A 223,170-nucleotide genomic window follows, 5' to 3' on the forward strand; every position below is an offset into this window, starting at 1 on the left:
TTAAACGTTACCAATATACCCTCCAAAATTTGTCGAGTTGCCTGCCATCTGTTATGGTGTCCACGTGCCAATAGAAGTTTCCGTGGCGTCGAATTTCAATCAAAGACTGCAACATAAAGAAACTACAAATTAAATCATAATTAAACAATACTAGGAAATATGAAAAGGTTAGAAATACGTACTTCGTTGGTCGCGAAACACCGACAGGTCTGCACACGTCTTGTCACGCCATTTTTTACAGCAGGAATAGCGCCCCCTCGCTGTACCCACCAACGCTCGCGAATTGGGGAGGAGTTCCGTTGTCAGAATAGCTCCTATTTCGAATAGAAACGAAATAAAAATGCATCAAAGTACAAGAACGATAATTATAATTGAGGAATGATTAAATCCAAACTGTATTACGAGAAATCGCGATTAAATTCAGAGAGACATGTTAATTGTTAATGTTAATATTAACACCGGTCGAATGTTAGAGAAAACGCACGAAACCCGACTCAATTTTTGCCACAATTTCGACTCAATTTGTAGCAGAAACGTATTAATATTACACGAAAGCATCGCTAGAGAGTAAACGCGTGTAGTAATAATGATGAAATATCAACAGGTTAGAAATACGTACTTTGTGGGTCGCGAAACACCGGCAGGTCTGAACACGTCTTGTCACGCCAATTTTTACAGCAGGAATGGCGCCCCCTCGCTGTACCCAGCAACGCTTGCGAATTCGGTGCGGGGTGGGGGAGTCTCCGATGTTTCCCGAAGCTTCTATTTGACTTCAAATTCCAATCAAAGACTGCAACAGAAATGAAATGCAGATTAAAGTTAAATACGTTACAGTAATCGTGTCTAATAATAATTAAATAATAATTGAACTTGAAATATGTAATATGTACAAGAAACGTAATTTCAAAGAAAACATACGAAATACGATTCAGTTCTTCATAATACCGATTCGATTTGAGGTAGAAATGTATTAATTCCAAACGAAAGCACCGTTCGAGAATAAACACGAGTAGTAAGGACGAGGAAATACGAATAGGTTAGAAAGACGCACCTCGCCGGTCGCGAAACGTCGACACGTCTTGCTTTGTTGATGTACAGAGTACGAATGACGACCCTTCGCTGTGTCTAGTAACGCTCGCGGTAGAGGGGGGAGCTCCGATGTCTCGCGAAGCTTGTATTTCGGAAAGAAAGATTGAACTACGTTTTCGAGACATCGTTAATTCGCGAAACTAACTCACGTTTTTGTCGATTTACAATAGCATATGACGAAATCCTTGAGTTTCACAAAGTTACATTTGTTACGCATAGGGTACTTACGTGAGACGACGAACTATTCGATCACCGATCGAAGAATTTTTGTTCTCCTGACAAAACGAATAAATTTCATAGAATGATTGTAAAGTTAGAATATCGCGGATCTGTCGATACTTCCCATTTCGTAGCACTCACCATATCTACATTACACATTTTGGAATAAATATATCTTCTATAAACACTGGTTCAATCACCAATTAATTATTGCTTACACCATTGATTGATTAAGAGGTTGTGTTCTAACGAATCGAAATACTGGCCAAGTAAAAAGTCAGCTGTTTCACAGCGCGCTCTGTATTTAAGAACAATGACTATAAGAATCATATTTAACCTGTTTATCGACGTCGGTAAAATTCATTTCTGAATCTGTTGGTAACGTTGCGAATGACACGAAAATGGTAATGGGGTTTCGATACCCCATAAAAATGGGTCGAAAAAATACATTGGGTAAAAGGTCTACTCGTATAGCTCATCTGTGATAATGTAAATCTTACCAACAGACAGTAATATTCCATTCGAGCAGATCGCAAAGTGCAATGGCGCTAGTAACGTATTATAGGTGCAAAAATTTCAACTGATAAACTGTAAGAGGACGAATAATAGCATCGCGTGCAAGGTCTGTTCTGCATCTCTTCTGTAGGGAAACCTCTTTTATGCGTCGGTACGAATGACTATAGCCCGCGGTCGATAAGAACGAGATCATGTTCGTTTCATAAAACCAGATATCAAATATACCATCTAGCAATAAACAGAAAAAATTCCATGTTTTCTATCTATAAATATCTTTTACCTTTCATTTGAGTTCATTAAAAGCTTTAGATTATTTTCTCTTCTAACTTTGGAGAAATCGTAAAGTATTTCCACAACCTTTCTCCTATACTTATAGGATTTGTCGTCAAATTTCTGGTGTTTTAATAATGCTTTCGAAAGATTCTCGCGGCATATTGCCCTATCGATCAGAGTTCAAAGCGTAGAAATCCAAAATATTTGACATCTCTATCCCTGCAACGCGATTCTCTAGCGATACATGGTTGAAACACGCAAAACTCCCAAGCGTGGGTGACATTTTAGTTGCAAGAGATCTGTCACAGTCTTGAAAACTAAACCAGTGCTGCTCGAGAAACTTTTTCCTTCGTGTGAAACACGCTCGGACGCGGTACACTCGATCCCAATGGAATTTGGATGACCGAACGGCTCAACTATGCTTTTATTTATCGTCCAAGCGAGCAATTTGCTCGAACTTATACCTTCCCGCGGTGTAATTCATCTTTCCTTATAGACATCGCGTATCGACAACGCTTCGTCGGTGCTAAAGTCACGGGTCTTTACTCCTGTTGGGTATGGAAAGCTTAAAAGGAGATTCAGTTCGAAATTTTGCCTTTTAAACACGAAAGAATATCACAGATTGCGTACTTAAACACGTAGTGTTCAAACAACTGGCATTTTGCACACGCAATCAAGATTTTCCTCGGTCCAGAAACTCGCGAGTTTATATTTCGCGTTCTGTTTGGCACGCGCGGTCTAATTAGTCTTCTAATATATTAACAACTCCGTGTAATTTGCTAACTGTGAATCGTATACGTAATACCCAGTGGCATACTTATTAATCCAACGATAGTAGTGTGTTGTCTCGAACTAACAAAATAACGTAGAAGTACGAAAAGAATTTTGTTTATCAAGCTTGACGCAACCGATGGACGTTGGTAGTCCACTTTCTGGTCTCGATAGATCTCGAATCGAAGACAATCATGGGAGTAGCTTGACGCAAGCGTATCAGTTTCAAACCTAAACCTGTTTGTGGCATGAGATACGTCTCAGATCCATCGTTGGTTGCAAATAATACCAGTATCACGCTTAGTTCTGCCATAACTTGCTGCTGTTCGGCAACGGAAAGGAAAAACGTCCGTGGGAGAAACAGGCTTCGAAAGGGAGAGTAACGAGTAGGGCAACTCGCGCAGAAGAAACTTTGTTTCATTTTCCTTTTTCTGTCAGGCGAGAGAACTAACTCGGCAAGCCGCAGGAGTGTAAACCCCCGTTTTGAATATGCATGACAGTTCCCTCTTTCGGTGTCGTCGACGGATACCAGTACTCTCTCTCTTTGCCTCCGTCCAGCCCGCATCAACCTCGTTTCCTGTTCACATGCTTCTCTTAACCCTCGTTCTGGTCTCCCTCGCTACGAAATTAACTCGCATTCCGACCTTCCTTTGATGTTCCTCGGAGTGTCGCTGACCATCAGCGAGCTGCAATTGCGTATATGCGCATCGAATTGTGCACACTTGCCGTCTCTCTCACTGCCTACGTGTCGATACCTTCCCATCTCACCCAATTACATCCAGTTTCGGAACTGAAGACTACCTCTTATTTATTTGTAACATCGTTCACATGTAATGTGCTTCTGCGAGAAGTTGGCTAGCGAAAGGAATGCGGGTCCTCACTCCAGTTAGCAATATTAGGTCGTTACATGACTATATTCAAAGTAAGCTAAGAGACAAATTACCATTCTTGTTATATTTAATTACGAGAAGCTGTTATGCCGCAAAACACTGTCGAATTCGAATAACACGGTCTTTCAAAATGATTTATTCGCGCGCGTGATATTCAGGGACCGAAAGATTCTCTGTTGGACTGGGTTGTGCGACCCACCCAGACACTTTGCAGAGTCTACGTTTAGGGAGCTGCTCATTTATGAAATTACACTGCTCGCGGCAGAGGGTGGACTATGATTTGTAGGTACGCATTAACCCGTGACACGTGTCGTAGGTCGACGTGCACGTATGGTAAGCGATGCATCGGCCGTCGCGTGTACGTTTCACGACGGAACGTGCCTTGGGAAGGGATGAAGCAATTTCATAATTGCTTTCCTTCCTTGATGGCTGAACCACGAGCGAGACCGTGCAACTTACTCTCATCCGCGATACGGGCCAGTGATTTACGTTACGTACGCGACTCCTGGGCGAGCCGTTCAACTTCCGGTTCCCGGTTATTTCCTCCGAATACTTCCAACGTTTGACGCTTCGAATCGCCGGGGGGGAAAGTAAAATAGGGTGTAAACGGATCGTAGATGCTCCGGTTGCTTCGAACTCGCCTCGTTAAACGGGGACGATCGAAGACGCCGAGACGTAGCTCCGTAGAGAGGCGGAATAAACGCCATGAAATTATTATTACGCGGCACGGCCCGTTTAGGTTTGCGCGAGCGATCGCGTACTCGTTTAATCATAGGATTTAGTGCATTAACGGAGTTGTTTCGTAATTGCCTTCCTTCCTTCCTCGGCGCCGTATCTCTGCGCGTAATTAACGGCCTCTTCGACGTCTAGCGTCGCGCACAAAGAGCCACGCGCCGTTACACCACTTAACGCGTTACAATACGATTCAATCTTTGTCATTGCCTGTGACGCTCCTCCTGCATACTGCAAACAATGCTATTCGCCACGGTCTGAACATTCGCCAATTACGGTAAATACAGAGCGAACCGCGGGATCGCATCCTAAGCATAAATTAGATAAAGAAATACGTGTAAATTTTACAGGCATATAAAAAAGTACCCTTTTGCTAGAGGATTAAGCTGTTCTGGCGTTCCTTTCATCATTTAAAAAACTATCAGGAGCAAAACAAATTTATTCTCTTAAAAATATGAAACCCAAACGACGAGGACGTCAAGAGCATCTTCCGAAGCAAGGAATGGATTACCGTCAAATTTCTAAAGAGCAGGGCTTAATTCTGGAAGCTTGTCACCGAGCAGCAAAGCTTGTTCGACGCATAAAAAGTACACGTGGTAGAAAAAGGGCCTGCATAATGGCGACGAAACGAAAGCAGCTCCCTTCTCTCGTATTATTATCCTTGATTCATCGAATAATGGAAACGTTCTCCGGTGAACCGTCTCGATCGGTCGGCTGGTTGGAGTTTCTTTCGAGCAACTTTTCGTCGGTTAATTTCCCGAGCAAATTGACCAATCGCCAGCTTTGTTCGTCCGCTGGTCCGGCTATTTTCGCAGCGTTATATGCATACGGCCAGTCGCGATTTGGATCTTGGATAAAGGCGTATTGTTCGATACCGAATGCGAATCAACGAATCGGTGCCCATGGTCGTTCGACTCCATTGTACCGAATTATATCACGCGCAACCACGTTTCAGAACAAATCTACCGAATATATTACCACGGAGATTCCGTCACGGTTCGACTGTTTTCCATACGGTATTCTCCAAGTCTCTCCAAGAAATATTCGTTCGACAAAATTTCGCCCATTGTTAAGTAAACGACAGCGATTGCATCGGGGGCTCGGTAGAAAATGTGTTTAAATTGAACATACGCGCGACCCAGGAAATTCGTTCTACGTAGGCGAAGTTTAACAGTAACGATGCAACACGTTCCACCGGAGGAAATTCTCTGGTCGAATGGATCGTGTGTCGTGTCTACGAGCGACCGCTTGACAAACGGACGTAACATTTTACCGTGCATTGTCTAAACAGCGCCGAATCCTTTTGTGCACCGTCGTTTTTCCTCCCCCGTCCCCAGCGTCGCGAGATAACGTGAATTTTGGAAAATTTCGCCACGGGTGGCTCCGGATATTCAGCAAGAAAAGCACACGTGAAATTTACATACCGTGGAAAGCTCCGACACCCCTTCGGGGCGAACGGATGATCGAAATATGGCACGACTGAACGAACGCGACGCGTCGTTTAAGGGCACGATTATAGCGAACCTCGGTTTGCTCTTTTATTTCCTAGCGTCGATCGAAACGTTCAACATCCAAATCATACGTGTTTTACAACGTAAGAAATTGTCTGAATTCAAAGTGTTATTTTAAACGCGTTCGAGAACACGAGTGCACGTAAGCTCTCGTCTCTGTGCAGCAGTATAATTATAATTCAGCAACACAAGTTCGTGCCTGGACCTTTGGGAGTTATTTTAGGAACTTACAATTATTACTTATGTAACTCTACGATGCTCGATTTAACGTTATATACGCGTATGAATTTATGAAAATGTTTCGAGTCCTACAGGGCCAGCGGAATGGCGAAATTACCCTCCTGCTCGTCTACTTTTATTACCGACAGAATACAGCCAGCAAAGTCTAATAACGGTTCGTCCTTAATACGAAACGATCTCATTCAATTGTTAGAGTGGTCTGCAACGAATTAGCTGACATTTAATTTATCTAAGTGTTATGTAATTCGTTGTAAGCTCAAGAGGAGTAGTTGTCTGTATTCGAGATTAAGTCAGTTTTAATTACATATTGGTTTTTAAGGATTTATTTTAATTTCTTTTATATATTTAATAAACTCTTGTTAAACTCTTAATAAACGTATTTTTAACTTTGAAATTGGGACGTATAAGCTCGACACGAGGCCCTCGTGGGATTCCAGAGCAAAGTAATATTTCTAAAGTGCATGTTATTAAACTTGGCTACCTGTATTCTGTCAGGAACGAAACTAGACAATTACGAGAGCAAACATCCGGTAATCCCAAGAGTTTGTAGTTCGCGTAATAAAATGAAGTAATTCACGGATTCAAAAGCTTTTTGGAAATTCGGGTGGTGGAGCATCGAGCTGACCATCTCTGGCGATGGAATTAGTTAAATAATAACTGTAAGTTGCTAAATTCGTGGTTGCAGAGCGCCCACGTACGAGACTGTGTCCTCGGTTATAATTACATTACACTGTAGAGAGGGGAGATATCGTGCAATAACATTTTAAATGCATATAGGTCTATCGTTTTAAACAAACCATTGGTTATTTTACGTTTATGGAGAATATTCTCCTCATTGTGTAATTTATGTTCAAGAGAATTAATAATCCGAGGAGATTGTGCTTGCATCGTTATATTATACAGGGTGTTCGGTCACTCCTGGGAAAAATTTTAACGGGAGATTCTAGAGGTCAAAATAAGACGAAAATCAAGAATACTAATTCGTTGATGGAAGCTTCGTTAAAAAGTTATTAATATTTAAAGTTCCGTCCGTATTAAATTTTTTTCTCGAAACTGAGTAGAATTTCGGGGGTATGTATAATGACCAAAAATGATTGTATTTGACCCCCGCAACCGAAAATAATTTTTTCAGAACGATTTGAAATTTTTTGATTTTGTCGAAAAATTTGCACCCTACTCGAATTTTTTTCTCGAAAGTGGGTAGGATTTTAGGGGTATAAGTATTCACCAAAAATGATTGTAATTCAGGCCCGCAACCAAAAATAATTTTTTCAGAATAATTTGAAATTTTTTAATAACTCTTTAACAAAGCTTCCATCAGCAAATGAGTATTCTTGATTTTCGTCTTATTTTAGCCTCGAGAATCTCCCATTAAAATGTTTCCCAGGAGTGGCCGAACACCTTATATATTTTGTTCAGAAGCGTTCTCCCATTGACAATAAGAATGGTAAGAGAAGAAACTGTTTCTGCACGAGCACTTTCTTTTTCTTGACTCTTCTATGTTTATCGCTCCTACTTTTGCGAGGTGCCAGAACCACATTGGACACCATTATTGCCTTAAGTCCGTGGCGCTTTATGGTCGACGAACCAGACTCGTCCATACTTTCTCCCCTACTTCTAAATTTTGATTTTTCCGCGCTACCCGCTCTGACACTCGCGTCACCGGCTTTCCATTTTCCGAAATATCACGATCGATCTTCGTTCGGAGCGTTTCAGCGAATCGCTCGGCGCCGCGAATCCTTCGTCGATTAAACTTGCTGCACTCTTTCGAAAAAAAAGCGAGATACGTGTATATTGTCAAAGCTAACTTGTCAATACCGTGAACGAAGATGAATCGTTCCATTTAGTATGTCGCGAAACATTCACGAGAACCAATTTCGAGAAAAGGAATCGATGATTGATGGGGATGAACTGAATGTTTCATAATTAAAATGGAATGGAAGCTTGCGTGTAGCAATTTTTGCTAGTTGAATCGTTGGATTAAAAAAGTAGAGTCGACCTTTAAATCATTGAAACTCGATGGTACAGCTCTTTGTATCCAATATTCGCGTTTATGAGACTCTTAAGAAATCTGTGACGGTTTAAGACTTCGCCAACTTTCACTGGAGAACAGTTTCAGCTCTAAATGGCAACCGACGCATCGCGAAGACTCGTTTATTCAGTGGTCGCGCGTTCAAATATCAGGAAAATACTAAATTGTTAACCAAGTTGATCGAATAGCGTAAAAAATTGACGCTAATGCAACTCGTTTCGTGTCAGCTTCGAGCAAATAAACATTCGCCGGCGTAAAAGTGACAAAGTCGGTTGAAAATTGTCAGTCAACGTTAAACCAGCCACAAAACACAATCGACACGATTAACCCTGGCAATATAATTGCCCTCCAGTCGAGTCACTCTTCGTCGTGGTTGAAGTTTAAACCGACAGCGCTAAATGTGTTATTTTAACGTGCTTTTATAATTGTTATCACTTTCGTTAATTATTTTCTCCCGTTCTGGTGGCGGTCGGGGGAAAAATAACACTGCATTCCGCGCGCGCGATGTGTCCGCAAGAAATAACGAACAAAATTGGCGTGCAAATTATGAAATAGCATCGTTAAATTTCGAAAACGAGGTTCTTCGAGGGGCATTCGGCCACGAGAACTTAACGCGTGGACGCAATTCTGAAACTAGCGGAAAATGCAAAACCGTCGAACGAATTTCGCGGTTGGGTGGCGTTACGTCGACATTTTTGGCGGCGCGTAACCATGATGAAATTAATCCGAGCGGCGAGATCGATCCACCAGTCGGTTAATAATCTCATCTGACCAGTTTCCGCGACGGGTAAAAGCCGTGCGATTAGTAACTTTATGACGAACGCGATACGCATCTCCATTGAGCAGTTCGTGGGACTTTCACCGTCGAAAACGATGAAAAAAATCATTTTTTTGCATTATTTATTAGTAGAAAGCTCTCGGAACGTGTCCTGGAAGTATCACGTTGAAATCTGTAAAAGTACGCGATACGTTTCCATCGCTTTTGCAAAGTCTAGAGAGGAACGCGTTTCTTCAGGCCTCGAAGGTGACAAAGTCTCATTATTTAATTAACGACAACGAGCAGGAAAACGTTTCCGAGGAGCGACAATAGGCATTATCTTTTTTCTCAAATACCCAGCGCGACGACGCGTCGGATCGTAAACGATCGAGACGATGCACACAAAATGGAACCTGTCGCAACCAGTTAGGCGAGTCGAGTGAACTTGAACGGACTCGAACTTGCTCCTTGAAAGTCCGGTATCGAGGACGGGGATAAAAAAACGATAAATATCTCACTCCCGCGAGCGAATTAATTCCTTACTTCCTACCTGACGCGTATGCCGTTGGAAGCCTTGAGAGAGGAGAAAATGTATCCGAAGAATGCACTTGTATTCGCCCAGCCTTTTAGCGTCGCGCGATAAATGGCCTTTTCGAGCGTCGGGGATCGAGCGAAACGCCAGGAACGAGATACTCTTTACACTGTTGCGACGTACGTTTTTGTCTTTCGCTTTTTTACCGTGCTGATAAATAAAATGTCACTCTCGCGCTCGCTGGCTCTCGTATTACTCGGATATCTCTGACGCGTTGTCCGTTCGTATGACTGATGTTTGAACAAAAAAAAAATCATGTATAAATCGCGTGGAAAAAACATAACTGGTTCGTGTAACCGACGCGTTACCGATGCACGCCGATTTCGAGACAATAAATACGCTTGCAGATATTTTCGAAGCTACGAAAGGTAGAAGTAAATAACCCAGAATTCTCTGCTTTCGTGACTCTCTGTCTTCGCCCTTTTCTCGATTAAGAATCACAGTGGAAGGAACAGCAGTTAAATTGAGAGTGGATCCAGGATAGGAATATGAAAGTGTAACGATTGTCGCGAATATAATTAAAGATTAAAATGAAGTTCGATTCGACGATGATATTGACTAGAGGGAAAACCGGAAGCTGAGAAATCGAGGGGAAGCCAATCGCGAGAAGGCGAAATGGTCACGTGACGTCAGCGCTAATATTCTAGGATATTGGCTGCTGGAGAATTACATAATGTTTTAATGATTACGATGGCCAGGAGGGTGGCAGACGAAATTAATCGATTTCGCGCGAACAAACTTGATGTTCGAGTGATTTTCAATTTTCCTCGCGTCATTTTATATTCGTTTGACTCGTGGAAAACTAAATAGACCGCGACGATAAAAGAAACGTTCGTTTCTAAACTACTTTCTGCTCGAAGTTATCGTTGGTTTTCGAAACGCGGAATAAGATCGAAATTCGTTCGTGTTTTCGATGCGTAATCGAATAAGGTACGCGGTGCATCGGCGCATTCGCAAGAAAATGTCGTGATGCAAGTTGTTCGTAAGGAAACTTGAAATTCCACGTCGATGAACCTGAAGAATCGAGAGCACGCAGTTTCGTTTCTTTGGTTTGTGGGAACGGATGAAAAATCGAACGAAACGACAACGAGTAGAGAAAAAACAAGGGTATCGATCCACGTGGACCAGCATAGGTGGGGTTGCACCGAAATGCCGGAGTAATGAATTGCACCAGCAGTCGACTTGCGGCGAAGCTGCGTCAACTTGTCGCACACCTCTGGTTTATTAATGGTAAAAAAATGATTTAGAGGGGGCTCGGAGATAATGATAGGAAGCAATTGCAACCCTTGCCACAAATATTCATTTTTAACCACCATTGATATTAACGTTTACGGTCTGGAAAGCTGCGACAGTCCAGTTTTCTTAATTAAATTTTCCAAGTTTCTTTTCTTTCATGGCGAAGCGGCCGCAATAAACGGCAGCAGACCATTTGCTTTTATGCAAAGCCGTCCCTCAAGACCATTTATTTGAGAGAAACATCACTCCTTTCGGACAGTATCGCGTGTTTAGGGACACTCTGCATTTAGCCGAAACGTACATTTCCTTTTCGGATACGAAACATGCCCTGTAATTTACCAGAATATTGGCAACCTCGAAAGGCAAACGCCCCGTCATTGCTTGTTGGTAGTATATATTTTTCGTTACAGTCAGTCAGGTTTATTTGCAGGTCGTAACAGAACGCGTCGTTAATTAGGAGGCACAATACGCGACAGCGACGATAAAAGGGCTTTCGCGTGGTCGAGTAATAATTGCACCGGCCAATTTTAACCGCGATCAAAACGTCCAATTAGGAGGCTCGCAAATCACAATTTGCTACGCGGGTTCGCCGTGTTGCTCGGGTAATAAAATTTGCAATTTTTCCGCAGGGAACGTCCGGTTCCACGTCACTTATTTGGCGTGAAAGTTTAGGCGACCAGCTCGCGGCCTCTTTCTTTTCTATCGCGGGCTAAACAATATCTCTATACAAGCATTTACGTTTCGAATACAATTGCATAAACAACACGTGGTAGAAATTGCAGTGTTTCCAAAAATCCCCGCGTTTGAACAATTCGATTTAATATTTCCAAATTTTCGGCGCTGTTAAATCCTTAAAATATCGTTGAATAGCCACGCGATATTGTTGAAAATAACGCCAGCATTTTTACGGTCCAGCGTAATAAAGCTTTTATACTTTTCACTTGTTCGACACGGTTTTTCTATTCGCTTTATTTATTTTTATGAAAATTCGCAGTCGATATTTAGCAACGAAGAATCGAAGAATTTGAACAATGTAATTAATCAAACTGGTTTGCATCATAAAGAAGGGTGGAAATTCTATTGAAAATGATTCGTATTTCATGAAATTTTACTTCGTTTCAAAGCTGTCATATCACAGTTGCGGAAGTTAATTAACTCGAGAAGAATATTTTCCGCGAATTGGCGAATTTTCGTGCGAAGATAATTCTATAAACCGTAGCCATTGTTTTCTAACCGGGTCTTGGTGGAGCTTAATCTCGATCGCAGACTAATGATTCATGCAAATCCACAGAATTATATGTACAAACTGTTGGCTCATAAACAAGCAAAGTGGAATCCCATTTTACTTTCCAAACAGAAACCGTGTGCAACGCTATCCGCAACGTATACAGTATGTACATCTATATATTTATCCTTAAATCGATTGCACGCAACACGTTTTCTCGAGCACAATTTTCACGCATGCATTTACTATTGATAAAAGACGATAATAGAGGGAGGAAAAGATCCAATTAAAAGAATACAAGGTGTTAAGTGACAGGACTATTTGTTTCGCGATACGATAATGAGTATTTATTGGAAACATTGGGAAAATTTATTGCCTCTGCTCTCAAATCCTAAACGAACGTCTGGAATGAAAAATGGCCGAAAGATTCTCAACAGGCAAGATCGATCGAATGTTGCGAAGCAATGTTTGCTAATTACGGTCGGAGCATGGCTGTCGAAGATAAGAAAAATTGTTTCTTACGAGGGAGTATAAAATCCTGACATATTTGCACTCTGCAAACTCAGTGTTAATATAATAACATGCATGAGCTTTCCAAACGCCCCGTTCGCCAGACACTGGATTATCTTACGCGAATTACGACGTGCTTCGTGGTTTAATTTCTGTAAACGATGTCTCCTATTGTTTATAATGCAATATTTCCCTCGTTCGATACTATTCGACCACCGGTAATCTCTTAATAAATAGTTTGAGAAGCACGGTATTCCCCAGGACAAATATTTGGAGCCTAAACAACCCCCTGGTTGGCAACGGCGTGACGTTTAATTTGCAAAATGAATTTTCGTAATCTGCTCATCGTTTACGTAATTCTCTCCAGCGCGTTTACAACGTTCCGTTATCTGTTCCCGTGGTTGGCATTCTCGGAAAACGCATTGCCATTGCTTTATAATAAACTGTCGCTCGCAAGACCATATTGCATCGCGAGGCTATTTCGCTAGCAAAGCAGATAGACCGTACCGTTTACTAGTTTATCTTATCGAAGTCGCGTTGCTCGCGTACGCGTGCACGTGTAAAATCGTCGAATTAACTTTTAATGAATGAAACACGCGATTGAATAATTATCCTCGCGCGAAATCGCACAGAGAATTGTATGCTTTGCGGCATAATGGATTATTGAACTCTTTAAAACTGCACGCGACGTCCGGTAATTTATTCTTTATCTTTCTCGTTCACACTCCTTTTCGTAATTTCCAACAAATATAAATATCGCTTTATAACGAGCCTGGTATGCTGTATCAATATAACTGGCAATTTCATGGAAACGCGTTTCGATAAACGCTGCGTGCATCGATCAAGTTGCAAATATTCAAATAACGCAGACCGATTTAATTACGCGGTAAGAATGAAATCCTCAAATCGAAATAGATCATAGTGCGACAATGTCCAATTGTGTTTAACGGCCGTGCGAACTATGCACTCTCGGTTAGCTAAATTTTATGTGAGAAGTAACGTCGAACGTATGTAACATGGGTGACGTATACTTTTTATTACCCTGGCTATTGCCTTCTTAAAAGTCGACCAGCGTGCACTCGTGCACCCTTTCTGCTGGAAGCCATAAGACACCCCTATACCACACGTTCGCCAGCACTTCCGCTTTAAAGCGTTTATCGAAGATCGATTGCCCCTAGAAAGGAATATGAACGATCTTCAGTTTCACCCGTGGCCAGATCCACTGCAATTAAATCGTTTTATCTGGCAATTTCGTGCACCAAACAGCGATTTACTAACCTTTCGCTATGTTGTTCAAACCGATTACATTAAAGAGAAACTTCGAATTATCGTTTAAGGGATTTCGACGGAGTGGTGGTGTTTATTTGTCGCGATTAGTCATTAATTATATTGAAAAGTAAAAGGGGAGCAGCAAGGTTGTCCTAGTTGTTCGAGAACTCATCGCGCCCTTTGCAGGCCTGGGAATGAACCTCGTATAGAAGGAGAAAGGCGTGGATATACGTGATTTACCAGATCCAGTTTGTGCACCTGAACTGGAAGACCCACAGAGCCAGGGAAGAGTGGAAGAGACGCGTAGTCGCGGTTTTTTCACTCGTTTCGTAGCTATATAAGAAGGTATCGATGGTATCGATCGACCTCAAACGATTTTCTCGCGTGGCTTCACAGTTTTCATGCGTACCACGGACCATCTCGCAGTCCTATAGTCGAGGAAGGTTCTCGTCTAAAGAAATTCAAATGAAGAAACTGGTGAGTGCGCCGCGACGTCGTCCAGGGAATCGCCAACGGCGATAATAATCGTTAATTGTTCCTCCAGGGGATAATCATCGCGATGACGGTGGCTGTCGCCGCGTACAAGGACGGAAGGAGAAACCTATCGCCGTTGGAAGATTTTCCGCCTTATCAAGGACCGCGTCAGCATCCGTCTTTCCACGAACAGCATCAGCCCTTCCGGGAACAAGGACCGTTCAAGACGCAACAGTATCAATCGTACAGGCAGCGGCCCTACCGCCAGGACCTGTCGTCTTTTCCCGAACGACTGTCCTTTAGGGATCAGTCGTTGCTGCGAGACTATTCGTTAACAAAAAACCGACCGTTCTACGTGGACAACTCGTCCTTCAGAGACATTCCGGACTCCAAGGGACAGGCTTCGTTTTTCATAGACGGAGCCTCGTTCAGGGATCAACGGTTTAGGGAGCCGACGTTTAGGAACGAGCACAGCTTCCAGGATCAGTCGCTGGACGATCAGTACTCTTTCCAGCAGCAATCCTTCGCCGAGAACTACCGATTCCCGGACTCGTACGATAAGCAGATCAACTCTTACAACGAGCAGAAGCAAACCGGCCAACAGCAGTTCGGTAGAGACTCGGAGTATTTAAAACACGGTAAGCGAAAAATAGGGAGTTTGTCGAGAAACGAAAAGATTATTTTACTCTGTAGGAAACCATGGCCTGGGTTACGTTTCCATGCCGCCGATCTCATCCTACGGGGACCCTCTGCCATTAAACGAGGAAATGTCTACGACGATTGCACCGTCGACGGCGTCGCCAATCACCCAGCCATTGCAGCAGTCTACAGTCTCCTCCGCCGTTCAGGATAACACACAACATCATACGTCCGCAACTTCCCAACCGAAAATGGCTTTGCACGGGGCGACAATACCAGGGAAATCCGATACGGTGAGCGAAATACACCCTTGGCACGTCGGTACCTTGCCATTCAACTCTGTCGACACATCCTTTTCTCCTTTCTCTTCGTTTCCAGTCGCGCAGTTCACGCAGGGGGGCCACAAACTTCCTGTAATAACGATGAAAGTCGAGATAAATTTTCATTCTTCGATACAATTTCCATCCATTTGAATTTCTTTACGATTTTTGTGTATTTGTCGAGAGATATTGTCCAACGGAACACAGTGACCGTAGTTTCACGCGACAAACTCTCGATTAGAACTGCTTTCATAACCCAAGAAATAGTGGTCATAATTGTATCCGCACCTGGTCGAGTCTTAAATTTAAGTGGTGCTCCAGATCCACGGAACATTTTTCGTTGCTTCCTTTTTGCGTCATAACGGTAGCTCCAAATCTCATCACCGAAGAATTAATCTCGTTCTTGTTTAATCTTTTGCAAGATGTTGCGAGAACATTTGCTGGAGATGTTTATAAAATATGTTCAGCTTCCATCATCATCTAGTCTCATCGGTGAAGTCGAGGTCGATGCAGTATCTTTTCGGGAACGTCCAATCAACCGATGCTCCGAAGTTTTCGGAACGGACCCATTCGAGCGTCGCGACGCCAGCGGGTCTTAAAGGGTCTAATAAAAGTTTGTAATTGGTTTTAGCTGGCCGATGGTTCCGCTACCAGTCCGCCTCCGACTGTTTCGACGGCACCAGCCTCGTCGGTCATTTCGAAGCAATCTTCGAACCTGGCTCATCCACCGACAGTTCTGCCCACGGTGGCCAGCTTACCTGTCATGGCCACGGAATCTCCGATCATATCCTTCGGTAGACAGTACGTAATGGCACTGTCAGAATTGCTTACTCGCTCCAACGACTGCGACCTTTTCTCTTTGGCCGTCCGTCTGTTTTCAGGAGACGTTTCCGGAATTGCCGCGTTATTATTTATGCAGCGCGCAGCGGCGATTGTACGACCGGAAAGAACGTGCAAAGATTCCTCGTCGAAAATACGCAGCTTTGCCTCAGCGCGCATAATATTCTCGTTTCGTCTGGAAAACACGCAAAAAAGTCGCGGAAGAGTATCGACTTCCTCGAGAACGAAGCTAAATTCAAAATGATCTCTTTCCCGGTTGTACTACGATCGTCGCTGTGTCTTGAATAACAGTGGATCACTGAACCAAATCGGAGATCTCTCTCGAAGCACGATTAAATTAGTATTCGCGTTATCGAATCTCGCGCTTTTCGGTCCCGTTTGTTTCTTCTTCCAGGACGCTGTCCCCGGTCGATTTCCCGTCGACAAAGTTCACGGTGCCATCGCCTTATTACGTAACCAGCGGTCTGAAGAACAAACTCCAGCAGTCATTGCTGAACTATCTGCTGACCCAGCAGGCGAAAAGTGCCATAAAAAGCAACGAAGAGAGCGCGGTGCTGAATTACGCGCTACCAGATGTATCGAACAACAGTTTGAATAAGATCCACAGTGCGGTATCGAACTACATACTTCCGGAGGAATCCAAGGATGCGTTAAAGGACAACTTGCGAAGCTCCTTGTTGAGCTATCTGCTGCAGCCGCAGTCCAATCGCGGTCTATCGTTTCAACAATCTTCGCTACCGGAAACTGTGAATTACGTTCCATTGGGCAACGCGTTGGTCGAGAGACCGAAGCTTTCGATACCGAGTATACCGATCGGAACTTTGTCCGCCGTTTCTCGGCCGCTGCAGACCGTAAACTATGTCTCTACGATGCCCAGAGTCTCAGCATTCGTGACTCAAGACTCCTCGTCGTCCTCTGCACTTCCCTTAGGTACGTCTACATTTTTACTCGTAAAATTCCGGGGCCAAATCGTTCTTCTATCGCCCGAGACGGTCTCCAGGGACCGTTTTGTCGAGAGAAATTTCACGCTTTTAACTCCGTTTCCCCCGCCCGCCGTCGCTGAGGCGGCGAATTTATCGGCCTCGACTTCCCCGCCTCCGAGGCGGTTATAATTTTCAAAATTCCACCGTCTCCAATTTCTCTGCGCCGCGGAAATCGTCCGTATGCGGGCCACGACTCCATTTTCTCTCTTTTTAAACTCGAGCTCGGGAAATCTAAAGCCCGCAGATCGTATCCGAGAAGTTAACAGGCTTGCTGGATTCAAAGAAACATTTTCGCGTTCAAAAGACACAAGTCGGAAATCCGTGGATCAAACTTCAGTTTTTGTTTATCTTTAAGCGGATGCACGGTCTGTTTACCTTTGAAGATGCAATCTGGATAAAGATATCGACCATGTCCGTGTTGCATAACACGCGAACGTCTCTCGCACCTATCGCCTTGTTTCTGTTTCAGGTGCGACGTTGGCCTCGGGCTTGGCTCCCAGCGTCTCAGAGTCTCAGTCCGCGAGCATATTCAACAGTCTACCTGGCGGGTTGAACGGCATATCAGCGAACATGCCTGGCAGCCTGTTATCGGGCGTTCCTACCAGCATACCAACTTTGAACTTGGCTCAGAATTTCCAACATTTTGGCCAGCTGCGACCATTCGAAGCTGCTAGGAGTCAGCCGCTCTCCTACTCCACAGGTATATCGATCGGATCGATCCTATCGAGCGTCGAGGCGTTAAACACGCGTCGAAATAGACAATCTAAAAGCGGATATAAAATTTGATGTAATCGAACAGCCTGTAATAATTCAATTCGACGGATCGCTACGAGAGAATCGACATCCGACGATTCATCGACGCGATCCAAACTCGTTTACCGATTACTATGCAGTTCGCGTCGCGGAGGGCGTGCCCGAGATCATTCTGCTTTCACTTGGAAAGTATAACCCGCGGAACTCATGCGTCTCTGTGCAGGATTGCAGATGCAGTTGGGCGGTTACGGGGGGATAGATTACGCTTTACGGCCGAGTAATCTTGCCCCACGGTCGCTAGAGCTCGGCATCGCGAAAGTGGGCTTAAGTTTGCCGGAATTACAGCGACACCAGCTTCCTACGTTCTCCAAGGTAAATTTTCAACGAGTAATTACGCCCGCTACCTGCCTCGGAGTGGCTGCTAACCACCCACTCTGTCAGACGAGCAAGAATTTTGGAAAAGTAACGCGAAGATCTTCTCTTAAAAGGCAGTCGAGCCACGGAGTTTTCAATCTCGACTTAAATTTTTACCTTTCACGGAGACGAATTACTTTAATCGTTCGACATTCACGGAATTTATTTCGAGGGTGGTTCAACGATGACGGAGATTTATGCTCAGGGACAGTTTAGCATCTGGTTATTATTCGTACATAGGGGGTGGTTCCGCGGGTGACAATTACCACTTGTCACTCGTCGCTAAATGGTTAATTGAAACGGAATTATTTACATTGCTATTCTAGTCGTATCCAGTTTCCTCGAATTTCGGTCACTACTGGTTTCCATTTCAATTAACGTTCTTATTACTATAATTTAAAATAATGATATTCGATTACGTAATTTTACTTGGAGTTTGAAGCTTCCTAAAGTATTACTTGGTACGAAGTAACGCGTTATTACACTCTGATAGCGCTGGTTACAGAAGACGAGTTGATAGCCATCGTCCTCGCCAAATTTCCCACATTCTCAAAGGAATTCGTGGTTTTCCCCGTGCACGAAGTTTTAGAGTTTGTATTGGTTTATGCATCGTGAAGTCTGGCAAGTCGCTAAACTTCTTCTCGAACGCATTCTGGGAACACGAGTATCGCGATACGTGTATCAGAAAGTATCTCGCTGTAAAGTCTCTTTATTCGTGCCTGGATACGAGGGAATATTCTGCAAATACTTGCACCGCGTAATATTGTTTGTTGGGGGCTCCGTTCGCGCGTAGGAATTTTAAACGGTGATTCATCGATCGCAGGATATCCATACTTTAACGGAAGTGTCTTGGGATTTCGCGCGTGGAAATACTTACGCGAATCCAACACGCCGGAATTTGTTCAGCCGCGCGTGTAACTTAAAACCTATGAAATCTCGCTGAGAATTTTCTATAAAAATATCGGTTACGTTTTTAATCGACCTTTTCAGAACGATATTTGGACGTTATTCGCGTTTGTTTTACCAGCGGCGGGTAATGAAAATAAACCTTGATTTGCGCTGCCGACGATGGAATTTAATTTATTAATTCAAGCGCTGCTCGATCCGCGTTTCGCGTATTCGTTAAAATACGAGTTACGGCGATGTCGACGCGATTTTGTTATGCATGTGTTTGCTTTGCTCTTGTATTAGCGATGCGAGGGTAAAAAGGTAAACCGAGAAGGCGACGAGGCGCGCCTTAAACATTCTCTAAGTTTCTTATTTACATTAATTATAATCCGGGAAGTTCGTGTCTGCGCATCGACGGGAGGTGCCGCGAGATCCTTGACACGCAAGTAACGAGGATATTAATTAGAACAGATTTAAAATAGCTTTTAACTTTTAGCGTCATCGATTCGAACGTTTAATTCCTTTCATTACTCTTGCGGTATTTTTGCCCAGCGAAATTGGCGATATTTTAAACTAGAGTTTCGGGACGATTCTGTTTCAGGTTGGGCTTGAACAACAATTGTGGTAGACGGACGCATCGCGAAGAATATATTTAACAAACTGCCAAAGTTGAAGAGAATCTAGATTAACGCTATAGAAGAGTAATAATTCGTAGCTTAGTTATACGTGTTGCCTCATTATAAGTACATGTAAATTAATTTACCACGAAAGTGAAATAAAAGATTGTTCTTGACCAGTTGTTATACTCTCGATCGTAGAAAATACCCGTATCAACACGTTGCGTTTTATCCTTTGTATTTTATTCTTATTACAAAGAAATTCCGTTGCCGACCTACCTTTTCCTCGTCTTTGCCTCAAAAACGTCCTGTATTTTCTTCTTTCGCGTTACTTGTCTGCTTTTTTTGTCGCTACATCACCTTTTCTTTGCCTCTTAATGGCCTCGCGTGAAAGACCCAAGACGCCCACGAGAACAAGGGTTCGGTCCCTTGCGTAGTTCCGAAGGTACCCTTTGCTTCGACGGTATTCGTAAAAGTCGATGTGAAACGATTTCGTTGTAGATTGGATTTGGCCGACGTCTGTAACTCTCAGCCATGACCATTGTCACTGTGAATTGCACTGCCTGGGGTTTTGGAGTTCTGATTTCTAGAGATTTCGCGTCTTTCAGGCTATCAGCACGTAAGAGAAGAAGAACAAACCTCTACAACGAAAACGTATCCCAACGATTTCGTATTAAAACGTTTCGATCCGTCGGAGTTTCTTGGTTAAACATTATATTGGGCCAGAATTCTGAGTATCACTATAATATGAGAAGGTTTAAATAATATTTATTCTATAGTCACATTCATCGGAAACGAAGCGTCACTTACCTTCGTATCACGCGAAATGAAACGGCTCTGTCTAATTTATACTATATTTTATTAATTTTAACAAGTGTCCGTGTGTTCGGTTTGTCGTGTCTCTGAATGATCGTGTCCGTGTTTCGCGTGTGAACATGTATAAGTATTGCCATCGGTACATACAGCGTTTTAGACATTCATTTTTTGTATCTTTTGTTTTCATTCCGTCACGCTTATCGTTAATCTCGGCAAATTAAAGATTCACCGCTTACATCTATGCCCTGTATAGACCATTCGTAGTATTAATTAAGAAATTCATAGGAAAAACGTAGTTACCTCGCACCCAGAGCGACACACTCTCTCCCACTGGACACTTAACACATTCCGCTGCGTTCGTTTAATTATTTTTTTCGCATCTTCTCGCGTTTCGAGGAGGTAGAAATCAGCCTCCTGCGCGTTCACGAGAGAATCCTCGTGAACAGGGTGTCGGTTCAGAAGCCCTGGAAATTTTCGTCGAGCCTCCCGCAGGCATTTGTTACGCTCGCGATCGTCGCCGATTAAATATATTTATTTACATAGATGTACAGCCCCGCCATCGTACACGCTTCGTACGCGGTACAGATACGTTACACACGTCGCATACGTTTACCATATTCATACATATCTATATACAGAGAAGGGAACACGTATCCAGGTTAGAAAAATACACCAATTTTACGCAGGATCAGTAAGAAACTTTTCAACGTACCTTTAAGCGCGTTACGCTAGAACAGAATGCTAGGCTTTGTTGGTTTTCGCTCGATGCGGCTAAATTACGCTTCGTAGCTGCACTTGGGACAGTTGCCAATTTCATTCGACCCTCAACCCTTTCACCGAAACGTATCGTTCCGATAACACGATTTTCCTACACCGAGAAAATGAATCCAACATTTTTTAATAGATATTGTCATCGAGTTACATTTATATTCTCGTAGATTTAAATAAAAAAACTCGTAGAAGGAATTACTCTGACTGGTTTATTCATCGCTCTGTAACACTTTGTGTTCGTACAGTACCGAGCGGTGCAATCTTCAATTTAAGCTGTTAGTTTTGGAACGAATTAACCGCATAAGTCAAGGACTTAGTGTACTTGACTGTCTCAACTCCGCGAATTTCGTACATTACTCGTATTTCTCTACGCGTTAATTCTACTGTAAGCCCGAACGTTCACACTTCGTCTCGCTGGAAAATTCGTAATATGAGAGAATTCTTATTTTTCAAAAACAAAGAAGCAAAGAACGAATGGGTGGGATGTGTTTACGTTTAATTTTCGCCTATTCCGCGGAACACGTTCGTTTCCTTGGCACGTTCAGAGGAAAAGCGAGAAACAATTGGCGCGCGAAGGAAAGGTGAAGGCGGTAATGAGAATATGATATCTCGCGTTTCGGTTTAAGGGTTCGTTCGCGAGCAAAAAATTCCACGATCGTTTCTATACTTCCGGTCTCTCCCTCTGAAACTTTCGCTTCCCCGTTAACGATCCCGGGGGTGAACCTCGAGAACTTTGCCAATTAATAATCCTCCGGATGGTTCCTTTATCTCGTGGCGGCGTAAAACGTCACGTGACACGATCTACCGCGAATCGCGAAGCGTTTAAAACGTCACCGGCCGGAATAACGGGGGTGAAAAGTTCCTTATGGCGTTACGGAACAGCACGGAATAATTTGATAAATTCTCTTTTTCCTGTTCCATCTTTGATCCTAATTGGTACGGCGAACGTAGACATCGGATGTACTCGCTGGTTCCAAGAGCAATCCACGTAGCGATAATAAATTATTTTCATTGGTTCGACGTGTTTCGACCGTGTACTCTTCGAAAACAAAAGAAACATACCGCGAGAGTGTAAAGTTCGCAGTCGGTCGACGGTGGATTTACCGTGCAAAACGAAATGGATTTTCATAATTGAAGAGCTTATTTCCAGAACGTCGTAAATCCAACAAATAAAAAGCTAAGAAAACTACGATTTTCTGGTAAGTACTAGAAGCATACATTTTTAGTTTACTATAAATTATTAGCGAGGGATTTGCCTAGCGAATAAAATACGAATATTCATTGCACGACTACACAGTAAAATACAGTAGTCCGAAGGAAGGACGAAAAAAAAAAATTTCAAATCGTTCTGAAAAAATTATTTTCTATTGCAGGGCTCAATTACAATCATTTTTGGTCAATAGACATACCCTCGAAATCCTACGGATTCACGAGAAAAAATTCGAGTATGCAGATATTTTTCGGCGAAAAAAAATTTTTTTAAATCGTTCTGGAAAAATTATTTTTAGTTGCGGGGGTCCAGTAGGATCATTTTTGGTCAATAGACTTACCACCCAAATCCTACGCACTATCGAGAAAAAAATTCTTTACCGAAAATATGATGTCTGACCATACCATTGATATGTTCCACTGAATTTTCATGCGTATCTTTAAAACATCATAACTTCTAAACGGATTGGACGATTTTAATTTTTCAAAAGGCGAACAACGCGTATTTTAGTGGAGAATATGTTGGAATTCCAAGAATATTCGGGAAGTTGTTCCTTGACCCCATAAATTGAGAAAACCTCCATAACTTCTACAGTAGTTAATAGATTTAATTAGTTGGAAATAAGCTCTTAGTTTAATCCATGAAGTCCAAGTGTTCTGCTTATTGTGAAAGGGTGTTCAGCAAATCATATTCATGTTAAGCAAGTTTTAAAGTGTAAAGTTTAAAGCACAGCCTGGGCGTTTTGATCCTGCGTCGCGCAACGCAAATGTAACTTCTGTCCGCTGACAGTCGCGTTTCCGTTCCAACGAAAAACCTCGAAACGAACTACGACGTAACGCACAGTTTTAATAAAAGCTAGCTTTATCACAATTCATCGAGAAGAAGTTTCCCTATTGTTCTGCCTAGCGTTTAGCGATACACTCTCTATCGTTACCTCTAGTGTTTGTTAGTAATTGCGGTGTACCTAGGATTTTCTTTAGCGCCAATCGCTGCTGTAATTCGTTAGTCTCTACAGTTATTTACAAATATACATTGGAAGCTTACGGCTACGCGATAGAACGTGTTCGTAGAACTCATACACAGTAAAAAGCTTTGATTGTAGACGTTATTGCGACAGTACGGGCCACGCGAAACGCTTGTTCGCTCGAAATTGGATAAACGTACCAGTTCACGAGTAACGACTATAACGGATCGACTCTTTTTCCAGTTGCAGTTAAATATACCACAGAAATTTAAACGATCGTTTTATAATCGTTCGAAAAAACTGTAATTTTGTGAGAAATAACCGTAACGGCGTATTCAACGACTTGCCTGGCTTTAGTTTTCAAAGCATTTGCACCGTTTCAAAGCCAATCGTATAAAATTTGTTAATATTCAAATGTGATGCCGCTGCTTGGGAAATGACCGTACAGGAGATCACTCAACACGCATCTGATGCTGAATTTTTTTCACGTTCCTATACGGTTATTTCTCGCAGAATTATAGCACTTTTTCGCTATTTTTTACGAGATCGTATAGCGATCCTTTAACGTTCCGGGGCAGCGTATTAAGATTAGTTTCACTGCTAGGAAGAATATTACTTACCGAAGACCCTGTATTTATTTAGCTAGAAATCCGCTTAAAGCAGGCGTATTAAACACGTGGCCTGATTTAATAGATCCTGTGGCCTGTTTGATTAATATTCTCCCTTTTCTACACCATATTCTTTTTATTTGCCACCCCATCCATGCTCTGGAGGGAAACGTTTACGCGAATAACTTTCTGAATTTATAAATTCGGTAGTAACTAAGTTTGCTTATGAAATATAGACTTAAAAAATTTTTAAACAATTTCGTTCAATTTTAATCCTGAGCGCGATGTGGTCTCACGTTTTGTTCTTGGTGTCGATCGCTAGTACGTTTATCCCATTCGACTTAAGGGATTAATACCATCAAATAAACATCGGTGTCCATAATTTGCATTCCATAAGAAAAGCAATTTTTGTTCGAAAGGAGGAGTCGATTTTTTTGAACTGTCAAACGAGAAATACTCCCTTTGTGTTTCGCGTGTCCCGTTTCACGCGTGTTAGCGTAGACGCGTCTCGGATGCCAATGCACGGCCAGGTGCCTCGTATTAGTACTGATATGTTTGAAAATTCGCTCGCGGGAGACTTCATGGCCACTCGCGGAGATCGAACGAGAAGCTCGTACAAGGTGGTATCGATGAGCTCGATACAGGTGTTTCCGGCGCCGTCGTACGTGTTCTGTTGTCTGTTCCGTGCACGTACAACGTTTATCTTCGCGGCAGAATTCCTCCGCGATATTCGAGGCACGAGGGAAAAAAACGAGACGACGATTTTCCCCGAATCGATTTCAGTTTCCTCGCCGTTTGACGGGAACGTTCGGAGCAGTTAACCCGCGATAGACGGTACATAAGTTTTGATCGAGGCTGCGCAACGCGGAAAGTGATTGACAGAACGGAAAGGCGGAAGGAATTCTCGAACGAAGCTGAAAGAAAACGGGGATAAAACCATCCCATCGAACGAGATATCGGGCAAAGTTCGAATCGAATACAGTTTCGGAAAATAGGCGACTCGGACTAGTCGCGTCGACCATTTCGCGTTTAAGGATGAAAGGGTTCGAGCATGCAAAAGTTGAAACGTTGCGATGGCGTGTATCGGGCGTGTTCGACGAGCAAAACTTCTGTTCGTTCCCCGCGGGTGGGAGGGGTGAGTTGTAAAAGACCGAAGAACACAGATTTTCGATCTCTCCGTGTTGATTTGCAAAGTTCGCGGGCAGAGTCGCGGTAAAGTTTGACTTTGGATTTGCCGTGCATCTCGTTTGCAGACGGTCCCCGACCGGTGAAATGGCGATAGAATCGTGACGAAGAAGACGGTCGAGCAGAGGTACGCGTTTTATAAATACGGCGAATCGTTTTCGCGACTGTACAAGTCGTGGGACTGGCGTCCTCGATCATTCCGCTTTGAGCCAAACAATATTGCTACGCCTTACGAGCTACGGTAATACTGCCACGGCATATTTAATATCCAACGAAGTATAATATCTACAACGTGTTTTCGCTCGTCGATTACCCGCTCCATCAACCTTGCGTCTCGTTTGCCACCCTAGACAATCCGCTCGGCCACCGTTCGCCATCTTTCGTTTTAAACGACGATCCATGGATCCCCGTGTTGTGTGTTGACATTTTATCCACTTTGTCGCGTGCCTAATACCGTGGTGATCCTTTTATCGGACTAATTAGTCTATGTGTTCGTTTGGTAATGCAGCTCTAACATCGACGCGCGCTACATCCGGTTTCACGTTGTCAGGGACTTCGATATCCACGGATGCGATTGCGCAGAGAGCACTCTATCGATGGTTTTTTGGTTCTCTGATGGAAAACACACGGGAAAAAGCGTGAAATTTAATTCCCTCCCCGATATTAGCCCGGATTTAAATGATTCGGCGCGCGAAGAAGTTCGATGCTTTTAATTTTACACGTCGCGGAGCATCGAATTGAAAATTCAACGCCGACTCGAGGGAGAGTTTAAATTTTAAAAAACGGATAAAGAATTCAATTATACGGTGAAATATTTCGCTATGAGTGGAGAAAAACTGAACCATTACTCGAATAAAATTCTGTCCAATTCTAACCTTGACCAAAAATCTTTATAATATCCAAAAATAGTTTCACCGTGCATGCCAAGGTGCGAAAGATGCAATCTTTTACGAACTACTCGAATCGGGCAAAACAGTGGATCGCAATCTCGCCAATGACTCACTTCACGCGATGTTGGACACTGTTTGGAGCGGTACTGTGGCGTTTGTATCGTATTGGAATCCGCACGCTACTCGAAAAACCGAGGAAAGTAAAAGTTTAGTCGAAAAAGCACGGAACCCTTTCTTACGCGCACCGTTTAATCGTGTTCGTGCTTTTGTTTACAAAGGACGATGCAACCGAAAGCTGCGCGAGTACTTTGACGCGATACCCGACAGTTCGATCCGACGAGAGACTATTACGTACCTTCTGCCGGAACAAATGTTGAGCTGTTCGATTGTCCAGTGCCTTGTTGTTTCTCCGTGTTCCAAGACAAACATAATTATGAACGGAGTCGACCGTTTAAAAGCTGACCAGCTTGTGGAAGGCTTTGCGAAATTCGGGATTGAACACAGTGTAGATCACGGGGTTCACGAAACTGTTCATGTAGCCCAACCAAGAGGTCACGATGAAAGCTGTGACGCCCGGCTGACAAGTGGCCTCCAGCTTCGTGCAAAGCGCGTCCATGATGTTACACGTGAAGAATGGCAGCCAACAGATTAAGAAGACACCTGAAATAATCGTTAACGAGACAGTGTTGGTGCTCGTTGAGACACCCTAGATAAAACGATTTCGCTTTTCCTAGAATCCAACTTGTAAAGAATTATTTTAGAGTATTTTATACTATTTTGTAAATTATAGTCGAGTCTTCTCCTGGACTATTCGTAGATATCTTTGTCTGTCTAATAAATACGTAACAGATAAATCGAAAGCAATCTGTGCGACGTACCTAGAACGATGGCCAGCGTTTTTGTGGCCTTGCGCTCCTTTTTCGCGGAGCTTTTCTCCCTTTTCTTCTTGCTGGCCTTGTTAGCTTTGTATATCGTGAACCTCGAGCCGGAGGCGGCGTTTTTCTTGTCCTTCTTACAGGTAGACGAGCTGGACAAAACGCTGGGAGTTCTGCCAAGCTGAAGAGGAAGAAGCGAACCGGCGCTCTTGAGCCTCTTCAGCTCCTGCTTGTTCGTCTCCGCTCCGTTCTTCTTGGGCTGGGAGCTGGAGCTGGCGGCCGTGCCTTTCGGAGGCGGCGACGAGGAAGTGGAGGAGGACGGCGCCGAGGTGCCCCGCGGATTTGGACTTGGACTGGAATTCCCTTCCAAGGGCTCGTGAACCACCATGCTGCTCGCCGCCCCGTCGTACCCGGAATCCTTTCTGACGTTTTGCGTTCCGCCCAGCTGGGCTTGGGCAACTGCACTGAAACGACAACTGCAATTCGAGTATCAGTAACATTCCGAGCCGTTTTAGCGCTTCCAGTCACGGCTCCGTGACTCCGGACCTAAGAGCTCAAGCGTAAATACGGAGACGAACATTCGTTTCTCGCGCTGACACGGAAATTCTAGCGTTAACCGAGTCCACCGAACAAACATAAACCGCGATACTTCCCTTTCTACCGACAAGAGTAACGAGTAACACACGCTGGATAGTGAAACCATCTGTTCGCTGTAGAGTCGATACCATCGATCTCGTGAATAGCCCTTAACACTAAACCTACTGGCACTTCATGTATACCCATTCCTACCATGACCTTTTACTTTTAATTTTTGCATTATATGTATAGAAAGTTGTATTTTGATGTTTATTGGTAAGATATCCTTCTCTTTCATGTCGAAAAGTTTTTTAATTTTCATCGGATAAAAGATAAAACGCCCTTGAAAACGAATTTTGTTCCAAGTCGATACCGTAGTTAGTTCTAGAGAAAACAATTAATAAAGAAAAAGTACTGGCTAGTGATTACGCAAATTTAAATTAATTTTCAATTAAATAAACAATTTATGATCCAGTTTTATCGTACACTAGTCGTACAATCAGTAGGAATTGTTGAAACTTCTTTAGGAATACAGAGTCAAAGTAAATGTCAAAATAAACATGGAAGACAACATAAATTATAGTAGATGATATGATCATATGATAGAGGATGAAATGCCCTTTAAAACGAGCGTTCGTACGAGTCCATAGCTTTATTAGTTCCGGCGATATAGCGATTTTAGTTTCAAGTCGATGCGATGGCTAGTTTCGGAGACAGAAGCGTTCGAAGCTTTGTTTACATTTCGTTGCGCTCGCGCGAGTTCATTCATCCCCCCCGCGCGTAGATAGTAGACAGTGCGTAGTGAATTCTTAGAAATACTACGACTTCCTAGTCACGTGACTGTCTCGACTCACGCGCGACAAGGAGGTCCGGCGCGACGCGTCAGACGGAGACAGAGATAGTCGAATTAAGAAAAATACACTTTTACATAACTTACGATATCTCGAAAACGGAAAGTCCGATCGTCAAAAACCAAAAACCACTTTAAAGAGGAAGCTTTGCCGCCGCTAACAATGGCGCAATAATTAATAAAACACTAGTGGTTTCGGAACTGCACGCGTCTAAAGTTTTAGTATTTTTAATACGCGTGAATAGGCTATTGTACGTAAGCCGGGCAGTGAGACAGTCGAATTAAAAAAAATTACCTTTTACATAACTTACGATATCTCGAAAACGGAAAGTCCGATCGTCAAAAACCAAAAACCACTTTAAAGAGGAAGCTTTGCCGCCGCTAACAATGGCGCAATAATTAATAAAACACTAGTGGTTTCGGAACTGCACGCGCCTAAACTTTTAGTATTTTTAATACGCGTTTATAGACTTTCGTAAGCCGGGGACAGAGAGATAGCGAAAATTTAAAAAATACCTCTTTACATAAATTACGATATCTCGAAAATGGAAAGTTGGATCGACATAATTCAAAAGCCATTTTAATTTAATTCTAAGTCAATTAAAGAAGGTTCGATTGTGGCTGCATCTTCCGCGTTGCTGGACCACCGGACAGTCGACAAACGAATCGATTTCACGCTGAACTGGTTTATCGACAGTCTGTTTTTATTTTTCTTTTTTTCCCCCATTCGATGCGGTCGCGAATAATGCTTCGTGCCAATGAATCAGCGGATCGCTGTCGTAATAACAGTTCCAGGGAGCCGCGGATTGAAAAACCATCGGCGATCTATTTGCTTAGCACTTGGCATTTCGAGGGAACCGTGTGACGGGGGGCTAGACGAGAAATCTACCGGGCGTATCTTTCTTAATAGCGGGCGAACTGCAATTAGTCGGTGGCTCGAAGAATTCCAGAAGGAAGATAGCAGACGGAGATACGACTGCGCCAAACAAGAACCGGCGCTATCTTAATTCCCGAATCTAGCCAATTAAGATGTAACTTTAGATCGACTTTCGTCCTCCAAAGTAACCGAGAACTTCTTACGTACGACGAGCAGGAAAATAAAATATTCGCCCTTCCCCCGTCGCGTACCATCGATCTCGTATGTCGATCGATTTCTATCGTCTCTTACTTTGTTCTCCCATCCTTGTTTCGGGGGTGATTTAATTCGATCGTGAAAGTTCTCGCGGTTTGGAGAACTTGGCTTCCCAGACGCTTTCGACGTTTCCCTCCTCTCGCGATCCTCGGGAAATATTTTCCCTGAAAATATGCTTCCACTGAATTAAGTTGCAACGCAGTTGGTTCTAAGATTTAGAAGCCTTAATGAAATCGGGAATCTTTATTCCCAGTCCTGGACTTGACTGTTTTAAATACTCAATTTTAATTAGAGTAAATGCTCGAACGCGGCGAGTTGTAGACAGTGCTAATAATATTACGGCTTCCCTCGGTAATTTCTTACAAACTTAACGGTTCTGGAAACTTCTCGATAAATCTCCCCAACGTTTCAACACAAACGCTTTTATTAAATTCTATTCTGATTTAGTTTTCCCGGTTAAATAATCGACGCTCGCGTTATTCGCTGCGCCGTAAAAGTCATGGTTTACCCTTCCGACGAAATATCCGCGATTCTGTTTTATAGTCGATGGCGACAGAGATGCCACTCAAATTTCACCGATCTGTTATGATGCATTACTATTTAGAACGGTCTGTATGATAATATTCCTGCCATAAAGAACAGACCTCAGCTAAGGGTTGTTCCGTAATCCTGTCCGGGGACAATAATAAAACTTTATTGAGCGAAAACGTTATAACGGAAGAGTCGAACAAGGAAATACAGAATATTACGGTTGCATAGCTTCTATTGCCAATGTTGCTGAAATTAAAGAGAATTAATTCAATAAACCGAATACAGTTGCGAAGTGTCTGACTGTAACGCAAAAGCAACGAAGGGGAAGCGCGTAGAACTGAAAAATATTAAACGTTGCAAATAGTCAGGGCCAAGAAACGTACTCCTCTCGAAAGTATAATTTGATTTTAAAGAAGTCTGTCGCCGTGGTGCTTCCTTCCGCGTTACGAAACTCGAAAATTGCGAGCGTCTCGCAGCCAGACGAGCGCGTTCCGCCCTTTATGAAGTCTACGCAGTGGCGTCGGATTACGGTTTCTCGGTGAAGCGCGATATTGTGTCCGAAATGACGCGCCTCGCAGACGATACCCACGTTTTATTCGCCCGTGAACCGTCCTCGATATAAATGACAGTCGTCAAATCGCGGACGTAACAATTTTATAAAGTCGCGACGAAGAACGACGGCGCCGTGGAATCGGGAGCGGAGATCGAAAGGCAACAACGATTTATCACGAATGCTCGTCTCGGGTGCTGAATGCGATCGAGAAGTTTATTGGACTCTTACGCTGCTTCCTCGACGACAGTGGCTAAAAAGAACTCCGTGCTCTTGTCGTTCGAGATGACCACGACGGGATCGAGGGGCGTCTCGTCCTCGTCCTCGTTGCTCCCGGACGCCGTGTTCGTCGGTTCTTCCATGCCGGGAGCCACGAGGGCTGTCGCTCCCAGCGCGGTCTCCGCAAACCTTGCCACAGAATACCCACTACGTGATCTTAGTCAAAAGCCTCTAAAAAAAAAGCTTCTACACTTAGCATGCTTTTAGTATTTCCTCGACGACGAGCGACGTTAATCCGGCAAAGGGGAAAAAATTAATCTATCATGCACAAAGCGATTATGCTTGCGCCCTGCGACCGGTCGCCCTGGCCTCTCGCTGACGAACAAAGAAGCCCGGCTTCTACTTCGTTGAAAGTTATCTTCGCGATCCAGCGAGTGCATACCTACTCGAACAAGGAACGGGGAGCGAGTCTTCTTCTAACGAGGAACTGCATGCATCTTGATAGCTGGATTTAATGGATTCGAGCGTGAATGGCAAATGTCTGTGATGGAGCAGATACTTTGTTTAAGGTATCGATTTCGATCGACAAAAACGGAAAATCAACTCGAGACGCGAGTATGGATTCTGGATGGAACTCGATTGTAACGTCACCCGGATAATGAGAACGTGGAGTCGTCGGATTACAGGCATCCGGTGACGTTGAAGACAACTTCTCGAGTTTCTCTCGTGAATTCTTGCGGCCGATACTCGATGCAAGCTCGTGAGAACAATTAATAATTTTGTTTTCGAAAGTTCCACGCCACACAACAGCGAAAACAAATAGCAAAGTTTCGGTGGCTCGGCAAATTTCGACGCTAACTCTGCATCCGACGGTGTTAACATCCGAAACCGTTATCCTTATATGCGGACGTAACACAGCCATCGGCTATTTATATCAGCGCGTCGCGGTAATCTTGTTTAGGAATCCCGCGTCGCGGAGAGACTTTGTTCATCGAGCGATTTTCTTTACGGGATCGAACGCGATGGCCACTCGCGAGACGATGCGTACGAGATCGAAACGCGCCTCGATAAGAAAGAGGAAACGCTTTTCCGTTGGCCGATGCAGGGGAACACGAGAAAACAAACAGGGGAGAATTTGTGTCCGAGATTATGGTGAATAGATCGGACCCAAGGGAAAAGGCGAGGTCGCGTAGCCAAAATGTGACCGTCGCTGCGAACATCTAAGTCCAATTTATGGACGGTGTTTGTACATAGCGAGCCATAAACAATAATTAGGAAGGCGTTGCGTTAACGTTGCTGCGTATCGGAAACTCCTTAATCGGGTCGTAACGAAATGTCTGACCTGGGAGGGCCTTTCTACTTCGAGGAACCATCGCGTAAACCTAAGCGTAATATTTTCCGTACACGAATTTATTGATTGAAACGAGTCACTCTGAGAATAGATGGTGACAGAGTGGAGTAGGTTAATCGCGGGTTCGATGGCAATGGTCGGTGGATAAATTATTGCAAATTGAAGCGCGACCTTCTTTCGAAGCTGGTCCCGTATACGAGTGCAATCTTTTCGATAAACTTTCATTTATTTTCGAGGAAAACTGAAACGCGTCGGGACGATTATTAAATCATCTTCGCAGAGCGAGACTTCGTGCTTTGGTATCGGCTGGCAAGAAAAGCAGCTTGGCGACGAACAAACGTACGACACTCAGGAACAGACAGGCACAAAAGCCTGCAATTAAATCGAAGGCGAAGTAGTTGGCTATTCAAGGCAAGTGCGCCGACCTCGGGACAACGGAAATGAAGCCCGTTCGCGAGAAAAGAGTATTATCCGTAGATGCTCGGGGCTTAATCTAGCCTTAGTCCTCCCCCGCCTACGTGCCTTTCTTTTCTACGCTCGTTCTTACCTTCTTCCAGGGTCACATATTCTCTCTCTCTCTCCCGGCGACACCAATCTCCGTGAGAAATCGTCTCGTTGGAATGCAAGAGTTATACGGGCGAAAATTGAAAAAAATGGCACTCTCCTCGAGCACGCGACACATTCCAAATGAAGGCTGTTCGTCTTTGACTGCCGCGGAAAGAGTCGTCGCGCGACCGGGCTGCAAATATATTCGTCGCGCTTAAAGGGACGCTCTCTGATCCGTCAGGGATCGTTTCGCCGCGCGAAAATTGAAAATTTACTCCGCCCAACCGACCTCGTCAACGAGAAACTATTATATAGAATTTCTGAAATGTTTCCAACGGAGAATCCTAACCCACGCTGGATAAAATGTATACAGAAACCAACTCTCGATCAATTCTGACATGTTTTCCCCGAGTTCTAATTGATTTTCATTCGACTCTTGCTTCGAGACGTTCCGAACAATGTGCATTTCACGACAGTGTTGTTGTCCGATTGGATAGGAGGTGGATGGGTTTGCAGATTGCTGACGAATGTGTTTGTGAAAAGGGAAAAGTTTTACATACCAGGATTCATGGGAAGACATGCGAGGGAACATCTGTGCGAGCGACACATGCTTTCATTCACGATCAACGAAGTATCCTCTCGAAGACGATTTATAAAATATCGAAACGAACATCGCGTCAATATCCCTGCATAGATTAGCGGTAAAATAGGCCGGTAGTCTTTACGTATAATTTCTCCCTTAACCGGTACAGCTGTTAAATTCCTAGGAAAATCCTGGCGAATTCTGGAAGGGCAGGTGCAAAGGGTCGGCTCACCTGCGCGTGTGCGCGATGTTCTCGATTATGCATCCGGGTTTTATGTCGCCCAGGTTCGGCTTCCTGTTGGCCCTCGCTTTCCTCGCCCTGTTCCGCAGCGCCTAGAAACGTTAAATTGAAATTGCCCTTTCGGGATAAATCAGGGAACGAGGGTTTCGAGCGCACGAAATAAATCTTCTCACAGTGCGCGCGGCAGATAACCTGTCCGACGACCATTATCGACTGCACATATCATAACAGAGGGATTTATCGCGGCTGGAAAATATTTTTCGTGGCTGGGACGTATTAGGAAATTCCATTGTAGACGCCCGGTGCATCGCGACGAACACTATTTTTGCAAACGGGTTACAGCTGCGCATAAAAGAAAGATATTTCATTATTTTACATCGATGTTTCGGGAGGATATCGTTCCCTTCTGCGACGTTAAACCACGATCGACGCTTTTACGACGACGCCCGCGCAACGGGATAGGGTTTGGTCAAAGTTTACGAACGATCCTGTAACGATCGATCGATACCTTCCAACCAGAGTATTTCATACAATTCGGTAAGTTTTCAGGTTTTACGAGGACACCGCTTAAGAATGAACTTTTGCGTAAAGGATGACTCCAGTATGCAATTTCGCGTTACATGAGCCGCCTGTCGGCGTCCGCGACGCGTAAAGCGAGGAATGTAATTATCACGCCGTGCTCAAGGGGTACTTTAAGGCGTCCTACGGACTAGCATCGAGACGTCTCGCGTCGTTGGGTATTAATAACGCGACAACGAAGACAGTGGTGCAAAGAGAACGTTGCCGGGAATCTCGGCGGGTGGAAAATGTTGGAACAACCGTATTTACGATCAACCGCGGCATAACCGCAAAATACCGCATATCCACGGTACACTTTGTTCCATCTGGCGTTAAAATTATATCTGCATAATTTGGGAGACTTTGCTTCCATTCTGGCGTTATACGGGTCGATACGAATGTGTGCGCTGCACACGTATTCTTCGCGTTGAATTACGTGGTCGAGAGAAAACGAAACAAAGCTAATCGCGCTACTCGTACAAGAAGCTAACAAAACGTCTCTAATCATAAAATTATGATTTCTCGTGTAGCGCGTTTCTGTGATATTTACGAGAACATTTTTGAGTTTGATGAATTGCGCGTAGCGATGGAAACCACGTTTAAAAAGAATGTATTAAAGAAATTTGTATCTTTAATTAATAGCCTATCGATTCCCACCGAGCAGGAGTAAAAATGGTCGAACGGTTTGACCTAAATAAAAGCTTGCTCGTATCGGCTAACAGCGTGTCTAATTTGTACAATTTTAATTTGAAAGAACGTCGAAACCTTATCCACCGTTCTATAAAATGTTAGTAACTAATGTATCGTCACTGACGGGTCGGCGTGTGGTTATTTTAACGCCCGTCGAGGGTCGACAGACTCGTGTTTGCATACGGGGCAATAAACAGATTGCTTGCTCAATTTGCGCGGGTAACGGTATTCGATCATTCTTACTTTGAATATGTTGTAGTAGAGGAACACCATAATGATGCAGGGTATGTAGAAGCTGGATAGGCTCGAGTAGATGATAAAGTCCGCATTGTAGAAGAGACATTGGTCCGGTATTCGGTCAGGGGTGTTATTCAAGCCGAGAACAATCGGGCTACCGATCGCGGCCGATATCGCCCAGACCAACAGTATCGTCAGCCATACTCTTCTATTGTTCTTGTGCTTGGCGTACTTTATCGGCTGGGTCACCGCGATGTATCTGCAATTCAAATTCGTTTCGCGTATCGTACAGTGTCCCATGACTCGATCGGCTAATGCAACGAATTAATTTCCATTAAATAATAAGTGGCTTGTTTCGACGGGGCGCGCCCAGCTATCTTTAAAGAACATTTAACGTTCTCCAGTTATTCAGAACGAAATTCACTTTTTCGAGGAAATTTGATCATTTCTATTTCACTGTCCAACCTTTTTAACAGAAACAGATATTCATGGCTACGCTTTATAAACGGTAACGATCCGCGTTCTTTTGCCCGGCGGAAATAATGTTTCCCGCAGAAAGAAACGCTGATTAATCGATCCGTTGAATTAACGTTCGGTCTTGGGAATTTCTGGAAGATTCAGATTCTGCGGAGTTCCGAGGGAAAAACGAGGGAATGCGCCTTTAATAGAGTGTAGTCGTTTCCCCGCATCGGGACGTGCATATTTTAACATGCGGATCCGAGAAAGAGCGGTATCAGTCACTCGTCCGTACCCATTTCCGGTTGAACGCGTCCTACCTCGGAACTACGTGCGACACGGCGGTATCGCGAAGTTACTTTCAGCCTGTACGATCGAAATTGATGGTCCCGCGTTTAATGCAGCTCGAGGGAGGAGAAAAAGGAAAAGAAGAACGGGAAACGCGATTCATATTAGTATACAAGGACCCAGGCGATGTCGAATGAATTCCATCAATTCTGCGTAACTTCGCGAAAGCGATTCAGTTTGTTTCCTCCCTCAACTTCCAGTTCCGTGGAAACTTTCAACCAGACTCGCGACCACCATACATTTTTTACAAGCCACCGATCGTTTTCTCATTTCTTTCGAACTTATCCACGGTTATTTAGCTCGAGGCGCGCGTGAAATTTTTATTCACAGAAGTTGAAGTTCCAAATTGACAACGTTATAGTTAGATGGTACATTTAACGCATTTCTATCTCTCTTTTTTTCAGAGGACGCTCACCTGTCTATCGAGATGGCTACGAGGTTAAAGATGGAACTGGTGCTGCATGTGACGTCCATCGCGATGTAAAAGTCGCATACAAAGCCCGGCAGGCTCCATGATCCGTTTACCTGCAAAATGAATGGGCAAATTGTGAAGATTAAATTCGCCACCGAATCACGGCTGTGGAATTAACTTTCATTACACCGGACAGCTATTGTTTCCACGCAAATTAATGGTGTCCGATTCGCACGGCATTCCGCGCAAATCACCAGAAACGCATGCAAACGGATGTGCAATTATCAGTGCATTCGATGGAATAACTGCGTGCTGTTAGGAATGAAACGGTACACGAGATACGTTACAACAGGATAAAAGTATCTGATTCCACAAAAGGCTCGTGCATATTTTTCAAAAGCGATAACGGGTCAATTTTTCCTTTCATCTGTGCAATTTACGAGCATCAATATTGCGAATTGAATCGACCTTTCTCTTCGCGAAATGTAAATAAAATCCTGTTTGCTCGGAAGGAAAAATATTCAATTTAAAAATCTCCCATTTAATAATTGGAAATCGAGCTAATATTCCAGCCCTGCGTACCGTAAATTTATTGTTTTATTATTTCCCAGCCGTATCTCCGGCCTGGAACGGTACACGAGTGTCCTCGAGAAACGTTGTTGCTGGAGAAAAAGGCATTCCGAGGGTTTTCTCTGCGAATCAAAGAGCGTTTCTTTCGAATCAAAAGGCTAGCTTTATCTTCCCTCTTTTGCATTCCGGCCGGTGCGTTTCTTCTTTTGCCCTTCCTTTAAGCCTCCGCATCTTCATCCGCCTTTTTATTCTCGAGAGCGTGGCCGGCTGGGCTTGCGCTCTGCGAGCTGCCAGAACGAGCAAATCCGTGATTTATTCGGAACAACCGTGCCTCGGTTGCGAAATTCAGACGCGGAGTAAACGCGCCTATGCGTCGACCACGTACACGCTCGTCTCCGTTTTCCGTCAGACCTCTCCAAAGGGCCCCATTTTCTGCGCTATTCTCGATTCAATCGAATCGCTCGGCATTCGAACCACAAATCGACCAGCGTACTGTAACCAAAGTACCGCAGCTGAAGCCAGCTCCCTTTGTTCTTCGAATGCATCTTGGAGAGCTCGCGTTTCGTTGCATACGGAATTCAGAATATAACGATTCTTTTGACTCGCAGATACACGAGCGTTTCGTTGTAATTCAGTACCAAAAGTGGCGATAATACGTGAAATAATAAGTCTAAAATGAATTTAGAAAGCTGCGATCGAATACGATTCGTCTGGCGCGTCCGACCAATGCTCGATATTTCTACTTGCTTTGGTACCCGAGTCTCACTTTATCTATTTTCTCGATAACAAAACCTCGTATGAAAAAGTGTTATTCTACAAATATTCTTCTACACACTGTCTGATTCTCATAGTCCATATTTTCACAGACTACGATCGAGTGGTCATAAATATTACCATCGTTTGTTACCAGTTGTACTAGCTTACGTTTATCCACGCCAGGCACTCTCGATATATTTCCGAATAAATTCTCGTTTCCTCCGAGACAGCATCAATATTACCAATGTAGCGTTCAATTTTTCGTTCGTTGGCATATCCAAGAGTCCACGCACGCACAGTCTCGGACCAAACGATGATGGACGAACGTTTCATTCGCACAGCCGTTCGCGAGGGAGAATTGCGGTATAAATCGCAAATCTGTTCAATCCTATTGCTATCGACCACGCTCTGCAACGTGCACTCCGATTACTCGTGGAGCGCATTAGCGAATAGTATTAAGTTGCGTTACCCGTAGGCTTGACTATCGGTTTATATCGATCCAGACGGTATATAGTCACGTTGTATACCTAGAACCGTAGTGAGCAACACGTCCGATCTATCGGTACTTTACGACGCCATAACGTCAATGAAATATACAACGTGTGCATGATACAATGTTACTCCTTCTACCCTTTAACACACGCTCGGTGAGATACGCGTCTCGCGTTTCGAATCTGACGCGAGTGTACGAAGAATAACGAACGATCGCGTAGTTTACGAAACGCAGCTGTTCCTGTTACGAAAGAGATGGCTGGACAAATTTTTGTATTTCGAACGGAATAAATTCATCTACAGTTTGCGGGGGTTGCTTTTTTCTATTTTGGAGGATAAAGCTAACCATATTGTCCCGAGTTCCCTTGCAAGAGATATGAGATACGAAGAAAGAAAACAGCGTGCACGGAATCGTTTCGAGATTCAAATCCAGGATTACTCGATTGCAAATAAAGACGATAGTTTGTGTCATCGTTCCAGGCTGTTATTTGGCTTTGTAGTTTTCGCGAAAAAATTGGATACCATAAAGCCTCGACTTGGAATAGACCTGGAACAGCAGTTTCAAGAGATAAAGATTGGCAGTTCCTTGCGTAAATAAAACAATAACGATATATCATCGTAACGAGTGGCTTATACTGCGTACCATTTTGGTATTCCTCGGAACAATAGAATAATTTAATCTAAAGTAACTGCTGCGTCGCGATAGAGAAACATACACGAGCGTGACGAAAGTTCTCTCATACGGTGAAATAACTTTTTTACTACCATTGCGGTTATACTCGTTTAATAATCTTTTTTCTTCGCTCTTCTATAACTGTTTCTTTCTTTAATAAAATGGGAGGCTTATGTAAATATCATAAAAAACTCAGTGTATAGAAATAAAAATGAAATACCGGTTGTTTCCGATGCAAAGCACGCAACACAGATCGTTTGATTACGTGCGTTAAGTAGAAAAAAAGGTCGATAGCATCGTTAATTAGTAGGTGTGTTCGTACAATTAATAAAATTAAATTTATCGTACAACGCGCGATGACGTCTCAGATAGAGTAAATCATGGCTGTCTTAGATTTCTTGCAGGAACATGCAATTAAAATACATTTCAGGATATCTGAATTTGTAACGCGATCGTGCAGCATTTTCCAACGCCTCTTTCTGTTTCTCAGGTGTCAATAAATTTACAATTATAACATATTGAAATAGAAATCGCAACACCAACGTTATTTTATATTTTTTATATAACTCGTAGCTATCGAACACGCGCGATTCATCGTTTTTAAAATAATGAGACTGCTACAAAGGATTTGTCGCGTATTTTTCGAGTATCGCGAGGCTCCGGGTGCAGGGAATGTGAAAATGTCGCGAACCACGACGACGATGGAGATTTAACACCGTGGTGCGGTTTTTCTACTTATTTTCCGGCGCGACGGCATTACTGCGGCGACGAAAAAGAAACGGCAACGAAAATAATGAACGCTCGAAAACAGGAAAGCGAGAAAGATTTTCTTTTCGTGCGGTCGCATATGCATGACCGACCGTGCGCGAAATTCGGAAATCGGCCGTGAGTGGCAATGTATCCACGTAAACAAACGGTCTTGCAGAAGTAGCAATTAGCGAAAAGTAACTTTGTAATTAGTTCGTTAGCATCGCGCGAAACTTCGGCGATTATTATCCCCTGTATCGTTGTAACGTGCTTGCAGGTTTCATAATTAAAATGTTATGACAGTTTCCGACGAGTTGCGCGGTAATGGAATACAAACGGAAAATTCCTTGAATTATAACGTTCCACGAATTCTACCTGCACGGAGAGAAGTGCATTTCCTTCGACAATGTTACACGACGTCTCATAAAAACCCCAGAGACGTCTAACGTTTGTCGTTATGGCGTTCGATAGCTGCGCGTTTTTCTATTCTTTCGAGGATTGCTTTTACTGCTTTACTCCGTTTCCTCCGAGATGCCATTAAACGTTGGAAATGCTGTCACCCTTGACTCTCAAGGGAGTCCCACTCCGCGAGCGAGAAGAATGCAGACATATCGGAACGAGAATTTCAATTTAAAGAACGCCCGAACAATGAAGCAAAAAGATCCCGGCAGAATTACGGAAATAAAGTTTGCTCTTATTGGCCGTGCTTTTGATCAATTTTACGACGAACCAATGACTCTGAAGAGATGAAACTCTTTGCTCGAGATTCTTAGGTCAAAGGAAACCTGTTCCCTGAGAAGAAATACTCTTTAGTTTGCAAAAATTAGATATTTCGATTGCCCTGAATCTATTATTCAGGCGGGATATTATTCTTTGCGAAGTATGACTACGACGTCTGACCATATACGACTCGTGACTACTTTCTCTGAATATCTATAATCATCAATACGGGGGATATTTTTGTTATGTCGTATCAATGAATTACAACGCTCATTCAAACGCGAAATTAAACGAATTCCAAGCGTAATGGATCTTGCAATGATTTGCAATTCAAAACCAAGAGAAGTTCATTTCAATAAGGGAAGTTTCTGTTTACATTCCCGTACAACTGCTTATAAATTACAATTCCGTACTGAATAACGAATACGAAAATTCAGATTCGTTGGTGAACTAATTTCCTGTTTGATTAGAATTTATCGATTTTTTAAACCCGGATCCAGGGTAGCAGAAAGTAATATACAGACGGATCTGATGTTCGGCGAGAAAATAATTCCTAGTAAATTTTCAAACGATCGGATAACGGAAACAATTTCTGTTTGTTTTAACTTGCATTCTCATATCGGCGACTTCTCCATTTCCTCTGCTATCTTTTAGTTATCGAATCCACAGAATACCTAACGCTCCACCCTTACATTCGGTTCGCCCTATCTCTCAAACTCCTTTTCTCTCTAAAGTCCTTGGGAAACTCTGTACCTCGCAACTACAAATGTTTATTGGCTCCGCTGGAGTCGTGTCCGTTTTCCAATCTAGGTTTCATAGCAGTACTCGGCACTGCAACAGCGTTATCGCACGATTCTGATACTGTCCTCCGTGCTTTCGACTTGCGCCGTGTTGCATGCACTACTACTTCCCCCGGAGTTCACAAAAGCGTTTGACACGATTGATCACAACCTGTTGATTGTTAAATTACAGAACTTCGACCTCCCGCCGAGTGCTGTAACTTTTCTGCGATCCCGCTTCCCCCGATGCACTCAGCAGATTGTGCTCGATCGTGTCAACAAATCCTTTCTATCTGCTGCCAAGTCGACCGTTCAAGGATTCCTAGATCTTCTTTTTTCCTCTACCACGCGATGGTAATAACCGTACCTATTCTTCGTCCGCGTTGCACCGATAAAAATTAAAGTAACTGGCCTGTCGGATCCAAGCGCGATCAACGAAGAGTTAAGTAATTAAATAAATAAGCAACTAAGAACTTTCGACGAAGTCTCGGAGATCGACGTTTCCCCCGTTGTTCTCGGAACGAAAACGTTTGCGCTACCTCGGAGCGTACCAACGTCGAAGATTTTCCCGGAGAGGCTCGAAACTTGGAGCGAGAGGAAAGTTTGAAACCCATCGTCCGGTTAGTCGCGTGTTTCAACGACCGCGCTCGGAACAGAGATTTCAAGCGGAACGAGTTGATCTCGTAGATTTACGATGACGCGCCGTTAATTACAAGTCCGCTACAGTCTAAATCCTAACATGGTCTAAATACGGGTAAGCGCCGTTGTAATGCGTCTTTGTCGGAAGCTGAGCCTCGACCAAAATGCCAATGCAGTATTTAGGACGAAGTAATTTAAGAGGAACGCGCGACTTCAGCACCCAGTCGTAGTCTCGCGTCTGCTTTGTAACGCGGCCTTGTTATCCGGTATGCGCCATGCTGTTATCCTTATTGCTTAGAACACGAAATATGCAAAATTTGTTCCAACGCGTTTAAGCCTTTGGTGCAAAGCCCCTTTAGCTACTAAGCGTAGATTACTCCCGCGTTGCAAGGAAACACCGTGTACTCTCTGCAAGAACTTCTACTTTACCACGTTGATCGTTACACGTCTTAACACTTTGCTGATTGAATCCCCGTTGATGGAGGCTTCGAACGATGGTCAAAGCGTCGTTCGTATACGCCCGTAAATCTCGTTTAAAACTGCGGAGTCTTTCTTCCTTTCTCGCCGCGTATTGGATAAACGGGGCAACCAATAGATCCTACTCGACCTACCTATCCAATGTCTGGAAGTTTATTCGCTCGAGAATCGTCTACTCCGTTGAAACGTTAAAATTAATTTTTAATTCTTTTTAAACGAACAGTTGGATTCAGATTCGACGTATGTTTATAATGGAACGATCGCTCTGGGGGTAGTTGGGTCACAAACGTTGATTTCCGCGCGTCCGAAATAACTGACTAATGTTGACACGAAACCACCACGTGTTCCACGGAAATCCAGGGAATTAATTAAGGTCCCAAATTACGTTTACGGTAGTAAGACATTACAGTATGCTAGCATACATTGACCGGGACTGTTCCGAGGACTTGGTATGCCGGTTCCCTCGGAACCGCTTTATGCTTCGCATATTACGGATTTGAGGGAGAGTCTAATGCGTGCAGGTCGCCCGAATCGACGCCGTCAATTTCGTTATTAGTACCGAATATATGAAATAGCTCGATAATGTATACGGGCAAAACGTTCGCGAATATTTTATTCGACGCGTGTAAACGTTTTGGATAATTGGGTATATTAATCGCGAATATTAAACGTTAATTAGTTTTTCAATCTCGAAAATATGTTTGCGATGTTCGATGTTCTCGATATTGGTTATTTTTAGGCATCGATTTGGGGAATATACAGGCGACCAGCGGGTGTATCGATACTTCCTAATTTTGTTTCTATAAAATGGACGAAATGCTTCGACCTGTTTCTGACTTTAGGATGAACGCAAAAATAATTGCGAGCGTTATTTTGGGGAAAAAATTTCGGTAGCAAAGAATGGCGAGACACGAGCGAGCGCAGGGTGCTCTCCAAGCGCGAAGGAGGTTCAGTTTCTGCATTTTCCAGCCGGTGCCTTATTTTAACCCGTGCTCTTGCATCCGCAACCCTTCAGCCGACTTGCCAGCAACAGCGGTTAAATGAGCCATAACTCTGTTGCGCGTTGCTCGGTAACGCGTCTCCCTCGTCAGGAGGGGATTCACATCGACGCGCTTTCGAAATAGCCGCGCGCTTCATCACCGGAGGAGCTATTTCCCGCCGTGCGAACTGCGCGAGATAATCAATCGTGAATAACGTTCAAATAACGAACGAGGCGGCCGGCTGTCTATGGCGTGGCGTCGTCTTTAATAAGAGACGCTAGCCTCGAGCGTCGTCGGTTCGTTGAGTGTCACCGCGTGCAAATATCGTTTCGATGCGTGCTCGAAATAGCTGAAAGCATCGTTGTTCGTGGTGCTTTCTGTCCGAAAACGAGACCCGCGTATCGATCAGAGCAACGACGCGATCCGACCACCCTAAAAATTCGTCGTCGTGACCCGTTGATCGCGGAACGAAGTTACGAATACGGCCAGTCGATGTTTTCGGTAGGTTGTACGTCACGCTCCCGGAAGCTCGAATTTCTGACGTAAATGTGACAAGCCGCTCGGTTCCAAGCATCGGGAGCCGGATCCTTTAGCCGGAATTAAACGGAGTTCTCTCAGGACGACGAAACCCTGAGAGGGATCCGAGAAAGGCCAAGGTGAAGTGACACTTCCGGTCGACGTAAGCCTCTTCGCGATATGTACATTATCGGGGCGTTTATAGCCGGTGCATAGAGAGCTATAATTAGAAGCGGAGGGAGCGGAACAAGTCGACCTTAAATTATTCCAGCGACCTTGCGGGGAAGATGGGAAACAGTCGGCGGAACGACGACGCTATCAATCCTGTTTCTCGACTCCCACCGTACCTATGTTTCCGCTCTTTAGTTTTCGCCGCTGCTCTGAATTATGGACTATGTCCGTACCTATGCTCGCCGGATAATTTAGGACCGCGCGGAAACAGGCTTCTAAAAATTTTGTTACGTTGCGGCCGTGTACGATGATATTTAATTTACGCAACACTTCGCGGAAAAGGGACGCAGGGCTCGACGTTATCCTTCATTCCGGATCTCATATTCGGTAGCAGACAACATTCTCTGCCTCTTGTACGTCATTTTCCACAGGTTTCATTATCATCATTTTTCTTGTCTGTTATATTATGATTACTAGTTGTTTTGGTTCGTTGCTCGTGAATCGAATTTATAAAAATAGAGTTTATATTCGGCCCAGCATCGTGTGGGTCAGCAGTTGCGTTTCCATAGTCTGAGAAACCGTGATTTATTTCCGTGTGGCGGGTTCCATTAATCGTGCACGAAGTCGCGGAAGAGAATAATAGTTTGAAATCGACATACTGAACAATAGAGCACCGCGACGTCATGGATGTCTACGACATGGCAACGTCGTTTCACTCGAATATAATGCCGGGAGATTAATTAGTAATTGTCCCGGGTATTTCGACGATTCCATTAATTCGGGACGATCGATATTCCGGGGATATCCAAAACTGGGGTCCCGAAGGTCCGTTGAAACTTCCGACGAGGCAGAAGTGAAATGCAAGTTGCATCTTGTCCGCACTCGCATTAATGCACTTCACATAATCTACTCGATCGTCGTATATAATGCAGATCCGTCATGCATACGGTGCGTTTTGCTGTGCAGGTTGCACAGGACATCAAGGACACGGTAACACACTCGACATTGTCGAGTATCCGTATCGAGAGTTCGATCGACAGTGCAGTGTTAATTTTCATCGAAATCCATTTGCACCATCTGAGCTATGATCAACACCGCCGGAACAGTCGACGCGTTGCAAAGTCAAATGGATCGTTACGTCAACGATCCACCAACGGAGATTTCTCCTTCGCTGTCGTTTCTTCCCTCGGTTGACCTTCGAACCGAATAATGGAAAACGGTCGCTTTCCCCGTTTCCCTCGTATATTAATTCCGAGAGCAGACCGGAATCCTCGAATTTTAACGAACCACTCTATTTCATACGTTCGGAGAACAGCTGCGAACGTTTTTGCTCGACGTTCGTTTGGGAAAATGAAGTTCGCGCGTAGGAATCGAATGACAGGATCGATATTAACGTGGATTCAACGTTTCGTTGCGAGCTAAACTAATTGCTGGCCTGAAAAAATCCAACGTTCCCAAGGCAACAATTTTTAGTAACTATTTAATCGATCAAAATTAAGCTCAAGAGTACACGGGGTGTTAAAAGGAACAAAGAATTTTAGAATCTACGGCAACTAATGGAAAATCATCCGCGAATGGAAAACTGAAATTATAGGAATTGAACGCGTTTCCGCGGCTATTCGACGAATGAAGATGTACTGTAAATGCGTGAACGTCGACGCGTCGAAATCGTCGGGGAATTGACTTCTCGGATTGCGAGCAGTTTTTCGCACGACGGAACCCACGAATGGATTCGCGAACTATACGCGTACAAACTGTCCACACGAATGCGTTCGCGTTACACTAGTGAGAATTAACACGTTGTTGGTTCCACTCGTATCGATTGCATTCTATTTTATTTACTCTCCAAAACACTGATTCCGAATTGCACGCACGCGATAAAAATCATTGTATCAGCAGCGACACGAATAGGAAGTATTTAAAAAGGTCAAAGAATTATGATTTTCTAAATATAAATTTTTTAAGAATAGTTCCCGACGAAACATAGCTCGCGAGGATCATATTGTTTCGTTGAAAGAATCTCTATCGAGTCTTCTGCAGTGTTTCCGATCCAACGAAATGGACTCGATGTAATAGAAAGTAAACACTCGAGAAGTTTCATGATTAAAGTGCTGTAACAAAGTTGCGAATCCAGTCGCAGTCTCTTTCGAACGCGATTGGTAAAGTTAGAATCTCCATGATGTGGATCATTTGTCCTCCGCCTGGACAAAAAGTCGATCCGAAGTTTCTCGATTCTCTGTATCGGTTTCCCATCGGTACAAAGTCGACACTTTCCGAACAAAAGGGTCTGGCCACGCTTTCCGCATCCCCGTTCAGACGTTCTTTTTATATTACCGTTGCAACGGCAATTAGAAAATGGCGTTGTTATAGCGCACTCGACTCGAAGAGCGGCTAATGGATATTTCGATTTAGTTGTTTACGTATGCTCAAACACAGCGAACGGAGCTGTTGTGTGGGAGATTCGTAAGAGATTGTGTATAATTCAAGTAATAGCCATTGCGACAATCGGAGATTATGGGATCGGGGATCGTGTTCATTGCAGCGTGTCCCGCATGATAAACACTGGTGCGCGGCACACCGTATTGTCTTGTTAATATCGTGCCGCTGACGTATCCGTGTGCCTCTCCACGAAAGCACGGACAATTTAACGCGTACCTTCTACAGTCAATGGTTTTTTACCGCAGCTTTCAGCCGAACCCCGAGTCTAAACTCTCTTTTCCCTTTCCACAATGGGCATTCGGAAAGAAATTTATAGAAGAACGGAAAAATTTCTTTTGATGTCCGATTCACAAGGGGAAGTTCCGCTTGCTCATTTGCGCGAGTGCAGTCGAGCAAACAAACCTGAACTTTAAACGAAACGTCGGAAAAAAGTAAAAACTTAATTAAAATCCGCGCCAAGTTTCACGGAGCGCAAAGGATCAACCCATAGACGTAAATTAAACTCGGTAAAGGGAATTCGACATTAGGCGTCAGACAAGGGACACCCGCGCGTTGAATCCAATATCTCGGCTCAACTTTTACTACGGTCTTCCGTTTTGTCATCCGACTTGTCGCCTTTCGGTAAACTTTTTCGCCGCGAGTCACCCTTAATGACTCGGTGGGGTCGCGCAGGGCTTCCGTTACCCCCATTCTTCCAAACTTTTCCGACAAAGAAGTCGTTAGGACCTCGTGTTCGGGATTATTAGCAGCCTATTTTTCTCCGGACCGACGTACGCGTTACAATTTCCTCTGGAACTTGCGATCCAAGCTGTTCTCATCCGCGAGGATCGCTTGGCATATTCATGATCGTCGAAACTTTCCTCCTTTCTCGTTTACAATGATTCATTTCATTGTTTTTAACATAATCGACCAGTTTTGTTTTATTTCCGTACCACAGTCTCTGTTTGTTCCCTTTCGTAGGGATTCACGTTAATTACCATCGCTTTTCCGACGAGGACAAAGGTCGAAACGTAAGTAAATGTTTCCGTTGTTGGTAGTCTCTTTGTGCAACCGGGGGTTCGATTGTCACAAATGGGAATTTTAAATGTCACGCCGACTCTAGTGGATGTAAATAGCTTGTTTCAACGTGCATCGAAGCCCCCATTTATGTTGCATTGTAATGAATACTTTGCATAAATCTGTTTAACCGTTGTTCTTGTTTATTCGACACGGCGTTGTTGCACACTTTACCAACCTAACAACTGGTAACTGGCTTTAGCGTCAACTCCACCGAACGTACACAAATACTACTACGTACACAATTCTAAACTAATAGATACACAACTATGTGTAAATATATAAACTTCACAGAAGCGGTGCGCGAATTTCATCAGTGTTTGCCATTCGAATCAAGTTTTTAATCGCTCGTCGGACGTTCCCAAAGAGAATAAAATATTCCCCAAGGATTCGCGGGCGTAAAAATTAAGATGGGGTTATTATGCAGGATCTAGGATCGAGATTAATGAAGCTACCGGAAAGAACGTCGAGTTGATGATCCCAGTATCGCGAACTATGTTAATTGGGGAGAGTGGGAGGGCGTGTGCAGTGTCGAACGCCCCGTCGCTTCTTGCGTTACCAACTTTCGACCATTAATCGGCCAAACTTCGAACTCATCAGCGCGATCGGGGCGCCGTTGTTGCGTTTACAGTTTGAAATTCTATGGAATAATCGACGATACTTCCAGGGTATCCTTCTCGAATAACGAGAACCGAGCGTTGGGATTCGAGTGTGATGCCCGGAGTATTTCGTTTCGCAGAGATGCAAACAACAACGAACCATGAGACTTCGTGACACTCATCATTAGCCGGATTACCGAGACCCGGGCGGAATAGAAGTTTGGTAATTCGTGCTTGGCGTGCTTAAAACTTCGTCGCTTTCGGGTACTTCCTCGACCTCGCGACCCGCGTTCACGCTTCTCCTGCGCAAAACCGCCAAATTTTAATGTCCACCGTGGATCACGCGATTCGGCTGGAATTCGTACCTACAGTTTTAAATGAAGTTGGCGTACACGTCGTCAGCCTGCACTCGTTTTCAGTTTTCGGCCGGGCACCATCAACGAAATCCTTCGAGTCTCCCGGAGTTGATAACAGGATCTGCGAATAATGTTCGCGAATTTCGAGCCCGCGTCCTCATCCTGTTTCCTAGTTCTCCGTCATTACTGAAGCACCTCGGACTGCGTAATTTTATTGCCAACTACGAAACGAGACTTTTAAAATCGTGTACCTTATGAATAATTATAGTATCGATGATTGATAGAGTCGGTACACTTTGATTTCAGTTTGCAAATTAAATGAAATGTTTTACGAGGAAACTTCATGCTAAACGATTGATACCCTGATAAATGAAAGTTTAAGGGTTTAAACCACCATTCTGTAAAAAATGTCAGCCCTTTGGGTAACAAAGTTAGCGTAACCACTGGAAGTTGTAGACAATGTCTTCTTATTCCGGCTGACGTTCGCACGGTCGACAAAATGAGCCATTCGATCCATCGTAAAGGCTCGAACGACCCGAGCGAGTTCCTTTGAATAATTAGCGCGGTAAGTGTCAAAGTTTGCAGGTTACGAACTCGTAGAAAGCAAACCTCCCGCCCTCTCCGGAGCGTTTTACTTTTTGCACGCTTAACGCGAACGACTTTCTGTTTTCGGAACGCTAGACGGGGTCGACTGAAGTTCCGGTCCCGCGGGAGGTAGTAATGAGCCATCTCCTGTCATTATTCTTCGATAGACCACGCCCTCTAAGAATCTCCAATTCCGCAAACTTTTCTAATTTTCGGAGGATGATGTATTAATAACACGGAGCCGCGAAAACTGGAGAGCCAACAAATTGTTTATTAACACGTGCGAAAAGTCTGGAAGCAGGAGAAGCCCGAACCACAATATCCATCAAGCTGTCGTCGGAATTGACGAAGGTTTCGTTGGTGGTACGCGTTAGGCAGCTGTCTTTATTAAAATACAGACCGTTTCTTTCTCACGTCTCTTTTTATTATAAATGTAAAATTTGTCGACTCAATGTGACTCAATATGAACGTCAATAAAAGCTGGCACGATGCCTTTCAAAGTTGGAACGCGACTACAGCGATCCGTGGAACACTGCGTTTATATCGTATCTCAATTAATATCCGATTATCGTCGTTAATGGGCAAATTAGCTTTGGGGTTAGACGAAACCATTTATAATTATTATCGGCAATCGGCATAGCGCCGGGGATGCGATTTGTAGCATGCTGGTTTCCTGTATTTATTATTAAGCGTATCAACGCGTATAAATTGCTTTCCTGTTTAATACGCCGCGGAGTTTTATGGTGCCCATTTCATTGTACTGCCGCGCTAGTATTCGTTATACAATTAATTAATCTCGTTTGAAATTGTTAACTGATTTTAATTGAGATTCCTTGCACGCGGTGCACCCTTATTTCCCGTTATTAATTGAATCGGTTTGCTCATTGCGTAAATTCGATTCTACCTAACGCACACGAGGTAACTGGTTAAAAATACCAGCGACTACGAGGCTAATTTGCACACGGTTTGTAAATTATTCCTCTCGTTAATTAAAATTATTTTCCCACGATATTAAAGTTGCACGAAATTGAGATACTTCTTTACGAATTACGATACTGTGATCCTATACCACTGCTTAGGCCGAAACTGTATTTAGTAAAGTGTCCATCTTAGATACCAAGAAACTATGTATCGCTCCTAGCTATAGAAATATTTGCGGTGGACAACAATACAGCTCCTTTCAAGGAAGCCGTCTGGACGGACTTCGTGACCATCTGAATTTATGGCAAGTTAACCCGGACGTTTCCAGCAAGTTCCTTCACACTGTTCCCCGGTCCTCTCCTCGCGGACAGCATCCTGCCACGTTAGACGGCTAGGTAAATTTAATCTAATCCCGAGCTAAGTCGTAACTACGTGTCCGAAACGCGAAACAGTTCTAACCCTGTGGACCAGCCGCTCGCACGGCCGCCTAGATGCCCACGGCAGCTTTAACCGAGCGAATTACTTCAACTATGCTGTACTTTCGTGCACGCGACAAAAGGGATTAGCGAACGTTTGCATATTCATTAATTACAGAACATCCAATCGTTGTGAATCACACTAGCGCGTTTATGTTTACCGAAAAAACCTTCGAAACCTTCCTGTTCTACGATCGAGTTCATAAATCAAATTGGAAGTGAGTTATACGGAAAGACGACGTATACGACTATTAGGCGAAAGGTCGTGAGCTGTATAATACGGTGACTTCATCGTAGGTGTAAGATTCAAGAACATTCTCGGAGAAAAAGTTCGACGAGTGCAAGAAAGTTCCATTATTACAATTCGGTTGGTCTCGCGGAGCAAGCGAAGTCCGCTTTAAAGGGCCAGGAATGAAACGTCTTTGGGGAAAAAGTCTTATGAATGGATAAGTTCCAAGGTGAGAACGCAACGAGGAAGGAAAAGCTTCGGATCGATCCCGCGCGGAAACTTTCGACTTGAATTATAATCCGATATTTCTACGAGACTTTGCACGCAGCGGAACGCACGTACGCTTCGACGTTTTTAGTCCCATCGACGACCACGTAGTTACATTTCCGGAGACTTACTTCCCGTAGATGTGACACGAATCACGAGGAGCGCGAAAAATATCAGTACCCGCAAAAAAGAGCGTCGCTGGAAGAACGTATCAAAGTCGAGTGATAATGCTCCGCCTCTGGTCAGCCGCCCCGAAGAAAGCAATATCCTGCACGGGTGCCATCTGCAATAAAATCGCGGGAACAGATATTGCGACCGACTGTGTCGTATCCATTTTTGGAAATACTACTTCTCCTCCGGTGGATAGAGGAAACGTTATTATCTGGACTCGAGTGATTACTTCTCGCTGTTGGAATATTCTATCCCCGGCGGAAAAAGATCGAGCTTTCAAACGATTCGACCGAAGTAACATTTAGCAACGTGTTCCGTTAATTGTAACATTGCATTACAATGTAACAATCGAACAACAATTCGATTTCGTATGGAAAAAATCGGGCGTTGCTACCACACAGAAATAGACCCTTCGTACAAATTGTTTCTTTATGAGAAAATAACAGAAACGGTGTGTGCCTGGCCGTGTTTACACGATGCGTGATTATTTCAATTTTCGAACGGTGCCCGTGACAATTTTGTTCACACGGCCGTATAATAGCCTCGGAATGGAATCGATATTTCTCTCGGGCTAGGTACATTGCACGACGCTCTTCCTTCCTACGCTGAAAATTTTTACGGAAACACCTGTGTTGCTTTCGCGTCGTCGAAATTGACGTCCTCGGGCTTCCGGTTCGAAAAATTTAACGCTCCGCGAGCGACCGTGTCCTTGCAATTTTTGAGAACCGAGGTATTCATTGTTGTCCTGCATTCTTTTTCGAGTGAACGGGGAAAACTTGTCAAAATTGTACCGCTGGAAATAATTTGCTTGAAAATGCGAAAAACGTAAACACGAGTTTCTGACTACTTTCTGGCGAATGTAAAATGTCAGAGAGGGCTGCGTGGCCCACATACGCGAAAGGATCTTCGCCCGTATCGTTGGTACGAAATTGTCAACGAAGTTATCTTTAATCTTGGAAAGTCATCTCGCGCGGCAAGAAGCTAATTCGCTTCCACGAGTCGTCAGTCAAAACCTCGCCGGACACAGAAGCTTCCATTAGCCGGGTTAATGGCTTTTTAATGTCGCTTTGGAATTTCAAGGGGTTGGTCCAAAGGTGATCGTCCAACGGTCGATTACTTCGGTAATATCTGCGAAACGCTTCTAAGAATTTTTATTCCCGTAGAACGAGCGTCGATGGATCCCGACCTCCGTTTAAAACTGACACCGGTTAGCTAAACGATGACGCGATGGCAGAACGTTTTCACGGATGAAATAACTATTTCAAAAGTTTTCTCGTCGTCGGTGCGCGCTCGGAGAGAAGGGTGAAATTTTGCACGAATAATACATGACATTTAAAAGCATCGTCACTATATTTATTCTCCGGACAATTGAAAACACCGTACGCCGATTTATTTGCTATGTTTACCCGATCGTGCGGTTACGCAAACAGGGTTTTATTAGTTCAGCGTGAATAACAGTTCCATTCTGTAATTCAGGTTTTAATTTTCATTTGTCCATAAGGGGTCGATAAACTCTTTCGATTGTTCGTGTATACAAAGGAAATGTTCGATATATAAATATGTAGAATATGTTTTTACTGGCTGGAAATTTGTGAATTTGTTCGAGAGATGAAATCCATACGTTTTTCCAATTCTTCGGTTTGTTTGAGAACTGGTAAAAAAACAGAGAAGAAATTTGTGTATTTATACGCGAAGTTTTACGAACGAATTAAAAGAGAGTAATGTAGTTAGTTCTCGCAGTAGTTAAAACTTTTTGTTGAATGATTAAATTGCCTTCTGTATGTTTCTTGGAATGAGAATCCCCCCGACATTGTTAATCGCGGGTCTTATGAAAGGCATACTGAATCATTTGACCCGATACGACTTGCAATTCCACCCACGACTGACCTTCCTTTCTCCTATCTATACATGCGTCACCGCACGCGTAACTGTTTATTCCGTAAGCGATCAATACACCGCACGTTTTATCAATTATTTGGTAATATTTGGATAACCCAATAAACACTGTACAATCACAGAAGCTTGGTTTGTATTATTGTAGAGTTGTTTACAGAAATAATTTTTACGGAATTACAATTTACATTTTCATTATGGGATGGACGTTCACGAAAGACAGTGGCAGAAGATTAAAATAGCAACAGTTACATCGTTAGTGAACTTTCACAATTTGTATAAACCGAGGAAGCAACGCCGGGAAAGGCTAGCAAGCAATTAACTAGCAAGCGACGCGATCGAGAAACTAAGACACAACGTTCCTCTCTCTTTGATCGATCATTGCCGTACGTCTGAGATTAGAGATGGCTGTAAGTGTGCACGAAACTTCGGCGAGCAAAGATTTATCGTTCTTGGAGGACAAGCTGCGAACTCTAACAGCCAGAAGCGAGCAGCGGAAATTACTCGCAAATTCGCTGTACGTCTGTTTTCAAAGTCGAGTCGCCGAGTTTCTGTCAGAAGCGGATGGCTGGCTAATTTATTGGAAATAATTTCGCAACAACAACCGAATGCACGCGCTCGTTTTTCTCAAGTACAAACATTCGAGCAGAGTACCCTTTCATTTTACGATGGTCCTTAGCTTTAAGACTGCACTCTTTCCCCGGCAGCGAAACAATAGGTCACTTTTACCTGATAGTTTCATTTAAACCTGCACCACAAATGTGCAACACTAGCTTCTAAAAAATTGTCTGGATTTAAATTGCTTAAATGAAAGGAATACGACATCTGGGCGGACCTGATATTCCGTCTTGAAGCGAGGGACTACTGTACGCCGTGGTTATCGGTCAATTGATTGCGCACTGGAACTAGTACTCGGTTCGATGCCATCTCTACCCTCGAGATCTGGGGTTTCTAGCTTTCCTGGCAGAATTCTGTCACCACAGACTCGCTTTCACAATCCCTATCCAGGATTGAGTCTTTGAGTGCTCTCCTCCGGTCCTCCTATAAGAGGCTCTCGCACTTCCTAGCGCGTTTAACTTCACGAAGTGTGCCTTCCTCCCTCTCTCGTGAGGTTCGCGGCTCTGCCCGTCCATCCTCTGTCCCTTCGATCTTCTCCTTGGCCACGCCAGACCGTCCGTTTCAACGGCATGCCTATCAATACGTCTATCTAGCTGACTCGCTCCCTCTGTCGGCTTAACTTCGGCGATTATATCAATTCCAAATCAATTTTACCAACGGGCTTCGTATCGGTGGCGCGCGCGCGCGCCCTCGTCTCCGCAACCCTCTGCCGCGTGTCATTGAATTACGATGGGTGAATCGCTTCGAGTACTGCAGCCGCTCGATACGAGAATTAATAGGGACGCCGTTACCCGTTTAAGCGGCCGACATGATACCCAACATAGCCGACACGTCGATGGAAAATACAGTCGCAGGGATGCTGGAGGCCTCCTAGCTTCCGGTTCGTCTCGCGTTTACCAATTTATCGGGAGGACGCGAAAGAAAGTCACACCTGTTATAGAAAGTTTTGACGGTTCCCTTATTCGGCTATTAAGGCCATGCAACGGGGGCAAATATTCCCATTAATCTGCAACAGTGGTCGGCAATCCGTCGCTCCTGTTAATTTATACAGTTACTCGCTTTAATATTCGAACTTTGCGGTAACGCTTGATTTATATCTTTGTAAACTATTTAAGCATCCGTCCATTTCCGTCCTATCGTATTCAATTATTTATCGTTAGACGATAGGAATTTAATTAATGAAACGCGATGTTTTACTTCCCTACATACAGGGTGTTTGGCCACCTCTGGAAAATATTTGAATGGGAGATTCTAGAGGCGAAAATAAAATGAAAATTAAGAATAACAATTCATTGACTGAGGCTTCGTTAAACAGTTAATAACGTTCAAAGTTCCATACCGACCGGAAAATTTTTCAATGAAAAAAAAAAATTTCAAATCGTTCTGGGAAAAATATTTTTAGTTGCAGGGGTCAATTACAATCATTTTTGGTCAACAGACATACCCCCGAAATCCTACTCAGTTTCGAGAAAAAAATTCCTTACCGAAAATGTCTGACCATACCATTGATATGTTTCACTGAAATTTTTCAAATTTTATTAAATCGTTCTGAAAAAATTATTTTCGGTTGCGGGGGTCAATTACAATCATTTTTGGTGAATAGACATACCCCCGAAATCCTACGCACTTTCGAGGAAAAAATTCGTGTAGGTGGACAAATTTTATTAATAATTTTGTTAATAACTTTTCAACGAAGCCTCAATCAACAAATTGATATTCTTGATTATCGTGTTATTTTGGCCTCTAGAATCTCTCGTTAAAGTTTTTCCCAGGGGTGACCAGGGGTGTATAAGGAAGGAATTACAATGTGACGCATTCAATTTTGTTAACCTTTAATTACACTGAACCGAGCGAAAGTTTCAAATATTTTAACGAATAAACTTTCTACTTATACTTTGTAACGTTTCTTGAGCAGGTGTGCTCATTGTGGAGCAAAAGAGGGCGTTCTTTGGGAATTCTTTCCAAGAGCAGTATAATTGCGAATAATTTAAACTTTTAATACAAAATTGTCGACCATATTTCTTATACTTTGACGTTCCTGAATGTTAGAAATACGAATGCAGTTTCCTCTTAAAGCTTACCAAGCTATGGGAAACAACAACTTCAAAGAAATTCATATTTTTATTTAATTGGAGTCTGAATTATTAAAAATTAATGTTGAATTTCAATGGGAAAATCAGTCCACATTGGTCAGCATTGGAGGAACATATATTTAAAACAAATAACTCTGTCTACGTTAAATACAAGTTACAAGAGTGCAGTTCTTTCCTTTTATAAGTGTTCTTTCCACTTTCCTCGTTTTATCGTGTTTTTGTCACTGGTCATTTACATATTTATGAACCTGAAGAGAGAACTCGGAAAGCAGAGAACTTGATTCTTGCATCTTCCAACAAAAATAATACATCAAATTCCTCTTTTTCCGTTGTTTCGAAACGAAAATGTAATGCGGTACAAGGAAGATGGAAGTTATTAGAGTTTACATGAATAATTATGATGGAAATCTCGTTACGTTCTCCTGCCGTTTACTAATTATTCCAAAGGGTACGTGATTATGAATACCATTCCTACGCACTGACCAACTGTATTACAACTGTGAACGTAATGAAACAGTAGAAATAAAATCGAACCGATTTTACGGAGTAAATATTTTCCAGGAAAAGTTTCCAAATCCAGTCCGTATCATTTTAACTCGAAGCGGTTGTCCTTTTGCTAAACGTACCGTGTCTGGACACTGACTAGCACAAAACACGTCACGGTTTAATGCTTGAAATTTTATTTCGTTAGCGACCGTCACGGGCAGCGACGACGAAAAGTAAAAAAGAACGTCGTTGGAGATTCTTTCTGTCTTCTCGCGAGCCAAGCGTAAGCGAGCAAAAAGACAGATACCGTTCCTTTCTCGTGCCCCCAGCTCAATCGTCCTGGATAATTCATTCGTCGTGGGATTTTACTCGAGTAAGAAAAGTTGTCTCGCTTCCTCCAGTCGGAAATAAAGCGAGCCAGAGATGGATCGAACGAGCGTAATCGCGCAGTCTGATGTTCGACGAGACCTAACTCCGACTCTCCGCCGAAACTATATACGATATTTTACGTTAATAATATAAAGACCACCGAATACACGCACGTCGCTGGCAGGGAACGCTAATTTCGTTCGTACGATAGTTTAATTAAACACGGAGAGCTGCATCTTCCATGTCGTATTCGTTTGAACTGAGTTTTAGTTCGAGTACAATGTTATACGTTGGAAAATGATCATTTTCCTAGCTTCGTTTGCCTGGAAACTCTACGGTGTACACACCGGTATAGAATTTCTGGCGGAAATATTTCTCATGTATTTCGTTTTTCACGTCTGTGCTGTCTTTTTTACGGTGACGCTGATTGCTCAGCGATTCGATTTCCGATAGACTTTCGGTCGAACGATTAAGACCGTTTCAAGTGTATCGAATGGACGTTTGATTTGGAGCCGTGTACTTTAAGTAAACTGCTCGTTAACGATGATCTTTTTCGTTTTTTCGTCGATTCGGCCTCCCAGTTTGTATTCTCGTCCGCGTTGCAGCAGCGAATAACGAGGCAAATGGTTTAGGTATAACTTTACTACAACATAAACGCGTATGATAGTGTATCGCGAATCGTGACGCTTGAATTTCAGCCGATCGAGCAGTCATAAACACGTGGCGAGTGCATCCGCAAAACACGGTAAATGATACGCGATACACGTGCTATTTTATGCGTCGATTTTGCTTTGTAAACCAAACGCGCGTACTAAACTGTTCTCGATATTAAGTTTCCTCTGCGTAACTCCCCAAACAAATTGTTGCTTGCAAACGTGCATTTACGATACAATACGTGCTGACAGTTTCGTACTATTTACACTTTTTCGTTTCTTTCTCTGTTCAAAAGTATGGAAGATAAAAATTTCCAATCGGTCCAATCGATTTCGGGAAAGAAAACTCGAGGAATGATTAAATTTCATTTGTCTCTCCGAGCATCATTAAAGTAGTACAATACCCAAAGTAAACTTATCCTTTTCTCATGTTTCCTGCTGCCTGCAGGCTTTCTCGTGATTCTTATGTAAACCCTGATCAGGTTTCTCTCGAGTTCAGCTCGAGAAGAAACATACGATCTATCAAAAAGAAATTCTGTGGTGTCTTTGGACGCGACCACACGAGGTTTCCTTCGAATATATTTTCAAGGAAATTCTTAAATTACACTCTTTCCAATTATGTGCATTATTAAACTCTTATAATATGATCCAGCGATTAATATTCAATGTGAAATTTCAATCCACGGACTTTGCTCGAAACATTTTCCTAGCGTTTCTTGCTTTAATTAAATAACGCTTATCGAGGGCAATCAAAGAAGCGCACCGCGGGGAATTTCGATCCAGTGACCCGCAACTTCGTTTTTCCAGATATTTGCAAACCCAACGCGTACTGGTGGGAAATAAAAATTTCTCGTTTAATATACAAGTTGCATCCTTGGTTTTCATCGAAGAGAGACGCGTAATCGTTGGTGCAACGCGTCGATATTATGGTTCTAACAGCCGGTAATGCGACCGTTACGAAAGGTAGCACGACGCGAAAGTCTCCCCGATCATTTCTCACGTAGTCCCAGAACAACTCGAGTGGTCAATTCGCTGAAAAGTCTCAATTTACGTCTCTCGGTTATCGGTTTCTTCCCTCGGAGGACATACGTGCACGGAATTGATTGATTTTGTTGCTCCTCGGGGACGAGACTCTGGTGCCCAGGTGCGCGCCGCTGATAAACATTAACCATTATCAGCGAACTCCGTTGGAAAAAGAAGGAAATCTACTTTTCAGGATTCGTCGGTAGATCGAACGAAATTCGAGGCAAAATTTTTATCCTCAAAAATTGCACTCCAGCGGCGAGTAAAGTGGAAAGCCCGATCGTCGAATGTTAACCGTTTTGCGGTCCGACTATGCCCAGGAGGCGTGTTGAAATTTAGAGATTTTTTCGAACCGAATTACTAACTGACGTTTAGGAAAATTAATCTCTTTTCTCGTTTACTGACAATTGAAAACGCGGTCACGATAAACATTCCGTTTTGGAAAAACAGTTTTAATTTCCGGTTGTATATGCATGTAGACGGGTTACTCGATATTGCCTCTTTTTTGTGTCGGTGTAAAATGAAGGCAGTTCATCGGTGCACCCGCTAAATTCGATGCGCGTCGTCGCGATACAATCGGCCGTTAATATCAGCGAAGAATGATCGGCCAATTAGACCCGGTGTCGTTGTATTGCGTCGCTTTCGAGTTGTAATCCACACGGTTCGCGAAGCTAGGGACGCGCGTGTGTCCAATTGATTGGTCGGTACACTGAGAATGTGCTTTGCTGGCGTTACGGTTGCCAATCGAATTAACGTTGATTACGGTTCATTTGATATCGTGCTCCGCACTGTCGCTATTGTGCAATATGACAACCGTGCTTCAAGTATCTCTGCATAAATTTACGGTGTCAATGGAAGACGAAATGGGAGAATACGCGAGCACCAGTGTGACTAATTATTCGGCATAAAGTCGCTGAAACGATCAATTAGCGTTGTTCGTTGAGCTAGATGATAATTACAGAATACATTGTCATCGATCAATTTCCCTGAACTGTGAGTAATTTCGTCCGATCAACCGGGGCTGCAAAACGTTACTGCAATTTCCAGAATCTTTATTTTACTATTCACCTTTTCGCGAAGTGCATTTTACGAATCATCCCCGTATGGAACAATTTATTTGTTACGGAGGAAGAGGAGGAGGTGGTTTTCCATCAAGATTCTCTCAGTGTCTGGCGCGAGCACGTTCCTCGCATTTTCTGCTTTTCATAAAAGAATGTCGCTGACGTATAACCGAATAACAAAGAGATCGACTTATATTTACCTCGCAGCTCGCGCGTGCGAGGCGCAAGAATCGATAGAGCGGTTAATTTTGAAACGTCCTTTCGCGATACCTTCGCGAACGTCGTGTTCGTTAATGCTCGTTAAACGAAATATCGCCAACGGTTGAAACGCGGCTGCATGAAAAATAACCGAGCTTTTAGCGCGATTATAGTCTACGGGTAGGCAAAACAGCTTCGCAAATTGTAACGTAATTGTATACCACTTACTCGGCGATAAATCTCTCCGAAACGTTGCTCGCTATAAACACTCGTATTCGAATCAACCGCGACCGCAGATAACAGGCCGGTGTCGTGCAACTGTACAGCCGCGACTCGTTATACCGTCCGAGTTCATTATCAATTTTTTACCCGGCCATTTTTCTTGCGTGGCGCCAGCGCGCGAGTAATCGTCCTCATTAGAGAGTGCCGTCGAAGTAGCCATGGTCACGTACCCCGGCCAAACGGAATAAAAAGCTCCTACAAATTGGAGCTGCCCCGACGATCCTACTCGGGAGACTTTAACAAAGAATTCCTAGGGTATAAAAGGCCTGGTAATAATTCTTCGCTCTTACGGGACAAAATTGCTCGGAGCGAATAAATTCAATTGTGCCCGAGCAGATCGAGATTGATAAAGAGACCCCGGGAAGATCGATCCGTTTGTACTCGTCGCAGTTTCGTTGTCGATGGCCCGCTGGAACGGGGAACGAGAAAAGGAAGAATCGATCGGGGATCCTTTCCTGCTTCCGTAGTTCGTGGAATCGATAACAATGTTTGTGCTTCCGCGCGCGCGACGCTAACATGACTGGACGGATCCGACGATGGAAGTTTGTCGACGACGATGAGCGATTCAACACGCGTCACGAGTCGTGCCAATGAGAGCGGAGTGATTTGTTCAACGGATGCACCTGTGGTGCTCGATACGATACGAGGAATAAGATGAGCAACGCTTGATACGCCGAGTGCATCCATGTACTTTGCATTCTACGCCCAACACCCATTATCCTCGCTCAAGAACTACGGCGCTAGGCACTAATACCGCTGCAAACGGTAATCTTCCATCGTGACTAAATACCAGCGTTAATTATTACCGTGATAGTCTGTTCGAATTGAAGCTTTAATTTTTACCGAATAATAATATAGCATTTTCTACTCTCTATTGTCGCAGTATTACCATTCAAATGCTACACGCTTTCTAACGATGTTAAATCCATAAGCGTAGCTAATAGTAATGGCAGATTTCTCGAGCTTCAAACCTTTTAAAAATTCGTAGTATGATAATTGCCGATGTTCCACTCGTGGAAACTCTCGTAAAAAAATTGTACGGCTCCGGTCTGGCAGCGAACCCGTTAAGAATGAATCTAATTGCATCTTGGGTCAAACGTTTCGTTCCATAACCGGCAACGCACCGACATTGTCCGAGGATTGCGCGCAAAGTTGCTTCGTAAATTGCGAACGAGGGTGGAGAAACGCGGGCAGAGGCATAAGTTTTAGGGAGCTGCTGAAGGTGGAATTTTCCAGTCAACCGAGCGCGTCATAAAAGGCACGGGGAAGCACTCGACTCGTTCATCCGACGAAAACTTGACTATTTCGCGAAGCACACCGGCACACTTGCCGGTTCAGAAACGACGCGGAATGCAAAGTTTTAATTGTAGTCTTAACAACTTGTTACCTAGCTGTTTGCCGGATACGCTCGTTCGAGCGTGCATCCTGCACACGACGAACCAACTCCCGCGTCTCTGGAACACACTTTACCTCGGTAAACGACACCGCCATTATCGCGCATTCTTGACCTTGCAATTATACCTTCGTTACGGAACGCGTTTTAATCTATTTCCGTACGATTATGAAATTTCCAGCTGGGGTTTCCACAAATAAAAGTAATAATGCAATTACGGGGCTCTTTCCTTTTTTCCAAATGGTATGGGCAAAATCTAAAAAGGAAAACCACTGTTGGTTAAGACCGGAATGAGGTTTCATAATTTCGCAGAAGTAGGCTATTATTCCCATTGTTAATTATGGCTTCAAAGGGTCCATATTTGCAAAACGGAGCTAAGGATCTGGGATAACGTCGACACAGGATAGCAGGAATGCGCTGGAAACTTTCCATATAACAGTTTCCATAGCATTCCTCGGTGGGTCGAAGGAAATTATTTTCATCGATCGATTATCGATCGCGGTTTCTGGACGTCAAAGGTTCTCCTTCTTCGAGCATATATGTATTAAACGAGAAGATCTTTAACGGTTCAACAAGATTTTCCATTCGTCTCCGAGTCGAAGTTCGGATTTTTCAAAGATTACCTAGAACGTATATTTTCAGGGTGAGGAATGTTCGTGTTTAATTACAAAAGTCTGGGACACGCGCAAGCAACGCCCCGAAATACACAATTATGGAAGTAAAACAGTTTAATCTTTACAAGAGAGGATAAAATACGTTGGGAATAAATTATCGATCACTCGCGTGATTAAAACATAATATTGCATTAACTTTATTTAATATTCTTTTACGGAGAGAATGCTTGTAAACACCGACGCGAGTAGAAATATCGAGCAATGGTTAGACGCGTCGGGCCACGCGTATAGTCGAACTACTTTCTTCGGTGTTGACTCGCCCTGTATATTCGAGAACACAGCCTGAAGTTTCCCAGGGAATTTTTAAAAGTTTGCATTTAAGACGGTTTGGAAGTAAGCCCCTCATTGTCTTCTTTCAGACAGTGGTAAGATTTGTTGCTAATTCGGCAACTATCTTTTGTCCATTTAATAGATTTCGAAAGAAACGTCCGTTGTCTCGAAAGGAAGTATTCCCGTTCGACGGAAGGCGGCACTAATTAAAATGGAATTTCCTGTGAACGCTAACGTGGACATTTAGCCGGGAATTCTTTATGGAAATTTTAATGCCGCGATCAAAAGACGTTATTCGATGATTTACGACCGTGGCGCGGAATAATTTAAACGAACAATTGAATTTCCTCAAGTTACGCAAGAGGCTTTCGAACCATCCGTCTTCGTTAATTAATTATAAGCACTGGCTTCTATTCCCAGTCACGAAAGCTTCCCCTCAGCCCCTCCCACCCGCTGATCGTGGAAAAAGAATCTCCAAGTAAGCGGAATTAAGACTTACTAGATACTTCAACTACGTCCGTATCGACTCGAACTTCAAACTGGGTAACGATGTTTGCGCAATTTTAATTGTTTCCTGACCAGTTTCGCGGAAGGAGACACGATTTCGACTTAAAACAATTTACCGTTAGAATTCTTCGCCGTAACAGTTTCGCAAGTAACCGTTCCGCAGTTCCACAGAGTAGAATAAAATGAATAGCTGATCCTATCCATCAAAAGTTGCGCTCCACGTCAGCGAGAAAATAAAGCTTTCTTCTTGGATTCGATGCATCATAAATTCTCATTGCTCTCCGCGCCACTGACGTTACGATAACTGATATTTCATAGAAGTTTATCTTGTCTCTATCGTTTATCGTCGCTTCTCGGATCGTTGCAATTCGATCTCGTCGAATATTCCGCCCGAACGAAAATATTCCCTTTTCGACTTTCGATTTTCATTTCGGTCATCCATCTGTCGCTTCCAGGGGTCGCGGGACAGGAACCACGAAATACATCGGCAACAGCGGTTCCAAAAAACCGTCTCGAAGCTTCGGGGACAATTCTGAACTTGTCCAATATCTTGGATATGAAAGAAGGGAAAAATACGAAGAGACGGGGGCGTTCTTGCGCGAAACTCGCCTCGTTTTCCTGCCACTTTTATGTCACCCGTGTTCTTCAAGCAGAATCGTACCAAGCACACGACGATGAAACGAAAAGAAGACAAAACACGAAGATGGAATGTTCTTTACTATTTTCCACGGACGCTTTTTACGAGTCTACTTTCCCGGAACTGTTCATTAAATCTCTTTCACTTTCGAGTTGACTACGGATAAACCTCTTAATGCTGGCCTCAACCAAAATACATTTCTTTCCAACAAATAAGAGACGTCCTATTACTGTATTTTCCACCATAATGTTACAGTTAGGATGTTTAAAAAGGAAAACGATTTTTGGAGTTTAGTATTATATGTGTCTAAACCCTCGTATAGATAGTCCCTCGATTATCTGGCCTAATAGGGGCGAGGGTTGTTGGCATAATCGAAAGGGTCGGAAAATCGAGAATGTTTTTTCACCTTAGGGCAACAGGTAGGTTATAAATACGTCGTAATATCGTTTCCAGAAAGTGGTAGATTCATTCGGATAATAGATAAGATTTAGATTACAAGTTTTTCTGGAAATTTGTTATCCATTTACTACTACAGAATACTGAACTGAAAGTTAAATGGAAATAAATCTCTTCCATTAATTTTCCAGTTTATTCGTCGCCCAACTTTGCTGCCTATCGATTTCCCAAGAGTGATGAATGCACGAAGTTAGATCACTTTCAATAATTACTGCCTCTTGTTTACCATTTTTCTCCGCCGGCCCTGAGTCATTACTCATTAGCCACAGATGCGACCAGAAAGGAAATTCAGACGCGCTGGCATGGAAACAGCTTCGCCAGGAAATTGTGCGGTTGCAAGCGTCCCGTTCCCCTTTTTCCTCTTTTATTCGAAGAGGTACTATCCGTTATCCTACTTAATTTCCTGTCGTACGCCTCGGGCATGAAGATCATTACGATTGAATATTTCCGTAGAAGTATTTTCCATGGAATTCAGTCAACTCCGCGAGTTTCTGCTCGACCATGGAACAAGCAATTTGTATGAAAATTCCCGATAACGAATTTGTTTTATTAGTTCGATCGACGGGCGTTTTCAACTTCCGTGCACGAAGTCAAATTTACTCGTTGTTGCTCTATCTTCGTGCATTTTTCAACGGAATAGCCCTTCGAATTTTCGCTTATTCGACGCGAATTTCGGTTTACAAGTTCGAGATAAAACGTTTCCCGGTACACGAAGCAGTAAAACGCGTGTCCGAAAATTCAAGCGAAAAATATCGTGTAGAATATTCGAGCTCGCGTTGCTCGTGCATTGTGGAGGCCACTCTAGTAATTTCAAATAGAAAGAACGGTCTTTCTTTTTTCATTCTCTCAAAGACTGCAGTCTTAAAAGGATTACCCTGAACAGATTGTGGCGAAATCTCTAGAAATGGAAAATGTTTCAGAACTCTGAATCAAACTCTTTGTATGTTCTAACATTTATGTCGAAACGACATTTCGCTGCACAACGCGCATGCTATCCGAGAAACTAATTTTTTATAATTTTATAATGAAAGAAATATAAGAGTATGAATTTTCATTTAGATCCAATTCTGTTGACAAGGAATCTGACGACGTTGGATTTAGCGAAATTGTTTCAACCGAGCGGATTTTTTAATTAAGTTCTTGCTCTTTGTGTCTTTCGAAATGGAATATTTCCACGCTACGGGGGATAATGAAATGAGATATTGAGGAGTTTGGGCTTGAACGCGATTCTAGTCATTGTAAGAAAAACAAAACTTACAAGCGAGAATTGAATAAAATAAAATTTCGTCGCGCAAGAGGAACGTTTGCTCCGACGATTTTTACAGATACCATAACAGTACGTGTGCTCAAAGATCCTGGTTAGGTGACAAACTAGCAAGAAGAGAGGAAAAAGATAAGAAGACAGGGAGGCTTTGGAGGAAATGCAACACTTTCTCTGTGCAGATTTTAACGGGCTGCTGAATGGCCCGAGTAGGTCTTCAATGGCAAATATTATGTTAAATCTCTCGTGAATGGGACAATGCCGACGAGTCCCTATTATCAGGGACTTAAACGCGAGTATAGGGTATCGTATTAAAGCCGCATTGTTACACTATGAACTAGTAGACCAGCCATAAAGGGAACGGTATCCCTATGGGAAATACATGGGTCGTTCTTCGGATGCTCCCTCGATGAAAAATTTATCCATGGTCCAGTAATTTCGCGGATTTTATCCGAGCCTAACTGGAAGAAGGAACCGATGGCTTAGCCAGGCCCGCCATTGAACGGGACGCGTCTGTCCCTGTGTTTTTTACATCGTCCCTATTCTCGTGCGCCCTTTTGTGCAGGGAATTTGTGCTTCGTCGACTGTTATCGTTACATAGAAAGTAATGTACTTTCACGACGACAAAAACTTGTACGACGCTGTACGTGGTCTTAAAGTTCGATGAGTTTGAAAGGGTTAACGTCAAGATTGACGTTTCTGTCGCTGTCGTCTAATTTATCATTATTTCGCGAGGATTAATGGAACGCAGAATCTAAGCGATAACCATCGTCTTGGTTAGAATGTACCTGGAGACAACTAATTTGTCTGTAACCATAATTCAAGCTAATTATTCCCCCGTGTATCGATGCACCCCATGCGTGGCCTTTGGAACTGTTGCCTCGTGATCGAAATGTACTCTGAGCTAATGGTCTAAACGGACAGTGCATCCTGCAATGCGATATGCTCCATTTGACGAGCAATACCATCGGGGAAAATAAAGAAAGAAAAGCGCGAGGAAGTTCCAAACGCATCCTGTCACCTTTGGTATCCTCTTTGGGGAAGATAGAGAAAGTTTCGAGCCACGAATGTATCGTGAATAATCGAGCGGCAAAGCAGAAGTAGAGTCATTTGTCGTTCGGTGGGCGACACTGGTATCGACGAGAGTGCTTCTTGCTAGTTTATGCGTTGTGTGCTTTCAAATTTCTCGGAAGCCATAGATAACCCAGCGACACGGATTATGGGTGAATTTCATGGTAAAGGTAAAACGAGCGAAAAGACTGCCGAGATACGTGCTCTGAAGAAACTCTCGTTCTAATATCGACACACGCTGTTCAAAAGCAGTTTCGATGAGATTATCCAGCCTAAAAAGTTTTAAAATTAATTCTAGATTTATTTTTTAAAAAACTAAACGTAGAATTTTGTTCGATATGAGTTTTATTGCGATACCGAATTGATAAATAATGGGGAACGTCTACAGAGGAGGACCAACGAAAGAGGTAAGCAAATTTCGACTTTTTGCATTAAGAACGATGGACCTGCGGTAGATAAAAGCTTCATCAGTTCTTCAAATATTACTTCCGCAACGTTGGAAAGTGTACTCTCGATAAAAACGGCATTAAAGTTTCCGCTCGCCACTTTTGCGGTAATAGACCACCTATTTCATACTCTCGTGACTTTGTCCGCTTCTTTAAATTTCGGTCTTACCGAACCTAATCGCCACCTCGGTTCTTGCAACCTCTCCTAACGTCGAAGCGTGTTCTTCCGTACGATAAATATAAAAATAAGCATCGAACTGGTAAATTTTCCCGAAACGTGGATTCGTAACTGCAGAGAGTCTCGCGGCAGATATGGTAATTACGATGAGTATCGCAATAATTAATGTCGCCATCATTCCTCGCAAAATTCTCGCTATCTTTCTGTTGACCATGTAATTATGTGAACACCGAATCCGGCCGACGATTAATCGTTCTTTCAGCATTCAGAGCGCAACACCGATAGCATTGCGATTTATCCGGCTGGCCATGTGTTATTTTGGCTACGCGCCAAGGTATACGACAGGCCATTTGTCAATATGATATTCCATGGTTGCATGTATCTTTGTAATATTTCACTGATACCGCGATTACTTTGTCGCGGGACCAACGCGATCCTACCAAGAAAATTACCCCGAAGACGACGAATTGGTTTCCCTTTGTGCACGATGAAAATTACGTTCCCCCTCGTCTGTCTGTTGATGCGAACGCTTGCTCGTGAAATCCACGTTAATTGCCGGTATAAACGGTAATGCGACTGGTCTATCGTTCGCGCGGTAACAACGTTTCGTTATCGTATCTCGAACATCGCGGCATTCATCGCGAATTCGCGAGCTCATAATGCACTCGTAACCGACGACATTGCACCTTCGTCGCCGGCATAACTCATTAAACTAGCCAGCAAACGAGCCTCGCGACTCGGGAGCAAATAGCTAGAGCTTCTTCGCGAACGTAGACGTATGATTTATGGTTAGACACGCGATAGCATCTCGCTGACTGTCGCGAGAAACGCGATTATTTCGCCGCGGACGACAAACTCTGCTCGCAGAAATTCTGACGATCGAGTTATCTTGTTGAAAATTGAGGAACACGGTTCGTACGCGGCAACGTACGACGAGCCGCGGTCTCGATTACCCTAAGCGACTCGAAGGGGGAAACTAAGAAACTAAATTAAATTTTTTGTCAAGCTGCATTATCTGTTTATTATATTAATAATCGTATCTTCGAAGTATGTCCACGAAAATGTACCCCAAGAATTTCTAATTTATTAGTCACAGGACCCGCGAAATAGCTGACTAATGAGAACATCGCGTGTTCGTCTCCCTGGCGTTGCCTCGGGGCGTTTTGTACTACGCTTAATTACAGAAGCCGTGTTGTAAACGGTTCTCTGGCGCAAGTCGAAGTATTCCTATGTATCCAGTCGCCCGTAGCAAATGTCGCGCGACGAATAATACAGGAGGGCGGAAGCAGACCGACGACCGGACACGGCGAGAGAAAATGAAGGCCAATGTGGAGCACGGAAACCGGTCGGCAGAGAAAATAGGAAAGCGTAAAAGCAGATGATTAACCCGGCGAGGAAAAAGATTCAACTGATTTATTGCGCCCCCGCGCCGTGATCCCTTGAGTGCAACATAAGTCGCATAAATCACGCTCGAGCAATGAAATACTGGCTCGAGGATTTATTAATCTCGCGAGTTACCGGCTGGAAAGATCGGAAACTGCATCCTAATGCCGGTGTTTCTTTAATTATGCGCCCGTTCGACCGACGTGGCAAGATGAAACTAAAGAATCAAAAGTTTCTTTACTAGAGAAAACTGTCAAGAATACAAACTTCTTGTCGGTGCAAAAGCCTATAAACGCGTACTGAAAATACTAAAAGTTTAGACGCGTGCAGTTCCGAAACTACTAGTGTTTTATTAATTATTAAGTCACTGTTAGAGGCGGCAAGCTTTCCTCTTTAAAATGGTTTTTGGTTTTTGTCGATCGGACTTTCCGTTTTCGAGATATCGTAAGTTATGTAAAAGGTAATTTTTTTTAATTCGACTGTCTCACTGCCCGGCTTACGTACAATAGCCTATTCACGCGTATTAAAAATACTAAAACTTTAGACGCATGCAGTTCCGAAACCACTAGTGTTTTATTAATTATTGCGCCATTGTTAGCGGCGGCAAAGCTTCCTCTTTAAAGTGGTTTTTGGTTTTTGTCGATCGGACTTTCCGTTTTCGAGATATCGTAAGTTATGTAAAAGTGTATTTTTCTTAATTCGACTATCTCTGTCTCCGTCTGACGCGTCGCGCCGGACCTCCTTGTCGCGCGTGAGTCGAGACAGTCACGTGACTAGGAAGTCGTAGTATTTCTAAGAATTCACTACGCACTGTCTACTATCTACGCGCGGGGGGGATGAATGAACTCGCGCGAGCGCAACGAAATGTAAACAAAGCTTCGAACGCTTCTATCTCCGAAACTAGCCATCGCATAGACTTGAAACTAAAATCGCTATATCTCCGGAACTAATAAAGCTATCGACTCTCACAAACGCTCATTTTAAAGGGCATTTCATCCTCTATCATATGATCATATTATCTACTATAATTTATGTTGTCTTCCATGTTTATTTTGACATTTACTTTGACCCTGTATTCCTAAAGAAGTTTCAACAATTCCTACTGATTGTACGACTAAAATTAATTTAAATTTAAATACTGGATGTTTGCGTATTTACTAGCCAGTACTTTTTCTTAAATAAATATACACGAAGTGCCGGTAGGTTTAGTGTTAATTGGTGCGCTATCTTCCGGCGGAAGAGACTTAAACCTGCTGGTGGGCGGAATTAAATAAACTAAACGGCGCAGTGATTTAATTTTTATGCCCCGTTTCGTCAAAGTTTCATGCACCTTCTAGAGCACCATCTACCATAACCCCGGAACAATCGAACGCGCCGGAAAGCCCAGACAACGCGAAACGATGCCTCGCGAGAGAAATACTTGCGGTAAACTTTCCAAACTATGTACTGCGGAACTTCGGGTCCGCAATGTGAACCGCAGTCGAATTAATGTAGAGAACGACTCGATCGTAGACTCGCTGGAGAAACGATTTTGTGCACGAAGTACTCCTTTCTCGAACGGAAAGAATAATTTTCCAAGTTTACCGACCATCGAACGCTGTCCAAGAGCAAACCGAATTAAGCGAAGGGAAATGACCAAAGTTTCGAATATTTCACGATTGACGCGAGATTACGCTGACCTTCCCGTGCGTTGCCTCGTGGCCGCAAAGCTGACACGCAAAAACTCGGTTCTTTACTTTGAAAACAGACCGAGCCTGCACGACGCCCGAAAGGAGTAAGTTTTAATTAAAGGTCTCGGCCGTTTTACAAAGAGGCAACGTCGTCACGCTTGCGCGCTTTCTCGGGCCAGTAGCTTTAATTTGATACAAAACTTGCAGATCGGGATGCGCGCAACTTCACTCAAAGCGTTTCTCAGTTCTGTGATTAAAACGGCGTGCCAATGCGCGCGACCACATGGCAAAACCCTTGTTCCTTCGTGTTTTCTGTTTCGCCAAATTTTATTGTTTCGGCCGTTTGCCGCGCTAGCCGAGACTATCCATTACTTTTTTGAATAATTATTTCGGACTATGAAACACGTATGCGTACGCGTGGAAACGTCGCGACGATCTTACGAAGTTAGGCTGAACGAATTCGATTCTTCCCTTCGATTGCGTTCGTCGTTCGTCGAAACACGGCCGGGTGATCGAGAAGGCGAGAGAAACGGAGACGCGATCTGCAATCGGGACGTGTAATTTTCCCAATTTGAATCTGATTGAAATGGTAAAACTGGGCTGGAACTTTCGCGCTGCTGAAATATTTTTTTTTTCTTTATTCCGGTGGTTCGTCGTGCTGGCAATTACGCGCCATTTATGTGACGGCCTGGCTGTCGCGCCTAACGCGGATTTTCCGCTTCGCACGATTTCCAGTCGATCGCCGAATGCTAGCATCAATTATGTTGGTTTATAGGACACCGGATAGTCCAGGCTTTCCAAGTTTTCCTATTCTTTTTGCTCCGCGTGGACGCAAAACAACGCGCGAATTGGCGTCGCCGACCGTGTCTGCGGCGAAAAATAAAGCAGCGGTAAAGCGTGGTTCTTAAAAGTTTCCTAATTAATTATAACTCAAGTAGGTTACCGCAGCTACCATCCGGCCGAGTGGCGCAAAACGTGTTGCGAAAGATGGTTAGCTGTTGCAGAATATTATTATACACCTGGTCAATAATTAAGGTAAATACTCCAGCCACTCGTCCGGTAATTAAATTCAATAAATATTTTACATCCTTCCTATTCCTCTCTTGCTCAAACACTATCGATACTTTTACATGCATGGGGAAAAGCAATACTGAATATTTTCCAAATGATAGGTCGTCGGTAAAGAATATAAAACCTTCGCGGAAAAAGGGAAATGTTTTTTAAGAAGAAAAGCAATAACTGCAGTCCTGTTAATTGAGATACATTTCCTGAAGATAAGTTCATTAGTTTCTAGAGGAACATGGCGGCTTTAAAGTTAGACATCGCGTCAAGCAGCGATTGCGCGGGCAACTCTGTATACTGTAATAAAGATCGTTACGGTAATTTGGTGATTAGTTTAATGGGAGCCCTTCTTTAAAACGAAATTAGATTATATAATATTCTTAAAATAGAGTATATTTGAGTTCCCGTAACTTTGCCAATTTTATTCTGTTTATGGAATTCCTAAAAGTTATGATGTTTCTGATCGAACGAAGTCCGCTCGTAGTTTTTAGTAACCAAAATTTTGAAGGATCGCGAACGAAGGCGTCGTCTTAAATATCTAGAGCGGTAGATCCCTTTAACTCGATCCCCTTTTCGCAGCGTAGGAGAAAACCGATAACGGCGAGTAGGTGCTAAGTAAACCTACTATCAGCGACAGAAACAAGCTGTTATCGGAAAGATGAGATCCAGCCGAATCCGTGGAGGTAGACAGCATTCGACGCGAAAACTTCTCCTATTTCAACCGGCACGTTAAGGTACATACAGACTTTGTACCGACGTATCGAGAACGCAATATTTCTTTTCAGACCCTATACAAACGGATAAAACGACGAAGATCCACAGCATTCAGCCGGAAGGGCAGAAGCGAACGAGACATGGTCCTCCAACGATCAAAAAGTCGAATCCTACGAGATTGGCTTTCGATGACCAACTCGCCAAGATATAGTCTTTCCGAATCGAAAGGACACTGCCGCGCAAAGGGTAGACACGAACGAAAAGAGAGAATCGTACGGGCGGAAAATGTCGGTAGAAAATAATAAAGGGGAAAGGAGAGAATCGAGTTGAGTGTAGAAAGGCGGAATTATTAAATCGAACTTTTATAGGCTTTTCTTTCTCAACTATTCATGACTGACCATGGCTCGCCAGTCGCCAAACTTTATTCAGAAATCTTTTTTAGGAGTCGGAAGCTATTTCTGTGTTTCGCTCGGATCGTCGACGGACTCTACTATCTTTTAAAGATTCAGCCAGTTCGGGACGCTACTCGCTCCTCTTACAGAGCCATTAAACATTTACTTCTTTTGGACGCTCGCTGGAATACCAGAAATATTTTTCCTTCGCTCGTCCAGATGATCCAACGAAAACGACGCATTGTATAGATATTTTCTAAATTCTGCCTATGAAATTCTGAAGAATACGTCCGAAGTTTTATCCCAGAGGATAGTGGTCGGTTCAAAATTGCACCGAGAATTTTTTCGCCCTGCGAGAGAACATGCTACGAGCGTCGGAGACATAAGTCTTTAATTAAAAATCTCTCGCGCTGCGCTACGTGATTCTATTGCATCGTGCAAACTTCTTGCCGCGCGGAATAACGAACACGCATTCCTTTGTACGAGAAAGCGGACCTGGAAAAACAGTCTCTCTGGTTTCTGTCCTCTCAAATGCGAAAGAGCACTTAAAGCTTTATTACAAGATGCACTTCGTCGGATTTATTGAAAAACAGGGTAGGACTTTCGCGCGAACGCTGAAAAGCAATTACACTCTGCGAGAGGAATAATTTAATGCTGGAAACGATTACTGATATTATTACGTTCGTCAATACACAATTACGTACTTGATTCTGCGTGTAAACGTATAATACGATAATGGTAATCAATTAAAATATTCAAAAACATCGCAACGATGGACGACGTACAAATATAAGTTTAAACGTGACCGTCTGATCATCGACGGACTTTATCTACTTCGGAAGTAGAGTCTCCTCGAATTTACATCTTCGTAGTTAGCTGCTGGAAGACTTTGACTATCTTAATGGAGAAAATTATTGACCACATTTGCATATTATGCGCATAATTTTCGTCGCGTTAAGTTTGGATTATGCAAATCAAGTACTTAATAATTTAATTACTTGACGAACTATCAGGGTCCGCCGCAATCTTTTGTATTAAAGTACGCGATGAAATGTTTATTAATTCGAACAATGCAGCGTCCCCTGCAGCCGTGATGCGATTAGAACAATCAACTTTTCGCGAAGAGTATCAGTATTCGTGAAATCTATAGTCCTTTTAATCTTGTTTGTACGTTTTCCTTCGACGTCCAGCGGTTTGACGTATATTTTCGAGATAGCGTGCCGTTCGAGGTAATCCTCCTGACAAATACCGACAGCGATGCTATGAAAAATCATTCGTACCGCAATATTTCTCGCGGGGATATCTGGTTTCGCTACGGAGGCACGCGGGTACGACTAAACACAGCTTTCAGGAAGCTGAATGGATCAGTTCCGGGGTTAAATGAAATGTGGTGCCTCGAGTAAAGCGAACGCGAACTGCGCTGTACAAAAAAAAACAATTATTTACGTAGAGTAAACAGAGTTCTGTTTATTTCTGAATCCTGGCAAACGGTTGGAGTACATAAAACGCACGATATCTTGCGTACCGTCGTTTTTGCAAAGAGATTCTACGTAACATTAGTTCGAAAAGTAGGTACACAACTTTTTAAAAAAGTAAGATTTCTCTAATACTTTTTTCCTTTTGTTTTGGTTACAACAGGGACCCTGTCCTCGCCCAAATTTCGATGCTTTTCACCGCGTTGGGGGTGCTAGCGTTGGGATACAGTGGTTTCCCTTTGATTCCACTAATCTTCGTTTAAACTGGCACCGAGAACTGTACCGCTTTACTCTATCGTGGCCCGTTTCTACGCGACGCATGCACACGCTTCCATTATCTACCTGAGCGTCTACGTTGCATGCGTGTGGTAAATATGTATCCACTCTATAAAGCGAGGCGAACGCGTAAACAACGACGGGAAGTGGCAGAGGATGTTCCAGGGCATCGAGGCCGTGTCACCGGAATAGTCGAGGACGGAAAATTCAGCGAGGAACGCGGGCGTTTCAGCAACTATTGTCGAATCGCATCGAAACGGAATATCAAAATGGAGTATCCTTCGAAATTAATACGAGATACGGTTGCGTGCATGCTGGAAAGCGAGACACGATGTTAAGAAAGTTCGCGCGCGTTGTTCGTCGAGTGCTTTATTATTTTATCAAAACTCAAACACTCGAGTTTAATCGCTCGGTTACGTACATTGAAACAGTCGAGCAGAGTTCCTCGACGTTATAAACAATTTGTTAAACGACGCACGGATCGCCGGGTAATGTTTTGAAATTTGTCAAATAGCTTTCATCACGGCGTTACATAGGCAAATTACAGCGTATATCCGTTTCAATTTTGTCCATTGAATATTGATCGAGCACAATGCATGCGTTGATTATGTATGAAATAACGTTCACCCCGCCCATTAACATTTGTAGGAACAGCGCGTAGATTCGAGCGATCAACGGATTGTTTCGATGGTGAATTGCTGTAAGTTTGAAGTTAAAATATGAAGGTACGTAGAAAATCGGGCATTTCTCGTTGACCACCGGTATTGATAGCAACGATTAGAGCGAACGAAGGGATTTAATAAATCGAAAGAACTGGCGTCGGATGAGCGGGACGGCGAGTTTAACCGGGCCAAGTGTTAATAAAAACCAACGAAGCACGGTTCAATTTAATATTAACGGGTGTTCTCGAGGAGCGGCAGGACGGGACGCGAAATTGCCGCAGAATATTTTAGACAAAACTCGATTAGTACGGCGGAAGTTCTCTGTAGAAGCGTCTGTACCATTATTGTGAAAGCCACCGGCGGGAAAGTACGTGCAACGACGAGAGCTCTATCCGCGTTTAATTAACGTGCGTTCGAGGCGACGGCGCCGACGCGAGGCTTACTTTACAACTAGCCGTTAGTGTTCAGCGTATCTCGCCACGGTTTGCTTATTTTGTCCGAGTAAACGGGATTTCGTCGCGGCAAATAATGCAATCATCCGGCCCGAATAATCCGACCGGTTCGACGCCTTTTCCACGCGCCCGATTCGCGAAACAATCAACTTTGTAATTACGGCGATCCCTCGTTAATGTTCGCTGACTCGGGTCCGCGACGCGAACGTTATCGAGGAAGGTTCCTATTCTGAGAAAAAAGCGTGTAGTTTGTAGCTCGACTAAGATTCAACGACGCTGTGAAAGTAAATACCGATGAAACGAACTTCCCTATATCCTAATTAATGACGCTTCCAGGCATAATTACGTACTGGTTATTTTGTACTCTGACATCGGAATTACGAAAGGCCCTCTGTCTCGTTCATTAGCAAAAGTTAATTAAGGCTGAACGCTGTTCCCGTCAGTTGAAGGTTCCCTGCCTCGACCGACCCTTTCCTTTCCGTCTCTTTTTCCTAATTTCTTCCCTCTCAAAAATGCATAGAAATTGCTCCTCTCTGGTTCGCGGCAGTCACTTCCGGCCGACCACATGGTTCAAGAGGTGCCAGCGCTTCTTCGATGGACCGAGATGGGTTACTCGACAATTAGCTCACGGTTAACTGGCCGATGCGTGGCCATGCATTTTGCGGTATTGGAAGTTACGAGCATCGATGGAGGCTTTAGGTAAGTATGCTTACAGCTTAGACGGTAATTGCCATTCATCAATTATCTTACGGCGAACCTGAGATTCCAGGATTCGGTCAGAACCTCCGCCCAACTACTTGGCCCCGATTCCGGTCTAATTCCGTCTCTTTTGATTAATCGGTGATCTACGGTCACATCGCGGTAAACCTTACGTCGACGAAGGGATGGAACAATTTCACAAAACACGTAAATTCTACGAAGAATGGGAAAACTTAATATTACAAGGCCCTGAAAAGAGTTTCGAGAGACGATAAATCGCGATTCGATCGACTCGCGCCGGAACACAGTGTCTAAAGACGCAACGCAGAAACGTATTACCATGACAGTCGCGCGGAGGAATTATGGCGATTTTATTAATCGTGTTATTGTGCACGGAAATTTTCCGGAAGCCCAAGAATCTCTTTCCTTCTGTCCGTGTCCCTCCGGGCATGATTTACGACGCGAACGTAGTAGATCGAAAAATCTTCGAACTTTTCTGACCCGGCTAGCGGAAAAGCGGAAACTTTCTGGCCAAGTGCTTCTAAAACAGCGTCGCGGTATAGGTCAACGTGCAGGCGTCAGGCTTCGTTGATACACGCCGATATTAGCGAAGCGTTCGACGAAAGTTTCCCCGTTGGAAACTTGGACAAGTTCGGGTCGCCACGGTTCACGAATATTTTGCTATTGCCGGGAACCGTGCTCTCGTTGTCGATAGCTCGATGACTTTCGAGCGGCTTCGACCCTCCATCGAAGCGCGCTAAGCACGCGCGAACACCCACAATGCAAACACCCCTTGGCTCGCCCAGGCCCTGGGAATTTTCAGTCTTTCCTCGACGAACCTTCGTTTCCACGACTCCCTTTTTCTCAAATCGTTCCCGGGGATGAAACGAGGGCGAACATCGGCGCCCGTCTCCCTTCGTTGGATCGAAAAAGCCGGGAATTGCAGGAAATTAAAGCCAGCTTGTCGAAGCCAGTAAAGGAGGATTCGATTTCGAGCCTTGGCCGAGATTCGTACATTCGGGATGCGTTATAATACAAAAAACACTCACGACAATCTTTAGGAAGGTTTCAGGAAAACCTAAAACTTTAAACTATAGGAATATGGAACGAGTTGAAATTCTACCAGCGACAAAACTATAAGTTTCGACTGTAAAAAGAGAGATGCGTCATTTCTGTCCAGCGCTGGTGAAAATACACGAGGCATAATATACAGGAAATAGTTCGCGGCGAATGTTTTCGTGGATCGGTTTAGGCGAACGAAAGTTGTGACAGATAATTATGGATCCCACTTTCGAGTTCGTTACAAATTCAGCCCCCGAGGGAACCGAGTTTTAGCACCGACGAGAACACGGACAGCAGAAATATTTCGCTTTTCGAACATCGTAAAATTAGTGCGCGTTGCGCGTTGCGCGTGGCAGTCGATATTGAAAACTCGACGAATAAATCAAAGGAGACGGGATCGCGATTATGTAGGGCGGCATCGTTTCCCAACGAGCCAGTAATGAAGAAGAAAATCCACGGACATCGTCGATCCAGCTACGAATCGTGTAATCCGTGCGTCGGGATCAGAAACGACTACTTTCGCCGAACGACGCGAAATTAACGAGTTTTCGGATATTTTAATTAATTATGGCTTCGTCGAACGAGGACATACTAATTTCTATACTCGGTGAAATTACATTATGTATGAGCGCGAACACAGCGCGCCTGATAAAATAGATTGACGCTGCATATTTAATTATCGCGATAATTACCGGAATCGAAGCTTGGAAAATGGCGTAATTCCGATAATTTTATAAACGAAAGTACCCGGGGTGTCTCATAATAAACCAGCTAGTTTTTGATTCCCGCGCTTTATGACGCAAATACCGATGCGTTTCGTTGCGTGAAATCGACTGCGCGCCATGCATCCGAGACGCATTTGTTTAATTAATTAATTAATCGGTCTACGTAATAATAACCAGCAACGTTATTGCTTACGAGGGTAGAATAATCGCACAGTGAATTTAACGTTTCGTCGTGCAACGCGTGCAAAGTTCCCTCTAATATATACCAGAAGAAGATCGCCTAGTTCCTAACGAGAAAAGAACTTTTTTCGCGTCAACGGGTGTATCATTTTTCAACGTGGCGTCTGCTATTAATTCTGCACGAACCTCTAACTATGCCCGACGATATTTTCACATTTTTCGCGTCCCAGAGGATCGCGCGGATTACGCGTCACGGGCCGTATAACGTAACGATCCCGCGCGTTTATGAATTGCATGCTTACAGGACATCGCACAAGCATGCCCAAGCTCTCTAAAGGGTTAAATGCTGTGTGTACACGACGGACAGTTTCTGTGTACACACGCCGCACGGCTGCACACCGGGCACAGACGCTCGGACACGAAATTGTCCATAGTAACGTCGTGGAACCAAGTATAGGATACGGTTCCGAGGAAGAATGCGCCGGAGAAACTTTAAAACGTCCTCGAAACGACCACTTGGAGTTCGACGAAGCGTTTCGGGGACCAGAATAATTGCGCAAAAACGGCGAACGTCAGAAACAGCGGGCCAATTATGAAACCGAGATGGAATAGTTTGTATTGCGAGCGACGGACTTGCTTTGCGCCGTAAATGTAGCGAAATCTCGAGACAATGATACAAGAATATTATAAAAGCCTACGATTTAATCGTATATTTGCGGTGAAAACCAATCTGACCCATATATGGGTCAGTGGACAGCGAACGTACCGGAGAACCAACGAAATTTATCGATACAGGAGATGTACAAAAGTTTAATCGAACATACATCAATAATTTACAGACGTTTCGAGCGGGGAATCAAAGTTTCACGAGAATCGGATTACAATTTTTATAAAATTCAAGGGCTTGAAATATTGTTTTATATTCTGGTACAAAATTCGCCACGAACTTATTGGATGAAATTGCAGGAAATAATAGTATTTTATACAGTAAGAGTCCGATAAGATAGACTGGCTGAGAAAGCCAGCGGGCCAAGCACACGAAGCGGAAGAAAAATATCGGTGCGATTTCAGACAAAAGTACCGCGCAGATCAAGTCGATCGTCGAAGTAATCCAGGAATGTGACTTTTACAAAGATTGAGGAATTAACTAAATCAGAATGTCCAGCCATCTATTTCTGAAACATTCTATTAAAACTGAATCACGTATCGCGAGACTAATACTACGTCCAGTGAAATGAATGAATAAATCAAGAATTGTATATACCCGTATAAATAAAGTATTAATTACGAACGAACACTGAGAGACAACTTCTGAGTAAAGTATGTCCCTCGAGGAACTAATTAAATTTCCCACAGGATCTCAACTAATTATAAATTTATCTTTCGCGATATAGAGGTCCAGATCGATGTGCAATATTAGGGAACCGATGAATCGAACATTGCCGAAATATTCGCTATTTACCAGACGCACACATTGCGTACAATCCGTTAGATATTAATAACTGATAATAATAGTAATATCAAAGTCTCGACAGGTAGCCGTTCCAAAATCATATTACCAGATTCCCGAGTGACGGTGCAGTTTGAGGGCCGAGTGCATACATGCATGTCACAGTGAAATCCTGATAACCGTCTAACAGCAGCCCCACTCACACAACAACGGGCTCATATGGGTGACGCGTTGCGTGAAGCGTCCAGTAAGCGTCAGGGGATGGTGAAACTATTCGAGACAGTCGAACGTGACATCCTGTCGTCGCGACGCTGAGGCGGAACGAAACGAAATGGACGCGGGTAGCCTTAAATCGTTCGAGCCAAGTGGAAACGATCGTCTCCCAGTCAGCCGATTCTTTCGCGTCGGCGTCGAGGACGTGCAAAATTTGTAACTGAAAGTGCCTGTACTCCGTCAATCATTCTCGAATAGGGGTCGAGCGTCTATTTGCGACGCCTCGTGACTTGTGGTTGCGATAAACCGCACACACGTCACACCACGCAGGTTGTCCTTGATGCCTCTCGTGTGGCGAAACCCTACGCATGATTGGGCACAATTGTGGAACGCGATCGGAGAAATATAAACAATACGAGTACTTTCGATCAGCTATCGAAATGTTTTCAGAATAATATCGGACACATCATTTTGTGTAAAAAGATTCCTGATGGCAATTCCATGTTACGTAAGGCGTGGTGAAATTCGTGGCGCAATGTTCGAGCAAAAATAAATGGATCGCGTGCAACGTTTCGAGATTAAAATAAAATGAAAGTACAAATAAAGTATTGCAAAATATAACTAAAATCAAATATATGGGAATTAATATGGAACACTGTATTGGAAGATTATTGCGAAATAAATTACTTCGATGTTAGAGCAAAAATAAAAAATAATATTGAAAATTTAATAACGCGTCAAATTTTTATTTACTATTTCTACTTCCGATGAAAATACTCTCGACGATACCGTCTAATTCGCTACTACGTGGTTGGCAGATACTGGCGAGACCGACAGAAAGCAGATAATACGACTGAAAGTACAGGCGCAAGTAGTATGAACGAAAATTGGTCAGACGTGTCGGCCCAGTCTCACTGATTTTCACTGAAACGGAGGCTCGCGCGGAAAAATCTCGTCAGACATTTTCGATTGATCTTTTTGCGAAGAATTCTCTTCTCGGTTATGCCACGATATATGGTTATTATTATACGGGAATGTGGTTTACGACACGAACATGCGAGAAACTGCCGTGGGTAGGAACAAGCCGCCTTATTACGCGTTCTTTGCAGCGAGGCGTGTTAGGATGTCAGCCGGCTATTGATTCATTTAGCAAACACGCGACTGTGTGACCTTCAAAGTACTCTATTACGATGTCGAAAAGCGTCGACATCCCTCGCTTGTATCAGAATATATTACTACGACAGGAGACGAGTTAATATTGAATTCGGGTAAATTTAGTCTGGTTCGATGCACTGCCGGCATTAACTATTAATATATATTAATACAGCGTGACTCCGAGCAAACGCTGTGACGGATCACCGGGAAATACCGACGTCCCTAGAATTTTGGTGTAATACCTATGGTCCAGCAAGCGCTGACATACGCGGAACCGTTCCTGATATCACGTCCGGAGACAAATAGCGGCTGTAAAACTGATTATGGCTCCGACTAAATTGGATCCCTCAACATCGGTCGGTGGGCGTCTACATATACTTATCGACGTGATACCTCACGGAAACCTAGCAAATTCGTGGGCGCAAATAATAGAACGTAACCAGGAAAGTACCGCGGAGAAATTCGGAATAAGATTAACGCTCGATTCGGTCGACTTCGTTTCGCCTCCGGCCACCGTAAACCGTGTTCATCGTCTGGGATTTAATTAGAATTCGGGGAATTTTTTAACGCCCTCGAAAGTTGATAAAATATCGTAACGGGCGAACAGGATTTAATGAATCCCACCGAAGTCGGCCTCGTTACCGCGAAGACGCTGTTTCCATCACGTGGCTCCAAAGTCCTGGAACTTCGAGCAACGATTCGTCGAAAAGGTTTTTAATTAAATCGCGTCACCGAGAACCTCGCGTCAAAAGTTCCGATACGTTACATCCGGTAACTTCCCGATACTCCTGCCGCCTGCTCCATCTTTTTCCCCCGCACTTTGCGCCGCCCGATAGAAACGGATGGGTCGCTGGTGCTAACCAGGTTTGTCGAATTTAATTACATCATCTACCAAAGTACGATTCTTTACTTTGCTCTTTCTCGACGCTCTTCCCGGCGGTATCATCGCTCTTATTCGTCTTTTCTGCTCTTCCAGTGTATTTTCTTGCCGGAAACGATACTCTTCGGGGAGTTCAACTTGCACTAAGAGTATCGCGAACGAAATGAAAATTTTACTAGTGTTTGTTAGTCAGGTTGTTGACCAAAACAGTAACGGAGTTTTAACAGACGTATTCGGCGACTTGACGTTTTGGGGTCTGGCCAGGACTTTCTTGATTTCGGTCCATCGTGCGTCGCCAAAAAGGAAGGAGGCGATTATGCGTTTCTGGCGCTGTATCCTGTACTTTGCATCGAATCCCGTAAGCATAAAGTATCGTGCGTTGGTAATCGAATCGGAATAAAAATTTTTATCGCCCTATTTTAGGGTCTTATTTCGATCAATTCACCGAGTTCGCGTACAACGAGGCGACGTCTAGCCTTCCGAACGATCCTATTTCCCATCGAATCTCGACCTTGGCACGTTTCGCCGTTGATGGCTTCCGTAACAGCGGTCATTCAGGAAGACGGTGCATTTATACGTTTTCAAATGGATATCGATCACGCGGCCCCAGCGTTATTTTTTGTTCTCGTTGAAAGAAATTTTTGCCAACGAGAGCCGTAAAAGTCCTCGAATCGCTATGGGCCGTACGCTTTCGAGATACTTTTGGTTGCCATTTAAAACATCGCGGAGCGCGTCGAAATTTATGTGTTGCCAGATTACCATCGATCATGCGGACCTTTCCCACAGAAACCTTCAGCGCCTTCCCTGCTCGTAAAAACTCCTTCGACTGAAAATAAAAGCTGCGCTCTCCGATAAGATGCTCTCCCCTCGTTCTTTCCCTCCCCAGAAAATCTTTGTCCTCGCAGACGAGGAACTTCACGGTCTGTTTGAAAAAATATTTGCTCGTTGCTAAAATTGAAAATCAACTCGTGTCTGCGTCGTATAACACTCCGGAGTCAACCTCGCGCGTCATCCTTGCTATTAAATTGCAAGGAGTTTAAAATTAAAATAACAGCGTGGTTATCGCGAATGGGAATATTTAAAGAATGGGTTTGTTTTAAGTGGAAATAGCGAGCAATGGTCGGACAAAAATTTACTGAAATTTAGCACGAAAAAAGTGCAATTTTATGTTGTTCGGTCCGTCGATGGTTGCGCTATAGCTTTAGATAAACTGTTTCGTAGGATATTTTTCCTGTTGTCGCACAATTTGACTGAAATCCATAGATTTATGCGTCGGTTGACCAGCCAGGCCAGAATTCGCGTGAGCATGGCCGGGGAATGCGTCGTTCTCCTCGTGTAGGAATTTATACTATCGGATAATATACATCGATCGGAACGAGCAACGTTATTCGATGACGAGCATGCGAAAAATTTTACTCTCACCGAGAAGAACCGGGAAAGCTACGATTTTTTCTCCCGTGGACGCGAAACCGCCGTTACAAACGACGTTATTCGATGGTTATCGATACGAACGAGACCGGATTATAGGAACGATCAATCAGGTATTTAATTAACGAGAACTCGGCTGAGCGTTATGGGATTTTAATTACACGGGGGCCGAAGATGCAGCAGTCTAAGCGGATACAGGGGATATTTTCGATAACTGGCGGCTGATGTATCGGTGCAAATATATCCAAATGAACGTTGACAGCCGCTTAACGCAGTCGTGTTATTGATGACCCGGAACGTGCATGATACGGTTGCGGTTAACGAGGCAAGGAAGTCTGTCAACTATTGTGCGATCGGAGCATGAAAAATCGTACCAACGCATCGTAGGAGGTTCCAACCCGTGAGAAATTCCTTTTAATGCAAGAAACTCGGGGGCAGCCGCGTCTGCGGGCTCGAAGCAAATGTGGTATCGGGCATTCTGCGACGAGAAACGGGAGAAAACGACAAAGATAAGCTGACGAAAAGAGCAGACTCTGTAGTAAATGTCTCTCCCGCTGCGCTCGTGTTGACCAAGGAATATTCGTGTTTGTTCAGCGAGATGTAACACGCGTCGAACGCTTGGCAAATACGGTCTGCGAAACGCTCGCCGAGCGGTCGTCTTCCTGGCTGACTATTAGAAGAGCTTCTCTGGAGAATTTCTGGAAACGCGTCGCGTGTAGTAATTTTCGAGAAAGGAAACGGACACGATTACAGCTATGCACGCACAAACGGAAAAATGGACGCGAGAACGTTCGTTCATAATGCTGCCTCGGGTAGGATAAAGTAAATTATTTGTGACAACATGGGGATTGTTATAGTAAGACGCAAGAATTCGAAAGGAACAATATGCGTACGAGTTATGAAAACCGTTGATATCGCGGGGACAAATCCGGATCGGAGAAGACAATAAGCATAAAAGGGATTACGAGCGGAAACACGCCACTTTGTCCCGCGCGGAACAATATCGGTCCGCCGAAACAAATTTCGGGCTACAGAAACGAATGAATTACATTATTTTAATTGGTTTCTCCCCATCGCGGTGATGCGCATTTCTGTGCTAATGACACCGGCTGAATTTCCCACGTTTAAATAAACGGTCGAGAGACCGGGATGCTAGCGAGCCCTAAAATTAATTGAAAATTTCGATTACGGAGTTCGGTACCCGTGTAAACCATTTGTTAACCTCCCCGCGGGATTGGACGCGCATCGAGGCGTCTTCATTTTTTGAAAAACACCGCCCAGAGTTTTAGTCCAACGTTAGCATTGCGAGCATAACGTTCCGCGGACCATTTATGCTTGCCAAGGAAATAGAAAACGTAGAAATGGAAGGATAACAAAACGATGGGACGAGAAGTTACTTTTTCGCGATGGTCCTAGAAGCAACGGTCACGATGGTACTTGGCATGAATTAAACCAGCACTTCGTGGCAGCGAAAAAGGTCTCGGGATGGTACACTTTCAATATTTTAACGTTGCGTCATCGTCGTTTTTGTATTTAAAAAAATTTGTTCTCTGTTATCAGGAAGCAAGAAAATACAATGTTCCAGCAAGTTCAGCGAATTGCAGTCTAAATCGAGACTTAAATCTATCGTAGGCTTTGTTTATGATGATTGCACAATGATTTAATTTGGAGCTGATCGACGGGAGCATTTTCGGTGGAGTTATATCGAAAAGGAGTGACTTAAATAAATAGATGGATGTTTTTCAGGCTAAAACTTTGTAACCAAAGCAGTAGAATCGAAGAATCCATCTCTATTTATATTCTGATCAATTGGACATTTCCTGAGAAACGTATCGATCCTACAAACTTTCCAAAGGAATTGTGTTTCTAACTATTAGAGTTTATACAACTTTTCGAAGCTACACAAGCTGGTCGTTTGAATCCACACGCGATTCCCGATAAATGGCGATACACGTTGGCGAATCGTGCCTTTTAATTCAACTATCAACGAAAGACCGGTTAAGCCAGGAAAATTTCTTTTCTCGAAACTGATAACGGTAAGTGCTTCCGGTACTTGGCACGGTGTCTCTGGGGATCAGCTGATCTGTACAATAGTCTCCCTTTTCCTCGATCGGAACCATTGTCGTTGCCTTTCTTCTAATTAACCCGTATTCTCCGTACCGGTTCAAGACGTCTGTCTGTTGAACCTTCGCTTCTTATCCCAGAAATCCCATGGCAGATATTATCTCAGCAAAATTTAACATTGGCTAATTTAGAAATGAAAGGATCGTCTCAGAGCCGTCTGGAAGATCAAAATTTATAATTATCACTATCAATTGGTACCGTAGTCTACCGAAAACTATGATGTCGGAGCTAGCAAAAATTGAGAAATCGGTTACTAAAAAACTTGGGAATATAAAATTTCGAGTACCCATCGACCATATCTCCATTCTTCGACACAGAGTGCCACTTTATGATCCGACCTGTCACGAACTTCAGAATACGCTCGTGTTTACGAGAGTTTGCAGGCGTTTACAATGTACTATCTTTTCCGAATATTCCTATGCATCACAGCGCACCGAAGACTCCATTTACGGACCTATAAATCGTATTTAGATAGCACCAAGATCTCTTTGTATCGACGTTCTTCCGTCCAAGGAACTTCTAGCGTAATGAGATACGGAATAAAAGGAACGACGTCGTCCGTATCAAGGAAACTTTTGTAATTTCAAGTTTCAACTAGGAGGTTACAAAATAATTTATCCGTTAAAGTTGCCGGATAAGAGCATTGTCTTTCAGCGAGTTTCAATCGACTCGATACGATTTCGAACCAGCTCGTTCGAATCTGTCGCCGAGAGAGAAAAAGTTCGGGAACTTTTGTTTGTTTCGTCGCACGACAGAGCCCAACGAACCGACCAAACGTTCGATTTCTGGTTACCGGTCACCGTAACAAAGTTTATCAGAATCCCACAAATTAACTGGACGCAGTTTCAACAGCGCGCCGGTGTATTCGTAAGCAATCGCAGCGCGTGTTACAGAATTAAATGGCGGCGTAAAGTCAAAGTGAAACGCGCGTTCGCCGCGATTAGCATGCAGGTAGTCGCTCCTTTCCCCATGAAAATTCAATCTGCCTCCAAGTGTTTGCGGCGAGAAGTTCGGGCAGAATTTTACTTCGTTCGGATCGCTGGAAATTAATTCGATGCAAGTCAGCGGAAACCGTGAAACCCGTCGACGCCAACCGACGAATTTTCTTCCCTTCGAACACTTTTATTCCAACCACCATCACGTGGCCACTCAGAATTATTGAATAAAACATTGTAATGATGCTTTCTCTATTATAGGATTCCACGTTCCTCTTTCAATTTCAAAATCGTTCCTAAAGATTTATTTCTGTCATCGAGTATGGTTTTCTCTCTTAACGCTAAATCTACCACGACCGAGTATATGATGTTTATGTAACTATTAAATTCAAAGTAATATTTTTAATACGCATTTTGATAAATCGAACATCTGTCAACTCGTGTGTACAAAATTACGAATACTTTTTTCTGCGATTGGAAAAGTTGAGGAACCCACTCCCGAGCCAGAAATACCTTTTGCAAAAAGACAATTGAATGGAGCACGATCGTAGGACACGGGATTCTCTCGGTGCAAGCGAACAGGGATTAAGCTTAAGACTCCGTATCCACGATAGAGTACCATTTTCAATTTCATCTTTCCATAGGCGGAGCCCATGCGCCACCTAAATCCGAGAGGGTGGACCTTTTAAAAAATTACACGCCTGTGACGGGACAATGTTAAAAGGCGACCGCTTTGACAATTTTCACGCGATGTGCATCTTGTATGTTCAAAAAAGTCAGGAAATAATTAATCGATTGACACGCGATGGGAAATTGAACGTAAATGATATTAAAAGATCGCAAAAGTTCTTCAAAAATTGTAACCAAATATAACAAAAAACGTTTTGAAGTTACGTGCTTGTTGAAAAGTTCAAGAATTGCTGGAAAAACGATGAAAAAAAATAATATACGTTCCTGTACAAGTTATATTCAGTAACTTTTTATTTTATTTCATACGTGCGTGGTGAATCGCGTTATACGAGACTCAGAACTCGTACAAAATGTGAAAACACGTTGTGTACGGAGGATGCAATTCGACCAATTCCTCTTAAAAGCAACTTAATAATGGCGACATCACAAAACCACCGTGTAAAACACAGAAATTCGTATCGATGGTTTTACACAACTAAAAATCCTTGTGTTGCAGTATTTGTTCCTACCTCTCTCACTTTATACGCTCGTGATTTATCGGGTTTTCCTGGGATTGTTCCAATTTTTCACTACAAATTTTTCTGCTAAAAGAAGTTGAATTCTACCGTGGCAAATTCTGTTCGCGTTATGACAAATTTTTTTTATTTTTTCGGATCATTAAATCTACCATATTCTTCCTGAATGATTTCCCAAATTGTTTGACGTAATATTACAATAGAATATTACTTATGTAAAATAGTGTTTTCTATAATTTCGTCCAAAGCGATTGCAAATTATTGCAATTAACTTGTAACGCGTTATGTATCTACGCTTCTTTTAAACGAACGGCATTAGAATTAATTTCTAGATGAAAATCGAGCAAACGGAGCATGAAATTAGTGTTACGGCCGTCTTGAGCTCGGAGAAAATCTATGTCACCCCGCCTGAGTTTAGAACGGGAGTTCTTTTAAGACATTGAACGCTGCTGGATCTCGCTTTGTTCGCCGCGCGATAAATATCAACGAACTGTTCTCGTCCAATTTTACGGGCACTGGCTGCGAACAGTTTTTGGAAACTCTGTGGACTACTTTCAATCCTATTTACAACTTTCGAGCAGCATCTATATAGCCCTTCCTGCTACGATTTATTGGCCACGGCGAAAATCCCAGTAATCCTCTTCAAATCGAGCCGTTATTTATACCTTCATAAGCTTCTGTTCGGTACGGATTAAACGTGCCATATTCGGTATGCATTTACACGCAGTAGAATCAAAATAGACCAAAGTTCGTAAATTCTTTCAGTCTATAATTTATTCTGTACAATCGGAGATTTGATCATTTATAAACACATATTTTAAGAGTATTGTCAGCGTGAACGATTCTAGGTAATACTTCTATGTATTACAAAAATATTATAGACAATATCGAAGGATTATCAAGATTTATTATTCTCGATAAAATCATTTTACCGTAAAGTCTTGGCGAACCCGTTTTATTTTTCCAAGGTACGCTATAGAACGCTGCTAGAGCTGCGAGGTTAATTCCTTTAAAATCCTCATGAACGAAATTTACGGTAGCCACCAACCTCCCACGCGAACTATTGCTCCTAATTCGGTAGCGATATTATCGTGATCCTTCAAACTCCATAGAAAAAGACTCGCATACATTTCGGTATTTCCTTTCTCCACTTTCCATCCCTCAAATTTGTTAGGCGAAACTCGAAAGCTCGTCGACGACCGGGAGAAACGAAGCTGAAAACTTGGATACCTCGAGGGGATAACTATCGTTTCTAATTTTAATAAATGGGCCAAGGAAGGAAGCACCGGATTACGAACTTTGAGAATGTTAAGTCGATCCTATTTGTGTTCACCCACTACATCCGGCGTTCGTTTAACCCGACGATCTCTTTTTCGAATTAACTTGGTCTGCTAAACTGTGCTTTGGCAGATCCTCGAATGCCCAAAGGAGCCTCTCGAAAGCTTATGCAACGCTTGTTTACTATCGCCCGTTCCTTCGTTTTACCGAACAGCCGAACGACGATACACTTGTTTCCCCACTTTTTACGCGCTGCTTACGTAAACGAACAGTACCTATTCCGAATCTGAGCCGGAAGATTTAACGGCACTAGGGTGCGATAAATCGTCAAAGAACAACTCACGACTGCGTTTCGACCCTGCTGAACACTCGCGTAACCAACAGTTCCACATCCGGGGGCTGAAATTTATGGTGCAGCCTTTTTAAAGAGGAATTAATCTTTCCCTTCTAAGTCTCGTGTACTATTCGAACAAATTAAGCGTTACAATGAATTTTTCTAGTATTAGCAAGTATACGTGTATAAAACGAACGGTGCGACAAAAGCGAATGTTCTATTATTCGAAAATTTCTACGATCGAACGGTCCTGTTCCCCCTTTAATACGAATAATGAAGGCTCCACTTAATCGACAGGACAAGCCCCATAATACACAACACACTGCAACAGTGGAACAATTACTATAATCAAGTGTCGTTGGTTTAATTAAGTTAACCCTCTATAACGTCGCGTGACTCTAAAGTCACATACCCATTACCTGAATTCCTGCAGCCTGATTTAATCAATTATCAAGATGCATCGATCGTGGGTTTTTAAAGAATAATCTCGAGCCCTTCTTCGGAAACTTTTATGAATGTAAATATTAAATAAATGCGTTCTTTCGTAATTTCTATTTTACTTAAAGAATTCTCGTTAGATCGAAACTCTCGTTTGTTGCTTTTAAATCTGCAGAAAGTTGCTCGTTTCACTTTCAATTTTACTTTCCTCCGTTTGCATTGGAAACCAAAGAACCGATTATCGAGCATATTTGATAACCTCTCGCGTTAACAAGTTGATCGCCTTAACCTTCGGTACAAGCGTCGTTACTTACACTCTCACCCATTTTTCGCGACTTTACTCCATGGATTTTCCAGACTTTCTAACACTGCTCCTCGCTTATGCCGGGAGCTTATCGAGCGAGCGTTCCTAGCTGCGGTGGATTTTTCCTGACTCCGGTCCCTTGATCGAATCCTCGTGACGAATTTCACCGCAACCTGTCACCAACTTAACCGCCTGACGTTTCTGTCTTTCGAAACGCGTGCAATATTCCCTCGAAAGGTTCCCGCTAAGTACCTGGCACCAGAATTTCCCGCGAACAGAAATATTTCATTTTCTTTTCTTCCGGTGCTGCTATCCTCGAACCATTGACAGGCGAGAGTATTGTTGCTATTCCACGTGTTTGATGGATACTAGGACAACGATCCTCTGGGGGTATCTGTACATGCTTTCCGTTACTGCAAGACTACGTTATCGTTTATCTACGTCCGTTTCAGGGTTCTCGCGACTACAATTACCCAGCACTTTGTGCACGGAAACCATTAACCCTTCGTACATGTGCAAACCCTTTTCATTCGATGAATTCTTCTGGATATTAGAAACGTTTCAATTAACTACTGGTAAAGTGCAAATTGGCCCTAGGGATAAAACGAGTTTGACCTGCTTGCATCGCCGACACCCTTTACAGATTTAATTTAAATTCTATTCGCGATACTCGATTATGCGAGTCCGCGCGAAAGCCAACGCTGGACTCGTTTCTCGCTCGCGTTGCGGCACGCGGCAGTTTTCATTTCGCGTATAACGCTAACGCGAGCGTGAAATTAATTAAACCGAGTCTCTACCTGACGATCCCGAATTGCGATTAATGGCATTCAACGGGACGAAAACAAAGCTCGCGAACGAGCAAGAGAGAGATCCGTCACGCGGACACGTTTGCCTCGGACGCCATCGATCCTTCCTCCTTGCCGTGAACGCGCGCATTTGTCCGACGAAGGGCGACCTCCATTCTCGCGATTATAAAAATGCGTTTGAAAAAGGCCACCGTGCCGCGGCACTAATTCGATTTCCGTGTTCGGTCGTCGGGTAAAATCCTTACGGAAACGAGCAAGGAGCCAACTGGAACGCGATAAAATTCTCAACGACCCGCTACGTGCTTCGCTGTCTTAAATCCTCGACGATCGTTCCGGATCGAGGGCGATACGTCTCGCGACGAATAAAAAGAAAAAATCGAATTTTCTTTTTATCGCGTACTTTGATGATATCGTATACCGGGATTAGGGTTCTTTGGCTGTGGTACGAATGTTCAAAACGTTGGAATATTTCGATCGGTTTGGAAAAACGGGTATCGAAGCTCGAATCCTACGCAGGATTTCCTTAATTGTACGACGCAATTAGCTTCAAGCTCCGATTAGTTCGGATCCGCCATTGATCGATGATGAGAAATTAATGTTATGCGATGATATACAGCGGAAACGTTGCTGGACTACTAAAGGAAACTACCGCAACGTTGACCCAAAACTAGGTTTACATCTCAGTAAAGTTTTTCGTGCCTTTGATGGGATCATTACAGTGTTTTATATTTTAAATTATGACCGGGTAATGAAACTACTACTTCCGACGTATACTATGGTAATTCATTAAACAGAAACAAAATGTTCGTCACGATAAAGGTAGAGCAAAGTATTACGTATAATTCTAATTATCGTTTACTTTGTGCAACGTTGTTTAAGAAGAGATGAAGATTGCCTGTTTCTACTTCACATACAAAATCCTGACCTAATACTTTCTGCAAACTAAGGACACTAAAGAGGCTAAAAACCCCTTAAAGTAACTTTTCCCGTTTGTCGTTTGATTCCAGATTCGACGAGGCAACGCAGCCTGAATTAACAAACGCTTCACCTTCCCGCGAAGGTATTAACGATCCCTGGACTGTGTCGTATCGCATTCAAGCTTTGAAAAGTTTCGACCGGGCACCGGAGCCAAAAGACGAAATATTACGTGACTGGACTGTCGCTTCCGGTTTTATTTCGTTCGAAACGGCGCACCCTTTGCACGTAGCAGCTGTTGCTAAGGTTCCCTTTTCGTCTGTCGGCACTCGGCCAAGACGAACGACGGAAACGCTTGGCCAGCGGGAAGAGAAAACAGAATGTAGGGGCCCGGGTAGAAATTCTCCTTCGGTGTTTCCTGTAGAGCTGGCCGCAACAAGCCTCGTCCCGTAGACGGAAGATAACGCGGCTCAAGTTCAGCAAGATTCGTTGCGGCCACGGTAGAAGACCCTCCACTTCCGGCGGTCCGTTCTCGGTCGAGCACTAACCACCGGGTGGTACGCATTTTCCCGTCCAAAGCACCTACCTTTCGCAACTTTTTACGAGCCGTAGCCGTCCACGTAACGTTCACGACCTCCGAGTACTTTTATCAAGAGCCACTTTTGTTCCTGGTATCGGGAGTTCGTGCACGGGATAAAGAGCCCAGTCGGCGAGCATCGTCGACGTTAATTCTCCGGATTATTGCCCGGGAAAAATCAAGGTGTTCCGTAAAGTCGACGTTTACTTTGCAAGCGACGTGCTTTACGCCTTACTTTGCTCGCGTGACTGGATCGTTAACCCTTTCGTTGTTTCATAAAATAGTACAACCTACTGTGTATACGCAGCGCGCGACCGAGTAATACGTGCGAGCCAAAGGAAAAAGATTCCTTAGAAAATAACATGCCAAGAAAATTTTTTCATCGTTGGCTTAGTCGCTGAGGTAATCGTGTCCGAAGATTCAACCTGTGCTCTATGAAATACGAAATGGACGAAAATATTGCAGAAGATCGTTACGCGAAAGTATGAAACTACGAAACGTTATATTTTCGGACGAAAAAGGAATTTATTTCGACGGTGCTGATGGTTTCAAATATTACCGGCACGATTTACATATTTATAAAGCTACAGCCATGAGCAGAAATTTCGGGCGTGGGAGTTATGATGGCACATTCGGTTGTTTTTCTAAAAAATCAATACGTAAAATTTGTTCTGGAACGAATACTGACAAATACATCGACCTGCTAAAAATCTGTTTCGTCGCTTTTCGGCTTATAACCGGGCAAATAAATGTAGAGAACGGAGGTTTTCTGTGTTAAATTTCTTTGGGTTGGGCGTTTCGAAAGACGAATACGGGGCGATCGGATCGCGAGATCGCCGCGTCAATTACGAATAACTCGTTTAGGCGAAAATCAATCATCGAGTATAATCAACGGAATGGACCAAACCGCGTCTCTTTCAGCGCAGCCGTGAAAGTTTGTCGAAGCTTTGCTATTTCATGGAGGATTTACGACGCACCAGGGGTTCGCGAAACTCCCTGGACACGTTTCATCGACCGGCACATATTCAACACTCGAGACTGAAAGAAACAATCGACTTGCCTCGAAAGTAGACGCTTTTGCGTGTATACCCGGGACGCGATCGACTGTCGAGCAAATATTCGCGCTTCAGGTATTCACGGTGAAGCTGAATCGCACTGACAAGAGAACATCGCGAAACGCCAGACGCCGATTTGGATGAAGCTTCGCACAAATGCTCGAAGAACAATATGCTTTGCCACTTTTAGATTTCGAGAGAGAAACCACCCCTTCGTATCGGAGTCGTTCATTTGAATTACGTTTACGTAATTTTCAAATTACAAACGGTATTCAAAAACGTTTTGTATAAAAGCTTTCAAACGAAGATACTGTTTATGACAGCCTGTAAATTAGTTCGTAAATATGTATGAAAAAGGCAATTATTTTCGAGATTTTAATTTTTGCCCCGCGTCATGTTCAGGAGGAATTCAAAAGAATAATTTTACATGTAATAATGAAATTAATGATATTTTACTTTGCGTTGCTGTTTGCGGAATAAATAAAAGATCATTTTTGGAATTAAATATTCAAAATTAAACTTTGCTTTGAAAGTTATAAAGGGACGAATAATAGTGTAGTTGCTCTCTTAAGGTCAAAAAGCGACAGAGTCGAAAGATGGCTAGATCGGTCTAATGAGCGTTTATGCAAAGCTTCGTCAAAACCAGTTCCCTGGGGAGTGTACAAAATACACTGAGAATACTCAGAAACTTCGTCCTTTCAATTAACTTCTGCCAAAGATCACCCCAATTATAACTCTCTGACACACTAAACGGATAAACGATGGTAACTTGAAACTCGGCTATTAAAGTGTCTTGGAAAATACTGAGCATCTCAAAACCTTGACTCATTAAGCGGTGGCTACAACGAAACGCAATTTCAAGCATGAAAACAATTGCGTTTCTCTGCAACACCGTCCCTGGTTATTTCAACGCAGAGGCTCTATACAACCATAGTTAATATCGTCATTACTGTTAAATCGTACGTTAAAAATAATCAGGAAGCAAAGAGCCTGAAATTCGTAATTTTGTCGGAGCACCCTAATAAAGAACAAAACGAATTCCTATTAACCTTGACGCGGAGGGACAAGAGAAACTAATTAAAAGGGTGAGGACGCGTCAGGAGTTTATGTTATCAGTCAACGTTGCGTCTCTTTCTCTCGCTGAAGCCCCAATTACCTACCCGTAATCTGCATTTATTGGCCGACGTTAATCTTTACAGTAAATCACTTCTGCTATGCTCTTGGTATCTTTTATTCCCTTAACAGGACGTGGCTCCGAAAGAAAGGAACGCAGAAACACGTAATAGACGTAGATATGTCACAAAATGGATCTCGTTAAAATAATAACCATTGATATCGATAATGCTGATGTTAACGTACGAGAAATTAATAGAGTTGCTCTATTAAAATCGAAACATGGCAAATGACCGTCATAAACGCGCCCCGAACTAAAGTAATCAGCGATCGGTGATTAGTCCTTACCCGCGAAAATGATTAACGAGACCGAACAAATGCTTGGTGGCTTGATTTCAAACACCGAACCGTCAGGTTACCGACGTTATAAACTAGAGAACTGCCTTCCCAAGAGAAGGAACGTTCTATTATGCATGCATCAGTCCGCGATAGAAATCTGAAAGGCAACCTGCTCGTATGCCAATCAGTTCCGGCGCGTGCTGCAGCGGATCCGTATTTTCCAAAGGACAAGGTGGTCGTTCCTCTGTCGTCGCGTTGTCGACTCCTTTGGATTCGCGTGCACACGCCAGTCTATCGCGAAATTGGATTTCCTATCCGGTCTACGCGATTTCGAATCGCTGATCAGAGAGGAGAATCAGCGTCGCAGAGATAGGAACATCGTTGCATCCCCGTCTGTTTCACCGGGTGCAGACCCCCCGTGGATTCTTCGGTCTTTCTTCCCGGTGACGCTCAAACTCTCGACGTGTACACGGCGAATTTCCGGTCCAGCTGTTTCCAGACAGCAGAACTGCCTCCCGTTTCTCCCGCGGGCATTGGAACGAATACCTGATGCGCGTCGCGGCGAGCAACCGCAAGAGGAATCCGTTCCAGGAATAGGAAAATTCCTACCGCCCCGTCGCGATATTTTCTGTAAATTTTCCCGCAACGGACGCCCGTTGCCGGCGTTGTCGGAGAGCTCGAATAAATTAGAAGCTACCTAGCGTCAGACACGTCCCGTGGAATCTCCACGTTGGAAGAAACTCGACGGTATCGCGAGCGTTGTCCGCGTTTTCGCGAACACTGGCTCCGAGCCAACGCTTCCGTCGCGCGGAGGGTTTAACTACCCAATGGAAATACGACCCCCGCTCGGAATGCGAATCATAGCTTTGCGCCGTAGTCCTATATTTTTCGTAGAACAACCCCTACGAATATACATGTGTATTCGTACAGCGAGGTATTCTATTCGTGCTGAAACGCTCGAATCTCGACAACTATTTTTAATAACGGTCGGTCGGAATTTAATCCCGATACGATTCGACGTTTATTCTCCTCTCGAGATACCCGCGTATGCAAATCCGACTCCGAACCGCCACTTACGGTAATAGCCGGATTCGAGAAACTGCGACTCCGGACTTACCTGGAGCAGAAAACGAAATTCGTGGATTATTGTACGCGACTATCGCGTCGTATCTTTCCCTGCTTCTCGTTCGTGTTTCAAATAGCCAATCTGTACCCGTTGTAGAAATATTAAAAAGAGAAAAAGCAGAAAAGTCTTCGAAATATCAGAGAAATCACCGCGCAATGGATCTGATTTAGAGAAACGGATCTATTCCTTATCGATACTGTAATTCATGTTACGGAAATCCGGTAACCCATTCGTCCTAGACTAGAAATTATTGCCTAGGCTAGTAGCACAATCAGTTTCGGCCAGCAAATGGTCGAGGGATCGTATCACCCCTTGTTGACTGCTGGCTGTCGACGCTCACTGTTTCTAGGTCATCATCTTGGTAATTGTCGAAGAGCAGAGGACCGGAATGATATCGGCCTCAAATTATACCGATTATTACTTTCGCTTGCGCGAAGTTTATCGATAACACCGGTCGACGTTCGCCGGCTGAATAGCCGCGATGGTACATCGAGCAAAATTGATTTCACTCTCGGTTACTTTACGGTGCTTCTGATGGAACTGTTCAATAAACATTTCTATTTCGATGAGTATTATCTACCCTCCGATAACGCAAGATTGATACTTCTTGTGCCCTTCGGATTTGGCTTACGCCCGTACTTTTAGATCGACCAAGGGAGCGGATATCATGGAATCCTCTGCTATCTTCTACCAATACACTGGAACGAACGTGTATTTGCCAGTGTTCGCAGTAACTAGGCTGGCATTAACGTTTCCAGTAGCAAAGCCTAACGATATATCAGCCATCGAGTTTGGATGTCGCTGACTACGCATGGCTCGAGGCCAAAGGGTTTCGTTCTCGTAAAAATGCGGAATAACTAGGTTTTCGAAAATTTCCAGAATCACAGAAACGGTAAAGACGAGGCACTAATTTGTCACTGTACCAGTACCAGCGGTTGTTAATTTCGACTTTGCCCTGCGAAAACTTGGAACGTTATAAATCTTTTACGACATTTGTCGGGCAGAAAGTTTCGCAATGGCGTCTGAACTTGGAGAAACCGGCAAGCAAGTTGCGTCAGTTAAAAATATTCGCCGTCTGGTAATATTTCACGGTTGCAAATTCAATTGAAAAGGAGGAAACTGCAGAGCGCCGCCTTGTTAAGTTTGAGAAACTCGGTACGAATGTTCCATATTTTCTCTTAGCGCCGACAGATGAAATGTTAATTAAATTGCAGACCAGATTTAATTTTTATTTCATCCCAGAGGCTCGATCCAGTTTCGCGTAAACTTAACTCGCTTAAGACACCGACCGCCGTCGCGTACCCGATGGCACAAAGTGAAGCCAAACTTGCTGTAACTAACATTCAAGCGGCTTTTTCACGCGTTCCAGTTGTTTAATTACAAAACGCCGTTGGTTTATTACCCTCGTTGCAGTAATTATAAACGCAATTAAACGACGTGTACGAGTATTTTGCATGCAGCTGCCGCATAATTCGCGAATCGTGAATGTTTAATATTGGACAAGCATCGTATAAATATGCCAAGCGAATACGTTGCATCCGTAACGATGAACGTATGATCGATTTAGCCTCATAATGCCATAACGGATTTCATTACGAGGAATCCTACCACGCCTCGGCACTTTCAGGAAAATATTTCATGGAAGCTCTACTACGCATCGTATCCCAGTTATCTAATTTTCCTTCTGTCTCCACGATTGAATTTGGTGTGTATCTTCGTCCCTGAACATCCTCAAGTTTCGCGAACACGATACCTTTGCTAGCTTCGCCGAAGATCTTTCGATTGCAGCTACAAAGATGAGTTGGAACTCTTGTCTGTAGACGTACAACTATGTTTCCTGAAACTTGTATCTCGACTTGTTCCACGAGCAAAGTATGAACAGATATTTTTCCAAAAACTTCGAAACGTTGTCGAAGAACTTTCACGCAATTAATTTAGAGTGTATCAAAGTTCCTCGGTTTTAACAGACCAAACTTCTAATCAAATAGAAAGAGCTCGATTATATCCTCGACGAGATCTTATTCCCACAGAAATCAGAATCTTAGATACACGTCGAAATCATTGCACAATATTAAAAATTTTTTGCTAATTTAATTTGTCAGATACTGTTATTTATCGTGGTAGGTTTTACTATTAGAAGTGAGGACCTCGACGGACTGGTCATCCAATATTTATTACTCATTCGAGCATTGGTTAATAAAAATGGCTCGTCACGCGTCGCATTAGCTCTGCTCCAGTGACTAATTACGAACACATTTAATCGGTCGTCCTCCATTCACGAAATGTAAATCAACTCCACTCGCCCCCGTCTTGTAATTACATCCTAACTTGGTATAAAACGTTCTCCATTATCCGAGACTTTTCAATGAAAAGTAGTCACCGTTTACTGGACGAGTTTTCCCTGTTCTGCCCTCGGATCTCCCGTACCGCGGGCAAGTTGTATCTGTCTTTAAGAATATTAGCTGTTTTAATTAACTCGATAGTACTCTCGGGAAGGAAAAGGCACTTGAAGGTAACAGACCTATAAGTAATCGCTTGAACAGCGTTAAATCTTCTGGCAGTGAAAAAGTCTCGGAGGTAACCTAGTGAACGGCTTGTTCGAGCGAGAAATTTTCACCTTTTTCTTTCAAAGAGGCGGGAAGAACTTTTTCATAACTTGCTTGGAACTTCTCAAGTGTGAAGCGGACAGACCGAGAGCTCGCCTTTAAAATAGAAACGCGACGAGCATGCGTGGACGCCGAAAACAGGATACTGGGTTCTGTGCTGCCTGTAGTCCGAGGCAAATATTGGAATTTCTTTCACTAGATTACTCGAAGAACGCTTTGACGACGACATATGCAGTAGAAAATTCCAATTAAGGCATAGATATAATTTTCTGAAACTATCTTGTTACCTGATTTCATTATACTCTATCTTTTTAATTCCTTACGTTTCTATTGAATTTTCACGTTCGATTGGATCAAATATTCAAGACGAGGCTGTTCTTCTAAAACACGATTTGATACCGCGCGTGTAAATTGTAAAGGAAGCATGATTCGCTTTTCAAACCCCTGCTTTATACAGGGTGCTCGGCCACCCCTGAGAAAAATTTTAATGGGAGATTCTAGAGGCCAAAATAAGACGAAAATTTTTTTCTCGAAACTGAGTAGGATTTCGGGGGTATGTGTATTCACCAAAAATGATTGTAATTAACCCCCGCAACCGAAAATAATTTTTTCAGAACGATTTGAAATTTTTTTTTTCCGTCGAAAAATTTGCACCCTACTCGAATTTTTTTCTCGAAAGTGGGTAGGATTTCGAGGGTATGTCTAATGACCAAAAATGATTGTAATTGACCCCTGCAACCGAAAATATTTTTTTTAGAACGATCTGGAAAAAATTTTTTTTCGCCGAAAAATTTCAGGGGAATATATCAACGGTATGGTCAGACATGGCATTTTCGGTAAGGAATTTTTTTCTTGAAAGTGGGTAGGATTTCGAGGGTATGTCTAATGACCAAAAATGATTGTAATTGACCCTTGCAACTAAAAATATTTTTTCCAGAACGATTTGAAATTTTTTAATTTAATTGTTAATGACTTTTTAACGAAGCCTCCATCAACAAATTGGTATTCTTGATTTTCATCTTATTGTGGCCTCTAGAATCCCCATTAAAATTTTTCCCAGGGGTGGCCGAACACCCTGTATATGTATACGCGGCTATATCGACACTGAATCGTTCAAAGTTTCCAAGAGGGGCGATGTTCAGTTATGCAAACAGACGAATTTACTTTAAATTGCACCGAATACAGTGTATCTTGCCATTGATTCTGCGGTAGCCATCGCACTGGTCACAGCAGTTTGTGTGGTTTAAGGTAAGTCGATCGAAAGGATAGACCGTGGCAAAGACGCTTGATATTTTATTCATGGGTGAACTTATGTCATAAAAGAAATCCCCGCGTCTCTGCGGCCCCATCCCTCGCCTTTGTTTTTCGCGTCCTTCCTTTCCATTAGTTTCGATTTGGAGAACGCGCGCAAAGGGATGTTCGAATGAAGGAAAATATACCACTGACAATACGAGGAAAAAGTGTGTCACAGAGATCATGAGTAAGGCAACTCTGAACACGATTAGAGAAAATCTTGATGCGTTCAAAGCTGCGGAACACGTCCCGATGGAAGCACAATTAATTTATTCGTCGTAAAAAATGAACACTGGAGTCAGGAAACTGGAAAACGCACGAGTATTGCGCACCAGCGACCGTAAAATCCGTTGATCTCTCCGTTCGTTTGACTTTTACTTCGTTACGAACGGCCAAATAAAATCCCCCGGATGTTTTCGACGATTCAAAATCTGAGTTGTAAATACCGGAGAACGTGAACCTTTGGAAAATGGCAATGAAAGTTGTGTACAAAATTTGATTCAAGGAAGAGACTTGTTAGGGGTTCACGGCTTTTTTAATTGGCACGTAGAAAATGCAATTTTCGATGAGAACAGTCCTTCGAGAGTCTTGGATGTGTGAAATAAATGCATCGCTTCGGTTTCGATTTCGTTCACGTCAGTAAACATTGACCAACCAGTATCGTCGAGCGACCAGCACACGGTCAATAGTATTGTCAATACCGACAAATATTGACATCGTGCGGTTGATATCGAAGGAGGAGGAATTTTTACACGTTCGTGATTGAATTAAACTTACGAAATGCCTCTGTCCCGAGCTACGAAATGCACGGTGAACTTAACCTTTAGCGTGAATTTTTTATTAGGAGTACGGTGAAGGGCTGCTCTTCTCCATATCCCTTTTCAATTACAAGGCTCATCGAAAGTCGAGCCTCGGCGAACACCGTACCAATGTACCGGGGCTATTTTTGATCGGTCACCACTTAACACCTACGTGTAGGGATGAAAATAGGAGCGGGGTGGCGTCGGTAGCGGCGCAGAATTAACAGCGTATATACGCGCGCACACACGGATCCGAAAGCAGCTGCGTATGACGCTTGATTGATCGAGAATGTGTCAACTTCACGTTACAGTACGACGCATCAATGCCTCAGCCCTATGCGAATTCGACATAATAGAATTATAGTCGAAAATCACGGGATAAATTACGACGATGACATAGCGAGAATCGTTTCGAGGACGTTACACCGGGAAAATGAAAGTTTTTTTCGTCGCTCGCTTCGTTGACAAATGCTCCAAAGAATGCAACCGTCGCGCGTACCGAGCATCCCAAACAAACCAGATAAATCTTATTTCAACCTCGCCAAGCATTGCAAACACGTTATGAAATTTTATCGATTTATGGAGATTAGATCGCGGAGAATTTCTTGGTTCGCGTCCAAGACGTAGTTCTCGAAAGGGTAAATTTCAGACTGCGGAGCTTTAAACGGGACAAATACGCGATGCGAATGAGAAACACGTACAGAGGTACGTTCACGCACGTTGTACTGTCGACGTTATCGCTATAGCTGCGCCATTTAATATGCGTCTACGCTCGTTGTAAGAATACTGTAGAATCTCGTTCCATTTTCATAATTTTGAATATACTTCTAATTGCACGAAACGAGGCGCTTGATAAAATTCTTGCATTTACCTGGAACTAGCAGAGATATATTCACGCGTAAAACTAACAAGTTTAATAATTCAGAACGCAGGTTTAGCCGTTCTAGAAAGGGCTTTGCAAAATGAAATGTCTGAACATTAATTGAAGACAATCGTGTTGTTCCGTTAAAGCTTTCGAAGCCTAGATCCTCGTGTATCCCCGAACTCGGACAACGTTTCGGATGTTTCGCCGGAAGTCGGCACTCGTGAAAACGACGCCCGTCGGTCGGAGTTCATCAGAAGGATCTGCTCGGTTCTCCGATAATAGGATTTGCGCGGAAGCGACAGGTCGTGATACGCCTACGAGGGATATTCGAGATCTGATCACCATTTATCACACGGTCAACACAGGTGGATATAGATGCGGTCAGCGGTTCGCGCACATTGCACCGAGTTTGGTTGCGGTTGTACCTGGACGCGTTGTTACCTGGCCGTTCCGATTCGCTCAGATAAACTTACCGCAATTGTGACTGGGTGTCGGATAACGCGGTATCGCGGGGTAGCCTTCACTGCCATAATGCAGTCTGTGGCACTTAATGGTACGTGTACGCTTTAATTAACGAACGCGACAGAGAGAAAGCTTCGAAATCGTGATTCGATTTATACTTTCGTTGTTAACGATATTCGAAGCTGCGGTTCCGAGCAATAATGGCCTTGCACGATTAATCCTTCGTTATAATAATAATACTACTCGTTTGCAATTCACGGGTGAAACCCTCTGGTGCGAGTAGAACAGAAAAATTTTTGATTATAGCACCGACAAAAGGGAGAATTTGCGTCGAATCAAGTGCCATCGAGTACAAAGGATTAAAATTCGCACGTTGTCGTTCGACATTTTCTGCGAAATAATTGACGTATACTATAAGCCGTTCAAACAAAAGCAGAGTAAGTCCGTTCATCTGTGTTTCGAGATATAAAATGTTTTGCGTTTCAATCGACTGGGAAATATTGATAAGCGCTAATTGACTGTGTTTTTTGACGATCGCCGACAAGCAAATTTATCAAACGTTCACGCGATGTATTATACACGTAGGCAAGCATGTTTTTGTTGACTAGAAATGAATTTACACCGAATTAATGAGCGAATTTGCACAGTAAACAAGTCAGATTCCTTTGAGCAACCAGGGCTCTAAACATGGATCTACGGAGCTTATTTTTGAGTAAAGTGAAGACGAATGTTTCAAAATTTCTCTCGAATAAAACTTTTCGTGCAGATCCTTGCAGAGTTAAAAAATTTGTTTGCTCCTTAAAGGGTATCATTTCGAGCTCTCGCGTATTAATAAACGCGCGGAGGAACGGTGTTCAATTAGCGATATTCAAATTTCACAGAGGGAAACGCCGTATGTCCTACTTCGCTTTCGAGCGGAAGCTTCGTTATCACGAGGCAGCTCGCGGGTCTCCTGGTAAGCTTGTCATTTCTCGCTCAGCGTGCGACGAGGGAGCACCTTCGTCCTCGTTCACTTTGCAACTCCGTGTATCTCTTGATTACCAACCCGTTGCGCAGACCCTCGCTATTGTTTCCATCGCGAATTTATAACGAATCGCTTCGAGTCACGAGCGCAGCGTCGACCGTCGAAACATTCACTACTACAGGAGTTTATGTTCTTTGTGAGCACGAGCTCTTCTTAAAGCAAGAATCCACAAAGTGCACCAGACTCCGCGAGAAACGATTCTTTGCGTGAAATTTTCAACCAAGCTCCAAAATTGATTGTTTCTACTTGCTTTACTGACGGCATCGTGCCACGATAGTTATCGCCACTCTGATTGGAACGTTTGGTATTAATTATTGCCGAGCATTTTTGGTAATAATTAAAGGGACAAGATGCCTAGAGACAGTGTTAAATTCGCAACCCTGCGGAAGTTGGTCGGCGGCACGGCAAAGTTTCACAGTTTATTGTTAATTTCCCTGGAGGAGCGCCGTGACCGAAAATTTCTCGATTATTCCTTGCCCCCACCACGACTCGAAGGAAGGAAACATTACGGACCCCGTTTGCGAACGATTTGCGAGGCCGGTTACAGCGTCGTTGTCGCAAAGTCACGCCATACGGCCGTGTTAATCGATAATCTTGGAGCATAAACTTAAGCATTAAACGAAAATTGCCAGATAACCCAATTATACTACCACGCCGCGGCACGAAATGTTCCGTGTATTCCGTATAAATAATTACGAAACCGTTTCCCGAACGCGGGGGTCGTACCCCAGGGCGCGTTTCTGCATCATTAGCTTTCCCATTTCACGCGACATCGTTGCGTTTCACGCGGTGTTAACGACGTGATAATACGAATCTCTCGCATCTGACGTATGTTGCGCGATTCGTCAAGCCCTTCGTGAAAATTGAACCGTCGGAAAGCGTCGTGTTTCGCATATCTCTTTGTTTCCCGCGAGCGGAACGAACGTTTCGGTTCGCTATTCACGGTGTCTCGCGATTTACTATTACGAACCAGTGCGATATCGTTGTCCTCCATTTCGTACGCAGCGAAACACGATCTTCGTCCGTCCAGTCGCGTGTCGTAATTCAAGAACGAGGACAGAACATTTTATTGCCTCTGAACGCGTATCCGTGGCGAGAATTTTGTTTAAATATTCTTAAATCTCAAGTTTGTAAAGTAATTTTAATTGAGTCAAACTATTATAGAGGGAATGTAGTTGTCAATATTAAGTCTTCGATGAATCGACTAGGTTCACGTTGAATATCAGCAATCTAGTCATGTTCGGAAACTTCTCAACTCTCTGTAGTCGATACAATTAGCTGTGAAGTCACGATCTTCGCGAAACGGCTGCGACGCGATATTAATTTGCCGTTAAATTTGCATTGAAGAAGTTCATGAAGACTCGAATGTTAACGATTAATCGAAGGAGCACGATGGATATGTTACAGTAAATAATAACGAGTGTATCTAAAAGAAACAGGACTCAAATTTTGTTAAAAGAATCAGGAACGCTTTAGCTGATTGAAAAGAAATATTTCACATTTTCAATTAATTTAATATCGTCTCTGGAGAAATATGTATTTTATAAGCAGTTGAAATTTTAAGGCAATATCGTAATTACTTTTCAGGATATCTGTCCCGTCAGCTGGAAAGGCAATTTCGGGAATATCGCGTTTAAAGTTTCGAGTGTGCTTCTTTCATAATTTTGGTTAAATTTTTTATTCCCACGGACGAATCAGCTATTCCAGGGCCATATAACAAGCCCCTGCTTCTTTAGAGAACTCGTCTTTTGCAGCTGTCTTATATTTCTTAACCGCCTTTGCCCCTTTTGTCACTCGGAGGGTTTGACGCTCGGCTGCTTATATTCGGCTTTTGTGTTTATAATCCGCAAATATTTCAGCCTGGCATCCGAGTACAACTTCCATCGGCTCCATTTTTACAGAAAATACAAGCAGCCGGAAAAGTTGCGATTCAAAGCAAACAATGATGAAGAATTTGCATTCTGGTTGCGAATTAAAAGTGTTTCCCTCGCGATATAATTTTGCCCGAACCGTGGGATGGGTGGTGACAGCGAAATTAGTCTTCTTTAATAAATTTCTCCGCGTCGCGCTTTAATGCGGCGCAACAGGGTCGCGGACGGTCCAACTCGTAAATCGTAATCAGTTTAATGCGGCTTACACGTTAACTGGGAAACGGACCGCAAAGTGTGACGACTTGTGCACTCGCTCGCCGCTGCACCGACAGAATGCCTCGGAGGACGAAGGACTCTGAGAGCCAAGTACGTGGAAGACAAGCACAGGACAGATGGCGAGCGAGGGTGAAGAAGAGAGGGTTGAGGGCGAAATGGACGCACCGATCGATTAGCTCGACTCTCCTCCTAGCTGCCTAGAACCTCGAGAACGTAATTGCGAGTTGTCCCTCTCGCTTTATCGTATCTCCTTCTCCCTTCGACCATACTCCTTTATCGAGAAACCATCGTTTCTTCTTGCCCTCGCGTCACGAACGTGTGTTCGTGTATTATTTTTACCGCGATAATAGGGTCTCTGGAACTTCGTTCGATCGCGTTAACCTCGTACATCTTGATTCCTCGCCCCGAGACCGTGGATGCTGAACCCGGAAACCGGCTCTCTAAAAATCAATCGACCGGACGCTAGAGATTCCCCTTCTGCCGGAGATTACGGCACCGTATTAAAATTGGAGGACACGGAGGAGGATTAAATCTCGCTCGACCGACGAAAAACTCTCCAAACGACTGTTCACGGATTGGCGCTGCAATGAGATGCGGGCGGTGCACGATCGCGGCCGGATCGTGTAATCGAAGCTTGCGCTCAAATTAAAACCTACCGACCGTTTGGCTGAATTCTAATTCCTCCCTCTCGCGCGGAAACCTTTCCAGAGGCCGCCCGTAACCTCGTCGCGTTTAATCTCTTCCAATCTGCTTCCGGCCATTAAAAAAGAGGAAAGATACGACTCCAATGTTGTGGGATTACATTCATAGAATATAACGAGTTCCCCATTTTAATCTCCCAAATGCTTCCGAAGATATATACACGATAAACTCTGCGATTTATAAAATCATAATTTTAAATGTATTACACATTCTTATTTTCCCCGTTTTCGAAGTACGAACGAGATTGCTCTGCATAAGAGCAAGTAAAAGTTGTAGAAATATGTAAAGAATAATTTATTCGGTCGACTCTTTTCCTTTGAACTCTCTTGAGGAACATAATTTTCCACGAAAAGAGTTGGCCATAAATATTAAATTGCAAAACGTAGAGTCGCATGAATAAATGTATGTTAAAAGCATGAAAAAGTGTATGACGAAGTCTGTGCATCAAATGAAAAATATTCAAATAACACGGAATTTTTGTTAAAAGGAAGCAATCCGTTTCCTCTTCGCTTTCTTGTATATATATTAAATTTGTATGCCCTTCTGGGGACGGGTCCTGCTCTTCAAGAAACAAATGAATCAATTTATGCCTTTTTACTTTCCACCATGACTAGTCGATCGTAGTGTATGTGCTCGAGCCACGAGGAAACCTCCATCGTCTTTCTTTCGCGTTCACCCTCTTGGGCGTGTTTTGCTTCTAGTACGCAATTTCATTTTACTTCTCGACCTTGCAGTCGTTGTTAATTACATCGAAGCACAGCCACGCCGTTATCTCGACCACTTAACCATGCCTTAATACCCCATCATCTGAAAATTACCAAATTCCGCGTAACAAGCTCCAACGCGTTCGGCAATGTGGTAATTTCCCTTTTACGGCATCTGGATTCCGGCCAAATCGTTTTTGCCTCCTTTCGGCGTCTACGATTCTTCGTTACGATTTCCTTCTATATTAGCCCCACCCCCTCCGTTTTCCTCGTTTTTCCCCCGAAAGGACATCGTCTCTTCCGATTTCAAATTCCAGAGTTAGCCGCCTCTGAATCGACCTTCTCCATCGGTCTGATATTGGATACCTGCGCCCGGATTCCCGCTCCACAGGTAGCCACGCCGTTTCGAATCCACCTCCCATTTCCACCTCTTCTAATCTGCCTTGGCTTCGTTAATAACCGTAGATTGAAATCTGTATCCGTTTGATACGGGGTTGCTTTCAACGCAGAATCGTTACCGTACAAATTCTTTTGCCGTCCTGGATTTATCGCTAATGCAATTCTTTTTTAAGTGTAACGAACGATAAATACTAACGCTCGAGTAATTACCAGGAAATTACAAGTAACAAGATTCGATTACTTTATCACACTCTGTTTGACTAGTCCTCATTGTCACTGACATCGAATATAATTCACGTGTTTCGTTTAACGGCTCGACTGATGATAACGGCGTGTTCCAGAATATCACTTTGAGGATCACGTAATCCATATTTTTCCTCAATGTCTGGAGCAGAGGATTTACTGCAGCTGTCCATATTCACCGGCGAAATCTACTTAACCCAATTCGAGACGATCCGCAGCGATTTATAGTTCCCATTGATTCTAATAGAATCGAAATCCCAATCGTTTCGTCGACCAACGTCATTCAAATAGCCACGGGAACGACTCAACGCGGCCACACGAAGTCTGAATAACCGCTGACAAATTAAACCACTCTCGTTTGTTATGCCCCGTCCCGGATACTGAAACGATAAAACACGGTCGGGTCGAGGGCTTTTCTTCGAAAATCGCGTTTCTTCGCCGAGAAAGATGATACGTCATCGTGATGCATTACGACTTCTCCAGCGATTCTTCTCTTCGCGATAAGGTTTCTCTGTTTCTCGTGTTTTGCGAATTCCGAAACACATTTAGTCAAGATACTCGAGTCGGTGGAAATTCGAGGATCGATCGAAGATTTGCGTCGTTTCGCCGAAAACTTCGCGAAATATTTTACTTTATCATCGTCGGTGAAGAAGCCAACAAACAGTGAGCGCGATAATTCGCGTGCTTCGTTCTTTCAGCGCCTCGTACGCCGGTACAAGTTACGATCAGTCATCGAAACGACAGTGAATGACGTGAAAGCACTTACGCGGGCCGAGATCGGAAAAATAATCCGTCACGGTGCACCGTGCCAGTGACTTTCAAAACACCAGCGATTTCGGTTTAAGGAACGAGCATGCCTCGTCGTCGTGCATTCGGCGGCCGATTTTAATTCGCGCGCACTCGTTGACCGTCGCGATAGAAATCTATTACCATAATTCTTCTACGTCCCTAATCTGCGCGTAGATAAAGTCTATGTTTGCAGGAAGTATAGAGTTTCTTGGCACGACGATCAGGTGGTGATTTCTCGTGAAAAAATAGGTCCAAACTATAACTTGAATGTCGGTGCAAGTAGAAAAAGACGATATTGATCGGACATGTCTGACAAATGGTATGGATTTCTACTGGAAAATTTTCTTTTATATTTTCGATTTATTTTGGCGCATTTTCTGAAAACTTGATGTAAAAGTTGATACAAAAAACGGATGAACGATTACGAATTTTGAAGGGGAGTTGTAATATTGAAAGAAATATAGGAAAATGAGAAGCACGGCGGAAACAGGGTAAAAATATATGACTATGAGCGAGTAGGACCGGTGGACTGACATGAAAGATTGGTGGCCGGATGAGATTATGAGGGTAAGCAGGAGAACCGGTGTTTAAGAGTGTTGCAAATGAGGCAGCGACGATGAAAGATCTGCTGTTTCGCGTTGAACCAGCCCAGAAGTTTCAAAGAGGGGCGTGATGTGATCAAATTTACGACCATTGTACATGAACCGGGGCCAAGAATTTTGGATACGCAGAGACAGGGTGGCAGGAAAGATAAGGATCATATACAACGTCGTGATAATCGAAGGAGATTACGAGAGACTGCGACAAGAGTGTCTAAGTAATGGATGGAAGACGACGAGACGAATATAATGTACAAAATTTCAAGCTCAAACAACGATAGATTAATCCTCTATTTCACTGGAAGTTAAAAAACTGTATCGTTTACAACGGCGAGTATGCGATTAAGCGCTTTGTTATTCAAGTTCAGTTTTTATACTCTGACGACTATAGTTCAATTGCGTTATTCTTGGCAGGGACACGGAGGAATGGCATGGCCGTAGTGTTGGCCTAATCTTACCCGTAAATACGCCAGTCATTATTGGATTTCCGTGTATGTAGTAGCATAAAACTTAATTCGCGGCTGTGTAAAGGTCAGACGTGCAGAAATTCACAATTACCCTGGCAGTCCTGTAGTTACACAAATGAGCCAATTTAGCAATTAAACGTAATCACGCGTTATTTGCAATTTTACCGCGCGCAAGGACGTGAACCTAAAAGGCGTCTACGGACCGATCTCTTGCTGCAAAAGCGGGAATAGAACGAGCGTGTTACGTATGGGTCAGTCTACGCCTAATCGATCTTTTCCCCCTGATGTCAATATAGTAATAAGGGAGATATTGATGAAGACAAGATTTTTATAAAGACAATCTTCTCAAAAACATTTTTATCGAGTGATCTATTTGGTGAGAACAATCTACGTGTACAACGCGTGTATGCATGCAATTATTTTCTCGTAATAACGGAGCATTGTCGAATCATAAATGGAAATTTACACACGTTTCCTTGCCTCGATTGACGTTTCATGGCGTGGATGGGCCGTGTCTGGTCATGTAATGTTTTTCAAATCTCCTTTCTCGATACGAGTTTCATCGATTTTGCCGTCTTATCGCCGTCCCAACGAGACATAGCAATTTCTTTCGCGCGCTACGGATCCGACACGAAACAATTTATAGTTGCCGTTGCGCGTTGAAAGTAGTTGGAAAAAGATTTTACGAATGGATCGCTTGCAAACCGTTCTACGGAACTTCGACCGGAATACGGGTGTCGATGGAAAGAAGTATTCTTCGATGTGGTTTCGGGGATTCTGCCACAGAAACGAGTTCCACTAAAGGACGTTAAAATTTCGAAGACCCAAAGACGCCGTTTCTACGCGAAAATATATTTATGAGACGTGGATCAAACGATTAATAAAAACAACTCCTACGCTACTTGTTTAAATAGACTGTAGAAGTTATTTTTTAAAGAATTTCCTAAAGAAATTACCTCCAGTATTGTGTAGTTCGTTTTCCATTCTTCGAGGAAAGGAAATGCAGAGAAAAAGTTGCAGAAAACTTTATTCGGAAGTAGCCCAAGGAAGATACAAGACTTTAACGCCCGCTGAACTTCTACAAATCTTCGCGAATCGGTTTTTGTTACTACAGGAATCGCTAATGGATTTTTTTTAATAAGTTCCGTTCGCGAGTGTACGGTGCTATTATCGAAAGTTAATGCTGAGCAAAATTCTACGAAGATCGCGTATCGGAGCTTAGTTTGCAGAAGTGTATTCATGCTCGTTGTTCTAGCGATATCACAAACGAGCTCTAACTTCTATAATTGTCGAGTTCTAACCGCGATATCACGTTTCCATGACGTTTCATTAGGTCGTAACTGATTTCTAATGTGTCTCACCGAAGTTTAATCGAGTTCTTTGCTTCTTGAAGAATCTCGACGATCTTTGATTGAGTTTTGATGCGTTCTCTGGGGGTACTAATTGCGCTCTATCTGTGTGACGTGACATTGTATTTTAGATTAACCTTGTTGTTATCCTGTTAGTAAGTTTCCATGCGATGGAGATGCATGCGTGTGTAAATGAGTGACTGATGCGTCAAGTTATGTGGAAATCCGTAAGGGATGTACAAATATTTGGTTTTAATTAAACCCTTGCTTTAAAGAAAGACTTCATTTTGAAAATCAATTGGTCCTAGAATACCAAGTTCTATCAGTCTTGATTATCTAATGGTGCCATAATAAAGCATGTAACTGTCGCGTGGTTACAAATGATACGTTTTTCCGTTCTCTAATTTCCACGTGTCGTTGAAAATACTGTGAAAGGCAATAGAACGTAATACGATGTGTCGTAGACGTTGCGAGCGACGTTTCGTATGAATGAATGCACAAGAAATCGCAAAAATTCGGCGTGGAAGACAAAGTAAAGGAGAAAAAACGTTCCGAGGAAACCCGTAAAGTCACATAATTTATGACTTCTGACGTACGGTGGTGACAGGGAAGAAAAGTCCTCCCGTCGTATATCTACTTCGTCCCTTACTCTTTCTCCCGGCGACGATACAAATGCCGATCGTAAAAACGATTTTCCCTCCTCCGCTATCTTTTTCATTCCCCATCGCGGGCTTTCTTGTCGCGAGCATTTCGCAGAAATGTTTGGGACAACAAAGAGTTATTAGATTCCTTTTTCGAGTAATGCAATGATCTCCTTTCGCACGTCCTGGATACGATTCTTTCGAAACCAATTTGTTCCCCCATCGCGAAATAATACAATTTATATATAACCGTCTACGGTTCTCCCGATACCTTGTTGCGTATTGCGTACAATACTTCTCCTTAACTGACAAACATTTAATATTTAAATATTTCTAAACACACTATGCAATAACTATTATTTTTCTGCTGCAGTATGATGTACTTGGAGATGTACTTGGACGTTTTAGAAGTATTTTCGTCGCGTCCGGTTTGTATTTTTCACTTCGAACGATCGACGAGTACACAGTTTTTTACGAACCGTATTGCCGTTGATATATTTATGTTGGGCTTTTCAATAAAGAGAAAAAAATCGAAAGAATTTACGGGCCACTCTCGTATCGTTCGCGTCGACCTGGATGGTAACACTTACTCTCGTTCGCACGGTTGCGAAATTATCCTAAGGCGATCGCTCGGCGTCCGAATCACCCATCTCCTTCGACCGTTCGTCCATTTTCCACCTTGAACGATGTCGTTTTTGCGAAACGATCCGCCGTCGTTGAGCGGTTTTACGGTCACTTATCCATCGTTCCGCAGTTCGCAGTTTTAGAATTTTCTTTCGATTTACTCCGAGGCAGAGAGCGTTGCTAGGCACCAGAGTAAATCCGTCCGAGCAGCGTCAATATCTTTTCCCTTTTTCCCTAATTTCGTCTCGTAACTTTTACCCCGTCGATCCTGGTTCTACGAGTCCGCGCGCGCGACTTGTTTTACATTCGTTTCGCGAAACTGATCTGTCAGCCCTGACTCGTACGATCCATCAATACGCAATACCGTCCCCCATATTTTTCTTTCTCTCTGACTTTCCCGCCTCGAATCTTCCCAGGCAACGTTACGCGTCTGATCTATCGACTCGCAATAGAAACTTACAGACCGATATAAATTATTCCAGAAGATAGATGAACGGCAACGGCTACTTTATTAAACATTCGTATTCGTGACTACGGAAAGTGAAATATTATCCAACAGCCCTCCCACTACCGGTTATTTTTCGAGCCAGGCGAATAAACTCGCGCCGCTTCGTCGATACGGAAAATCGTTTTGTGTTTTATGATTATTTGATATTTTCCGAAACACCCTCGGGGGTATATAAAAGCACATCAAATTTCAAAACTATAAAAACTCATTTGTTTCATTCCAAATTGAGTGACCGATAACTGTATTCAATCGAGTTACAATACTATTCGATTAATCTTTGCACGGTTAAAAGAATAATTTAAAACAGAAGGTTCTTCGTGACGTCTACCGTTTTAATTTTTAATTTCTTATCAAGCAGCCTTTCGAACATCTGCGCGAACGTTTCTCTCGAAAACGATCCGAGTAAAACGGACGAGCGCAGTCGGAAACAAGGCAAAACGAAGTACGTCTAGTTTAAATTAATTCAACCGGAGTGCACGCAAACAGAATAAAACGGCAATCGAACGAAACGAGAATCGTATATCGCGTTCGTTAATAGCTCCGTCTTTCGATTCGCCGAGGAGCAGCCTTCGAATGATACATTCTGGCGAGTCAACAAAAATCAGTGTATACTTTAATGGATATCTTATAGCCGATGGGAACGGGTCGTCGAATCAAGCTTCCGCTTCTTCCACGTCGATGCAAGCTTTTCGAAATGATCCTCCGGAATCGTCCGCCTTGGCAGAGAGCTGAGGAATTCGTTCCCGGAGGTCGAAAAGAAAACTTGGAGAAAACTTCCGCAGTCTTAGGACGGGTTTGATCAATACTCGTGCGTGCGTGTATTCGTAAATATTGCAGGATCGAAGAATGGAACTACTGGAAATTAATTTATTTCAATGCGTACAGAGAGAATATTTCTCCAAATTGTGAGACTTTTCAGTGCACGTACTGTGGATGAACTGATAACAGGTGGCTTCAGAATGGGGACAAAAGACGCGAGGAAGCTTGTCTGGTTTCGACCATGGAACTCTAAATTCTCTAGCCGCGAGTCTGCATCGTCCCCGGAAATGTAATCTAGCAAAACGTTCTCAAAGCGCCATCGTTTCACAGCAGGCACGTCGCGTTTGAACGTTTCAGATAAGTTACCAAGCGACTGGATATCTTCCACCGAAACACGTCAAATGTATAAACGGTATCGTTGTCAGACAACGAATCTGCCAGTGGAACGGATGCAGCGCGAGTTTTCACGAACGCGGATGAACGGAAAATAGAGAGAAAGAGTTGGAAACGTCGGAATCGTGCACGGAAAGCTCAACAATTCCAAAGAAAATCACTGGACCTTGAGGGATTCTCGATCATGGTCTACGATCGATGGAGGCCACTCAACCGCAAGAATCGTATCACTACGCTGTGAAGCGTAACTTGTTGCGCGCTGTTAACAATGCTTGCGCAGCTAGGGAGTTTGTCTAGTTTGGAACCCTAATAATTGAGCGATATTTGAAATTTGCTTTCGAGGAAACTATTGGACAGATCGGTGTCAAACTTTGTACGTATGTTTATTAACACTTCTCCGAGCTATTAGAATTTAAATGACGTATACCGAAGAACTTATGTCTATGGTTAACATATAACAACTCTTACTTAGAAAATTAAAAGATTCTTATTGTACACATATATGGCTATCATCTAAATTAAAATAATTAAAAATACTTGACTGCTCAACTAGGTAGAAAAATATAATTTCAAGGAAAACAGGATTTCGTTTCGACATACAATGCATAGAGTACGGCAAAATTCAATTCAGAGAATAATGCTAGAGACTTGAATTAAAAAAAAAGTGTAACAAATGAAATCAATATTTTTTACCTCGAAACTCTTTGAAGTTGATGCAAATTGTGTCGCGCGTTAGTCCGAGTGTTTGCCCTCGACGAAACGAAAACTGGGAAACGGAAAAGGGTAGCAATGGGATTCGCAGGAAACGAGATACAGCGGTGGTTACAATGTTTTATAAAAAAGAAGAATAGAATGTAGACTGTGTGCAGTCTTTGAATATTCTACATTATCTAGAGAAATGAAATATATTTCAACAAAATTGCGGTGGAACCTGGAAACGGTGGTCGAATTTTTCCAGGAGAAATTATAAAACTTATCAGTTATTTTTTTCTATAAAGAAAGAAGGTATGTCGGGACTTTAAAAGTTTTCAATTGCCCTCGTGACGTCTGTTAGAAAGACTCGTATTTGTTTTTGGAGATCTCCGCTAGTGAGTGCAACGGTTTACCTTATCCCGTTCGCAGCCGTAAAAGAGAAATCGAAAAAAGGCAATTTTGTTACACGTTCCGAGCGTTTTCCGCAATCGTAACACCGTGATACTGGACTCAAAGTTTTGACCATTCACGTGTGTGCCAATCGAACGATATTTTACTGTGATACCAAGGAAGACAAAGCGACGAATACAGAAATCAAAATCAACAACGAACATTTGTCTCTTGCCAACGGAAAATGGAATAGCATAAAAGTGACAATACCGACGAAAAATACTGGCAACCGGAGGAACGGATTTCTGCGATACAATGCGAACGCAGACTGTTGGGAGTGTTTCAATAAAACTGTAACAATTTATTACCATTATTCGAGCGAAGAACCTTTGGTAATAGTGCATGAAAGATGCACATTGATCAGGAAAACGTGGTGGAGATCTAGTGAAACAAGCAACATAAATAAATACCGTTAAACAGCGTGAACAAAATAATGTATTTTCTTAACAAGCTCCTAAATAATCCACACAACTGTTTCGTATCTCGAGTATTAAGCTTGGAAAGTTCCCGGACTTAAAAATATTCTATGTGACGATTCATGTATAAAACAGTATTGTAATTAACAATAAGTTGAAGCAAAATTCGATTAGATGAACCTATTGTACGGGAGTGACAATGTCGTGTCGACGAGCATCGTTTAGTGACAAACAGACGTTTTGTTTACTTGCCCGACAAATCCACGCTGAGAGAGAAATTGACAGAGGCGAATCGTGGTTAAATCATGAGGGAAATTCAGCCACGGTTTACAGTGAATAGGAGTCTAACTAAGGATGACTGTTTCTCCCTCTCTCATGCTACAATTAAAGCCGATCAACCATGAAACGCACGATGCTCAGCGTGAAACTGAAAACTGGCAATCAACACCCGTTTGCGCAGATCGCGACCTCGCGGTTCGACCGAGATATCCGTGATAAACAACCGCCATTTTATCAAGATATTCCTCGGAAAATACATTCTTATTCCCGCACAGATTTATCGGCCAACACAATTTATATATGCGTGCGTTATTTCACAGAGCCTGTCCATTTTTACACGCCATTCTTATAGATTTCCTCGTAGCCGGCAATGTTTCATCCCTTTAACGTCGCGATAATACTTTTCGGGTCATTTTTCATATACGAGATGATTTTAGAAACTAGGACGAGCCCAGTTCCAAGCGTAGATACAAAACAATTTGTGTAGATACTTTTATACAATAAAGAATCCGAAAGTGTATTCGATTCAATCATACCTTGTCGTTCTAATTACTATCGATGTCCACGATGAGCCACATGGGTCAGTAAAATTGTTTTGAACAGCGTCGATAATTGGTAGAACACTTATACTTTCACGAGAATACGAATGCTAACGCTTGGTACGAATGCTAACGAGACTATGCGAAAAGATAGAACGAACGAGTCAGGTATACCTGCGAGAAAAAGGACGAAGATTGGTGGGGGGCAATCACCGTGTTCGCTGGCTTGACAACAGGAATACCAAAAGGACTCGTTGTCCTTCTAAAATGTAAATACCCGTATTGATCGAGATGTAGACTCAAATGTTTTACAGCATATTTTCTTTGGTCAGGTTGCAAAACAGCAATTCGTTGATCGATTCGATTTGATATTAACTATTATTACTTATACCTTAGTTAATATTATTCCGGGAAAATATTGTTGCCTAATTGTTGACTGGGGTATTCAATGACTAATATTGAGCGACACAACAAAGCTACAGTATTGTATAAACATCGTCAAATTTACGTTTGAATACAGTATTGTGGAACTCGATAGTTGAACGTCAGGGAGTTAGCTAATGCAGGATGGGAAATGGTGTTGAATTAATGACTTGTAAATTAAGTATTATCATTGCATTGGCTGCGGAGGATATATACGTGCAATTGCAGCACAGGTTGGATACAAACAAGCAAACTTGTTAAGTAAATTTCGACAAGAAAAGACTGAAAATGATGAAATTTTTTGCCTGTGTATTTGTAAAATAATTTTCGAACTTTGAAAATGTGATTTTTGGACCAACCATACAAAGTAAAGTCGTTCAAGCGAAATTGAACGCTAGATAGCTTATAAGAAAGCCACTTCTGATAGAGACAATAAAGAAAGTTAATTTACATTGAGTTCGCTTGTACGTTTCTTAAAATTTGATTCGCTTTACCGTACCAACGATACACGTTTGCTTGCTCTCGTATCATGTATGTTATCCTGTCGATATCAGTAATAACATCTATCTTGGATTAATAATATCTCAGGTAAACACGTGGCTAATTATACCACACCATTTCCAGATTAACCGACAGTTTACTTTGTACCGTACTTCATTGAATGCGTTTAATACCCACCATATTTAAACTTCAATAACGAACTAAATATCTCACATGTTGACAGTTTCTCCCAACCATCCAATGTACATATTTATTTTTTTATTCAAATGTAACACTTTCCAAATTAAATTATGTTACAAATAAAGTAAACCAAATATGGGGAATTCACAGTACGAAAACTTAACGTAAATTGTTGCTAAGTGCCGACGATAAGTTCAAGATTCAACTACTCGAGGAATACTATTCCCAGTGGCATATATATTAGAGTGTACAGTGGAGGGAAGACGACCTTAGCCTTTAGTAAACTAAACGAGTAAGACAAACTTTCAACGAATGTAAACTTTGGGAAAGTATGAACGATGGCGGGCAATGCTTTAGGAAAACAACTTTTAGAGCGAAATTATCAGGTAACTAATGACGCAAAGAAAGCAAATTATCTTACGTTATTTGCGAAGTTAAACTACCCCTGATGCTGGTGTACGGTGCGATAAATATTATTCGATACTGTACAAAATCTATACGATTTTCCGAGAAAAATACGATAGGACTGGCGATAAACTTGAAATCTTCCGTGGGTGTACCGTGTACTTTAAACATACTACGCCGCACGGATTCAGTAGATTTGTACAAGCGTAATGGGCAAAAGTACAAACGTCCGCTCGGTCTCCAAAGCTTCGGGATTCTGTGGAATTTACGGTGTGCTCGTCGAACCAGCGGGACAATAAAATCGGAAAAAGTTAAAGGGCCCAAAAGCGCCAATAGCGCTGCGCCTCTCGCATGAGACGCGTATCGATTTGAATCCGCTTGCTCGAGAATCGAGCGGATCAGCGCACACGCGCGACTGTGTGCACGCAAACACGTGTATTCGCAACGAGCCTCTTTGATCCATCCGGCGCCATCGAGTTAGCACGATGGCTTTCGACCGACCTCGCTTCAAAGCTAGCAAGATCTCGCTTTCCAGAATCGCGTGTCGCGATGCCTCTACTTAATTAATGAAACATCTACATCTTGATGCTTCCTGCACACTTTGCGGTGTTCGCTGACCGCTTTGACGGAACGAAAGTGTCGCTATTTGCCGAGCACCCGCTCTGCGATAGTCTCTCCATGTCCGAAGTACCAGTTTATTTGCATTTCATCCTTTAACAGGAAATTTATACTACGTATTACACACTTTTGCCATCCTTTCCATTCCAACAGCTAGAATTCTCCCTTTTCCTAACGTTGATTCTTTTTTTTCGATCCTTTTAGTAGATATTTACATCGCTGTTTTATTGTTTCCCCTTGTCTCTTTGTAGTCGAAAGATGGTCCAATGGTTTCGTATTTTCTTTATAAATTCTGCATCTCCTTCATTTTTACACCTGTTTTTCTGTATTTTTGTACTACCCTCTCAGCTCCTTAAATTTTTATTAGTTTCCTTCCGTAGAATTGTCCTCCTTTTTACGATTTTGATTTCTCTCCTGTCATGTACTTCTTGGTATTTTCTTCATATTTTACTGCCCTCCTCACCGCTCCTATTTTCTCTGCTTTTCCCTCTTCTAGTAAAATATCTGCTGGCGCGTTGAAATCTAGTCCTAGTTTCCATCTAATGTACTTTTCATGAATTCTTCTCTCTTCCTCCCCATATTTCTGCTGCGTATAATAGAATGCTTCCCAAGATTCGGAATAGATCATCATTCTTCCCTCATAGTTCTTTTTAAATCTTCGATTGTTTATTCCCTCCAACCTTCGCTCCTCTTTTTCCCCATTCAAAATTCCTTCGATAGTTCCCCATTAAAACAATTATCCTAATACACAATTTTTTATTTCTATGGCTCCACTTTCCATTATTTTTCTCAGCACTTCCCTGTTTGCCTTGTCAAAAGTCGCAATCCGCAATAAAATGCGAATACTTTTCCGCTTTTCCTCGGTAGATTTCTGTTCACAAAGTAATTTAAGATGAACATGTTTATCCGTCGTGCTCCTTCCGCCCCTGCACCGCGCCTCAGCTTCCGCTATTATTCCCGTTCTTTCTATCTCTTCCTTTAATCTTTCGTATTTAGCGGCATTATCCCTCTGCAGTTTGATACATTTTCCTTATCTCTTTCCTTAAATATCGGTAATATTATCTCCTCTTGTTGTCTGTCCAGCAGTAGCTCTCCTTTGCATACTTTATTGATTACTTCTCGCATTCTTTTCATAACTCTGTTGTTGCCGTAAATCTGGATTTTGTTTTTTTCTAGTTTGTTTCCTCCTGTTACGTTTTTCTTCCCCAGTTTCTTTATTTGCCTTTTTGTTCCTTCCGCTGAGATTACGGGTCCATTTTATCCCGATCACTTTTTACTTTGCAATTCGTGCAAAGATTTCTTCTGCACCTTTCCACCGACGTTGGAACAGTTTTATTCAATCTTCTGTGTCAATTTTATTCATCATTCATTCAACATTTTAAATTATAAGGAAATCGCTTTTTCGTGGGGGTGAAACTTCGCAGGAAGTTGGATTCTAGATTACAAATTTGGCGGAGCCATTAACTATGAGTGTCGCGCCGTGAATTTACGATACCTCGTTCGCTATCGAGAGTGAGACAGTAAGATGCTAGAAGTGCATTTCGTCGCCGAAAGCACACAAATTTCACGAAGTTGAAACAACTTTCAGGACTCAGAATCGGAATGTGACCTATTATTACCGAGAATGGCGTGTACCAGACGATGATACCGTAAACCCAAGGTTTAACAATCTTCGCACGTTGCAAACTCTTTGCTTTTATGAAACGTTAGTCGCGTTTAATAAATTCTTTGTACCGTATATTGGATTTGTTTTACTACCGGGATTTATCCGAGGTGTAAATAAAATAAACGCAATAATGCGCTTTGCGATTCGGAAACTTGAAACGGTGATGTATAGAGTGGCAATTAATCGCCGTCGAAAGCAAATAGGATTTTCGACGCGATACAGTTCTCTACAGATATCGACTCCGAAACCGAGTAAGTCGAGGACAGGAGCTCGATACTGAAACTAATCAGAGTTCAACGAGCATCATCCGCTTTTCGCCGCGCTATCCGTAGTCAGTTTCGCTATCGCTCGTTTTCACGCTGTTACAGACTTCAAAAACAACCCCTTCCCAATGCCAGTATCCCCGTTTCTTCTCTCGTAACCGTTGTCCTCCCCCCCCCTCTCCCTCAGGAAACTTACGGGATTCTAATTGAACGACGCTGCGAACACGGTGCTTTGTGCGGTTCCCTTATCGGCAGCGTACCGCCCTTTTATGGCGCACGGATAACGCCCCTTTGACTAGAAATTACTTAACCGCTCGTGTGTATTGTGCCACGATGATGAAGCTACTCCAATTGACCGATAGTTCGATTGACTGAACGTAAACCTTGCCACTGCAGCACGCGGAGCCCCATCTACGGCTACTTGTTTCAGGCACACACGGTGTGTTTCACTGAGTTCATCGTAAACACTACTCATTCTTGCTTACGTAACTTTTTTTTTTAAATATATCTCTTGCAACCTTCCAACGCAGCGGGCGAGAATCTGTTGCAGAAACTTCCTTTCCTCGTTGGTTCAACGTTTAGAAAATCATTTGTTTCTATTAAACAGGAATCAAAGGGAGCCTTTAATACAGTATCGGTTCCGCAACTCTTTAATCCGATTGGTCTAATTCAATTTCCCATTAGTATCGCTATCTGGGACATCTTCGTCCATTGTACAGTGCCTGATTGACCTTCGCCAAACATCGTAAACACATTGACCGGAAGCCACTAGCTACGGAATCGATGGAACACCCTGTATGGACACAGATACGCTTGCTCGAACAGATATCGTCGGGCAAGTAGTGCGATTATATGTTCGTAACGATGTGTACTTGTGCGTGTGCACAGGTGTATGAGTATGCAGGATCGGTAAACGTGTTTCAAAGTCGTAGTGGTGTTATAAGGCGAACCTAAGCACGAAGAGTTGAGCAGGATGGCGAACAATGCACGGAGAAACATAACTTGCCTAACATTGACCAATTTCGGCGTGCTATTCCTACGGCTGGAGTAGGTTTCTGTGTTCCTCGATTTCATCTTTCAACAGTCCACGTTCAGCTGGATGTTAGTTCGACGCTAGTTGAGTACGATAAAGTTAATACGATCCACGAATTTATCGACGCGACGATGAAAAGTTGAAACGGAAAAAGCCGAATGAAATATGATCGTGCCGCGGGCGGTGACAATTTTTCGAGACCAGTTGACGAACAAAGATCTCTCGATCGCGTAAGCTTTTTGTCGCGACACAGTCCAATTTCGGCGACCAACTCCTCGTTCATCCTTTTCAACGTCACGTTTGTAGAACGCTGTTTTTGAAGTCGATTTTGACGCGTTGACGTTTTAGGATTGCTTCTCCGTCCAGTGTTCCGTTTCAATTACTCTTCCGCCAGTACTACGAAGAAAGAACGTTTATTTCTTCCTCCCAACATTTTTCACTTCGCTTTTTCTTCCACTGGACTACGAACTCCCTTTCGCCTCGTTCCTTCGCCGGTTTCGCGAATCAGTTTTCATACTTCCCTTCCGTTCTAGATCTTTACTTGTCGTCGCAGTCATTTCCGTTGAGAAGCTTATCCCTTTATCCACCATCGATCTTCGCTGTTATCTTTGTTCCGCGATCGTTTGTAGCTTTATAGAAGCTCTTCGGGTCTTCCGTATCGTCGTCAACATCAACATTATTCACGATTCTTGACGTCAGGAAGCTGAAACTTAAAAACTCCGATACCTCTAGTTTCTCAACGCGACGAAGCCAATAGAGAACGTATCTCGAATAAAAAGGATGATACCAACGCGACTATCGTTCCATTTTTTACGTGAACAGTCGGTCATTTATTCGACGAGCTTTGTAGTCTCGAGAGTCTCGAAAAACATAATTTATCCAGGTCGGAGATAATTCTGAAGAGCTCGCGGGAATTAGTTTTCCGGCAAAACAGAATGAAATTTATCCACGGAAAAACACACGTAGCCAGGAGTTTGGTGTCACAGGCTCCTTAGAGGATTATTTGAAGCTCGCTCGTTTCTTCTCCCCTCGCGTACCGAATTTCAGACACACGAGAAAAGTATAGTCCGTTTCATCTGTATGGATGCGTTATCCGGGCACTGGGTTCGCTGGATATTATTTCGCCTAAATATCAGGCGGTCCTGTTCAAACACGATCTTCAGATAATCGCGCGTAAGCCCCAGCTCGACGGAAGCGGGTTCGCAGCTCGCCGGTAGACTGTTGAAGCGAAATTAACGTGGCTCTTCCGGTGACCCACGAAAACGGCTATCAGTTTAATTACATCTCGGAGGAGCAATTACGCTACCCAATTTGCAAGCTAATTCGAAATGTAATCGTCAACCGAACTGAACGCAGAAGAATTTTCCTTTTTTGCGAGCTCCGGCGTTCGCGCATTTTCCGCCTCGTGGGTGGCTCAACGATCGCCCATCGACGATAACTGTTCGAAAATAGCCGATTCTATGATTACAAAACGTAATTTTCTAATTAACGATTATTGGGAAATACGGGTGTCTAAAATTTGAGAAAGTGGGTGTCTTTGTTTACGGTATTCGTGTCGACTGGGAAGCTAAACGCGACAGGCAACGGGACGGCGTCATGTCAATTGCCAGGGTAGCCGAGGTACCATTATTGAACTTAAGGATTCCCGAACATTCAAACAACCTCTCCGCATTTGGCATGCGGGACATAAACAAGATGCTTCTCGATATACGTCGATAACGTAATTACACCGAGGATCGAGGGAAACAACTTGCAATAGAAACACCTGCCATATATTTGGAAAAATGATATAAAGGATGTTGTAAACTCTGCTCTAAGGTATCCGTAAACTTAGTTATTCTTAAGAAGATTTGCACAGTTTTATAGGCAAGTCTGCGACAGGGTATAGTTGGAGAAAATATTAGACGAGAGCGAGTCACGAGAAAAAGGACTTGAGAAAATTGAACCGCGTGGTGTTATCGTGTACATTGTGAAAAACGAGGGATTTTTCACTGCATTTTAGAGTTTCCACCGCGATATTACAGTTTACTATGCTTTTGCACTTCCAATATCTCAGACACAGCGGTGTGATACTTGAGTTGTTGAATAATTGCCAGCAAAGCGAATACTCTTGTACACATCAATCCCTTAGTTTGCTAGATCGCGTATTCCTGGACGAAGATTAACTTTCCGATTCCTAGTTCCGGGCAAGCGTGGTCCATCTTGTCAAAATCGACGCGCAAAGAGGAAGAGAAGCAGAGCCGCGGGGCGGAACCAGGAACCCCGTAAGATTAATGGCCATGCCAGTTACCCAGAGGCAGTGATTAGAAGCCAATTAACAGCCTTTATCTCGTCTCGCCTCGCCTCGTCGCCCTTGCACCGACCCAGACTCTGTTCTGCAGAAAATATCCGATGCTGTTGCGGATCGTTCGGAGCATTCTTCGAAATTTTCGCCGGTACCTTTTGTTTTCAACCCACTGGTTTGGCAGACGATTCATTATGCTTCGCTATTTATGATTAACAATAGAAGCTCGGAACTTCAGGAAAATTCCGGGTAAATTCCCTGGTCTTGTACGGGGGCAACAAGATTCATAATTACGAAAGGTCAGACGGTAATTAGTGATCAAATGTTCGCGAATTACGAGAACCTTCGAGTCTGAGAGATTTCTTCGTTGTGACTATATTATAGATTAGAACTCTCCTAATTACGAGTCAGTTCCAATCGTTAATCTTTGCTAACTGGTCCTGAGACTACCAGGATGGTATTTGTAGGCAAATTAATGACATTCCTTCTCGCAGATCTGGGCCTGTCTGGCAGTGACACTCACACTGCATGAATTCTATTTTAATGGGACATTCTAGAAGCAAAAACAAGAATTTATGTTCACTTTAAAAGATCGTCGAAAATATTTTTGGTATCCTAAGCGATATTGAACGAAGGATATAATGCAATTAAACTAATCACCGAATTTAAATAGTAAACTTGATTACGGTAAATGCAATTGCTCGTGCAAATGGAACCGTCGTCCGTCGCAGTGTCCAACTTTAATGTCAATTTTATCGAAACTACATTCCCCGAACTGTTAACCCCAAAAACTCCTATACTAATGAACCGATCTCCACAAAATTTAGTACACACATAAAGTTAATGTTATGTGCAATTTCAGACACTCGTCAGAGTACTAAGGAAACGCATTCAAACAGCGTTCATACACGATACCTCAGACATCTGAAAATTTAATTCGGTGGTATTTAGTGATTATCGCATTATTTGTAGACATTATCTCTGTTAAGCCAAATGTGCTACAATTCACTCAGGCTGTCTGAATCAGTCTTACGCTATCAGTTTGATGTAAGACCATGCGTAAGCGAGATTTACGACCTCGCGAAATTCCCTCGAATCGTGGTATATGGGTCGGTACACAAGACACCGCACAATTTGCTCACGTTTTAACAAACTTCACAGTAACGCTTGAACTTCTCCTTCGAATTTGCCGTCACGAACGCATTACAAGGACTATTCGTCATTTTAAGTAATTTTATATAATTACTAGAGAAGCGTCACGAGTTACTCCGGCTGGGAAAAATTTAAATCACATTCGTTTTCATCTTCGCTAATGTTCATTATTACTGGAATATATTTTAAAGTAACGAAATACAAAAACTGACGTTTAAAAAAGACAACGAAAAGGGGCTGAAAGTTTTCAATTTCGTTCGCAAATTTATTACTTTTTAAAGGGATTAGATTTTGACAGCAATCCCTAATTTCATCGTGATCCGTTCGAAATTGTTTAATCCACCCTATCGGGGCGAACCGTAGTGTTATTAGAGCTCGTTGGTTGGAATGAAAAATTGACGCGCAAAATTAATTGCAATACACATTCAACTGCGTGTGCTCGGCAATGTAATCCTTGTCCGTTGCGATTACTCGCGCGTTTCGTTTCAACGATTTCGGGGAATCGGTGCAGAATTTTCAATTTTTGGCGCAAAGTACTGCGTGAATTTTTGTTAATCAAATTACACACTCGCCCGACCCGCGAACACTCGACATCGACGCATTTTTACGAAAACCATCGAGGTTCGTAAATTCGTAGCCCGGTTACGATTTCAATCGGAAATACTGATTGCCCGTGGAAGCTACAATTAGTCCGCAAGACTTAGCTGTACGTCGGTTATTAATACCTGTTCATCCACCATTCCACGAGACACGCGCAATTTCGTGAGCCCCGAACTCGCGCGACAGAATTCACGATACATCGCGTTCCAGAATTTGACGTATTTTCCAGCCTGCTTAGCACGCCGAATCGCAATCATGAGGAACAATAAAATTCTAATTATCCCCGCAGCGAAATCAACTCCTTCGCAACGAGCCCAGCCGAGCCAGCGAATTCCATGGCTGTTTCAGAAAGATATTATTGCGCACATTAGCGTCCGTGTACCGAGAGCCTTATTTATAAGCGAGGCATTAAAGAACACTCGAGCTTCCAACCTCCTTCCAGAGAGCATCGCGAAAGGATCGAGCCACGGTAAGTGCGCGTTTTATTCAAGACGAAACAAGTTTCGCTCTGTATAGTTGGTATGCATTGTTGAGCCCTCCGGAGCGCCTGTTCGAGGTGGATAAAAGATTGAAAAGTACAACTTTATATTCGCTGCGACGACGACAATCGACTTTTCTCGCTATCAACAATGTATGAACCGTTCTAAGGTCTTAACGAAACTTTTTAAGACGTTGTTTCACATTTATTATTTCGCGATATCCGTCTGGGAAGTTCCGATCGGGTCAAATTGTAAGTATTTCTAACTTTGGTATATTCGTAAATTATTAATGAAAGTATTGGGCTTTCAAGAACTTCTCTCGGCACAAAAGATTCAAATGTTACTCGAATTTAAGACCACGAAGGCGGAAATAGCTTCATTTAAGGCGGGATCTAATCCGCTGCGAGGCTTCGTTTCCGAACCTGTCGAAAATTTGATTGCCACGACTGTCTCTCGTAAGAACGACTTTCTCGGCGCCTTGGAGGAAACACAGAGGGCAAAATTTCGTTTACGAAACGTGTACCGATGTAACGCGTCGGCATCGAACCTCTGGTTGCCACAAACGTCCCATCGATTTTCACGCGCATGGTTCATCCCCGAATACGATTTTCTCGGGAAAATGGAGCCCGGCTTCGAGTAACCGGGATAAGGAAAGAGATCGACGAGGTCGATGTAATCCGATTTCGAGCCTTCGGGATAAAGTCCGTTTGATTTCTTTCCCTGCTCAGCGAAGCCGCGTAAAACGAAGATCCTCCACGGAGGTAGCCGAATTTTTCTTACGACGAAAATCGTGTGTCGTCTTAAGATAGATTTCCCTAAAAGAGCCGATTAATTACGTGATTATTGGAATTTTTTTAAATTAAAAGTTCGAAAATATCCACCCATGTTGAAGAGTTTTGAGTACAATTTATGAAGGGATGATAACGATAAAACGAAATTTCAAGCATGACGATTAACTGAAATGCTACACTCGCATTACTCGAAAAGTGTGATCTAAAGTTTGAACTATATACCGTACGAATTCTAGTTTTAATTATAGAGTTATACTTTCGTATCCAATAGTGGTGCTAAAGCAGTAAAACTTTGATCTCTTCCCAAGTCATTCTAAACGAATCGAATAATAAAATGGAAAATAAATACAAGATATATCGTCGTAATCAGCGCAGAACGAGTTTCTCAACGATGTACTAATACACATACTCTATTTCGATAGACGACATAAAAGCAATACGAGGTAGAGTGGCTGAAACGCGCAATACTTTCTGAGGCACCATAATCGTATCCTTCTACTGACTTTCTGAGGTTGAAGACTTATTCGAAGTCTGATATTGGATCGTGGATAGAAACTTTTTAACGATTGACTTTATTGAAACTGCAATAAGTTACATAATATCTTCCAGAGTTTAAAATTTCACGACATTCCCCGAATTAAATTTTGAGCTTTAAGCTACGTACTTCCAAAAATCTAGAGTTGTAATAATCGATTTTGCCAAAGTTGGTAATGGAAAATCCCCTACTGAATACAGAGACTGACCACAGGACGAGCTTGAACGATTCCGAATCCCGTTGCACCTTCGACGGGAATTTCAGCGTTCGCGCGAACGCTCCATTAACGACGTTTAATTAAATTTTAGACTCCGTTACGTTTGCACCGTTTACCCTCTGAATACTGTAGAACGCAAATATTTAATATTCAATGAAGGGTTGGTAGAAGACTCCGGAGAGTCGCGTTAAAAATGGAACGCGGATGCCATTACCTGAGGGACTCGCGATATAATTCCGGCGTGTTATATTTTATACTTACGCCGCTTACGAGCGTCTGACGCTAACGCGGCAGCTTTCGTAAATAACGAAACGGGTCTGCAGCCATAAATACCTCCTTTTGCGTTCCAACGTACGCACCCCGATGCTTTTCTGCTGCCTATACATTTTTCTTGCATCTGAAATTGGTCTTACAGACATCGCAGTCAGATAAAATTGGCCACGAGATGAAAAATTTACCGTGAAAGGAACGCCAAATTCGAGTAAAAACTCATCGAAAACGTTCGACAGAAGTTTGTTTGATCGCGTCGCATAGTCGACTAAACTCGAGGAAACATGGCCGGAATTCAACGCTGAACGAACGACGATAACGTTTTACATATTTATTAGCATAGCCTTAACATGAAATATTACACAGGGTATCCCGTCCGACGCATTACGGACTATTTTTCTTGGAAAATATTATGGATAACGAGAAGAATTTTTACGCAGAACTAGGATACAAAAGAATCTTTTCCATGATGCGCGTGGCGCGGCTGTTGGACCCCTAAAAGGGTCAGAGGGCGCAGATCTTAAACTTTTTATAGAAACATTTACAAGAACAATATTGCAAGAGATTCTCCTTTTAGAGTAATTTAAAAATTGCAACAAACTGTTCTTGTTAGAGAACCGTCAAGCGTGGTGCAATAATTATGTTATCGATGATACCGTGTCAAACGTAAAAATACCATCGATATCAAAATCATTTTCAGGGAACCAGTGATGTAAATTATGCGCATTAACGTGACCAATGGTGATAAATGTCGCCCTTCCACTAAGTACAAAAACGAACATGATTTTCGAAATCGCGTTCTAGATAATGCAACGATATTTGATATGAATGATATTCGTGTACTTGTTATGTTCGATGTACCGAACCGTGACTGATTCCCTTATCTGTCGCTATTTGTCAAATACTGCTCCCTGAATTTACCGTAACTGCAGCCAATATATTAATCGCATTATCGTCATTTGTTATGCATTTCCTACCGATTGTTCTTTCATGATGCTATGCGCATTGAACAGGCTTAAAAATAAACGAAACGTTCCATTAAGCATTGTTTCAAGGATAAAATAAACGGTAAAGTAATTCCCTGCCGTTGAGAAGACATGAGAAAAAACAGAGATGTTATAGAAATAAAAAAGCAAGAACAATAGAATTACTCGTGCAACGGCAAAAGCCAAGAAGAGGATAAGGGATTTAAGAATTGCCAAGAAATATTCTGAATCCTCGCTCTTAAGTAAAGTATTTCCAAGCTGCATGGAATAATAAATCTACAGATTTTTATGTTATAGTTATTCTTCGTACGAGAACAGAAACTAAAGTAAGAAAATGGCTTCGTATAAAATGCGACTGACAGTAAATACGTCCGAGGGACTAGTATCCACTGATTAAGATTAAATCAGAGGGCGTAGATAAGGTTAAAGTAATTGGAGTGCGTTCGGAAATCGTCGACGTTTCGTTCGCGAATATATAAATCGCGGGCGAGCAAGCTCGGAGTTGCAAGGTAGATTGAAACGAAGTCGTAGCGCCGTTGAAGTTAATTTACTCGAACGGTCGGAATAGGACTGTAATTTTCTATTTAGAAGCTCCTCGGTGCGTTTAAGTGCCACACCGTTGAATTTACTGTTACTGCGCCCACTCTTACCGCCCCGGCCGCAGAAAATTGCACGAGTAATTCCGGTTATCGCGTCCCGCCCCCTTTGTAATTTATTTTTCGACCGTTCGGGTGGTAAACCTTTCGCCTGTGAATGCGTTAAAATTTTACGCGTTGTAACGCCTTCGTGCTCACGCGAGAATCGATCTTTATCTTTCCCGTTCCCGGCCGTGGGCGCGACTGGAACGATTATACGAGACCTTAACGGAAGCACTGTTTCGCCGCTTGGATCAACGTTTCGATCTGATTTATTTATTTATCGGGAAACTTCCTAATATTAACAGGACGGACTCCTCACCGTGCAGTGTCAGTTGTGGAATGAAATAATACGACACGAAAAAGGAGCGAAAGCTATGAGAATATTTACTGAAGAATAGTAAGTCTGAACTATAGTCTGTTTCACCTGATTTATTCCCTGCTTAATGGATAGAGGCTATTAATTCCGATTTCCAAGAAGATAATCGATGTCGATAAAATCGTATTTTATGGTTCTTCGATGGCGAAACTCATAAACCTTGTGATCGAACGAAAGCGATAAACTGGAAAGATTTTAAAGCAGAGTGAAATGAATCAAAAGGTAGTAATGTATCATCAGCAGGAGATCCGAAGTAGAAAAGTTATTGCATATGCGATCGAGCGTCAAGAATCAAGTTAAGCAAGAAGATCGAAATTTTACATAACTTGAAAAATGTTTCGTTTCCCTGAATTTACATTTTCCTCCTCGCTGTATCGACGCGCTAGCGCAATATTTTGTCGCAATCGAGAGCCAAGCCAATTAGACGCCCGGACAGTAATATGTAATGCGATTTTATCTCTGATTTATGAACGTTGTGCAACCTGTCGAATTCAGCTTGCATCTTGATTGTGAGTTTACTAATGAGTTTTTCATAATTCAGAGGCGGAAAAATAATATAATTACAGAGACGAAGCAGATGATTACTATCGAATTCGAAACCTCAGGCAATGTGACACGAATTTTCAAAGGTTGAGCGGTAGTTTAAATACGTATTCCCAATTAATACTCGGCGCGGAAACATCGTTCGTATCGTGACACGAGCTATACAATCGGGCGATTTAAATTAAATTTTTTATTTGCCCCAAGTTTGAAATCGGCTCCCCATTGGGCCCGATCCTTGTTGCAAATGGCGCGTTGCAACACGAAGCCCCTCCTCGGAGTTAAACGCCGGTGCATAATGAGAGCACGCACGGCAAAAGTTCAACTGCCGCGTTTTTCTATTCCCCGGCTATCAAGGATATCGTAGCCAGCGATCTACGCGGGCATTAATCTTAAGGTCAGCGGCGCGCACTTCGTCCCGTGCCACGTTAACATCAGTCAGAGTCGGGACAACGTCTCGACTACGGAATCAGGGAGGATCGATCGAGGCACGGCCAGCGCTCCAAAGCGCTCGTGGATGCGCTCCGATGGCAGAGCAAATAACAAGAAACCCGGCGAATCGCGGCTTTTGCTCGTTCGAACGCTAAGAGCGACCGATTTCTCTCGCCTTGTTTGGATATCGCTTCAAACTTCTCGTCCACGGGAAACTTTCCCACCGTTTTACCGTTTACACATCGACGCGCTCGAAAGCGCCACGCATCGAAGCTTTTTTTTACCAGAAAATATGGCCAGAAAATCGGTAACTCGATCGTTTTTAATCGAGATGTGTTTTACAATATTTTTTATTTAATCTGAAATTGTTCGAGGAACACAAGAGAAGGAAATGCAATAATATAGACATGCTGCATTTATGCGGTCACACGTTTTCCATAGGAATATTCTATGTACTTTAGGATGGGCATACAACGTTTGTGTAGACAGAATATTGAATCCCGAGACACACGGTAAACAAAAATATTCGTTATAACAAATTGATACACTGCGTGAAAGTATGATGTTTGCGCGGCATACAGAAACAGACAAGAGCTGTTTGCAGCATTTGAAAACCTACATTTATACATGCTGTAGATCATTCTTGATCATATTTTTTTTATCATTTTCTGTCACTAATTTAACATGTTTCTGTTAGAAGTTTAAGTGTACGTAATTTCATCCTGAATGCTTAGCTAAAAAAATGATGTCAAGAATATGAAGCGTGGAAGAAACGATAAAAATCTTAACGAGACATGGCACTGACCTATTTGCTGATATTTTTTAACGACAGCTCGAGCACTTCTCGGTGCTAAACTTATACGTAAAATGTCTGCTCGTCGCGGTTAAATTTGTGTTTCCATTACTATATCGCGTCGACGGAATTTTCACGGCCAACTACCGAACATATTACAACGATGATTAAATAATCGTTAATTAAATTGTACGAGTGCACAGGCGACCGGCGCAACGAGACAACAAATTGTCCAAACAGACGATAATGCATTGTTAATAACGCATCGATTTCCATTATCCCGGCCGCGGGAATTACTCGCTTTCGTAAAACCGAAATGCGGACGACCGATTCCGTTTCCTCGCTTCGCTCGCGGCACGAAAACGGCGAAAGCAGTTTGCTGGGCCGATAGCTTTCCCACTCGACTGGTTACCTCGATTAGAATATCGATAAAGGAGGGTGATACGGTACCAGATATCGAATAAATTGATCCGTGACAGAGCGTTGACTGGCCTCGTTTATACGGCCGCCCGAACAAACTCCTATCATCGCCCGTTCGACCATTAATCATTGGAAAACAGCTGCCGGGAGAAATGAGATCGAGTTTCGGGGAGGTCTGCTACAGTTGTGGCTTTGATAAGGAAACCTCCAATCGCTGTCGCGAGACGACCAGAACTTTGCACCGTTTTGGTTTCCCTTTCCCGAGAAAACATTAGAACTTTGGTAAATCGACAGAAGCAACTCGCGATCGTTTGTTGCAGTTTGCAACTTCCAAAGACAGGGACTGTTCCAGCTTTCGGTGACAGTGTTATGAAACAGAATCTTGTAAACAATATTATCCCCGTATAGCCATACTCTGGATATCTTAAATGCTCTGGTAAAATGCACAGAACTGTCAAACTGAGATCAACGTTTCGTCGAGACTCGCGACTTTTTCCTTCTCCATTCACGAGATATAGAATTTCCGTGAAACTTTCTTTTTCCGCGTTCAATCTGCTCGTCTGTGTTTCGCAAATACCAAGAAGTTCTGCAAAAATGCGACAGGATCAAACGAGAAACGCTTTCCGTTCCCAACTTAACTCTTCGACGCGGCTACCGTCGGCGTCGTTTGCACGGTTCTTAGAGGCTTCGGGGCGGCCTCTTCCCTCGGAATCGTTCCTGTTTATTAAATCACCGTTGCGTCGCGCAAATGCAAATCCCGCTCAGGCTTTCGCGAAGTTTTCGCCCGGAAATATAGAAAGAGACGGAGACGCGACCGGAAACTGCACACGGCCGGCATTAATGCATTGGCGTGTCGTGAATAAAGAATCGCGAAACACATTCCGACTGCCCTCGGGAATTCGGCTCACGGCTCGGGGCAACTTGACGCGATCCGCCATTACAGTGCCCATGTTATATTATTTATTCATCTATTTGTGTCACGACTTCCTTTACCATATTAAAAAAAAACGAAAACGGAAGTCTCTGAAAGCTTCTGATGCATCGATCCAATCAAGTAACTTCGAACTACCTTTATAAATTAGAATTTGTCCAATATCCAAAACAGAAGCTGGCGATCGGAGAATTCCTGGTACTGTTCGAAGAAGGAGCAAGATAAATAAGTAAGTACGAGACTTTGATGCAAGGACTTTGGGAATAAGGCATCAGATACGAAAAATCAATCTCTGTTCAACCAACCAGAACGTTGGAACCGAGGAGAAATGTGCTCTTATTTATGAGAATATCAAGAGTGACGAAGACGCGAATATTGGGCACGAAGAAGAGTGGATAGTCGGGAAGAAAGTCGGGGACCATAAACCACATCAAAGTAATAAAACCGGGAAACCATTAAGGATCGAGAAAGCACGATTTTACAGCAAATTGACAAAACGTACGGAGAATATAAAAGAGGGCAAAGAGAAATAGGAGAACCACCTACACCAGGAACAAGGCGGACAAATCTCTGATGTATAAGACATACTAAGTCATCTCTCGAAACTCTCGAAATCTGTTAAGCGTCATCGATATACATAAAAGAAAACCGAGGACACTCGAGAGATTCTGCGAACGATCCTCTTAATACTAGAAGGTTTTACGGGTTCCAGCACAATTTGCTGAGTGCATCGAGAAAAGTGTGACCGCGAAAAAGTTACAGTCGTCGACGGATGGAGTCGTGTAATTTGGCAATCAACAGGTTGTAATCAATCGTGTCAAATCCTATTGTAAAGTCGAACGAAGCGGAGCATACAACACGGCGCCAGTCAAAAGCACGGAGGACAGTATCAAAAAATGTTATAGCACCGTGACCACCGCGAAGCCCAGATTGGAAAACCGGCGCAACATCGGTCGATCCAATAAACCTTTGCAGTTGCACGGTGCAGAGCATTCAAAGAACTTGGCGGAGAAAATGAGTTTGTGAGATGGGGCGAAGAGAATTTAAGGAAGAACATTCAAATGAGGTTTACTTGTTTCGAACAAAGCGAATAAATAACAGCCACTAAACAAGCTTAACTCCTTTATTGGCTAAACGTTTCGATCCATTATTCGGGTCCGATCCAGCAACAATACGTTAGTCCTTTAGCTCTATACAAATTAAGTTGCAATAAAAACGACGTTATCGGAAGGAACGTCGAAAGAAATTGTAAAACTGCTCGAAGGGAGTTGATAAAGCGTTGAATAATAAACGTACGAAGATGGCAAGGGTCCAGACTTTGAATACTTAATATAAATAGCTCCGCGTCACGTGCGGATTCTTCCGTCTAATCGAATTTCTGATTCGAAATCTGCGAAACTGGGAAAGTTTGCTCCTAACATAAACTATTCGTGAGGAGTTTATGGTTCCGCGAACCACGAAACCTTATAGAAAATGGTAAAACCTATCTTGGGGAAAGAGAAGGTACGTTAGGAGGAATCATGCGACATGGAGGGTAAAAGCGTGTCGATTTGTGTCGCAAAACAACTGCTTTTCAGCGCCTTTTATCCTCGCTCGTTTGTCGGGCATGCAAGTAAACGATGTCGAGCGGTCACGTATGCAAAACCGGACTCACGCAATTTCGAGTCTCGCTCTACAAAAGCTCCAGCACTCTGTCATTTTTTCCACTTTTCGCCACTTGCAATTTCCGCCCGAACTAGCATCGCAAATAACGCCCTCGCTATCAACTTTTACATGCAACATATATTTTCTGAGTGGTCGTGTAACTGCTATCAGTTTTGTTCGGGCCATCGACGTCGATTTTCATCGTGCATTTTGAAAACACGGTTACAGGTGATTTTTATAACATTTGGACGAGTGTGCTCGATCGTCCGCAACTGTTGGACTCTTGCTGGCGTTTGGTGAAGTGCCTTTTTTGGTTAATGTAATATAAAAATGTATTCAAATAAAATCGACACCAATGGTATAATGAAATAATAATTAAAATGTCACTGTTCAAGTGTTAATAGAAGTAGAAAACGTGAAGGTAACGCGAGATCGTGTGCTTTTATTCGTTTTCTTTTACTATGTTCGAACTAGTTAAACCGAGTTAAAGAAGGTAATATCGATCTAACGCAAGTAGAAACGGTGGGGAATGGTCAGACTCATCAATTAACTCGTATTCAATCGCGTGCGAGTGCTCGACGAATATCTTCGATTGATTTTCTCTTTTCTCGGAATCGAACTCCTCGTATGAATAACTTTTATTCGACAGTTTCAATGTATTTTTACGCGTTCGCTCGATTTTCGAACGTTTCACAAATTCCGGGCCCTGTTGCATGCGTACCTGTTGTCTCGACAAATTGTACTGGTGTCAAAGGTTGAAAGGCTCCGATGGAATTCACCCGTTTCGTAAAATCGTATGGGGAACGACGTACCTTGATATTGCCGTTTTTACAAAGTCGGTTATCGGCGAATAACCTGTCAATCTTTACGAGACCCCCGTTTGACAAACATTTTATCGTTCGATGGGCGAAGGCAATCAATTCGCGTGACAAATCGGCCTGCCAAATGAAATAAATAGACGGTAGTTCATTATTCGATCGAGGAAAGGTTGAGAACAGTTTTATACAGTTTTCAGCGTGTTATATCAGTTTGAATATTAATGTTAATTAAAAGAATAGCAATCCAAGCATTCGTACAGTGAATCTATTAATTTCACGCTTCGAAGATCGTAATTCTTGTCTCCTTTTCGTTTCCAACCGCTCCCAATGAAAGGCAACCGATTTATTAGGCTAGTCAGTTGCCCTTGGCGTAACAAATCACGGAGCAACGAGCTTTCGTTGGTCGCGTTCCTCCCCGTTTCGTGGCGTATTTCATCGTACCAACGTCGAACGACAATCGTCGTCCCCTTTGCCATTGTATCCCGTTTGCCAGCGAAGGATTTGTATCTTGTCAACTTTATCCACGCCCCCGCGACCCTGGTCTTTGCCACAAAGCAACTCCGCCGCGATCGAAGTTTTCTTCAGTTTCCGCCTTGCCTCGCGGAATCGGAAAATTGAGCGGTTCGCCTTTGTTCGAAGGAATTTCCTCGGTGAGGACATACTTTTGACCGCAAAGTGGCTCCCGGCTCGCTGAATATTCGTCGTTAAAACGATTCCACCGCGACCGATGAATTTCTTTCTCTCGGAACAGATTTAGAAATCGCAAATCGTGTTTCGTATTCCTCGGGAGTCGCTGTTTGCCCGTGAAACACATTAATGCGGAGTTGTTCGTGTTTTCATAGCTTTTCCACAAGGCGTTCGATAATTCCTGCGGGATTACCATACATCGAACGCGGTCGAGTGATTGAAATCGGATTGTGAAGGGTTATGGCCTATTCACGTTGGGAAAGAAAGGACGCAAAAGGCGAGAGAGAAACACATCGCGACCTATCGAATCCGCCAGGATTTAAAGATCGTTCGGAACGCGTGATATTTCCCTGCGTGCAGAAATTGCCGATCAATTCACAAAGAAGTTCTATCCACTTTCGGTAAAATAATACCGAAATAAATAAAAGATTTAATAATTGACGGAAGTAATAAAAGGTCCACTGAACGCGAACAAAAAAGCAACTCCGGCAAACTAGTAAACGCCACTCCTAATTGGATAAGATAACAAGAAACTGTCTCAAGTTCCCGCAAGTAAAAACTGGATCGACTTATAATGAATTCTCTAATTGGTAGTATCGCTTACGTTAATAAAACAAATTCTTTCACAGATATTTTCAATAAATTGTAAGACGATCAACAGGAATAATCTAGTCTTTATAAATTCTTGTATGTCAACTACGTTTTAATACAGTGTGGAATTAACAGGTTCTTTTTTATTATGTCGCCGTTTAGCTAAATGAAAGTGTTTGCGAATTTTCTACCAACCTATCATAAGAAAAATACACGAAGCTACATCGTTGTTGTAAAAAGTTGACGGGCGGTGAGGCGATGTAAAGGAAACTAAACTGACTCGACGAGGTAAAAAGTGTCACGGATAAAAAGAGACGACAACAAATGCGAAAAGGAAAGTTAACGGCTCGTCAGGAAGGCCTAGCGGCGAACAGTAATTCTCAGGAAAATTTATCGAGCACTTTGTTTGCGGCGTCGCGTCTCCGAACGATATTTCAAGGGGTTGTTTCGCAATTGCCGAGCGGCCAGCAGGATTTTGCCCTATAAATTCGTAACGGACCAAACACACGGGTTGTTGGTCGCTCAGGAATAGGTAATCTCCGTTCACGCTACTGCGAGTTTCGTCGCGAACTAAACCGGATCCGAGGAAAACTGTCAGCCCCGTCGTGTGGGCCCCGTCTTCAAACTAAATCACTTCGAAATGCTTTTCGACGACCGAAAAACGAACAAGTCTCGACAGATCGAACGAAGATTGAAATTCCCTTCGGTTATAAGGACGACTTTGCTAGTAAGATTTACTCAAAGACTGAATGAAACGATTCCACGCGATAAAAAAAACACGTAGTTGGAAGGTTGAAACACGCGTTTGCGTAGCGTGTGACAAGGATCATAAAATTTGATCGATTAAACCTGGAGTCTGGATTAGGTCGTGCACTGGTAGTGATGTCCTATTAGCTATGCCCTGTAACTGAACATTATGTAAATCAAGTTCGATCTGTAGACCAGGCAAACTCTGTAACGAGTCGCAATTGCCAGCAATAGTCGTAATTGCTCGTTGCATTGTTCATGCCAATCGCGCTACGATAGTCATATTTTATCCCCTTCTGTGAATTATTGCCTCCAGCTTGATGGAACGCTCGCGAACACGCCGATTTCGATAAATCTCACGACCATTTTTAAATTTGTTTTTACCTTACTTAACTCAACGAAGATAAATAGGTAGACAATAAAATGCAGGGGATCCGCCTATTCGTTGTTGAGATATCTTTCACACCAGTTTGAAAAATACGTAGTTTTTAAAGTTTCACGACACTTACAGCTGAAAAATTGATCCGAACACTTTGTCTATTTTTCCCGGGCAGTAAAGTAGACCTTCCTATTCCGAGAAAAGGACTTGCATCGGTGGTTTTTCCATTTTATGGGTCGTACGAGCCACGACGCTCCGTTTCTACAAGAAAAGGACCAGTAATCGTCTTGGAGTTTAACTATTTATGCGGTAAATTATGTACATTTTTGTAACACCGTTTACGTCGAAAGAATCGAGGAGACAAGCATTTTGGCTCAACGAAACACAACGGGGTATGGATATAAAATACGTAACCGAGAAAAAGCAGAATATTCAGCGACCTCTGGTTATCTGGAATTTTTCCGGAGCGCTTTTTTCATCGTAAGCGTATCAAAGGAGTATGCCAGTTGCAAAACGGGGGGACTCTAAATTTTCGCGTTTTCGCTCGGTACTGCGCGAGTTCGAAAGTCTACCGGTTCGCGATGAAAAAAATTCAAACCGTCGCATGAAAGAGCCTTTTTCCCGACGAAAGGATCGGGCTCCAACGGGTGGGAAAATGTAAATCCCTACCGGGCTCTAAAAACTCGCAATAGTTGTTGCGTTCGACAGTTTCTCTATTTTTCTGTCATTATTTTTCCCTGCTTCTCTCGACCGTCAGAATTTTCCAACGCCGTGATCCTTTTGTTGTTAAACGTTGCAGCTGGCCGCCACTTTACCGTGTACCGGTCCCGCATAATAACCCATTGTTGTTCAAGATGTTACATCGCCAGACTGACGTTTTCCGCACGGCGCGTGCAACGATTACTAAAACCTTCCACAATATTTTCCCCGAGAACCAATTTCCTCCAGGTAAGATACAATGGCGCGCATCGAGGTTCGGAAATCGGCGAATTCGTGGCGTAGGTTCGACTTCTTGGTCCATTAATACGGAAACCAATCGTGCGTAATCGCAGCCTCGGTGCCGTCTAATTGCCACCGCGTCGAGTTTCTGTAACAATTATGATCCGGTTCCTCAGAAATCCCTTCGCTCCACTTCGTTATTGGAAATTTCGTCTGGAATATCCGGGTACTATCGAATACCAGCGGGCATTGATCCACTTTGTGCATTCATCGAATTCTTTCATCGGTGCTTGCAAATATTTCAATATATTGTACACTCTGATAACCGATAATTTGATTCGCTATGTCAGTCGCATTCTACGATCACGTGACTCTGTGGAATTATTTCTTTCGTTTACGGTTAGATTCGGATTTATCATTCGATTATATTACAACGTTCGTTCGTTGGTTCTTCTTTTTCTTTTAATTTGTATTTAAAAAAGGAAACATGGTACGATGCAAGTACGAGCACACGAGTAGCGGAAAGGTCACGAGGCGTGGAAAAATTAACGAATGGAAAATATCGACTAATTAGCAAGACGAAAAAGCATTAAACTGCAGGGGCTTAATGTAAGCGCAACAAGTGCAGTCCTCCGCTCGGCATAGCATTTACGAGTGGCTGTTCTCAACTTGAAGTAGGCTTTCGTTTGCTTCTGTGCAGTATAAAATGAAAGTTTTCGAAGGTGTCTTTGATCGGGTACTCGAAGAATGCTTCAAAGCTCGGTTTCGATTTATCGAGAAACGTCTCTTAACCGGCGCGGCTGACTGTGACGAAAAGAATGCTCGACTTTACGACGTCAAAGAAAATGACGCGGCGGGCCCTCAGAGCGAAACATTTTTCCGCGATCCGTCTTCTCCGGTAGCTGGTATTTTTCAAAGTATTTGGTCACTCGAGACGGCTTTAACAACGTTACAAAGACGATACGTCCGTCGCGCGGAATAAACAGAACGTATTCTGAATTATAAGCAGCGAAACGGTCGCCTCGATATCGAAAACAATAAAAGAGGAAAACACCAGAGGCACATAAAACTGACGCGTTCTGTTATTTTTAGCGCCAAGGAATGGTTTATTAAAAAACGCGTTTCGTTTTTGTTCGTTTTATAGTCGAGCGGCAAAAGCGATTTTCAATTCCGTACGAAAATATAGCATTGACCTTTGCACCCTGAACTGGTTTTAAATATCCGACCGCATAACCCACGGCAATCATAATATAAAGCGTGGCTCGTTTTGGTTTAATGGTCAATTGCAAATTTAGCTGCGGGTTAATTTTTATACGCGTCCCCGAATTCCGACGTCGTCAGTGAGGAAAATTAAGAGCGACGATTTTCCCGGCTTCGCGGCAAATTTATTCGAGAACGGCTCCTAGTTTAACTCTCGAGTGAACGGTGGCACAGTAAGCGACATTTTCTGGCCAAAATCCAATTTTTCAACTTTAATATTCGAAGAGTAATTTTTTGTTCGAACAGATTGGCAGCTTATGTAAGCTTTGGAACGTGTAACACCTTTGAGACGATACTGTGATCAGACTTTGCATTTTAAAGACAACGTCGACGCGTTACTCGAGCTTTTTAAAATCCAAACGCTGATCTTCGGAAGAGCCGTTCTCAGAGATGGAGAATTCATTGGCCTGATACCGAGGTATTTCTTCGAGCAGAAGTAAGGAAGACAATGTCCTGCCCGGACACGTCTTGTTAAGAAAGATATTACATCAATTTGCACCGATTCCACTTTGTCCTTTCAACGACAGACAGAAGGAGCCAGGTGGCGGATAAGAGGGCAGGGTCTAGGAAACAATTCTCCTTTGGGTCGAGCGTACCGTCGCTAATGATATTTCTGCTTTTAAGCTTTGGTAATTTCTGCAAGTTTGGAAGTCACGAATTTGTACCGTAAAATTATAAACAGGTGTGAACCTAAAATGGAAATTGGAAGTCGTCTGGATTAACCAAACAAGCAGCATAGTAAAATGAAAAATAAATAATTAAATTATTTGGGCTCGCTGCTACATTAGCCATTCCTAATTCTGAATATCGAATATCCTAATTTCCTACAACGAGTTTCGGACGGTCAAACAGTGCCATTAATCGCCGGAAAAACATGAAAGTTTGATGAATACCCAGTACCGGGGGACCAATGTGAGAATATTCGTCAATCGAACGGTCCGACGTGTCTACACGTTTCACGATCCAACGAGCATTTCGGCCATTCGACGCTTCTGTTGCCTACCCGGAAGTCAGCGGAGGAAATACCCCACCAGCGAATCGATTTAATAACCTTTCATTAACGAACGATATTTTTACTATCGCTTTTCTTTGTCCGTGAATGCCAATTAGACACGTTTATTTTACCGACAAACTTCGCCAGTTTCTGATTTTTCCAAGCAGATGCTCGATCGCTGTAGCATCCGAGAGTCGATAACTAATTATGTTTGCGCAGTATATCGCGTCTGAAAACCCCGATATTTCGTTTGAACAGCGCGTTTCAAACGTGAATATTTATTTCCCGTTACTTTCGGTTGCCCAAGTATCGCCAATATTTTTGTTATTTGTTTAGTCGCAAGCTCAACGAGTTATATGCTCGATATAAAACATGCTATATCACAATCTGATTTTATAATTCAAACTCCTTATCTTTTACGACGGCGATAAACCAGAATTAATGCGATCCGAAACACGTCTTCCAACTCTCTTCAATATCAACGGCTGATATATTCGCCAGTGACTCGCATTAATATGCGGACGCCATCGTATTTCGTTCGTTATTGCTTTTAAGGTTCTTTTCCTTGGAGGAACTATATTTCCTTCGTTTCCTATTAGTGATGATAATTTTTTAAAAATAGATCTTTTATTCTACCCTAAAGACGATAGTAAAAGCCACTTCTCCGAAAGAAAAATATTATAAACGCCATCGGGTTAGTAGAGTTAAGTTTTCCCATTCTAAATTCCGCAGCTAAAAATTCCCCTTTCCAGCTGTTAAAACGCGCTTAAAAACACGGTCTGGGACTTTTTATTCCAAGTTCTTGTTCGAATTTACGTTGCACTATTTTTCGTCTATCTGATCCAAAAACGTTGAATTACTTTCTTCTGCAAACATGAGACTCATCCACTATGTTTTCCCCTAAAAATGGAGTTTCCCAAACATTTATCTCTTCCTGCGATTTACTTCGTTTAAGTGTGGCTTTTTACGATCCACTCTACAATTGTAATAGCTTTCTTTCAAGGCTCAGCAAACTTTATCCGTAGTAGAACATAGCTTTATTGGTATTTCTATTAATTTTATTTCTGTCGCGCGAATGTAGCAGTTTCTATTAATATGTATGAACTAGTCACATAAATTTCCATTTTGTACACAACAATAACGATATTCGGAAGTTAATGGAAGACGTAAGAACATAAGTCTCGTTTACATTTTGTTTCTGTTTCGTCGTCGGAAGAAAGCTTGCTGAACGATTGGGAAAGTCGACCAGATGAAAATCATCTGAAGAAAAGTCGGAGAAGTTGGAATTGATTCGAGTTACTCTTCGCCTCGTTTCTGTCGTTCGGCATGTCGGAGGACATCAAAATGTATTTATGGGTTGGTTGTGCGCCCGCTATCTCGTTTGTTTGCTAACTTTAACCGACACTCAATACACCAGAGAAACGCGGAAAACTCGTACCGAGTACCCTTCGGCTTCCACTCGTCAAGCTTTCCTCTTTACAGTCATGTTTATTATTTCCTTCGTATGAACACGAAGAAGGGGGAGAAGGACAGATCGATCCTAGATTGAAAGTAACGTTGTAATTTTTGGTTGGTGTCGATAAACACAGAATTTTCCACGTCTCGCGAACAAGCGAAGTCTTGATTTACGCGTTTAATTCGTTGCAGTGCTTCCCACAAAGTCCAATTGTGCAAATATGATATATCGTCAGGAGAACGAAAGACCAATTTCGGGTTAAGAAGAATATGGTACCGTGAGTAAGGGGAAAAGCGTCGATTAATCTCTGCTCCGTCTCAAGCTCTACGAAGATTGACTATAATACGCGTGACCCAATACGACTTGCAATTCTCCCTAACACTGACATATCTTTCCCTCTAAAATGCATTTTAGAGGGAAAGATTTCTTATTTACATGCTTTATTTAGAAGGCTCTATAAAGATATCTATGATCTTCTCCAATTTCTGCAATAACTTTTCCCCGATATCATTATACTAACTCACTGTGCGTCGCAGGTGACAATTTATTTAAAAATTTAGCGTCCGTTGCTAGTGATTTACAAACGAAATAAATTTTGATAACTAACCCAATTTGTTTCTGACATCGAACGAACGTGGAAACCAGACATCGCGCTTCGAAACTATACAAAGTCGATGGAACGATCAACAATGCAGGTTTGAAACGCGCTAAACTAGATTGCAAGCTCTCTAGTAGCGATGCAACGAATTACGGCAATTACCTTCTGTAAATCATCCTCATCTATTCCATTTGGTCGTCCAGAACGCGGTGCATTATTTAAACCAAAATTTCCTGTTCGAAAGTTCTGAACCGCATTTGACACACCCGAATCTAAACTACACATTCCCCATTGTTCTGCGCTGTTTATGCGGTTGCAGTGATTCTCTAATGTTCATAAAGCAGAACGCGTCGAATACACATATCATTAACTGATACGTTCAAATAGTTGTCACAAGAAAGAAATAAGCAAAAGATACAAATTTTCTCAAATATTACAACCACATCGGTTTTGGAGATACTGATCTAATAATGGGCTCCAGTCGTTAATATTTTGTGTGAAACCACTTCCACACATATCTTTAAAGGATTACTCAACTTGAGGACCTCGTAAATAGACCAAATCGCATCCTCAGCAGCACGAGAAAGAGGATTTTTATGATCATAGTTCTTCATAGCATTGTTCGACTTTGCTCGTTGCCAGGAACTCTAGAAGTCTTTAGCTTTGTTCGATGCACGAATAAAGTTTTGAAATTTTGAAGAAACGCAAAAATCTATTTCTTTTTTTAGACTGTTTACTGTGACGTTGGTTCTTAAACGACGCGTTACGAGGCGCGTCATATCTTTGCAACGTTATCGGTACTTCAATGCCACGGTTTATTCGCTTCCGTTCCCACGGAACGCGCAGTTCACGGTCCCTTTTCCATTTCTGAGCAGCGAACTTAGCGTCTCGCCCGTAACATTTTTCTCCGTTTTCCAATCTCCTTCTGCCCTCGAGAACGTTATTTTGCGAGGCATTGCTGCGCGTAAAAGCCCTTTGAGGAGCTTTCGCGACGACGTTCACAGACGATGAAACAAGAGACCGTGCTTGAGCATCCATTTCGATTGGTCCACGCTGTGTGTTTGGAAAACGAAGTTCGACTGTCTGTGTCAGCAATCGATAAAAAACACTCCGAGGGACCGACATCGCGCCAAATTACAAACGAGTGTTATTCATTTGTCGCCTTAACGATCCCTTGTTCCAAACTATACGGAATAATTGCAGAGTAACGTACTTGAAAGCACAATTCTCGTATCGTATTCCGTTCGACTAGAAAAAAAAGATTTATCTGGTAATTAATTTCTCGTTACTAAATGTCTTTGCTCGTCGACACGAGCATTGACGCTCGCGTGGCGTGGAATTTATTGTTCTACGAATTTCCCGGGAATTTTGTCGAATTTCGATCATTGAGTAATTAATTAGTTGCTCTGTTTATTCGAGTGAATTCATATCTCTACAGGGAAACTTTTGTTGCAGAGCTAATTACTTCCACCATCGTGAACATCACTCGCAGGCAATTTTGAGATATCTGTGCAGTACGTAACGCGAATGTTCCTAACATTAGTAATTTAGTACTAAAAATTCTTATTGAAATTATTTTCACTTTCCGAATTATTCGTTTCGTTATCTTGATCGAATTCGAAGAAAATGTTCGAGTCTCACGGCTGCTAAAAGAGGGCTCAGGGAGCGAAAATTTGTTTTATGGACCGAAGGCACAGCGGTAACAGGTTGCAAATTGTGCGAGCTCCGTCGCGGCGACTGACGTTACATCGAAAAGGAGAGGCCATAAAGAAAATGGGACGGGTAAACAGTAAAGATGGTCAAGGGATTCGGTCTCTGGAAGGGCTGGGAGCATACTTAAAAAGATGACCGTAATTACCGAACTCCTTTGTTCAACGGCGGCGGATCCCAGACTCCAGAAAACAGAACCGTAAATCCTGCCTCTAATCCTGCGAAATTCATTCCCCTCAAACCGATCGTTTCACCTGGACCAACGTAAATTTCCCGCAGACTATCTGCAACGAAACCAACGTGCGCGAGCCTTGAGACGAATCGGAACGTTTGCGTTTCGTCGTTTCCATTCGAGACCGTAGCAACTTTTTTCTCCAGTTAAATTAAAAAGGGACGAGGCGCCGAAACTGTTCCTTTTTCGTGCAACCGTCGTTCCGAATAGCGGCTGATTAAATTATATATTAAATTATGTATTAAACCGGGAACTTTTTCGCGCGTTACTTTCAAATTCGACGTATCCTCTTTCGAATACATTATAAACATTCCATTAAAGGTTCTCCCGTAATTATTCCCCGCTATCTTTTATTTTACAAGACTGCAATATTTAAGGGCGTGGCTCGAAAGAGAGGGAAACTTTCTGGCTTTCCTTTCAGCGTATATTTCCCTGGGCTTCTTGGAAATCAGCTCGCTGCATTGAACTGCTCCAAGGACCCGAGTTTTACAGAGAATGTACCAACGTCTACTCGCTTCGCGATGAAATGGAATTCCTAAAATCATTGAAATGCAATAAACGCGACCGGACTTCACGTTTCATCCTTCGATTCGCATGGTTTACCAGCCACGCGAGACGAGATCGTTATTAAACGTTTGGCTTCACCGGGAAGCTACGAAACTCCGAAGCTATCAGCAGCCGCTGCAAACATCGTACAAAGTGTATTCTCATCAGTGTATTGCGCGATATTGCTCGACTCCGTACCGAAACCATTCGTTCTTGTTTGCTTGGATCGCCCTGGATATTTGTTGTACGAATAAAGTAACGCGTACGCGATAACCTGGCCGACAATTTATTTACGCGACGCGTAATTTCGAGAATCCCGTTGGAAAAGAGATATTTATGAATCCTTCTACTGCAGTTCCATTAATCTCAAAATTTAGATGAATTTTACAAAGCGTGAAGAAAAAGTACAATGAACAAAAGTTGAATAAAATTATATTGCGAATGGTGAAATCTTTCAGAAACTCGTCGACTCGATTTTGCCTCGGTAAATAATGAAATTGACCATCGTATTTAAATTCTGGAAACAATCTCGAATCGATTGAGCCGTAACGGAGGTAAAATTGATAGAGTAAATACGTGGACTCTTTAGTAGCTCTTCGCGATCTCGCAAAGTAAATAATATCGGAGGAAAAGAGGGGAAGAGAATCTGCCGCGGTATATTGACGTTAGAAGGCACGTTTCTTCGAACGTTCCTGCCAGAGGTGTGTTAATAGCACCTTGAGCGTGTAGTTTGCTTCAAAGTAAGCATCATAAAGACTTCTGTGCGCGAAAAGGAAAGAACGATCTGTTACACCCAAACCAAGAACGAAAGTACACGTCTGTAAACAACAAACCTCTCTGCTCGTGATCGATTGATTTATTGTAACGTACAGTCGTAATGCGAGTACAATTCGAAACGAAAGAATAAAAATTTATACGCTGCTCCCCCTTAAATTTCTTTCCCTTTGGTAAAAACTGACGTTCAATTTTATGCAGCTGTTATTAAATTTTCTTTTCGCATCGGTTGGCGAGACAGCTATATTTTTCAGTGATAAAAGAGGCAGAGTCCGACTTCTTTGAAATGAGTGGCATTAATATGTAACGCCTGCAGTATCGAGAAAGTTTAAAGGAAATAAAATATGGAAATGAACTTTCAAATGAGCGAAAGCACTGAATTGGACTTCACTCGCTCTCGGTCAATATACTTGTTTCAAACATTTGTTGCAAATCGTGCCGTTTATTAAAAAAATTAACCCAGCCCAATACGCCCTAAATTCAAGGGGTTGCATCGCAAAGATCGGACGACTCAAAAATAAAATCCACCCTGGTGTACACGAAGCGTGTTTGGAACGGTGCGACAGCGGATATTTATGTTCGGCTATCGGTTGTAACAGAATAACGAATGCGTTGTTAGAATTGACGTGAAGCTTTCGGGCGCTATGCGACGCATTTTACGAGTGTGGTGTGTGTGTATGTGTGCGCGAGTAAGAGGATAAGAGCACAAAGCGATAAAGGGTCGTGGGTCAGCGAGTCAGTCAGTGTAGAACAGTCTGTTTCCGAGCGTTAGTCGAATCGAGAAGAAAGGGAAAGAGAGTTGACCTACGACTGATGGCCGCAATGGACATCGACCTACAAAGTATATCGTACGTGTGTGCGTTATTATCTCGCTATCGTTGTATCTCGTGTAATCCATTCCGCTAAATAATTCCAACGATCTTTATTTATAGCTGAATACTCGAAACGTTAATTCTCAGCGATCTTTACGTAGCAAGTATCCATTATTCACTCCTCGGTACTCGTTACGTAATGTATGAATAATCGTGAAAAGACTTTCAACGTTTCGAGCAAAGGCTAGATGCCGTGCCTCTAATGGTCAGAATTAACTCTGTGGACTCTATTCGCTCAAGGCGTCTGATTATACATCGACTCGTTCTACTTTGGCAAGTAGAATATCGTTTGCAAAGTGCTTAAATAAATCCGGGCTACGAAACTCTCGTTAAACGATTCGAGGGAAAGGAAACGCTCGACGATAGCATTATACAGATAATCGAGAAATAACAACACGATTTTTTTGATCCGCTTAAGCATACCGGTGTATCAACGGCGAAGATTTCGCTCGATGCGTCCCTCTTCGTCAAAGCAGCTTTACCGAAGTCTCTAAATAACCCGCGAAGCTTTGAATCAAACGGAAATAATTAGTACGATCGCTAGTGATTTTTAACCGTGAACGGTCCGGTGTATTTACGCTGAAATATAGCAAGCAAGCGGAGCGTCTTCGGTTAGTAATTAGCAACTGCTTCTAGACGTTTTAACACAGTCCGTTAATTAATGGTGTTAATAATCCTACCATCTGGACTACTAATTACAAAGATATAATTCACTGCACCTGTAGGAAGATTGTAACCTTATCGCCCGGAGTTATTGTTCCCTTCAGCTCCTCGTTCATTAAACAGAGGAAGATGCACGGCTCTTTACCATCGACCGTACAAACTCGATGGTCTTGAAATATCTCTATCTCTCCGACGATTTTTAGAAACTTTTCAAATATTTCGTGTTCTATAGTCGCGCCTCGGGAGCTACCAAAAAGCAGAGCGTTATGAGTAATTAATATGATTGAATTACGGACGGGGTTGGCAGAATGGGCGAAACGAGTGTGGAAACCACACGAAAGTCGGTTTCACGCTTGGCGAGAAAAAGGTGTGAAATGGCGCGGAGCATGATTTATTTTTCAAGCTCCCTTTATTTATAGTTGAGATTTCACTTTATCATCGAACGTAAGCCGGCTCTGAAACGATTTGGGGTGCTGTTGCAAAGTTTGAGCCTATCGAATTGCATCGAACAAGTGCACGGGTCATCGAAGGGCTGGTCAGAATACGAGCGCGCGTGGAAAAAGTCATGGAAAAACAACGCCTCGGCCTGGAAAAAAGGCATGTAATCGAATTAAAGCTTTGTTCGGCACTTTGATTGTCCCCGCGAACCGGACTTTGATTATGACGCGAACGACTGCTGTCACCTTTGAGCGAAAGTTCGTTGTTTTTAATTTGGAACGAGACCGACGCACGATAGAGGTATTATGTATACACATTTGGCGTTGCAACGCGTTTCAGTGCGCATTTCCGACGAACACGTGCAGGTTTACTTTATGCCTTCGAAGAACAATAAAGACCATAAACCATCGGGGCACGAGGCTCTCGAATCGGCGACCATGCCAGATGTCACCGACCAGGGTCCAATTTTCCTGCAGCTCTCAGTCCTATGAACCTACATCACGTGCACGCTCCGAAAGGGTGGAACTTTCCCGCCTACAACTACACGTTTAGAATGACCGTTTCTCGAATCCTGATTGGTCACGAGTCGCTAGCAAAATTCGTATTCAAGCAGAGAATATTTAAGTTACGATTTTTAAATATACGACGCGCGATCGAGGATGCGTTCATGTTCGAGCTTCCTTACGGCCGTTGAAAGGTCGATTGCTCGACGGAAATAAATTCAAAGCAGCCCGTAGCCGACTGAAAATCGAAATACCCGCGAAGGAGGGTCGTCGAGGCTGGAACAATACGCTCGATTCCTTTCGCTATCGCGTCTCCATCGACTGGCTCCTTTTTCTACAGCGAAACCTTTTATGAGAAGCCGTCCGATAAAAGTGGCTCTTATCGATGGGTGAGGAATCGAGGACGGAGCAATTGCGTCTCGCTGCCGCGTGAAAAAGGGGCGAACGAAACCGTTCAAGGGAGAAATTCGCTCGCCCGTCGGCTTCAAAACGTTAAAATTATCTTTTCGCGACTTTCGTTCGACGACGTCCTCGACGGTATCCTGTGCACGCTACCTTAATGCGTTCACTGACACGTGGAATACATAAAACTTTTCCCTGAAAGCCTAAATTTTCTATCATTTTTCATAACAAAAAAATTATTTCGGTTTGTATGATCGCTTTCTATTCACCAGAACTCGTATTTATCGACGAGATAATTCATGATATTCACGAACGTATTAAAAAGAAAATTTAAACAAAATTCGGAAAAATAAAACCTTCCAGGGAATACCTGTTTATAAATTGTGATCTCAAACGTATGGTATATACTGTTTGTTATCGAATTTTATACAATATGAAAGCTCGAACCATGAATCCATTGAAATATATTTTGTATGAATCGCAGAAATAAATCAAAACACTCGTTGTTAAATTTACATTTTAATATGTTATGATCTTGGTCGTTTTTCCTACTAAAATTATTTACTGAATTTTCTCTCGAGAACACTGAAATAAGAGTTTATTTCACCAACGAAGAAACTGGATAAGAATTTCTGAAGTCGGTGAACTCTAGAATATTGGAACTCCGAACCAAAATCTTATGGTTCGATTTCAGCAGAGATTGCAACGACACGAAAAAAAGTACCCTATCCGCAACCGCCAACCGGAACGAATGCGATCGCTCGAAAGTTCAGGATCGAACGTACACAATCGTCCCAATCATCCATGTTATCGGCAAGTTTAAACCGCCGAAACCACGAGTGAAAAGTTTCGACGAACGGCATCGTTAAGTTTCAGTCGGCGCGCGTTAATCCGTTTCCACCGGGAATTCCCAAACTTTCTTTCGAGTGCGCTGGGCTAGCTCAAACTCGATATTATCTCGGTCCCGCAACGCGTTCCGACCCGATATCCCGGTTGATGTTATTAAGCTGGCTATTTATCACGGAAACCCAGCAGATTCAAACTCCGCGTTTATAGCATTTCGGACGCGTAATTTCACCGGGCGCGGAATAGTTGCCGAACAAACGTGAACAACTTTGAAGGAATGCGATTATAGAAAAACGATAGCACCGACTCAACCGATTCGAAGTTTCTCTCGCTTGTTCTCGAAATATGAACGGCCGCTGATGCACGCCCAAAATCCAATCAGCTTTCAGATCTGTCCATCGTTCTGTATCGTTTATGGTAATTGCGACGCAAGAACCAGAAATTGTATATTTAATGGCTTATTAAAAGACGAAAGGAATTGTTTCGATAAATCTTTGTTAAACTGAACTGAAAATTTTGGCCGTACTATTTCAGCGGATTTTAACTTTTCCAAATGTAGGACCAGCTGGTCATGATTTCAGGTATTTATTCCCCTTTCTACGCCATTCGTTCTGCCTATCGCAGTACTCCAGGGTTCTCCATCTTGGATCTCTTATTATTCAGTATCCACATAGCTAAAGTACTTACTGTCCGCCATTACTCTTCCTCGAACACGGACGCTGATGATATGCAATCGAAATTAACATTTTCAAACCATCTGACGCTTCTTCTGCTAAACGTGAAATTGAATGTGATTTATCTACTATTTCAAACTACTCTAAAGAGCGTGATCTAAAGCTCCAACCTTACAAAAACTTCTATCCTTCGTGTTAGAGCCGACACTCTCTTATATTAAACTCCTTTATCGTTAATTTCAACTCCACTGTCATTTCCTCGGAAGAAAATCGTAAAAACCTTGGATCCTTCCTAGAATGTTCAACCCCATATTAATGATAAGTTTGAAATTGCTCATCTGGACCTCTTTGCTTATATTCCTTCTCTCGTTTATCGACGTCGTCAAAAGTTTCATGTTTCCTCCCTTCTTTATACCACTAATAGGAAACTTAGACAATTTTTCTCACGTTCCAAGTAACTGTATCCACTATTTTCATACAAATTATTTGTATTAACTACCTCGAGAGACGCGAAATTCGATCAAGCGAACAAAGGACGAATGTCCTGTACTAGGTGAAATGATAAATCAAGTTCCGGGGTCGTGACTAATCTATCACAGGCATTTGATCTGCTCTGAGAACTCGGCGGTAACACGGAAGCGTCTCTGAATATGTAACGAAGCTCGATACACGCCAAACACGACGACGTGATCACGGAAATTATGAAATTTTTAAGTTTTCCAGTTCGCATGCATCGTGGAGTTTATTGGAAGTGTGGAATCCCAGTATCTAGACGGACGGTAATTTAGATTAAATTCAGTTAATGCCGATATAGTGGCGAGAAAATTATGGAGGATGCACGAGGACGCTTGGAATATACGCGCGAACATCGTCGATCGCTCGTGTTCGACACTGAGTTTCGTTCGATCGCATCTATCGTTCCTACGAACCTAATTTCCGATACGAAACACGACCGCGTTGTGCATGACACTCGACGCGCGACGCACAATCGATACTTGCCAATTCTAGGAAACATATTTCACCTGGTTGGTAATTCGTATTAATTAGCTCGCGAGACTTATTTCGTCGAATAGTCGAAAAGAACGACTGAACAGAAACTGTTCGCCGAAAAGCCTACGAGAACGTCGAAATTATATTCTGAAGATCGAGCTTTCCGTTGAAATTAATTCCATCGAAGGTGAAAATTAGAATTAAAAATTGTTGCATATTTTACGCGCCCCCAAAAACACCGTTTGCCAAGCAGAATATAAAAATATAAAACATTATACTTTTAAATCTGAAAATGTGCCGAGTGCTGGATCTTTGGCGAGCATTTTTCATAAAGCGACAACTAAGAACTGAGCTACAAGCTCAGGTAGAAAAGCCTTCCTCCCTTTTGGCGTTGAATGTACAGATCCCCTTGTGAGACTCCACCGGTACTAAATCCGAACTACAACCTTCATTTTTAGAATTCCGATCACGTTCCCGAGATTTCCAACCGGAGTGCGTCGCGTAGTGACCCAGAATGGCATTTTAGAAGTTTGAAAGCTTAATTTGTGCACAAACATTAAACTTTCAACAAAGTAAGTAAGATTTCCGGGCAAAGAAATTAAAAATACTCGGTTAAAAGTGAAGTTTCGATATTTCTTAATTTTTAATCTAGTTAATTTTACCTATTCTGATCACCTAAAGCAACGTAGAGAGACATTGTGCGACGGCGCGAACTCGTTCAACTGGTCGTTGCATTGAAAACTTTGCGACCCTTTCGCTTTAAAACGAAATCGTCGTCCACCGGTCAGCCACGGCCACTCTTACTAGCGGATCGTGGGTGATTAACTTGCCATTGTTCCCTCTTAGCCAGCCGGTGAGCGAATAAAAGCTTTTTCGGGTCGGTGTCTCTCTCTCGACGGACGAAATATCGCCGTGGAAAGAACGGAAACAGCGGAATACAGATGGCCTGATTTCGGTTTCTGTCCTTTCGATATTTTTTCCATCGCCCTCGCAACCACCGGCGCGTGCAGATACACGCGGTTATTTCCACAATCTCGCCGCGGGAATTGCATCGGGAAACGAAGAACAATCGACTTCGCGCCATGATTTTCGTACCCGATGTAACCGTTCGTGATTATTCGCCGAGATTTGTCACGTATTTGGGCTCGAGAATCGTGCGAAACTCATACGCACGGAAACACTGAGATAAATCGAAAATTTATCATCTCGTGACATTTATGTTTGCGGGCTCGAGACCAATAATTAAACGATGCGTCAAATACAAGCGAAAGGTTCCGTTGCAATTAAACAATTTTTACTATTTTTCAAGATGCACTGTTCGAATGACACCTAACCATAACTCCATATAGCCACAGTGAATTATGCAACTTCCAAAAGCGAAGATGGTTTTATCCACGCGTTTTTTGCAACGATTCCCTGTCTATTTCTGGAAAGACACCATTTAAAGGAGCCGACTACTTACTTTTGGCGAAAATTCAACCTTTCCAATAATCCCGCTAGCTACTTCGAGAGATCCTTTTGATCCCGCGGAACATCCATCAACAGGTGAACGACTCGATCGAAGAACAGGTACACAATGTATTCAGACCCGCTGAATAGACAAATCCACGGAAAAAGGATATAACACGAAGCCCGATGAAAGAATTGCACGAAAAAAACACGTGTAATTTTTGACGATGCCACAAAACAACAATAAACGTAACCGAAAACCACAACCGCTAATCTTCGACCGTACTTGATGCCTCTGATTACAACGAATTTCCGTTTATCTCTAAAACGTCATCCCTTTGACTACGACTATGTCATGCTACGGATTCGTATCGATTACCTTCCCGTTCGAAAAGCCGGACGAATGTGCATTAATTAGATCCGAGCTTTCCACAGAGTCCACTAATTCCACTGAACCCTATTGAAGTTGTTTCTTCGTACGGATTATAAAGTATTCATTATTAGTATAAGATGATCCTTAGTAAGGTAATAAATAATTACTTCACGTTGAAATTTGTGGGCATTAAATACTCTTGCTAATTAAACAGTAAGTCCAAAAGAAATGAAGCAAATCTCTGATTATTTCGAAATACTTTTATTAATCGTGATTTTTTTGGTGGAGAAGGATTTTGCCATTTGATAGAGAAGCTAATTTTACCCGAAAATGTATACTTTGTGTTTGTTTGTTCGAAGAAATGCGTCTGCGATGGAATTTTGCAATTAATACTCGAATTTTCGTCAAAGCGACACTGAAGCGCGTTTTACGAATGCGAGCATGCATGCGATACATTAAAATTCGTGGAGCTTTTGATACCAAATTTCGAAACTAAATCAAAAAATTCAAAATGTACCTTGAATACGCTTTACTGCAAATTTTATACTGGACATAATTGTAGAATAATAATTGTTCTTCTTTTATTTATACAAAATTAAAAAATTAGCAAATAATCCGAGGAATGGACAATAAAATTGAACACATTCGGAACGTAAACTAAAAGAATTTTATTACACAAAATCACAAAATCAAGTAGAAATATCGAAACCTAGTCGAACAGTAGTAAGAACCATATATGGTCAGATACCTACTCAAGAATCTTTGAAATAGATTTTCTTTCAAACGAAGACCGATACAAAAAAACTTCTTCCCACATTTTCGACTCACTTTAGCATAAAGATTCACCTCGCATAGGTTTCATCGCCCGTGTTCGCCTAATCTGTGTTCCACGATCAAAGTTGTCCGGAAAAGGGTCGTTGAAAAATTTTATTGCGAAGCATTAAACGTAGTCGGTTAACTTCAGACAATGGGATTGAATACCGGGGCAAAAATTCGCGCAGAACCTCTTTTAATTACTCTGACGTTTACAGTTGTTCTTAACGATCGGTTGAAACTGGTTAAGAATATCTGCAGCTACTAAAAAGCGAAACTCGTGCATCTGAAATTATCTTTGTCGGAAGTTGTTTCCGTTGTAAGACAGTTTCACCTCCAGCACCTCTGTTTTTTAAAGAATTTCAAGGATTCTTTTAAGTCAATTTGCCGCTTTCATTTCCTTTGGACGGTTTTCACCCTGACGGCTGGACGAAAATTTTTCTCCGAGCTGAAACAGAGCGGTGCTCGCCTTTCATGACGCGTAACGAGCCACTGGGATGAAAGTCACTCGAATTTCACGATCCCCAGAGATCCTCAAGTTCTCTGCGAGAACCCTCGTGTGGCTAAGCCTGCGAGCCGAGCACCGCGCGGCAATCGGGGATTTATGAAATACAAGCGATTTCCTCTAAAACCCTTTGATACGTGAGTGGCATACGTGCTTTACGAACAGTCTTCGAACATTCCACTATACAATCTTTCATGAACCTTTCACTTCCCTCCAATTGCACCTAACAGTCTGTCACTTCGCAGTTGACGTTTCTTTCGCTAATGAATCTCGAACGATTGTCGGAATTGATTCTACTTTAATCGTAAAATTCACAGGACCCTAAAAAATACTTTCAAAATACTTGTAAGCTACTTTCTAAGGAACTGGGGATAGAAATTTCTCATTTCTTACGAATATTTTAAATTATTGCGATCAGGATCGCCTAATTTCGTGGTTTCTCCGCAAACAAAGATTGTTTTTTTTATAATCCACTTAAATACACAAAGTGGTTGTTACAAAGCCTCGATATCTACGCGCGGAAACGTGAATAAGTTACTCTTCTTTTTGAGCGAAAGGAAAATAGAACCAGGATAAACGCACATTTGTCTTCGTGCTTGGAACGCAGGGTTGCACAATATTTTTATAGCAAACATTTTCTTACCGACAAAAGGAAGTGACGCGGACGGAGTATATAGAATTTGGAATCCATGTCGACGAGACCGATGCGCGAATAATTTTTTTCACTTTCCATCGAGTTAGATCGCGCGACGTCCGACTCGTCGATAATATTTGCTCGAGCTCCGTCGAGATATTCCACGAAAATCCTTCGTTGCAAATGTGTTTGATATGCTCGAGATTTTTATTGATTTATGCGAAACATTGCCAGGCTCGTGATATACTGTGTCATCCGGGACACGCAAAACTATCTTTCATATTTCGCTGTTTCACTCCGTCGGCTTATTCTTGCCAAGATTACAAACGTTCTTAAATAAGTAAATTTTATTCAATATGTACGCAACGCCGATGACATTCTCAATTGTCGACAATTTTATCGGCGCAGATAAAGTCAAATGTATCATTTCCTGTGATTGTTTCTATTTGTTTAACCTATCGCAGGAAAAACTTTGGATATGATTCACTTGGAAATTTGTTGGATCTACATTTTGCAATTAAAATATTACTTTCTACCATTTGGACTGATGTCATTTTCGAATCCAGAAACAAAAATAATATTAATCATGGACCAACTTGCTGTCTCAGTGTCAAGTCTTAGGATATTATTAACAATACGTCAGAATTAATGAGAAATTCCATAATGGATGAACGGTCTGATTGTCTATGGACAAATATTTGATGATAACTGTGAATAATCTATCATTATACCGACACGATTTGTCTCAAGAGATATACAATGGCCACTCAGGTGGTTACAATAGACAGGGTGTTCGGCCACCCCTAGGAAAAATTTTAATGAGAGATTCTAGAGAACAAAATAAGACGAAAATCAAGAATACCCTGTATACTGGACTTCTACGAAATCTTTAATACCATCAATCATAGTCTCCTTATTAAGAAGTTAAATATCTTCAGCACTGGAGAGGTAGCATGATTGTGTAGCTGTCTAATTATCCTTGCAATAAGTCAATCTTTGTCAAATAAAACCATTATTTATCTAGACCAATATCTACCCTGTCCACTGTACCGCAAAAAATTTTAATTGAGGCTACTTTTATTTCGTCTCTTTATCGACGACATTTCTGACATTTTTCAACGCTGCAAATTTTCATGCATTTCCAGGAAAAAGCTCCAACATTCTTTATATCCAACAAAATATTATTCTACATAATATACCTCTGGGAATTTCCAAATGTTATATCGTTCCTACCGTCGAAAACAAGCACAATTAAGTTTTAATACTTTATTAAGGACACCGAGCTGGATATGCGAGAGGAAATACGTGTCTTTGGTGTCACCTCTACCTCGACTTCTCCTTTGTATCACATTTCCAGTACATAAGGAATGCTACTTCTAAAGCTCCAGGCTTTATTATTCGATACTCTGCTGACTTTAAACGCCCCCAGACCTTCAAAATTCTGGATGCCTCATTAATTCTTCCGCATCTTGAATATGCATTCCAAATTTCGAACCCTTTGGTACCATGTCATACCAGGTTGTTTGAGAGCTTTCAATGTAAATTCTTAAGGTATCTCACGAGATCGGCAGACATACGGATGCTGACTCTAATACCCATTCGAAAATTCTGTTCGATCGTAGTTCGACAGATCTTGAAATATAATCGTGTGCTGATCCCTATTCTATGCTTATTTCTATGCTTCCTTTATTTCTTGATAAGGGGTTGCTTTGCAAGCTTGTATAAATTAAGAAATTCAGAGCACGGTGAATTGCATCGTGATGACAATCCTAATCAAGCATGTTTATTTGTTGCATTGTCGATTTAAGAAGCGTCTCTGCGCCATAGTTTTCCGTCACGTTTCGAAGTTTGCACCGACTTCATCACCGTGCCCTATTTAACTGCATGCTCATGATTTCATTCAACGCCGTGGCCAGAAAGGCTGACGCGCATTTACATACCTCTTAATCTAATTAGTGTCGCTGGTGTTACACGACATGTACGCACAAACGACGGAGTTGTAAAGTTTTATTCTCCTCGATACTTGTTGGCGAACCTACGAAAGGCAGTACAACTCGCGACCATTGTATCAAATCGTTAATGTCACCCATACTAATGAACGTGCAGCAGATGCGCGCGATAGTACGTTATCGACGTTACGTGCAACTTTTAAGGCCACCAAACCGTTAAACAAAGCGGTAAAGAGAAGCAGAATATTATCATGGACAATAGGGAAAAAACTGGGTACAGAATCGCCAACGGTAAATAGAAAACGCGAGTGTATTTACACTCAGGAATTTAAATATATCTATAACCGAATACGTGTATTTACTGCTTAAAGCGTGTAATATAATAGTGGAAATTTCATTTTTTGCGGTGACCAAATATCGATATTCGTTTATATTTCGCATCGATTCATGCTGTCGAATTATAAATATTTCTGTAATTTGATTGAACGCTGTTATGTATTCTGTATTATCGTTTCGGGTCGTATGTACACAATTTTTAGCTGTAACGAAATTGTGTGCATCCGTTTTTATTTTCTGTTATTTTTGTCATACGGTTTGGCAATAATTTTGAACTTCATTTATGGTAAAATTGTTCCGTTCTGCTGCAATAAATCGTTTTAATTCGTGAATATTTTCCAATTATTCCTCGTTTAGTGTACTTGATGTTACACGCGAATATTTTCGACCACACGACAGCAAACAGAATATAAATTTTTGATAAATTCGTAACTCGAATACGTTCCCGCTTACATCGGCATCGAGCTTCGACGTTCATTTTCTATTTATGGACATCATAACTGTTTATTGGCCGCGGACGGTAAAATATTACAGTGGAGCTTCCATTATCCTTATTAATAGGAAGAGCATCCTGTCCTGTAAAGAGGATGTTCGGGAAACACAACAGTCTCGTTTCCGAAATTGATGATTTTCCTGGTCGAACAACATAAATCAACGCGTAGCATCGAAATAAAATTTAGTGACAATCGAGCGTTAGAATTTCATTTATACTCTAGATTGATCATTTAAAGAATAGAAAACCGTAAATAATATCTTCTATCTGCACGCAGCGATAAAAGGGTATTATTATTATTTCACTGGGAGAAAAGAACATTCGAACAGTAAATTGTGCCGGTGGAAAGGCATTCGGGTAACTAAGGCTCGGATGAAGAAGGGTCTGAGTTCGCGATCAGCGCGATACGACGAGAGGGATTTCGTTTCGCACTGTGTCTCGAGGAGGGTCGCGATTAAATCCCGACGGGTAGCAGGAATCCCTCTAACATGTGCAGTCGCCAAGTTTTCCGGCACACGCGACGAAACGAATGCTAGTCGGGGTTAGGAAACATGACTAGAAGAGGGAAATAGGAGATTCGGCGGAACGACAAGTAACGGCAGTTCCAAAGTAGGGCGCGCGTTTTTACGAGAACCTCGTTCTGCCTTCGGACAGAATTCTTCCTTGGAAAGCGTCGAACATGCTTGTATTCGGGCGCGAACGATATAAAGAAACCCACCGATAGTTTTTGGATAGTTTTCGGTAGTTTTCCTGGCAGTTCCGAAATAAGAATAACTTTTCGGATACATTTTAATTCTATTATAAAGTCTCGACGCCTTTAACAACAAGCATCTTCGATTTCGTGTGTTTTTCGAGCCGCGGTTATGGGGAATCATTCCTGACCGATTTAATACCCAGTATAAGCTTTATTTGAACCACTGATGGTAATGGGAACCGTATCTGGTATCGAATAATCGCATTTCTCTTTCCATTAAAACAGTGCCATGCGTCGAGATCGATGGCAATCGTGATTGCTGAACGCGCTGGAAACGTTCTCGTCGAGCGCGTAACTACAAAAATGCAGATCGACAACGGTCGGGCAATTTACGGGCGATAAGTAAGTAAATTCACGGCTATCGGTGGTGACGATCGTAATTAAATGTTATCTTAGCAACAATGGTCGAACTAGACGGACACAGGAGTCCCGACAATGATATTTCAAAGTCTGCTTTGACCCACTTCGGTAATGGTACGATCCAATGGATGGAGAGCATCGTTATCGTTGCCTTTGACTTGGATAACGGCCAAAATATGGCGCGAAATATCCCTCGCGTTATTTTCACCCCTAGTCGACATCGACCAAGTCCACGATCGAAACTTCGTTTAGTCTTTATCCGCGGTTTCGTGGTAATCGAGACTCAACGGCGATGAACAACTTCGTTTTGAAAGAAAATCTCTCTCGATATACTTGCTACGACTTCCGATTTCTTATCGAACTTTCCGTTTTCATTATGACATATTCTGTTGTCGAAAATTATGTCTTTCCCAGATGTTAGCACTTTTGATTACGCCGATACCATCCCCCTTGTTTGACCGAAACTGTTTTATTTCCAGCGTATTAAGAGTTATTGTCATCGTTTCTTCTCGCCCAAAAATAAAAATGGTCGTATTAACCCGCTTCGTGGTGAGTCCAGTTGGCTTAGAATGCCTCACCGATGTGTTCTATGCATGTATTTCTTGGCGAGCAGTTTCCCCGACACGATCTGACCTGGCTACCACGTTTAATTTCCTCGAAACGGACAGTGCCGAAAAATGATTGCTTCAGGTGCTCGTTAAGAAAGAAAAATGTTTACGAGAAATGTAAAATTCAAGCGTATTCTAGCAATACATTACTCAACCCAGAGTTGTAATCTCGTTATTCGAATACGTAATGTAATGAGTTAAAATATTTGATGCTCTATCTTTTAAACTCGAAGTGTGCTCGAGTATACTGAATTTCGTTGTAATAAAAATACCGTTAAGAACTTTTAATAATTTCTATGAAGCATTAGAAATAAGTAGAGGCATTTCAGTAGTACGACGATGCGCGGAAGAAGGAAAATTACTCTACGACGTCGTCGACGGATAGAATTGCTTTCCAATATAGGAAAATCATATCGGGAAATGTCGAAGAATCTTGGAATATCTACAATCGCTTCTTGTCAAGGTATGCAACACAATGACTGACGTGTAACTTCCAATTTCGTTCTCAGGGAAACGAAGTCTCGGGAAACGATCGTTGAAACTGGTCGCGAGATGCATCGCGTATCCGAGGTTGATAGATTTAAGACCGCGGTTGACGTTCATGCTGAAATATTGCCAGATCTTGATAAAAGTGTAAACGTCAGAACTCTACCGACGTCGATGCAATGAATTTGGTTTAACAGGACAAATTGCGCGGAAGAAACGACGGGATAAAATTGTTTCTGCGAAATAGTAGTAATTTTCATCGATGAATCTCGATGAGATCGGTTCGAAAAATTTTAAAAATCGAAATGTCGGCGAAGCTGCGTGAAACGGCGCGCTTATCCTAAATTATTCATACGAACACGCAATTCGCGAATGTAAAAGTAGCGGGAACCCGTTGTCAAAGACCGGAGGTGTAAGTAAAGCGCCTGAGAACGTCGCGTCGATCGGAAAATGCGCGGAGCGACAGCTGCAATTTCGAGTTGAAAGAACCCAGAAGCCGCGTCAGGTCCAAGTGGAATCAAAGGAAGCGCGAAATCGAAAAGCTTGCGAGACTATTAACACGCTACGCTGCCTTTTTCGTCCAGCAAGTGAGAAGAGAACGGTAAAAGTAGAAAGGTGACCTCTGTACGGGAGACCAAAGTCCTGTCAGTGTCGATTCCTTTGATCACCGACGTCCCGATCGCTCGCATACTCGACGCTGTTCACGCGCGAAGAAACGTCAGAACAATGAGCGTATTTTCAACAAAACGAAGCCGTAAAATTAATGATATTTTTGCGCGTACATCCGGCCGAAAGAAAGAAAAGTTCGATGATTTGTGTATTTTTTGGAGACAAACAGATTCGTTGTTCTTGACGTTAGACAAACCGACGTCGATGAAAGGAGAAACGATTTATACGTTACAACGTCACTTCGTCACGTTTCCGGCTACGTAACTAAATAGAACGGAACCACGACAACGAAATGTGGAAACGTACACGCGTAGAACGGTCATAAATCTGCACGTTGCCCGCGTCAAGTTACTGTGAAAGTTTTGAAAACGGTTCATTTTCATAGCAGCCAACGACAAAAATAGTAGAAGACGCGATCCATCGTGCGAAGTTTCCATGGAACGGCGAAAAGAACAGCCACTCTCGTGGAGGATAGTAAAGTGGTCGTAAAACATTTCTTTTGTTTAACTTGGATATCTCCTGTCAACGAACCGTACTACGTCTTCGCGGAAACACCTGCAACCCCCGATGACACGAGTCGCGATCTTCCTTTCGTAGTCTTCGCGTCAATTTTCCGAGGATTCCTTATTCGATATCGGGCTTCGATCGATCGTGTGTCTGTTATATGCTCCCTAATACTGCGTAACATTGTCATAACAAATAATAAGGCTTTCTTCACCGATTAGCTACCGCGTTTAAACATAATATTTTCCGAATTTTATTAGCCCTTAATTTCTAAAACCCCAACAAAGTATAAGTTACAAGCGAATGGAACGTCTCTGGTCCTCTATCCGGAAGCAAACGCTAAGCGAACAATGAGAGGATACTAATTCGAAGTGCCTCTTCAGGAAATGCAATTCGATCAACGTGTGTGATCCGCGTACTATAGCCGAGCAACGAAAGCTCAACTCGACTATGCGACCGCACATTTCGCGATAAGTTTCCCGATACCGTCGTACATAAACTAGAAAACCGTGTTGCTGTATTGTTTGAACCATTTAACAGCCAACGACTCAAATTTCGACTATCGAAATTATATCGTCTCACAGGTGTGCCCGTAATCATGGCCAAACAGTTTAACATTTGCTAGGAGACCTATACCGACAGGAATAGATTCCCTCTAGCTGCTTCGATTACTTGTACCACCCTATTACACCCTCTTCTTGGCCCTCCCTTAACGCTCATCCCATGGCTATTCAACTATCGCTTCTCCAACTTTGGCATTCCGTCGAGACGAACTAATTACGGAAATCCGTTAATTATCGAATTTATCCCTTTCGAGCATTCTACAATAATCGAAGTACAGAATAATACTAACGAACGGCAAATCATTCGTGACGTTTATTCCATCGAGCAATTAAACTTTTAATTTGTTTGCTGAGGAATATTTCATTTTACTTTTTCATCCGACGCAGTAACGATTGTATAGTCGCTTGCGTTGTATTTGTTATTCGAAACTTTTGTGTGGATAAAAATCGCGCACCTCTCTGATGTCTAAATATTTAATTAAACCGGTGAAAAAGTTTTTGCTGTACGGTTCCGAACAACTCGCGAGTTCTGTCATTTTTGCTAGTAACTCTCGCTCGCGACAATGCGGACAAACTTTTTGCCAAGGAGGATTTCGGAACAATTTTCAACGCGATAAAAGCATTGTAATTTGTTGAATTTTTTAAAGCTTTAAAAACTTGAGGAAATTATCTTTAAAGTTTGAGTATACTGCAAATTTTCGATGGTGTTTTATTGTGGCTACGTTTTATAATGCATAATCCACGTTTATGGAATTATTCCTCAGAAAAAAAATAGGAACGATTTTCTGGATGTGGAATAGCAGTTGAAATTTACGAAACTACGTACCACGAAGTCTGGTTTTAAATATACCGGTATTTCAAACTGGTTCACGGAAATTCATGGAAACTATTTGCCCAAATGGCTTCAACCCTTGCGTACAAATAAAACATATCCATTTTTCGGTGGAACTGGGGGAATCAAAAAATGTTTTAAACTTTCTGCAAACTGCAGAAAATGTTTTTTAAAACCTTGGCAACTATATTTTAACTCGATTTACACAGGGTATTCAATTTCGAGGTATTTCTGGTCAGAAATTGTTGGAGTCCCGAAGCAATTCAATAACAAAATAACGTCCAGCGTGTGGGCAAAGGGCTAAATTACGGTTTCTACTTGCTTAGGCACGGACGAATCTTAATCTGTATTCCATGTGCAGGGAATTTCGAGTTATCAGCCAAGAAGCAACCGCTCGGATTGTGGTTCGAGATCAAGGAATGCCTGCAACCGTGGGACGGAAGAGCATGGACAATAGAAGTCGATTTCCAGGGAAACGTATCCCCGACACCGGCGAACCCTCGTTCGAGCATCGATCCAAATAATTTACGATCGATCGAGGGCTTCCCATCCAGTCCTGTTCGCTGCCACTGTCCCGAGAAAATTGTTTCCCAGTGGCCGATTTTATGGACGAACGTTCGCTTCCATAAACATCGCGGTGGCGTAGCGATTTCCTCGTTCGACGAAATTCCGACGGAATAAGCTAGAATTGATTGAGTTTGCACGGCACCGTAACGCCCGTTGATGTAAATGCAGTGGGAAGTTGAGCCGGCCAAGTTTCGAATTACCACTAACCGCGTCGGCGAACATTATGGTTGGTCGATCTTTTTTAATCGTGGAGCCGTCGCGCGACTCGTTCCACTTTCGACGTTACTCGCGGTTAAAGTAGATGTTAATTAGAAGATGATTACGAGGAAAGTGGATATTACGTTAGGAGGATTAAAATTGAGCCCGACGTCTCTGCGGTTAACGAGTGTCGTTCCAGCACGGTAGTGGGTAAACGGAAAGAAATTAATCCGCGGGGGAAAAGGTAACAATTCGTGGGTAGGTTTAAGTGGATACCTTTGATCGAACGTTTGCTTTCCCCTCTTACTCCCTGAACAGACGAGGTAAAAATAAAATTGCTCCGTTAACTTGTTCGCGGACCATCGAGTACCGTTTCGTTTTTACAGAGAGCACACCTATTCCGGCCAGACGATGGAAGCAAATGCGATCCTCGATGCAACGAGGAAATTTTCTGGGAAATTACTCGTTCCGCGAGCGCCTCGTCAATTCAGGGCAAGATCGTTCACAGGGAGATTGACGAATGGACGTGCCGTAATTGTGCGGGCAGAATACTTCGGATAGGAAAGGTTTCGATCCGTCCAGCCATCTCTTCTTTCCATTTCCGCTCGAGAACGCTTTGCAGCGATAAAGTTTAATGAGACCAAGTAGGACTGTCAAATTCTAAACGACGAGAGAATCGTTTCGCGCGAACCGCGATCGATGTCTTTCGTTCGACGATAACGCACCGCCGTCGCGGAAGAACGATCCATGCTGTTCCGTTACTCCCGGGTACGGAGAAAAAGAGATTTCTTGGCAGAGATACAAGTCGAAAACACCGAATAAAATTTTTTATCAGTAGTAAATTTCAGAAAAGAATTCCCCGAGAGAAGAGAAAATTCCAAGAGTTCTATTATTTCCTTGTATCCGGCTTTATTTCAATTCTTTATCTACTATCAAAAACTCGTAATGGTATTGATATCGCGGAAACTGGTGGCCTCCGTTTATCCCTAACAACCCTATAACTGTATATTCGAGAGTTTGTTAGTTTCTATTGCCAGCAAGGATCCCTGTAACATTTTTATGTAATAGAGAAACGGAAATTTAATTAGATTCAAGATCAAAATGGCAGATCAAAAATGGCATTATTACCGGTCGTATTCGCGACCATGATTTCTGCGAACTTTGCGACGGCACCGTGCAGCGAACAGAAATGTCAACGCGAACGATACTGTGACAGCGGCTGCACCGCGTGAAATTGGCGAGAGGCCGAGCGAGCGAGAATATTTTATCAGCAATGCTTTTATCGCGAGTATTGCGTTTCGCGGCAGGGCACGCAGTCCTCGTTCGTAGGTTTCACTCTCGCCCTTTGTCGAGCTTCGTTGCCCGGGGCTGTAATTATACCGCGATCTTTTGAAAAATGACCTTGCATCGCGAGCCCAGTGTTCAGTATTGTTTCTAGTTCGTCGACGAGCGTAGGACAATTAACGCTTCTCGAGATTGCGCTTTTTTGCGTGTTACATTACGGCAAACACGTGCACGCGCGGCTGTCATAAAAGAACCACCTCGTAGTCGATTATGGCCAACGACCAAAGTCGTAGAAAATAACACTCCGACGGAACCGCTTACGCTTTTTACGGCTGCTTTCTGTTTTTCTGCGCCTTCCTACGGTCAACGCGATAAAACTAGCAAAAAATGCTCGGTTTTAGAGAATCGCGGAAAAACGTACGTTGATGTATCGCCCCTCCTGTTTACGTAAATGTATCCATGCTAATAACGAACACAAAAATGAAAACTATCGGAAGATTGCATTGGCGAGCGGGCCACTTTAAAATGAAAATTCTACTCGCGTAAAACCGGTCGTGATTGTTTCGCCCGAGTGTACAAAAACGGTAACTGCCCGAGAGAATTTTACAGTGACCCGTGTTCATTCAACGTCCGTACTTCAAATAACGGTGTCTCAACTTTTTAGTCTAATGGAATTCTAAAACGTTCCTCTGGTCGATTTTCAGATGCAGAGAAAAATGTACGATCCGAGTCGTTTTAACTGGCAATAAAGGAAAGAAACACCGAGTTTCCTTAGAACGTGCCCGTTCTTCGTGTACATATAAACTGGGTAGTTATAGAAACTGGGACGAGACGTAGATCTTTTCTAAACGAAATTATAAAAAATTATTACGATAAAATGTTAAACATCGCGATGGTTATTGCACAAACTGATGGCAGTTGGTAAATTCCTCTAAAAGTATTTCGAATAAGAAAAGAAGGCAATGTCTGACCATACGTCTACCTAGACTACTCGCGACCAGAGTGGTTGTTACGGGTTAAAAGTAGTATTAGCCCGCGCTTGGTTGGACGTTGAGTCAAATACTCTCAACCTCCACATGTTCGTATATTTTCACTTCTGTCTATAAATACCTTTTCCACCGCGATAGGAACTCTCTTAAATGTAAAACTTCATCGAGCAGAATACAGTTATTAACAACGCTCGTTCTCTTTTATCGACTCTAACGATGACTGATGGAATCGTACTAAAGCTATCAATTAAAAAGTCGCCCGCGTACTACGCCGATAATTTATGAAACTTTCTGCTCGATCAGAACTTTCTGGGTCACGTTATAACGGATACGATTTTCATGCCGCAATCAGGTCGGATTACGGTGACACAGAGGAATGGCGGATTTATGCACTTTACGTTGATTCGAGAGAAATATGACGTCGTACATTTAGCAACTGCGAGAGAAATATAACTCTCAATGGCGACGAGTTCCAAAAACGTGATCGCCAGTGTTCCCGAGCAAAATTGATCGATTTTTTCCGACCATCGGCTATTCTTTATTTACCGAAATCGAATTTCTCTCCGGTGCCCCGGCGATGGGAAATTTGGTAATATTGAGCACCTTTGAATAATGGCGTGACCGTTCAATATATTTTCCGGGTTAATATAGCTTTTCGGGAAAAATGTCACTCGTTGACGTAGTCCGTCGAACATTTATAAAAGATTCGAGTAATCCGTTGCTCGATAAATATTTTTTTATCGGATTAAAACGTTGTTGGGATTTTTATGTCGAAGCTACTGAGTGTTTTCGAACGAAACGACCGATGACGTATTTGAACGTATGAAATAACAAGCTTTTAAAAATACAGCGCAAACGCAAACGCAGCAGAACGTGCTATTTACTGCTTTGCAAACATCGAGACTAGATTTCAATCATAAGTGTAATGATATTTCATTCCTCCGTTAGGTTGATACAGCATCGAATACGTTTGGATTTTATTATTTCGGTTTATTCGTGCTTGTAATTTCCAAATGAATTGCCATATAAAAAAGGAGCTTACGATTCTGGTTAACCGTTTCAGAAAACTGACAAATATTTACCATTTACGAGTTCTACAATGGTTCGAGTACCAGTTTTCTCGGCGAACATGATCGATCGGAGCGAACTTGAGGAAGCAGAAGGAAGTTTCACGCTTTGTACAGCGACGACCAGCAATTTTATCACCGTCGCGATATTTGGCTTGGCCCCGTGAACTTGACTGATGCGTTCGACACCGCCAGAAGACCGTTTTCCTACGTGCAATGCCGTTTCTTCCTTCCGACATCGTCCGTAAAAACGATCGGGAACCTATCGGTTAGCATCTAAGTGCAGATGAAAAATGAACACTCCAGCCGGCAGCTAAGGTCGATCCGCTAACTTGATATACTGCCGTTGGCTTTCAGCGGCGTCACGAGTGGAAAGTGAATTTCGATATGCTAAATTTACGAGCACCGCGCTGCCAAACTTTTTTTCCTAATCACCCTGCTCGCTTTCGACGAGAAACCTATCAACTTCTGTCGATCGCGCAAATTCTGCATCCTGATTTTTTTTCGTCCGCGATAACTTCACTATTCGTTTCTTTACTACGAGATCGAACGTTTCAGTGACATTTTCTAATCGGGATATTAAAACTGACGAAGATAGATTAGTATTCTGAAATAAATATAACAAAGGACTTATAAAGTACGTATGATCGTTTTCTCGATCTCGAAACCGAATTAACCACCGTAGACTATATTGAACCTCCGTGCCAGCGCCAGAAATTATCAGATTGAACTGGTTTATACGTCGTGTTTCGTACAGTTCGTTTGAAACTTGCTTTTCCTTCTTCTCGCGTATTTCATAACCCCGCGTTTTGTTTCCATTCCCATTCCGAGCAAAAGCACGAGCGCGGTTTACCAGATATAAAATCGCGATCGTGATACTGCAAATCGCCACAACCGCGTTCAAGTAAAAGACAGACAACTAATGATAACAATAACTAACAAAACGCTGATGACAAACTCGTTCGAATCTGAAGGGACACAAACCGACGCGAATACCAGAAATCCACCGCAATATTTATCTGTATGCACTTTGCTCGAGTGGAGTCGAATATTTTGACAATAACTCCGCTCCCGCCCCGTTTCCTAAACGATACTTCGCGTACGTTTTGCTGGAATCTTTGCCAAAATTCGCGTTAAAGCGTGCCCGATTCGTCTATCGACCTCTCAAGATTCATCCGAAAAAAGATTCGGGATATATTAAACTCACGGTGCCACGACTTTCGAGGGTAAATTCAACCTAGGATATAAACTCTTGCCTGACAAGCACTACTTTTCATCTACCTCTTAACCCTAGCATCCCTCTTCTGTGGTTTCGCGGCTGTATTCAACCGAGTTTAATACTCTATCCAACAATCTCAGGTATCTCGGTCGTATCGTTATCGCGTACGTGTCCCTTATGCTCGAGAATACGACGCTAATTGCTTGGAAACAGTCATCGGGTATCAAGAATATTACTACTGAAAATTTATTAAAAATCGTTTCACGATTAATTAATTCGAGGAGTATTCAGCGATAATAATTGATCCTCCGTTGAAGAACATTTCAAAACGAAAATTTCAAGGGCTCTCTCTGGTAAATGGCTTCTAACTTTCGGTGGCCAGATGTCTGAACCTTAAAAGCAACATCCGGTGGCCTCCGAGAGAACATGAGACAATAGTCCTCGTCTGTGTCTCACTTACGACACTTTCCAAGCTCGAAAGTGAAAACTTTCCAACGTCTCCACTTAGTTTCCTTGTCGCATCACCTACGAACCTAACCCAAGCCCTAACACAGATTTCACACGTTCTGTTCTACCCTCCAGATTCACCAACGTAATTGTATCGTCTCTGTCAAGTTATATTATATAAAAAAATTATTTTAGCAAACCAGCCCCATTCGGATTCGTTAACTATTACGACGCGTTTATATACGGAGTCTAATGATTTACGATTAAACAGCCTTGGACTTCACGAAATTCGCGTGAGCATTTCAGTGGCGAGTACAATGTCTTTCTGAATTTTAATCACTCCAAACGATTTCACTACTGTTCTTTTATATTTTTTCTGTCGTTTATAATTTCAAGGTATAGAATTCTCGAATATTTTTTGCACCGCTGACGGTGCTCTAGTTTTAAGCGAATAACACATTTTGGTAATCGGAAAATTTTGTCACGAAGCGAACCTTGCGCAACTAGTTTTTTCGTTCCACCGTTTGTCTAAAAAACAGCAGCTTCAACACGTCCGCGTTATGAATTCCGTTGGCCCGAATTTTTAAATATTGTCCGCCGACCGAACTTCAAATCGTGCTCCTGCAAATGTCACTGCGTTTTCGTTTTATCACTTTCAAACCTACGGGGAGGCAAAGTGTAATCGAAAGAAATTTTATTCGGGAAAGTACAGGATTTGAAATCCCTCGACTGCATTTCTACTATTAAAAACAATTGACTTTAATAAAACCTCGGAATTCTATATTCTGATTCTAGAGTTTAATTAGACCCTGAACAAAATGGATCTCGGTTTGAAAGCAAAATACACATATTCTCTAATTAAAGCAAAATTAAATAAAATCATACTCTGTGCACACTGAAACCAGGTTAATAACGCGCGTCATGAATGCTGTAATTAATATAATTATGATAATGGGGCTTGGTGTAAATAATTATTATTTTTAATTTAAATAGCAATAATGCCGCGCGTTGGAACGCGTAGCGATGCGTTTGTCTCTGTTCTTTTTTTTATTCTCGATCCTGGTGCGTGACGCTTATAGAAACCAGGGCGACCGTTCGCGTCGAATTTCGTAGAGTTCGACAGGGACGCAGGTTTGGCTGCGATCAATCTCGAAATGGGGCGAGACGGGATCAAGAACGATGGCTTTTGAGCCGTCCTCTCCCACGACCATTTAGCATTTAACATTGCAAGAGGAGGGGGTCGAGAGCGTACAAGAGAAAGGAGCGTTCGTCTGACAATGCGTTTACCAGTTCTACTTGCGTTTGCTTATACCCTCGCCTCACCGCTGATTCAGAATAGCTAGAACACTTTGAAAATTAGCTTTACTACGTAGACCTCGAAACCATCTTATTTCCAACCACCATAATCCCGTGTAACGAGGATTTTACATTAGCACTGTGGCATCGAGTTATGTTTCTTAAAATGGAAGTCTAAAGGATTATCGTCGTTCGATGCAAAGTAGCTTCAAATAAATCGAGTCTTATAGTGGACCAGTGACACGAATGTTTTAAAATTCAAACGCGAAGAATACCAGCGAAGAGAACGAAAGTTGGCTAGAACGATGAATCGTATTCAGGTGGTCTAGGAAGGTCAAGTGGTTCCGTGGTCTCTATTCCCAGAAGAAAAGTGGCTTCTCCGGTGCGAGCATTAATATTCATGTTAACAGCGTGGCCGATGGGATAACCTCTGGGCGCTCAGCACGAATCATAACCGAGTCGAGTCGAGCAAGAAATAAGCATGCATGCGATGAAGTGATCTCTGTTATTAACATAGACCTTGCCCCGGCCGGCGATCTACCGCGTTGCCCAGTCCGTGAAACGGCTGAGCGGTGCAGGCTACCTTCGATTCTTGGGATTACGGAGGCGTACGGTGCCAGAGGGGTTGAAATTACTTGCGGTCACGCCAGCACACCCTCGATGGAACTCCACGCGGACCCTTCTGCCTACCACTTTCGTCCGCGTCTCGCGTGCTCCGTCCTTTGCAATATTACACTTTCGGCGGCAGGCGTCGTTCCCAGAGCCCCACGTGCCGACGCTTTCACGAAATACGCCCCGATCGTGGTCCACGCGACCCTCGACCTCGCGATAGATCGCCCACGGATGAGAAATCGTCGAAAAAAGAAAACTGACAATTACGTTACGAGGATTTTAATGTGTACCGAAATGGACAAATTCGTTCCGATAGACCAAGCACGTGCTCTCGAGTAATCGCACTCGGTTTTGACCAGATTGGCTTCGATGTTCATCCGCTAGGACTGCCCGACCATAAAAGTCCACTATTGTCGACCCTTTTCAACGGTCTTAACGGTGTTTTGCACCGCAGCATCACGCGAATTGGAACGTGTTTTCGACTGAAAATTGCACACTATCCGACCGGTTAACGTTATACAACGCTTGGACGCTAGGCTAACTGATCTTACGAAATACAGAGCATGTCGAAACACGAGATTGTCTGAAGGTATCTGATTTGGAGATGAAAAAATCCAGTTTATTAATTTACAAATATCTAATAGTTTCGTTCGAAGAAAATGAATTTGGGGTATAAAGTATAAAAATCCACAACGATAGATACATCTGTTAGAACGTCTGTAAAATGTGCACGGTATGGAAGTTCTGATAATTGACAATTAGCTTCGCCTGCAACATCCAGACACGAGGAGGCTGATTTATCGACCATGACTTTGCTGACACACATTCTTTATCCGCGTATCGTTTCGAGAACATCTGTCGTAATGGATCGCGTGGAACTACTGCTGCTCGCGGTCGTTTCTTCGCGGCGTTAAAGTAAGCTGTTCAACATGATAAAAAAAATTGTCTGGAGGAATAAAAAAGCGAGGATAAAAAATTCTAATAACCGAGCAAATTGAACAAGGAATTATGTGCGCATAAACTACGACCGATAGGGCAGAAACGATTAAGCGACGACATTATGGGAAATAACTAACGATAGAGAAATTTTTAAGCGACGACAATCGTCTCCTATTATTTTTGCTCCCACTGCCGACACACATTTCACAATTAATTTGTTTCTTCTGCTTGTTTGCAGACTACTCCGGGCAGAGGCAATTTCCAGAGAAATTAAAAACTTTTCGGGTGGGAGTACGTGCGAATCACGGTGACCGTTATTACAGAATCCGGAAATACAGTCCCGTTTAACGGCTCAGGAAGGAATTTAAAAATTTCTGCAAACTCGTGATCCGAGTAACCGTAAAAGCTTAGAACTACCAGAGGACCGATAAAAGCGAATTACCAATCAGCGTTAGGTCACGGGTAGGAGGACCGCGTAGAGACGATCCTCGGGGAGCACCTTGGCGCAACTTTCCCTTAAAATACGAACAGAATAAAACGAACATTATTGGCGACGTAGTGGAGATCGTTGCACCGTAGTCAACGCTGCGGGTCGTCATTATTTTATAGAGCGTGCAGTCTAGCTATGTCGTTTCCAAACGATCGAATCGTCATGCTAAGAAGGGAGAATTCGAGGAAGCAGAAATTTCGGAGCTTCTAGGCGGATGTTCGACGGTACCGAGCAACCGTTTCCAATGTTTCGCCGATGGAGGGAATAACTCTAGAACGCTGGTTCAACGCTGGCACTTGACTAAAGTGCTTCGATTGTGGCATGACGCTCGCGTCGCGACATTATCGTCGCGACGCATTTACGAGCGCGCACACGCGCGTCGCTAAACCGTTTAATGCGAAACTTGCAAACGATCGTTTAAGCGTTCGACGAGGGATTTTAGTACGTTGCATCCCGTTAATATCCAACCCCCGACGTCTCGATTTTACCATCTCGATAGAGCCTCGAACGCTTTGACCATCTTCTGCTATTCAACGACGAAGGAACGTTATTAATTAATCCATAATAGACGGGATTTCACTTAGGTGGTTTCAAACTCTCTTGTTTCCAATCGTACAACATTATTTGAGACAAAACGCCACAGCGCAGGATATAATAATATAATAATTTATTGTTATAAGGGTTCCAACAATCCACTTAACGTTAGCATAAAATGAAACCCTGCCAAATGAGCAGAGTGCATTCGATCAACATCGACGCCTAGTTATCAGAATATCAGGAACTCTCTGGAGGTTAATTTAATGGTAGAAAGTTGCAAGCTCGATCGGGATATCGGCCCTTGGAGCCTTTGAAGAACAATTCCAATTGCAATGGGTTCGTAACTGGTTAATTTCAACTAGAATGACATTTACTTTCGCTCTTTTCCCGACAAATCGCCAATATTAGCATGCCCCGTGCACGTAGCAAGGGTCGCCCATTTAACGGTCATTACGTTTCATGTCAGTTGCGTGGAATAAATTATACTCGTTCCCATAAATTACACTCTACTGTTGTTCCTATAAAAGGTTAATTAGTACGAAGGAAGGGAAACGGTGCGCGCACAATGACTGTGTTTCGACGTGCGTGTGCGACGTGCTTGCAAAACGATACCCAGTAATGGTTAAGCGGCGTAAGTTCTCGTGACACGCAAAATGATATCTCTGTTACGTGGCTTTTCGACCTGTCGATACGGGACGCGTTTGTAACGATTACACGAAGGAAAAAGAGCATCTACGATTCTAACAGTGCATGTATCCGTGGAGAGCACACCTTTTCCGCGAGCGAAATAATCAGTAATTAAGTACGCTCACGATTGCACAGAATAAATAGATAGTCGTATATTCGACTGGGATAGACATATCGTACGAAGACTCAGAAATATCAGTACACAATGCGACAGTGATAGGATAACATTGATAAAAGGATCGCTTAAGAATGACAGAAATTCATTTCGATCCTAGAATGCGAAATAACGTAGAACATTTACATCGACGAGAATGGTGTGGAATATTTTATGAAAGATGCACAGTACGATTCTAATAAAATGGTTAAACATCGTACATTTGTATACCTACTGGGATATAAATTCATATTGCATATGCACCATTGGATCGAACGAAAATATTTTGTCCAAAAATAGTATCACATGGAGGTTTCTACGTTCTCTATGAATTTTGTATATCTTCGTTTAGAAAAGAGCTAGAGTTTGCTCCAATTTCCAAAATCATCTTGCACAGTAGCATGCAAAGTTTGATTTTAATTTATGAACAGTTGCAGAAAGAGGAAGGTACGATCCGGGAAGAAATTTGTGAACGAAGAAGCGAATTTAGTGGATTCGTTGACGCGAAGGTCAAGTTATCAGCGTGCGATTCCGTATTAAATTCGGTGGGGCGAATAAATCGAGCCAGGGGTGGCGAGTTTTCGTCGTGCCGCGATTTCGAGTGGCTTAGATAAAAGTTATCATAAAAATACGAATACGAATAACTCTGTGGCCAGAAATTCAACTTTTACATCGTTTTTACGATCCTTCAATCCGAATCTTCCTACTCTTTCTCCTCCCCCTACGACGTATCTCCTCGCCACGTCGCAATCATAGAATTATTATCTTCTTCCGTAAGAAAAGTTTGCATCGAACGCCCGAGTCAACCTTACCGGAAAGTTCGACTTTGTTGGAAAACTTGCGATTTTCGAAGAGCGTACGTTTTTCCAGGGTACTGCTTATTCACCTCGCCACCGTGAATCATCGAAGGGGACGAGCTTAAATTAATAACAAACTTTCGGAAAATCGCTACTGACCACGATGGCAGTTTTCCAACTCGGTAAGGATCTTATACCTACACAATAGAACGTCGATTGTCGGAAAACTGTTTACGTTGAAAGAGTCTGTATCCATCGAACAATTTTGTTCATATTTGCGATACATTATGAATAGTTTTGTGTTTTGTAAATATTTAAAGATACCCGTGATTGATATTATCGTTAATATAATATAGCAGCGAACGAGAAAATGTGGATTAAAGGGAAATCCCTTTGCAACGGAGTTACGTAAGTACCGGACTGGATATTCAATGCCTCGCGATACTATCCGAACGGTATTGAACCTAACTTTAATACTTCAAACAACATAGTTGCATTATGTAAGAAGAACGTAATGAAATTTGGACGTGGAAGCACAGAGATTATTAATAATGACGTAAGGGTATATTGAAGCTAAAAATTTCTGTATAATTTTGATACTTGTATAGTACTCTTCTAGTGAAAGCCTTTTGAGAACCATAATATGTAATTATTTTCGTAAGTATTAAGTAATCGATTCGAATAATTCCATGATAAGCGTATTACTCCGAATGAATGTTGGAACGCCGATGCTGTAAAGTTTGATGTTTGCGTAACGCAAAGTAAATTTTAAACGGTTGATGCAATAACCAGTGAAAAATGAAATTCCCCGATATTAGAGGGCAGAGATGCGTAAAGAGCGCGAAAAGACTCGGAATTATTTTCGAAATGAAGCGAAACTAATTCCATCGGGGAATTGTACTGTTTCCCATGAGATTGAAATTTATTTCTGAACGTAAATGGAATGAGAGCTAAATAAATACTGGCTTTCCATGAAAAAGAACGCGATGGCAGAACGCGTCCGTTTGACAGTCGCGTTGCAACACGACAGGAGCATTGCGAGAGGAAGTAGGTCACTTGCTATTACAGAATTCGGGAGAACCGTCACTCCAAGAATTACTCATATCATTTTAATTTGGTCGTTTATTATGAAAGAAGTTTTGAATTTCAATCGAATTAAATTTAAAGAAAAACATTTCACAAGGAAGTATCATTGAAAGTTCTACCTCGATAAAACCAACGCGTTTTTTAAGCGTCGCCTGTAGAAACTTTAATCTCTCAACAAATGGCCTAACACCACATCCACGATGAACAGTTCAATGAACTAATTCTGTTTTTGTTCTGCTCATCGACGAATTCCAACTATGGGAGCGTCGTGAGCCGAGCCGAACAATAGTTTGTTCGATAACGAGCCCTGCGAACAATTGGCGGCTCTCTTGGTGAGAGAGCATACTTCGATTTTTGTTCGAATCACTCTGCGTGTATTTCGCAATCCTATTAACCCTCTAGATGGAGTTCCTGCTTGGATATCGCAAAAAACAACGGACAAGACGTCCACGTACTCCGTCGAAGGAAACATTATCGCGAACGGAAGCTCGTTGAAGGCCCCGTTTAATAAATATTACCCGCTTCTAAATTAAGCATAATGAAGCCAAACCCCACTTTTTGCCACTGCAGGCGGAAAGTAAAGCTCGGACGGTGCGAGTCTGAAAGTAATGCTAGCTTTTAATTACCGCAGGAAGCTCACTCGCGAATTCCAAAGAAGTTTGTATCTGGAAACAGTTTTCATTAACCGCGCCAAGATAACGTCCGACAACTATGCTTTTTATCGGGACAAAGGTTCGTAATTAACTGCGGAAACCATCGCGCAACGTCGACCCATAAAATTCTTCGGATAAACGCTGAATGAAATACGCTTCTGCACGCCTAGCGACCCGCAACGTTCCGAAGACGCTTCAAATTAATAGAAAACGGAAGAACCGTGACGCAATCGCGTCCGATAGAATCACTATGAACGCGAAACCTGAGGAGCCGTGTAGATTCGTCCGATAACAGTATAGTTGAATCAGAGAACAATTTGTAATCCGGGTACACAAATATTTGCATCTGTAGGAACAAGTCGGACTCGAGAATCCGATTATTTAATATATTAAAGTACTAAAATTCGTAATATTTTCTGGGTTACTCTAATATAATATGCAATTTTTATTCCGTTCTTTGATGGCTTTCCCAGATTATAGGAAGCAGAGTAATGGCTTCCTCGTTTATCATTTCATATATTTTACTAAATGAATTATGTATGAAACCGTAGTTAGTTCTAGGGAAAACAATTATTTTAAAAAAGTACTGTAACATGAAACATGCTGCATTTAAATTGAAATTAATTTTCAATTAAATAAACAATTTATGATTCAGTTTTATCGTACACTAGTCGTACGATCGGTAGAAGTAAAATTCATTGTACGTATACTATAAGAATTTTAAAAACGATCGTTTGACCGGTCGCGATAGGTCTAATGTTAAACGAAGCAAAAATAAAAACGAACCACATGGTATCCTCTTTCGAAGTGAATAATTTTTGAATCGAATTTTTAGATCTAACTCACCAGAACGTAGACGGCGAATGGCATGACGAGCACGGCGACCAGGAGATCGGCGACGGCCAGACTGACGATGAAGTAATTGGTGACAGTCTGCAAGGCCCTCTCCCGAACTACGGCGAGGATGACGAGAACGTTGCCGAACAGGGTCAAGCAAGGCACGATCACGAGGATCAGAGCCCACCAGCTGTTAGGGTCCGTTTTTTCGTCGACGTCGGCCGTCGGTCCGCACTCGCCTGCTCTGACGACGCCGACCGCGGTACCAGCGACTATCGACGATGTGCAGTTCGCGGTTCCGTTTAGATTCAAATCCCCCGCCCCGCCGGCGTACGTCAAATTTACGAAAGCGTTCAGCTGATTTATGTAGTCGCTCAGATCTTCGAACACGAACAGGTCGGATATGCTGGTGTAATTGTCGGAGCTGGGCGACGACGACGAGAACGTCGACGACGACGCGCCGTACCAAGAGTCGGAGAACGTCGAACCGGTGGTCGTCGAGTCGTTGAACCAGCCCAGCTCGACGCCGCTGGTCGACTCGTCGCTCCTCGAGACGACGTTCTCGTCATCCTGGACGGTTACGGTGAAAAGTTGGTCGTGGTGACGCGTTTGGTTCAGCGACAAGTTCCTCACGATGGACCCGACCAGAGACTCGTTCGCCCTGGTCTCCATTTCGATCGCGACCGTTCTCGAATCCCTTCCTGGACGAGGCGCTAGCCAATTACAAGATCTTTAGACGACCTGGCTGGAAATCCGTTTCTTCGATTTTGTCTGGCATTCTCGTTGCCGTTATTCCGATTCGCGTTCGAGCGTTTTTCCTCTCAACTCGCCTGCGCTGTTCCGCGCGCGATAACGTCCCTCGATCCTCCGTGCGCGCAAGAAACGAGGTGCTGCGTCCTCACTGACCTCACGCCGATTGCGCAGACCGCCGCCCCTCAGCTTAGACGCGTATCATTGAAATCCCCTGCCGAGAATCTCTGTAATGGGAAAAAGATCCGCGGTCAGACTGCTTTCCCCGATGACGGTGCACGATGTAAAATGAACGCGATCTGGCGTTTCGCCCCCAGATAGGGGAGAGTTGCCAAAATCGTTGAGGCCATTCCGCGCTAAATTAACCACGCCACTTACTTGTATTGGCGAACACGACGTTAACCTTGGCATACGTTGAACGGGATGGAGAATAATTATTTTCTCTGCCTTAATTTGAGGTGTGTCATGGCCCTCGAGATAAAGATGATATATAAAAGTAATGCGGAAATAATTATATTTACTTCCTTAAGGGAATGTATTCGACATATAGATCTTTTTCCATATTCGTTTCAGCGAGGGTAAACCAAGATAAATTTTAAATAACATCGAATTCAATTATTACAAAGTAAAATATAACGAGCTAAAAGCTTATCCGCCCTATGGAATGGTTGAAAAAGGAATAAATATCGCGCCGCTGCGTGTAAATCGATAGAACGACTGGTCGCGCTTGCATATTCCGTGCTAAATAAATATTTATTTATCTCGAACGTTCGGTTCGCGCGAGTCTATTCTTCTTCCCGTTGAAAGGAAGACGGAGAGGATCCATGAATCACGATGGCGTTCATCCGCTCGAAACGAATGTCGCGGGGCAATCTCAGAATTAAAAGAAAACTCATGACTTCTCTACAGCGTCTGGTTCGGATTAGCTTTTGCGGAAGAACTCAAGTCCTCTTAGCGAGTTAAAAGGATCGAAGACACGCACGCCTAGAGTGGTAGGATTGACAGATAGACAGACATTACTGTGTTTCTCTCGGTCTTCCGATTCAGACACGGCAAGAAAGAGGGATAGGGGAGGGATCTCGAGGCGCTTCGACGAAACATCATCCCCCGGGACTCCGAGGGACCCTCTTAAAGGACAGAAATCATCTCCTTATCCCCCAAGACTTCGCGTTTCCACCGATTCCCTTGTTCTACATACGCTTAGCTAGCCCACTGAACTGTATTTCAACTGGCTATCTTCGAAACTGTAAATTTCTCGGCGGAAGTTGTCGCGGGCGCTGCTTTAGAATTTCCTGGATTATACGCGGAGTATCGTCTGACATCCTCACCTTGAGCAACTTGTAAATTATGCGTTTTACAAATGATTCTTGTATGCAAACTATGCACATATAATTTCTAAAACATATTCTCTAAATAAATTTCTCACAAAAGGAATTAAATTTTATACGAACAAATATATGCACACTTTTCATTGTCTTTTATGAAATGGTGCAACTTTTCCGTAGAATAATTTTCGGTACAACGTGCAATCCACGATTTATTCGAGACGAGCGTGTCGAGTAACTCGGCCTATATGTGCGGGTGTAATAGCAGTGGAAAGCGTTAGGAGCACGAAGTAAAACGAGGGTCGCAAGTACGCCACTTTTAAACTCTCGAGTACCTTGACATAGTGGAGACGCGTATGCAGGATGTTCGGCCACCCCTGCGAAAAATTTTAATGGGAGATTCTAGAGACCAAAATAAGACGAAAATCAAGAATATCAATTTGTTGATTGAGGCTTCGTTAAAAATTTATTAAAAAATTAAATTAAAAAATTTCAAATCGTTCTAAAAAAATTATTTTTGGTTGCAGAGGTCAACTATAATCATTTTTGGTCAACAGACATACCACCGAAATCTTACGCACTTTCGAGAAAAAAAATTCCTTACCGAAAATATAATGTCTGACCATATCATTGATGTGTTCCACTGAAAATTTTAAAATTTTTTCAAATCGTTCTGGAAAAATTATTTTCATTTGTGGGGGACAATAATAATCATTTTTGGTGAATACACATACCCTCGATATCCTACGTACTTTTGAGAAAAAAATTTCTTACCGAAAATCTAATGCGTGGTCGGAAATGTTTCTACAACTTAGTATCCTCGATTTTCGTGTTATTTTGGCCTCTGGAATCTCCCATGAAAATTTCCCCAGGGGTGGCCGAACATCCTATATACGCACACGAGATATTGTAACGAGAAAGGATGAAAGTCGATGGTAAATAGCTTAAATCTGCTGTCAGGTTACATCTCGACTCAGGTCGTACGAGACGTATTAGGGAATAACGAACGACGCTCGATTCGCGACAACGTAACAAACGCGACGCTTAGGTGGAACGGCGGAATACGGGCGAAAGGATGACACGAAGAGAGACATCGCGTTGCTCCGTATGAACATTTTCTTCCCTTATTATTTTCCTTTTTTCCTCCTCGTTCGCGACGCATCTCGTTCCGCTCGCATCGTTCAACTTTTCGCCGACCAAAACGCGTCGTCGTTGCTCTCGCGCTTTTCGGAAGGAAAAATGCGATCGCTTTCAACGTCGTTGCTGGCTAAATGTCAGCGAAAAAACGACGTCTGTTAGAGCAAGTTCCGCGATACGAAACGATATATCGTATTTCGGTCACGATATTTTCAAATGTCAGTCTACGTTCTGTTTTCCGCGGATTTTCAGCGAACAAATACGACACCGGACGCGGTTTCGTCGAGGATGCCGTCTCCGGACCGCGGAAAAATCATTGTCTCGTCACGCGATACCGAACAACGTTTCGCAAAGTTTCGTAATTAATTACGTCGCAATGATATGCATCCTTCGGGTGCCTGTTCTTTCGTGTGCTCAGTTAAGAGAGCAACTTGCTATCTGAATATGTAAATATGCAAAGTAACGTTGTAATCCTGAACGAAGAATGTAGTGTTGAAATTTTATTCTCGATGTCAGCTCTGACGTTTCCACCCCCTCTTTTTCTGTCTTTCTTTGCGCTCTCCATGCAATTACATGCATTATTCCTCGACGGCATGTAAATTAGAAGGACACGAATCTAACGTTTCCTTTTTTCGTCGCGAAACCGCCGGTTAATGCAATGTAAATTTCCCATTGGCCACGTCGGTTTACGCGTTTCGTTTCAATTCATCCTCTACGCTGGATTAAAATCTCCCGTTCAACGACAGTGGTAAATATTTCTGTTCGCGATGGAGCGGCAGTCCTCCGCGAGCCTCTAAAAACTGTCCGCGTGAAATGTTTATTCAACGGTTGGAACACGATTAATTCGTCGGGATACGCTGCAATCCTCGCGCTTCTTGCAAAAAGATTGATTAAACGTTCGAATTAAAATGTTCTCTTTATCGACGATGTAACGCACAAACATACACGCGATAGCGTGTCGACTTTTAATTTACTTTTCTTTAAACAATCATGGCACGAGAGACGAATGAAATTTTGCAGAAAGTCAAATATTAGGAATAAAGTGCATGGAAAGAGTTTAAAGACGTGGATGATATTTCACGTGTATACGGACTAAACGATCGCGTGGAAACGGTACTGCTGACATCGTAAAACAAATGTACTGGAAATTGAAAATAAATGATTCAACGAGCGCGTAGCGTATTAAAACATGGATAATAAATGGAAAGAAAAGAAGAAATGGGGAACTAAAATTGACAATAAAGTCGGAGAGGGTGAAAAATCGAGGTTGTATCGATGTTGTGTTTCTCGCGGCCAATTACGGTCATTTGTATCTCGGGAGTGGTCACGTGATACATGGATCGGTGAGTTTGGGGTTACGTGTGGCGGTAATTTCTAAACGATAGAGCGTACGCATAAGTGTACCAAATGTCGATTAATAATGAGCTTATGCTTTAGAATGGAACTGAAATTAAGTACATGCATGGATACACGTCCTAAGAATATTAAGATATATTAATTATACAAGACTTGAATTGAACTTCGCGGATGCTTTCCCCGTAGCTCGGATCTCGACGTTTCGCTTCCATGTGTCTGGATAAAAGTTAATCTCGAAGGATCGCGTAATTCGAACGAAGAGTCCTCCGTGAATATCGAGCGTTGCGACGAAGTTTCCCGTTTACCACGAGCTGGTGGAAGCATTTGATGTAAAATCATTGTTCAGGCGTGATCCGCGAATACGTAAGGCGTTTCATTTAGCTCGTTCGCGGAATGCATCTTAACAGATGTTCCTGTGGATCTATCGCGCGTGTCTGTTCCGAAAGTGCGAATGCACGGTCGCGAAGAAGGAAACGTTTCCACGTTTCGCGAACAGAAATACAATATGCAATTCATTCCGCGGAGCTGGGCGAGTTTCCGTCTCGCAAGAAATGAAATCGCGGCTCCTAAGATTGATCGTTCTCGCGGCTTTACCTGTTCGCCGGCGATAGAAAGGCACGAACGCGATGCATCACCGTGAAAAAGATGGTTCCGAGCCGTGGCTGGCTCGGCTTAGATTAATCAGCGAAATAATGGCATAATTAATTGTTACCAATTAGCAAGAAATTCCGTTGGAACGGAGATGTTTCGGTCTCCTTTCTGTAATTATTTGAACTGGACAGACGAGGCCGCCGGAGCTTCGACGTACGAACGTTCAGGCAGAATTTTACGAGCAATATCTGCGCTTTGAATACCGTACGACCGAATGTGAGCGACGAGTGAACGCGTTCGGAAGTAGAGTGGTAGAGATCGAGCGCATGTTTGCGCTGGAGTATCGGTTGCTAGAGAAGAGCGATGAAGGGTGAATGGATTCTAATAGGAGCTATGGGCGCAACGATTTATCGTACTACGAGTCATACATTGACTTGTAACCCGGGTACACCGTGATCGCGAATGTACGACAACGCTAAACACCCAACAATTACCATTCAAACAGCCGCGCGAATCATTATTCTATAATAGATTGTCCAATAAATCCTTTTGTCCATGTCCCATGCGAGAATCCATGTTTATGGGAGGGACTGACTTATAGGGATCGCATACTGTATAATAATTCTTCGTACAACACATAATTTACAAGTTATATGGCGTGAGAATGTCTCAGTTTGAATTCAGAGTAATTTACCTAACATTTATTTAAATATACGTGTTATTGATTAAAAGTATTTTGTCTGTTTGTTCATCGCGGAACGAAATGCACCAATAAAGGAAGAATAATTTGTCTGGGTCTATGATTTAGTATCGTGGTTAAACGAGCATGGGGATGCACTATAAATTTCTTTCCTAAGACACTGGGAGGAACGCAACGACAGCCAGTGCAACAGGTAACATGCGCTACATTAAATTTAGCGAAAACAGAACAAGTACTTTTTGCATACTTGTTAACGTATAACCGAACGAAACACCTTTATTAAAATTGGAAAAATTCAAAATAAAACGAACACTTTATCTCTCCATCGAAAATGTAATAATGCAACGGCGATTATTCGAGCATATATCGATATAGATCCTATACGAGTTAAAGCAAATTATTCAAACAGTACGATTATTAAACAAATAATCCAGGCAATTCATTCTAAGTTTCAAATTTGTAGCTTGAGTTGCAATAAAAAAAATTCATTTGACAGTATCATTTTAGTCTGAAAATTACCAAGTGGCGTTCGAAAGCATTCAAATAACTCGCATGTCCGAAGATATTAAAATATACGCTCCGACGACCAAGGAACGTGTTTTCGATTTTACATTGGCAAAACACGTAGAAACTAGATATTAGCATAATTTAGAGGTCGCATTCCGAGCATAACGTAGGCACGAAACGTTTGGAAGTTATTGCGATGTAACGATAGCTCCATCGTGTTAAGTAGTAAAAGCACGCGTTACGCCCGACAGAGAAACGGGCCGTAATAAGGTTGGCAGCACGAAATTCGACGGTCATTATTTCGTCAGTTTATCCAGCTTCCATGTTGAATGCCGGAAGCGTTCGTTCAGAACGTTCTTGACCCTCTAGATTACGAATATCTGTTATTTTACGCACATTATCCGACTTGGTTTCTCTAACCGTGGCCGAGCAGTGTTGACACGGCGGAAATTATAGCAGAACCGCAAAACTCCTTCCGGCTCGTTGTTAAGTGCATTTAACCCACTCGATGCCGAGTGATTCTCGACGCAATAACTTTGAAATTCGTTGACCGATAATCTGTAAACACGTCAGTCGGATGTAATCGTGCCGCGAAATTGTTTCCAACAAATTATTACAGCGCGAATATTAATTTGACCCGGCTCGGCGGACGTAACGTGTTTTAAACCGAATGTCGATAATAATTTTCCGGCGACGCCGCACCGGCGCTCTTAATCCCGCGGAAAAAGAAAGAACGAAAGAGTGGGGAAAGAAAAAAGAATTTAGTATTCCGTCCTTATCGCGACAACCGTTTCTCCACCCTCTGTCGCCTCGTATTATTTGCACGCCCCTCTAATTCGACCGTCTTTCAGAATCCCGAAGCGAGTTCCCTTTCTTCGCCGTCGAATCGTGTTTAATTAATGGCCATTAAAGATCCGTTTAACAATTCAAATCGCGCGTGGCTACACCCTTGACACGGCGAGGCATTTCTCGGTCAAGAGAACCTTGCGGACGCAAAGTCACGAAGCCGTTCGGTCGTCGATTGAGAGTTCAAAGCCGTTACTCACTGTTGACCACCGTGGCATCCTCGTTTCCGTTGCAACGTTCGTCCATGATCGCTTCTGTTCCTTGAATTCTCAACTATTCGATCTGTCACGGAATCACGAACACTAAAACTGTCCTGGTCGAATCGTCGAATGGTCGAGTTCTGTTTCGTTCAGCAGGCGAGTCGTCGCGTTCTTCCACACCTCGGAATCCAGCGGGTCAAAGTGTAATCCGGAATCGACGTTGATTCGCCCGAGAATTTCCTCATGGTGTCACGCGCTCGTCGCCAAGTTCTCCTCGTGCCTTCCTCATATTCTGCGCAAGATCGACGTATCGAGTGTGTCTCTGTCTCCCTCTCACGCTCTCTTCCGCCCCGTGTGTCTGCGTGTGTGTCAGGGGGATAATCCCCGGCACCGTGACCCAACCATAGAATACACGGAAGTCGTTCTAAGCCCTGCCATTCACCGGCGGTAGATCGATTCAATATTTTGCAACGAGATCAAAAACCTCGCTTGGCATTGTACTCAGTCCAAAGCGGTCGGCATTGTACCGCGTCGGTTTATTACGTTTTTCACAGAATCTTTCGAAACGAAGGGATCACTGTTCGACTTTTCGGCCGAGTCCTCTGTACTTTCCTACCACCGATTCACCAATTAAACGATCGAGTCGAACGTCGACGGATACCAGCGGCGTCCAGCGACGTCGGTTAAATCTAGAACAGTCGATCGACGTCGAATTTCCCAACAGGAAATTTAGTCCACTAACGCCGAATGCTGGGAATTCTTTGATCGAAGCGGATCCGTCGAGCGCCCGGCGTGCTTTCCATTCGATCCTCCGCGCAATCGATAGCAATCGCGCGACATTATTCTCCTCTTCGTAGCGGGTCCACTGTTCGCACCGACGCACAGTTTGCGTTTCTTTCGAGCGTAGCGCGTCCCCGTTGTCGATCCATCGCGTCCACCGGAACCAGTCAATGCATCGGTGCTCTGTCGATTCTCACTTCTCGCGCATGCAACGATTTCACCACACGCGTTTCATCATCGAGTGCAAGGACGGGCGTAGGTTGGTCCACGGCGAACGGGGACGCCACCGAGGTACCTGTGGATTCCACTGGCACGATTACCGATCCGCGATCGAACCACGCCGCCTTCTATCGACGCCCTCGGACCACCCGGTGGAGCCGCGTTGCCCAAAATCCAACGACCAGCGACGGCATCGTCGTCGTCGGCGTCGTCATCCACATCGTCGTGGTACTGGGCCGTTTATCTGGGATCAACGGCACTTACGAGCCACGTTGTCGAACGAACGGCGAGCGACTGGCTGTCTGCTCGAGTCTCCACACCGCCTCGAATCCCGAAGCTCGCGCGTTCGTGAGAGATCGCTAGGCAGGGAGGAGCAAAAGAGGGGAGCAACCTACCCTCTCTGTTCAACCCCAGCCGCGCACGCTGTTCTCCTCGCCACCAACCCCTAATTCGCGACTCTCCTCTGGCCGCTTCCTCCTCTTCCATCATTCGCTACCACTCCGCTTCGTTCTCGGGACGAACGTCCGCTTCTTCTCGCTGTCACTTTTCGCTTTACGACTGGGAAACTTTGAAATTCGCGGATCAGCCGTTCGATAATGATATTAACTCGCGGTACGAACTAGTTACCGCTTTGATATGACGGTTCCTCCCTCTAATTATGACCTTCAGTCGCTATCGACGGGTCGATCGGCAGGAAATTAACGCGGTACCGCGGGAAAATTGATTCTTAAGTGTGTTGGCGGTCCCAGAGAACCGCTAAAATCGGAAATTTTCATTTGGGTTTGGAAAAATTATTGGGCGAGTCGATTTCAGACTTTACGTGTGGCATATTCGACAAAGAAATCGTTATTTATTTGAAGAATTCGATTAATTGTTTTATACTTTATGTAAATTCGATGTAACCCGAAAGGTGAGAAATTTTTTAAACTTCCGAGAGTGCGCTTGAATTTAAAACATTTTTCAAAGTAAAAACATTTTCCCTTCTTTACCCGCTTTCTAGTATAAAAGAATTTCCAAGGAAATTCAACTTGGGAATACGCGAGCGGAGGGCTACTTTTCTTGGAGTTGTAACAGTTCCAAAATGCACAACATTCTCAACAGTAACGACAACAGTACTTATTAAAATTAGAGGAAATCTCTCTAATGATTTTTGAAAATTATGTACTCTTGGAAACGTGTATAAAAATTCCTACACCGACCTATGAAATATTATCGAAGGTACAATTCTTAGTTGGGAATAGTGCGATGGGGGAAACGTAAGTATATTTATCTATCTTGAAAGAACTCTTAAAACTTTAAACGAGTTTCTCTCAAAACCATGTTTTTCGAGACCGTCGACACGATATCTCGAAAGTTACCGAATCGATCGATTTGAAATTTCGCGTGCATGTGGCATAGACATCCGTTTATCATCTCTACAACTTCGACACCTTTAAAACTTCTTGAACTAAACAAAGAACTTAATACAATATCGAATGCGTTCTTTTTTAAGTTCTACTACTTATTTAAATGATACTTTTTGTTTGGCACGCTGTTAATGGCGATAACCACGCTCGTATATTTGAATGTTTAGTTTCTTTCGTGTTTTTGCTATCTCTGGAACGGTTCCAAACGCAACGAAAGTGAAAATACCTTTGCTTGGTCTACAAAACGTTTAATACAACGCGTTAAATAATTCGGACAATACGTTTAAACGTTAATAAATATGTCTACAAAAGGCCACGGTTATATTCCCGAAAAATATATCATTAAAAGCAATTATAATGGTGACCTAATTAATCGGTCTCCTAATGGGAATCCTTCGCTATGTTCTTATATCTGGTTCTCCAATTATACAGAGTAGAGCAATAATTACTTTATTTAACTTAAATGTCACCGCTATTTTTAGAGGCACGAAAGTTGTGGGAAACAAAGGGATGTCATTAATAATTTAACCAAGTCTTGGACGTTTCCAAATAATTTCAAATAGAAACAATTAAGCATATGTTCCAAGCTCAAACTTTATTTTAAATATTTCGAAATAACTCGATTACGCAGGTAGAATAGAAAATGACCGAAAACTAATAAGAAATGCAAAGAGATGTCGTCTCTGAATCCGTGGAGCCTTTCCAGTCGCTCGAACCGGGAGAAGAACCCTGGAAAAGCAACCCCAGGAACTTTTGTGCACGGGGCTCAAAGAAGCCGATGAAAGTCACTGGCTCGGCGAATAAACTACGCGTACGAAGGAATACTCGACAAAAATCTTTCCTGCTATCGCCACCGTTCATAACCAATGTGCTTTAACGCGTATCTCCGCGGAATCGTAGAATCCGTGCTCGCGAGGAGACGGGAAATTTATAGTTTCCAATTTTCCGTTTGTCGCCGAGTCCCCGAACGGTGCTCCCCCGCATCGAGGCAATCTCCGACTGGCCCATGGAAACGTTCCACGCGCGATGAGTTACAGTACCCGAATTCTAACCCTTTCACTGGTTACCAGCAATCATCGACCCTCACCAGGTAAAATTTCCATTTACACGGTCGTTCCAGAAACAGACTGAGTATCTCGCCCTAGCAACGCGGACAAACACTGGAAACCAGGAACTGGACAAGATGTTAGAGGCTTTGACAGCCCGAGGCTCTGACAGCTGATACCGATTGAGGTTTCCGGCTATAAGCCATGTCCTTTGAGGAAAGTGTTCCGACGTTCCGTCAACATTGTGAGGCGACACGTTATCAGTGTGCTATTTGACGCCCGAAGAAGCTGGATCACTTTGAAAATACGTAAGAACACCTTCCTCGAACGACAACCGGAAGTCTCGACTAATATCAACTTCTGGGAACTCGACAACCCCCTTAAGAAGACTTCCGCGTGTTTCAGGCGAAAAAGATATATTCCTTTTCTCGCAACTATTTGAAGTTTAGCCTCTAGTTCGTGCAAAATTTATGTTTTCCAATTTTTCCCCTCATCGAGACATTTTTTTACGGGCCTATGAAAGCGTTCCGTGCTTGATGAACAACCATGCGCGAATCCTGACCTTTTCCACTAGCTGGCAACAATCATCGACCGTCGCCGCGTAAAATTTCCATTCACACGAGCGTGGAACAGACTGGATGTCTTGTCCCCGCGATGCGGAAACAACGGATCCCTTGTTAGCTTGGGTGGTCGACAACCCGCGTAAGCCAAGGGGATACGAAATAACGAGGTGAAACGAAGAAATGTGTCTCTCGCGAGAGAGACCAGGCTCCGTCGAGGCAGAATTTCATTTCGCAAAAGGTATAGTTTTGCTTTATTCAGGGTTACCGGCGACAGCGGAGACGCAGCTGGCCGTAAATTTGCACAGAGAACTATTCTTTCCGTGCGCGTCGCAACCGCCCAGTATCGCGCGACTCTGACGCGTGCGAAATTCGCGGAACGCGATGGTTGATTAACCCATTTGCATCGGGAAATGTATTATCCGCTGCATGTACGAAACGAAATCCATGATTTACTTTCGACTCCTTGCTTAACTTCAAGGAGCATCGCGAACATGTTCTGCAAAAGACCCTTGAAACTCTATGCTTTATTCAGAGAACAACAAATTTTTAATTTCTACACGATCCTAATTAAAATTCTCTCCCGAGTGTTACAGCAATCTAAGAGAAGGTAAACTTGTCTGTGACACGTGTCGATTGTCACGTGAATATCCGAGTCGAAGATGGTCCGTGGCATGTACGTATTAGAGATGCAAATGAATTTTAATAGGGCCACCGCTCGTGGATTATTCCGAATTCGGTAATACGAGTAACTCAACGCATTTCGCTTGTTGAAACGTAGTTCAACTTGGAGTATGCAGGAGTCTCTATGGCAAATATCTTCCAACGTTCGGTTAGCCAGATGTTTGATCCTTAGAAGCGACATTCGGTCGCGCCTGAGAAAGCACGAGACGATAACTATAATCTAGCTTAGGACATCTTCCTGAACGGACAGTGAAAAATTTTCTATTTTAAAAATTGGATTGACTATCTAATGATATTTTACTATAAATGTTCGAGTAGCTACACGAAATGGCGTAAATGATTGTTTTCATATAGCTTCGTAGCCTGTAAAGCTCAAAATGTTTATTACTCGTCCCTATTGGGAACAAATTTACTGACCCGTGCCGTAAAGTATCGATATTAAATATAGGGCACATAATTTACAGTCCGTGTGGACAGTTATTCGCGGCACACAATCTAAATGGTGATCGCTATTCATCGATTTAAAATAATGGGGAGGCAATAGCGCAAGGTGACGCATGTTCCGCTGTTTGACAGGCGGGTTAATTTCGAGAAACGTCGAACGAATGTGACTCGCACGAGCACCGACAGCGTAAACTTTGCAGGGCAGCAATTACCACCTGACAGCGCGATCGCGATGGCGAATCTTACAGGTTGCACAAGTGGCCACTGTTGCGGGACGCCGGAAGCAAACACCGAACCCACGGGAATTCCCTGATCGGTCGAACCGCGAACTTTCACCCCAATTTGATGGATATTAAAGTTTCAGTCATAAATGGATGAAATATTATTGGAACAGTGGACGACGGATAAAAACAACGTATACGTTCTAAAAGACAGTTGGGTCTACGACGTTAATAAACATAGCGGTTGTTACGTTCGATGTGATAGCCTAATTTCCCGACGGATCGTCCTTTATTATTACGCAAACATCGTTCGTCGACGAAACGAGAAACCAACGACACGTGCGTTGATCGTCTCCGCGTTGATTACGAAAACTGTCGTCGCTCGTTATCCATAAGTATCGGAAAAATAATTAAGGCCGCGGTATCGGCGAAGACACGAGTCCGCGGCGACGCGTAATTTCTTCGAAACCCGATAAAACGCGACGCTCCGATCGTTTCCTTAATTAAAATCGTCGCGCGCCGCTGCTCGCGCGGGAAACGACCGCGAAGCGAATCCGCGCGCGAAACCACGGTTAAACGCGCTGCTCCGCGGCCGAATTACGAGCCACGATTACGGTGTCGTGATATCTCTTCTAGACCGCGACTCGTAAAAACATTTTACAGCGAGTTCTTGCCGACACTTTCAAACAGCTCTTCTGTTTTTTTTTCTCCCTCTCTTTACGATCCGGTAAAGATGAAAAATCGTCTGAGCGACGCGAGGAAAGCATGTCGTCTGGCACGAAAAACACGATCGTTTCGACGATGCTGTAAATATATTTGATGTATTTTCGCGCGACAGGTTGGCCATTGTTCGAAGAAATTGGGCACTTCGATGCAATGGGAACAGGTGACTTTCATGAATTTTTTTTGGAAAAAAGAAGAGACGAGGCTTTGGGTTTCGCCGCGGTGCGTTTTTAAAATTCCACCCGGGTGCGGAAAATATTTGTTTTAGAGTCGCTGTTGCTCGTTCGCCGCTTCTTCCCATTTAAAATGAATTTTTTGCGTTTCTCTCGCGAAAGGAGCAATTGCGAATTCGATCAACGTGTGCCCTATCGTTTCGAATAATATTTATTCGAAGACACCTGTGGCCGACACGTTCATCGGCTGGCTCTCGTTCTCGAATGCAAGAATATAGCGTCGTTCGCTCGATCGCATCAGGCAGGGGTTGAATATTCATAGACTCTGGTAGCTAGGAACGCCACAACGACCCGACAATAAGAAACCGTCAACGAATCGACACGATATTTATAAATTCGTTAAAACCGATCGCTCGAGATCTAAACAACTGCATTATTAAGAGGAAACCCTACTGTAACGGTCTCTGAAAATTTTTTTCGAGGCAAAATGTTACTCTATGAGCTCGGAGTAGTCGACTGAAGGTAAAATTTAAAAACTTTCTTTCATCAAAGAACAATGTTTTCTGCATTTTTCTCGAAACCGTGTTTTTCGACTGTCACGAAATTTCGAAAGTTATTTCTGAAACATTCCACATGAAATTCCAAAAACATTGAGGCTTTAATTATTACTTCCAATGCTGAGTTTAAAAACAGATTTGAAAAAATACTTTTTTGTCGTTTTGAAAGAGTTCTCTGGAACATTAATTGAATAGAAATGTTCGTACTCTCGTTCGTTTGATATCCCTCAAACAGTACGCGAAAATTTCGAAGCAAAAACTTCGCTATTGTTGAAGTTATTTTTAAATAATGTGGTTTCTTTTTCTATAATACTTACGTTTAACATAAAGAATTCGCATTTGCAAAAAATAGTTTGAATCCTTTGACTGTAATGCGTTACAACTGAGAAGCAAATGCTTTGTCCGGCACCGTAGCCGCGAACAACGGTTGTCGCGCAAAAAAGCACCTGTGTAAGGGTAAAAGCAACTAAACAAAATACGCTAGTGGATAACCACCTGGAGTATTACTATTTTTTATACGTTTTTCACGTGGAATACGATAGAAATACTTTTACAAAGAAAGTCGTTAACGAAGATGGTTGCATATATTATACAAAATCGATGTCTGTGACTATTAATTTTAGAGATTATTTCTCATAAAACACTGTTAGTATTTCTACTCTAGCAACCAGAAATTTTTGTTTAAGGTTCTGTTCTCTTTCGAGGGAAAAAATATAATCAACCACTTTTCTATTGGAAAAAGTCTAATTGTTTTTAGACAGGAAACCAACATATAGGAGTTCGCGTGTTTTCACATTTCACATTTAGCAACCTACATCAAAGAGAGTGCATTCGATTCTGGAGTCCGTTAATTAAGCGACGATCGAGTGTAATCAGAGAACGCGAAAGGGAAGCCCATTGTCCTCCATGGTACGTATTCCGTCCTGGCGACGTTATAAAGTGAGATTAATTAAGTGTACCGAGTCCTTTCGCTTACGAGAAAAAGTGCTACATCGCACCAGTGTGTACGATCGCGTGTGGTGTAAAAGTACATAGGCTTGTACCACTAAATAATCGTTTATTAAACATGAGTTAATTTTTATTTTATTCATCTGTCATTTCGTCTAACCGCCAGACGTAATAGAAACTTCAAACCCTCGGGTCGACAATTTCCCGACCCCTCGATAATCAAACTTTACAGTATACGTCATTGTTGTGAGTTTATAGTGGCTATAGTTGAACCAAAACACGAATGAAACTTTATAGCTTAATCAGCGATTTATGTACCGTTTATTAATTGTTGGAGATTAAATTATAACGCTCAGACCCCTCATAGGCCTCGATCGAATGATCTGATATTATCTCCTCGTTTCCCTCTGTCTATTTTTTCGTAACGCTAATTTATTTTTCCAAATTAGTTGTCAATTCTTGCTCGAATCAGTTCTGTACATAGTTGAAGAACAATCGGAAATTTGGATAATAATCGTTGTTGTTCCGTACCGTTCAACGGTGCAAATATTTGGCTCGTGATGCAACGCTGCACCCGATAGCGGCGCCGTTCGGATATTCATCGGATAAATAACTACTTTCGATCAAAATATAGCCACTTATACGACACGGCGAGCTTGCCAATTATGAATTTCAGTTTATGACGCACAGGCAGCCCAGCAAATTCGAAACGATCATTGCGAATAGATTGAATACGCGCCGCATTCTCCGCTTTGTCAACCGCTGGATTTCATAGTCATTAACCTGAGATCGTGGAACAAGTGAGGAAGGCTTTTAAACTCGAATAAATATTCATAGCGACGGTTTACGTTCATCGTGTTTTCCCCTAAAATCCACGTAATTGCTTATTCATAATTTAGACGGTCCGTAAGAAGTTTTGCTGTCGATACGAGTGCCGACGAATTATAAATGACAACACCGCGCTCAAAATAACACAGGATGCTCCGGACAAAACAAGCCACTTAATTAACTTCTCTAACCCTCTTGCTACAAAATTAGTAAGACGTATTGAATTGAAATTTAACAGACTGAAAACTAACCCGCGGCCCAAAATGGTTTCTACGTATCCGTTTTATTCTACGCTTCGTTCTTCTCCGACGAGCTTTCGCAAGCGTAGAAAACGTGGTATCCATATTGTGACTTTTACAAGCTGTAAGTCGATTCCGTTACGCTCGAGACGTGACAGTTAGCGAAAAGAAGGAAGCAATAAATATAATTGGGAGAGAAATTTCGCGTTCTCTACATGCTTTTCAGGGAAGGAATTCGCGGAGTGAAATTCATCCGCGAGTAAACTTAAGTCATAAAACGCGGTAACTTTAAATGATACGCGACCGCCGCGTGCTTAAAACGCGAAAGCCACACGGTAACACTGTCTCTCAGGCGTCTACTCGTACTTTTTACTGTTTCGCCCTTTGGTACGCGGAAAGTGCCTACTTACGAGGTGCCTGGCGCGCGATTGCTCCGCATTCCTAGCGAATTTCACCGTATAAAGAGACACGAACGGCATCGGCATCCCCGCTATTCCAAAATACTCCTTATTGCAGCGCGAAAATTTACGAGCAGCTTTACAGCGCCCTTTGTCCGCAAAAGTGGCGCCGTTGTGTGCCTTTAATTTTAAAAAACAACACGACCGAGGTAATATTTTCCGCCATCCGTCTGGCCCGCGATAAAATTGCAACTGACCGAATCGAAAAATTTAACGCTTATCGGACGGCGTTTTGCGCATAACTTGCCGTTCAGGCGGAATTTTCCTCGATTTATTTCAATCCCGAATCATTGGAAACGTTGAACGGTTCTAAACATTCGTCGTTTGCTCTGCGTCCGAGTTGTTAGCAACATTATTTGTTTTAGAATATTCAAACAATTTTGGTTTCTAAATATATTCGTCGGGAACGAGTATAGAATCAACCTTCGATAATTTGCTTTCAGAGCCGATGTATTGCTACCGCAGTTCAAGTTCGAGACGGCGTGGCTTTAATTATTAACTGGCACTTAAGCTTCTCGGCGTTAGGACGACAAACGTTTAGCGAACGAAGACGGCAAAGACATTCTAATTTAATAACGTTCCCTATTCTGAACGCCAATAAGAATCGTCTCGTTTTCGCGATGAAAGTCAACGAACTCTTGACAATTCTTTTCACACGGATCTGAGAAAAGCGGGGATAAGAGGACCCGCATAAAGCAAGTAATAGTGCTGGACGCCTTTTATGACCGTGAAATTGATCGGAGCTCGGAGAACTTTAGAGGGTTATCTACGCGCGAAAAATGTTAGTCAGCTCGCAAATCCATTTATCAAAATCTTGAAGACGCGAGGGGCTCGTTCCCGCTGGGACCATGAAAATTCCTCCCCCGATTCCTGACGCTCGTGTAACTATAGTAAAAGACTGTTCGGTCGAGTGAATTTTTGAATAATAAAACGCCCCCTTTTATTTCAATAACGAGAATGAAAAATTAATTGAAAGAGGATTGGCTCATTCAAATAACTGAAATTGTTTCATGCGTTTAATTGCACGGAATAAAATATTTGTTTCATTTAATTATCCATCGTAATGGAATTCTAGGCACATTCTGGCAAAAATGTGAATACTCAGGTATAAAAAATGATATTTCATTTAAATACGTGTATTACCTAAAATATATTAGCAGTGCTGAGCCAAAATGTGGCGATACATCGTCACGAATGTATATCACGCGCGATAGGAAACATCAAAAGGAATTTCTTTCAATAGGTAATTCAATGTTCATGGAATTAACATAAAGGTAAGCGGTTTTGACGGTATTATCGCCAATTATTTCTATTCATACATGTGCACCGATTATTGGTGATTTAATCGAAGATATATAGATTTTAGTCCATTAATGGATATTGCGAAAATTGACTACTTCATTTTCAACGAATCTTCGTAGACATCTCTGACAACCAAGTATAAACCGACTCGTTTAACAATCAGTATCATTTTTCTTTTCTATTCTACGTGTGCGTGCCACATATTCCGAATCATCCTGTGCTTATCGCGAATTAGGAATATGTATGCTGACGCGGTTGGACTGCTGACGTCGTTCGCCAGCAAGCGTAACGAAAATGATTGACACATCAATTAATGCTATAAATCGCGGGGTTAAACGCGATCGGGGCGAGCGTACCGTGTAATGAAAACTCTTGCCCGTCCTCCCATAATCGGCAGCAACGTGCGGTCGCAAGTTTAATTCGTCGCGATAAATCGGATCGGGACCGCGTCTTGACGAGAAAATAACCGCTTGACGCCGACGAGCAGACGCGACGTCGACGGAGAGGAACGACGACGCGACGTGCGAACGAAACGAGCAGGAGTTTGTCGAGGAAAATGCAATTACGCGTCGATGTTAACGACAATGACACGCGATAATGAAACGGTATGATCGGTGCGTAAATAATTTCGACGTACCGGCGATTTCGTGCGTCGATTCGCGTCGGGTCGCGACCGTCCCACTCGATCGTTGCACGGCAACCACCTGGCGTTACATATGAATTTCAGCGACTACGCGATGACCGTATGACAGGCATTGTGAAAAATAAATAATCCGCATCACGGACAACAGGGGTTTTGCCGGTCGGAGTGTTTCCAGTTGAAACGCGCCTCTTTGCTGGAACGAAATGACGCGGATTACGGTCGATGATCCATCCTCGGATGAAATGGTTTTAATTGAAAGCGATGCGCCTCCCAAAGGGAACAAATCCGAGCGAAAACTTGCAGGAGAAAAGCCGCTTCATTTGTAGCGACCAAATTTTTACCCTAAAAATAAACTTGAAACGATTTTTAACGCGCACGTTCGAACGTTTTCACCGATTTGAAGTTGTTTTTCCATCCAGGACCGAACGAAACGATACGTAATACTTTTGTTCCGATCGCCAACGCGCTGATATTTCCAGTCGTCGACGGCGGTACGAATCGGACACGACACGCGTACGCGAATGTAATCACTGTGACTTCTGGCCCCGATGAATGCCGAGACGGTCGATAAGGCTTCTTTAATCTCGAATTGAATCCGCGAGGGCGCGAAGCAGCACTTGGCAGCCGATATCGTCGCGCGAGCCCGTGAATCGTCCTTTCAATGTTCCCTTTAACCGCGCGGAAGATTGCGGGATTAAGGAGAAGTCCCCTTTTGGTCCACGGATCCACGGGCATAAAAGTCGAATCGCCTTGAAAACCGCCAACACGCGCTTCGACGCGTTACCGGCTGAACTTTAATGAAATTTGCGAATCTGATATTTATGGAGGGCTTCCCAGAGAGCGGAGCGTCGACTCATTTTACTTTGAAATACTTCCTGTCCAACCGACCAAGCCAACCTAGTCTGTTATTCATGAATATGCTGATTATCGCGCTTTCCTCGGATGCTAATGGTAGAAAAGCACATCTCTCCCCGTTGCTTTCGCCGATGTATCGAAAGATCCGACGATAACGCGCCACGGATTACGAAGTGGCTGTGAGATCCTCCGGGTACTGTTTCCCCGGAAAACACAGCTATATCTCCGCATTATGTTCTTCCCTCGTGGCTAATATAGACACTGCAAGCTGCCCTTTGTACTTCGCGAATTTGTAATTCTACTTACGAAGGTAATTAACGCAAACAACGTGACATTCCGCACCGGATCGTGTAGAATCACTTGCGCGACGACAATGAATTTTATTGCTGCTCTAGCAACAATTATTCGGGGCAGTTTACTTCGTCGAGCTAACGTCGGAAGGACCATTTCGCGATACCAAGGGATACACGTTTGCATGTGTTTCATCGACGAGGCGTAGGATACACCATTCAATGGGAGCTTGTATGGCGAACTAAACAGTCGATTTAGCGGAAAATCGGTGTTCCCGTAGGACACTCTAAGACAACCGTCGAAAATTTAAGAAAGTCGTACCTGCGAATTGTTTAGAGTTACGAACAATTTTACTACTGGGGTAATTGTAACTTGAAGAACGTTTTTAATTCCGCGTCCTACTACCAACTGTTGGGAATATTGGCTCATAAACTAGTTATACAAGTAAACGTTACATCCAACGTATTTTTCCAACCCCATTATCATTTCGATGTCACTGCCACCATTATCAACAGGCCATAGAAGGCGATCATAGCGTATCTTATGGTAAGAAAGAAATTATAGGAATTACCAAGGAGCCCCATTACCATTTCGATGTCACTGCCAATATTATCAACAGGATAGAGAAAAGGAACATAAAGCCGTCTATGGTACGAAATGAAATTATAGGAATTGCCATAGAGCCCCATTACCATTTCTATGTCACTCCCAGCATTACCAACAGGTTACAGAAAGCGATCATAGCGTTTAAGAAGGTAGAAAACGAAATTAGAGGAATTTTTGTCTTCTTCAACAAATTGAAGCTATACGGACCAGAGTCGGGCATCAAGTACGATTGAAAATGTAGACGTCAGAAGAAAGCCGATAATAATCAAAAACACCTGTTCCAGGCTGTAGAAAATCAGAGCTGATATACCTCACATAGATGCTTCGTGATTCCTGGGCTCTACCCTAAAAAGCAAACGCGAAAAAATAATCGGAACGCTAAAAGCAATCGCGATCAAATTCATATTATTTGCAACTAGCAACGCGATTAGTACTTATACTTCGCAACGCTAATGCAAACCGAGATTTACGTTTACACGCAACTCTACCCTGAAAAAACAAACACGAAAACTCATTCGCAACTCTAAATAGAACTATACAATTGATGCAAATTATTCGCAACTTTAACTAGACAAGCAACACGTATAATTCATACTGCGCAACGCTAATAACAAACCGCTATCAGTTCTTATTCGCGACACTACTCTGAAATAAACCACGAAAAATATTCGTCGTTCGCAACTCTAACCGTTATCATGATAGTATTGATATTGGTCGCAACGCTATCCTAGAAGCAAACGCGTTTGTTATTCATATTTCGTGACACTAATAAAATCGCGCATTAAATAATGCGCAACGCTAATTTTACTAATGCGTACAGCCGTTCCAGGCTGCTTCGTGATGCTGGAGAAGGTGCCATCTGAAAAGCTACAAGTACTACAACTACAGGCGACAACAGTGACACAATAGGAACATGGAATGACTCTCCATCCTCATCCGAAGATGAAGATGAAGAACCATTTGATGCAGCCCACTCTTGCGACAGTTTGTCAGGGCCTCTTCGACTCCCGAGAGTCTCTTCTTTCTTCGGCGGTCCTGCCAAAGCCTGAAACTTAAACCTACGCTCGAGATTCCGTGCAATACACAGTCCTCCAACGATTCTACGAATCGTTATCGGAACAGATATAAAGAAACTCGAGCGGGACGAGCGTTTCGGGGATCCTACCGCGAACGAACACGACCGCGAAGAGCGACTGTAAAGCCGCGCGATTCCAAGAACCGAAACTAAAACCAAAACAAACGGTAAAATCCGTTTGGATCGGCTAACGTTTCGATTCTCCAAATCGAACTACAGGTACAGGGACCTGTAGCTGTCCTGCCCTGACCCTACCTACTTATATCTAGCACACATACCAGAAAGTAAGTTACCTACCTACCTAACCCTATATTTAAAAAATTGCAAAACTCATTCTCGCAAACATACGCTCCACGGTTCTCACACATATGCCCGGGTGCAAAAGCCTACACTAGAGAGGATTCCCCGGGGTTCCTCCGACACCCGACCATTGCAAACATTCACACTCTAAAGGTACGTACCAATTCCTGAAATCAACCGAAAAAGACTAGTGACCATTGCGTATTTCAACTAACTTTCAAATAATAGAAGCTTTGATAAAATGATATATTCAATTCTGCTGCTTAAAATCAAGAAATTAATTGTATCTACGTTTCATTAAATATTTTATGTTATTGTCTTGGAACATGCAAAATGTATGAGCAACATGAAATAGAATTTTATTTGTAAATTATATTAAAGTTTTAAAACGACGCAATTCCGCAGCCTAACCACACACACACATGTGAAATTGCGTCGCGCACGATACACTAGCGCAATGTCAGTTGCAAATAGATATTATTAGGAATTCTTAGAAACTAAGTCATCGTGCTCGTTGCCTTCGCTCATGCAAGTAGCACCTGGGCACTTGGATGAGTTTAGGCAATCAACACGGAATAATAACCTGAAAATCCTAACTAGAAAAAATGATTATGATAAATGCTAGCGTATAACGAAATAGTATTTATATATTCTGTCTTATTTTATTTCTTTTACTGGACTTTATGTTTCTGATAATTAAAGAGCAAAATTTTAATATACAATCATAGTGAAAAATATTATCAGTGAAGGAAACTATTCAGATTAAAATTGAATTTTCTAAGATGAAAGGCTTTACAATAAAACAATTTACTTTGAAAATGTAAGGAAAAATTATTGAAACAAACTGATGAAAATGTTTAACCCTTGAGTAATTCTGTTGTCAAAGCGTATTTTTTAAAGATGAAAGTAATACATAATGCATGTTACTTTGACTCAAGAATTTACCCATCGCGAAATGTCTTTTTGTACATGAATTGAAACGTCAAATTTTTGAATAAGAAAAGACTTTGATGCATTCGATATTAAGTCATCAAATTATATTTTCATATGAAGCACGAGCAATATAAAAAATAATCAATATTACAAGTCAAGGAATTTATTTTCATTTTCTGACAAATTTCACGTTATATTAAAAGTCGCGTAGCACAAAAAGACCCTAGCCTGATCTACAAAATAAAACAATATACACATGTTCCTATTCACGGGTATAAAAAATACCCGTGGTCACTATTCGTCAAAAATACTACGTATACAACCGGACACCCGTGTTGTTTCGGACCTTTCGCCCTACAACATGATTGGGCACCGGAGGGACAAAATTACATGCGACTCACCAATCGTTGACTACGACGACGACGATGATGATGATGATGCTGCTGCCCATTGAAATACATCAGCCCAAGTTATCTGCATGGTCCTGTTGTTGGTCTCCAGGATGTAAGGATGAAATCCATAGTCTGTAAAGCACAAGAAAACAATCACAATCTATTCTACAAATTATATACATTTAATATTACATTTTAAATTTGAAAATATTATTTGTTTCTAAAGATGCATTGAATAAAATAGGATGATACTTACGTTTTTTATTCGTAGACTTTCGCTCATTCTACATACAATATTTCCCTTTGGTGGTGCACTGATTCTAACACCGGTGTCGAGTAATTTTAATTTTTGAAGGAAAAATGGAAAAGACATATTGAAAAAATGATAAACTAACGCGACCGAAAATCAAAATCGGCGAACAAGAGGCTCTACTGTCGCGATATCGAAAGCAAAGAGCCACGACGCTCTGGACAAAAATATAGAAATGCGCAATATACACTGACTCGACCTTCTCGTGTGCCTAAAGTATAAACAAAACTCTACACGAAGCAACTGTGCTTCGAAAAACAATCTACTAATCTACGCAACAAACACTGATTCTACCGACCGCGTTGCGCGCGGTCACTAAAATTTCTGGAAAAAATTCTGAAATAAGAAATAAGAAATAATTAAGTAATCACTCAGACATGTCCACTTATAGATTTAGTATTAAATTTGACCGATAAAAACATAAAAATATGTAAACATATATAGGTAGACACTCACTTGTTATAATAAAGTTGAATTTATCACTATTCCGTGTTCAATCCCCTCCATTTGCAATTTTCAATGGCAGCCATTACATGCCGGTAGCGTCCCGTTTTGTCGAATTCCAGCAAAGTCTATAAAACAAAAATTACGATGCTATGTGTTAAAATAAATGTACCAAACCTTAATTAAACATCGACTCAACCCGAAATATGGACCAGGAATTGTTAATGACGTTTACAGACATCGTAATTGACGATAATTATCTATGGGAAGGTCACGCACGAAACACGTCACACATTTTCCGCGATTTCAATCGACTTGAACGTCACAAACGTGTTCATATTAAATAAAAGCACTAACAGACAAGAAAGGAAAGTACTACGAACGATTTCGAACATTAAAATGACAATAATTAAAAATTACGTATCTCAGTAGAAGCGAAGCCTGTCACTGCATCTCATCACACGAGTTTCCAGAGGACTAATGGCAGACTGGCACGATCGCGTCTCTCGCGGGGGGCAATGGTAGGGGGAGCTGAGCGCGGTGGTCACGTAGTCAAACGTCTCGACTCTCGATCTGTATTTCAGAAGAGGTTAAACCTTATATCTCCAATAATTGAAAATAAACAAAGTAAATAAATAAAATTAATACATAAAGATATCAGAATAACAATTAATTAATGATTTATTGTCTTTATATCCTCGTGACGTCACAATGAGTAACAGCCAATCACAGGCGCTGCTTGCACATTGAATATCGATATGTTAATCGATACATAAGTAACTAGATCGATTGAAATACATTAATTATCACTGTTTTAATGAATGCTTTCTATACAAATTTTGCGAATGCAACAACAGTAGACAAATAATACATATAGAATATAGAAAGACATTTATTTTTCACGATGCTTTCCCTTCGCGTCATAGGAATCTGTCTTTCACTAAATACTGCCCAAGTTTATTGCCTGTCTCTATCTAGTTCTTTTATATTCTCCAGTATTTTGTAATAGTAATTTTATTATTACCGTTGCTAGCATTCGTAAGCCAGGGTCAGTCATCTGATACGCTTGTTGTTTTTTCAACGCTCGGTTAGATTCTGTTTATCTTCGCGGACACTGGCCGCGCTCGACTTCACCTTGCAGCTGCGTTCTCAAATTCCTTCGCCGTGCGACACGAAAAAAAAGTTGCTTTACACATCTCCACTAAGCATTGTCTGTTCCCTTAATCCGTGTGTTACTAAAAAATGTTCGCCTGGGACATTTATTTCACACTTCGTATATGTCTGTACTACCAACTTCGTACCATAAATCAAGCGCAATGTTATCGACACAGAATCAAGATAGATTTTTATGTAAATCTAGTGAAAACTGAAATAACTAATTTTCGAAAATATACTATACACAAATGAAACATTTGTATGCAAAACTGATTGCCAGTTATATTAAAAGTTAATATTTACACGTTAAATGTTTCTGTAGTTATAATTAATGTATTTCAATCGATCTAGTTACTTATGTATCGATTAACATATCGATATTCAATGTGCAAGCAGCGCCTGTGATTGGCTGTTACTCATTGTGACGTCACGAGGATATAAAGACAATAAATCATTAATTAATTGTTATTCTGATATCTTTATGTATTAATTTTATTTATTTACTTTGTTTATTTTCAATTATTGGAGATATAAGGTTTAACCTCTTCTGAAATACAGATCGAGAGTCGAGACGTTTGACTACGTGACCACCGCGCTCAGCTCCCCCTACCATTGCCCCCCGCGAGAGACGCGATCGTGCCAGTCTGCCATTAGTCCTCTGGAAACTCGTGTGATGAGATGCAGTGACAGGCTTCGCTTCTACTGAGATACGTAATTTTTAATTATTGTCATTTTAATGTTCGAAATCGTTCGTAGTACTTTCCTTTCTTGTCTGTTAGTGCTTTTATTTAATATGAACACGTTTGTGACGTTCAAGTCGATTGAAATCGCGGAAAATGTGTGACGTGTTTCGTGCGTGACCTTCCCATAGATAATTATCGTCAATTACGATGTCTGTAAACGTCATTAACAATTCCTGGTCCATATTTCGGGTTGAGTCGATGTTTAATTAAGGTTTGGTACATTTATTTTAACACATAGCATCGTAATTTTTGTTTTATAGACTTTGCTGGAATTCGACAAAACGGGACGCTACCGGCATGTAATGGCTGCCATTGAAAATTGCAAATGGAGGGGATTGAACACGGAATAGTGATAAATTCAACTTTATTATAACAAGTGAGTGTCTACCTATATATGTTTACATATTTTTATGTTTTTATCGGTCAAATTTAATACTAAATCTATAAGTGGACATGTCTGAGTGATTACTTAATTATTTCTTATTTCTTATTTCAGAATTTTTTCCAGAAATTTTAGTGACCGCGCGCAACGCGGTCGGTAGAATCAGTGTTTGTTGCGTAGATTAGTAGATTGTTTTTCGAAGCACAGTTGCTTCGTGTAGAGTTTTGTTTATACTTTAGGCACACGAGAAGGTCGAGTCAGTGTATATTGCGCATTTCTATATTTTTGTCCAGAGCGTCGTGGCTCTTTGCTTTCGATATCGCGACAGTAGAGCCTCTTGTTCGCCGATTTTGATTTTCGGTCGCGTTAGTTTATCATTTTTTCAATATGTCTTTTCCATTTTTCCTTCAAAAATTAAAATTACTCGACACCGGTGTTAGAATCAGTGCACCACCAAAGGGAAATATTGTATGTAGAATGAGCGAAAGTCTACGAATAAAAAACGTAAGTATCATCCTATTTTATTCAATGCATCTTTAGAAACAAATAATATTTTCAAATTTAAAATGTAATATTAAATGTATATAATTTGTAGAATAGATTGTGATTGTTTTCTTGTGCTTTACAGACTATGGATTTCATCCTTACATCCTGGAGACCAACAACAGGACCATGCAGATAACTTGGGCTGATGTATTTCAATGGGCAGCAGCATCATCATCATCATCGTCGTCGTCGTAGTCAACGATTGGTGAGTCGCATGTAATTTTGTCCCTCCGGTGCCCAATCATGTTGTAGGGCGAAAGGTCCGAAACAACACGGGTGTCCGGTTGTATACGTAGTATTTTTGACGAATAGTGACCACGGGTATTTTTTATACCCGTGAATAGGAACATGTGTATATTGTTTTATTTTGTAGATCAGGCTAGGGTCTTTTTGCGCTACGCGACTTTTAATATAGCGTGAAATTTGTCAGAAAATGAAAATAAATTCCTTGACTTGTAATATTGATTATTTTTTATATTGCTCGTGCTTCATATGAAAATATAATTTGATGACTTAATATCGAATGCATCAAAGTCTTTTCTTATTCAAAAATTTGACGTTTCAATTCATGTACAAAAAGACATTTCGCGGTGGGTAAATTCTTGAGTCAAAGTAACATGCATTATGTATTACTTTCATCTTTAGAAAATACGCTTTGACAACAGAATTACTCAAGGGTTAAACATTTTCATCAGTTTGTTTCAATAATTTTTCCTTACATTTTCAAAGTAAATTGTTTTATTGTAAAGCCTTTCATCTTAGAAAATTCAATTTTAATCTGAATAGTTTCCTTCACTGATAATATTTTTCACTATGATTGTATATTAAAATTTTGCTCTTTAATTATCAGAAACATAAAGTCCAGTAAAAGAAATAAAATAAGACAGAATATATAAATACTATTTCGTTATACGCTAGCATTTATCATAATCATTTTTTCTAGTTAGGATTTTCAGGTTATTATTCCGTGTTGATTGCCTAAACTCATCCAAGTGCCCAGGTGCTACTTGCATGAGCGAAGGCAACGAGCACGATGACTTAGTTTCTAAGAATTCCTAATAATATCTATTTGCAACTGACATTGCGCTAGTGTATCGTGCGCGACGCAATTTCACATGTGTGTGTGTGGTTAGGCTGCGGAATTGCGTCGTTTTAAAACTTTAATATAATTTACAAATAAAATTCTATTTCATGTTGCTCGTACATTTTGCATGTTCCAAGACAATAACATAAAATATTTAATGAAACGTAGATACAATTAATTTCTTGATTTTAAGCAGCAGAATTGAATATATCATTTTATCAAAGCTTCTATTATTTGAAAGTTAGTTGAAATACGCAATGGTCACTAGTCTTTTTCGGTTGATTTCAGGAATTGGTACGTACCTTTAGAGTGTGAATGTTTGCAATGTTCGGGTGTCGGAGGAACCCCGGGGAATCCTCTCTAGTGTAGGCTTTTGCACCCGGGCATATGTGTGAGAACCGTGGAGCGTATGTTTGCGAGAATGAGTTTTGCAATTTTTTAAATATAGGGTTAGGTAGGTAGGTAACTTACTTTCTGGTATGTGTGCTAGATATAAGTAGGTAGGGTCAGGGCAGGACAGCTACAGGTCCCTGTACCTGTAGTTCGATTTGGAGAATCGAAACGTTAGCCGATCCAAACGGATTGTACCGTTTGTTTTGGTTTTAGTTTCGGTTCTTGGAATCGCGCGGCTTTACAGTCGCTCTTCGCGGTCGTGTTCGTTCGCGGTAGGATCCCCGAAACGCTCGTCCCGCTTGAGTTTCTCCATATCTGTTCCTATAACGATTCGTAGAATCGTTGGAGGACTGTGTATTGCACGGAATCTCGAGCGTAGGTTAAGTTTCAGGCTTTGGCAGGACCGCCGAAGAAAGAAGAGACTCTCGGGAGTCGAAGAGGCCCTGACAAACTGTCGCAAGAGTGGGCTGCATCAAATGGTTCTTCATCCTCATCTTCGGATGAGGATGGAGAGTCATTCCATGTTCCTATTGTGTCACTGTTGTCGCCTGTAGTTGTAGTACTTGTAGCTTTTCAGATGGCACCTTCTCCAGCATCACGAAGCAGCCTGGAACGGCTGTACGCATTAGTAAAATTAGCGTTGCGCATTATTTAATGCGCGATTTTATTAGTGTCACGAAATATAAATAACAAACGCGTTTGCTTCTAGGATAGCGTTGCGACCAATATTAATACTATCATGATAACGGTTAGAGTTGCGAACGACGAATATTTTTCGTGGTTTATTTCAGAGTAGTGTCGCGAATAAGAACTGATAGCGGTTTGTTATTAGCGTTGCGCAGTATGAATTATACGTGTTGCTTGTCTAGTTAAAGTTGCGAATAATTTGCATCAATTGTATAGTTCTATTTAGAGTTGCGAATGAGTTTTCGTGTTTGTTTTTTCAGGGTAGAGTTGCGTGTAAACGTAAATATCGGTTTGCATTAGCGTTGCGAAGTATAAGTACTAATCGCGTTGCTAGTTGCAAATAATATGAATTTGATCGCGATTGCTGTTAGCGTTGCGATTATTTTTTCGCGTTTGCTTTTTAGGGTGGAGCCCAGGAATCACGAAGCATCTATGTGAGGTATATCAGCTCTGATTTTCTGCAGCCTGGAACAGGTGTTTTTGATTATTATCGGCTTTCTTTTGACGTCTAAATTTTCAATCGTACTTGATGCCCGACTCTGGTCCGTATAGCTTCAATTTGTTGAAGAAGACAAAAATTCCTCTAATTTCATTTTCTACCTTCTGAAACGCTATGATCGCTTTCTGTAACCTGTTGGTAATGCCGGGAGTGACATAGAAATGGTAATGGGGCTCTATGGCAATTCCTATAATTTCATTTCGTACCATAGGAGACTTTATGTTCCTTTTCTCTATCCTGTTGATAATGTTGGCAGTGACATCGAAATGGTAATGGGGCTCCTTGGTAATTCCTATTATTTCTTTCTTACCATAAGAGACGCTATGATCGCCTTCTATGGCCTGTTGATAATGGTGGCAGTGACATCGAAATGATAATGGGGCTCCTTGGCAATTCCTCTAATTTCTTCTTACCATAAGGGACGCTATGATAACTGGTCAAAAGTGTGAGCACAGACGATGTATACGAATAGACCTTACACCTTATGGACTTTCGTGGCCCAATCTGACTGCCATACCGACCTGAAAATTCAGGGGTGATTTTAGCGCCCTCTTCTCATGGATGGTGGTCCGATGACAAACTATTCACTGAATTAGTATTGATGGACTGACAACTGTGGTGTGTACATAAATACATGTGAGATGACTGTGCTGGGATTGAAATTCATTTCTAAATCTGTTGGTAATATTACAAATAGCACAAAAATGATAATGAGGGTTCGAGACTCCATAAAAATGGGTCGAAAAAATACATTGGGTGAAAGATCTACTGGTATACCTCGTCTGTGACAATACCCTAGAATCTTTGCTGAATCAATTAGAATCCAAACTAATCTAGTGAAGAAACTCTATATTTATGATGACTTATGCAAGGCGGATCGCAGCCAATTTGCTAATATTATTTAGTTTTTAATTAATAATTGCATTACCCGGCTAAGAGTAATAAGAATTATTAATTAAATACTAAATAACATTACCCAGGTCTCACCACGTGGAGGTTGCTGCGAGTGGAGACCCAAAGGGAGATAGATGGAATCCAAGTTCCATCGATCTCCCTTTCGCAATTTTACAATCTGAATGACTAAACTAAGAAGATAGAAGGAACCCAAGTCCCTCCGATCTTCTAGTTTAGTTATGCCGAGTAATTATTTGGTTTAATATGGGGACGAAGCTATATAGTGAGAAACGCGACGCGACGCGATGCTGAACCGTACAGCTGATCTTTGGACCGAATCTACTGCCCTTGCTAACTCGATCTCTATAGGAAGATGGATGCTGCAACCTTGAATCGAGGTCTCCATTTCTCCAACGCAACCCGCCGGGAGCCCGAAGGACCCGACTTAGGCTGTCTGACAAAGAGAGAGTACCTGAGACAAGATCGACTTCCGCTGGAAGGTATGCGCTTCCGCGGGATACGGAAGCTCCACACCTTCCAGCGAAGAACCATGTTCCCTCGACCGAGCTACCAAAGGAAGGCGATTAGATCTTTCGGACCAACTGGACGGCCGATCACATGTTTCCTTCAATGAAACAATGATGATCGAAGCAGGGAACGAGGGAACGAAAGGAGAAGAAGCTACTTGTTTATTAATTACTTGGCATGTAACGAAGACGCGTACAATGAAGTCGGCGAAGCTTAAATCTAGATAATCATACCAAGTAATTATTTGGTTTAATATGGGGACGAAGCTAAATAGTGAGAAACGCGGCGCGACGCGATGCTGAACCGTACAGCTGATCTTTGGACCGAATCTACTGCCCTTGCTAACTCGATCTCTATAGGAAGATGGATACTGCAACCTTGAATCGAGGTCTCCATTTCTCCAACGCAACCCGCCGGGAGCCCGAAGGACCCGACTTAGGCTGTCTGACAAAGAGAGAGTACCTGAGACAAGATCGACTTCCGCTGGAAGGTATGCGCTTCCGCGGGATACGGAAGCTCCACACCTTCCAGCGAAGAACCATGTTCCCTCGACCGAGCTACCAAAGGAAGGCGATTAGATCTTTCGGACCAACTGGACGGCCGATCACATGTTTCCTTCAATGAAACAATGATGATCGAAGCAGGGAACGAGGGAGCGAAAGGAGAAGAAGCTACTTGTTTATTAATTACTTGGCATGTAACGAAGACGCGTACAATGAAGTCGGCGAAGCTTAAATCTAGATAATCATACCAAGTAATTATTTGGTTTAATATGGGGACGAAGCTAAATAGTGAGAGACGCGACGCGACGCGATGCTGAACCATACAGCTGATCTTTGGACCGAATCTACTGCCCTTGCTAACTCGATCTCTATAGGAAGATGGATACTGCAACCTTGAATCGAGGTCTCCATTTCTCCAACGCAACCCGCCGGGAGCCCGAAGGACCCGACTTAGGTTGTCTGACAAAGAGAGAGTACCTGAGACAAGATCGACTTCCGCTGGAAGGTATGCGCTTCCGCGGGATACGGAAGCTCCACACCTTCCAGCGAAGAACCATGTTCCCTCGACCGAGCTACCAAAGGAAGGCGATTAGATCTTTCGGACCAACTGGACGGCCGATCACATGTTTCCTTCAATGAAACAATGATGATCGAAGCAGAGAACGAGGGAGCGAAAGGAGAAGAAGCTACTTGTTTATTAATTACTTGGCATGTAACGAAGACGCGTACAATGAAGTCGGCGAAGCTTAAATCTAGATAATCATACCAAGTAATTATTTGGTTTAATATGGGGACGAAGCTAAATAGTGAGAGACGCGACGCGACGCGATGCTGAACCGTACAGCTGATCTTTGGACCGAATCTACTGCCCTTGCTAACTCGATCTCTATAGGAAGATGGATGCTGCAACCTTGAATCGAGGTCTCCATTTCTCCAACGCAACCCGCCGGGAGCCCGAAGGACCCGACTTAGGTTGTCTGACAAAGAGAGAGTACCTGAGACAAGATCGACTTCCGCTGGAAGGTATGCGCTTCCGCGGGATACGGAAGCTCCACACCTTCCAGCGAAGAACCATGTTCCCTCGACCGAGCTACCAAAGGAAGGCGATTAGATCTTTCGGACCAACTGGACGGCCGATCACATGTTTCCTTCAATGAAACAATGATGATCGAAGCAGAGAACGAGGGAACGAAAGGAGAAGAAGCTACTTGTTAAATAATTACTTGGCATACGGAGACGCGTACAATGGTCGTCGAAGCTTAAGTCTAGTTTAATTGTACCAAGCAATTGTTTTGTTTAAAAAGAGGGGTGAAGCTAAATTCTGGGAGACGCGACGCGACGCGATGCTGAACCGTGCAGCAGATCTTCGGATCGAATCGACACTACCCTTGGTAGATTGATTTCTATTTCTAGAAATCGATCTATCATTGGCAGGCGAATAGATCTTTCGGACAAACTGGACGGCCGATCACATGTTTCGTTCGACAAAACAGTGGTGACCGAAGCAAGAAACGAGATAACGAGTCGAGAGAAGCTAGTTGGTAAACAATTGCGTGGCACATACGCGGATACACTAGAGACTTAAAATTAACGTCGAAATTTGAGCTAGCAGATTCGGAACTAAAATTCTGAAGATAGGAGAAAACGAGACTCCTATTTTCTAAATTAGTGGTACCAAGCAATTATCTCTTTTAAAAAGGGATGAAGCTAAATCGTGGGATACGCGACGCGACGCGATGTTAAACCATGCAGCAGATCTTAGGATCGAATCTACTGCCCTTGATATCTCGAGCTACCAAGGGCAGGCGATTATATCTTTTGGACCAACTACATGGCCGATCACTTGCTTTCTACATTAAAGCAGTGGTGATCGAAACGGGAAACGAGAGGACGAGAGAAAGTGAAGCTACTTGGTCAATAATTACTTGGTAGGGCGCGGTAACACGGGCAATAGAGAAATCTTCGACGTTAATTTTAATATTCGCGACGAAGCTTAAGACTAATGTACTTGGAATTAAAGGTCCCTCGGCGGATGAATCCCTCTGTGGTTGAATCCCTTGGTAGTTGAATCCCTCGATGATTGAATCCCTTGATGGTTGAATCCCTCGGCGGTTGTAGCGTCCTCCCTCGATGTCCTTGGAATTGATCTACAATAGATCTGACCTGAAACAAAAACTGCTACTTGTGTTAGTATCATTAAAGAACACTTAATGGAGCAGATGAAAATCTATAAGTTGGACAACCTACGAAATTTAGAAACACTCATACCTAAAGAATTAAATGATGTATGTTAGTATGGGTCTTATTCTATTAGCAGTGTACTTAGCAAAATGTCCTAAGAATATTACGAATAAAGACAAAATAAGAATTGTAATTAATTAATAAACGATGCTGATATACCTAGCTGGAGTCAATGAATTGTACGAATGGAGAATATTTTTATCGAGTCAGAATCGGAAGAAAATGAACGAAACGTCGAAACCACATCACAAATAACATCAAAGTAAAAATTATAATTAATCAATTGACGATACTGATAATCAGAAGAAAATGAACGGAACGTCGAAACCACATCACAGATAACATCAAAGTAAAAATTATAATTAATCAACTGACGATACTGATGTACGCAGGAAAGAGTCAAACGATTGTACGAAATAACAAGAAGTCAAAGCAGTATTTTATCATACATCGTCTTTCAACATCAGTTCTTGTTAGAGACAGACATGAATTCCAGAAACAATCGAAAAATAGAAACAGTAAATGACCACATATACTTAAGATACCACTAGGATTGTCAAAATTAATAATGGAAGAACAAAAATGACCAACAATTCAAGAGAATATCGATAAGGGGAAACATCCATAGAAACGAAACAGAAACTAGTAAATCAAACAAAATCAACAGAAACAATCGAAAGATAGAAACAGTAAATGACCACATATACTTAAGATACCACTAGGATTGTCAAAATTAATAATGGAAGAACAAAAATGACCAACAATTCAAGAGAATATCGATAGGGGGAAACATCCATAGAAACGAAACAGAAACAAGTAAATCAAACAAAATCAATATTTCCATCAAACGGTACTCAGAAACATACAAGTAAATTTGGCATCAATAAAATAAGAGAGGGGGAAAATTTGAACAGAGCTCACCACTGACCAGCAAGTAGTCGCAATTGGTCATCACAAGCTCACCATTGGTCAACTGGTCAGCCCTGGTCAGCCCTGGTCAGCCCTGGTCAGTCCTGGTCCCCCTGGTCCCCCTGGTCCCCCTGGTCAGCCTAGGATGATCCCGGGATACCCACCGAGCCAGGAAGTCCGCCACCCTTGGACCCCCCCGCGAGAATGAGACACGTAAGTCTCCGCATGAGCCTTTAATATAGTGGCGGAGGAGTGGGGAGAGCGAGCGTGTGTCAGCCATCTTTACGCGTCCGATGGACAAATTATTTCGCGAAAAATTATTATTTACGCATACTGATGGGCCCTTTCATTATTCATATACCACATATTGTTAAGAATTGTTTAAACAATAACAGGGCGAGGGGGCGTGTGTCGGTGCTACCGTAGACAGGAACAGTCTCTGATCCCCCCTATGGCCGAAATACTCTTGCCCTTGGATCGTCTCGCCAGAGGACGGCAACTGACCCTTCGGACCAGCTAAACGGCCGATCATTTGCTTGACCACAGCTTGTAGTAACAGTTGGTAGTGTGAAATCGATAACAGAGGAATTTTCCTTCTTACCAACCAATGAATCCACAGAATTCTATAAAATCGATGCATGATCCAGTCGAAAAATTTTATCAAACAAATTTTCGTGAAATACATAAATGACATTTAATGAAATGATCAACGCGACTCTTGGTCCTCGACGATTCTTTAAAAGATTTCCATGTTTCCATTCTGACCGCTGGAAAGTGCGAGGTTATCGTTAGTCGCGGGACTGCCTGTCGGTACGATTTGAAAGTAACGAGTTTGTCGTTTTGGCAGAAATTGGTTCGCGAAGAAATCTCTTTGCTCGATAAAATCTGAAAACTTGTAGAAAAGGTTCGCGATTTGGTTAAAAATATTAGGGAGCGCAGTCTAGCCATTTGCAAATCCAACCACGGGAATGCAAACCGACGCAATTAAGGATCTCAGCGAGTTGCAAATGTTCCTCTCGTAGTTTCAAAGTTAGTTACGTCCTGCTTTTGCCAGAATGCCTCTCAGCTACTTGCACGTGTTATCCGGCTGAATGTTCCGTCGACTCTGGCTGGGGCGTCTGTACGATCCTGTCGGGATACAGTTTAAGATCGTCTTCCAAGCCGTGAAACGCTGCAAGTCGCAACACCGGCTCTGCCCAGAAGCAAGTAATCCAACGTTACGTCATTCGCCGGTTGTTCGGTAGAAAACAATTATATCGTTCGGTTTACTAGTACGTTTGTGACGATTGAAAGTTCTGGCCACCGTCGGGACTTCAATTTCAAGCACGATTTGACGAGCTCGCGTTTAGCGTTTACAGTGCAAAGGATGTCGAAGGACTCTAAATCAATTTCTCGCATGAGAGAACGGTCTTCCAAAGTTCAAAGCTAAATTGCTCCGTCCGTGTCGTTGAGCCTACGAATTGCACCGATAAACGCGAACGTTAGACTGATCGATCCTCAGTCTGTAAATACAGCGAGATTCCTCGGCCCGTCGCGGAACGGAGGGATAAACTCTTCCATTAACCTCGAACCCGTTTGTCGTCTGACGTAATTCACAGGGCTGCTGGCTAGTATAGGCAATTTTTAACGCGTTTCTGGGCCGTACGGTCTTTTCGCCAGCAGAAATTTCGACGTAAATGCAGGTTTAGAAAATCAAAACACGGATTGAGATCGCCTCTCGGTAAATTACCAGGCTTTCATCGATGATAATTTCAGTTATTCTTCGCTTATATCGAAGTATATATCACTCCAGAATCTACGCTAATTTGCGCCGAAAGAACTGTTCCATTATTGGGTACGTGAAATTGATCGGAACCGCGGTCTGTTTCGCGGAGAATAAGCGAGCGAGCATCGCGAACACGCACTCGAGTGTTTCGATTCCAAATTGAATCGAGCTGCATTGTTTCTCTCGCCTCGTTTCCCTTGAAATCTACAATGTTACAGAGAATACCCAACGTGACCAGACTGTGCCTGGGCGTTGGTAATTGCCTTTCGATTACGAGCGTTGCCTTCGGCAGGCAATTTACAAACAGGAAACCAAACATCGGGGAAGTTAAACACGCGTCGCTCCTTCGTCGAAACTCGAATAGCTCTCTAAGGACCGCCAATTAAATACGAGGAGAATCGTCTAAAAAATACCCCTTGCAACCACCCCAATTCCTAATCGTTACATGTTTACACGCATGGCCATTGTGCATCGTTGAGAAGTTTGAGACACCTTGAAATTTTTATTTTATTAGTACTATATTCGACCCTACTTTCGCTCGCAAGTGAGCGTAGTTGTCCTACGCAAAATATCCAAGAAAGAAAAACTGTGCAGTATCGTAGAAAGACTTTCTCGTTCGCAGTCTATTGACAGTTTAAGTTTGTTTGGTCGCTATATTTTTCCGTTGTCGGATAGAACGAAGACACGGAGTCGATCAAATTGCGTGACTCGGCCTGCATAACGACGAAGCCGGTTAGTAAACTATTGCCAAGGAAACTATTATCGTGAATGCGCGCCGTCCGGACGGATGCAAACGGACGGACGGAAGCGTCGCGTCGCGAGAACGTAATTTGGGGATTACGCCTGCTCGTATATTATCGCGGGAACAATGGCCAAGTGACGTCGCCGTCGTACAATCACGCACGTAATCCGCAAGGATCTTCTGATATTCTCCGTTCCTCGCTCGGACAGTCTTGTGCCCTTGCACCCTAAATACCGTCGCGAGCAAACGAGTCGCTTCCCTTCGAGCTTCCGATGTTCCACTCTACCGAAAGATTAACTTCTCTCCAACAGTTGTACGCCAAATTGTTTTCACCGTCTACATACGTCCTCGAGTCTAACGGAATTTGACGAATCATAATTGATTCTTCTCTAGGCTTCAGGAATATCCTCCGTATATTATCGATCGTACGCGTTAGGTGCCTTTTCGCTGACGATAGAAAGCTGTTCGTCGAATAATGGGAACATCAACGCTGAAACTGAAGCAGAGTCACATTCGACAGTTCGCTTTTCGAAGCAAGCCTTCGGGAAAGTTCAGCGAAGCGTTTCATAAAAAGGGTAAATAAGCATCGCGAACTGCTGTTACACCGTTCCAATTACGGCCGGGGATAACTTCCCTCCAAGACACGAAAAAAACTTGCGACTGAAACTTTACGGCTACGTCGCGCCCATGAACGCAGTTTTTCACGCTGCGAGCATCGTTCTAAATTTTCAGGGGGAAGTTATGCGCCCCTGAGGCGGACACATAGTAATTGCTAGGAATCAAAGTTCGCCAACTTCTCGCGGATAGCACCCACCACCTGCAACGCGTAATTGTCATTTATATCGCTGCCCAGCGAGCCTACTTTATGGAACAAACAACGCTAGGAAACCTCTACTTAAAAATCATGCTTTAAAATTCCATCGTATCCTGTGCCCTCGACTGTTCTTTATTATTTACACGCGAAATTCTCCAATGAAGATACTTGAACAAGGTTTTGTATAGCGATAGAGCATGAAATGCTAAAGATAATGATGCATGGTTTCATGTGCCTTCGGTTAATAGCTTGAGCGATATTCGACGATAAAGTTTCAGAAGGGTTTACGAGCTATAGTATAATAGCTCTTTATAACAGCGATGGGAATCCAAGTGAAGTTAATAAAAGTGTCAACAATAAATTTTTGTAGTTGGTCGGTTTTGTAGTTCGCGAATTCGGATCTTCAATGACGTAAAACTTCTCTCCATCAAGGGGTTATCGAGGAATCGAATTTCAGGCGGCACAAGCAACCAGCGGATCGTTTGGTAACGAGCCTAATTCGACTCCTGGAGAACACGAACGGAGCATTCGGAAACGAGCGAGGCACGGATGGAAATTCCGTCCGATTGACAGAAATAAATTTTTATCGAACTCGTGTCCCGTTAGTCGTTGGTTCGTTCGCGAAAGATTTACGTTCCCAATTACGATAAAACCGTCTACTTAAGGGTCTCGTACAAACCCTTTTCGCCTTCTATTTGAACAATCTTCCAGCTCGATGTTTCCCGAAGTTAAAATACATCGAGGAAGGTCTTATCCTTCGACGGTTCTTTTTTATCTTTATCTCACGGCGTGAAATTATTGCAGCCGCCCAGAAACGGCGAGACGCTCCTTCGCTGGCATTAAGCCCAGCGCGAAAATGGCTTTCTTTTCCCGAGCTGCCGCTCTTGTTTGCTAATTAAATAAAAGGGTCGCTGGGAAAATGCCGCCCCTTATTTACCCCTTAGAAATTCGCGCGAAGACAAAGTTTCCACAAAGGCAGGGGCTTCGAACCCGTGGTATTACAGAGCTTTCTTTCCGTCCAGCTTTCTCCTTCGCCCATGGTCAACTCTCGGCTTTTTTCACCTTCGGTCCTCTTGTTTGATCTCGGAGCTCTTAACAACTTCCGCCTCTCTTTTTACAGCTTTCGCGCCTTCGAGTAGCATTTTCCCCGACCTAGCGCGCGCCACCGACGATCCCGTAAAGCTCGTACGAGAGATTTATTCTAAAATTTTTTCGTTTCTCACTTTCGAAAATCACTCTCAATTTCTAATTCTAGACGTTTATAATTTCGCCTGTCGGCGAGCCATCGACCAAAGTTAAAGTGTCGGTTCTACGCAGGAGTTAACGGAGGGTCAATAAAGAGACCACATATAGAAACTGATACTGTTTGGACAGGGTATAGAGAATAGGATTCTGGTTGGCCTGGTCTTGCAATTTACGCGCTGATCTGGCGATAACTTCGTATCGCAGTGGCGTGACCGCGTCGAATATGTGCTCGTCGAAAACCAATTGCGCCGTCGGCGGTCTTTGTACGCGCCTTATTAATTCGCCAGCGAGTCCATTTGCATAGAGAGAAAGATGTCGGAGGTTCTCCTTTGTGATCTGAAAAAGAGCTCCGACTTCTTATCGCGACCGTCGGGACGAATTCAGGTCCTGTTCAAGCACAAAGAAGGATGAGCGTTTGGACTACCGTGCATTCAAATTGCTCGTGGCACGTGTACAACCGATTATCGTATGGAAAACGGAAAGGTATTCTTCTCGTTTGCGTGTCTATTGTTACCGTAGCAGCCACTAATTTTAAGAGCTTTGTGCAACTTACTGTGCGAATCGATTCGCTTAAACGATCGCGGGTCTCGGACGAGTTTCAGAGACGATGATGGAAACGAAACATTCGCGCGATCGCAAGAAGCAGGAACTTTGGCTTCTAGAGTGTTTGCACGGGGTTTCCATAGTCTAGGCGGCTTTATCGGAATTCTAGGTGGTCAAATATTGGCCCGAAAGAACGGCGAAACTATTGCATCCATCAGATTGAACGCAATCGTGGCCACGGTAATCGCGTTTACGGAGCCAATAACGATTTATCGAACGAACTTAATAAACTTATATCATGGCACGACTGCGGGGCATTTGACTCAAGAGCACACAGCTGGCACAGTTATTCGTTCGCGTGGTAAACCCGTCTCGATATAATACGATAGCTACGCTTTCAGAAAAATACCTATTACCATTTGTCGCGAATTAGCCGGATTCGAACCACGGGTCCGTTCCTTTATAGAAACGGTACGTGCTTTGCCATTCGTCCCGTGAAATCGGAATTTTATCTCGGCTATCGACTTTAAATTCCGTGAATTGACACATATCCGGCCGGCTGCTCTTTTTTCCCCGGGATTAAGCTCCACGGCGGCAGGATCGCTTCGTACGTTTCGCGAAATTCTATTCGTCGGAATCGATACCGATGAACGCGATTCAATTTCTTTCGCTGCGAGTATGGGAATAAAATTCAATGGGGAATTTTTTGACGCGATAGCGACACTGATTTTGGAATTTAAAGCAACGTAACTTTGAATGGACACATACTTCGATCGTTTCTTTGCGAATACCATCGAGAGGTTGAAACTTTGCGGCTCGAGCTTTTTTGGAAGCCAGTCCCTAAGCATTTAACTACTTTCATAGAAAAATTTTAGTTAGAATGTGTGAACACAGTGAGATACTTATGTTTAGGAAACTATTAGGTTACTACAAGAAAAGTGGAAGTTTTACAGAAACAAGATAATAATTTATTCCATTAATAGAAGAATTTGAGTTCCTCTTGATCGATGCTTTTAGCCTTGAATATTTTCTCCTTTAAGGTGTGATCCGAATGTTTGAGGAAGTGGTAATCAGTTGCTGACAGGTCTGACGAATAGGGTGGATGTGAAAATATTTCGTGCTAGAGGTAATTTATTTTCGGGATCGATGGATCCACAGCAGGATCGGGATTGGGCATCACCGTGGAACAATTTTTCACCATACACTGGCCTCAAGAACATAAATTTGCAACAAATTATGTTCCTTTCGTTTCTTCAATTCTGTAAGACGTTTCTCTCGATGCAGTCAACTAATTTCAACGTTTGTATTTATCTTAGCAACAACGAAGCTTCTTTTATACATTTGTGGCACGAAGGGGTTGCATGCAGAGGAGGAAACAAGATTGCCTCGTGCACGCACAGTACATTTTCCACTGAAATTACACATAAATCACTTTATATAGAGTGACAACTGCTGTAGGTTCATAATAAAAATATTCAGTTAAATAAATTACAAGTACTTGCATCTACGATGCATAAAAATGTAGTCCTATGAAATAGTAGTGACGAACAATGGGGATTTCTAGGATTTTATTGAAGCTACTAAGTCTTGCGTCAACACCACGAAACTTGAAATTAATAAAGTTCAATGGATACGGATCGGGTCAGGATATCCTGGCCTCGTAGAAACGAAACAATCGCTAAATGTAAAATAAAACCTAGAAAAATGAATCCCAATTCAACAAAATTGAAGTTTTGGTACATCTGGTCTTCGCTTTTTAAAATTCTATCCATCTTGCAATCTAGGTTTTCGCTTATACGAATCCCACGACTTATCCCATATTTTCCGGTGCACCGCGTACGGTTATTCTCAGGAAGTTATCCGGTGGCCTTTCAACTTTGTACAATCGCCCAGCCAAACAATATAAATCCGAACAGTTCGGTGTAAAGTTTCAGAAAGCGAACGAAAGACGGTAGAGCCGCGACCGTGCGGGATCTTAACAATTCCAGTTACGTCTTAAGACGCACACACTATCGATACCCCCTTCTTGTATCTCTCTAGGCTCGTAGTATTTCCGAGGAAAACCGACTTGGCAGCCGGGTAATGCGAGGCATCTTTCACAGTAAAGTGGTGCCGCGTTGCGTGCTGCTCGCTCGGGACAAATATGTCTGCAGAATAGGGCTGAGCTCCAATTCCACGCGGAATGCCGCTATTTATGTTGACTTGCTCGCAATCGTTCCGTTTGTTCATATCTTCGCAGTTCCCGCTTCTCTTCCTCACGCCCTAACCCTTTGTATCGAGGCCATTCGGAGGATACTCGAACGCCGTGCTCGTGGCGATAGTTATGGGAAGAGTCGTGTTATCTTTCGACTTCAATCCGACTTACGTACCATTGTTAAATATTATTTTCGCGTGTTACTGCCGGTACATCAAAAACTAAACCGCGATCTTCTTCCTTCCTGATTACCGTGTACTACAGTAATGTCTCTCAAGTTGTTGCAAACTTACACCCACCGCTTCCTGGAACTACCAGCACCGAGGAACCTTGGCTGTTATTTCCAACACGCGACCGTGTCGGGTAACACATAAATTATCGAAGCAGAAAAGTAACATTTTTATATTTCTCACTTTATTCTTTAGAACTTGTATATTCGAACGGTTTTAAGTTAGCGGAGTGGAAACGAATGTTATTTTTAACATTTAATCTATCGATTTGACGACCTGCAGAAATATAATATTGTTGAAGTACCGACTGCCAATAAAAAAAAGAAAATGTATAATTGCGTCATTCTCGAGGGGAGACAAGAGCGATCAAATTTCGTCTACGACAGAGTAACGACTCGAAAGACAATTACTGTACTTTACCTTTCATCTCCAGCGACGATTTAGGTTGGAAATAATTAACAGTTGAAGCGCAAAAGGTGCACGTTCGTGTAACCAAGACGAACGAGATTACTTATGGAAATATCATCGTCGTCGCGATTAGTAATCTTGCGTGGAGAGTTCGAGCTCGTCAGGACCGTGGAAACGCGACACAGTTCTCGACGCGGTGAAACTTCGATTACGTCTATGAATACATATCGTACGCCACTAGAAATAACAGCTTCGATCCCAGACGAATGATTTTACCTTTTGAGAAAACTGCACCGTGTCGCGGGAAAGGCAATAATACCAATGTACATCCAGGCTATAATTTCCACCGTACCGCGCTATTATATTCCACGAAAGCGACCTCAAATTTCGAGATAAACCCGATGGCACGTAGAGGGCCCGTTGCAAGCGGTACATTTTTAAGTGCTGCACAGATTTAATTATCGAATTCGTGCAACGAATACGCAACCACCGCGTCCCGATAACTCCCCGTTACGCGAACGTATCTATATCTCGACAAAGCTCGGCTATTCTCTTTGCGATGTCGCAGTCTATACTTACGAACCTGCCGTGGTTCAATAAATAATAGAGCCGGGAACTGTCCGACGGTCGATAGCTGCACGTGCTACTCGTGCAACGACAGTAATGAAGTAATCAGCTGATACACGATCGCCTGGATATCCCTTGGGCATGTAGCACAGATACCATTCGTCCGTTCAATTTTAACCTAACGCGTCGAGAAATCGAGTTCGAAAATTCGGTCGAGTAAAAAGTTTTACGTCTTATTTAAATAAGATTTTCGCGGGGCGAAATCGAGAATTTATGCTGCTCGTAGTGATCCTCCGCTCTCGGGAATAATTACTTTTCTCGGGTTTCGCGAATTCCTTCAGACACTCTATTAAAGTACCGATTGAACTTTACATTAATTGTAATAAACGTTACGGGTACATTAACTTGATTTGATTCAAACGAATGGACTTTCTTCGGGGGACGTTTCTGGAAGTTTTAAAGGGGATTCGTCCAAGAGCGACAAACGATTCGGTCGAGTTGGCATTTAGGAACACGAAATCCTCGCGAGTACGATAAACTATGTTGCAGCGGGTGGCACGGGAACTCGTAAAACTAACTCGATGGCGTATAGGCGGTCGAAAAGTGAAACCTCAGCGGAAGTTGGTCGTCGAGGAACCGTGACGTAGGCAGCGTCGGGTATTCCGTTCGGGATATCGCGTTGCATCGACATCGCGAGCTCGATACCCCGATAATATCGACGCTCAGGGCACCGCACAAAACCAGATTGGACGAAAGCTGTACGACGGGAATGATGACGAATAGCTACCGCCAAACATTTAATTGGCTCGCTGTGCAATCGCGTCTCCGATAACTCAAAAATCAGCGCAATCAAATCGACACATTCTTTCCGTTCCGCGACAGTTGGACGTTACGCGGAGTTCAAGCGGCTATCGGAACCAGCAGCGAACGTCGCGTTCCCATTCGACAAAAACGGTAAAACGCATAACGAAAACCGCTACTGCCGTTGGAATCGCGTCCCCGTCAAAAGCTTTTGGGTTATTCAAAGCTAAATCGATTACCTTTTGCGGTCGATGTCAGGGATTTCATCGAAATTGAAATACGATGTAGCGTGTGCAAAATTAGAGGCGCTTAAATCATCAGCCCCCTGGTCTCGAATTTATTTAGGAACTTTCAACTTTGCTATTTTAGCCAATTTAAGCGAAAACGATTCGTGCGAATTTCTACCTTTGAAACTATATTTTTTGATTAAAAATAAACGCTAGTCTAATTTCCTCTGCAAAATAAAATATTTCTGGTACGAACGTTTCAGAATTGACACTATAATGTCCCGTTTCAGTTGACCGATCCATGCGGTCGACTGCTACCGTCTGCTAATCTGATTATTATGGACATAGTGTCATTGGCAAAGAGTGGGTCAGTAAAACGGTTATAAAAGTTCAAATGCAGTATTGAAACGGCTATGAGAACTGACGATTTCGTTTGTAGATTTCATTTAAATAATATACCACAAGAGAACGTAGCGGCCGATCGCGTGGATCTGTCATCTGACACAGGCCACATCGCGAACTATAAGAACCCATTATGACGACGATTCTGAAATATTTTATAAGCGGCTCAGATGCGTTAACTAAGAATTTATTTCTAGTTTACTTCGATTCGAACAGAATACTTGGCATCGTCAGGATTCGTCGTTTCTCCACACAAATGAAGGATGAAAAAGTACTGTTCAAAAAGAGAATCGTTTGTTTCGAGACTGCCTTAGTTCCTAGTCGTCGTTTCTCTGATAAATTGTGCCCTTTCCGAACGAACTCTGCGCTTTCATCTTCTTTATGCCCGTACGTTGGAATTGTAAGAACGGAGCTCGCTTCTGAAGTTTACGAGCAAGGAGAACGGCGAGCAAAGGAGGCTCAATATGTACATATAAGTATGTATTAACGCGGTATTGGCGTGTAGGTGATACGAGGGAACTGAGACATGTTTGAACAAAACTCGGAGCTAGTAATAAAGTACGCGTCCCGTAGCAGAAGCGACGAATCCTGTTCTATTTACGGACCAATCTGCGAAAGCACCGTCGGTTCCATGCTCTCCCGGTCATGTAAAACACTGAGCAACATCGATCCCATCCGAACACTTTCATGAACTTTCCCACGAGGATGTCGTACTTACACACTCAAAGAACGACGATACACCGAGCACGACTGATCGGATGAAACAGCTTAAAACCAGACACATCAACGAAGTTCAAAAAGAAAGATATATAAGAAAATTTTGAGGCGGATTTAGCAGAGATCGAGGCGTGTAAAAGCTCTGTAGGATCAGAAACAAGGAATCGTTTCTATCTTGAAAAATAGGTGGCTGTTTTTTCTCTAAATGTAATATTTGACAAGCAAAATTCAAAAGCTGTTGAATCGAGTTATTTATGCATCGTGAATCGTCGTACGTTACAAAAGCGATCCTACGATTTTATTATTTAAGATTGCAAGCTACATTGTGTTACGTTTAATATATTATTGCGCCCGCTTTCATCTCTAAAAGCACCCTCAGCTTTCTGGGCAAAGAACGCATTAACTTTTCAGCGAATTATAATGGAATTTTTTTTCCATTCTTCCTCTAAAGTCATCCTGCAGCTTTCTTTATTTGTTACATTGTGCCGTCTGATATTTCACTAGAAATAATTTCGCGCGTGGACCAACGATCTCAAGTCCGGTAATCGTGGCGGAGAAAAAATTTATGTAATAATCATTCACGAGTTATATTCGTTGTACGCTTGAAGTCTAGGAACTAAATTTCGTAGCTCGGATTTTACCTGTTTTATACTTTTTAATCTCGTCGCACATTTTCTTCATACTTTATCTTCCTCGACGGTACCAGGAACAGTGAATTCCATAGACTCCCCATTATTTCTCATATGTATTTTTAGGGCGAATAAAGCATCAGCCATGAATAACGTTGAAGTTTACGGAATGAAATTTCATTGAACTTTCGTGATTTTAATTGATCGATAAATAAGAGAGTTTGCAACACGATAACGAGTCCATGGATGAGCACTTTCTGAACAGAGGCAGCCATATAAAACTACAGTTAACCATTTAATATAGCTCGGCTGTCTCGTGGCAATAACTGTAAGGCCTCTCAACTATAAGAGTTGCAACGAGCTTCTGCTGAATTTTTGAGGGTTCTAAACTTCTGTTATAACAAGGCAAGTCTCTTTTCTAAAAAATCCTCGATAGAAGTATATTACGTAAACTACGTAGATGCAAAAGGAACCCTCGATTTTCATGAAAATTTTCAAGAAAATTAAATTTTAGCTCCCCCGAGCACATCAGTCCAGCGAGGTGACTTATTGTGAATTCCACAGGGTTCACCGGTGGTCCACGCTTCGAATAAGTCCGCTGTATATTTCCACACTATTTATTCATCGTCGTATGGAGCCGTAAAAGGCGCTTGTTATTACGAGAAACGGTAGAAACACGGTTTATCGTACGGACATAAACATCTATGACGCTTTTCAGACCAGAAATTTTTAGACATTCCTTCTTTATTACTTTTACTTTGCATATTATCAGCCAAGGAAGCATCGAAATTCTAATCTTTAGTAAAAAGTCTGCGACATTATTATCAGCGAAATGCCAAAGTGGAAAAGAATTGAATTGTTCGAAAAAGAAAATGAACAAGCGAATTCGTTGTTTTTCTAAACTGAACGACAACGCTTCGGGGATTGAAAATCGAATGTCTAGACGCTCCGTATATGGTGCGTGATTCGCCTCTCAATAATTCTTCAATTTTGTCTCCGAATAGAAGAGCAAAACGTTAGAAGTTTCAATTCTCTTACCTATCGGGGAAACGAAATCGCTTGTAAATTCTCTTTCTGTGAAAAGAGTACCTATTTTCGAACGCAGAATATTACCTTTCGCGGCACTGTTGCCATTTCAGATGTATTCGATCGCTGATACATTATGAAACGTTGCAATTGATAAAATTGCATGGAACGATACGCCTCCGTACGCGTTAATAGTCGTTCGAGGCGGTAGGGTACTTTATTCGCGTTACAATTCTAAAACTGATAAATCTAAGCGTAGACCGTCGCGCCGTAAAACCGTGCATGGTAAATAACATTCTATAAGTCGACGGGCTTCTCTTTTCGCGTCCATCAAAACATGGAAATGATATACGCAAGTTACTTTTACGCGTTTCCATTATCGCAGTCGTGCTGAAATGGAAATGCTAGCGAATTAATAAGGTTGCACGATATTAATCTGGACAGCCTAGAATTTTTCTTGTCACGTAGCAATTTTCTGCTTCGCACGTTTTTATTTCCGAAACTGTTCCATTACATGCTTTTCGATACCGATATTGAATTTATCTACGTTGAGCTCGTTTGATATATAAGTAAAATATAATTTATGGGTTCACGATAAGACATCAATTTTTATTTAAACTTATGTATTTTATTACGCGCGAAGTATATGGTTTTGTAAAATGTACTAACAGTACTTACCTGCCGCTGTAAATGCCAAACAAGATTCAATATTTGAATACATTCGAAGCACGAAATTATCAGAGCTCGGTGATTGTAATTGTTTATATAATTGTCAGCCTGGAGCGTATCCGCTTCGAGGCGAGCGACGTAATAAAGTCATTTGCGCGCAATTATAGCGATGGTCTTCAGTATTTACCAAACAATTCGAATTACGCCTGCTATCGATTGACATGCTCCTATAAACGCGATCTAATTACTGAAATTGCACATATACATATACTTTACCGGTATATTCTTTACAAAAACAGATCCCATAAAGTAAAAAATTTCGTAAACGTGCGAATTAATTGAAACACGAAAGGAAACGTTTTACTTTGCTGTAATAATGATCGAGGCAAAAGGTCGCCGCTACGAAGCATCGCGTGAGCAGCGTTTTGCTCTTAGTTTCCGTCACCTTTGAACATCGAACAATAGCACGGAGATACAACCGCATTCTCAATTATTCTTTTGCATCTCGTCACGCAACTCCGTTGGCAGGTTTATCGTCAC

General features: G+C 42.6%; 2 protein-coding genes across 7 annotated transcripts; one reads left to right on the forward strand and one right to left on the reverse strand.

Moving 5' to 3' along the window:
• The first annotated feature begins 14,327 nt into the window (after positions 1-14,327).
• Positions 14,328-19,801, forward strand: LOC143342085 (uncharacterized). The gene is made up of 8 exons (XM_076765569.1): positions 14,328-14,339; positions 14,407-14,974; positions 15,030-15,268; positions 15,927-16,096; positions 16,530-17,065; positions 17,588-17,818; positions 18,095-18,243; positions 19,775-19,801. The coding sequence occupies exons 1-8, from the start codon at positions 14,328-14,330 to the stop codon at positions 19,799-19,801; spliced, it is 1,932 nt and encodes a 643-aa protein (XP_076621684.1).
• Positions 19,802-20,632: 831 nt separating this feature from the next.
• Dop2r (dopamine D2-like receptor) lies at positions 20,633-198,454 on the reverse strand. Of its 6 annotated transcripts, none has more exons than XM_076765003.1 (9): positions 198,343-198,454; positions 175,248-176,215; positions 36,393-36,502; positions 35,180-35,432; positions 33,680-33,780; positions 30,980-31,174; positions 27,113-27,585; positions 26,590-26,894; positions 20,633-25,956 (listed from the first exon to the last, which is right to left on the reverse strand). In XM_076765003.1, the coding sequence occupies exons 2-8, from the start codon at positions 175,908-175,910 to the stop codon at positions 26,686-26,688; spliced, it is 2,004 nt and encodes a 667-aa protein (XP_076621118.1). In that variant the 5' UTR covers positions 175,911-176,215; positions 198,343-198,454; the 3' UTR covers positions 20,633-25,956; positions 26,590-26,685. The 6 variants fall into 6 exon arrangements, with proteins under 6 accessions (XP_076621118.1, XP_076621121.1, XP_076621120.1 ...); XM_076765006.1 differs by lacking the exon at positions 198,343-198,454 and adding an exon at positions 182,651-183,921 and having other exon boundaries at positions 30,980-31,156; XM_076765005.1 differs by lacking the exon at positions 198,343-198,454 and adding an exon at positions 182,651-183,921 and having other exon boundaries at positions 27,113-27,573.
• Positions 198,455-223,170: the final 24,716 nt, after the last annotated feature.

This window comes from Colletes latitarsis, chromosome 5, assembly GCF_051014445.1.
Source record: "Colletes latitarsis isolate SP2378_abdomen chromosome 5, iyColLati1, whole genome shotgun sequence".
Taxonomy (NCBI): Eukaryota; Metazoa; Arthropoda; class Insecta; order Hymenoptera; family Colletidae; genus Colletes; species Colletes latitarsis.

Coding starts and splice junctions, on each gene's coding strand:
- LOC143342085 (XM_076765569.1), top strand. Junction 14,975..15,029: donor CTCGGAGTATTTAAAACACG/GTAAGCGAAAAA, acceptor TTTACTCTGTAG/GAAACCATGGCCTGGGTTAC. Junction 18,244..19,774: donor AGCTTCCTACGTTCTCCAAG/GTAAATTTTCAA, acceptor ATTCTGTTTCAG/GTTGGGCTTGAACAACAATT.
- Dop2r (XM_076765003.1), bottom strand. CDS start 175,910: ATGGAGACCAGGGCGAACGAGTCTCTGGTCGGGTCCATCGTGAGGAAC. Junction 36,503..175,247: donor CATTCGCCGTCTACGTTCTG/GTGAGTTAGATC, acceptor TTCATTTTGCAG/GTAAACGGATCATGGAGCCT. Junction 26,895..27,112: donor AACGCTGGCCATCGTTCTAG/GTACGTCGCACA, acceptor CGATTATTTCAG/GTGTCTTCTTAATCTGTTGG.